Source organism: Prosopis cineraria, unplaced genomic scaffold (genome assembly GCF_029017545.1).
Source record: "Prosopis cineraria cultivar Desert tree isolate PC_DT_omini unplaced genomic scaffold, ASM2901754v1 PC13, whole genome shotgun sequence".
Lineage (NCBI taxonomy): Eukaryota > Viridiplantae > Streptophyta > Magnoliopsida > Fabales > Fabaceae > Prosopis > Prosopis cineraria.
Window position 1 is genome coordinate 10,683,327 of NW_026555344.1, and position 288,358 is coordinate 10,971,684.

At 33.0% G+C, this 288,358-nt stretch overlaps 13 protein-coding genes, 1 long non-coding RNA gene and 1 pseudogene across 28 annotated transcripts; 6 read left to right on the forward strand and 9 right to left on the reverse strand.

Annotated features, from left to right (window-relative positions):
• Window positions 1–13,487: 13,487 nt before the first annotated feature.
• LOC129289885 (uncharacterized) lies at window positions 13,488–22,632 on the reverse strand. The gene is made up of 5 exons (XM_054926644.1): window positions 21,876–22,632; window positions 20,986–21,082; window positions 15,570–15,669; window positions 15,137–15,250; window positions 13,488–13,650 (listed from the first exon to the last, which is right to left on the reverse strand). The coding sequence occupies exons 1-5, from the start codon at window positions 22,368–22,370 to the stop codon at window positions 13,488–13,490; spliced, it is 969 nt and encodes a 322-aa protein (XP_054782619.1). The 5' UTR covers window positions 22,371–22,632.
• Window positions 22,633–35,254: 12,622 nt separating this feature from the next.
• On the forward strand, window positions 35,255–58,890 carry LOC129291097 (reticulon-like protein B22). 7 transcript variants are annotated; one of them, XM_054928248.1, is made up of 4 exons: window positions 35,255–35,565; window positions 35,976–36,117; window positions 36,723–36,796; window positions 58,872–58,890. In XM_054928248.1, exons 1-4 carry the CDS (start codon window positions 35,270–35,272, stop codon window positions 58,873–58,875), a joined length of 516 nt encoding a protein of 171 aa, XP_054784223.1. In that variant the 5' UTR covers window positions 35,255–35,269; the 3' UTR covers window positions 58,876–58,890. The 7 variants fall into 7 exon arrangements, with proteins under 7 accessions (XP_054784223.1, XP_054784219.1, XP_054784216.1 ...); XM_054928244.1 differs by lacking the exon at window positions 58,872–58,890 and adding an exon at window positions 37,379–37,806; XM_054928241.1 differs by lacking the exon at window positions 58,872–58,890 and adding an exon at window positions 37,414–37,806.
• LOC129291096 (probable mitochondrial adenine nucleotide transporter BTL1) lies at window positions 38,521–44,018 on the reverse strand. 2 transcript variants are annotated; one of them, XM_054928240.1, is made up of 6 exons: window positions 43,869–44,018; window positions 43,403–43,540; window positions 40,931–41,025; window positions 40,119–40,452; window positions 39,672–39,909; window positions 38,521–38,987 (listed from the first exon to the last, which is right to left on the reverse strand). In XM_054928240.1, the coding sequence occupies exons 2-6, from the start codon at window positions 43,484–43,486 to the stop codon at window positions 38,734–38,736; spliced, it is 1,005 nt and encodes a 334-aa protein (XP_054784215.1). In that variant the 5' UTR covers window positions 43,487–43,540; window positions 43,869–44,018; the 3' UTR covers window positions 38,521–38,733. The 2 variants fall into 2 exon arrangements, with proteins under 2 accessions (XP_054784215.1, XP_054784214.1); XM_054928239.1 differs by having other exon boundaries at window positions 43,749–44,004.
• An 8,571-nt stretch (window positions 58,891–67,461) lies between the features above and the next one.
• On the forward strand, window positions 67,462–82,363 carry LOC129291801 (uncharacterized). The gene is given in 23 exon segments (XM_054929328.1): window positions 67,462–67,758; window positions 68,090–68,474; window positions 69,539–69,655; window positions 69,742–69,821; window positions 70,288–70,434; window positions 70,539–70,687; window positions 70,789–70,919; window positions 71,131–71,253; window positions 71,402–71,475; window positions 71,941–72,528; window positions 72,651–72,762; window positions 72,923–73,060; window positions 73,306–73,635; window positions 74,272–74,545; window positions 74,669–75,942; window positions 76,556–76,922; window positions 76,925–76,957; window positions 77,062–77,969; window positions 78,074–78,139; window positions 78,216–78,341; window positions 79,669–79,913; window positions 79,992–81,163; window positions 81,877–82,363. Coding segments are annotated over 23 exon segments (7,005 nt in total). The 5' UTR covers window positions 67,462–67,621; the 3' UTR covers window positions 81,906–82,363.
• A 17,132-nt stretch (window positions 82,364–99,495) lies between these two features.
• On the forward strand, window positions 99,496–100,361 carry LOC129290119 (protein SMALL AUXIN UP-REGULATED RNA 9-like). The gene has a single exon (XM_054926828.1). The coding sequence runs from the start codon at window positions 99,541–99,543 to the stop codon at window positions 100,063–100,065; it is 525 nt and encodes a 174-aa protein (XP_054782803.1). The 5' UTR covers window positions 99,496–99,540; the 3' UTR covers window positions 100,066–100,361.
• On the reverse strand, window positions 100,360–111,943 carry LOC129290118 (uncharacterized). Its single transcript, XM_054926827.1, has 15 exons — window positions 111,705–111,943; window positions 111,483–111,535; window positions 111,279–111,316; window positions 110,676–110,748; window positions 109,897–109,996; window positions 109,750–109,820; window positions 108,932–109,001; window positions 106,892–106,954; window positions 106,751–106,822; window positions 106,538–106,639; window positions 105,663–105,737; window positions 103,639–103,743; window positions 102,658–102,774; window positions 100,955–101,011; window positions 100,360–100,663 (listed from the first exon to the last, which is right to left on the reverse strand). Exons 1-15 carry the CDS (start codon window positions 111,810–111,812, stop codon window positions 100,604–100,606), a joined length of 1,164 nt encoding a protein of 387 aa, XP_054782802.1. The 5' UTR covers window positions 111,813–111,943; the 3' UTR covers window positions 100,360–100,603.
• Window positions 111,944–112,673: 730 nt separating this feature from the next.
• LOC129290120 (uncharacterized) lies at window positions 112,674–113,648 on the forward strand. The gene is made up of 3 exons (XR_008588252.1): window positions 112,674–113,212; window positions 113,321–113,382; window positions 113,540–113,648. It is a non-coding gene; the product is annotated as an uncharacterized LOC129290120 (long non-coding RNA).
• Window positions 113,649–120,743: 7,095 nt separating this feature from the next.
• LOC129290460 (pyrophosphate-energized membrane proton pump 2-like) lies at window positions 120,744–130,621 on the reverse strand. The gene is given in 16 exon segments (XM_054927233.1): window positions 120,744–121,072; window positions 121,572–121,791; window positions 122,290–122,373; window positions 122,376–122,400; window positions 122,475–122,630; window positions 122,720–122,884; window positions 122,982–123,419; window positions 123,588–123,775; window positions 123,884–124,004; window positions 125,849–126,021; window positions 126,920–127,052; window positions 127,126–127,273; window positions 127,361–127,512; window positions 129,040–129,243; window positions 129,501–129,860; window positions 130,393–130,621. Coding segments are annotated over 15 exon segments (2,400 nt in total). The 5' UTR covers window positions 129,594–129,860; window positions 130,393–130,621; the 3' UTR covers window positions 120,744–120,972.
• A 3,241-nt stretch (window positions 130,622–133,862) lies between these two features.
• Window positions 133,863–139,894, reverse strand: LOC129290461 (U-box domain-containing protein 35-like). Of its 2 annotated transcripts, none has more exons than XM_054927234.1 (11): window positions 139,366–139,894; window positions 138,431–138,555; window positions 138,208–138,329; window positions 137,927–138,135; window positions 137,130–137,175; window positions 136,759–137,044; window positions 136,427–136,528; window positions 135,924–136,352; window positions 135,050–135,814; window positions 134,131–134,221; window positions 133,863–134,041 (listed from the first exon to the last, which is right to left on the reverse strand). In XM_054927234.1, the coding sequence occupies exons 1-10, from the start codon at window positions 139,553–139,555 to the stop codon at window positions 134,135–134,137; spliced, it is 2,361 nt and encodes a 786-aa protein (XP_054783209.1). In that variant the 5' UTR covers window positions 139,556–139,894; the 3' UTR covers window positions 133,863–134,041; window positions 134,131–134,134. The 2 variants fall into 2 exon arrangements, with proteins under 2 accessions (XP_054783209.1, XP_054783210.1); XM_054927235.1 differs by lacking the exon at window positions 139,366–139,894 and adding an exon at window positions 138,637–138,720.
• A 3,651-nt stretch (window positions 139,895–143,545) lies between these two features.
• On the reverse strand, window positions 143,546–158,476 carry LOC129290727 (organic cation/carnitine transporter 7). Of its 4 annotated transcripts, XM_054927626.1 has the most exons (8): window positions 158,325–158,431; window positions 158,099–158,245; window positions 154,937–155,205; window positions 149,439–149,676; window positions 146,438–146,963; window positions 145,701–145,903; window positions 144,580–144,833; window positions 143,546–144,008 (listed from the first exon to the last, which is right to left on the reverse strand). In XM_054927626.1, exons 3-7 carry the CDS (start codon window positions 155,203–155,205, stop codon window positions 144,597–144,599), a joined length of 1,473 nt encoding a protein of 490 aa, XP_054783601.1. In that variant the 5' UTR covers window positions 158,099–158,245; window positions 158,325–158,431; the 3' UTR covers window positions 143,546–144,008; window positions 144,580–144,596. The 4 variants fall into 4 exon arrangements, with proteins under 4 accessions (XP_054783601.1, XP_054783602.1, XP_054783600.1 ...); XM_054927627.1 differs by lacking the exon at window positions 158,099–158,245 and having other exon boundaries at window positions 158,325–158,476; XM_054927625.1 differs by lacking the exon at window positions 158,325–158,431 and having other exon boundaries at window positions 158,099–158,313.
• Window positions 158,477–169,511: 11,035 nt separating this feature from the next.
• Window positions 169,512–231,771, forward strand: LOC129290673 (BEACH domain-containing protein C2). Its single transcript, XM_054927533.1, is given in 38 exon segments — window positions 169,512–169,762; window positions 169,928–172,008; window positions 176,181–176,968; window positions 181,953–182,672; window positions 183,167–183,301; window positions 188,807–188,911; window positions 194,202–194,315; window positions 195,814–195,890; window positions 198,131–198,212; window positions 198,900–199,226; window positions 199,619–200,181; window positions 201,715–201,799; window positions 201,905–202,099; window positions 204,554–205,099; window positions 205,178–205,321; window positions 205,823–206,281; window positions 207,967–208,112; window positions 212,297–212,366; window positions 212,497–212,580; window positions 212,789–212,845; window positions 212,935–213,003; window positions 213,101–213,187; window positions 213,279–213,395; window positions 222,838–222,865; window positions 222,868–222,986; window positions 223,826–223,910; window positions 224,008–224,128; window positions 224,302–224,398; window positions 226,150–226,263; window positions 227,747–227,774; window positions 227,887–228,048; window positions 228,051–228,083; window positions 228,086–228,226; window positions 229,510–229,815; window positions 229,818–230,278; window positions 230,714–230,738; window positions 230,741–230,835; window positions 231,474–231,771. Coding segments are annotated over 37 exon segments (8,886 nt in total). The 5' UTR covers window positions 169,512–169,762; window positions 169,928–169,985; the 3' UTR covers window positions 231,552–231,771.
• LOC129290672 (uncharacterized) lies at window positions 177,529–178,668 on the reverse strand. The gene is made up of 2 exons (XM_054927532.1): window positions 178,395–178,668; window positions 177,529–178,287 (listed from the first exon to the last, which is right to left on the reverse strand). The coding sequence occupies exons 1-2, from the start codon at window positions 178,536–178,538 to the stop codon at window positions 177,814–177,816; spliced, it is 618 nt and encodes a 205-aa protein (XP_054783507.1). The 5' UTR covers window positions 178,539–178,668; the 3' UTR covers window positions 177,529–177,813.
• Window positions 189,752–193,123, forward strand: LOC129290671 (uncharacterized). Its single transcript, XM_054927531.1, has 3 exons — window positions 189,752–192,060; window positions 192,157–192,275; window positions 192,383–193,123. Exons 1-3 carry the CDS (start codon window positions 190,293–190,295, stop codon window positions 192,854–192,856), a joined length of 2,361 nt encoding a protein of 786 aa, XP_054783506.1. The 5' UTR covers window positions 189,752–190,292; the 3' UTR covers window positions 192,857–193,123.
• Window positions 231,772–237,889: 6,118 nt separating the features above from the next.
• Window positions 237,890–242,146, reverse strand: LOC129290593 (cytochrome P450 704C1-like). 4 transcript variants are annotated; one of them, XM_054927399.1, is made up of 6 exons: window positions 241,740–242,146; window positions 240,659–240,874; window positions 240,282–240,569; window positions 239,605–239,925; window positions 239,181–239,384; window positions 237,890–238,226 (listed from the first exon to the last, which is right to left on the reverse strand). In XM_054927399.1, the coding sequence occupies exons 1-6, from the start codon at window positions 242,046–242,048 to the stop codon at window positions 238,197–238,199; spliced, it is 1,368 nt and encodes a 455-aa protein (XP_054783374.1). In that variant the 5' UTR covers window positions 242,049–242,146; the 3' UTR covers window positions 237,890–238,196. The 4 variants fall into 4 exon arrangements, with proteins under 4 accessions (XP_054783374.1, XP_054783373.1, XP_054783375.1 ...); XM_054927398.1 differs by having other exon boundaries at window positions 237,890–238,290; XM_054927400.1 differs by having other exon boundaries at window positions 238,097–238,268.
• An 18,490-nt stretch (window positions 242,147–260,636) lies between these two features.
• Window positions 260,637–266,795, reverse strand: LOC129289886 (cytochrome P450 704C1-like; annotated as a pseudogene).
• Between the last annotated feature and the right edge of the window lie 21,563 nt (window positions 266,796–288,358).

Here is a 288,358-nt window from a genome sequence, read left to right on the forward strand (position 1 = left end):
CTTTGATTTGGGCTCCAAAATTTTCTTCTTTGGTCCCCTAAATTGAGCCTCTCTACATATATAAAACCTAGAATTAATGCTAGAATTGGTTCACTAACTTCTAACACATTTCCAAGTCTATTTTCACACACATTCATTCACTTAATTATATTTTTCCTAATAAAATTCAAATAAATGACTTTCAATTACATTAAAAGCACTAATAAATTTAATAAAATATTGAAAGTCATCACTTTTTGCAAAGCACAAATATATAATGTTATCCATGCTAATTATAGGACCCAAGCAACCTAAGGATGACATAGAAATATATTTAGCTTCTCGATAACTTAAAGATTATGTGGGAGTCAAATGTAAAGGTATATGATAGGTACAGGAAAGAAAGATTCAATTTGAGAGATATGCTCTTTGGTACAATTAATAATTTTCCTACTTATGGTAATCTGTGAGGGTATAGTATTAAAAGGCAACTTAAATGCCCTATTTATGGAGAAGGAACACATTCTACGAGGCTACAACATGGGATGAAGAATGTTTACATTAGGCATTGTAGGTTTTTACATTGAGAACATCATTATTGGTGATTGAGAAAAGCCTTCAATGGAAATCTAAAAGAAGGTGAGCACCTTTGTCATTAACAGGCGATGAGCTATTTGAGAAGATCAAGGATTTGGATATCAAATTCAGCAAACCTTTTACGAGGCACCTTAGGACAAGTAGATGGAAGAAAAGATCTTTTTTTTTTAACTCCCTTATTGGATTATCTTGGATGTTCGGCATTTTCTTAATATTATGCATATTGAGAAAAATGTTTGTGTCAGGAAAAACAAAAGATGATATAAAGGCAAGGTTGGACATGGTTTCTTTAGGAATAATAGAAGAATTAGCATCCCAAGATAAGGAAAACCATACCTTTTACCCTCCAGCAACTCATATGCTATTTAAAAGAAAACTACATTTTGTGAGTTCTTTAATGCAATTAAAGTTCTTAAGGACTACTCTTCAAACATTAGAAATCTTGTATTAACAAATAATCTAAAGTTAAAGGGCTTAAAGTCACATAATTGGCATGTTTTGATAGAGGATTTCATTTCGGTGGCTATACGTGTAATTTTACCCCCTAAAATATGAGAGACGATCACTAAAATATGTTTGTTTTTTAAGTTCATCTATAGTAAATTGACTAACCCACATAAGTTACTGAGGTTGTAAGTCTGAATTGCATTAAAACTGTGTGAACTTGAAATATATTTTCTACTGACATTCTTTAATATTATGACCTACCTAATCCTTCACTTGATTAGGAAGGTTTAAATGTATGGGCCCGCTTATTTAAGATAGATGTATCCAATTAAGCATTACATGAAGATTTTGAAAGGCTATATGAAAAATTGGAGTCAACCAGATGGTTGCATTGCTAAATAGTATATTTGTGAAGAGGTTGTTGACTTTTGTACTAAGTACTTAAGCCATGTTAGCTATCTTAGGCTTTTAAAGTCTCGACATATGGGTAGAACAAGTGGAGAGGGATAACAAGAAATAAAGTCCTTACCATCTCAAGTGTATAGTAGGAGCAAGTCTACCTATATGTATTGCACAATACCGAAGAATTTAAAGAGTATGTAGACAAGTATATAGCTCAACTTAAGAGGGATAATCTCAATAAATTAGATATTTGATATGCTAGAGAACACAATAAATATTTTGAAAAATGGTTTAAGGAGAACATTCTTTAGATGTTAAATGTTGATTCTAATTCAATTTCTAAAAAAATTGAGATGGTTGGCTAGCAGTCCAAGCAAACATGTCATTTCTTACACTACTTACCTTATTAATAGGTTTACATTTTATACAAGGGAGCAAGATGATAGGAGCACGATATAAAATAATGGTGTAACTCTTATAGCTCATTCCATGCATATTTTAGTACTAAGGATAAACATCATATCTATACAAACATGTCATACTTTAGTGTAATTGAGAACCTATGGGATTTATATTACATATCCTTTAGAGTTTAAGCCTTTTAGTGCAAGTAAATTGATCATAAAAATGGCTTGAAATTTGATGGTTAATTTAGATTCATACAAGTGAATTTAAGCAAGGAAGGGTATAAAGATAAGCCTTTCATGTTGGCACCATAAGCTAAATAAGTGTTTTATATCTTTGACCTTGCTAATAAGAGATGATTTATTCTTTTGTTGAATGAAAAAGTAAATGAAGATGTAACAATTGAGAATGTGAGAACGAGAGAGAGAAGGGAGAGAGAGAGAAAGTAGAGGTAGGTGGCAGTGATGCAACGAAGGAGGGGGAAGATTGGAGGTAGGTGTTGGTAGAAATATCATCAACAGTGACACTGATCTTAGATCAAAACACGATGATGATCATGTATGGTGATTGTGGCACTGATTCTAGCATCAAAGTTGAGTCATAGAGATGAGAAGAATGATAGAAGAGGAGACAAGTTGAAGGGGAGGGAAAATATTTAAAAAATAAATGGTGGGACCCACTTTAAATATTTTATAAAAAATATTAAAAAATTCACATGTGGCCCCACTAATGCAAAAATTAACAGAGGTAATGGTAGGGTGATGAACTAAAATTTTTTTGAAGTTGAGTGATATAAATGACCCATAGTTAAGTTTAAGATTATTTATGACATGTCGTGTACACTTCAAAGATATTTTTTACCCTTAACCCAAAATAATATTAGTTATGATCATATACAAGTGAGTAGAGAGTAGGCAAGGCATCTATTAAGGATAGAATTATTAAAAAAAAGAGAGAGAGAATTTCATTATAGAACCTCTGTAAGGAATTAATACAAAAATAAAGACTAAAGAAATTTGAGGTAGGCAAATAAGACTGAAATGAAAATAATTTTCCAAGGCAATTGACCAAAGTGTCCGTAAAATAAAATGAAGAAAGAGCAATGGTAGAACTAGGATTTTGGGTTGGGGGGAAATGGTGAAGCCAAGATCCTCGACACAAGGAAAACTTTTCTGTCTCTTCCAAATCCATTATTTCTCTTCCTTCTTTCTTTCTCTTTATTTCTTAATTCAACTTTTAGTAGAGGACTTACATTCAAACTCCTGAGTCTTGAGTCTTCATTCTTTATCGCCTTTTGTTCTGACTAATCATTGACTAGTATTCAAGATGAGGACGACATGGGTTTAGTTGTAGTCAAATTAGGTTTTTTCCCCTATTATTTAAAGGGTTAATAAATAATATTGGTATTTAGGTATAGTGAAATTATGAGCTAATAGTCAATAGGATTTGAGTTAAAAAATTGAATAAATCTAGGCTGAAAAGTAAGATTGAGATGGGTTTAAAGTTTAAAATATTAAAATAAAAGGTGCAAAATATAAAAAGGAGAGGGCGCAAATTGCAAAATATAGTCAATATATATCTTCATACATGTTATTTTTCTCAAGTGAGGGGTGCATAAAGATATGTGGCTTCGCCATTGAGAAAGAGTATGTGTAGAAATTGATCTAGACTTCCAATGAGAGAACCAAATTCTTGTGTGCACATCCCATCTCGCTGTTGAATATCATTTATAGTAAGTCACCAAATGATTTCCCTTTGACAATACTAACAAGATCCTATAGGCAAGGCTTGTTGCTTAAACTTCGATTATGTCACTAACGATGCAACCAATCTATTCAAAAAGAAAGACTTTAATTCAATTTCTAGACTGGGTGGTCTTATGATATCGCAGCTTGTGGATTTAAATCTATCTCACATGAATGTGTTGCAGCAGTGCATAGAGCAAGCAAAACTATGGCTTATGAAGGTTGATCAGCCTATTAAGTCAGATAAGGAACGAGTCTTCAAATTTCCATGTTATAATTTCATTTTAATTTGCTACCAGATAAGGAATGAGTCAACTTCATGTTCATGTTGGTATATCCATGAAGATTTGTCTCATATTGGTGCTTGTCACAGTTTGTGAACTATGTGAAATTAATGATTGCTATTCTTGATGTAAATTTGTTCCTACTTGTACCTAAACTTATTAATTATAATATATCACTTATCAAATTTTACTCTTACTTGTCAATTTTTTTTTGGTAGATCCACTAATATTAAGTTGTGGTATAAAAATGCAGAAGGGCTCATGAACATGTTAAGTGATTTTGATTATAACTTAAAATTATCTTGTTATACAATGACTTGTTTGAATACCAATAGCTAGAATATATTAATAAAAATCTTATGGCACTTATCAGTTATGTCAACATGGATTGTTATGTGTTCATAGTGTAGAGAATGACCATTAAAGAAATGGATGGCAAATAACAAATATGATTTCATATGCTTAATAAATAACAAAAGTCCTAACATTAGCAATAATACATTATTAAAAATCATAAATCCAAATCTAAAGAGAGGAAGTGGTTCCACACCGCCAAACCTCAGAGGATTCTCAACATGCCACATACTTGGTGCTTATCCTAAAAATATTAACTATAGGGAGTAAGACTAAAAGTCCTTGTAACCAACGTCAATTTGTGAGCTTGTTAAGTGCGGAACAATAGAATATTTACAATTCAATTATAAAATGGATATTATATTGTATGACAAACAACCACCCTAATCTTCCTCCATTGCCCTCGAGTTATGGCCCTCACTTAGTGCCAAATCACCCGGTCAAAGATAGACTAGCCAAGTCCTTATAAGTCACTTATTTGGCCTCCAATAAGGACATACCACATGGCATAACAAATAATAACAACAAATCTCCTAACAGCTCACACAATAGTCATGCATGAACAAACATTATACCAATCAATACAATATCACATATTTTATATCAATTTCTCTCAACATATATCACATTTGAAAGCCCACTTGGCAAAACTATTTCAACCTACACATGGCATGATATTATACTATATTAATTTCAATTATTGAAATCGATAAAACAACTATAATCATAGAATTAGATATTATAGCTTACACTTTCAATTTTATTATTTATACTAATTCTAAGTTTAATATAACTAACTAAAGTTCTAACCCCCGACTAACATAATCACACTCTTAAAAGTCATAATCAATCCTCCAAACAATTTCTAACATCTTAATTTTCCTCTTTTTTATTCCATAATTCACATCATAATTATTCAAAATTACAAAATTAATTTCAAGCTTAGAATCATCATTCTAATACCTTACAAATATTTTTCTAAATGCAAATAAACTTTTAATTATCACAAAGAAACCCAAATTTTTTCTAAAATCTAATTTTCTCTCAAATTTATTTTCTTAAAAAAATTCAATTCACTACTACAAATAAACTTCTCCATCCCAATTACATTACTATAATTCAATAATTTCATTTCAGTCATTAGAGCTATTAAACTACAATAATTTTCTCAAGTCATCTTTAATATTAAAATTTTGACATTTACATTACCTACAAAAATTACTAATATTCACATTCAATGATAAATCTAAAAAATAATTCATTTAATCATCAACATAACTTCCATTAATCCAAAATAAATCATTAAATTTGAAATATATTACTACCAAAAACATAGATCACAAATTTTCAATTAAATCTTAACATTAATTCCTCAAATCAATTCACTATTACAAAAATAAGATTTAATAGCATGCATTTTATATCAATTAAAAATGAAACACCACTACAATAAAAACTGAAGTATATTAGGTGGCGTTTCTTTAATGAAACACCATCGCTTATTAATTATTTTTTTATAATTTTTTTAAAATAACAGGAAGTGGTATTTCTCTTATGAAATGTCACAATTTGTTGTTACTAAATAATTTTGTGGCGTTTCGTTTTAAATGCCACCAAATAGTTATGATAATATTATAAAAATAATTTTATTTATTATGGTAATTATAAATATTATTACTACACTTATTAATATAATTATTATAATATTATAATTAATTTTAGAACATATTATAATATAAATTAAGCAGTTAATTAATAATAAATATTAAAATATCACAATAATTTAAAAATAAAAATATAAAATAACAAATATATTTGTTCAACATTTAATTCGTAATAAATATAATATTTAAAATTAATTTATTTAACTACTCTTAGGTGGAATTTTTTTTTTTGAGAAAATGTCGCCTAATAATTTTTCTTTATTATTTTTCATAATTATTTTGTAATATATGATAGTTAATTCATATTTTATTTAATTAATATTAGGTGGAATTTCTTGAGTGAAAAAACCACCTAATTAATTTATATACATATATTTATTTAAATAACTATTTTACAGTAAATATAATATTTAATAAATATTTTATTTAAATATTTGTTGGTGGCGTTTCTCAAAAGAGGAAACGCCACCTAAGAATTTTAATTTATTTTTATTTTTTTGTCAATTATTTATTCAATATAAATTTTTTCAGTAATTATATTATAATGAGTACACTATTTAATAAATATTATTTCTTTAATCTTATATGATACTTCCTTCATGGTTTCAATTAATTTTTATTTAATAGTTAATTATTTTATTCTACAATTTATTTTTTAATAAATATTTATATTTTATAATAAATATTCAAAAGGTGGCGTTCCAAGCTTGATGAAACACCACCTAATTGCTTTTATTTATTTTATAAAAATGTATATTATTATCAACATTTATTTTATCATAAATATAATATTTAACCAATATTATTAATAAATATTTTATGTAACTAATTTTAGGTAGCATTTCCTACATGAAGAAACGTCACCTAAGTATTTTAATATATTTATTTTGCTTGAGGATTTATTTTTTCATTAAGTATTTTAAAATAAATATAATATTTAATAAATATTTTAGTTATTTATACGTGGATAGTTATTTTAATTTATTCTATTTAATGATATATATTTTTTCATAATTATTTCATAATTAATGTAATAATTAATTTTATTTTTTAAATTTTAGATTATCAAAAAAATGTTTATTCAAAATTAAATATTTAAAACATTATTTAATTGAGAGAGGTGACATTTTTAGTTAATAGAAACGCCACCTCTCTCTAATTAATTAAATTTTTATTAATTAATATTATTTTTAAAATATATACTTATTAAATAATAAAAAAAGTATTTAAATGAGAAAGGTGACATTTGGAGATAATGTAAACACCTTCTCTGTCATATAGATTAAACTCTTTTTAAAGTAACATTGTTTTAAATGTGTGTGTATAAATAATGTTTATCAAATATTAAATATTAAAAAGATTATTTAAATGAAAGATGTGGTGTTTTCAGGTAATAGAAATGTTACCACTCTCTTATGTATTAAACTCTTTTTAAATTAATATTATTTTAAAAAATATACATAAAAATATTGTTTATTAAATATTAAATATTAAAAAAATTATTTAAATGAGAGAGGTGGTGTTTTCAAGTAATAGAAACACCACCTCTCTTTTATATATTAAATATTTTGTTAATTAATATTATTTTAAAATATATAATTATTTCATTTTAATTATTAAATATTAAATAGTAAAAAAATATTTAAATGAGAGAGGTGGCATTTTTCAAGTAATGGAAACGCCGCCTTCTATAATAAATTAAATTCTTTTTAAATTAATATTATTTTTAAAATATATATAAAAATAATGTTTACTAAATGTTAGATATTAAAAAATTATTTAAATGAAAGAGATGGTGTTTTCAATTAATAAAAGCGCTACTTCTCTTTTAGATATTAAATATTTTTTAATTAATATTAATTTTAAAATATATAATAATTATTTTTATTAAATATAAAATAATAAAAATTTATTTAAATGAGAGAGGTGGCATTGCTAAGTAGTGAAAATGCCACCTCTCTCTTATATATTAAATTTTATATTAATTAATATTATTTTTAAAATATATAATTATTAAATTTTATTTAGTAAGTATAAAATAATCAAAATTATTTAAATGATTGATATCTATCTTATGGATTGAAATTTTTTTAATTAATATTATTTTTAAAATATATAATTATTAAATAATATTAAAAAATTATTTAAATGAGAGAGGTGGAGTTTTAATGTGATGAAAATGCCATCTCTCTCTTCAAAATTATTTTTTAATAATTATTTAATTTTTTTAAAAAATTACAGTGGTGGTGTTCTGCTGTGGTTTTTAATTATTTTTTAAAAATTAAGACAGGTTTTTAACTCTTGTTAAAAATTTAAAACCCTAATTTTTTTATTTTAATCATTCTCTCTATTCAGTCGTTTGCTCTTTTCTCTTGCACTTCACAAATTATCTATTCTCTAGTTGTTAAAGGTGCTTTTATCATTTTCTCTTGTTAAGGTTGCTTGTATAAGTGTACAAATAACAGGTTCCTTTTTTTATTGTTATTACTTTTTATCTACCTATCCACACACACTGATCCATATATATATATATATATATATATGGATTTTTATAATTTTGCTGTTATTTATCTTCATTTGACAATTTTTCTTTCCACTATTAGAGAGTTTGTTCTTTTAATTTGTTAATAAGCATATTTGTTAGTGAAATAATTCTCTGAGTAAAAAGCTTTATTCAGATTTGGGGAATAGACAATGATCTTTAATCTTTGTATTTTCAGTAATAAATGGTTTGGTTTTGTTAAATTTTAAACTTTCAAGATGGTAATGATGATAATCTCTGTTAATCATTGAGGAAGAAACTTATTAAACATCAGTCATATTTTTTTTCGATTTCATTGTTTATTTATTTTTATTGTAAGTATTATTTTTGACAATTATATTGCAAAAATTACTAATAAATTTTAGTATATCTCTTAACTTATATTTAATCTATGTTTTTTTATCTTCAATTTTTCATGAACTTGCTAAATTTATCATAATTTTGCATAATTTGAAATTAATTATTTATTTTTGTTAATTATATAAATAAAGTTTGTTGTATAAATTAATTGTATATTTACTAAGAAAATTATATATATAAATTGATAGATATATAAATAATTATATATATATATATTAAAAAGTAGTACTTTCTAATTTTTTAAAAATTAAAGGAGACAGGTGGCCTTTTTTATGTAAGAAACGCCACCTATCTCCTTTTGTTTTTAAAAAATTAAATAGAGAGGTGGTATTTCCTAAAAAAAAAATATAACATCTCTTCCTTTTTATTTTTTTAAAAGTAAGTAAAGAGATGGTGTTTCCTACAAGAAACACCACCTCTTTTTCCTTTTATTTTTTTAAAATAAGTAAAGAGATGGCATTTTCTTAAAAAAGGCCACCGCTCTCCCCTTTTATTTTTTAAAAGTAAATAGAGAAGTGGCATTTTTTTTAAAAAAAATGCCATTGCTATTGCTAGCTTCTTGTAGCGTTTCATTAATTAATGAAGCGCCACCTAAGATATAAGATAGTATTGAATTTTATAACATTTTATAAACATCATGAAATTAAAATTTTAAACACCACCCATTTCTGTGGTGGTGATTATTCAAGCAAAATTTAATTCATACAACTTTTATTCCAACATTATTAACTCTATTAAAGATTAAATAATTAATTAAAATCCTCAAAAACTCAAAACCCAATGAACCTTAAGTTTTCCATCATCAGACAAATTAAAAATCAAAGATAATATGTAATTAAAAAGAAATATTTATAACACTTATATCATTTTAAAAAGCTTGACATAACACCCAAAATATTCTCTTAGAGAGCTTCATTCCTAACTCTCCCTCACTCTCGAACGGAAATGGCTCTACCGTAAGAGAAGAGAAGGCTGACCGGTGGAAGACGCAAGGATGAGAGAAATGAAGTGAGGCGCATGTTTAATAATTTGTGAGCCACACATTTTTTTTTTGGGCTTTTCTTTTTCTTTTTACCATAACCTTTAATAATCTTTTTAAAAATTTAATTATACATATTATGAGAAATTTTTTTAGTAATCTTTTAACATCTCAAAAATTAAACTCTACTCATGTATTTTGCTGAAACACAACTTCTTTAATATTTATATGATTATGATTAATTTAAATATTTCTATTTAATCTCATTTAAAATATATAACCCCTCTCAAATATGTTTGTTTTACTCAAACCATATGTTAATATCGCTTAGATTTTATGACTAAATTAAATTTAAGATGTTACATAACGTACATATTGTGGTATTTTAGCCTAGCATGTATGTTTGAAAAAAAAAATATATATATATATATATATCATGAAAATAGGCTAACAAATACGAGTGCATGCTTGTGGTAATTATGTGTGTTATATTGTAAATATTTGACCTAGTAATATATTGTGAGTTTTATGAAATTGTCCTATTTGTTTGAAATCGGGCTTTGAGCGGTCAAATCTTGAGTGTGTTGTTTCATTGTATATATATTTGTTCAATCAAGTATAAAATGTTCCATTAGAGTTAGTTCAAGTTCCAAAATAAGTTAATGGCATAAGTTTTGAAACTTGGGCACTTGGTCACTTGAATGCATGAAATTCTCTTTGAAAACTGTCATATAACATTTGCATATCTAATTTTCAAATATGACATTGGATTAAAATAAAACTTGCATCATTAGTTAAATTATCAAATAAGTTTTATATGAACACTTAAATCACTCGAATCAGACATTGAATGCGAAAATAACATATACCAAAAGTTTATCCTGAAAAGCTAATATGACAATAAAATATTGTCATAAACTGACACGTGTGGCGCGACATGTTGTGCATAAGTTGTGGCTTATGACATAGAGGTGAAAGTAAGCTCTTTGTGTCACAAGCCATGACATATTACATACAAGCTGCGGCATGTGTGTCAGAGTGCACAAAAATGACTTTTTTGCCTTGTTTTCGTGAATTACGCTATTCTATGTCCTTCCATGCTTCTTATACTATCTAATGCTAATTAGTTTAAGCTCAAACTACCATTTTGAAAGATTTTTGCAATCCTAAAATATTTTCATATGTTTCCAAGTTTTTATAAAGTTTATAACCCTTTTCAACTTAATGATCCCTAATTATTATTATGTGTCGTGATTGTGGTAAATTGATGGTAATGTCATATTGGCATTTCATGCTACAATGTCCACAATGAATTCGATTCACACAATGGCACACTTGGTATCACAACTGATTCCTCAAGAAATCGCCTTTACTTTTGCGAAATTGGCTGTGATGGAGTTTCGTGCAAACCGTGGGAAGTTAACTCCGATCCTCTCCCGAAAATGGCTTCATTCGTACAATGGCTTTTTGGTTGTTTACATATTAAGGCTTTATAGTAATTTCATAGAAAAGTTTAGGGCTTTTTGGTCATTTCAAAAAAAAACCTTAAAGTCTACCATGTATTTTCAAAAATAATTGGGTCTGATTTGAATATATTTGTCTACTGTGGTCTTAAAGTGACATTCTCCCCAAAAAAAAAATAATAATAATAAGAAAGTACTTTGAAAAGTACTGTATATTTTTATTTGTCAAAAGTACTTTGCATATATTATGAACCAACCAAACAACATTTAGGCTTGCAATTTAAAAGGAAAATGGAAGTCCTAACTCTACTCTAAATTTAAAAGAATACCATTTGGCTCCTTTTTTTTTTTTGGGTTGCCCATTTATATCCTCCTATTAAGGCAATTTTGTTTGAGATATGGTTGGACAATAAATGTAAGTTCTTTTTCCAATGAAAATTTAAATATTGATTTATCATATTATAATGACTATTTCCTTTCACTAAACCCAAATACCAACCCCTATTGCCCATTGGTTCATTTGGCCTTTTATTGTTCATAATAAGAACAATAAAATGATTAAAAGAAGTCGAAGACGGAGGGAAATCGCATACGAAAACACTTCACATGAAAAAGCCTAGTTTGATTCAATAATTCAAGGTAGTTTACGTGATTAGATCAATCAAATATATAATATTCACTAGGGGCCAGGAGGAAGCTGCATTAGTGGGTCACAATTTAAGTGTGTATGTTTTTTTTTTTTTGGGTGTTGATGCTGTTATATTAGAAAAATAGTTTATATTATTATCTCCTAATCCTTCCAACATTCTTATAAGAAACAACGTGACTTGGAGGTATGTTGGTAGTTTAATAGAGAAGGTTCATTGGTAATTTCGTTATAACGTACCAAAATTATAAAACAAAAAAGAAGATATTTTGTCTTTTCTCTAATCTCTCATCCAAATACTCATATATCAACAGAAATCACAATAGTATAATTATATATCAACAATAATTGTTAAGCATTAATTAACACCCAAAACTCATCCTCTCCATTATCCTCCTGAAGATATTATCATAGTTTTGTATCAATTGCTGGGTCATGGGTTCCAAAATTATCTGATTAATTAACGTGAATGTCCAAATCGAGACATCATTTGCTTAATGAACTCCCTGTTTTGAGCTAGCTGGGCCCTCACTGCTTCGTTCTGATCACCTCTCAATTGTTCTTCTCTGGCCTCAAACGTAGCTGCAATATTAATGAAAAATGTTAAAGCAATTAATATTATGTTTATGGTTTCAAAAGATTTAGTACAATTTGTGCGGTTTTTCAAGAGTAGTGTAATTTTCTTATGATAAAGTAATTTAGTTTTGGCATTGTACGTTAGCGGCTATCAAGTTTCATGAACATGAGATACGACACAAGGTTAATTAAAATAAGATAATAGTTATTTCAATCTTACTCATTACTCTTAAATACAAGAGCTTCTAATAAAATTTAATCAAACATTTAAGACTCTTTTTAAAAAAAAAAATGACATTGTCTCTCTCGGGTTTAACTTAAACAATGGCATTAATTTCCATACTTTTTCTTCCCTCCCCAATAAAATATACCAATCAAATGATATTTTTAAAGAGCTGTGAAAAATCTTGACATTTTCTGCCCGTCTAAAATATAATTAATTTTTAAAAATAATCTGCATAATAATAAAATCTTTATTGTTATCAAAATATATATTGTTTTTTTTTAATTTTTAACGTCGATTATCAATTATGAGTAAAAATAAGGTAAGAAATCCACGTTAATAAATACAATAGATAAAATGAAAAAAAAAAATTTATGACTACTGAGTTGTTTATATTATGGACCAAAATTAGCCCGAAGAAAATATCTTGAACTGGAGGGAGGTAACTAATTTTAATTAATTTTTTTAATGTCAAAAGTATGAGTAGGGAGAATGATAGTTAAATTTCAAAAGAGAAAATGAATAACGGTTAGAACTCTGACTAATTTTTTCTTAAAAAAACAATCAATCATAAATATCAATTCAAACAATTACAAACTTAAAAGTTTTAATTTCAAATACAATATTTAAATTTTAAATATAACAATTAGTTTGTAATTGGAATTTCAATTGATAATTGTTTGAATTAATATTTACAATTTATTTTACAGAAAATTTTGTTGAGAATTTAACCGTTATTAATTTATCCTTTTAAAACTTTATTGTCACTCTCCCAGCATGAGTATACTATATATATATATATATATATATAAATGCTTGAGCTAATTAACAGCATTATTTGCTTCGACTGTGTGAAGTTGTTCGGAGTCTAACAGAGGCTGATAACTTTGTGTTGTCATCTTTTCATCAGATCTTGTTGGTTCATAAGAATAAGAAGAACCAACACTACCATTCTCGTTCTCCTCATCCTCATGTTCTGAACCACTAAAACATATACATATAATAAAGCAGTCCTGCCAAACACACTTAAGATACAGTCATGCTCAAATTCAAGCGATGATCAAAAGTATAAAAGCCTCTTAAAATAATGGATACAGAGTTTATAGTTTTTTAAGGGAAGAAAAACATGCCACAACAGAGGTTCACAATTACATTAGAGAAGAATAAACTAGGACTCGCTAATTAGAGAAATAAAATTTTCCTGGACAATTTCTTTGCTAAATTCAGCTCAAGCTATGAAGTCATTGTTCATCACTAATTTTAGAAAAGAATAGTTCCTCGCTAAATTTCGTTGCTAAAACAGATTTTTCTTGTAATAATTTAAGTGCAAGAAAGTATGTATAAATAATTTGAGAAAAACATAACTTTAAATTCCTGTATTTTGATCGCATTTTACTATTAATCCCTGCACTTTTTTTTCCTGTGTTCTAAGTTCCTATACTTTTATTTTTTATTGTTTATGTCCTCCATGAATAAAGTGTAGAGACATTAGAGGGAGCTAAAATAATCAAAAACAAAAGTGTAAAAGCCTAAAATACTAAAAAAAAAAGTATAGAAGTCAATAGTAAAACACGAATAAAGTGAAGGAACTCAAAGTTATGTTTTCTCAATAATCTATGTGCTGTGTTGCCAAGTTAGACAAAGCTTATGAAGTGCTAAGGGAAGAACAACTCAAAAGTGCTTTAGAATTGATGAAAGAAAGCAAAGGCACTCTGACTCATTGAGAGACGTTCTAATGACTGATTACTTAACTAATTTAACTACTCATGATCTTGATAGCAAATTTTGCTACCACACCTCATTGGAATGTGAATGAATTGATACACTTTTTTCTTTTTTCTTTTTTAAATTCAAGTATCTCAACTAAACTCCAAAAGATTGCTAGGAAAATTCCTTGATTATTGGATAATACGAGAAGAGATTTTAAATGTGCTCTCTTATTTTTTATTATTTTATGTCCCCCCATAAATAAAGTGTAGAGACATTAGAGGGAGCTAAAATAATCAAAAATAAAAGTATAAAGACCTAAAATACTAAAAAAAAAAGTATAGAGGTCAATAGCAAAACACGAATAAAGTGAAGCAACTCAAAATTATATTTTCTCAATAATTTACGTGCTGTGTTGCCAAGTTAGACAAAAGCTTATGAAGTGTCCTGGGAAGAACAATTCAAAAGTGCTTTAGAATTGATGAAAGAAAGTAAAGGCACTCTGACTCATTGAGAGACGTTCTTATGACTGATTACTTAACTAATTTAACTACTCATGATCTTGATAGAAAATTTTGCTACCACACCTCATTTGAATGTGAATGAATTGATACACTTTTCTGATTTCTTTTTTTTTTTTAATTCAAGTATCTTAACTAAACTCCAAAAGATTGCTAGGAAAATTCCTTGATAATTGGATAATACCAGAAGAGATTTTAAATGTGCTCTCTTATTTGTGGATGGAAATTTTAAAAGAAAATACCTTGTTGGTTCTAGTAAAAGGAGATGTGACCGCCTCAGCACGAAATTTCGAGTTGAAATTTGTGTGAATAACTTTATGTCAAGTACTTCCAGTTGAGCTCGACAACATTCAAATCTAACCCAATAAGATAGTCAAATAAAAAAAATATTAATTAATAAGATGATGATAATTATAGAGTTTTAATAATAGTTTAAGGAAGGTCGATGGACGCAACAGATGAAGAAAAATCATATATGAAGATGCTATAAACAAGTAAGATTTTCTTGAAAAAGTTTTTAAAAAATAAGTTTATGAAGGTACTCCTATATATTCATTGGTTTTTTAGTGGAAGAGAAAGATATATATTTACAAACAATTCACTTGTAATTTGAGAACTTCCATGTGCATTTTTTTTAAAAAAAAAAGAATATTTATTTTCGTTATGTGTGCTTACACTGTCGATGTTGGGAACAAGCGAGCCAGTTGTACAAGAAGATCAAGGCCGTGATGTGGCTCAGCTACAATGCGGCAGGGGCCAGGACGATGCATTTCTCCTGTAATTAACTCAATTCCATCGGAAATAAAAAGATGTAATATGTTGAAAAGGAAGGGACCGGCCGGAATCAGGGCAGAGATACAATAAAATTATTGAATCATTATATCTTAACTCAAATTTTTTAAGTTGAAGTTCATAAATTTATTTAATTTTATATTAATTATTAAATATAATTTTATTGAATGTGAAACTTCTCAATTATCGACTCAAGTTCACTTGAACAATTTAAAATATATATATATATATATATATATTACAAAATCAGAAAACAAACCTCACTTCTTGACTTGTTCACCTCCCTTCTATTACAAGGGGGATTAGGAAAATAAGACCCAAATAACCTGAAAAAAAATACCATTCAACTCCCTTGAGACTTTAATAAAATTAAAAATTAGAGCACATTTATCAAAATGCCGTTGATATTAAAAAAAAAAGGTCATGAATTCAAAATCCTCCACAACCAGCTGCCCAAAAAAAAAAAATCCACCATGACCACGCCGCCAGAGCTCAGACAATTGACCAACAGTTAGTCGGCAACAATACTCCAATGGTGACCTTGTTTTTTTTTTTTTCTTTTTTCTTTTGGGAAAAGGAAAAAAAAAAAAGGAAATCGGCAAGAAGGAGCAAGAGGTTAAAATATTTGAAAGAAAGGATCAAGGTCTTTCGAATGAATTAAGGTTATAGTTTTAATTCACTTAATCTTAATTCACTTCAAAACCTTGGTCTTTTTTCTCCCCCAAAAAATTTAATCGCATGGTCCTTTCCAATCCCAAAAAAAAAAAAAAAAAGGCATTTTCCTAGAATGATATTTTCTCATTTCCCAACACCTAATTAAAATTAGTCCCCTTTCAACCTAGGTGTTGTGTCATTCCCCCAAAAAATTATAAATGGATAAAACATTACAGGTTAATATTTATTATGAAGACTTTTTTAATAAGATAATGACAGTCAAGGGCATCAAGATTTAGAAACTTTGCATGCATATTTAAAATCTTGGAAGCCAGCTTAGATGGAGCAGATTTCAACTCAGTTTTGTAAAAGTCAATAGAAACATTCTTTTTTTATTGATAGAATTATTATAAGATCAGTAAAGACCATGATTTTTAATTGGTACCTTCAAATTTGGAAATAGATTTGGCTATGCCTAATTACTTGCAAAACTCACACTACTTTATAATGCAAAATGTTATTGAATTTGGTTAATGAATGTCACATTCGAGTATTATCAAATTCAATTAAGAGCAACTCTCCTGAAAAAAAAAATTGTATATTACATATGCTAGAATCTAAGACCCTATACTTAAACAATCATAACCCTTTCCACTATCCTATTAATCAGTTTACTTAATTGATAGTACGTGCGCTGTTTATTAATTAGACTAAGCCAATGAGTTTTTGATAAAATATATCCATATCCACACTAACAAGGACTAATTCGAGGGAAAGTAATCAGAGTGGAAATTGTAACCAATTTGGGTTTGTCGTATAGAAATGATAATTTCGATTTCAATTAAATAAAAGACTACATGCGGGGGGGAAAAAGGAATAAAAGACCACATGAGGGAAAGTCAAGAGGAAAAAACTCTCTCTGCTTCCTGAAACTCCCACCTCCAAGGAAGAAGAAGACCAGCTTGCACGTAGTTCTTAGAAGGTTAAGAATGGATTTCAAGCAACTGAAGGCAATTTACTACAAGGATATTGGCCCCAGCTTAAAGAAGCTGCTGGTGCGAGTAATAGTAGACCAACTTTTGATGAAGAGTTGAGAGAGTGACCAGACAAGAAGAATTATCTGAGGAAGATAAGGATGAAGATGAAGACTCGGACTCAGATGAGGATAAGTCTCAGTCTTTGGAGAAATAGGAACCTGATTTCAAAACTGTTCAACGACCCTAAAAGGAACTTTCCCATCTTCTTTTTTTCCAAGCAAAGTGAAGAAAAGACTATACAGAGCATGGAGGAAACCAGTCAATGTTAAGTTGCTGGGAAGAAGTATTGGTTTCAAAGCCTTAGAGTCAAGGCTTAAGACAATGTGGGCTAAACGTGGAATTATTAATCTGATTGACATTGGGCATGGCTACTTTGTTGTGAAGTTGTCCAATAAAGAAGATTATTTTCAAGCCTTAACAGGAGGACCTTGGATGGTTTATGATCATATCTATGTTTTGAGACCATGTGGCTATCTCAAGGAGGATTCTGTGATTTCTTGAAAGGAAATGGAATGGTAGTGCCACTCTTGAATGTAATTTATCTGATTTTAAAGAGTCTGTCTCTATTTGGAATAGGGAAGCTCTTAGTTTGGTTGGAAGAAGGAAAAACATGTTCCGGCATGTATTCATGGTATCCAAATTTCAAATTCCTATCCTACTTCGAATTTTTTAAGGAATCTGGAGCATGATTTACAATTAGAATTAGATGAGATTCTGAAACTAAAAGAGACTAAATGGTACCAAAAGGCTCGTACTGATGGGATCACAAAAGGGGATAGGAATACTAGATATCACCACCTCAAGACTACCAGTAGAAGAAGAAGAAATACGGCGGCAGCATTGAAAGATAATGATGGTAATTGGGTTGATGAAGAGGCTTTGAAAAATCTAGTGTTTCATTATTTTAAAAATATTTTCCAGGAGGAAACAATGAATAACGAAAACTTTACTTCCACTATTTCTTTTCCAAGAAGTGAGAGTTTTAATGCTTCAACTATGACTGCCATTCCTTCACCTGAAGAAATTCGTAAAGCAGTGTTTGCTATGGGACCTTACAAAGCCACCGGCATTGATGGCTTTTCTCCTTTTTTTTTTTTTTTCCAAGCAAACTGGAAAATTGTGGGTGATTCTGTTTGCAACTTTGTTACAGATTTTTTCCAAGGAAAAATCTCTATAGATGATGCTAATAGAACTCTTATTTCCCTTATCCCAAAAAAGGAAATCCACAGATTGTAGGGCATTTCAGACCTGTTTAATTGTGTACTGTTTACTACAAGTGCATCACGAAGATTATTACTATGAGATTGAAGGCCATCATGGGTAAGTTGATGTCTCCATTCCAATCCAGCTTCATTTCCAAGAGGCACATTCAAGACAAATTATTATTGGGCAAGAAGCAATGCACATTATGAATAAGGCTAAAGGAAGAAAGGGCTATGTGGCTTTGAAGATTGATTTAGAAAAAGCATATGATCATATGAGTTGAGATTTTGTTTAACAAACTCTTACTGAATCAGGGATGGATGCTACAATGCTACATTTATTGACCTGAGCATGGACTTTATTAACTCAGTGTCTTGTGATGTTCTTTGGGAAGGCATGCAAACTGAATTTTTCACCCCTCAACATGGTCTTCATCAAGGGAACCCAATCTCACGCTATTTGTTTGTTTTGTGCATGGACAGGTCATCTCATATAATCTGTGATGCTGTGCATAAAGGTCGTTGGAAACCTATACTTATCACTAAGAGGGGGCCGTCTATTTCACATCTTATGCTTGCCAACGATTTACTCTTGTTGGGTGAGGCTTCTGAATATCAGACTCACACTATGCTCAACTGCTTGAATGTCTTCTGCATAAGTCAATAAGGGCACATCATCTACTTCCTTCTCAAAAAATGTTAAAGCTGATCTGAGAAGAAAATTGAAAAGACTAGCGGACATGGAGATAACTAAAGATATTGGCAATTATCTGGGATTTCCTCTTAAAAGGAATACAAAAAACACAAGGAGAGATTTTGGCATGTTGTGGAGAAAGTCAAAGCTAAACTTGCTGGGTGGAAGGCTAATTGCCTTTCAACTGCAGGCCATGTCATTCCAGCAAAATCTGTTTTGAGCTCCATTCCTCTGTACCCAATGCATTGAGGTTGAAAAGCTTCAAAGAAACTTTATTTGGGGTGGAGACAGCAATAAGGGGTATCATCCAATTAGTTGCGATAATATTACCTTACCTAAATCCTATGGTAGTCTAGGATTCAAAAACTTGTGCCTCTTAACAGAGCTTGCGGAGCAAAGATAGCTTGGAATCATGTGAAGGGTACTGTCAGTTTATGGGCTGAGGTTTTACAGCAGAAGTATATGCTTCAATGTGATGAAAACCTACTTTCTGCAAACAGAGGTGACTCACAATTGTGGCAATATATTTGTCAACAAAGAGATATAGTTGAGAGAGGTATGAAATGGCAGATTAGAAATGGACAAGAAGTAAATTTCTTTGATGACTATTGGCTTGCACCAGAGTTCAGAATTACAGATTTCTGTTTGAGGCCAACTATGCCTGAGGAAGAGCAGAGTAAAGCTGCAGATTGGGTTGCTTATGGTGTTTGGGATTTTACCCGAGCATCTGGTAGCATTCCAAGTGACGTTATACAACGGCTTATTCCTATCCTACCACCACGGTTGAACAGAGGCAGTGATATCATGAGTCGGTAATTCTAGTGGGGTTTTCTCAATTAAGAGTGCTTATTTCTTAATTGAAGAGAATCCATCCTGAAAGTAATTATAATGCTGTTTATTAGGAAATTTGGAAATGGGAGGGATCTGAGAGATCAGATTTTTCATTTGGCAAGTGTTCACAAAAGACTTCCTACAAACCAGTGGAGAAGCTCTTGGTCACAGGGCTCACCAATTTGTGACAGGTGCAAAGCAAAATCCGAAGATGTTCTATATATTTTAAGGGATAGTGTGCGCGCTAAAGTTAGGGAAGAAGCTGGTGGCACCTATACATTATTCACAGTTTTCTTCAGCTATTCTTGAGGAATGGATCTTGGCTAATCTGAAGAGAAATATGCCAACCAATGTGAGTTTTAAATGGGAGCTTACTTGGGGGGTGCCTATTTGGAAATTGTGGCACTGGAGAGAAGAGTTTGTATTTAATAATGGTTTCCAAAAACCACGTTGCCCTACTGCTGCTCTGAAATTAAGAGGTAGCTTCGTTCAAGACGTTGCTAACCCCCATAATGGACTGAGTTTGATGGATAATAAACAGGAAAAATGGAAACCCCCCTCCACCTCAGCGGATGAAACTGAATGTAGATGGGGCTGTTGCTAATTTAGAGCAGAAATCTGGTTGTGGATGTGTTATTAGAGATAGTTATGGAAATTGAGTGGTGGGTTTCTCCTTTTCTTTGGGTTATTGCAATTCATATGAAGCTGAGTAATGGGAGTTTTAAAAGGTCTAAGGCTGGGCTGTAGGAAGTAATGTTATTTTTATTTACAAGAAGTGAAGAGTGAATTTATCTTAAACTTCACATGAACAAACGGTATTCACCCCAATTTTATGTAAAAGACGAAGAAACATATGCAGCAAAAACGTACGTATTCCTTACCATTACTCGTACTTGAGGACTCCTCCGCCATTCCCTCAAGAACGATATATTCAGCTGATTTGTAAGAGAAAAAGATGCGAAGCAGAAGCACCGAAGTCTGCGATATGGAAAGCTCAAAGTTAGATTTAAAAGCATTAAATATAAGGCCATATTTTTTTCTATTTCAAAAATAAAAGTATAGAGTAATATGCAATAATCACTTTTATTTAGATGAGCTGGGTATCACGCATTCATCAAGGTTGGATCAAAAAGCATTTATATATAAACTTACTAATCACCCACCAACAAGCCTTAACAACGTTTGGAAAAAAAGGTCATGAGCTAAATAGGTTATGGATCAATAGTCATGAGCTAAATACTTATCAATTATATCAATGTTTGTTGGTGCAATAATTACATTTTTAATATTATCATTCAAAAACATTCACTTGAAATAAATTAAATTAAAGGGTTTAATCTGAGTGGAAGGGGAAAAAAACATGGGGCCTATTTGAAAACTTATTCTAACAACAGCTTTCTGTTCTCCAGAACAAGAGAACAAAAAAAAATTGTTTGGTGACATATTTTTAAAATGTGTTTTGGAGAACACAAAAAATAAAATATTGTTTTAAAGAACAGAAAAATAAAAATAATTTTTAAATTCTGTAATTATTGTTCTAAAGAATAAGAAAAAATGAAAAAAAAAACACATATTTTATTATTTTTTTTGTTTTCAAAACATATTTTACAAAACATCAGTTCTTAAAATAATAAAATAAAAACAGTTTTAAACAGCCCCATAAACTCTATTTAAGAGTATGTTCTCACTCTGTCTGGTTTTTCTTTTCTTTTGAGGCCCCAATCCAAGAATTCGAGTATGACTGGTTAACCAAAACATAAATTATAATCACCTCATTGATAGAATCGTTGGAAGAGGAGAAGGCAGTGTGGCCCATAGTAAGATTTGGATAGCCTTGAAGATTGAGAAACATGAATATGTGGTTCACCATTAGCAAGGTCTTCTTTTGATCCCTTGCCATATGAGCTTGCATGTGAAGGTTATGGAACTTCAAGATTTTGTTATCCAGTTCCATCAGCTTCTCCTTGTAATGACACTGTTTGGGAAAGTTCCAGCTTCCTATTTTGGAGCACTTGGAAACAAGCTTCGTACCATCTTCTAGCAATCTCCTCAAGGCAAAAGTTTCCCTTCTGTAATCTGGTCCCTTCAATCGTCTGTTTAGTTCTTCAATCTCTTCGATGACAGGACATAAAAAATCGAGTGTTTCTTCAAGTTCCTCCAATTTGGGTTTGAACGTCACGACGTTGTTCTTCACCCTCCATACTTCCTTTCGGAGTTGTTCAAACACAAGTCCCAATACAGCTCCCCCTACCAGCTCCAACGCCATGTCTTTAACCAATTCAACAGAAGTATCAGCGAATAAACTTTCTGAGAATCGAAAATTTCACCCTCATATCTAGGATCCCACCCTCTCTCTTGTTCTTTTAAAAAGGTGGGTGGCGCCAAGATGGGAATAAATAAGAGTCAAAACCAGTAAAATTTCACCCCCAGATCTAGGATCCCACCTCATACGAGTACCTTGTGTTTTCCCATGCACCTTCGACCTTCCTTCCTCTTCAGCTGAAAAAGAAAACTAACAGGTTTAAAGGGGGAATTGGATCCCGATTATACCTGATGCTGGCATTGGATACATGTATAATTTGAATTGTTCAATGATATAAATAAATTTATTTCTTTATTAATCTCAAATAAAATATAAATTTATAATTATTGATTTAAATTTTATTAATTTAAATAATATAAAATATTTAATATCTGTATTAAGTACATTCATCAAATTCAAATATGTTAGGCCTCGTTTGGTATGAGAGAAGAGTTTTTGATAGAATTGATAAAAAAAAATAAAGAATATACTTTTAAAGCTCAAAATACCTTTTATTTTATTTTTTTAATGACACATAAGCCAATTTCATGTTGAGTTAGTGGATTCCATGGTCTCTACAATGGAATTGGATTTCATCAATTTTGATAGAATCAGATTCTTTCAAGAAAGCAATTCTAGTATACCAAACAAGTCAACTGAAGAATTCCATGTCCAATTCTATTTTCCTTTTCACAATTTTAATATACCAAACATGGCCTTAAAGAATGACACAAATTACTAGTTACAATTAATATCCTTGACTTTTAATTTAACCTAATATTTTTTTACCATCAATTTAACCTAATATTTTGAACAATTATAAGTAGTAATAGTGCAAAAATTTTAAAAATAAATTAAAAATTAATTATATAGATTTATCGTATTGCTAAATTTTGAGTTAAAAAGTTGAAAAATTTAAATTCAGGTTTAGAAAAAAAAATCAAATGAATTTAATGTTCAAAATATAAAAAAATGAGTACAAAATCTATAATTGCATACGTTATATATAATTTTCCCAAGTAAGGGAGCATATTGAGGCCAAAAAAAGAAAAGAAAAAAAAAAAGAAAGGGAGCATATGTTAGGTACCCACCCTCACTCGTACATGACACTATCATTGACTATAGAGACTTATACATTAATTTTTTTTATATTGCATAATTAGTTAAAACTGTGGATAAATTGGTTTATTGGCAAAAAAAAATCTTGTGTCTAAAAAATATAAATCAAATTTTTAAAAATTTAAAAATGTAGTCGATTAATATTGATATATAAAGAGTTTATTATTAAAAAATTAAAAATTTATAAAATATTTATTATTGATATATAACAGTATATTATTAATAAATATAATAAATAAATTATAATATAAAATATAATAAATATCGTGCTGTTTGTATGATTTGGTCTTATAATATAGTTATATGTACAAAAGTCCCTAAAACTATTCATCTTCAAATCTATTTATAACCAATAAATGATATTAGTAATTTGTGTGGAGGTTAGATAAGCATTGTCCGGTGCGTCTTGGGAGGGGGCGTGACTTATGCATGTGCATGGTGTTGAGAAGGGTTAGATAAGTTTGGGGGAAAAAATAGAAAGTACTTTTGCAAGACATAAATAATGGTATTTTTTTAAAAGCACATTTTAAACAACATTTTTACAATTTATGCTCTGCATCCGTCTAACCTACGTTTTCTTTTATACTAACGTCGTGAATATTATTCATATATTCAACTTTCACTTCTATATAATGCAGTCTAATTTTATGTTTTTGTTATCTCTTTAAAAATCTGATATTTACTATTATATAATATGATTGATCTTATGATAGTTAAAACTTCTCTTCAAATTTACTAGACACTTTTGGATCAATAGTAAATCATGTATACTAACTAGTAAGCTGTCATGAGCTTCATTAAGATGAGAGATTACCGAAAGCACAAGAGTTTTTTCATTTTACAAATTTAGCATAACCCACACATGCCTATTCATTTTTAGGGAGAATTTCATTTAAAGATTTGAGAAGAAACATATTTTATAGTGAGTCCCAAAAAATTTCAAACCTCAATTTAGTCTTTAGGGATTAAATTGAAAATAAGTTGAATGTAGAAAAGATAAAAATACCCTCAGTTCAGATATTAAAAAAAACCATCAACTACAACAACCACCGAACCTTTGTCATTGGAGCTTCGGCTGTTGGCTGACCCACTGTCGGTGATGGTTGGAGAATTAATTTCTCCAAAAGTGGCTAAGGTAGGTGCAGAATCCAAGACCCATTGGTTCACCAAAAAGTTTTGAACCACCAAACCACTCAACCCATTTAATTATATAATGCATAAAATTATATATATAATAAACCTTGTTTTCAAACTACTTGATTATTACATAACTTATTAATCGCGTGACTTTACTTGTTAATATCTTAATAGGACTTGTTAATTAGTCAACTTTTTTTTAACCTCATGACTCCTGTAACAGAACTAAATTACTTGTTAATCGCATAACTAAATTTATTAATACCTTAACTATAACATCTTCGATTTTAAACAAGATTAAATAAGCTCAATTAGAATAATTAAGTGTATTAGTGAGGTGTGTGGCCAGAGAGGCATAACAGCCATGTTCGGTCTCAATTTCAAAACTAAACATGGGTCCAAGGAAAATCGAGTCACCCGAGAATGAAAGAGGAAGAAATTATATAGAGAGAGATTTTGTGCCACACGCTACGGCTTGTAGATAAGCCGTCGATGCACATAAGTGACAACACACTTGGGAGAAGCTCTTTGTGCCATGCGCCGCGGCGCATGGTCACTTTTCTGCTGTAGTAAGTCGTAAATCTGATGCAACAAAGAAGGAAAGACACAAAGAACATGAGAGAGTAGTGAAAGGATTGTACTAGGGCTTGGGAAATATGAATATTAGGAGTATTTTTGAGCTCCTAAATATTAAAGGTAAGCTTTCTTACTTAAATATTTTTCTCTTCTTTCTTTTTTATGATAGAAGTTAGGGTTTGATTAATAATAGTGATTTTTGGTCTATAGAGGTTATGGGTCCGAATTCATTGATTTAAATAAAGTTAATGAGAGTAGATTGAGTTAAGTAAACTTGGTATATATAATTATATGTTGATTGGTGGTTGAGGAGCATTTGGTGGCCAAAAATCCTCATAAATATGATGGTTGGGAATAATGCGGTCCATTAATGACCATTAAAGGGCTCAATGATATTAATAAAGATTAAAGGAAGCTAAGAAACTCTATGAGTACTTTTACATGAGTCAAGAATGAATTTTAAGTATTAAGAAATGTTGAAGTATAGTGAAATTAGCTCAAATATAGATATTGATGATTTACATCGTAAATGCTTGTAGAGTAACTATCATTAGCACCATTCAAGCTTCTTGGAAGATTTGAGAGTGAGTACTTGAGGAGTGAAACCTTTGACTTCTTAAAGGTTTAAGGTAACTGGGGGAATTATAACTTAAGCTTTTGTGTGATTATTAGTTATTGATTGATAAATGATGATTGAATTATGTGAAATTGATTGAAATGCAAATGTACCTTTCTTTGCTTGAAAAAGCCTATTATGAAGTGGAGATTTAATGTAGTTCAATGATTTTAAACAATTATGAAGTTCAATGATTGTCAAAGTGTAGGATACTATAATTATGAAAATAGGAGTTCAATCATTTGAGTGATAGAAATTCAATGATTTTGAAATGAATGGAGTTCAATGATTATGAATGTGTAATGATTCTAAAAGTTAAAGTTCAATAACTTGTTTGAATTGGAGTTCAATGACTTGTGTAATTTGGAATTCAATGAAAATGTATTTAAAAAGTTTAATGATTTATAAAATGGTGGAGTTCAATGAAATTGGTTATGTAGAGTGCTATGAATTAAATTAAACGTGAATTTTGCATGAATATATATTACATGATCTTGAGAGGTGGGAGTTTGCTTAGAAAGAGGAGTAGATAATTAAATTCACGTAGTAGGGTTCCCATCTGAGTGATGGCTTACCCGAATTGATTTTATTCACATTGTCCCACTTATTCAATAAGGGACTGTTCCACTAGTTCAACGAAAGACTCGAACCTAACTAGCTAGCCACTGGTTCAACGAGGAAGCTAGTTTAAGGTGTATAGAGAAATGGAAAAAACCGTGTTCCATGAGTTAGTTGAGTGTGCCTTGGCCGGGTAATCCCCTCACAAGTTTTTAGGCCAAGGAAGTCATGGATTAAAGACTATCCCATTGTGTTACAGCCCATGGTTTTGTGTCAGAGGAATAAGAAGGATGTAAGAGAGGTGCGATCATGTATATAGTGAGTAAGGACACATGGTTGTCTGTATTGTAATCCTAATGATGATAATCATAAGTTGAGTCTAAATCACTTTTGATTATATGTTATTGAATCATGTGATAAACCTCCTTTGATATAAAAATTGCTAAAAAACATTATCTTCCAAGTATGTGCTATTATGTTTGGAAATAGGGATTTTTATTCTCAAATGTTTTACATGGTTTGAAGAATTGTTTATATATGTCACTTGCATTTAAATCAATTAACATGCATTAATATGTGTTAGTTGGACCTTAGTTATTGAGTGGTTGTACTTACTCTATTATCTTTAACATTACAAGGAATAGCTTAAGAGGATCGGATAGAGGAAAGTAATCAAAGGCATAAGACTGCAATTCTATTTTAGTAGGCTTCTTTATTTTTGAGCCTTTATATATATGTGACAATTTAAATTTCCAATTAGGTTTTATCCATTTTTGGTTCTTACTTAAATTATGGTCTTATAAGTTGTACATGTATTTTAGGCCCTAGGGAGTGAGTTGATGATATGTGTTATATGTGATAGGGCTAAAATACTAGTGCAAATAAGAGTTGAGCATACTATGTGCTGATTTTGAATTTTTTAATGGAAATATTCTCAAACTTCCCCTTATTATGTTTTTGAATGAAGGGGTTGAGTATTGAAATTATGATTTATAAGTGTTTAATATGATATGGTGCATTGCATGAGTTAGTTTTCATATTTTGCATGTGGTCAAATGGGTGTCAATAGTTAAAGGCTTATGGTAAATAGTTTGGGCATTTAGTTTTGTGAAATTTATAGAAAAAGTGTAAGTTTTGAAAAGAGTATTTAAATTTGATTAAGAAATAATTTTCTTATGAAACTAAAGCCATTAGTTTGAGCTCAAAAAGAGTTTTTTGTAGACATCTAGTTCGTGTCAATTGAATGTCGAGCAGAGAATTAGGGCACGTCGGAAGTTGCCCCAAAAGTTGTCAAATTGACAGCAAAATTTATTATCAAAATTCACACAATTGATCCGTGGTGCATGGTGTCACGAGTCAAAGCTCATGTCACAGAGGCGAACATGCCGCGATGCATGTTCGATGAGCCTCTATGCACGCCCTAAAATTTTTTAGAATTTTCTTGTTTTGAAATTTTTATGCTAACGCACTCATGTTTGAAATGATCTTATGTTTCTGCATATTTATAAACTTTGATTTGTCTATTTGGAGGACTTTGAGAATGGTTTTAGTTTTGTAAACTTAGGATCCTAACTTTTCTAACCATTTAAAACTTGGTATTATGTTAAATACCTTGATTCCATTTCCTTGTTATGTAACATCTTAATTTTTAGATGATAAAGAAATTATGAAATTTAGGTTTTATTAACGATAAAAAAAATGATAATAATAAAAATTTATATTATTTGAGGTTATTCAAAAATAATAATATAGTTAGGCAATTAATAGTGACTTAAAAATTTAGGTTTAAAATCACATAAGAAATGTTTAGTTAAGATATAATATTAAGATTTAGAATATATAAATAATTTTTTTTGTGTGTGTAAGTTAAAAAAACAAAGAGAGAGAGAGAGAAGGCTTTTTTTTTAGGTCCCACATCAATTAGATGTGGAAAGAGAAAGTGTCTCCTCATGTATAAAAGAGAAGCACATACATTAGTTCAGACAAAAAAGAAGCATTGAGTAATTTGTGAAAATTACAACTAATGACCCAAAGATTTAAATAATTAAATTTAAATCTATAGTTTTTTTAATAATATAATTGTGGGATCCACAATCCCATTTTTATATTATTTTTCCCTATCTCTCTATCTCCCTCTCACTTTGCTCCATCCAAGGGTATTATTTTTTTGTTTCTTCAGGTATGCTTCAACTTTCCTGTTTAAATTAACATTTAAAAAATTATTTAATTATAAAATTAATTTCATAATTATTTCATAAATAATATTAGCTCTCTAATGATATGATTATTTTGTAGAGTAGAATAAATATTTTGATTAAGATTTTTCTATAGGATAGTTAATCTGATGATATGATGGATTAAAAATACATGTTAAAGTTTTTAGGGATATAATAAATATTATAGAATATTTTTTTGAGGTTGAAACTCATGTTTAAGAATTTTTGAGTTAGACTCTAGATCTATATGGTTAAATTTATATTGAATCTGAGATGTAGGGATGAACATCTGATTATTAAATATTTATTTAAGTATGAATAGGTATTTCTAAGGTTATAGAGTGGTGGTTTGAGGCTTCAGGGTAATTTTGAAATTTATAATATATTTTTGGATGAATTTTTTTAGAATATAGATAGCTGAAATGTGATACTAGAAGTTATTTGAAGCTTGAATATAGTTTATTAGGGTATAAAAATTTTAAAGAAGAATTTAAAAAGTTAAATAAAGCATAAACTTTAAATTAGTATTAATATAGATCTTAGGCCTAAGACTTTCTAACTCTTTAAATTAGAGTTATTTATTAATTTCAATGTAAAATTAATATATAGTAGTCTAGAATAATTATGTAGATTGTATCGATAAAGAGAGTGGTGAAAGAGGAGTTGTGAAGGTGAACTTATTGTTCAAGACACAAGGTAACCATTATTAATGTGTTGTGATGGGTATGTATGTGATTAGTTATGCGTTGTTTGAGAAAATTATGAATTATTGAAAATAAATACTGGTATATACTTGTTTCGAATTATTGCAAAGTGGGTTAAAAATTAGTTTTTGTTTATCATGATAAGATATTATTATTCGGTTATATTCTTGTTTGGATATTTAAATGATACATAACTTGTCAAGATATTTTAATATATGATATTATTGGAGATTTCTGTCTGTTAATTATTACCACATGGTAAGCCCTCATTGGACCCAATGAGTGGTGTGTAACTTGGTCCAACTCACTTTTGCTTGGGTGATTTGGCATCCAAGCATGGCGAAAGGAGGATATAAAGTGTAGTCATGCAATTAACTACTTGTTTGGTTTATTTGGAAATATTATTCGATTAAATATTTTTGTGTGCCCACTTAGCAATCGCATGATTAGTTACATCCATGTGCATCATTACATATCAATTTTTGGTTACTAGGACTTTTAAGTCTCATTTCCCATGATTAATATTTTTATAGGAGCGAATTTGGCTAAGAAAACACCAGAGGTGTGATTTTAGTGTATTAGACATTATCTTTTACATTGCCTTTTATTTTGGATCATGCAATATATCTAGTGCCAACTTAAAACATATCTTATTTTGTGGAGCACATAGACTCTAATCTTTTTATTAACTGCATTTATATGACCAAGAGGATCATGTCTGTCCCTCTTGAGTCTAACCTAATTTGAATATTATGCCATGAGGATCCTGTCTGTCCCTCATAGTTCTAATTGCTTTTTGGTTCACATAACAACATTAAAAAAATTGTATTTAGAAATTGTTTGGAATTTTGACAACTTAAGATAGGATTTTACACTAAATGTTGATTTAAAAATTATTATTTTCTTTGATATGAATTGTTTTACATTGCTTTCCAATAGGTACAATTTTATCTTCAATGATCATAGTAGAGCTTATTCATTATGTTAAATTCTTTCTACTATGGTAGGCTATTTGTAAAATATTTTATTTATATGATAAACTCTTTTCTACCATAGTAAAGTTTTAAAAAGAAGTTTAGTTATTTATTATCATGGTAGAAATTTTGCTACTATGATAGATGATAGGGGTTCGATGATGTAAAAATGATTTATTGAACTAATAATTTGCAAAAAATCAATTTGAAAATTTTAAGGTGTTACATGTTATTTGAGAATTGGAGTTAATTATGGGTTAGAAGGAGGGAGATATTACATTAATAGGACTTGTCAATTATTTAACTCTCTTTGTTAAATCCATGACTCTTACAACAAAGCTACATTACTTGTTAATAATGTAACTGTAATTGTTAATATCTTAACAAGATTTGTTGATTACTTGAATTTGCTTGTCAAATTCATGACTCCTTTAACTAAACTACATTACTTGTTAATCATATAACTTTAATTGTTAAATATGCAACAATACTTGTTAATTATATAGCTTGACTTGTTAAGACCATAACAAGACTTGTTTAACTGTTGTTTTGAAAAAGCAACTAAGTTTCTTGTTAATTGCATAACTTTACTTATTAAATCTTCAACAATACTTGTTAATTATCTATTGTCACTTGTTAAATGAATATATAATTTACATAAAAAATTGAGTTTGTTAGATAATGAAAGCAACGACAGTCGAGTCTCCCTTATCAATATTCGTTAAATTAGATACTCAATTATATAAGCGTGCGCGCGCGCGCGCACACACACATATATAGAGAGAGAGAGAGAGCAATACCTTAAAAAAAATATAATATTAACAATTAAAATTGAAGAACTAACAAGCTATATTAGGCTTTTAACAAGTATACTTTTTGTCATAATACTTAAGAGATTTAAAAATAAGATTTATTATACAAATAATTTTGAGAGAATCACGGAATTAACAAGTAAAGTTGCATAATTAAGAAGTCAAGCTGTGCAATTAACAAGTATTGTTGCGTGATTAATAAGTAAAGTTACATAATTAATAAGTAATGCAGTTTAGTTGAAAGAGTTATGAATTTGACAAGTAAATTCAAATAATTAACAAGTCCTATTAATGTACTAACAACTATAGTTACGCGATTAACAAGTAATGTAGCTCTGTTGTGGAAGTCACGGACTTAATAAGGAGAGTTAAGTAATTAATAAGTCCTGTTAAGGTATTAACAAGTATAGTTATGCGATTAATAAGTGATTTAGTTCTGTTACAGGAGTCATGAGGTCAACAATAAAAGTTAAGTAATTAACAAGTCTTACTAAGATATTAATAAGTTAAATTACGTGATTAACAAGTAATGTAATAATCAAATGGTTTGAAAACAAGGTTTATTATATATATAATTTTATGCATTATATGATTGAATGGATTGAGTGACTTGGTGGTCTAAACTTTTTTGGTGAATCAAGGGATCTTAGGTTCTACACCCACCTTGGCCACCTTTCAAGAAATTAATTCTCCATAATTTTCTAGCCACCATCGACAATGGTCCAACCAATTCCTGGAGCTTTAGTGGCTATTATGGCCAGCGAGGTTTCAGTCACCGGTGGTGTTGCTTTGGTGATAGTGGTTGATGGTTTTCTTTTTTTAATATTTGAATTAAGGGTGTTTTCATCTTCTTCACATTCAACTTATTTTTAATTTAATCCTTGATAATCGAATTGAGGTTTTAAAATCTTTTGGGACCTACCAAAAAATTTTTTCTTCACAGTTTCTTAAATGAAATTCTTTCTTTTTTTTAGGATATGTGGAGATTGAACTCATAATCCTTTGCATTAAAGGAAAAGATTCATGCCATTAATCTAAATTATTTTTAAAAAGTACATTATAGGAAAAATTTCATTGCAACTCCCTTGACTAAATTTATTGCCAGTCAACTTCTAAAATTATGAAATATTAATTTAGTCCCTATGAGTTTACTTCAACTAAATTGAAATCTAGTTTTCGAGAGAAATTACACAAATAATCCTAATCTCATATATCAGTTATTTATTTTTCATATAACACTTGTTCATTTTTTCTACATGAGTTATTTATGTGCATAGCTTCATTTATTTATATTTATAGTAGTGTTATGTTGTTAGTAAAAATTGAAAATTCCCTTACATCAATTGTTTATTTTTCATACATCGATTATTCATTTTTTCTAAATGAATTGTTTATGCATCTAACATCTCTTGTTTATAGCTTTAATGAGCTTTGCAAATTTTTCTTGCATCAATTATTTATTTTTCATACATCAGTTATTTATTTTTTCTACATGAATTGTTCAAAGTAGGCTTACACAATAAGATCAATTAAATATAGGTTAAAATATTAAAAAAATCTCTTCTGTCCCTTGAAGGCAGTTACAAAAAATTCTTTTTCTCTAAAAATTTAAAATTAATCTTCTTAATCTTTTATATTTTTATTACAGACTCCTCTGTTTTTATTTCTTTTACGAAAAAATTATCATGTCATATTTGCAAAAGACATGTAACGGCTTATGTATTATCATATGTAAGTTAATACTAGTTTTATAAACCAAAAAAAATCTAACTAAAAGAAATTTTGCCCGCAGAGTTTTCCAAAAATGTCCTTAGCTGGAGTGTGATCAATGAATCTTTTCCCCCTGATTGATTGCACACCTAGGAGCCTACCCTATAAAAAGTTGAGTGAACTTAATGGAGTCTCGCGAATTCAAGTCAACTATCGTAGAACCTTCTAGGCAAAAGGCTCTACATCCAATTTTAACACTATGCGTTAATAGGGCTGGAACTCAAGACTACTCATTAAATTATTATATTACATTTTTTATTTAAAAATATAAAATATTTTTAATTAAATTTTATTTTAATAAAATAATTATTTATCTTTAAATTAATCTTATCTTTTCATATTTATTTTTATTTAATAGAATGTTTCACCTGAAAAATATTATAAAATAATTTATTTAATAGAAATATTTTTTTAAAAAAAGATAATAATTACATTTTAAAAGATTCAAAATGTCTTATATTTTTTAACATATGATTCTTTAAAAAGTATCTTATATTTTTTTTATGGAGGGAGTAATTAATAATGTTTTTTTAAATATCCTTAATTGGTGATGTAATTAACAAAGTTTTTTCTGATTAAGACAATGCAATTAAATAGGATAAAACCTATGTAATTAGCCTTAATTACCTAATATATTTCTATCTAATTAAATTAAGTTATTTGGACTTTAATGTGTTAATAATATTAATAATAAAAATTTTTATATAAGAAATAATCTATGAAAGATATACATGCATTAATTTAATTGAAAATAAGTATATTAAATATAAAAAGGTTAATTATATAATTTTTTAAATTAAATAAAAATAAATATAAAAAATTATATTGGTCTTCTAAAAAATTATATGGCATATAATTTTGGAAAAATATCAATTAAGGATTACTAAAATAAATTAATATCAAACAAGGGTTTAAAAATTATGAAATACCATTACAAGATCAGGAGACTAATTTAAAAATAATTTTAGATGAAAAAATATTGTAATACCAATCTTCTCTTTTTCTTTTTTAAAACTTGCCAACTAGCAAATGATTTCTTGTTAGATGAAAATGAATACTTGTTAAATTTTTTTTTTTGAATTCAGTGACAACTAAAAATAATTCAAATCAAAAAATAAATACTATTACAGCTAAAAGAATAAGAAGAAATAAAATTCTACCATCCTCTCCAAGATTCATGTAATAATTCTCTCTAATATTTACACTTGTCCCCTTTATAACCAATTCTTTCAGATTCTTAAACTTATGAATTAGCAAATGACTTTTTATTAAATGTAAATTAATACTCGTTAATTAATAAATAATTACTTATTAAAATATGATATACCTTATTCTTTCTCACAACTAAATTCTTTTAACTTCTTGAACTTGTTAATTAACGAATGACTTTTATTAAATATAAATAAATACTTATAAATTAATGAATATTTACTAGTCAATTAAAAAACAGGCAAAAGTATATAATCTTTTCCTATATGAAATTATTTTTAATTCAATTTTTTATCATGTAATCATATTTTAGAATTATTTCATCTTTGATTGATATTAAATATTTTATATGTTGGGAATGATATTCTACCTATAAAGGGTTTGTTTGTTTTTTAGTTAACAGCTCCAAAAGCACTTTTGAAATGAATTTTGAATTTAAATATTGGTTGGTTTTCAATCTTTTTCAAAAAATTAATTAAAAATTCATTTCTAAATGTGGTTAAATGTGCTTTTGGCCAATAAGCGATGTAGCTTTTGAAAAGTGAATTTAAAAAATAAGGTATTATTTGATTATGTTATTTCAAGTTTAATCTTTTATTTTTTAATTTAAAAACTAGTTAATCCATGAAAAATATAATTATCATTTAAATAATAATTAGATATTAAGTTTTTAACATTCTATATTGAATAATTAATCATGTTAATTTTTAACATTAATGTATAATAAATATTATAAATCTTTATCATATTTTTTAAAATTATAAATTGCAAAAATACAAATAATTAAATATCAAGTTTTTAGTATTATAAATCAAATTTTATGTTATTTAAAATTTTTATTATATTTTTTAAATATTTTAAATATATTATATTTGTATAATAAAAATTATAAATTATCATAAATCAATCTTATTAATTATATATTTAAAAGTATATTTCACTATCATAATTTAAATAACTTTCATTTATTAAATTAATTTTTTTAAAAAATACATTTAAATATAAATTTTATTATAATAACTGATTTTGTTGAATTTATTTTTGTTAAATAAAGTTTTAATAAATTGACTTTTCACAACTTAACAATCAAACTCGCACAAATTTTGGAGCCCAGTAGCTGCTGATGCCCGCTGGGTGAATATTAGTTTAAAGTATTTTATAATTTCGAATAAATGAAAATAGAACAAGGAGTCCAAAGAAAGACCTGCGGGGAAGGTACATTCGCCGATTTCCAGTTGCCTCTGCGGGGACATGCTACGAGGGAGATAAGTGTTCTGGTCGCAAGAATAATGGAGTGCACAAGAGGCGAAGTAGGGAAGCCGATGATGCTTCTTTTATGCGGCACTCTGGTCTACTATCACTGTGCTTACCGGAATTCTAGCATTGTTTCTTTGGTCTCCGATGTCTTCATCGTTCTCCTCTGTTCCCTTGCCATTCTCGGCCTTCTCTTCCGTCAACTGAACATATCGTAATCCTCTAAGTTCCTTTCTTTTTCTTCATCTTTCTTCTTGTCGTTTAATTTGTCAAATTAAACCATCCAATCAGGGTTTGTTTCTTGTCATATTTGCGTTTCTGTGTATATAACGATGCTTGGATGCAATCTAGTTTTAGCCCTTGAAATTATTTGGTCCTTTGACTTTGGAATTCTAGAAAATTAAATTGATATCCTTCGTTGACGTCTTGGACTTGGACATCTGATGTATCGTTTTGACTCCATTAGAAGTGGGTTGCTAGTATAATTTGTGTTGTGCATGTGTTCTTTTTCCTCAAAATTTAGGCTTTGATGCGGTTGGAAGATTTGTATTTTTCATTTGCAAATGGCCTTCTTATTATCAACATATCTGATGCACCTAACCCCCTTCTGAAAAACCGTTATAGGGTTCCAGTTGATCCACTCGAATGGCAAATAACTCAGGACACTGCTAATGGCATTGTTGCGTGGTTAGTTAATACCATAGGTGCAGCTGAGTCTGTATTTAGAGTTGCAGCAACAGGGCATGACAAGAGACTATTTCTGAAGGTACTATTTAATTTATGCAACTTAAATCTATTTTCGGTTTAGTGATAAACATCAGTACGACCTCAAGAAATTGTGGGTTTTTCGCCGTTTTATGTCCCGTGAGTCTTTGGTTAATGTTTGTATATGAATAAGAGAAACACATGACCATGACCTATTTTAATTCAAGTTCTACTGAGGTTTGAAACTATGGATAAGTTGAATTGTAAGTTTTTTAGTAGATGAAAATATGAGACATTATGGGTACACGTTGCTCTACGGTTATGGGTGTGTCTTCTCTTTGAGAAGATTGGGAGGTGGTCAACTCACCATTGCATCTGAGAGAATGGCATTGATTTCGGAATTTATGCATCTTTTCCTTATCTTGAATGCCTTCTGTTTTTTTATATGTTCTCCATTAATTCACAATCTGTTAACGTCCTATGCCAACATTCAACCTGTTGGGCTTCCCTTTCTCTGAAAGTATTGGACTATTTGTGTGCTTTGATTCCAGAAAGCACGGTCTCATTCTAGACAGTTACGATCCCATAGTAGTTGCCATGTCTTTGATTTTGCTTTTGACAGAGAGTGATGTAAAGAACTAATGGTTTATGTACATCTTATTTCAGGTGATTTTGTGCCTTTATGTATTGTCTGCTCTGGGAAGATTGGCTCTGGGTGCTACTGTTGCCTATGCTGGTAGGTAAACTCAATAGCCATTTCTCATGTTGATGCTATAATGAGCAAAATTATGTGTGATTAAAAAAAAAAAAATCATAGAAGCAGTGAACTGGTTTTTGGCTTTTCTTGCAGTTTTTTTTTTTTTTAATACACATGCATGTGTAAAATATTAAGAATACTTAGGCAAAGCATTTTCTTGTTCATTCTTTTGAGCTAGTCCTGAAGTAATGTAATGATTTTGATTCCTGCTTTTCTAGTCTCTAGCTGTTTGGTGTCAACCTTGGCTATCTTGTTGTATAGTTGCAAATTTTATTGGCTGTATATTTTTTGATAGAGATTAAGAACTAGAGGCAATTAAAAATTATATCTCAAGAAGCCTTAGCCGAAATATAATAAATTGATATGATGTTAAGTTTGAATTCCAAGTCATCAAAAGGGAGTGTCAGAAAAATTGGAATGGTACAAAAGGCCTGGAACCTTTGTAAGGGAGGAAAATTTGTGATCTACTGTTATTTTATTCTTTTTACAGAGAATAAATCTTTTTCCCACAAATTGTAGATTTGATTTATGATTTAGCGGAGATTTATGTCCTTTATTGGCACAGGACTATGCTTATTTTGTCTTTATATGTTCATGGAGTGCTCTCATTCTATCAGCTCATTTGTGGCCTGGTTCTTGGGAAAAAGAAACGACCCCGGTGGAGAACAAGACACAATGTAGCTTATTAGCAGTTTCGCACTTGACTTGTAGTTCAAGATTTTATTTCATGTATGTATACATTGAAAGTTAGCCAATCACCAATCAAATAATTTATTGAGAGTGGTTTTGTAAATTACAAGGGTAAGAGAGGATGGTTATGCTGTTGAGGAAACTGTTCATAAAGCCCACGCAGGGCACTTGACATCAACGGCAGTCCTTTTGTCATAGAAATCAGAAGTGGAAATAGACGAGTTATTGTGAAACATTTGTTATTGTAGCAAATACTATTTTAATCTTCGCATTCATATACAGAGGGTTTGGATTGTTCCTTCATTTTCTATGCTCGGTTCTATTCTCAGCTACTTCCCTCACATCTATGCCTCATTAATTGATTTTAAACTCGGTACAGTAAGAGGCACATGATTATGGCACGGCTTCAAGTGTACGGCCGCTAAAATTGAATCATTGAAGGTTTTGATTGATTCGGATTCTGATGTTGTAGAGGGGTAACTTAATTTTTAGTCTCTAAAATTTTCCTAAATTATTAATTGAATTCTCAAACTTTAAGTTAGTACAATTCCGTTTTGATAATTTATCAAATTAAGAAATTATAAGGGTTAAGCATACCAGATTAAAATATTATCAGGGATAAATTGTTGAGTTAAGAAAAACCGAATCAATAATTAAAAAAAACTAGGAAATAAGTTATGTTTTTCTAATTTAACAAAGAATGTCAATAACAGTGTCGTGTCTGCAGCCTGCCGATATTAAGCTCTGAAAAAAAGACAAATGCTCAAGTGCACAACACCTTTGAAGCTTCCACTCAAGTCACGTGAAAATTAAGCATTCTTTGATCTCATACGAGCGAAAGTTTAGTAGGAGAAAGGGGAAGCATGTAATGAAATATTGCGGCCTAAGCTCAAGTCAGAATTAGTTTCAGGCGTGTTTGCAAGAGTTGAGCCGCATATTTATCAATAAGTTTGGTTGAGAGGAGGGAAAGTTTCTACTCTATTAAGAAGTAAAAGCAGTGATTAGTAAAACAATAAATGAAAAAAAATATTCAAATTGTATATCTGGATATTGAAGTGTGGGAAAACCCATTCTCACCCACCACACTTGAATTACATTTTATCAATTGAAATTTTTTCCCCCGCTCTGGAACCTTTTCCTAAACTTCCATTCCATAGCAAAGGGTTAGAAAACCTCAAGAACCAGCTAGCTGGCAACTATCACAAAAACAATGATCCAATTCTTGTTAAGTTATAAAGTATGAGTCTTGTGGACAAGCAATATGTCCTTCCAAGCTTCATAGAACATCCAGGTGATGCCAGAGGATGGCATAACCTTCAAACAGCTTGCACCCCATCCTCTGTAGAGCCCCAACAGACCCTCTTCTCGAACGACTTCTGCAAGCGCTGCAGCCATGTGTGGTGGGCACTTACCCTGCAAAGCTCCTACCATAAGGCGTTTTCTGGCCACCTCCAGGGGGAAGCTGATAGTGCTTGCAGTAAAACCTAGCATGCACGAAGAGCTTAATCAGAACAATCATTAATGTTGCCAACTAAAAAACAATCAAGTCTCACCAGATACAGACGTAAAATTTAAATAAGCAGCATCACTTGACATGTTTTAGCGGGAACTTGATGAAGTAAATGTAATAATCTAATTGAATATCTATCCAATCTTATCTTACAAGTTATAATATATAAATTCTGTAGGGATCTAATTTAAAGTATTTGGCTCGATAATAATGCTGTTGCCTTGTAGTTTGTCCAAAAAAAAAAAAAAAGGAATTTTGTTGCCTTGTATCGGGCGGTGTCTTATTGTTTTGAAGCATAATTGAAATTCAACTCAATATAAATATTTTCCCCAGAACTGTGCAGTTAATGCAGGTGTAGAAGATTCTAGTTATACTAAGTATATGATGTAGAGCCATCAGATATATATAGACAGAGAACTAGATATTTGCCTATACCCAACAATTGACACATGGTTCCTCCCTCCCTCACTCATCTGTCTGTTTGGTCTAAGGAGGATGACAATCAAACAGCAAATAGCCAACTCCTATATCAAAAATATTGTGATATCGTCCCTTAGTTGGTTGCAACTGGGGGCATGTAAGAATCGAGATTGAGCAAGGGAGAGAAAGGGAAATAGACCATAGTATGATGTCCAGCAATTACAACTGAATCTTTTACCTGCTAGAGCTCCAACTAGAAGCATCTCTGGCCGGTTTAGCGACTTCTTATTTTTGGTCTGGCAGTAAGATTGCTTCATGGTCTCATACATGAAATAATAACATGTACTGTACGGAAGCATGCCAATTAATGTAGGTGAAATGCCAGAATAAAAAGCACCTATGCCACCATCTTTATAAATTTTGCTAACTGCAAGTCCTAAATTAGGGTAGGTCTCAGGACTTACTGTCAATCTATCCTGTAAGAAATCAAACCACAATCAGGATTGGGAGCAAAAGTAACAGATATGAATGCAGGGCTTAAATATTTTCAAGTCTTGGTCATTGCGAACTCAATTAACAATATAATCACATAGATTGTGGTGTCATCATGGAATTGTGACACATTTTAGATGCCATTAGATTTCAATACATCTACTGTATAATATAATTCCAAAAGTACAAATACCTTCAACACTTCCAAGGGATGGCACACAAGGGTGCTCATGATTCCAGCAGCTGCACCAGCCACAGCAACTGGAGAAATCCAACACATAGAAAAGTTCAAATTGATGCAACCTATCTGCAACTTAGGACATTGATTCTGTTTCCATTTGTCTTGCAATGAAGTCATTGATCGTTTTACACATTCAAATGTGCCAAACTCAATTGCTTGCGTAGGGATTATACGGAGCATATTGATAGCATTCCCAGCCCATAGCCCCTGCCAACCCTGCTGATCTATTACCTCAATGAAACTTCCAATGATGCTTTTCGACCCAACACCAACCACCATTCTTGTTCTGTATAAGGTACAGATTAGGAGCTTGGCAGTAGCATCAAATTGTGTAGATAATTAATTTTCACATGCTAGCTAGCTATTACTTGGTAAATGCAAGCGGAACTTTTTATTTCACAAGGGAACTTGAACCAAAAAATGCTGAAGACCTCACAGCATGCAGTCAAATTTCACTTAAGACTCAACAAAAAGTGGTAATTTTCTTTTTCTTCTTTATAGTTAAATGTTTCTCTTTAAATTTCTAAATCACTACAATGATATTTCAAATAATTAAGGCACTAATCCTCCCTTAAACGAGCAAAGCTTGATTCAACATTTTCAGATTTTTGCTCACTTTTATGCTTTTTGTTAAAAAAAAAATGGTATCATAAGTTGAGAAACACACCTCAGAGCATGTCTACACGTGAGCATGTCAAAAACAGACTTTATAACGTAGATGAGCATTTGGAACAAAAGTATAAAACTAAAAAAACGTATCCAACCTGACTGTCTCAAGAGGAGCAAGTACAGCTTTAGTCATAGCCCCTGCTAACGCTCCACTTACAAACTCACCAACCTCTCTAGTCCCAAAAAAGTCCTGAATCATGGAAAAGCCATGTCTTCATGAGGAGTGAAAGCAACAGTTCCATGAAATAAGCACCTAAACAAATATAATCATGATGCAACAAAGCCCAAATAGTCTGGTCAAAGAAAAATTGAAAATTTTCTCTCTATTTGTCATATTTGTTGGTTCAATGGAAAGTAACAAATCAAAAGGCACTCATGAAACTCAGCCTTCTCAAACACCAGCATTCCCATTACAATCATGATCTACAATATTGCCACTACCCTTCTCTCTATTTGTCATATTTGTTGGTTCAATGGAAAGTAACAAATCAAAAGGCACTCATGAAACTCAGCCTTCTCAAACACCAGCATTCCCATTACAATCATGATCTACAATATTGCCACTACCCTATCATGGCTCTGGCATTATGTTCCCTGCAACTAACCAGTAGCAACACACTTTCAAAGCAAATCAGTAGCTGGATTCCAGCCTTATTCAACCCACTAAGTATTGACAGCCAGTCACCTCCTAGCTTACGCTCATTTCTGATCAGCTGATTTTTATGACAATGGTCAGAACAAGCCTTCCATCCTTCTATTTCAGTGCTAATTTACTCATGCACCATATAACTAAAACCCAGCAAAAATATATTCTGATTTCTCTAGCACAGTACACGTGACAAAAACCAAATTATAAAACAGCCAAAATCTATCGAGGCACAGCAGCTGAAATTCTGGGTATTCTTTAAGGTCTCACCCTATGTTGGAAAGAAACGTTTAGCAAAGTTAATGTCTACTGCAACTCTATTGAGGCCCTCTCTCTCATCCAAAATGACCACTTGCAGAGTCACCCTCTCATCAACCACATCAAGAAGATCAAAGACCTTACTATGAAGAACTAGATCATCACCTATGATTATGTCTTCAAAGAAGCAAATAGCGGCGCAAATTAACTAGCTCATCATGCAAATCATGGAGATTTTGATACTAGGATTCCTAATGACCCACCCTTAGAGAGCAGGGATCTTTTAGTGCCTGATCTAACCTAGCCTTGTTTTCTCCAGTACGGCTTTGCCATGGCCCTGTATTTCCCAGGGGGGGGGGAAGAAGCCAAACTCTAATTATCAATAAATTAAGGAGTGAGACTTGCCCTGAGTGTTGTTAAAATCAGACAGACATATCTTTCCAAAGTATATACAAAACTCCCCTAAAACAAAAAGGTTGTCCTAAAGTTTAGTTCATTTTTTCTTTTACTAAAATTCTCCTTTATATGCTTCTGTAGTGCTCTGGTAGATAGGCGGTTTATTTTTGTACTTTCAACCTGTATGTAATCTCTAGCTCATGTACCTTTCTATTTTTTTTCATTTTCCTCTAGCTTAAATTTATCATCTTATGAACACATGCACAAGAATTAGGGATATGAAAGTCATTGCCAATGTTAATATAATATTTACATTAGCATGACATTCATATCAGGGACTTCTAAGAAGCATACAAGATTCTTTTTTAGGCCAAGGCTATGTATCATTTTTAAATATTTATTTATTTATATTTAAAATACAATAAAAAAATCTGGTAAAAGAAGAAGATAGCCACTATCAGCCCACCCCAGCACCAGAGAATGATTCATGGTGAAGCAAAACTGCACGCTCACTTAAACAGGGAGAGTTATCTCAGTAGGGACTGAGAGGGGCAAAGTGATGCTAAGAAGAATACTAGCTTGATCCTGTGGAATGGAATGTGTTGAATTCTCAATCACAATACCATGGTGAGATAAACAGTCCAGTTACAAGAGATACATAAAACCATGCACATATGGGAAACGATCCAACGAAAAAAGTGGGCGAGTGAAAGCAAAGATGTAACAATATCTTCTAAGACATATTGACCTACAAGCCAACTACTAATGTAAGAGGCCCACATTGATGTTTTGAATGTAATGTACTCAGTACAATTGAAACGGAATTGAGTTACGTGCCCACAAATGGGTCCTTTCATATTTCTATTGAACTCAAACAATCCACTGTAGATAACTGGTCCATTAATTAGAATTCTGAAATTAGACAAACATAAAAAGGCAAAAATAAATAGAAAAATTCATAGCGATGAAACTCCTGGATCTAGAGGAAAACAGGGTGAAGCACAAAGCTAAAGTTACTTCTTTGCTCCAAACCCGCCATCCCCCATCCTACCATAAACAAAAACAGTACAAATATAAATATCGACTTGGAATCTCCTGCAAAAAATGCTTTCAACCTCCCCTTTCAATACCCAGCTACCTTTTATATTAGACGCTGTTTTACCACCTTTAGGATTTCCAGGCACCAAACCTTTTTTTTTTCTTTTTTAATTTGAGAAAAAATGAAGCTTTATGTTCAATATAAATTAGCAGGAAAAAAAGGACTCACTCTGAGTGCGTGCCTGAGGTCAGGCAGTTGAAATCGAAGATCAAATTTATCCGCTTTCTCAATGTCCATCTCTTGGGGAAGCATTACGTAGACGTCTCCGAACACCCCACGGCCCCCTCTTTCACTTCCGTGATTCTTCTGCGGAAGCGATTCAAATTACATTCTATCTTGTTAGCATATAAACTATAAAGTAAGTACATCAGAATTACAAATATGAAGCTGCAAGCTTTGTGATCGCAAACAACGAAGAAAACAGAAGATCATAATACAAAAGGTTGTTTTTGGCCAAAAACAGTTGATAGTGCGAAGAGATTAAAAAAAGTGTGGGGTGATCGAGCTGACTTGCCTGAGCGAGGGAAGGGATTTTAGTCATTTAAGAGATTTTCCTTTGTGTGTCGATTTTTCACAGGGATAATATAAAACGTTACAAATTCCGGCTCGAGCAATATCATTTCGCTTCGCCTACCTGGCTCGAGCTAGGGTTTTGTCTAAGGGTTTAGGCCTTAGGGGATCACTTTCGCCCCTGGGCTCCTCCTCCTGACACATATTACTGGTGCCGCGGCGCCAAAATTCGGGGCTTTAAAGATTCGTTCATGTGAATGAAATAGAACAGAACATGGGCATAAAGAAGAAATAGAAAATGCCAACAGCGCACTTTAAAGCCGAGCTTTGCAATTTGAATTTGTGTCAATGTATTAATCAATTAAATTTTAAATCTAAATAAGTCGAATAATGATATAAAAAACAATTAATTCCTTTTAAATTAAAAGTGACTCATTGGAGAAAATAAACTTATATAATTTGCCTCCTGAAATTTTATGTGAGTTGAGCCATCAATTCATCAAGATATTTACATAATTCAAAAATAGTTATAAAACTATTTATATATAATATTAAGTTCCTTACATTGTTAATGAAATTTAAAATGCTAGATCATGTAGATTATAGATAAATCCTAAGGAGTTGAATTAAATTTTATTAGCATAATTTGTCTTTCTACATAGTCCAATATGTTTTTATGACCCGCATACATTGTCCAATGTATATTTGACTTATTTTGATCTACTTATTATATTCATGAATCATGTGATTTATTATAAATGGATGTGCATGTATATGACACATAATGATTCTTTCATATTTTATCCCAAAAGAAAAGATTCATTCATATTTTGTAAATGGGCTAAAGTATAAATTTGTTTGGATATTTTTAAAAAAATACAATTGGTATCTTAAAATATTTGAAGACTACAATGTTGTCCTAAGTTAACAAAAAGAGTTGAATGGTGTTAATCTGATCAAGTGTGCCAACACGTCAATGCTAGCTAAGCCAAAGAATTTTCAAGCATTGACATGTGTTTAGTCTTCTTCCTCTTGGCGAGCACTTCTTCATTCTTCTTCCCATACCTTCATTTTGAACCTTCTTCCTCCTCAGTTTCCACCCTTGTGAATCTGCTCATCTTTCTCTCGTTACGTTGCCTGGCCTTTATTTTCCCCCCTTTGACCAAATCTAATTCACCAAAATTCGCAAAGATTAGTGTGAAGTCTCTGGTTTTCCATATTTTGGCCGTGATATCTCTTGAAATCGAATGGAGTAGGGTCTCATCTTTGGGTTTTTGTGTTTTTGTATGAATTCAATTTTTTTGAGATTTTCTTGAGAAAAATATATAGGAAAAATTTGGAATCGAACCAGAACAGCGATTGTTGGAGACATCAAAAGCAAAGAGGCAAACAAGGAGGCACACACATCATTCAATCCACTTGAAACACAGCACAAGTTATATGGTCCTAACAGTTCAAGTAGTGATTCTGGTCATCCATTATTCAAAACTTTGATTTATATTGTTTTTCTTGAGCCTGGTATCATTCGTGATTATGGTCATCCATTATTCAAATTATTTTACTATTTTTTAAACCCCATTTTGGTCCCTTATAGAGTAGGTGTCTTCCCATTTAATTTTTCATAGAATTCATTTATCAAAATGATTTGAAAAAGAAAGCCTGTCGGTAACATCATTTCAAAGCAAGTGAGATGAAGAGGAAGAGAGAAGACAAGGAAGCCAGTTTAGATGTGAAATAGAAAATGTGAAGCCATGCCTAAAAATCTCACTCATTGCACTATGATCAACCATAAGAGTGCATGGATGACGTCTTGCCGGACACCATCGCTATTGTTGATGGTGGCTTCAAGCTCAGCTTGGCCATTGTTAATCCTATTGCCTAGCTCTGTCATGCCAAAAATCTCACTCATTTCACCCTGATCAACTATAGGAGATGGCGGCTCACTAGACACCATCACCATTATTGATGGTGGCTTCAAGCTCAACCTGGCCATTGTTAACCTTATCGCCAAGCTCTTCAAAACTCTCATGGATAAAGCTTAAGGTAAACCAATAATGGCTTGATGTTGAATGAACAAGACTGTAAAAGGCATGAGCTTTAGTGTGGGTTCATTTTTTTTTTAGGAAAGGAAGGTAGAGCAAAGAAGAGGAGGCATGAGCTTAAGTGTGGGTTCATTTCTAAGGAAAGGAAGGCAAAGCAAAGAAGAGGAGGGGAGGAATATAACTTCATGAAAATTAACCTTCTATTTAATGAGACTAATTAAGGGTAATTAAATAAATTAATAAGGTAATTGGCGTATGGATAATTATAGAGCACCAACTAGTCTATTTGGTTGTGATTACAACCCAAAGATTAAGTTCAAGGTGGAATTGGGGCCCTAAGAGGGGAAGAAAACATGAAGTGCTAGTTCTGCATTATGCATAGTAGCACATGCAATAATTGTCGTGGTGCATGGTTCACAAACACATGAAGGAAGTTATACGTACCACATGCTGCAACACGTGTGGCATGCACTATGGCATATGGGTCCCAAAATGTGAGGCTGAGCTCTTTGTACACATGATGTGACATGAACTACATGTGCCACTGCACATGGCCAAAATCTCTAACAAATTAGAGTACACATCAATTTAAAAATAAAACAAAGAAAAGGAGAGAATGAAGAGGAACTCAAGAGCACTACTAGGGCATAGTATACTTGAAGCTTTGGGAGTATGTTTGAGCTTACAACCATAAAGGGTATGGGTTGAGGAAGTGATTTTCAGAGTTGTAAGGCTATGGGTCCAAATTCATTAATTTAAATAGAGTTAATGAGAATTGTTTAAGTTGTTTAAACTTTGCACAAGTGAGTTAATGCGTTTTTGGTGGTTGACGGACATTAATGTCCCAAAATCCATAATAAATATGATGGTTGGGAAAGCTTCTAATGCTGTTAATGATAGGTTGAGAGTTCAATGAAATTAATAAGAATTAAAAGAAGTTAATAAACCATATGGGTAGGCTTATATATGGGATATTAAAGTTTTAACTTGTGGAAGTGTTGAGATAGAGAGTTGAAATTTGTCCTAATGAGGATATTAATGATTATTAGTATGATTAATTATAGATTAATCATTCTTAGCACCATTCAAGCTTGGAATAGCTTTTGAATTAATTTGTTTTAAGGGGTAAACCTTTGACCTCTTAAAAGTTTAAGGTAATAGGAGGAAAATCTTACTTTTACTTTTATGTGTTAATTAGTTATTTGGTTTTATGACCTATTGTTGAAATATGTGAAATCATTGTTATGCAAGTGTGGTGTGAAATATTCAAAAATCAAATATTATGAATTATGATATGTTAAAAAGATAAATATGTGTGTGAATATGCAAATGGAATGATTGTTGTCATGTAGATTAATTAAAGAAAAACTTGTTCTTTATTTCATGTCTCGAATGAGTAATCTTAATTGATTGTGATTTAGGAAGTTATGTGAAGAAAATTGTGAGTAAGTGTGGAGTTATGTGCTAAGTTGTGGCGTGAGAAGTATATGATGATTGTGTTATGATGAAAATGATGATGATATATTGCATGCTAGTTATGATGATTAAATGCATGCTATGAGTTAAGCATTTTTGCATTGAATGATCATTTATGACAGGAGTTCGCCTAAAGAGAGGAATAGAGATTTGAAATCCATGTGGCATGAGCGCCATTTGGAGCTCAAAGGCTTGCTTTTTATATTTCTATTGTCCTACTTATTCTACAAGAGACTGTTCCATTTATTTAACAAATAACTCAAATCTAACTAGTTTTTACTAGTTTAACAAGGAAGCTAACTTAGGAGTATGACATGTTAGGTCTTCCTTACTAATCTATAATTAACTCTATAATCGAGGTAATTATAAGACTAATCAAAGTAAATTACCAAGTTTGTAAAAATTTACAAGAATGGGATCCCAAGTTTTCAAAACTTAAAATGCTATAAAATCGTTTCATAAATTAAAATGAAAACAAAACATATATATAGAAGCATGGACATCATATAAGGTAAGATAATATCTAATTAGGGTTAAAAGAACAACAATAGTGATTTTAACATAATACATTACAGCATAAAATTTTATGCTACAACATAAAATGCAAAAACCCATGATTTGCATACTCCTCCTTATCCATAAAATAAATTAGGATATCACAATCTGTAACACAATCTTCAAGTGTTTTGCATGCTCCTCCTCATCCATAGAATAAATCTGTAACATAATTCTCAAGTGTTTTGCATGCTCTTCCTTATCCATAGAATAAATTAGGATATCATCTATGAAGACTACTACAAATTTATTTAAGTAGGGTTTGAAGATTATGTTCATGTAATCCATGAAGATCGTTGGTGCATTGGTCAAATCGAAAGGCATAACAAGAAACTCATAATGTCTATACCTTGTTCTGAAAGCAGTCTTTGGCACATCATTCATTTTTACTGTCAACTAGTGATAGCCGGATCTCAAGTCAATCTTAGAGAATACTGCTGCCCCAACCAACTAACCTAACAAGTCATCAATTTAGGGTAATGGATATTTATTTTTAATTGTCACCTTGTTCAGTTGTTGGTAGTCTATACAAAGTTTAATGTTACCATCCTTTTTCTTAACAAATAGAACAGGCGAACCCTAAGGTGACACACCAGAATCTTGCCTAGATGCTTAACTCTACCCTCCCATACTCTTAGGGGTATTACTCCTCATCTGGGACCCCTTCGACTGGGACCTTTTTAAAAGCTCTTCCTCTTACTACCACTATTGTTGAATTTAGGATTACTAGAGCTAAATCCAACTCTTTTACTCACTCCTTTAGTAGGGCTTGTACAAGTAGAGAAATGGCCCCGACTATCTCTTTTCTGGCTATCTTCAACCTCGCAATCCCATTTAGCCACAGCTCTCAACTCACTACACATATCTACTAATAAGATAATATTGAATGGTGTTAGTTATTGATGGTAATCAGGTCGCATCTTCTCAAGCAACTACTCAGCCTTTTACTGGTCATCATCATGATTCCTTAGATATCTCGAATACTTTGATAATTCATTAAACCTTGCAATAAATTCTTCTTCATTCATACCCCCTATTATAATATATGAAATTCTGCCTCTCTCTCAACTCTGAACAAGGTAGGGAAGTAATATGCAAAGAATCTCCTCTTGAATTCCTTCCAAGTTAATAAGGAGCCATCCGTCGGCTTAACATTCCCCCACCACCTCTTAGCAGCATCTTTAAGCATAAAGGTGCCTAAAAAGACACGCTGCTCAGGTGTGTAAGGCATCACAGAGAAAATCATTTCTAGCTAGTTAATCTACTTCTCCCCAGCCCTATTCTCTATTAAACCCTTAAATGATGGAGGATTCAATCTGGAAAACTTCTTCAAAGCAAGATCAATGGAACTCTCTAGCTCTTTCCCCTTAGTTCTTACAAGTTTTAGCCTTCTTGGCATATTCTTTTCAAAGTAATCCTCATTCGGGTGGCCATATGCCTCCCTATGCAAGTCATCATGTTTTTCCTTTTCATGGCTCTCTTTGGCCTTCTCTACAGTCTTGCTACTCTCTCAGTCTCTTCTCGATAATTTCATTATGCTCCTCATTTTTTCTTTAGATATTTTTCATCATCTCTTTCAATTTGAGCAATGCGTCATCATTATTTGCAGAAGGTCTCAGTTGTAATATCCTCCTCCTTTTAATCCCATAATTAAAACCAAGTCCCAAGAAATTAAAAAATGAGATTATAGTAATTAATAAAATATCAAGTTTTTATTGGTTAGCAAAATAGGGACCCCAAGTTTATAAAACTAAAATTATTTTCAAAGTCTTGCAACTAGACAAATTAGAGTTCACAAATATGCAAAAGAATGAGATTATTACATAAGTAAGTGCATTTGTTTAAGAATTTAAAACAAGAGAATTTTCGAAAAATTTTGAGGCATACGCCACGGCTCATTGAACATGTGCCACAGCATGTTCATCTCTGTGACATGGGTCGTGGCTTGTGGCACCATGCGCTATGGCGCAATTGCACTAATTTTGACAGTAAATTCTACTGTCAATTTGATAGTATTAGGGCCAACTTTCAATGCGCCCCAAATCTCCGTCCAATGTCTGAATGACGCGAATTAGGTGTCTACAGAAAGCTCTTTCCGAGCTCTAACTAATGGCATTAATCTTAGACTCAAATTCTTCCTAAAATAAAAATTGGACACACTTTTCAAAACTTATACTTTTACAATAATTTTCACAAAATCAAGTGTTCAAACCAAATATCAAAGGCCAATAGCCACCGATACCAATTTGACCACATACAAATCATTAAGATTAACTCATGCAATGCACCATATCACATGAAATACTGCCAGATCAAATTGTTACTACTCAACCCCTTAAACTTAAAAACATAAAAAAAGGGAGTCTACCACAATTTTCATCAAGTTTTCTAAATTATCTCATAATTTACTCTACTCTTACTTGCATTAGTATTTTGGCCCTATCATAATAATACATATTGATCAACTCACTCCCTAGGGCCTAAAATACACTTACAATTTATAATTCACATAATGCAAGTAAGGAACAAATGAAAATTTCTATGGCAATTGAAATTGTTATACACATATAATTACTCAAAATAAAGAGGCCTATTACAAAAGGATCGCGGTCCTAAGCCTCTAGGTGTCTTCCTTTATCCACACCTCTTGAACTATTCCCTATAATATTGAAGATAATGGAGTAAGTACAACTATTCAATAATCAAGGTCCTACTAACTCATACTGATGCATGTCAATTAGTTTGAATGCAAGAGGCAATTACTGTCAATACTTTAACTCATGTAAAACATTTGAGAATAGATATTCACAATTCTGCACACATGATAGCAATTTACTTGAGAAATAATACTTTTTAGCACTTTTCATATAAAGAGAGTTGGTCACACAATTCATTAACAAATACATTAGAAGAAATTAAGACTCAACTCGTAATATCATCATTAAGGACACAATATAAATAACCAAGTACCCTTACTCACCATATGCATGATCACACCTTCCTTATATCTTCTTTATTCCTCTAACATGAAATCGTGGGCTATAACTCAATGGGATAGTCTATGTTCCATGACTTCTCTAGCCTAAACACTTGTGAGGGGATTACCCAGTCAAGGCGCACACAACTTACTTATAGAACACGGTTTCCCCCATTTCTCACACTATGAGGTGTCATACACCCTAAACTAGCCTCCTCATTGAATCGATAGATAGCTAGCTAGGTTCGAGTTTCTCGTTAAACTAGTGGGATAATCCCTCATTAATCCAGTGGGATAGTAAAGATATAATCAATCCGGTAAACCATCATACTAATGGGCTTTACCATGTGGATTTTATCATTTACTCCTCTTCTGAGGTGAACTCCTGCCTCTCAAGATCATGCAATGCATATTTATGCAATAACTCACGTTATACAATTCATAGAACTTCATGTAATTTATTTCATTGAACTTCATCATTTTCATAAATCATTGGACCTCTTAAACACATTTTCATGGAATTTCAAACTAAGTCATTGAATTCTAATTTCACAATCATTGTACCTCGCACCCACAAAATCATTGAACTTCACTATTTTAGATATCATTAAACTTCTCATAAACAAAATTCAGGTTACTTCTCAATCACAAAGTCATTAAACTCCCATTTCATAAAATAAGAATCCATTGATATTGTTCTCAAGGAATTTTACATCACAAGGCATAAGGCTCACAAAAATCAATCTAGTGAATTTTCTAACAAATCAAGCCACACTTGCATTTCTTTTTAATTTATACATTTCAAAGATTAATCATAAATTCATAAACTAATAAACACATAAAAGTATAAGATAGAATTCCCTCGATTATCTTAAACCTTTGAGAGGTCAAAGGTTTCACCCCTTAATTAGTCACTTCTAAAGCTTCTAAAAAGCTTGAATGGTGCCAATGATAGTTACTCTTCAAACATTTACCATGCAAATATCAATATCTATATTTAAGCTATTTTTCACTAATACTTCATCATTTCTTAATACTCAAGATTTATTCTTAACTCATATAAAAGTACCCATAAGGCTTCTTAACTTCCTTTAACTCTCATTAATAACATTGAGCCTTAAATGGTCATTAATGAAACCACATTGTTCCCAACCACCATATCTATGAGAATTTTCGGACATTTAATGTCCTCCAACTACCAATCATCATAAAACCATAAATACTAAGTTTTCTTAAATCAATCTACTCTCATTAACTCTATTTAAGTTAATGGGTTTGAACCCATAGCTTTTATAGACCGAAAATCACCATTATCAATCAAACCCTAACCTCTACCATCAAGAAAATGGAAGAAGAAAGGAAGATTTAAGTAGAAAAACTTACCTTTGATGTTTAGGAGCTCCAAAATACTCCCAATACTTAATTTTCCTAAGCCCTAGCACTGCTCTTTTGTTTCTTCATTTCTTTTCTTCTTTGATGTATCTAATTTGTGACTTATTTTAGCAAAAAAATGACCATATGCCGTGGCAGACGCATAATGCACTGTGACATATGACACAGAGAGCCTCTTCTAGCGTGTTATCATGCATGTGCTGCGGCAGCCCATCCATAAGCCGCGACGCATAGCATAGAATTACTTTCTTTAAAAATTCTTCCTCTTCCATTTCCGGGTGACCTGATTCTCTTTCAGACCTATATTTACAATTGAAATTGAGACCAAACATGGCCGTTAGGCCTCTCTGGTCACACATCTCACTAATACACTTAATTATCTATTTAAACTTAATTAATCTTGATTTAAATTTGAGGATGTTACATCAGTTGCTCCCTTTATTCTAAGCCTTGCCCAATTTTTTATGTTTGTTGCTCTATTGGAATAGCTTGTCTCGGTCTTGACATATTCTTTAAGGCATTGCCAGTGTTTATGGCTCTCGTTTGCACCATGTTTCCCTCTTAAAGATAAAAGTAATCCCATAAAAAGGAAAGGATTAATACTAGCTTAACAGGGGGAAACAATATGTGTATAATGATAATTGCCAACCCTATGTGCAAATGTACGATCACAAGCAACCACAACTCCTAACACACATACCATATACTAGTTCCAAAACTAGAGAAACTGATACCAAGTTATAAGGTCTCCCTTACTAATCAACAATTAACTCTATAATCGAGGTAATTCTATGACTAAACTAATTAAATTATCGTAAAATTTACATAAATAGGATCTCAAGTTTTCAAAACTTAAAATGCTATAAAATCATTTCATAAACTAAAATTAGAGCAAAACATGTATATGAAAGCATGGATATCATACAAGATAAGTTAACATCAAATTAGGGTTAAAATAGCAAAAATAGTGATTCTAACATAATATGCTGTAGGATAAAATTTAATGCTGCAACATAAAATGTAGAAACAAGCTATCATGGTAGATTTTCTAACTAAATTTTTGCCACACCTCATTTCTCTATCCGATATCTGATTGAGTTAATCTAGGTGTTTACAAAAAGCTTTCCCTGAGCTCTAGTTAATGGCACTAGTTTCACATTTAAATCATTTATCAATCAAAAGTTGGACATCAAAATGCAAACTTACCCATTTATGCTTTCAAAACATAACTAGGGTGTCCAAAATCACAACCAAATGCCATAAGCTCACAACCACTCTTAGACCATACTCAATAAACTTAGCAAGACTTGTGCAACACATCACAACACTCTAATAACATGTACAATATGTTTTTAATGCTCAATCCTTTAATCATAAAAATGATAGGGGAAGTCTCGATCATATAATTCTACATCTAAATCACCATTATTTACAAATATACTCACTCCTTACTTGCACAAGTATTTTGGTCCTATTTAGATTTTCACATTTAATTTACATATAACTTAGGGCCCAAAATACACAACTAAGATTAATAATCAAATAATTCAAGTAAGCAAAAACATGTAATCTCCTAATTGGCATTATCAATATAAATTATACACATAAACTCTAAAATAAACAAGGCTTACAAATCTAGGATAGAAATCATAAGCCTCCAACTATTTCCCTCGATGCTATCCTAATGAGCTAGTTCCTGTAATATTGAAGAGAGAGTGGTGAGTACAACCACTCAATAATAAAGGTCAATCTAACATATACAGTCTATATCAATTAATTATAAAAGCAAATGATAATTAATAACTTCACAAACATTATAAGTATATATTTCAAATATAGTCTCGGCCACAAAACTAACAATCATATAATTGGGCATAAACATATATCATTATATAATTTCAAAATACACATCATGGGGCTACATTAATAACAACTATATAGCCAGAAATAGAATGCATGATCAATGCTAACCTTATACTCTCTTGATACCTCCAATATAAAATCGGTGGCTATTCAATAGCTACATCCTTAACTCAGACTAACCCAGCCTTTTACTTGTGATGAGCTGTTAGGCCAGGGCGAATCCACTCACTTGTGATCCATGATTTTCCCTAATACTAACAACCATATGGTGTCTTATCTCTAATCTAGCCTCCTCATAAACTGGTGGAGACTAATTAAGTTTAAGTCCCTTAAAGAATAAGTAGAACAATGTCTAATCAACTATGAGACAATGGCTACCTCCCAATTTCAATAGTCAATGCTAAGGTAAGCTTTCAATTCCAACGGTAAGCCACCACTATCACATGGGCTCAACACAACTACTCCTCTTCCTATAAGCAAACTCCCACCCAAATGATCATGACATGTACACATTAACAATTTACATGCCATATAACGACATTAATCACATCACATCATATTCACACAATTTTCTTTCTCTATTATGCTCCATATGCCAAATATCATATATGTATCATTTTCATAATGACATGCTCTCAATTATCATCATTAATCACATACGTATAAACATGTATATTGTTCTCAACAATCCAACACAATTTCACACACATAATCCATCACATTACCAAAATGTGCATCAATGGGTCTTCGATCACCCAATAAGTTATAAATAATTAATTCAACAAATAATTAATTAACAAAAAACTATACAAACTAGATTTTTCTCCGATTACTTCAAACCTTTGAGAGGTCAAAAGTTTACTCCTTAATAAAAGTTTGTCACAAGCTATGCTTAAGCTTGAATGGTGCACGAGATGATTAATCTATAATTAATCATACCAATCATCATTAATATAATCATAAACACTCTTTTAACTTTCATTAATCAATACTTTAACTACCCAAAATTCTAATATCTTGCACTTAAACATAAACATTAGGTTTATTAACTTTATTAACTCTATTTAACTTTTATTAACTTAAATAATCACTAATATTAGATCCAACAATTCAAAATCAAACTTAACAGGTCTAGAGTTTATCCAAAATGGATGATCGAAGCTTACAAGCTTGTAAAAACTTCTAAACTATGTGTAGAATACTTAAACAACTCTCATTAGTCCTATTTAAACTAATGAGTTTGGACCCATAGCCTTCAATCCAAAAAATCATTGTCTCCTAACCTAAAATCTTACTTCCAAAACATGTAAAGAGAAGAAGAGATAAAAAAACTAATATTTAGGTGAAATTGAGTTCCAAACACCTTTAACATGCCCAAAAGTTTATGCCCTAACAAAGAAAATACTCTTTTAGTCATACTCTCTCTGTTTTCTAGTCTCTACCACTAGTTTGGATTGTTTTCACATTTTTAAAAAAATTGATTCAGGAAACTATGCTGCAGCGTAAATTTTTATGCTATAACATAATACATAGTAGGTTAAAAATCTAATTTTTCTCTACAATTTGAGCTCGAGTGACCCAATTTACTTCTGAACCCAATCTAAAGGCTAAAGTCAAACCTAATAGCCATCTTTAACTATTCTCAAACACAATTATTCTTAAATTTACATAATTATCTTTTATTAGATTAATGAATTATGGAAAAATTTTTTGAGATATTACATGACACCCCATAATGTGAGACTTGGGAAAACTATGACCCACAAATAAGCGTAATAGCCTTGGCTAGGTAACTTTTCACAAATAGAAGGCTTGGGTAGTCTAATTATATGGATGAATCCCTTAGAATAGCCAATAGTTTCGGGAGGTATCATAAAGACATAAGAATGGCATTAATCATGCATATTATCTTATAGCCATATGGTTGTTATTATTATAGTCTTGTATAGCACTAATAGGGACACATGATTATTAGTATTGTGTCCCTGGTGTAGTTTAATGTTGCTTAATTTACATGTTCATTAATATTATAAAGTATAAAATATGATCGTACCTAGTTACATGGTTGTTAGTTTTGTGGTCGACATTAATACTTGAAAATAGTATAAACATATGAAGGTATTATTTTTCTACTTGCACTTACATTATTAATTGCATGTATTTGTTGAACGATGTGTTTTGATCACAAAACTAAGAGAGATGTGTTTATTACTTATGCATATTTTAAGAACCATTAAAGTGATAAAACCTCTAAGAGCATAAAAATCAAGAGAAGACTTAGATAATAGGTTTATTTATTTTCATCTCTTAGATTCAATGTAAAAACTATGAGAGCTTAATCACATGTCTTTAAATAGTAAGAACATATTATTTTAGAATCAACCTTAGGCTCATAAGTCCTTTGAACTTAAGTGTCGAATCTTTAAAATGCACTTGAACTTATTGTGCCTATCCATGCTTGATCTAGGATGATCCACTCATATTTTAACTACCCTAAAGTGCAAAATAAGACTTAGAGAATTTAGTAGATCCAATTCAAGCCTAAACTAGAATGAATCTTGCTTGAATTAGGCCATAGAAATTAGACATTACACTATAAGCCATTCCATACCTAAATCAAAGTAATCCACATGTGTTTTGATAGCTTAGTATAGAAGTGTCTTGAAGATGCTTTTACGTTTAGATTCACATTTGAGTGCATCATATGCTCATACTTAAATTGTCTAAGAGTGTCAGCTTAAGTTTGTATGAGTGACATTCCACGCCTAGATCAAGATGATCTTTGCTTGAAATGAAATTTGCCCATTTTAGGATGAAGTTTGACCTTGGAGAGCCTAAACCCAAGCAAGCCAAATCAAGCTTGTTTTGGGGTGTTCTAAGTATGTCTTGGCACATCGAGAAACTAGGTGCTTTTGTTATCCATTCCATGATTGAGAACTATTAGTACCCACACGTAAGTTGTCACATAGAGAAGCTGGGAGCTTCTATCATCCAAATCATGCTTAAGAACATTATAGCCCCACGCTTGAATTGTCATAAGTGAATTAGGGGAAATATCCTAAGCTTCATTCCACATATGGATAGGATCATTTCACACTTGAAATGGATTTTAACACTGCATTAAATGCTTTGAGAGAAAAGTAGCTTTTTATGATGTTCTTCACTCCTGCATATCTCTAATGGCTATAATCACTTTCCTAAGTATTCATAACAGCCTAAACTATCATAAACTATATATATGACCTCATTTAAATTAGTGGATAATCTTGAGAACATGTCTATTGAGCATTAAAGTGTTTACATTCATTTTCTTATTAACTTAACAATTTTGTGAAAAAGTTCTTACAAGTATAAAAGCTTTTATTATAATTCATATACTCTTTTTAGAGAGGCTTTTGTGAAAGTTTTACTTATTTTAATTGAGTTGAAATCTAGAAAGAGAGTTTTTTAAGTGTATTGTAACAACTTATTGGTATAGCATGTATTATTGTTGAATTAAGATCAGTGCAATTTTAAGAGTTATACTGTAGTGACAAGTACTCATTAAAGCTTGTGATTGTAGTTAGAAATCTCAAGGATAATCTTAAGGACTGGATGTAAGCTACGTAGTTTAGTTAAACTAAGATAAATCCTTCATGTCAAGCTTTTTTTCTCAAGTTTCTTAAATTTCTAGCTTCTATCTTGCATTCTTTGTAACATCCTGAATTTTCAACTTAGAAATGTGAGTATTTAAGAAGGGAATATTAGTCAAGGTAATAGATTTATGAGTTAATGATGTTTTACATGAATAATATGGTTTTTAGATTGTCTGACTGCCTTAGAAGAGGGCTAGGTCAAAGTTAGAGCGGCTTAAGGCATGTAATGAGGCCTAAATCTCTTTAAGCCCTACTGTGCCATCTACTGCAGCAGACACACTATGTGCTGTGGTTGATATGCAAAAATCTACACATATCAGTTCACGAAACGCATAAAAAATAGAAGGAGAAAAGAAAGAAAACATGAGAGGTAATGGAAGAGGCTCTTAGGTTTGCTAGGGCTTGACTCTTGGAGCATTTTGAAGGTATCTAAAGCTTGCTACTCTATTAGGAAAGCTTCTTATCCCTCTTCCCTCTCTCTTATGTAAATTTTAGTAGATTTGTGTATGGTTTGGGCTTGATTTCATGTTTTCTTGGATTATAACTGAACCCATTAGCTTAATTAAGGTCTTGAGGAGTAAAATCAAGCTTCTAAACCTAAGTTTATAAGTTTTATAGCAATTTGAAATTTTTGGTTAGGGTTTATAAGTTTTACATGACAAGAGTGAGCATGATCATGATACAGGTTAGGAGTTTACCCATAGAAAAGAGTAGTAGAAGTCCATATGGCATTTATCTCCTTAATTTTTAGTAAGGTATAGTGTTAGATATTATCTCCTTAGTGCCCATGTGGGGTATGATGTTGGAGATTTACACTCCTTAACATCAATATGATGCGGTGTTGCAATAATAACACCCCAAATCATGTGTGATAAGGGAAACCATAGTTTGAAAGTGGGATAAGACAGGGTGATTCTACCACTGAATGTGCGCTTGGGCTAATGTGTATGTATGCTTGGTCAATAGAACCTTTGATTTCAATTGGGGTGATATGGAGGCTTGAATGATGAAACCATTATGCTAGAGTGTGAAAATGACTTGTGGATATGAAATGCTTATATTTGAACATGTAAAATAGTGTTTTTATATATATAAGTTTTACTTGTTTATAGATGTGCATATTAATTAATAGTTATGAGTTATTCTATTACTAAATGTTTATCTTATTCTGTGGTTATATTTTACAGGTGAAGGCTCCGATAGGAGCAAAGGGAAGGAAAGGGCTACTGAGTCCTAAAGAGCTTTAGTTTGTATAGTTCTTCTCTTCCTATTTTGGAATTATAACGAATAGAATTCTATGCCAACTTAAGATTATATGCATGTTTTAAGGTCACTTGCATTAATATATGTAATTTGTGGGTATCTCGGCTAAGGATATTATGGATTGTAATGAAGTTACTGTTAGAGTTGAGATACTAGTGCAAGTGATGTTATGATGATGTTTTACATGTATGGATGGCCAAAGATTGTTTTATGAAATTATCTTATCACCCCTTTGAGTTGCTGTGAATTTAGGGTTTTAATAGGCAAATTGTGTATAGACTGTTGTTATTGATGTTGTATGATTGGTTTATTAAGTTGTGTATAGTCTATTTGTATTGGTCCAAGTAGTTCCAAGGATATTGGCATCAAGTTTATGGGTTTGGACACTTTTTTATATGTTTTGGAATGAAAATGGAAAATTTATGTCTAAGAGTTCAACTTTTAAATGGTTGAGTATACGGATGTGTGACTAGTGCCAATAGCTAGGTAGCTTAAAGAGCTCCATGTGGATGCTTAAATCGCTTAAATCAGACGTCAAATGGTGAAATGACATACTTTGAAAGTTGGTTAAAGGAGCTGTCATGACAGCAGGAGTGCTCTGCGGTGCAAGGCAAGTGCACTGTAAAGAGAGGAATATGGGTCCTCTATGCCATCTACCACAGCAGATGAGGCATTTTTTTGGAATTTTTGAAAATGTCCATTTGACATATTTAAGAGTTACGAATGATTTCCTTGCTTTACTACTTTGTTTAACTCATTTTAAACCATGGATTGAGCTCAAATGTTTCCTAAAAAAGGTTTCTTAGGATCCTAATCTTTTAAACTAATTCTAAAACTCTTTTATTGTGATAACCTTATATAGGAAATTTAATTAGTCTTGGCTATCACAAAAGTGTTGTTAACGTATTGTACTGGTAATGTCAAGGTGGACATTACATTCTCGTCTACATTTACTTGGGTCGGGAAAAAGTCTAGAAAATTTTTTTGAACACTCAATTCATCTCCTTTTTAGGTGTCAGCCTTATCTAACAATATTAGTATAGGTAAGATGTATCTTAATTATTGAATAGTTATACTCACCCTTTTCTTTTTAATATTTATATGAGCAAGCTCGAGCCAAGATAGAGGAAAAGCGCTAAATGCTTAGGATCTGTGAATCCTAACTATAGGCCTCTAATAGTTTAAATGTGTATTTTGATTTGATAATTGTCAATTAGAAAACCATATTCTTTTAACTTTCTTGTAGTATTGGTTGATTTAAGTTAAAAGTGTATTTGGGCCTTGGGTTGTATACAACACGTTTGCAAAATCTAAATAGGTTTGAAATACTAATGCAAGTAAGGAAATGTATAAATTCATGGTTGTGATGATTTATGTGACTATTTAAGGAAAATTGTCTCCCCCTTTTATTTTTAGAACAAGGGATTGAGAGTTAAATTTATGATATGTATTATTAGAATGTTGTGGTGTATTGCACAGGTCATTTTGAGTCTATTGAGTGTAGTCTAATTGTGGTTGTAAGCTTATAGCACTTAGTTGTGATTTAGGACACCCTCGTTGTTTTTTAAAAGTAAAAAAGAATGAATTTGCAAATAAGCATCTAACTTTTAACTAAAAAATGATTTGGGTAGAAACCAGTGATATTAACTAGAGCTTTGGAAGAGCTTTCTGTAGACATCTATATCACCTCAATCGAACATCAGATACAGATTTAGGGTTTGTTAGAAGTTCACCCCTATTGTTTTTAAAATGATAGCAATAAATCTGTCATTATGTGTAATGTGTCATGGAGCATGACATAGAGAGGAGAAATCATGGCGCATGGATGAAATGCTATGGAACATCCTCCAATTTTTGAATTAAAATGTTGTTTTTTTAACTTAAATGAAAATGCTTTGGAACAAATTGGTATCCCATACTTTCGTAAACACTTTTACTCTTATTTTAACTCATAAAAGTTATGATATAGTATTTTAAAATTTAAAAAACTTGAGATCCCATTTCTATTGATTTTGACTTTTAAAAAACTGTAATGACTTTTAATTGTAAGGGTAATCCTTTTTGGATTAATCATATAATTACCATTGGATTATGTGGTTAAGTTGGATTAAGAAGGGCAATCTTACAAGAAGGAGCGTGGATTCACTTTTAAGGAAAGGAAGGCAGAGCAAAGAGTAGGAGGGGAAGGATTGGTTGAAAAAATATGTGGAAGATGACATGACATGCCAACACACACTTTCACAATCAAATCAAGATGGGGAATAGTCAAGGCGACTTTTGGTAATAATAGGGCAAAATTGTTCTATTTAAAAAAATGTTGGGAGTGATATTGTACTTTCAAATATTTTAAATGTCAATTACATTTTTTTTGAAAACATGTATGATAGATCTGTAGTACAGTCCTTTGTAATGTAAAGCACATGTTATTATGCTAAGAACTATTAGAAATGAACCTTGTCTTATTTTTGTTTTTGTTGATGCACGAAACTTATTCTAAATTAACATAGAAATTTTTAAGGGTCAAAGGGCACCATTCACTATTTGTTATTTTGCTTGTTATTTCTTCATATGCTCTTGGAATTGATGTTATAACTTATTTTTCTCTCTTAAGACATCCACTTGAAATAGAAATGAGCAGTAACACACATTATTACAGTTATAGCTCTTCAACATAACTTCAACTAATATGCTAACAATTTAAAATCAATGTAAATTCTTTCTTAAAAAAGGCATGATAATTAATAACAGGTAAAATCCCATAATTTATAAAATAATATAATTTTTTGTAAGTATCATTATCAAAATGAAAGAAGCAAGATCATTGTCTAGTATTTCAATTTTTAGATAATCATGATCAAATAGATTGATTAAGTTTATTAGATATTTGTCCTTCCTATCTATTTATATATGTGTTTATCTATATATGTACATGATAAGGCATATATTTGCTTCCATTATCTTGTCTCTATCCATATATATATATATATATATATTGGTGTTGGCATTGGTTTGGGTTTCAGGTGTGAAGCATCATGCTCATTCGGAATTATGGGGCATGCCAAAGGAGTAAATCCTTGAAAGACTAAGTGGTTAAACGATTGTAAGGTTCCAATGTCCTTTACCACAATTTTGTTAAAGTGCCAAAGTAAATTAAAAGATCAATGTACTCAATTGTGAGTTTGGAAAGTAAATACTATAAGGGTGCTTCAATGATTGAAAGTAAAAGCAAAGTAATAAGCAATGTTATTACAACTAGACCGGATATTAAACCGATTAAGGCATTGGTTCATAATTCAAAGGTCAGACTGGGATCAGACCGGGGTCAGACTGTTTGTAATTAAATTAATATATTTTAAATATTATACATTAAAAATTATAGGAAATATGATGAACTAAAGATAATTAACTACTAATAAAGTGATAATCTTATCATACTTCAAAGTACAAAGGCATACAAATCCAAGTACACATTAATAGTAAGAAAGTAGGCAATATCCATGTTCAAAATTCAAACTTCAAACTTCAAAGTCATTTATGGCCATGCACAACATCACATCATAGTCTAATAGTCCTATACAATCCAATGGTCCAAATTCAACTAAAAAAACTACAACATTCAATTTCTATATAGATCTTTTAAATTAAACTCTCTAAAATCATGTTGAAGATCACAAACATCTCCTTTAACTCTTATAGCATTCGATGAATCCAAAATAGGAGTTTGTAGAACATTCACATCTTTAACAGCACTTAGACATATATTTGGCAAAAAAATAGTTAGCATTGACATATAAATAATGAATGAATAAACTATAAATCAAACAAAGCTTTAATGTAATAAGAAAGGAGCAACCTTCATTTTCCCTTAATTCAGGACCAGATCTAGAGGGACATGCATTTCCACCAAGAAAATCTTCATTTTGAATTTCCTCAACAGTGAAGTCAAGATTTGGAGTTGGAACTTCTTCAACTATCCAATACTCAAGCTTATCAATTGATTCATAATCAACAGAATCATAGCTCACCTTCTTCAATTTTGACATTATATATATAAAAAAAATCACAATCAAATCCCTAATCATTCAATTATTGAAGCCAAAGAGAATTATTTTAGATTTGAGTAATGATTAATGATCAACTGTTTAGCAAACACAAGTTGTAGTTAAACACAAGATCATTCAATCTTTCATGTTCTAGCCTATTTCTTTTTTTGGTGTGAATTCTTTCAAATAGGCTCCAATTTCTTTCACATCCTAAAGAAGAAGAAGTTTGTCCTAGAATACAAATTACAAACTTTTGTAATATTGGAACACTACCTCCAAAACATTGCCACCAGACATCTACATCAAATTCAAATAAATTAATAGTAGTTAATATTTAAAATTATAATAAAAGAAAAAAAAGAGAGTAAGAAGCTAACCAAGTTATATTTCATTTGCTACTTTATGAGCTTCTTCTCGGCCAAAAGAGCCTTGGCGCTTGTGGTATATTTGCATCTCAGAAATTATGTCAGAATATTTATAGGCAGACTTGTATATTGAAAAATAGTCCAACATTGATTCTGTCACTCTACTCTTCTCAATAAATCCTTGATCATACAATAATGCAGGATTTAAAAAGTAGGCTACTACATGCAAATCACACTTTAAATGCTTATCCTACCGAGCTTGAATTATGCTTGTGTAAAGCTTGTATTATTCCTTCTTTCTATGAGAGAAATTTTTTATTGAATTCTTTGCTCTTTGCATACCCTTATAAACATAACCCAAAGATGGTTTTTCATCAGCATCTACAATTCTTAGTAGCTTGATAAGAAGACCTACAAGACATACAATTTGACAACAATCATCTCAAAACTTCTTGTCCAACACAATGTTACCAACTAGTTGCCCAGCTTTAGTCCTTGATAGTTTATTATCACGAAAGTGTTTATCTAAGACCAAGGCTTGCAAGTCATGATTGTGCTCATGCAAACTCTTCAATGTAATGAAGGTAGTATCAAATATTGTCGCTCCTGGGTGCACAATTTCTATCCACCCATCTCTTCTCCTAAGCTATAAAAGAAAAGCCACATGATTGTACACAAAAATAGTAATCTTTGATGCCTTTTTTGTAAGGTCAGCTACATGGGGCATGCTTACAATGTCCTTCAAAATAAGATTCAAATAGTAAGCAGCACAGGGTGACCAATAGATATGATTATATTTTTCACGAATAAACCTGCCAGCAGCTACATAATTAGTTGCATTATCAGTCATAATATGCACTATATTTTTAGGACTGACCCACTCAACAACTTTACAAAACAAAGAAAACAAATTCTTGGCATCCTTGATTATATGTGAAGCATCAACAGACTTTACAAAAACCAAGTTAATAAGAGAATAAACCATAAAATTTATTAATGTTTATTGCCTTTTATCAGTCCAACCATCAGCCATGAGTATGCAGCCACTTTCTTTCCAAGTGGCTCAATGGCTTTTAATAAGCAGTTGACACTTTTTTCTATAATCAGTCAACAAGTTAACCCTTAACTCCTCAAATGAAGAACCTTTAAAACCTGGGCCAATTGTAGCAATTGCATCCAAAGCAAGCAAAAAAATATGGACAATTTACAGCATTAAATGGAATGTAATTCATATATAACCACTTAGTAAGGGCTAAGTTAGCTTTATACTGAGTTTCTTTAGATGACCACATACTCTTTAGTCCTGGTGGGGAGCCAAAAGTTGACCTTGGGGCAAAATAATTGTCAGCCCCACTAGTTTTTCCTTTTTTTTCTTCACAACAACAACACTGCTAGAACTTGCCTTCTTAGCTTACTTACTTGGCTCTAGATTTGGAGCAATTACTTCATATTTTGAGTTATCAACAAACTCTTCAGGTGTGTCTGGATCATCAAGCTTCCTCTTATTTGCCAATGACACTTCTTTCAAAGATTGAACTATCCTATGTCGAACATCATGTGGAACCTTCTTGTAAGAAATTATATTTCCTGAAACACCTGTAAGATGCTGCTTCATCCTATTGATCCCACCTCTTTTAAATGATGAGGGGCAATAAAGGCAAGTATATACACAGGTTCTCCCCTTTTTTTAAAAGCAAAATGCTCCCATGTAGGATTACTTTTCCCTCAAAGAGATGGTGTAGGTGATACTTAAAGCATAGAGGCATCATTAATATTCAAATCAACAGCAGTTTGTAGGGTACTATTGCTATTTAGAGTTGAGCTAGAGGGAGTGCCAATGATAGGAGTATGATCAAGATTATTAACTTGTACATTGGGCTCGGTGGCAAGAGTGGGAGGTTCCAAATCCATAAAAAAACAACTAAGCTTAATCAGAATATAGTCAAAATTATTAAATTAGCAATTAGCTATCAACAATCAGTAATCAGCACCCAGGCGTCCAAAATCACAACCAATTATTTATTAAACTATATAGCATTTGATCGAGCTTCAAGAATAAGAGCTTTAACTAGTTAATAAAGATTGAATATGGCAAATGAGAGGTCAGCTGAGACTTGAGAATGAGCTGAAGTCCAACGAAGACAAGACGAACAGATGAAAGGGAGGACGATGGTCATATTGAGAAAGAGAGGCAAGGAACGAGAACAAGATGACCAAGTGAGAGCTCGCGAGGTTCGCCTAATTGGTTTTGCGGAAGCTCGCTGAATTGGTTCTACGACAGCTCACTGGATCTAGTTATATGAAAGCTCGCTGAATAGATTCTTCAACAGCTTGCCTGATAGGGTTTCACGGCAGCTTGCATTCAAGCTTCAAAATTGAGATAGAGTAGAGGAAAGTGGAGCAATGTGACTTGGTCTGGAGTGTTCTGATTTCTTTCTGTGACGGGCTGATGGCTAAGAGAATCAGAGAGAGAATCATGAAGACACAAACCTAAACTAAAATTAGGTTTTGAAGAACAAATAGAATGATATCGTTTTGTGAAATTGGAAGGAAAAAAAAATAATGGTGAACCGCATGAATCGCTAATTCTCTTAATTTAGTTCGGTTCGAACCCGGTTCAGGCGGTTCATGGCCGATTCTCCCTCCCCCCAGTTCTGCATCATCTCCAAACTGGATACCTGGCCGGTTCTCGATTAAATCGATCAAACCGACTAGTCTGGTCTAGTTTTAATAACCTTGGTAATAAGCCTAGTGGGTTTAAGCTAAAGATTTAAGGTTGCGCTGAGTGAGGTTTGAGTTGACCTTGGGTCGGTTGATTTGCTTGGTGCAAGTTGAGTTGTGTTGAGCATTGAATGAGTTGAAAAAAGACTTCTAACTATGCACTCATTACCTTTTATACAAGCAGGAAACAATGTTCTACTTTGAATTTGAATTTCGCTTACCTAGAGGACTGATAGCTATTCACACTAATCTTAAAGCCAATAGTGTGACTTATAAAGAGAAAGTGGCAAGGTGCGTTGCTCACAACTTTTTAAGGAAATAGGGGATGATGTTGGAACCTGGTTGTTGTTCTACTGGAACACATTTTATTAATTCCTCTAGGGTCCAGCCTTTATGTTATAATAGAGTAGCCTTGCGATATTGTTTCTTCAAGTAAGTTCCTTTCAGCCCAAAACACAATTTTAGTATAAGATAATTGGATATAAACAAACATATATGTTGTGGCTAACTGGCCATTTGCATATAAATAGACAGATAGATATATTCCATGATTTAGATACCTATATAGTATAAAATAGTACTTGAGCAAAATAAAAATAAACAACTTAGGAAATATTAACTCCAACCCTTCGATCTATGACATAAAGCAAAAGCCTCTAACTAGACAAACCACGAGATGATAAAGAGAGAAGGAATAACAAGGGACAATAAATCAATTATAATATATAAGTAATATCTATCTAAATTAATGCAACAACTTATCTAAAATAGATCCATGAAGTTTTGGAGAAAGAAAAGTAACAACAAAATATAAAAAGAGCAACGGTAGAATTTGACAGAAATGAAGAAAGATACTAACAGTTAGAGCTGAGATCACAACAGTGAAGACAAGCTCTATAGTCAATCATGATAAATGTGGCAAAAGTGATCTCTATGATTTTTTTTATTTTTTTTTAAGGTTGTGGGATAGAAATTTAGTAGAAACTTTTAGCACATTTTTTATATAAATTGTTTTCTGAGCAAAGTTAGAATAACATAACTTATAAGATTATCTTAATCATATTAAAGTATATTTGTAGCCTCCCCCTTTAATTATCCTCATCTCTTCTTCAAATCCCTCCAACCAAACAAGGGTTAGTTTCGAAGCATGTTTTTGATAATTGGTTTTTTGATTTTAATCACATCTTGGCCTAAAATTACTCTCACGGCAAAAAAAAAAAAAAAAATATTACAATACCAAACACGTCATAACCGCATTAAAGTTCAATTGCAATTTTTGAGCAGCAAAGTTTAATTGCAATTACCATTAAGAAATTTGTAAATTATAATTAAAATTTTATATTAAAATGATACACTGTGATACTTTTGAAGCCGATTGCTGCTGTTCAATTGCCGATTTAGTATTGACAATGGGAAAACCGCGCCCAAATGCCTAACCTAGTCACGTTTTCTCGGTAAAATTCCACGCTTTCTTGGAAGAACCTTGATTTTCGATTCTTATAAGTTCAAGGCATTTGACAGTCGATTGAAATCGGAGCCTACTCAATGTCCAAGAAAATAGCAACTAGGCGGGAGCTTCTGGACCGGTGGAGAGGCATTGAAGAAGAAGAAGAAGAGAACGACGACGAGGATAACATTGATCCCCTCAAACACCGTCGCCTCCACCAGCACAAAGAACAATGGTTATCTCCATTTTCCTTTTACCTTGTTCCGGAAAAGAAAACTGCACATTATATATATGTTACTCTTTTACGCTGATATGCTTAGTCCAGAGACTATACTTGGTACTTACCGACATTTTGAAATCTAATTTTGGTAATTGTTATTTTTTTTTGGCAATAAGTTAAAAGTTTTGGGCAATACAGAGTTTTGCATTTTACTACTTCGTGAGTCATTGATCATTGGGATTTTACTATCGAGCTTTGAGATTGATGTCAGTGTTGCTATTTTGGTTCATGCCTGATGAACCTTGTCACTGTTTCCATAACCACAGTTATACGTGATTATTATCAGGTTTGCAGATGCATATAATTTCTTGATTTGTCTGCCTAATGAGAGTCATATATGGTGTGGCTTTTGGGATATAATGGGGCCTCTTCTGGAGACTTTCTACAATTACTTCAAAGATGAACGGCAAGATTCACCTCTTAGGCGTTTGTGGAAGAGGATCTCTGATGAACTGCGACGCTGCCTCCAATGCGTTTCTCAGCATCATCATGCCCAAGAAATGTACAAAATGGAATATGAGTCTAGCACTATTGGTCCTCTTCTTGATGTATTGCAGAAGCTTGATTATGAGAGGGTGACACTACACCTGAAAGATATCAATGCAAGAATAGCAGCGCAAAAGTATGATCCTACTTGTGATAATACAGAAGTTGTCAATGCTTTGTATGAGGTAATTAACCTGTTCTGTTTCAATTTTTCTTCACTCATTGTTTTTCTTCTCTTATTTTGAGCCAATAGATTCCATTAAATCAACATTTTGAGTCTTGAAATTGCATCCTTTTTGGGCTTCTCTTTCTATATAAAATTTTCCATTGCATTGGGAAACGTACTAAAGCAAAAGTATTGAACTATTGGTTATATTGTTTGAATGAACTCAAATGTCCTATTCCATTTTCTGTTTTGCTTGGAAGATCACCAAATGACTTGTATGTTTTCCTATTTACTGTTTTTAGCATTGCCTACTTTCACTAGGCATTTCTTTGATGTTTACAGAAGCTGTGAAGTCACAATTTTAGATTTTAAATTGTGTTAAGAATGGCATATAAGAATGCTCATAGCAGTTTTATGTCTTTCCTTTTTTGTAAAGCTCAAGGTTTTCTGGTATTTTACAAAAGAATAAGTAATGCTAAATTTTTGTTAATGTGCCTCTAGTATCCTTTATGTTTTTTGTACCCCTCTAGGTTGATGACATTTTCTCACAATTTTCAGCACTGTTGGGCAGCTATCTGTGTTTGCATTATTTGCCGTACTTGGATGTATTATAATGCTTGAATTTTCAAAGAAACATCAACTTATTTAGAGTTATGTCAGAACAACATTGTTATTATTTCTTCTCTTTGGGTCTCTTCCCATATTTTTTGCAATGAATTTTCCCTTTTAATTAGTTTACAGGATTGAAGAGTTTAGAAATTGGAACTGATATGTCTCTTTGTGTTGCTGCCGCCTTTTTTTTTCAGTTTTCTTGTTTTTTCTCCTCTCTTTTTTAGACAAAATGTTATCTCTTATTAAAAAAAAAAAACCTGTTGATGAATAGATTACTGGTAACATTTATTCTGAAATGCTGATGAATATTAATGGCCAGTGATTTTTCAATTGCAATCGATGCTAAGATAAACAATTTTCTTTATGGTGTGATGAATTTTATTTTATTTTATTTTGGGACTTAGTTGCCTTTTTTTGTCTTTTTGAGTTCAAAATTATCATTTCATGTGCATGTTTCACCATTTGATACAGGTATTAATGTTCCCAATTCTTCTAGAGAATCAGCCCCTATTCACGGAATTTGAGTTGTTTGTTGAAGCTATTGATAATATGCATGAATTGGCTTTGTCTGGGCATCAACAATTTCCTGTAAGTTTTTTTTTTCTTTTTCCTGTGTAATTCTGCTCAGATATTATGTTTTAGATTGCTTACATGATGCATTCATTCTCTTCTAGGGAGTATATGCATTGCTGTTTTGTAAACGAAGTGTGCGCACTGTTGGATATCGCTTGGCAGGATCAATGGGAAGGTTGAGGTACCTTTGTTGGCGCCAAGGGATTTGAGCTTTTAATTATGAGGATTTTTTTATGCTTATGATGTCAATGGAAGTTGTGTATCTGACAACAGTTTCTTTGTGAATAAATTTATAAATTAATTATATGCTTATTGGTGACTATGGTTTTCTAAAGAAGGTTTTTTAGTTAATCACAAAATAATGAATACCTGAAACCATATATGATGCCCAAGTGATTAGATTAGGGTATGAGTAGAGGTCATAGGTTCAAACTCTCATTATGTAATCCAAAAATAAAGAAGCTAGAAATCATGTTTAGATTTGTGGTAACCTGAAGGCATGGCTTGATTAATTATTATTGATTAAACTGAATCTCATTGCTTATGTTTTGTTCATAAATGTTTGGAATTTTGTTTTTTGTATGCAAGACTTCTACATCCTTGCTTTGATTTTTGATAATCATAAATGTTGTCTACATTTTGTGTAGGAGAGCAACGGACTTGGAACCTTTGCAGCCATTGCTTAAGAAGTTTATTGCCTATTTAGAGGCAGAGACTTTACCATCAGCTATGGAGATTTCAACACCACAACCACAGCCAGATCGTGCTTCTTTATGGATTGGCTTCAAATCTTTGTAGGAATTTGTGGTTTTGGAAGTATAAAACTTGAATTCTTTTTTGCTTGATGTTTAATTTATCTCTGCTTTTGTTTTCACAAAACTTTTATGATTTCGTGAAGGCTTAGCTTCATGGATTCTCCAGCTTTTGAAGAAGGGTTATTGGAACGTTATCCCTTTTTTCTTGATATTGTACTCAATCATATTAGCAGTGATTCAGTTGAATTTTCACATGCTGTTACTTGTTTGAGACTTCTCTTTGAAATGCTTGGTATGCACTTCCTCTTTTTCATTCCTTTTGCTTCTCTTCACATTTTATTTTGTATTTCTGTTTGGCTAATATTTTCTTTTTATCTTTGGGCTTGCTTCAAGGTTGTAAGCTTTGGCTAAGGTCAAAATTGTCTCCAAGTGTAATGCGCAACACTCTGCTTGGTCAATGTTTCCATACTCGCAGTGAGAAAATCCACAAAGATATATTTAGTCTTTTCCAGCCTTTTCTGCAGGCATGCATGCAAAATTCTTGAGTATTGACTTTTATTTTCTTTTGTTTTGTTTTTATTCTTTTTCTCTCTCTGTTGTTTTTTTTTTCTTGGTAAGAAGGTGGGGTTTTGTTCTTGGTTGACATGATAGCTCAAGTTATTTTGTAAGTTAATGGTTTATTTTGGTGACTGTCCTTTTGTTGGCTTACATGAATGAGCCCGTGCATGTGTCTAGTCTCTTGAAGCTTTGCAAGATGGAGAGCATGAAAAGCAGCGGAGGAATTTTCTCTATTTTCTTCTTCATCAAGTGCCAGTGAGCAATAACTACAGCATTCTAACGAGAAAATTAGCTTGTCAGGTTCATATATATTTGTCTAGATTCTTACATAATAGTTATACATGGTGTGTGGCAAATGATTGGCTATGGTGGTTGGCAATTCATACTGTGTTGTTCTGTTTGTTTTGGCTTATCTTGGTTGTTATATATTTCAAGATTGTCTTTTCAGATAGCACTTCTTGTTGTGCACCGAGGTTACACGATGAATCCGCCTTCCCCTCCTTTTGAGTGTGCTCATATGTGGTACATGCTCACTTTTTTGCCTTTTGTTTTCTTTCCTTCTCAAAAGTCAAAGTTTGAGGCTTCTTTAGATCTGTCATGAATTCTCAATTTATGTAACCCTTCTTTCCACATGTGGGTGGCCATTAAATGAGTTTTTAGAGCTCTCAACAACAAACCAAGCAGGCTCAAAATCATCTTACTCTCCTTTGATTACATCTCTTTATAGCTGAAGTTGATTTAACCAACAACTTCCCCTTAGAGTCAGTTATTAAATGCCCCAGTTACTTCAAACTAATTCTGCCCCTTGTTTGTTATTCTTAACAAAACATTATTCTTAGGGTTCACTTAGAGGCTTAAGTTTTTGAGTCTAAATGGCCCTTGGCATATGTGAACTTGATCAGCATGCATTGTGTTTTGATTTACTTGAACTAATCTTTGTTTCATGTGTGTAGTTATCTCATCATTTCTATCAATTGTGTTGGACAGGGGACCATTCCTTGTGTCATCCTTGAAGGACTCCTCACTTCACAGCTCTCTAAGACAGCCTGCTTTTGACCTCATGCAGACTATTATAGTATCAGATGCTACTGCGTTAATATCTTCAGTGCTGAATCACTGCACGCCTTTGAATGGTGTTGGTTGCATGGAATATGAGCTGAATGATGACAACAATAAAATTTGGCTCCCAACTTTTTTAGGTGAAGAAAAAGATAATAGTTCTTGGAGTCAATTTAGCATGCAGAGTAGAATAACTTCTCAGGAGTGCAGAGAGTGGATGTGCATTCCAATGTTATGGGTTGATGTTTTAGTTGATATGCATCCCTCAGTCCTTCCAATATCATTTTCAAAGGCTGTTTTCTGGGCACGATCTCGTTTTTCTATGGTTGAGCCTGAAAGCAGTGCAGAAATGCTACTTCCTATTAGAACTTGGCTCTCAACTTACACTTCAGAAATTTCCTCTTCATTTGAGTGGAAGGTTCCGACTGGTTCTGATGATGGTGGGAATGGGAACATATCAAAAAACTCAGTGGAAGTGTTGACAATGTCTTCAATTTTAATTAGAACATTCAGCAGGTTTCTAACAAAACCTTGACTTCTATGTTTTTTCTAAAATCAAAACTTGAACAGCTTAGAGTTTTATGTTTTGATGACAGATTTTCAATCTCTTGACTAATTTTTCTTGAGTTAAACCTCAGGTTAACTGCACATTTTTTAGTTCAGATGGCACAAGGAGAACTTCGAAGACAATGGACTTGGGAACCACAGATGGGTGAAAGTTTAATTCTTTCACTTTTGGATCCAAATGATGTAATGGCATTTCTAAGTAGCATTTGCAGATTATGTAAATTAATTTTTTTCCGTTATTTCAAGGAAAAAAAATCAACAAGATGGACTGGTTTTTTTTCTCTCTTCCCCCTTGTCTGTGGAACCTGATCTATATAATGGATAATTTGTTTCTCTATTGCAGAATGTTAGACAGTTTGGCAAGTGTATTTTGGAGCAAGTTTCTGATACCCGTGGGCTTTCATGTGGATTGAGGTTTCTTTGTTCTTGCAAGGTGTCATTGTCTGCCTCTCTTTTTGGCCTAAAGCATGCTATGAAACTGGTAATATTACATGTCAGCTAATGCTTCACTGATAATTATATGAGGTTGTGGTAGCACCAACTGTCCTCTCTGCTATCTTTCTTATCTCTCCTATGCTAGGTTCTTCAAGTTCAAATAGTTTACCTGAATCTTTGATTTTAGAGACACTTTTACATGGAAGTGAAATAATCAATTATTGTTAATTGACTTTTTCTAATGGTCATTTGTCTCTTTCCCTCCATGTGGTAATTGTCTTTGCATGCCAGATGCAATTGGACTCCGTTCTGTCGAAGTTTCAAACTCTGCATCATTTTTGGTTTCTTCTTTTCAAATTACTGAAAGAAGGGGATCTACCTGCCCCAGAGTTGCCAGAAAATGCAGAGAGTGTCTTAAAAGTGCCAACATTTTCTTCCCAAGGCGGGTTTTTGAAACAGCCAGATTTTGATTCTCTGCCCGTGCGTATTGATAAGCTTGTCTCAGATGTTGACTTAGAAAGTAGAGAAAAATTCAGTTACTTGTTATCTGAAATGGCCTGGCCTATTATCTGTAGATGTTTGGGTAAAGGGAAGGAATTTATTGATTACAATCTTTGCCAGGTATGTTCTTTTTTTTTTTTTGTTATTTACTCTGTTTTTCTTTCATATTTTTAATTGGAAACTATGATTTACTTTCATAATCTGAGGTCTAATTACATTTTTTAAAATAAAATATTAAAAGTTCCTCTCTAAAATTTGGACTGAAATAATAATGTCAACTTCTAGTTAATATAACTGCAAGATGTTGTTTACTTGCTTCAAAAATTTTCATGACCGTTATATGTTGTGTATGAAAGTGCACATATAAGGAGCATGAGGGGATTGTGTGGCTTTTTACAATTGATTTTAATTGAGGTTAAACATTTTTATTTTTCATTTGTTTTTGAACACTATAGCATTTTATGGTTTTGTTTTAGTTGAAAGTTAAGGGTGGTATTTTCTAACAATTTAAAGTTCATGACCACATGATCTGAGGAAAAATGTGGTTGCCTTATTTTCTATCCTAGTGCAAATGCCAGTTTTACTATCATCAGATTTTATGCAGCTTTCATCTTCGTCCTTTGTTATCCTAACACATATTGGTGCTCCAGATATTTGCCAGAGGCTATTTATGAATGAGCATGGACTATTGTGAATAATTTTCCAAAACATGCCTCAATTTCCATACAGATTGTGTTTGGTTTCTTGTTGTTTCAGATGACTTGTGTTCGGATACTCGAGATTTTCCCTGTTCTTTTTCATAGACTCCAATCATTTCGTGGCAAAAAGCTTGGGAATATGACTATGCTGGCAGAATATAAGTTGGATTTTAGATGGCTTTCTGATCTCATGGAGTGGGGAAAGTCAACACTAAAGGTTGTAATTGTTTATTGGAAGCGAACAGTTACTTCTTTATTGAATATATTGAAAGGGTCTTTTGCTAAATCTGACCTTTCAGCAATTGTTGCCATGGAAACTCTTATTTCAAGTGGTGAGTTCTTTTGTTTGTTTGTAACAAATAAATATGTACGAGCATGTGCAATTTCCCCCCTCTTTTGATCTGTCAACAGTATTTTATTAATATGTTTTTTTAATGTTTCTCCATGTAATTCAGATGATTATCAATTGGAAGAATTGATAGAACATGTGTCTCGCCTTTTGGTTTCACTGTCATCAGAAGGCACTGGCAATTTTCTGGATGCAAGTCAGAAGCCCAGATCTTCAGTATCTGAGAACATTTTCAAGAGCAAATATTTCTCTTCAGATAGGCACTCTTCCTTGGAGACTACAGGTGTGGAAATTGTGGACCCGCCAATGATGAACAGCAAAAAGAACAAAGAAAATGTCATTGTACTTTCTGATGATGAAGGGGAACCAATAGCTCTAAGCAATAAGGACATTCTGTCTGGTAGCAAGATTGGCTACTGCAAATCTCTGTCCTCTGATGCTGGTATAAACATAACAGTTGCTGATCCTGCAAAACATAATGTTACTTCTGTAAAAATTCCCAAGGATCAGGGAGAGTCTTTCCAGGGAAAAGTTCCTAGCATTGTTTCTAGTCTGTCTTCTCAGAAATTGGACTCTGTTAATTTACAAGATAAACCAGTGGCCCCTTCCTTTGTTAATTCAAAAGGCTTAGATAATGGCGGCAGGGAAGTTAGCTTAAAGCCCCACAATGATATCAATTTGACAACACAATCTGACGAACGTTCAAATTCTGTGAAACCTGATAAAGCTTGTGACAGTATGGCTTTGAATAAAGGTAGTGCTTTGTCAACTAATCCAATATTAAGTGATTTGGTTCATGATAATGAAGATGATCCTTTGGAAACTGCACTGAAGTCTGTGGGACGTACCCAATTGCATGTAGCAAAGCCTACTTCAGTTTTCAGAAGACAAGTTATTCAGCTCAAAACTCCTTCAGAAAACAGATCTGGCCGTCTACATAGACTGGAGGATAATTTGAAAAGGTTCAAGCCACCAACACTGAATGATTGGTATAAACCTATTCTTGAAATAGATTATTTTGCAATAGTCGGATTGGCATCTGCAAGAAAAGATGAAAATCAGGCTATAAACAAACTAAAAGAAGTGCCTTTGGTTTTTCATTCACCTGAGCAGTATGTGGAGATATTTCGACCTTTGGTTTTGGAGGAGTTTAAAGCACAGCTACACAACTCTTTTGTTGAGATGTCATCATGGGAGGAGATGTTATCTGGAAAACTCTCTGTGATGTCAGTGGAGAGAGTTGATGACTTCCATCTTGTGCGTTTTGTACATGATAACAGTGATTCTGCAGAATCAAAGAGCTTTTCGGAAAATGACCTTGTTTTGCTAACGAAAGATCCTCCACAAAAATCTTCACAGGATGTTCACATGGTTGGAAAGGTATCTTTTGATTTATGTTATTGGTATTAGGCCAACAAGAAGTTGAGAGGCTTTTTGTGACTAAACAAAAAAAAAAAAAGATATTCTTATACATGCTTTTATTAGGACATATATTTTGTAGTTCATATTCTTGCCACACATGAAGATTTACTCTTTTGAATTGGCAATAAGTCCTGTTTACTTTGCTGATAAATTCAATTGCTAATTTTGTTTTGTAGCATGACTAGATGAAGATTGTAGCATATGTTGGTTTCACCTTGGGGCCGAACCTTATATAACTGATTCTTTCTCTAATAACCACCTAATTGGCAGTCATGTCTTGTTTATAATGTGAATTAGAATGTTAATATACGTGTCATGTTCATTTTATTATGAACTTCTTAGAATACCTGCTAACATTTTTGCATGAAACATAAAGTTGGATCTAATATATTATTCTCATGTTTTTTTCCTCCTTGAGGAGTCAAAAATCTTGTTATCTCATCAATATTGTAAAAGCTAATTTTTGGTAGCTGGTGCAATTTTGCCACCAGTGCAGCTTGAGGTTAGGCAATAAGGCACACCATTATTGATATGCCAATATCATGCTAAAAGGGTTTATTTGTATTTGCAGGTTGAAAGATGTGAGAGAGGTAATAAGAGAAGTTTAACTATTCTCCTTATCAGGTTCTTTTTTCAGAATGGTTCCTCACGATTAAATCAAGCCCGAAGGGCTCTCACTGAGCGAAGTAAATGGCATGCATGCCGTATAATGAGCATTATTTCTCAAATTCGTGAATTTAGTGCATTATCATCAGTCAAGGGCATTCCCTTACTTCCACTTATTTTGAATCCTCTCAATGATTCATATCATCTTAATGAATCCAAGGAAGTGGATCTCAGTAAGTTGCCCCAACCTTTGCAGAAAATTTTCAGGTCATCATTTAATGCCAGTCAACTCCAGGCTATAAGTGTTGCTATTGGAACAGCTAAAGAAAAGAAAAAATTGAATTATCACTTATTCAGGGCCCCCCAGGTACTTGATCCACCCTGTGCAAATATATCTTGATGCACCTGAAAGCTTTAGAATTGTTGGATTTTAACATTTAGCTTGTTTATGTTTGCAAATGTTATATATAGGCACTGGGAAGACACGGATTACTGTTGCAATTGTCAGTGGTCTGCTTGCTTCTCCTTCACAGAAGTTGAATTGCACCCAAAATCCTTCAAATGAAAACTTGAGTTCCAAGACAAGACCAAAGATCAGCCAGAGTGTTGCAATTGCGAGGGCATGGCAAGATGCAGCCTTGGCTAGACAGTTGAGTGATGATGCTCAAAGTGCATCAAAATCTGCAGGAAATTTTGTGAGACGAAGGGTGCTTATATGTGCTCAATCTAATGCTGCTGTGGATGAGTTGGTTTCACGAATTTCTGGCCAAGGTCTTTACGGCAGTGATGGGAAAATGTACAAGCCTTATCTTGTAAGGGTTGGAAATATAAAAACAGTCCATCCAGATTCACTGCCATTTTTTATTGATACGCTTGTTGATCAACGTGTGGCAGAAGAGAGGATGCATTCAATGGATGGGAAGAATGATTTGAGAGTGGATTCTTCAGGGGCTTTGCGTTCTAATTTAGAGAAATTAGTTGATTCTATTAGGTTTTATGAAGCAAAGCGTGCGAGCTTGAGAGATGGAAATTCTAAGCATAAAAATCTGCATGATGACTCTTGTAAGGGAGATGAGAAGGAAATGTCTGACAAAGAAATTGAAATGCAGCTACGGAAACTATATGAACAGAAAAAACAAATATATAGAGATCTTAGTAATGTTCAGGCTGAGGAGAGGAAAGCCAATGAAGAAACCAAGGCACTCAGGAGTAAGCTGCGAAAATCTATACTGAGGGAAGCTGAAATAGTGGTAACTACCTTGAGTGGCTGTGGTGGGGACCTTTATGGAGTTTGCTCAGAGACGATGTTAAGCTCCAAGTTTGGGGGTCCGTCTGAGAATACCCTTTTTGATGCTGTTGTAGTTGATGAAGCTGCCCAAGTAATTATATCTTTTTTCTCAAAATTGTTAAGTAATTAATTTACCAATTACCAGAAATCCTCTAATTTCCTCTTCCATCTTTTGATCTATTCTTGTTTTCAAAGGCACTGGAGCCTGCTACTTTGATACCTCTTCAGCTCTTAAAATCTAGTGGAACCAAATGTGTCATGGTAAAAATTCCAACTCTAGTTTTGAAATTTCTGGTGTAGATTAAGAAGTTAAGCTGACTTTTGTAATTTACTCAAGGTTGGTGACCCAAAGCAGCTTCCAGCAACAGTCCTCTCCAATGTTGCAAGTAAATTTCTTTATGAATGCAGCATGTTTGAACGTCTACAAAGGGCTGGTCATCCTGTTATTATGCTTAATGAACAGGTTTGTAAGTTACCAAATTTTTATTGCTGTTTTGCTTTATAACCATGATCATTGCTTTGCTAAGCATATAAAACTCGGTTGCTCTGTGATTTGTACTCCCTGCATTTCTAAATATAAGGAAAAGGTAAATAATTCATGCTTCTTAAGGAATGATAGTTTATATGCCTAATCTTGTCAAAAAAAATGTCAATCTTTCTAGTTTTGCCCTTCAATGCAGTAACCAGTAAATGATCAGAGTTAAGTACTTTCTTGGAATTACAAACAAGCCAATAACACAATGCATTTAGAATTATAAGTTCAAACAAGCTATAAAGTGGGGAAGGGTAGCACTGGAAAAATGTAAACACTACATTTTGTCTAATATTTTAGGCCAAGTAGGGCTTCTAGAAGTTTCCCTATATTTAGGACCTGGGTGGCATAATATGTTAGCATGTGATATTTTGTGTAATAACAGGATTATGATGAATTGTTTTAATCTTGTTTTTAATGCAATTAAAATAGAATCCTTTTCCAATCAATAAACCAAATGGCTTCTCGACTGAAAGACTGAACTCTGTCAACTTTATGACTTTTATGGTTTTAATATATGGTTAAATGTGCTTTTGTAGCCTTGGTTGCCTCTCCTGCATCTAGCTTTTTACATTAGCACAAAAATTGAGACAGCTTTTGCAAGGAGGAAAAATAGGTAGCTTGTGCTGAAAGTATTTTTGAAATGTAAACCAAACATGCCATAAATGTTCTGTTGCTAGCTCGACTGAAGACTGAATTCTGCTTACTGTAGGACTTTTATCTGTTTTTCATAGAACAGATGAGTTAAGTTTTTAATGGTATGACATATGGGGCTTATCCAAATGTGCTGAACCACTGGGTCAAATTTTAATGATTTTTAGCTTGTCTTTTTTTTTGGATAATTTCCCATCAGTAGTATTGTTCTGCAACTGTGTCCTGTTGAAATGAAAGAGCAAATGTAGCTGCTCCTGTTATAATCTATGGCACTAGCCATTAACTTAATCAAAATATTGATCTTGTCATGTCATGAAAATACCAATTGCCAGTCTCTCATGGCACTGACTGAAAGTTAGATCACATGGTCAACCATTTTTTGATACCATATCAAAGAGCCACACCGACTGAAAACTTGAAGGGAATGCCTCAGAATTAAGAAGGGTTTTACAGCTCTTACTAGCACGTGTGTGTGTGTGATCTTACCTGTTATCACTGCTTTTGGGTCAGACAAAGAGTTTTGCCCCTTCCCCCACCCCACATGTTCTTATCCTGAGACAGAAAATTGAAATCCTTCATTCGTGATTTTATTTCACAATGACAGTATAGAATGCACCCAGAGATATGCAAATTTCCTTCACTGCACTTCTATGAGAGCAAGTTGCTAAATGGTTGTGACATGCCTAGTAAATCAGCACCGTTTCATCAGACCAGGCATCTTGGACCTTATATATTTTATGATATCATTGATGGTCAAGAGCTTCATGGAAAAAACTCTGGCATTCTGTCTCTTTACAACCAGCATGAGGCTGATGCAGCTGTTGAATTATTGAGGTTTTTTAGGAAAAGGTACCAAATACACAATTTTATTCTCTTTTTTTTCTTTAAATTTTGGTGATTATTTACAAGACTCTTTGCCATTTGAAGGTACCCAGCTGAATTTATTGGCAGAAGAATTGGTATTATTACACCATACAAGTATCAACTTTCACTTCTGCGATCTCGCTTTTCTAATGTGTTTGGATCTTCAAACATAGCCAACATTGAATTTAACACTGTGGATGGTTTTCAAGGTCGAGAAGTGGATATCCTCTTACTCTCTACGGTAAGAGCAGCACGTTCAAACTCTGCCACATCTGGGATCAAATCAAGCTCTATTGGATTCGTTGCTGATGTAAGACGGATGAATGTTGCCTTAACAAGGGCCAAACTATCACTTTGGATTTTGGGGAATGCAAGGACATTGCAGACAAACTCTAACTGGGCTGCTCTTGTGAAGGATGCTAAAGAAAGAAACGTGGTTATATCAGCTAAAATGCCATATCATACACTGTTTAAAACTGCTTTCAACGATGATAGTGTACAGAATTCTGCGAACCCTGCTTTTGAACTTAGACAAGAGAAGGTTAGAAGTGCTGACCAGAGTATGGCAAAAAATTTAGTCAATGAGAAGGATTCCTCTAGGAGGATAAGGAACAGTATTGCTACTCAAGTAGGGAATATGAATACAAGTAGTGGATCTAAGGCTGGTTCCTTACGTTCTGGAAAAGATGTTCAATGTAAGAAAAAAGACGAGAAAGGTGAACATGTTTCCATCATGAAGGACACTTCACGTCTAGTTGCAAACTGTGACAACAAAACTACTTGTGTTGGTATGCCTGCATTAGATGAGTCGGCTAGTAACGGTGGAAGAAAAGGCGAAGACAAAACAATGCATGGCATGGGGAAGACCACTTTGGGAAAGAGGCATCATGGGAAAAAGGAGACAAGTGGTGGAGGACATAAAATATCACCACTGTCACCATCAGTAAAACGAAGTATATCTTCTGTAGGGAACAAAAGCAGTTCTCCTAAAGATTCTGCTCCCTCAAGGGAAGATCGTACTAAAAAGGGAGATACGGAAGATGAAGGTAGAGCTCTTATTCAAAATAGAGTTTCTAATATTTCAAAAAGGAAACAACAGCGTGAAGCTGTTGAAGCCATTCTTTGCACATCTTTGATACCTTCAAAGAAGGCTGAGACCTCGAAGATCTCTGCAAAAAAGCGTATTCCTTCATCTGCTCCACAGGGGAGTGTGAAACCAACCAAGAAAAGAAATGGTAAAATTTATTCACTTTGCAATCTTAATTGATGTGTTGATAGCTTTCTGCATGTGTCCCCATTTTGAATCAGTGCTTTGGCTAGTTCTACTGAGGTCTATAGGTTTGATCAGGGAACTTTTAACTGGCATCCATGGAGTGATGTTGAGTAATGAATTGGTTAAAGTATTTTTGTGTCCTTTCCCTCCATCTCTACCCTATACATTCATCGGGGCTCAATGTTAGATTATGCTACTCCAGTGATGATCAAAAGAAAAAAGAAAAGGAGCAAAATTGAAATCTTCCACATCCTTGGTGTCATATTATTTGGCATATTGTGGTCAGCACATTCTTTCAAATGCTGTCGTGTGTTGTGGAGGGGATAGTAGGGATGTTAAATATGATGTATGGTGTTGTTTCTCACAGATGGGCATTCTATTTTCTTTTATATTGCACACAGCATAACCTTTTGGATTGTGAGTGATTATTGTTTGCTCTAGTCACATGTTTAAGGCATGTATGTTATCTATTTTCTTTTGTTCTTTTTCATTGCCATTTAATGCCCTCCCAAAACACTTCTATCTTGCTATAAAATGCACGATTACATCGTGCAATCCATGTAACCCATCTTATCTAGTAAGATAAACCTTCTTGTTGTTGTAGTATGAGATGCATGATTTATTGTTCTTTCTGATCACATGTGAATTTAATTCTGTGTTTTTTTTTTTTCTCAGTAAAATCAGATCCATCAGCACCAGAGTAAGGAAAAAATATTCACTCCCAGGAGTGAGGTTGATGTCCTTTTGGAATCTCCTTCCCATCACATTTTTTGTCTTGCTGCCCACTTAAATGAAAATTTTTGGCTGCTGCTTGTGACAGATGCTTGCTCACCCCACCAGGAGCTGCTCGATGGCAGTGTTCTTTGTTTTTTTGGGGTGGGGGGTTGTGGGTTGGTCGGAGATGACCATCGATATGAAGCTGAAACTTGATACAGATGCGGTGAAGGGATGGTTATTAGCGGCATGTTTGTGTACATAAATCAAATTTTGTTTATAGCAAAAAAAAATGGCTCCATTAGATCTTGCAGGGTGAGGATTCTGATAAGTTGGAATAGATTGATTACAAAGTTTATTCATTACTTGAGCGGTTGGGTTCATGGAGTTTGATGGGTAATTATCAATATCAATTTCTTATCATTAATATAAAGTTTATATTAAGTCATATTATTCACAAGTTATAAATAGTGTGTTTTATTTTTCAAACTTTATGCAATGCATGGGAATCTATCATATTATTTAAGATATTTAATTGTCTGAAGTGCATGAGAAGTTCTGACTTGGACATTGGTAGAAAAAGAAGACTGCTGTACAATTTTTTTTTATCGTACAACTAAATTTTGTAGTTGACATTTAAGAAGGCGAAGAGGTATATTACCGCCCTTTTTTTTTTGTCAATTTGAAATGAAATTAGAGTAAACAGTTATATGTAAGGAGAAAAAGAATAAACAGTCACAAATTACATTTTTTTTTTTTGGGTAAAAACGAGGGTCTTAGGCCAAGATTACAAAATCACTAAAGCAAAAGGGATTAAAGACTCATTTTTGCCCCAAAAACAAAAACAAAAAATATCAAAGACTCATCATATAACTAGGTGCCTCGTAGTTTGTGGTACTATGTCATATAAGGTATATGTAACCAGGCCCATTAGCAAAAGCATCTACTACAAGATTACGCTTTCTTGAAGTATATTAGAGCTGAACTTTTCAGTGATAGACAAGTAAACACCTAATTTCCATGAAAACAAAAAAGCATCCTTTGATGTTGAAACATCCTTACCATCTCAATAATGAGTTTAAAATCAGATTCCAAACTAATCTTTCTAAATCCAATGTCCCAAGCAAAGTTGAGACCTTCGAGAATGACACCCTCTTCAGCTTCGTGAGAGAATCCTTCAATACACACTTCTTTTCCTTCTCACAAAACACCACCACAACCTGCTCATTTTGTAGAAGCAGACATAGCACCACCGACATTTAGTTTGATCCATTGAGGATATGGAGGAGTCCATTTACCTATAACATGCTCATGCCTTCCCTTTTTCGAGATTGTGGACTTAGCGACTTTAAAATTCTTCTTTATATTCATAATGACCAAAGTTGGATTATGAGTCCTCCCCCCCCCCCCCCCCAAAAAAAAAAAATTCTAGTAGACTTGCAAAGGAGAATTGCGAGTGAATTGAATACTTGACAAGAAGATTCCATAATTGTTTAACATATGTACAATCACTTAATAGATCAAAAGTATTTCCATCGAGTCTTGCACTAGTCACAAAGAGAAGATGATTTAGACGATGAACTTCTCCATATATTAGTAGGAAGCTTTTCTTGAAAGACCAATCGTATAAAGAACCTAATTCTTTCAGCCCCTTTTCATTTCCAAATAGTCTTATAGATGGTATTCCAGTTAGGAGACTGGTTTTGTAATTGGCACTCTTGATTGAAAATTTAACATTAGAATTAGCATTCCAAATCATAATATCCTTCCAGCACGTTGCATTGGGGGAATGACAACAATAAGCTTTTTGACCTTATTCTTTGTAATTCTAAATAAGATTAGAGGCTTTGTTCCACTCATCACAAACTTCGTTTCAAAATATTACGTACTTTCAAAACTCGATTTATAGGGTATGGCTCCTCCAATCAATGTTTTTAAAACCAGACCGGATATTGAACCGGAGAGGACAGCGGTCTGTGGTTCGTATGGTCCAACCAGGTTGGACCAAAGGTCGAACCGTTGACATCATAATTAAATTTAAAAATTATATATCTATAAAATAATATAAACAAAACATCAAATAATTAAAATATCAAGATAAATAGTCAACTTCAACTTCAACATATGACAAAATAACAACGAACAAGGCAATACAACACAACACACCAATAATTTAAACAAGCATAACATCATATTTATCTATTCATGACTTGTCAAAGATTGATGGATCCTGATTAAGCCAAGCATGAGTTTCCCGTAAATCATCATCACTATAAGTTTCAACATCTTCTTGAGCAAAAGATCTCAAATCAAGTCCTTCTATGATTGAACATCCACCCCCAGACAAACCTCATTGTCTCCTCCTTCATTATTACCTTTATTAAATAATGTAACAAATCAAATATTAAAATTAATAAGTAACACATATTATAAGAAAAAAAAATAACATGACTAAATACTAAAAAATTTCAAAGATCAAACTTTCATCTTGATTGATAGAAACTTGTGGAATTATTGTATCATCATAAAGCATAGCTTCTTCTATCTCATCATAATTAAGGGTGGGAGAATCTTCATCTTCCATGATCCAATACTCAATGTCACCAATACTTTCATAATCAATAGGATCAAAAGATCTTTTCTTGTTATAAACTCTAAAACACATAACCAAAGTATTAAAATTTTAAAAGTTAACTTATAATTAAACTCATATTAAACAAAGTTTAGCTATAATTAAATGATATACCTATTTCTCAAACGAAGGTTGTAATGAATAAACACAAGATCATTTAACCTTTTATGCTCCAACCTATTTCTTTTTTTAGAGTGTATTCTTTCAAAAACACTCTAATTTTTTTCACAACCAGATGAAGATGAAGTTTGGCTTAAGAGTCTCATTGCCAATTTTTTAACATTTAGTGCACTATCACCAAACATTTTCCACCATGCATCTGCAAAATTTAGCTTCAAAGATAAACATAAGTAAGAACTATAAAAACTAAAAAGTATTAAAGTTAAATGAAAAAAGCATTAAAATTTACTTGGCTGCAATGAGTTTATAGATGAAATGGCCAAGGAATGACCGAAGCTGTCAACTCTATCTTGATACAACAAACTTTCTTGCACAAACTTGGTTTTGTTAGAAGTGATTGTCTTATCCAAAACATCAAGAAATCCAGCCATAACCTCTAGTATTTTAGAAAAGCTCTGCTTATCATAAAAGAACACAGGATTTAGGAAATAAGCTGCTACATGAAGCTTCTAACAAAGTTGAGAATCCCACCTTTTCTTGATAATCCTTGTGTAAGGCTTATACAAGGGCTTTTTATTCATTAATATATTCTTCATAATTTTTCTTTCCCTGTACATGCCATCATATACATACCCAAGTGAAGGCCTCTCATCAGCATCAACAATTCTCAACAACCGAATAAGCAGTGAAACAATTTAGACCACAATTTTACAATCATTCCAAAATTGATTGTCCAGCACTATTAAAGTCACATCCTTTGCCTTTTCTCCTTTTGAGTATCTAGAATCTAAAAATACTTTGCTAGTTACCAAGGCTTGCAAATCATGTTTATGCTCATGAATACTTTTCAATGCAATAAAAGTGGTAGCAAATCGTGTCACCCCAAGGCGAATAATTTCAGTCCAACCTTCTCTTTTTCTCAGCCAAGCAAGCAAAAAGGCATGATTATAAACAAACTTTATCACCATAGATGCACATGTTGCCAAGCCAATCACAATATCCATTTTACTGATATCTCTTAAAATCAAGTTCAAATAATGTGCAGCACAAGGAGACCAAAAAATAGAAGGAAATTTATCACATAATAACCGCCCAATAGCTTTATAATTAGTTGCATTATCAGTTACCAAGTGCACAACATTTGTGACTCCAACAAAGTCAACCATTTCAGTGAATAAGTTTCACAAATTTTGGGCATCATTGACTATGTCCAATGCATCAACAGATTTAATAAAAACAATTCCCCTAAGAGAATAGACAAGAAAGTTAATCAATTGCCTATTTGCTTGATCTTGCCAACCATCGGCCATAATTGTACAACCAGTATCATCCCAAAAGTTTCTAAAACTATCAACCATTAATTGAACTTCTTTTTTAGTATCAAGCAGTAATTTAGTTCTCATGGCATGATAACTTGGCCCTTAATAACTAGGGCCAATAGCTGTAAACACATTAATCATAGGTTGAAAGAATGCTAAATTGACAACATTCAATGGGATACAACAATCATACATCCACTTAGCAAAAGCCATGTCTGCCCTACGTATAGGTTCTTTACCTACAAGCGCACTTCGTATCCCTGGCTGTGCTCCTGGGTTGTTCTTGGTGCAAAATATTTGTCAATAGGAGCCTTTCTTTTTCCAAGTTGTGTTTGACTTTGTGATTGAATTTCCTTGAGGGTTTGAGATTGAGGAGTAGAAATTTCTTCTGAATGTCCATCATGACTTTCTAATGGTGTGACATTAGGGCTATATGGATTGTCCTCTTCATAACTATCTTGTCTTTTGCCTTTATTCTCCCTAATCTCCTTTAAATTTTCTTCAAGTCGGTAGCGAACATCAGCAGGCACCTTTTTGTAACTTATTGCATCCCCTTTCTTTCCAGCAAGATGTTGTTTCATTCTATGAATCCCTCCACCAGCAAATTCTTTTGCACAGTACAAACATTGTGAATTTTGCCATCTGGGAGCTTGACCTCAGCATAATGCTCCCATGTAGGATCTGTCTTTGATCTAACAGATTGTATTGATGCAGTAGTTAAAGCATTTTTAGATGTCATTTTCTACAAGGCAAAATTTAGATTTGTCATTAAAAGACCTAATTAATTCAGTAAAGTCACAGTTCTGGAAAAAATAAAAAGTTTAGTGAAGTTATAGTGGGAAGCTTGAAATCAAAGCTCAAAGAAAATGTGTCTGTGCTGAGTATATTCCTGCTGCATTAGGGAATTGCATGCCGACAGATGTTAGCTTAATAAAACATGCTGCTTTAACAAATTAGAAACAAGAGATGCTATTAAAATAACAATAAAATTTCACCATAATCGATTGGAGAAGTAAGAAGCAAACAACAACATAACTCAATCCAGTTTCAATCCAAGTTACTCCCGGTTTTCCAATAACAGCAAGGGTCAAGAATTATATAAAAACCAAGAGAAAATGAAACGGGGGGTCTTCAATTTTTTTTAAGAAGCCGAAGTAACCAAAGAAAGATTATAAGTAAAGGATAATTCAATTCACTTAGACCACATGTAAATCGAAGTTGAAGAAGAAAACAGCTTTCATTACCCATGGCAAAACATCCCGTGAGAGCCCTAAAAATAGCGGATAAAATCAATTTTGATACAAACAAAATCTTCTAGCTCTTTCAATCTCTTCAGCTTCCATAATACTGGGAATTCCTGTTAAATCTCTTTCAATCCTTAAGAAGTCAATGCACACACAGACACACTCACAAAACCGTAAATAATCAAAAATGGAGAAACAAAATAAACAGTTAAAAATTAAAGAGAAGTACTCAGCAGTCAGCACAGAAACCTCAATCAAATCCCAAATCAAAAATTTACCAAATGCGCCGATCGTGAGTCCGTGACTTCACAGTTCGCAGCTCTTCACTGAAACCGTGAAACTGAGAAATGAAACAGGAAGCCAAACCAGATGCGGCGATCGTGAAAGTGATCTGAAAGTCTAAACAAGAAGCTAGAAAATCGATGCCGAACCGTGACTTTGTAGCTCAAAGAGATGAGAGATCTGAAACCGTGACTAACCTGCGAGCTGCAAGCTAAGAGCTGAGCGTGCGTGCGATATCCCTCTGTGTCTGCGACTCTGCGGTTTGTTCTGGATTCTTTCTAAAATATATGGGGCAAAAAAAATAGAACCGTCCAGCTTTTAAAAACCGGACCCAGTTCGCGGCCTAACTCCGGTTCGCAGCCCAACTGACAGTTTTGGCCGGCTCAACCAGGCTCAACGTCTCACACGGTTTTTCCCTTCTGGCCGAGCCAGAATGTGAACCGGCCGACGGTCGGACTGGTCCAACCGTTCGGTCCGGTCCGGCTTTAAAATCATTGCCTCCAACTACTATTTATTTCCTTTTTTTTTTGGGGAGGGAGGGGGGGCAAACGGGTCATTGATTCTCTCCAAAGTCTCCACCATCTCCATTCACAGCCACCATAAATTTCTCCTCAATTTGGATATGTCTAGCCCTTGATACTTACTTATTATATAATGCTTCATAATAATATAATATACATTATACAAAGCACCTATGCTCTAATTGTGTATATGCTCAGCAGCAACACAATACACGCACACCCCCCCCCCACAGCACAGTGAATATCTCGTGACCTACACATGATACGCATTAATATATATGCACATGCGATCATCTTTCCCAGTTAAATAATACGAACCATTTGATTTTGATAATCTATACATTTATTAATAAATGATAAAAACATATAGTTAATGTTTTATATTTTGAGAGATGGAAACAAAAAAAAATCCAATGTTACAAAAGTATTTACCTGCATGAGTGATATACGCACAATACACTCCTTCTATTCAATATTACAAGACACTTTTAGTTAAGAGTTAAAGACCATATTTATTTTTTAATTATTTTGAGGAGTACTGAATATAGTACATTTTAATGAAATTAATCTTGGAGCTTATCACCTTGATGAGCATCATGGTCCTCATCAGGATGATGAATTTAGATAATTTAAATGGTCCATATTTAAAGAATTATTTTATATTTATTAAAATAAAAATTATAATACCTTTTTCTATCATTAATTCAGTCTAGATTTAATTTAAAAAGTCCAATTTAATATTAAAAATTTTATATATTGACTCCCCATATGTACTATGCACATTCTAGATTTAAAATTTTTAATTTGTAATTTGTTTAAAAATATTTTTAAAATTTACATTATATTTTTATTAAGTTTGAACTATGCAAAATACATTTGACTAGTCAAAATATAAAATTGTAAAAATTTAATATTAAATTAGACTGCACAGAGTATATTTAAATAGTTAATATATAAAAAAAATTTAATATTAAATTTAGTCCTTCAAATTAAATCTAAACTTGATTGATGATAAAAATAAACTTATTATCATTTTTATAAGTTTTTTATTTTAATAAATATAAAATAATTTATTAAATCTAATGGTCCAAATCTCCTTACTCTGATGAGCAGCACCCATCAAGGTGATCAGCACGGCACCCAAGATGAACCTGAATTGAATATGGTCACTCAATCAAAGCTACATACAAGTTTTCAATCCATTATTAATTATTAATTTATTTATCATATAGTATACACACACAGTACCATACCGTCGCATTTTCCTTCTTACTCCTGAATGGAAGCAAATCTTTGTGGACCCTCCTCTTATATCAATCATTCAATCCCCACAGATTCATGTTTGCTATTTACAAGTAAAGCAAGCAAGGGCTTCATCGTGAACCATCATTACATGACTGTCCCACGTGTGTTGAGAGAGATTGACTTTCAGACATCACAAATTTGGTTGGTAGGACCATGGGGGAGCGGCCATATACTACTCCTTTTTTAAATATAAAAATATTATTATGGTTTTTTTGATTTATAAACAAAATTATAAATTTCAAAAAATATTTTTCAATTTTTTTAAATGATAATTTAATCCAGTTTTTTAGACATAATTATTATACTTAATTAATTTCTTAAATTGTATGAGTTGGTTTTTTTTCTTATATTTAAAAATGGAGGGAGTATATATACATATATACTATTTCCTAAGTATTATAACAAACATTTTTCCCCTAAAATGTCATGCAAACAATATTAAATATTTTGGATCTTTCAATATTTAATTAATACTTTTTTTAAAAAAATACTCTTAATTATATGTTTAATTAATAAAAAATTTTAGTTGAGATAACCTGTTAAATAATAGTAAATATAAAAATAATGTATAATCTTAAGGCTATTAACTGGTTTATTAGAAGCATAAATTAACTAAAGGATTAATTTTTTTCCCTTCTTAAACTAGTTTTTGAAAAGCACTAGACTACCAAAGTAATCTAGGTACTAAAAAAAAAAAGAATCAATTTCAGTGCTTATCATACAGATGAGAATTGAGAGCTCATCATCTTTGAATCATCCAGATGTAATCTGTGTGGTCCAAATTTACAGCTTTTTACTTTTATTTTTGTAAAAAAAAGTTATTTTAATGGATATATTGTAACATCCAAAGTTTTTCAATTTGTAAATTTTAGTGTTTTCAAGGGTAAATTAGTCAATTTAGATAAATTATTGATTAATGAGGTTTATGGGAGATTAATATAGTTTTTGGATCCTTGGATAGTCTTAAAAGAGAGCTAGGGCTATGTTTGAGCGGGCCATGGCACGGAAGAGAGTTTAAAATTTTGTGAGACTTTCTATGCCATGCACCACGATGGGCGTGTCAATGTGCCATGGCACACGTGCAAAATCTACATTTATCAAATTGCAAATCAGACTCAAAAAATAGAAGAGCGAAAGAAGGAACTCGAGAGCAACAACCAAGAGAGACTTGTGGCTGTTAGGGCTTACTTCCAACATGATTTTAGAGGCCTATTAAGCTTCATATACATTGGGTAAGCCTTCCTTCCTTCTCTCTCTCCCCTTCATATGCGAAAATCTTAACATTTGGGACAATGGGGGCCTTGATTTAGGTTCCTTTAGGTTTAGATCGAACTTATTGATTTATTTAAGGTCTTGAAAAGTTAAATCAAGCCTCTAACCTTAAGTTTATGAGTTTTATGGTGATTGAAAATTTTTAGTAAGGGTTTGGATGAACCTTAGGTATAATTTGAAGATTTTGAGATAATGTGGGATATTGATTAGTGATTTCAGTATGTTGGGATGTTTAATAGGATGGTAAGAGTGTTTGAAAATGGTTAATGCTGTTAGAAAAGGAATTTGGGTATTTTAGACACTTAAAACCTAATGAATTTAGAGTTATTTGAAGTGATAATTTATGATTTTTACTTGATTGTGTAGATTGAGCGTTGCTCAAGCTATATTGTGTATATAAAACATGTGGAGCTAATATTGAGCCACGGTAACCCTTTTGTGTGACAAAAAGTTGAGGTAATAGAATGATTTACATTATTCAATTATATTGCTTAATTGTCTGTAAGTATATATGTTAAATCCATTACTTGAGATTTGATAACCTTGTATATTGCAAAATGTGGTTTCGTGCATGAAAAATTTATTTGCAGATGATGAGAATGATGAAAGTTATATATGAATGGGTTGAGAAATTTGAAATGTATATGTGATATATATGTTTAGTGTGGGCATGATCATGTTAGAAGGTGAGAGTTCACCTGTAGGAAGGAGTGGTGAAAGTCCATATGACATGTATTTTCTTAGTGTCTAATGAGGCACGGTATTGGAGATTTTCTCCTTAGTATCCATGAGGGATACGGTATTGGAGAGTGATACTCCTTAACATCAATGATGCGGTGTTGGAATAATGACACCCCGATTCATGTGTAATAGGGGGAGATCATAGTCCGAAAAGTGAGCTAGGACACATTTAACCAAGTAATCCTACCACCGAAAGTGAGCTCGGACCATTGTGGACATGCACTTGGTTTAAGAGCCTATGGTTTCAGTCGAGGTGATATAGAGGCTCAGATGGTAGAATGATCATGCTAGTGGTAAAAGATTTGTACTAAGGAAAAGAGTTTGTGGTGATATGTTTAAAGTATATTTTAAAGTTTTATAGTTATATTCTCTTATAGTTGTGCATGTTAATTAATAATAGTAAATTATTCTATTATTGAAATATTTATCTCACCCTATAATTATATTTTACAGGTGAGGGCTCCTATAAGGGCTAGGGAAAGGAAGGGACAATTAAAGATTGAAAAGCATAGTTGTATAGTTTTTTCCTTTTCTCTTTTTGAGTATTGTAACGAATATTGTCAATATATAATGCCAACTTAGGAACATGACATTATTTTAGATATCATTGTATGAATTTGTGATAAGTGTGTGTATCTTAGTCTAAGGTTGATGTTGTAGATTAAGTGTGTGTGTGTGTTTGGCCAAGTTACAATTACAAATGATGAATTTGACGTGAGTTATGTGCCAAAATGATCAAGTTGATGTGTGTTAAATTTTATCCAACCCTTTATGTTATTGTCAAATGGAGGTTTGGTGGTTATTTTGAGTGTAATCGCTTATTTATGTGATATGGATGAATTATCATGCTGTGTGGTCCATTTGAGGTGGTTAAAGTGTTTCTAGGGCTAATGGCATTTGGTATTGTGAGTTGGATACCTTTGTGTGTGTTTTGAGGTAAAAATGAACCATTTTGAGTTTGGATATTCATCTTTTAAAATGATGATTGTTTAAGTGTGAGTAGCTAGAGGGCTCGAAGAGCTTTGTGTGAATGCTTGAACCACCTAAATCGAACATTGGATGGTGAAACGGTGAGCTCCGAAAGTTCAAAGAGCTGTCATGATAGAAGTGTAGGCAGTGGCACAAGTGATCTTTAAAGGACTCGTCCCTCTATGCCATTTGTCATGGTGAGCGCAGCGAATTGGCCAGAATTTTTGAAAAGTGGCTTGTTTTAGCCTAATTTGATGTGGTTTGATTTTCATACTTTCATACTTGCTCTTAATTGATTTTTAACTATAGTTTAAGCTCAAACGTTATTTTAAAAAAAAGTTTTCTTGAGATTCCATTATTTCAACTTATTATCTTTTGTGATAACCTTTACTTGAAATTTTATCTAATCCTGATTATCACAATAATGTATAAGAGTATTGTCCTAGTAATATCGAGGCAGACATTACATATATATTTTAAAATAAAGTCAATTTCTTAATTGTTAGTTTTACATACATATTTAAAAATAAAGTCAATTTCTTAATTGTTAGTTTTTCAAAAAAAAAATATTTAAAAAACACCAGTTAAAAAATTTTAAATTTAAACCATAAAAATTAGATTTCAACAGTTCAAAGCTCTCAACTGGTTCCATTCAATTCACCTCAATCTGTTTTTGGCAGTCCCAATTTCCAACAGTTCGTCGCCCTCTCCACCTGATCATCTCTCTAGCTGCATGAATTCCACAAAACGCATCCATCCAATCCGAAAGACCTTGGGACTATGACGAACGCAAAATTCGCGTGATTGTCAAATTGAATTTCATAATTTAAATTTAATATTTTTTAAAATAATCACTGTAATTTTATATTTAAGTCGTTTTCTAAAATTTTTTTGCAAAATTTAAATATAAATCACCTCGCGGGAGTTGTATAGTATTAATTGTTTTATTTTAAATATAAAGTTAAAAGTGCAATAACCAACATATGTATTTTTCCAAAACTAAATTTAAATTCTTTTTTGGAGGAATGACAAAAAAAATGCTTTGGAAATATACAAATGACAATTAGGTATTATAAAATGTGATAATTATTTTTTAATTTCTAAGAACTTGCTTGTCATTTTTCTTGTGAAATGACATATTTGCTCATGTAAAGAAAATCCTTTATCTTAGTGAATCGGTGACTACATTTTTAGGAACAATGAGTAGAACAGAATAGCAACTTACAAGTTATTCTATGCAAAATTTTTATCAATGAAATCCAACAATTAAAAATCAGTCACTATTTTTTTTTTGGAAAATAATTACTTTTCTTGGGGAAATGATTCGAATAGAATAACAAAATAGAAGTTATTCTGTGTAAATTTTCCATCAATGAGTTGAACAAATAAAAAAATTTGCACAAAACAACTTGTAATTTTCTATTTTGTTCTAATTATTTAGTAACTGACTTGTAGTTGTTAGACTTCATTGATGAAAAAATTTGTGCTTGACTGCATCTGGAATAGGATTACCTATAATATGAGAATACATGTGAGTGATAAAAATTTGCACAGAGCAACTAGTAATTCAATATTCTGTTTTAACCATTTTTCCAAGAAAAATGGTCATTTCCCAAAACAAAATAGTCATTGGTTTATTAAGATAAATGATCTTCTTTATGAGGAAAAATATGTCATTTCACAAAAATAAAAAATGCTAGGCAAGTCTTCAAGAAATATAAAATAACTATCACATTTCACAATACTTAATTGTCATTTGCCTATTTCAAAGGTATTTTTATATTATTTCTCTAAAAAAGGATTTAGATTTAGTTTTGAAAAAAAATAAAACTATTGGTTCTTATGCTTTTAAAGTGTTTTGACATTAACTTTTTTTCGTTACTCCAAATCCCTTAACTTACAATGTTAGCTCTTATTATCATTAACAGAGTTAAATTTGTTGATATGTACGTAGTTCTATTGATTCTATTATTGAGTTGGTAAAATTATTATGAATTAGTTATTGTATGAACAAAATAACTACTCACTTTTCTATCTCAGTTGTCATGGCTTTTTTCTTTTGAAACTTCATTGCACGTTTAAAAATTTTGATTTGATATCTAGTTTGTTTTTTTTTTGGCATTCTACTTATTTTTTATACAACTCATTGCAATTTTAACAAGTTAGTACAAAAAATAATATAATTTATGTATATGTCAGCTATTGTTTAGGACTTAGAGCATGCTTAAAAATATAGAGATTAGCGTTACAATCAAATGAAACTTAAAGCAACAAAAAAAAAGTATAAAGATTAATACTAAAACATACTGAAAGAACAGGGACTAATAATTTCCAATTAGGCCTTGCACATTTGTATGAGTCAAACCTTAACATTTGAAGAAGTAAGAAGCAAGCTAGAAGGGAGCAGCACATTGGCCTTTGGAATTTGTGAAGTATTAGAAAACCAGCCGCTCATGAAGATCTGACTTAAGATCGAATCCAATGACATTACACTCTCTCCCCTCTTTACTTAAGGTGTCTTTTAGAATTTTTTTTTAATCTTTAACATAAGTTGCATAGAGGGTTATTAATTACATTGTCTAATTTTACTCCCGTTACAAATTATTTAAAAAAATTTAATTTTTAATTTGATATTTTTATATAGCTCTTCAAACGTGTGTTTTTCTCTCTTTAATAGGGATAAAATTAAAATATTTTTTAATTTTAAAACATATTTAATGAATTAACCTTTTATTAGTTACAGTGAAGCAATTAAAAGTGACTTATCATAAAAATTAGAGAGAGAAAATTTTCTTCACTCTACTTCTTAATATATCCATTTTATTTTTATGAAAAATCTAAACTTTTTGAGTTAACCTTATTATTCATTACATTTTATAGCAAAATATTAAATTCATTATAACTTAACACTCATCCTTGGTTTGAATAAGGAGAAAAGTAGAGAAGGGGGGGAGGGGGGAAACTAAGAGGGAAAACTTTTAAATTTGAAAAATTTTCTTCATAATTTTCTCTCTTTTTTATTTTTTTCTCCATCCAAGCCAAGCCTTAAAAAGAACGTGGATTTACAAATCCAAGCATTAGTATTACTCAAAAACATGCTAATTAACAAGACTCATGATGAGGATTTACCATATCACAAATTTAATGAGGATAATCAAGGCAATTTGGCCATCACAACTAATTTTTCTAGCAAAACATGGCCTTGGGAAGTTGGTCAACATCACTTAAAACCATTGAAACCATGCTGCCAGCAGATTTTATTTATATACTTCCTCATAACTTTATTATAAAGCATTTTTTTTTACAAGAGATAGATAATCTTAATTATAAATTTTAAAATCATTAATTATGAGAGAAAATGCAATGTAAATATAATTTTTTTTTCATTTGTAAGATAAATTTAATAATTACTATTGTTTTAATTTTTGTAAGATAATTAAAAGTATTTTATAGTAAAAACGAGAGACGTATTGGTAGGGGTGTTCACAAGACAGGACAAGATCGAGACACCCATGTCCCGTGTCTCGTCCTAAAAAAAGAGATTGAAACTGAATTTTGATCCCGTGTCCCGTCCCATCTTGAAATTATCCCGTCCCGTTAGGAGTTAGGACAAAATCGAAACAAGATCGGGATGTCCCACCATCCCAAGAAATGGGATAATATCAGAAAAAGATCTGAATAATAACATTTATTAAAATTTTAAATTATACAATTTATTAAATTTAAAATCAAAACAACACAAGTACATAAATCACAATAATTTAAAGAATTATTGAATCATATTAATCATAACTACACATTATAATAACAAATATAAGTGATCCTTATGCTATAAGAGTAACAACAACAGGCAAGTTATGCATAACATCAAATTATTGTCCTTCTATTTAGTAAAATGTACTAAGTTAATTTCTCTTCTGAAAATAAAACAAGAAATACGTTATCAATAAAAGTTATTAAATAAATAGATATAAAAATAAATTATATTAATATAATTAATATATTATAAAGAAAGATATCACCATATTTACTCCATGTCATTAAAATTATCAATATAGAAAAAATTTAATTTTAAATAGGAATTGCAAGTATTGAAATTATAATTAATATAATTACTATAAATATAAATTATATTAATATAATTTATATATTTAAAATAATATATATAATATTCAGGACAGGACAGGACAGGACATCCCGCTAGTAATCTCATGTCCCGTCTCATTCCGAATTCATTTTCTGTTTCGCCCTGTAAAATCTCGTCTTGATTATTTTTAAATCTGAATAAAATTCATCTTAATATGATCAATTGAAATGAGTTCAAGCTGAGCTTCCCTACGCATTGGTAATTGATGATGGGCCTCTAGTCAAAAGAGAGGCTTCAAATTTCAATGCTGTTTGTGAGGGAGAGAGTAAGATCAGGACAACATGCTGCTACACTATTTTTATATTCCAAGTTGAGATACAAGTGAATGGGCAATTCACATGGGAATCAGACGATCACTGTGCCATCTTTCGTGATCTCGGCACTTGGGAATCCAATAAACAAAGCAAACATAAATAATTCAACATGACATTACATAATCATCAATGATTACGGACAAAGCTACGCTAAGAGCAACGTACAGATGCTATATATACTATAGCTGTTGACTCTCGATTGCTATTATTTAACGTGGCTGGCACTATTATTTCTTTTTTTTTTTTGTTGCCATGTGATTTGGGTTTTAATTTTAATAATATAAATTAATTTATATTTTTAAAAACTATCAAATCTAATTTAGTGGTTTAGATTTGTAATGTTTCATCCCTACAATAAAAAGAAGCCAACACATTATACTAGAGTCAAGCCGGTGAATCATACATTCATACTTTCCCAAAGAGGTAATAAGATCATTTGAACTCGAAATGTTGACATCACCTGAAGATTGTGTACGGGGTAGTACAGCGAACTCTGCAATTGCGTCCAGTCCTAAGTAGATGAAGTTCTCAAAAATGATTATTACTATTTGCAACATAATACTTCTTCTAATTCTGTTTATAAATTATTTTTATTAACTTCATCAATATTAATATAATAAAAATATAAAAAATAAAAATAAATAAAATTTTAAATATAACCTTTAAATAAAAAGTAAAAAAAATAATATACTATTTTTTATCTTTTTCTCTCCTATTTTTTATGAATAATTTAAAAATTTTAATTTAAAACAAAACAATCTTATCAACTAGTAATTTATAAAATAAATTAGATTATGTTTTAAAAAAATAATTAATATATAGGACTGGAAGAGTATTATTTAAAGCCAAATATTTATAACACGTATACACTCATATCGATACATGTATTTCTGGTTGGATGGGGATTAAGCAAATGTCTCTTCATATCTATTCATAAGAGGCTTTTACAGCAGCCATCCACATGACCACAGTTGGACCCGAATTTAGTGCACATCTTGAGAATTTATAAGAAAATATACAGGGGCGGAACTAGCTTTAAAAATCGCGGGGCCGGGAGTGGGGGAAGGGAATTTTTTTAAAAATAAATGTATATTTAATTTTTAAAATTAATTTTATCAGTTAAAATATATTATTATATTAATCATTAGAAGTATAATTACATAAATATTTTAAGAAAATTGAAAAAAAAACACGATACCATATATCTAAATAACTAAATATAATATATATTTTTATTAAAATATATTCCTTTCAGTTTTATTTATAAATCACTCCAAGCATTGTTACCGGAATCAATAAAAATTTTAAACTGTATTAACTTTATCTAAAAATTTAATATTTTTTACTTTATTCTTATTAAATATACATATTTAAAAAATAAAAGACTCTAGTATTTAATATCATTCCTTACATTTAATATGAACAATGATAAAAATAGACATGATATTCATTAAAGTATTTCATAAATAAAACCAAAACAAGTATTACAAATAAAAAAAAGGTATGCATATTGTATTATATACATATAATATCTTAATTAAGAAAATAAATATGATAATTCTCTTTTTTGGGAGGGGAGCTGCAACAGACACCATCCCCTCTTATAATGTTTGAGGTGCTGGGGTGGGAGTGGAGGGGCCCGTCCTTGAATATCCATATATGTATACATACATACATACTAACTATCAATAGATTTAATGTTAAATAATATAAATTATTTTTAATCTTTTAATATATAATTATTTTTCTTTTTTTAAAAACATCCCTATTAAATAAATTATTTTATATTTATTTTAAGATAAAACACTATATTAAATAAGAAAAAATATGAAAATATAAAATTAATTTAAAAACAAATAACTATTTATTTGAAGTGATATTCGGTTAAAAATATTTTTATATTTTTAACGGAAGGAGTATATATGTATTTGTATATATATACATGTATGTATGTATGTATGTATGTATACTCCTCCTTTAAGTATTACAAGATATTTTTAATTGAGTTATATCTCCAATAAATTAATTAATTTTTTTAAAATTTTTCATTCTTTTGATGTATATTCTTGTTTAATAAAGTATTTAAATTAAAAAATATTATTAATTATATTTCTAATTAATAATATTTTTTTAAAAAAAATCTTATTGATGCTTTATATTTATTTTCAAACATGATACTTTGAAAAAATATCCTATAAAAGTATAAATGCATATTGGCAATAACAATATGCATTTATTAATAACAATCTGTTGGCAATAACAATCTAGCATCAGATTTAGATTCAAGTACTGTCCCATAGGAGACATCTCTTTCGAATTCACAATATTCAGATACTTAGATATCAAGCCTTCCTATTTGACCTAATCGTAGTTATGAGAAAAATATTAGTACCGACATGTATCTTATGTTTCATATTTTTTTTTAAAATTTAAATCATCATTTTTTGAAGTCATATTATTAACAAAAAGAGTAATATTATTATAATTCAACAATAAAATAATATAATTCAGATTTTCCAAATTTAACTTTGAATTGTCCAAATATAAAATAAGCACCTCAAATATGTTCACGGATCTCAATTCCTGTAAGTTGAATGATGATTGATCAGTCCATAAATAATAATACACACAGAAATCAGCAATAAAATAGGGTAAAAAGCGAGCTAATCAAGCAAAGCATCTTTCTATAAATTGCCCCACTACGCCATAATTAAAAGAAAACCACCACCAAGTTGAGAAACCAACTAGAGGTTTACTTGATGGATTCCATGAAGTCTAACAAGATCACAGATATCGTTAGGCTTCAACAAATCCTCAAGAAGTGGAAGAAGGTGGCCAATGCTTCCAAGAACAACAAAGCTTCTATTGCTACTGCTTCAATGTCTCATTCTGCAAGCAATAGCAGTACTAGTGGAAGCAAAGGCATCAAGTTCTTGAAAAGAACTCTGTCCTTCACAGATGTTTCTAGCTCGAATGAGACTGTCCCTAAAGGGTTTCTAGCTGTTTGTGTAGGAAAAGAGCTCAAGAGATTCATTATCCCAACAGACTACTTGAGACACCAAGCTTTTGAGATGCTGTTGAGAGAAGCTGAAGAGGAGTTTGGTTTCCAACAGGAGGGAGTGCTCAAGATTCCTTGCCATGTATCAGTGTTTGAGAAAGTGTTGAAGGTCATGCAAGGCAAAACAGAAGCATTCTTGTCCCAAGACAAGGACAAGATGATTACTTGTTATATTTCAGATTGTGATGCTACTTCATCCTCACATCAAGCTCAAATGTGTAGATGAAACGTATATTGGTCTTTTCTTTCGTTTTTTTTTTAATTTTTCTTGGGGGGGTCTCTTTTTATCCTTTCTTTTGTTTTTGTGATAGGATGTGCATTAGAGAGGAAAGCTTAGATTTTGGACGTAGAATAAAGCCTAGTTACCTAAATGCCTTCTCTTTTGCTAGAAATATTAGCAGCAAATGCAAGTATTTCCATTAGCTGTTAATGCAATGCCTTGTACAATCTCAACAAAACGATGACGTGCAGGAGTGATTGTGCTGCACATGACTTGAAACATCGGGATCCCCTCCCATGATTGATGAATGATAATTCAATTAAAATTTATTCCAAATCCAATCACCCTTCAGTCTCATGTTATGAACTAATTACATATCCTAAGATTTTAATAATTGTGGGATCCATCCAGAGAATATATATATATATACACTGTTTACAATCTAGAAGGAGGAAATAGAAAACCCCGTGTTACCTCATAAAGCTATACCCCTGGAGGCTCTATGATTTCATCAATAAGCAGGCAGTCCAAGCAAGTAACTGATTTATCGTTTTGAATAACGATCTACAAGTGGTTTAGCATTTTCCGGTGCAAAGAACCGTGCCTGCACAAAAACGAATACTTGAAATAAGTAAAATCCCTATATTTGGCTGGCGAAAAGGGAAGTTTTAGGAAGGTAAAGAGCTGATAACATCAACGACAGGATAACTAAATAACAAGATCCCCTAAAACATCAAGGGCATCAATGTAACGTCACACTTCCATACATTCTAGTGATTAATGTTGTAAAGCAAATTATTAATACATAACAATCAGAGGTTAGGTTATGTGTATGGCATGTAGCATTCTTTCACATCTTTTACTCAGACGTATTTGAGCAAATTCATATGCTTACTTGAATAAACATCCTCTCAGCATCTCCAAAGTTGCTGTTCTCTTTCAGGATAATTCCCTGCAGAGGTACAAGGGTGATTAAATATGAATGTATGTCTAATTTTACATCACATCTTGCCGTCCAAAAAGCATGAGTGACAATAGGAAAGAAAGTATCGGTTAACAAAAATGAACAATGCAGAGGGACACACTGATATGTGAGCATTATGATGTGCAATGGCTTTTACATGTGTGATTAGTATGCAGAGACCGAAGAAAATGCTTGTCAATTTTTTTTGGTGGCCAAAAATGTCTTCCCACTATTCAAAACGTGCCAGTTCATATACATGGTACTGAGGTAGAGGCTAATACCTCCAAGGAGCTAGTACTAATAACGACAAATCACTATAGTTAAACCTAGAAATATGAAATGTAATATATATATATATATATATATGAGAATTAGTCAGGGGTGTTAGTTTGGGGGTAGCCACCCTAGTCCATGGGCGTTAGGCTCTAAAATGATATGGAGAATTCAATTGTAAGTAGGGCTTGACAGTTAATGAAGTTCTTTTCCCTCGTTGCCTTTCTCTCCCTGTTTCTCTCTTTTCTCTTCTATTCTATGTTCTTCTCTGTCTCTCTCTTTTCACTATTCTGTTAACCATTATCCATCAAAATATGCCTGTTAATTACATGTCATTCTAGCTTATTCAATAAAAATATCCTAATAACATGCATCTAGGTTCTGTAGACTGCAGATTAATGCCTCTATCTAGATTACCATGCTCAAAATATGAGTTTTATTTGTATGCTCTGATAATCTTCATTTCTTATATTAATTAGACTACATTTATTTTTCCCCTTATTATTCAATCATTCAGGTACTGGTGAAACTTTTGGAGACACTGATAAATTTTAATTTTTGGGTTTGGAAATAAATTAAAGAGAGTCTAACTTTTTCAGGAAAAAAGTTATAATTATGTTTGTGATGGGAACCAAGACAACAAATGATGGAAATGGTTGTTAATGTATAATATATTAACAAAATAGCCGAGTGAGCCTCCAATCAGTATAAGAATGAAGGTTTAATCTCATATAGTCACAGCAAGTAGAAAAACAGTCACACAATTAATGAACAGTGAAAGAAACACTAGCAATAGAAAAGCTAGTACTTTCCACTCCCAACTCCACTTCTCCACAATCCCCCTTTCCTACATGCATCATAGTTAGTTACAATCCGTTTCTCTCACCGCCAGTTCATTTGCTCCCTTTATCTTTTTCTTCCTCTGATGTGTTGTTTTAGTTGTGGGCTGGGCCAAGTAAGGCCCATCAGTTTGCAATTGCAAAAGGCTACTATCATGTTTACGAATAATACTATTCACCACTTAGTTCTTGAAATCCTCAACCTTCCTCAAGTTGTAATGATATCTTGGATTTTCCAATTATTTGATCCCTCTTCAGTGAAAACTTTTCTGCAATAAATGATGGACCGTTATATATGCAGAGAAAGGAGGGATAATATTCTGAACAGTTCGTTTATTTGAATAATTGGAAGCTACGTTTAGAGGTACCATGGCACCATGCTTGCCACTAGAATCCGGTTATGGATAATATACACTCTTCATACTATATTTAATTTGTTGGATTCGGTGAAAAATGAAAAGGAAAAAAAATCATGATGTCGCCTATATATATATATATATATATAAATGAGAAAATTAAAACCTTAGCTAAGTATCCACGGAAATCATCAGGGTGAGTAGATATAAGCTGATCATAAACCGCTACAGCATCACTGACATGGCCCCAATCTGAGTAGGCTTTCCCGAGAAGTAATTCAACCTGCATTTTGCAGTGCCATTGACGAATAAGCCTAAAGATGGAAATAATTTCCCCAAATTCATTCTTAAAAATAAACTACTGGATGAATGAAAATGAGATAATAAGCACAGAGAATAATTCATCAAGGAAAACGATGAAGGAACTTGAAAAGATTCAGGTGAATGCTATCAAAGTCTACTCAAATTTTCGCCATTACTATGATAACACACTAGGCTCCCCGTGGAAAGCGAGGCATTCCCCTTTGGACTTATAAAGTTTATCCATATGAAAGCATCTTGCCTTATGTGTCACTGCATTTTGGGTCTCAACCTAAAAGAATATTAACCCTCCTGGACTTCATAAATTCTTTCTCCGTAATTATAAAAGTACATGAAGAAGATGGTTTTAATCTTCAATAACTTGTATTTCTAAAATTAGATGAACAAGAAAGGTGGGAATCATTTGATCATCATAAAACTATTCTTATGTCTCGATAAATAAATAACTTGGTTTGACAAGGAACTCAAGTATCTTAACTGCTCTGCAGCTACTCCCCAAAATTCAAATCTAGAGTAATGTATTATGCATATAAGAAAATTATGATATTTCAGGAGATAGTGCTTTCTATGAGAAAGTTAGCAGGCGAAAGAAAAGAAAAGCAAATGACAATTTGAGAAAGGGTAATGGGACTGGTGCTATCTTAAACACACAACCAACATGTTAACATGTTACAATAAAGAACGGATACCATAAAAATAAGAAGTCGATCAATCACTAAACCAAAAGGGGGAAAAACTCGGCAATTCATTTAATTTCAAATTATCTGTCTCTCAAGTTCTTCATAAAGAGCAAAATAAATCTATTATTTGTAGGAATACATCTTACTTGAAATGGATCCAACTTCTCTGATTCCATAGGGCTGCTGTCAGCTTCATCGTTTGTTCTTTTGGAATTCAACTGCTCACGACAGGCCAGCAGGAATTGTACAGCCTGTATAAGAAAGAATATGGAAATGACATCTTCCTCAAATCAGTATCCTCTAAAATCAAGCAGTGTCCATAAATAACACCCAAATCTCCATATAGTATAGCCTTGTAAAGCAATTTTCATCTCGAAGGAGACTAAACTTATGCCTACAATAAATCCCAGCTAGCTAAAAGAAGGGTTCTTGGTTCCTCATCTTTACTCTAATAATTATCAGCAAGTGAGGAGTTAACTCTCCTTTATAAGAAAAAAATAACGATAATATTCAAATGTGCCATTGATCAAAATCATAAGGAAAAAGGAACATAAAGCTATGCTGAGAAAAAACATACTATATTAAAACTCCAACATTGTAACTGTTCAAATATAAATTTAACACAAGAGCAGGGTAAAACTGTTGAAGTTTTTGCTATAAGTTTTTTCAATGAAAACATAACATGCAGGCATTATTTACAGTTATTCACTCTATTGCCCCTTAAAGTATTCTCCCACATCATGTTGCTATTGGACAACCTGAAAGCAAGCACAAAAATTGTAACCAAGCTCCCCACTAAAATTAAAGAACTTCACATATTTAAAAAAAGCAGTCATGTATAAGAAAAGAAGTTGCTATCCAATACTCCACTCTAACAAAAATGGGAACTTATTCGAAGATGAAGGACAGGCATAAATGTCAAGTAAAATACCATCTAATATCAAGTATATAAGCTTTTACCACATGGTATACTCCAAAGAGATTTTAATGGATGGGGTACATGTCCTTGAAGAAAATCAGATAAGGAATGCTCTGATTGCTTATTCATTCTTGGGAAGAAGTGCAAATACATATAAGAAAGGGAAATGAATAAGTATGTCAGTCAATCCCTCAAGATCAGCTAACAATAACTGTTAGAAGGGGGAAGTCTTAGTTGTTAACTGAATAAAAAGAATTAGTCAGTCCTTAGCTTCGGAAAGTAAGAATATAATTACTTGATGCAAGATAACATTTCAGATGCAAGATACTAGAGATACAATCGATATATTATAATCCTACTGCAGAGAAATATGTCTAAATTGCTTGATCGTATTCATCTCAGTAAGGACATTTTTATACAAAATAGGAGCCTCAATCACAACAGTTCATTAATATCCTAATCTCAATGATTATGCTATCATTATGTGATGTCCCAATCTAATGCGGAATCCGAGTACAGAGCTATTGTGCAATCAATTTGCAAGGTTGTATGGATATATAAGTTACTGAATCAGGTTGGCTTCAAGTCTTCTTTACTAACAAAGCTATGCGGAGATAGCCAAGCTATCCCACGCATAACTTCTGGTCATGTCTTTCATGAATGCACCATGCAAATTGAGATTGATTGTCATTATATTTGTGAGAAGATTTAGGAAAACTCTATCTCTGCAAGACATGTTAAAACAGAAAATCAATTGGGTGATATATTCACAAAAGCTCTTAATGGAGCATGGATTGATTATATTTGTAACAAATTGGCTATGCTTAGCTGTGGGAATATCTTTATTTTTTATTCTTTTAATTGTATTGTGATTGTATAGCTTTCACTAGAATTTATTAGCCTTGGTGTATATATTTAGCTGTAACGTACTATTTATATTAATAAGAAAGATACTTTCTACCAAAAAATTCCACATGGCATCAGAGCTTGGCTTGGGATCACTAATTACTTTCTCCCAAAACATAATTTAAACAAAATAAAGAACATTAAATGTTTATCCTTATTTATTCTTTATTAAAATACCCATTCTTGTTTAAAATCTTATATGCATGTTCCTAATTTTTTAGCAACTACTATTATCTTCCCAAATTTATCTTCATCCTCCATTACTAAGGCACATAAAAAAGCAGCAACGTAGAGAGATCATGTGATTTCCAACAATCCTAATAATCAATCATCAAGATGACAAACCTCATCTGGCTTTTTTGCAGCAAGTAACGAATTAGTAAGGCCTCGCAGAACTTCAAAATTAATATCTTTAGATATCTGTCATGGAATAACAAAAGATTTACAGATAATATCAGCTCAAATTACTAAGGGCATCTACTAAGAATGGATTGACATCATAAACTTCATATTTACTGGTGCAACTAAAAGGTGAATAGAAGATATTTCATTAAAAATAAACTGTGAAGAATATATTTATTAGCAAGAAGTTAAGTAAAAAAAGAGTACGCAAATTTAATCATCAAATTTCAGAAAAAACAAAGATTTTGTTGATACTTGGGTACATTCACATGCAACCACAGCATTAATAGAAAACTATTTTTGGTTTGGATTCCATGTAGCCAACTCCACCTAGTGGGATAAGGCTCATTGTTTTATGATGGAAACCAAGATTGCATGACATGCCTAGTCACATGTCTGGGAGTATAGGCTGTTTTATAAGGGACTTAAGTAGGTTGGTTCTTCCAACACAATAGTTAGCCCTTGGGGGAGAATTCTTCAATACACTTGGGTTATCCATCAATGGGTATAGCATTACTGCTTAGTGATTCCAATAGGGGCTGCAAAATATTTTGATCTGTGAGGAAGCTAAATGTTGCAAAATACAACCAACAAGATGTCAACTCTCATAAGATGGTCCATTGATGGAGAATGATGAAAAATGGGAACACAGACCTGCATTGAGTATGGAATGCTTTATGAGATACTTAAGTGGATTAGTTCTTCCACCTTAATTAGTTTTTGCGGAGGTTTCCCATCCTGCCTAGGTAGGTGCCTATTAGATTACAATTTGACAAGGTACTGATAGCAAGTGGTCTGTACATGATGAGAAGACTGACCATCACTGAAGTTTTATATGCAGCAACACTGGCTTCATAATCTTTTAGTTCAAACTTAACCTCTCCAAGCAAGCGAAAAACATCAGCATCATTCGGTTTTTCCTTCGGACAACAAAAAAAATCAGAGCTATGAGTTCAATGATTGTTGGATATGGAACATCATATTGAAGCAAAATACATGGGCAAACTTTAGATATTAAACACATTAATAACCTTAGTCAAGTCATCAAGTAGAGAGGCAGCCCTTGCATAATCCCCTAGTTCCGCCAAAGTTACCGCAGCTCCCTGAAAATCCTTTCAAATGTACCTTGAAACACAAATAAAGGAGCAAACAGAACTAGCACCCATACTTACTTCAAGAGCAATAGCATCTTTCGGGGAGTCACGTAATACTGCCTCATATTCCTCAAGTCTTCTCTGCAATATCAGGAAGATCAATTCACAACTTTGTCAGCATTCTTAGTAACTACATTTCACGTGATGAGTGATCATGAAGAGATATATAGAACTGAACAGGTGTAGGCATTAGGACGCTCTAAATAGATGGAAGAAAATCAAAAGCCTCTTAGGCAGAAAAACTGCTGAAAAACAAAACTAGAAAATAATATATTAAAATTAGAAAGAGATGGGCATGCATGTGCGTTGAGAGATAGAGAGTCCAATCACATAATGCTTTTCAAGAAAGTTAGGGATGACTCCAGTATCACACCCTTTTTTGATACAATTTTCCCAACGAAACAAAATACTGAAAAACTTAAAATAATGCTTATTTCATCTTAGTAAAAATGAAGTTAACAATGCAAGAATGCATTTTCTCAAATCTAAAGTATTAAGCATCTATCTTCAATGGCTTCAAATAAAGTTATAAATTCATTAAAAAAAATATGAAAAAAAACCCCCTTTTTGGGAGTGGGGGGAATAATAGCTTTTGTGACCAGTAGATTTAGCCTTTTGCCAAAGATTAAAAGTTGAGATAAACAAATTAAAGTTGAAATAAATGGAAGCCTGATGTTGAAGGAAGAAAAGAATCTTTAATAAAACTAAGTTCCTCAAAAGGAATAAGAAAATAAAATGCCATACCTAGGTCCTTGTCCAAAGGTGGGAGAAACATTAAATCTACTAAGGATATGGGATACTAACTCCCACATTGAATAGTATGAAATGTTCAATGGGGCATTTAAGTGAATTGGTTCTCCCACTTCAACTAATAACTTTTGGGGTAGGGTTTCTCATCCCACTTAGGTACCCATTAATTGATATCAAAGCTTGGTTGTTGGTGGTTTCAAAAAGGACTACCCATGAAGAGTTCTGACTATCATAAAGTGCAACTGCTAGGATTTCATATTTCCATGGGAGGCCAATTGAGGGAGACTTGATAGTATGGAATACTAAATCTCACATTGAATAGTATCCGATACTCAATGGGGTATCTAAATAGGTTGGTTCTCCCAACTCAACAACTAGTTTTTAGGGCAAAGTTTCCCATCCGACTTAGTATACATCATCTATCAATTTCAATTTTATAATAACCACAGCAAATGAAATATAAACAATGCACTTTCCCATAGTTATCACCGTACAGGTGTTATAGCATACTTATATTGCTATAATTCATTCTCTTACACATTTTTGTTCCTTCTACAATCCACTTCTCTATTGTATCAAAGCTTCCAGCTCATCAAGCCAGATCTTGGCCAACATACGAATATAACTAGGGTAAAAGAACAAGGCCGAATTGTTAGCTACCAAAGGCATTTCACCTTACTGCTCAAAAAATGGAAGTAATCTAATAAGACCCAAACCAGCATCACCACAGAAACAGCAACAAAAGACAGTAATAACAATAAATGAGGGGAAAATACTGAGGTTTTGATATTAATAAAATGAGAGAAACCAAATCAGAGTTACAAGACTTCCTCCGATTCTGGCCAAAAACCTATCTCCCCTGAATGATCACAAAAGTAACAACATCACAAGCTCAAACCTCACAAAAAGGGTTCACTCCTTCTGGCATTCGAGAGGTTAGTCTCTCCTCACCATTCTCTCACAAAAGACATAACTCCCTCAATACAAGCAAAAAAATAAATATAACACATAGCATGGCTTTCCCCTTAGCCCATACTTCTTAAAAGATCTTAATCATGGCAAAAGATCACAGGCTACTGTTCCTTACGGCTAGAGACCAAAAGATAAACCTCTGGACCAGTCAGCATGATTCTACTAGAGTCATTCTTCCCCTTTGACTTCCTTTGATATGTCTTAGTAAAATAATGAGGGGCTCTATCATAATCTTAAACCCAACTGCAAACTTATGCTTTTTTAAGAAAGAAATGCAGACAAAAAAATTTGATGATCATTAGCATATGATAAATGATTATAACATGGAAATGATACCTGAAGAGTAGCTTTCTCCTCCTCTGACAACTTATTGTTGACCACCACATTTTCTTCAGTGGGGCTCACACTGAATTTTTTAAAACCATATCCCAGTCAAACCATAAAATTAAAAAAAAGAAAAACATGAGGAAAAATGCCAACAAAAAGTACAAATCATAGCCAAACTCCAATCGACATTTATTTTTAATGAAGGTAGTATTAATATAAACATGTTCTGATAATGTTACACATGTCATAGAACTTGTTATTTTATGTGAGATTAAAATAAAACACTTCAATCACCTCCAGTTAGAAGATTAGGCTTTTGAATTGAAAAGAGTCATGACATGGTACCTGAGCTTTTAGACCAAGAAAGAGGTTAGGACTTATGAATTTAATCCACGTCCCCATTTTCATAATTAAAATTAAGTTTCACAACAATGATACCAGGGTTGGTACTAACTCCTTACTTTCACAACCAAATAATTTGCCTTTAGTGTGAGAAGAAGTGTCAGAAATTACAATGAAACTACTCCTTTGCCTTCAATTGAAATGGTTTCTGGTGGTTATTATCAAGGAAAAAGTATACAAATAAAAAAGTAATGAAAATGAGCTTTTTCACATGGTTTCTCCTCCAAAACTGAAATTTGTTTTGCACTTCAAATAGGATAGCATCAATTATATGACATTAACATAGTTAGGATGATGATTAAAGCAATTCACCCATTAAATTCTAAAGAGTACAAACATGCAAAAAGAAAATATTGAAGAAAATGATATGTATAGCATCAACTAGACTTCAGATATATAATCTGATTTTAGACATGTATGCATACCTTCCTGATGGAAGAAAATCTCCAAAAGCAAATACCAGACCAAAAACCAAGACAGCCACACCTACTCCAATCTGTTTCATCGTAATATTTCTTCCATTTAAATAAGGCAAGAAAGAATGTATGCGCTACAAAGAAACACCCTTTCACCTTGGTACCAAGGCCAATGGTCTTGTCTGAATTTGGTGAATCATAGTCAATTGCACCAAATTGTTTTTCCTCCTCCGCCTGTTTTTGCTCAAGAGCTGATCTGAGTAATCAAAAAAAAAAATTAAAAAAAAACTTACTTTTAAGAAGACAATCTGAAATATTAATCATTGGACTGGAAAAAATATTAGAAAACAAATCATACTTTTATTGGTCAGAAGCATGTTCTTTTTTATAATGAATTAAACAGGCTCTATAAAATAAGTCACTATAATATAGGTAGGGCCCCCTATTAACCGAAGATTGGTCTCTTCCAATATTTTGATTAATCCTCCAAATGAACAACCATGAATGAAGGGACAGTCGCTAGCTGCTGCAGTATCCATGCATGGGCCTGTGCATGCACATCAATGCGTACTATAAAATGGAATAGCATGAGCAAGCATTAAGAGCAGTTTAAATGTTTGGTCATATGAATATCAGTTGCACAATAGATGAACATGAATTTTCCAACTGGAAAGCTCTATACTAATGCAAAAAAATAAAAATAAAAAATTATGTTAAGAGGACAAAAATTCTTGCCCGAGAGTCCTAACCTATAGCTGGAAAAACTAAGCTACAAACAACTGGCAACCTATTAAGCCGTGCCTTCCAAAAGATACTGTTGTTAAATAGTGCAAAACTGAAGATTCAATATGGATGCAAAGAGTTTTTCCATATCCAAAGTAACCAATAGCCAAAATAGTGATCAGAAAGAGAATGAAAAATAATTACAGCTGTACCTTTTCACTGCTTTTAGTCGTTCTTCAAATTCAAGATCCAACGAATTGTTTCTAGAACTTGGAAGGGACAACTCTATAAGGAAAAGCTCATGTTAATTTGATGCAGCAAACCCAAATAATGACCCCATGTCTAAGTGAACAAAGTTGGAAATATTAATTTGTTAAATATTTTATGGAAAGCATATGCAATCCAACAGAAGAGCGACAAAATTAGGAACACAATTAACTCAACTATCATATTGTATAAGGTAAAATCTTATATCACTGTGTTCATTGTCATTCTGTTTTACCTCAAACTATTTCATGCTTTTAAGGTGTCTTTATTTCTTTTTTACAAATAATTATATTAGGGCTTCAAATGCAATTTCAGGTGATTAACTATTAACTTCAATGCTCACTATTTTATTTCCTGCATTGACGCTCAAACTGGGATGGCAACTTATGTATGGAAATGAGAAGTTTCACCCCATAGAAATAATTCTTTTTGCATTCTGCCTGACAAAGGCACAACTGTAAACAGGTTGACTTTGTGAGTTATCAGGAAATAACGATGAACCAAGGAAGAGAATTCCTCAGTTATTCGATGAAAACTTATCAACTTACGAGATGATAGAGGCGGAGACTGTTTAGACGTCGATCGCCTGCAGCAACCAATACCATAGGCGGTTAGCAAATGAGCATTGTGAGTGAAAACAATACACAACGCACAAGTTCCACTAGCACTTAAAAGTCTACAATGAATGGCTTGAGCAACAAAGCTAACGACTGAAGGATCACAAGGAAACATCCAATGCATTTTCCAGATACCTTTGCGACGATACCAGGCTTTTGCCATCCCTCGAGGTATTGACTTCGTTGGCCTGAATAATTCAAAAGGTAAGCAATAAATTTGAGAAGGAAAAACGAAGAAGCAAGGAGATGAGAAACAATTAAGTTGGAATATCAATTGCGGTAACGCAAACTAGAAAAAGAAGATCAAGAGCAGTTAAGAAAAGGCATAAACGTTGATTTCGAAGCCGACAGAAGCACCTTGTCAGTGTTGTTGGCCTTGTTTGCTCCAAAACCACGGCCTGGTTTAGAATCCGAGCATCGTATTTGAGGCGAGAAGAAATTGCTGCTTCTGATACACGTCCACATAGTGTGAAATTTTTAAAACTCCATTCTGACAGCGAAATCGTCAGAACCTAGAAGGCAGCACAATACGCAATTTCGCACTGGTATGCTCCCCCGCTCACCCTCACCACTCCAAAGTGGTGTAGAAACTGACAAGTTTCAATACTCCGGTGCTCCACGTCATCATTTGATCAGGCATTTAATATTTTAAAATTTTGTAATATTAAAAGTCATAAACAATCAGACAGTTTGAGGTCATCAGCTTAGTGATCGACGACGAAGCAGCCATGTCATCCACCTTGTCCCATGTCATTGTCCACATGACAAGACAAACCAGCCACGAAGTCATCTGTCTGATATGTCATCCAAGTCATCATCCAGGCATAATCCATATCAACACACACATCATATGCCAGGTCATTATCCTATAAACACATTGCCGATTCACCATGTCAGGTCATCCCCTTGTCTCTTTTGACGAATCAACTCCTAAAGCCACGCCATCATATACTACACATATCCCGTCCCAATCAATAATAAATCATTTGTCATACCACCTATTGAGCATATTATCATCATATATATTCTTTCAACACATGAATAACATTATTATTAAATTATTTAATTATTTATTTAATCATTTATCATATCATCTCACACTTCATTAAGCATTATATTTATAAAATTAATGTGTCATCCTATTTATTTAACATATCAAATAGAAGTCAACTGTCACAATGTCATCCAACTCATCATTCACCTCATGCCAGATCACCCTCCAAGTCTTTGCCACATCATCATGTGTTTTGCCAAGTCAGCACCAGGCCAACATCATTAGCCACACCTTTAGACAGTTCATCCTCCATGTCAGCAATCACTTCTCTGGCCGTGTCATCATCCGGCTCTCGTCCGGATCCCAATCATAATTCATAATAATAACATAATTATTAATATCCTGTTCATAAAAAATAAAAAATTGCCCCGGCGGCTCTTATCTACGTCACCGTCACCGCATCTTCCTCTCTCAAGTCTCAACCCTCGAACAGTCATTCTTCAGCAGCCAGGAACTGGCAGCGGAGAAGGAGAAAAGTCGTGATCGAACCAACTCGGCCGTCATGAAGAGATTTGTGGCTGAATAGAGCGCAATCTCCGGCGAAGTAGGTTTGCGACGGAAGGCTTTGTGTCCGCGGAAGATCGTTCGAAGGAGGGTGGTTGAGATAAGTTAAGAAGTATCCTCGATTTCTCTCGGCTGCAATGCATTTGACTAGCTCGATTTTATTTTTTGGGTACAAAGATTGTTTTGGTTGATTGGAAAAGCTTAGTTAATCGGGTGTCGAAAACATAAAAATCAAACAATATATCCCTTAGCAGTTGAAAATCAACATTCGGAGAAAACTTTCGGAGCAAATAGTGTAAACAGAAAGGTAGATATTAAAGCTAAGATCATTTCCGTTATAGCTAGACAACAAAAATAACGATAATATCTTCTTCCATTCTGCTAATACCCGGAGTTGGTTGCGTGTGAATTGAAGGCTGTATATTGGAAGGCGACGGGCGAGGGGAAGACTGAACGAACGTATTGGGTGGTAATATGGTATGAAAACTACCAGCGTGTGAACTTTTTCATTTGTATTAATCACCTCTCTTTAAAATGATAGAAGGGTGTGGTATTTACTGTGCCACTAGTGGCAAACTGCCTTTGTAGTTTGTACATTTCTTTTGCTCTGAATCTTAACATGTTTGAACTTTAGGTCACAGTTTTGAGTACATGGTTATCGAAAACTGTTCTTTCATTGTAGAAGACAGGGTGCCAAGTAAGCTTTCGAGAAGATTAAAGGCAGGAGCAGGAAATAGAAAAAGGCAAGGGAACTTTGGTGTTTTTTCAATGCTGCACTCAATATTGTATTATTTTGTCATGCATGGCTATCAAAATGTTTTCTTATCTTCTATTTATATGGAATGCTTTAAAGATTATGAATGCATGATTCTTTGCAGAATTTTTTCTGGTGGTGCATTTTGAGAAAGCAAGTTGAGAAAGGCCCGGCTATTATTCTTGACATCCTTTTTGTTGCAATTCTCTTTAGCAAAATATACTGCATGCGGATTGAAGTTTGGACGATTTACATGCGAATGAGGAAGGAAAGTCAGATCTAACATGTGATGTAAGGCATAGGCGCGGGGCTCGTGGATTAGCTTGCTGCACAAGGGGTTCAATTCATGGATACATTAGGCTTCATTTCTTCATTGGCTTTGATTGTAACACTTCAGTACAGGTTTAGTCTCGCACTTTTTTTCTTATGGGGGTTTCTCTTTGTACCGTAGAAAGTTATCTCATTATTGTAATTCAAAGTTGTTGGATTTGTAAGTTTCGGGAATTTTGGTTATTATAATTGTCATCCACAATCATGAATGAATGTTGACGTGCTTTACAAATATTAATTTTTTTTGCCATTCCATTGCCACCTACAGGTTAGCGTGTGTTTGGATTGAGGAGAAACGCGCGTTTTCAGCCTCAGAATTGATTTTTTGAACAAAATATCCAAACAACAGAAAAATACAAAAATTGATTAAAAACACAAAACGCGCGTTTTTTATTAAGCTCCTTCCACCAGCTTTTCGCAAAAAATTTATCAAAAATGTTAGGAAAAATTACAAAGAAAGGCCCAAGAAAAAATTAAAAAAAGCACATAATTTAATAAAAATAAAATTAAACTCTCTTCTTTTCCCTTTTTTTTCTTAACAAAATTTAAAATTTGTATATTCAAAAAATTAATATTTAATATTTAAAAATTAAATTATATAATAATTTATATAGTTAAAAATTAATTCTGATTAAATTATTCAAACAACTTTAATTCTGTTAAAATCAATTTTAAAAAAACAGTATCCAAACAGATTGCATTATAATATAATCAATTATGATTAAAATCTACTACTTAATCAATTATTTTCATAATCTATTATACCAAACTGAAATCCAAACGGATCCTTATATGTTAAGTTTTTTCTAGTTTAGTTGGCTAATATATTATACAGTAAATGTTTTGCATCTCTTGCACGAGATACTCTTTGAATTTTTTTTTTTTTTGCCATTTATGCATAAAATAGATGAAGCATATCAAATAAAATGTCATATAGTCTCATTCACAAGAATTAAGGGCCCGTTTGGTTAAGAAAATAATCGATTTTTTCACTAAAAAAATTGATTAACCAAAAAAAATATTCAAACATCACCTTTTGTCATTAATCTCGATTTTTTCCAAAACTTGTATTTGCGAGCTTTAGGGATAAAGGTGATCAAAGGCATTGAAGAAAATTACAAATAAAGGTCTGAGAAAAAAATTATAAAAAAGACACAAAATTTAATAAAAATAAAATTAAATTTTTTTCCCTTCTTTTTTTTTTTGTAAAATTAAAGCTTTGGATCTTATAAAAAGTTGATAGCATAAGTTATTGTCAACCACAACCCTCTACTTAGCACTTACTATAAAACTAATTCAAATAAAATATTAATTGATAAAGAAAAATTAATTTAATTTAATTTAAAATTTAGAATCATTACAAAGATTTTTGCAAAAGTCTGGAGAAAGAGAGAGATTTTGTGTCATTTATTACATCATTACATTTTTTATGTTACCAAAATTTCTACGCAATACTTAACATCTTCATCAAATATTACTTATATTCATGATATCATTAGATATTAACTTCTATATTATCATCTTTATTAGTTATTGTAAAATTAATGTTTGATATTTAAAAATTAAATATTCTCTTTTATTAAATTTATTTGAATTAAGATATATTGAGTTGTTCATTTAAGTAAATTAAAATTGTTAGAATTATTATAATTTAAATTTTTATAATTAATCAAATATATAATTTGAATAATATATTTTATTTTTAAATAAAATTTAAAAAATTTAATAAAATTAGATACAAATTTATCAATAATTTAATTTTAAAAAGCAATATACTTTATAATAATTTATACAGTTAAAATTAATTTTAAATAAATTATCCAAACATCTTCGACTCTATTAAAATTAATTTTAAAAAAAATATTCAAAGAGATTGTGTTATAAAATAATCAATTATGATTAAAATTTATCACTTAATTAATTATTTTCATAATCTATTATACCCAACTAAAATCTAAACGAACACTATATCGTCCAAACTCCCATTAATCTCAAGAAGAGTCAATTCTGAATAGCACTAATATAAGAAATTTGGACAGCAAAGTAGCATTCTATCAACTAACTCAACTTTATCACATTACAAGTAAGGCTGAGCAAGCAACTCGCAACCCGCACGACTCGCTTGTACTCGTTAAAAATGAGCGGGTAAAAACCCGCCCATTTAACAAAAAAACGGGTGGGCTGAAATTACGGGCTAGCCCGTTAATAAGATATACGGGCGGGACGGGCTACAGGTTAGCCACCGGGCAACCCGTCCCATCCCGTAATAATTAAAAAAAATTTGCAAATTATTTTTTATTAAAATACTGGAAGAGTGAACAGTGAAACAAGACGCTGGCACCTGGCACGCTGCGTTTTGCCTTCTGCGGTTTTCTGAATACCATTTCCTGCCAATGCTGAAATCAAAACCCTCGGACTCGGTCCCTCTCCCTCGCAAATCATTGCACGCAGACGGCAGACCAGGCAGCCGCAGCTTCACTCAGACAGCCAAACTCGTAAACACAGAGCGACAGAGGGCAATCGGGCAGACTCATAGACATAGTCGCATACCTCCACAGCTCTAATCGCGCATTCTCACGTCGTAGAGCAAACTTGTCTTCTAGAGTGTTTCCAAGGATTCTGGGCCACGAGGCTATGGGGTAAGCTTCTGAGAATTCCTTTCGAAGGATTCTTCTTTCTCGCAGACGGCAGACCAGGCAGCCGCAGCTTCACTCAGACAGCCAAACTTGTAAACGCAGAGCGGCAGAGGGCACTCGGGCAGACTCAGACATAGTCGCATACCTCCACAACTCCAATCTCGCATTCTCACAGTCGTAGAGGAAACTTATCTTCTGGAGTGTTTCCAAGGATTCTAGGCCACGAGGCTATGGGGTAAGCTTTTGAGAATTCCTTTCGAAGGATACTTCTTTCTCACAGTCGCTACCGTGCTTTTTAGAAATATCTTCCAAGTATGATTAATCACTAATCTATATTAATTACTTGTAATTTCTTTCTTATATGATATTTGTGTATGATATAATTAATCTTGCTCAGTCGCTTAGTCACAATATCTTGCTGCCTCGCTGGCTTGCTCACTCCCTGATTCAATCTTGTGCGTGTCTTCCTGCCAAGCTAAGACCAAGTAAGTTGTTAACATTATAGTGATGATTATTTGACTCAGCGACTCTGCCTTTGCTCTTAGCTGTGAATTAGTTTAACTGAATTGGATATGCCACCAATAGATTTCATTAACAAAGTTTAGAGGTGACAAACAAATCCTTCCTTTTCAATTTCCAATATTGCTTGCGTGTCTAACCTGTTGTAGTTAATTAATTTCTTGAACACCATATTCCCAAGCAGTGTCGATGTGCCTGTAAGTCTGTAACCAGCTTGCAAAGAAGCATCAGATTCCATGAGAATCCCACAAAAGAATGGATGCATAAGTTAATTAACTTACTTTTGAATATATTGAACTATTTCATAATGTAAAGATCTCCACATTGGTGGGAACATGTATAAATACATTGCTTGACTGAAATTATGCTTGAAAATTAAAATTATGTGATTTTTTTTGTATTATGAAATTATGTGGCTGCTTGATTGAATAATTGTACCTTCCTAATTTTTTAGAATTTAAAAGGATGAGCAACACTCAAACCCTTAAAGCAAATGTGGAAGAAGGTGATATTGAAACTAAGGCTACTGCGACATCACACAGTCCCACTACTCGAGTAGAGAATGCCACAAATAATGAGGGACAAAAACAAGCACCGGCTAGGAAAAGGAAGAAGCAAAGATCTAAAGCTTGGAAGCATTTTACAAGGATGCCACTTGAGCAAACTAAAGGGAAGCACCGTGCCAAATGCAACTATTGTGGCATGGATTATGCGAGTCATCCTTCGAACCATGGGACTAAAGCACTTTGGCGGCATTTTGAAAAGTGCCCAAAGAATCCAAACAAAGCTAACAAGATGACACAATCTTTATTCTCTGTTACTTGTAGCCAAACAATGTCTACACAATTGTTCAATCAAGAAGGTGCAGGAAGGATCTTGCTAAATTTATTGTAAAAGATGAGATGCCTTTTTGAGTTGTGGAAGGGGAGGGTTTTAAAGAACTATTGCACGGACTTGAGCCTAGATTTCAAATCCCTTCATGATGGACAGTTGCTAGGGATTGTTACAAGTTGTATCTTGAAGAAGCAAGACATCTAAAGAAATATTTTAAGAAATTTAAAGTTCGTGTGTGCCTTACCACAGATTGTTGGACTTCAATCCAAAATGCCAACTACATGTGTTTGACTGCTCACTGGGTTGATGAGAATTGGACATTACAAAAGCGGATTTTGAATTTTTCTGTAATTGAAAACCACAAAGGAGATACCATCGGGAAGGAAATTGAGGGATGTTTATTTAGTTGGGGTATTGACAAAGTATTTACAATTACAGTTGACAATGCTTCTTCCAATGACACTGTAATTGCATATTTAAAAAAATGTTTGAGGGAATGGAATGGCCTTATATGTGATGGAGAGTATATGCATATGCGGTGTGCTGCTCATATTTTGAATTTGATTGTTTCTGAAGGATTGAAAGAGATGAATAAGTCCATTGAACTCATTCGGCATGCGATAAAATTTGTTAGATCTTCTCCGGCTAGGCTACATAGATTCAAGGAGCTCATGGGAAAGCAAAGAATTGATTCAAAAAGTCTACTTAGTATGGATTGTCCTACTAGGTAATTTTAATTATTGTTATGAATTGTTAATTTATATTTACTTTTCTAATATTAATCGAGCTTTTTTTATGTTGTTAGGTGGAATTCAACATATCTGATGTTGGAAAATGCTGTGAAGTTCATTAAAGTTTTTGATCGGATGGAAGAAGAAGATGAAGATTACAATGAATACTTTAAAAAGAAAGTTGAAGAAGAACCTCCTAGTCCATATGATTGGGGTGTTGCAAAAGAGTTTATAGTCTTTTTGAAGCTATTTTACTCCATGACATTGAAGTTTTCTGCATCAAATTTTGTGACATCTAACACATGTTTCCAGCAAATAGTTGCAATGCAAAATAAGCTTAAGACAAGTGCAACTAATTCTAGTGCTCTATTGGGTGACATGGTGAGAAGAATGCAAAGTAAGTTGGATAAATACTGGGGTAAGGCAGATAGCATGAATCCATTGTTGGTGATAGCAGTGATACTAGACCCTAGATACAAATTTAAATATGTCCAAGTTGCTTTGGAAAATATGTATTCTGAGCCTATACAACGTGAGCTGGTTACAAAAAATATCATGGATGTCTTGTATAGCTTATATGGTGAATATTCAAAGGATGTCTTTGATAGTAAAGCTTCTCAATCTCAAGCAAGAGCAGAACACGGTGATGACAATGTTGGGGAGAATCAAGATTCAATTCCCGATGATGATGTTTTGGCGGTCATGGATGATGAAACAATGAGACAATTCTGTACAATTGCAAGCATTGAACGCCAAGAGGAAAAAAATTCGGAGGTGGATGAATATCTTCACGCTGAGTTAGTTGCTTCTCGTGATCCAAAGTTTGATGTTTTAGCTTGGTGGAAAGTGAATGCTTTCAAGTATAAGGTCTTGAGTTTGATTGCACGTGATGTGTTAGCTTCACCTGTCTCTACTGTCTCTTCAGAATCTGCTTTTAGTACGCGAGGTCGAGTACTGGATACTTTTAGGAGCTCCCTCTCTGCAAAAATGGTGGAGGTACTCATTTGTGCTCAAAGTTGGCTTTCTCAACCTACTTTCAAATTGAAAGAGCTTGATGTTGATAATTTTGATGAGTCTAACAATCTTGTTATTGGTAATTTCATTAACATTTTCACTTTATATTACTTTACATTGTTCAAATATTAATGAATATAATTTTCTTAATTTGTTTTGTAGAGGAAGAATCAGGGGCTCAACGTTCAACCATCTCTAGTGATTCTGAAGATGACGATGACGACGACGACGATCCAATGCAAGATTAAATATGTGATGGATTGTTTTGTTGCCTTGTTGGCTTGTGAGTTGTGACAAGGTTATTTGTATTGAATTGTTGCTTTTTGCTTGTGCCTTGTGGCAAGACCATTTGTCAATTTGTATGGTTACTTTGATTTGATTAATGTTGTATTTTGAAGACTGATGATGCTTGGTGCCTTGGATGACTGTAATATGTAACTGCTAATATTAGAGTTTATTTCCTTTGATGATGGTGATATTTGAACTATTTTTAAGTAGAATTACAAGAATTTTAAAGCATAGAATATTTTTTTTATTTTAAAGCATATTGAGGGCTGTTTGTCCAAAACGGGCTGGCCAGCCCGCCCAAACCCATTTGCAGCCCGCCCAGCCCATTTTTAAACGGGCTGAAACGGGCTGCAAACGGGTACGGGCTGGCTCAGCCCGTTTTGGACAAAACGGGACGGGCTACGGGCAGCCTTACGGGCCAACCCGTCCCACCTGTTGCACAGCCCTAATTACAAGAATACATTGATCAACCATACTACCTTGACGGACTTGAACCAGGCAATACAACCTTAACCAAGCAAACCAACCAAATACAACGAAATCACATTCATCCTAACCAACGCAGCAATGAAAAACACTACATCAACGTTTCATTGGTAACTACTGCAGCAGCAACCTTGAAGAGATTAAAAATTATTACTTTTTATTTTGTAAGCATCAAGATATTTGAAATTTTATAAGTAAATTTAATATAATATAGTAGTTTCAAAAAAAAAAAAGGGTATGATGAGATTATAAAAAACAAACAACTAATTTTACATAACATTAGCAATCAATACAACATCTATTATTCTGATCAGAGCTCATTAAAAAGTTCAGTATTAATTTGACTATATAACAGGACCTTCGATGTACATATTAGATTTTTATACTATATCTATCTCTTCTTCCAAAATTATCAAAATCAAAATGGCATATGAATGCACTTTTTGAGGCCGCGATAGATATTATCCAACAACTCTCACAGAAAGACGGGAGCCATAACAAGCGTAATTGTTGCAAGCATCTTAATGACAACATGAAGTGAAGGCCCAGCCGTGTCTTTGAACGGGTCACCCACTCTGCAACACAAGTGATCAGAAATCAGAATAATTATATACATATATACATATATATATATATATATATAATACCCAATAGAAAACAGATGAAAACATTAACCTCTACCATCCTCTTGCCCATCCCAAAAAGAAAAACCCAGAAAGAGGCAAACATTATGACCAAATTCAGGTGGGAACCCAAAAATGTCATGTAGTATTTCCCCCTCTTGCCTTTGGACATTATAAAGTCATTTTAGTTATTTCAAATGAGAGTCAAGAGTATATCCCACACATACTAGCTGGACAAGATATATAACTTCAAAATACTGTTTATATCGATGATTGTTAAGGTGCCAGTTTACCTAAGAGATTAGCCAAATTCTGAGGCCATAAATTTCAAGCTCAATGATTTGAATGACAATCCTACTCTCACCTCATAAAGCAAGTAGTTTATTTAACTCAAATATGTACGATAGTAGTTTATTTGTTTAAATGGAAGACAACAAGAAAAGTAACTTACGTATCTCCAGTTACTGCGGCTTTGTGAGCATCACTGCCCTTGCCACCAAGAGCTCCAGTCTCAATGTACTTCTTTGCATTATCCCAGGCACCACCGGCAGTGTTCAGAAAAAGTGCCATCAGAATACCAGAAACTGTTGCAAACATCAGAAAGGCAGCTACAACTTTAGCCCCAAGTAGAGGCTGCCCTGTATAGTAACCCAAAATTCGGAACAGAATTCCTGCAAGTAATAGCCATACTCAGTGTCCCATTCATGGCAGAAAATATTAAAAACAAAGGAAAGATATTCAGATGAGGAAATGAATTATCCAAAAAGTGAAAGGGAAGTGAAGAAAATAACTAATAATCCAAACAAGGAAGACAAATATTGTGTTTTCAGATCCAGAAAATAGGATGATTGCAACGAATCCATGAATTTGAAAGCAACTGAAATTAAGGACTGAAAGCTTAAACATTAATCATGGGGACACAACCAGAAGTCAAGACTCTTCCACATGCAAAATACCATTTTGAAAGATTTTGCAATCAAAAGGCTTACATGAGATCTTTTCTGTAATTACAGATATGATGCCCACATATGATTACGCATATTTATTAAAATTCAATATGATGACAAGATGTAACCCATTAAGCAATATGAGAAACTCATGCTATAATATCATCATCAAGATGCAGAAACTAGTATTCATGTGCATTGAAAATGCAACAATTAACCCACCGACTACAATAGGTGAAATGATGGCAAGAGCACCAGGTTTTATCATCTCCCTTAATGATGCAGATGCTACAATAGCAACACACGACCATAATCTGGTTTTTCCTTATACTCCTACAGAGAGCACAGAGATGGTTAAATGCCAAACTTACAAATACTTTGAAGTCAGTTCAGAAACCCAAACTCACCATAATGCCAGGCCTCTCAATGAACTGCCTCCTTACTTCATTAACAACCTCTTGAGCAGTTCGGCCAACAGCAGAACAAGCCCAAGCACTGAACAGAAAAATAAGCATAGAACCCAACAACCCACCAATGAAAACTTCCGGAATTGCAATATCAACCTGGATTTCAATCAAAATTCAAGAGTATGAGCACGGCATAAAATAATAATAACAACAGTGTCAGGATATTAGGGGCCAGTTCCATCCACCTGTTTAAAAGGTTCATGCGCAAATGCAGAAACCTCATCCATATACGCACTAAACAAAAGGAAAGAAGCAAGAGCAGCAGAACCAATAGCAAATCCTTTAGTCGTAGCTTTGGTCGTGTTTCCAACTGCATCAAGAATATCAGTGATCTCTCGGACACTTTCAGGCTGCAAAGGATGTATATGGAGAAGGAAAAATAAGTTATTTCAGTATATGTGGAAAAATTAGAGATAAAACCTTGGACAATAGTCAATCAAGGACAACCTGCTGACTCATCTCTACAATTCCTCCAGCATTATCAGCAATTGGACCAAACATGTCCATGGTAAGAACATAAGCAGCAGTGCTCAACATTCCCATTGTTGCTACGGCTGTGCCAAACAGCCCACCAGTTGGGTTTCCTGCTCCATCAACCAGTCCAGAGCTGTGACCCAGCCAGAAAGCAGAGACAATTGACACACTGATGACAAGGACAGGAAGAGCAGTTGATTCAAGACCCAAGCTAACCCCAGCAATTATAGTAGTCCCATGACCCGTGGAGCTAGAAAGGGCTAATGCACGCACAGGCTCGTGCTTGTAGTCAGTGTAATACTTGGTTATCCAGACAAAAATGTAAGCAGTGATTATACCAACCAACCCACACAAGGCAAAATTGAACCATGCTGAAGGAGCTTGATCAGTGTAAAGTAACCATCGAGTGGACTGTAGAGTAATTAATATCAAACAGAAAGCAGAACAGATAAGTAACAAGAATTTTAAAAAATAATTCATCATCTGCAAAACTACAGCAGAGGAAACAACAAATATTGGCCAATCCAGAAAATTTGCTTCAGAAAAATAAGCACAGAATAATTGAAGATGAATGATTACCAGACCGAATGTCATAACAGCTAAAACTATTGTAACAGAGTATCCTTTCTGAAGAATTGTCATTGGATCCTCAATGGGAGCCTTTACACCACTCTCACGCGTGCCCCTAATTGAAAATATTCCAATTGAGGAAACAACCAGATCAAATGAGTGAACGACAAGAGGAAACAAGATGAAGCCAGACGGATCTGAAGCAAAGAAAAATAATCAAATTAGATGAGCATATACAATCAAAACCACTGATAATTTTTTTCTAAAAAAGAAAATGACATGGATGGCAGTAAACAGGTACTAGCCTTCTATTTTACACCGCTGTGCCATTGTTCCCCCAAGTATCATGGCACTGATTATTTCAGCTGCGATACTTTCAAAAAGATCAGCACCTCTAGCAGCGCAATCTCCCACATTGTCTCCAACCTTAAAAACAATCCCAAACCAGAATTACACCTATAGATTGTAGATGCATATTGTCAAACTAAAACTAAGATGCACACTGCACAGGGCATAACTAGACAAATTAAAATTGGCTTTTCTAAAATGATTTTTGAAAATCAATATTCCGTTTTCTTTTTTTTTTTTTTAAACACCATGTGCATTATGTTTTCCCTGATCCTGCTGTCAAACATGACATACAAGATCAGCAAGAAAAGTAGGACAAGGAAGAAAGGATAATCAGAAATTATATATTTTAGTATCACACAGCCAGACACAATCAGTGAATGTTTACACAGAATCAGGACCCTTGATGAAAGGATATCGCATAAATTACCATATAAAATTAGCATATCAGTTGCTTGCATCTCATCTACCAGGTGTTGTAACTCCTCATTAGTCTCACCCATGTTTTAGCGCAGAACCTCATTTCACCAAACCCATAAGAAATGGTTTGACCTAAAGACTCTTGATCCTCATAGTCCAGTGAGGTACCATGAAGGAGGAATTCTTGTGATAAGTCATACTCATTGGGTGGACAGGCGACAGCCAGTGAGTGGCTTCAAAGAGAAAACAGTTAAGGGAGAGAGGAAAGAAAGAATAACGAGGGCAGGAACAGAGGAGGCTGTGGATTGAAGAATCATGGTGGTCTACTTGGAGACTGGACAGTCTAGCTGCCTAGATTATGCTACAAAGGCTCTCCATTATTCTGCCAGATTATGGACTTCAAGGATGGAGACTATACAAGCTGCAGGGGGGGATCTTATTTCGTTAGGACTCGTAGCTCTGTTTCGTTGAATTGACGCTCTGCTATCCTAGTGTCAGGTTTCTATCACACTGGAAATTTACAGGATGACTTAGTAAAATTGAATTTCAAAATTGAATTTGAAATTAAAGTGGCATCTAATAGCTTCTGATTTGCTTAAACTAAGTGATTAGACGCAATAAAAAATGGCAATGCAAGATCCTCACACGACGGGATCCCAATCCACTTATACACATCACCCCAGCAAGCCCATCATATCATACATTCCTTTTTGTTTAATCAAATCATTTAGAAAACTCAACATTCAAAATAAGTTTCAGAAGGAAAAAGGTCCTTGCACCACAGACACATAAATGCAAACGTTTGGGAACTCAGTGGTCAGAAAAACCGTCAGTTGCTTGAGGCATACAGTTGAATTTTCGACGGATAAATGTATTTAGGGAAATAAATACACTTTTAGTCCTTTAACTTTGTACAAAATTTCAATTTAATTACTTAATTTTATAAAGGGTCATTTTAGTCCTTTAACTCTAACACCATTATTTTAATTAACAAAAATGTTGACGAAACAATTTTAAATGCTGACAAAACAGTCACAAATGCTGACATATAAATTTTAAAAACAATAAAGTGTCTTTTCGGCTTATTTTGAATTTAAAAAATAAAAATGATTAGATTAAAAAAATCAGTATTTGATAATGCTTTGTCAGCATTTTAAATTACTATGTTAGCATTTTATATTAGAACAACAGTCTCAAGGTTAGGGGACTAAAAAGAACTTTATAAAATGACTAAAAAGAACTTTACAAAATTAGGGGATTAAATTTAGGCCTTGTATAAAGTTAGAGATCAAATGTGCACTTTTGCCTAACACATATATGTTTCCTTCTTTAAAGAAAACTATGAAAGACATTAACTAAATGAAAAAGTAATTAATATGCAAAATCAATTCACATATAAAGTTATATGACAGGAAAATAAATAGTACATCTCGCATAAAATTAGTGCCAACTTTAATGCCCGAGCTCTTTTGAAAATGAAGTGAAAATAAAACAACAATTACCAGGTCAGCAATTACAGCAGGATTCCTTGGGTCATCTTCAGGAATCCCCTGCTCCACTTTTCCAACAAGGTCAGCTCCAACATCAGCTGCTTTTGTATATATTCCACCACCCAACTGTGCAAACAGCGCAACGAAGGAGGCACCAAAACCATATCCAACAAGAAGAAGAGGCACTATAAAGAAAAGAGTCTTAATGTCAAACATTAACTAGAAAAAAAGCAGGCAAAATAACTGCCAAGAGATGAAAATAGTAACTAAGGTAATATGAGGTGTTTAAGTCACATTGAATAGTGTGAAATGCACTATGGGGTACTTATGTGGGTTAGTTCTCCCACCTTCATAGCTAGTTTTTATGAGAGGGTTCTCCACCCAATTAGGGTGCCCATCAAGTATAAGTATCTTAGTTGTTAGTGCAGTTATAGTATTAGTATAAAGTTGAGAGCAAGGGGTATTATGTACACTGTTTCATTCAGATTTGAATAACATTTCATTGGTCCCTCACTGTTTTGCCTTCTATTTTCCTAACACTATCCAACGCAAGCAGGATGATTAAGAACCTCTGCTCAGTAAAAATAGCATTGTCTTCCAATCAAATACAACACCATTTAACTAAAATGCATGTCACTACAAGGAGTAACCCCTCATTACCTCTCCCTAGACTTCCACACTAGATGGTGAAATTTTATTCCAATTCCTTAGAAAAACCATATGCTTGACAGAAATTATATAGAAGCCAACTTGAAATATTACAAGCCCAGAAACAATGTAAAAGCAGGTGATCATCTTGTCATGTATAATTGTCCAATCAGTATTAATCACCATAACAAAAGTCCTGTTTTTTCCACACAAAATAAATCGGTATATTACATAGTATGCTATTTGGACTTAAGTACAAAGAGCAAAAAACAAAAATGGACAAAACTGCAAGGCCTACAGAAGATGTTTTCCCAATTATATATAATTTCCAGCTAAAGAAAATATTGCAAAAGGACAAGCAGCACATGATTGTCCAAGTTCATACAAAAAAAATGAACATTTTACTCAGTAAGCTGGTAAGGAGTTGATACATACAATCAGTAACCTTCATTGCACCAGGTGTGTCCACTCCCAACCAAACATAAAATGTGGCATAAAGGATTGCTATACCGATTACAGCCATACCAACAACAACAATAGCTGAGAAACCACCAGCACGAGTAGCTACCTGCACAAGTATTTCCCAATTAATATAGAAATCTTAGACTGTTCACAGTTTTCTAAGTAAATGATAATTTAACCTGCAATGCTTCTCGCGCAGACCGTCTTGCAGCACTAGAGACTCTAACATTGGCACGGACTGACACCCACATTCCTACATATCCTGCAATACCAGAACAAAGAGCGCCTAAAAGGAATGCAGCTACTGTGATGTATGCAGAAGATGACCTGAATCAGAATATAGGTATATGACACATAAGAACAGATAAAAGTACAAGATAGTAGCTTGAAAGATGATATATATTTAAACATCACCGTCCCAGGCCAGAAGATTCCTGTTGAGGAGTTTTACTACGGAACAAATATATGCAAAGGATCACCAGAGCAAGCAACATAGCCATCTTGGATATACTGCCATATTGGGTCCTGAAAAATCCTTCAGCTCCATCTCGTATAGCATCTGATATCTAGAAAACAATATTATAAGCCCAGGACAAGTAAGCAAGGAGTTCAAAGTATGTGATCCAATTATAAGTAGACCTCATAACAACACAAGACATTGCAATGACTCAAGAAAAAATATCGAACTGTTTACACACTGAAACAACAATGGCTGGCCTTGTTGAATAAAAAATAAGGCTTCACAGATCTTCTGACAAAGAAGAGGGTTGATGCAAGAAATAACATTCCCAAAACCCCCTCAAACACTAAAATTTATGATTTGCATGCAAGTGATTTTCACAATGTTCAGACAAGATATTTAATAATGTTAAAAAGTATTAACCTACTTAATCACACCTTGACATGGCTCCTTAGAATTGCATTTCTTGTTCTCAACACACAAATGATAAGAAATGTCATCTAAAAACAGGAAAACATTATTGATAAAAGTTGGTGATACATGCACTACAGTGCAGCCACAACAAGGATTCAGTGACGGCCTTCTTTAGAAGCTTTACTGTCACATCACATATTGTCATCTCTCTGTTATTAGCTTATTGGTGTTTCCGCTCCATCAAGATAAGTTCCCCCCTTCAAATGTTATTTGTTTGACTTGTGCTAGGACTAGGATACGGCTATTGCCCTTTTCCCTCTCCAAATAGAAGTATCTGGCTTCTGTAATAAGAAAAAAAAAGGCCAATGTTTGTTCTTCTACCATCTCTATGTCCTGTTAGAGACAGAAGGTACTGATGACTTCCTAAGAGGCTCATATGGAGCACTAAGTACAGAGACCAGAGTGTCTTCTTCTGCCACTATGATAACTTCCTGCACGGGTGCTCCAATTGCCCAGACCAACTATTAAGTCTAGGATGTTTTTACTACCAAGATATTGTAATCATGTATACCTGTTGAGATTTTGTTGTCTGAATTAAAAGAAAAAGGAAAAGAAGCTTCAAGTAAATGATTCAAGCCATCAATGTCTCAACCAAGTTCTTGATTACAATCAAACAGTAGCCACAACTTTCTTCCAAACAATTAGTCCCTACTCCTTTAGTCTTATTTATAAGTCATTTCTAACATATTTCATCAGAACCAAGAAAAACCTTAAAACTCATCAACTCAGTCTTAAAATTTAATAAGTTCTCAATTTTACCCCTATTAAATATGCATACTTTAACAACACATTTTTTTCTCTTCAACATTCAATGGAAGGTAAAAAGGAAAATTTTCAATGAAAATTTAATGAGGTAACTTATAAATAGAACGGAAAAAAAAAATCTTCTCTCTCTGCCCTATAAATAGGACTAGAGAGAGTATATCATATCTGTGAAATCAGTTCATCTTTTATTTCTCCATCAACCAAGTGCAAGCAAGAAACATCCCTCATGCTTAGTACCTCTTGCATTAGCTTAGTCTTATATTAACTCCTAAAACAAGAATGATCATACAGTCAAAAAAAAAAAACAAAAGTGAAAACAGGGTGAAGAAATTGGAAACAGGGTGAAGAAAGGAGAAATTAATCAAATCAGCCAAACCAAAGGAAGTAGATTTACCTGAACCATTTCAGGAGGGCCCTCATCCTTCGCAAGAACCCACTTTGTAAGATATATGGACACAAGGAAGCTAAGAATACAAACAGAGAAGACAAACACAATGATTGGAGATGTGCTTGCCCCAATGTAGAAGATAGCTCCAAGACCCAAAAGCAAAAGTATGAACAGGACACGAACATTTATACCAAGTAGAATACGAAATATCTGCAGAAAGCTAAAAGTCAAAAATTTCTTGGGCTATGAAATATCAAAGGAACACACAGAAACAGAATCAGTAATGACTCATAACTTACTTACCAAGCCTATACCACAAAAAGAAAGGAGGATAATGGGATATTAAGTTACATGAAAAAAGAAATGTATAAACTTTTTTGATGTGTAAGTGAATAAATTGGTGATAAAACAGTAAAGCAAGTAAATGGATGCAATAAGACTCCAGAAGATGATCATAGGGCCTTTACCAGTGGGGTGTAAGCTTTACTACGCATGTTGGGAAATGTTTTTGGTTTGTCCTGGTAAGGCCCCAAAGTACCACTCTCCATGTCATCATCCATCGTTACAGTATGGGATGAATTCACCCTCCGGGCTACAGGATAAGGGTTGTACTCACCACCTTGGGGCAAGTCACCCCCCGAACCTGGTCGCTGAATTTTGAAGGATTTTATGAACCACTATGATATTAAGTTTTACGGCTGGCTTATAAGCAGAAAATATCGTCTGTTGACAGTCCAGACAGTCTTAAGTTGCAAACAAGAGCTTCTTTCCCTCTCAACCAGTCAGGCTTTAAAGTCCAGAATCTTGATATATTCAGCTTCAATTCTCTGACAATCCACAAATATCACAATCAGAAACATTATGCGCAAAATGCAAATAGGATGTGAACTTGGCATAAATAAGAAATACCAATATTTATATATAGCTAAATACACCACAAAATTCAAATAAACAGTTGCTTGATGCAAAAGAATGCAATCATGCACACCCTTAATTCCTTAAATAGATATCATATCGCAAAAAGGTCTATATGTTTGGATAATGATAAAAATCTTAAAGTTCCGTTCGCTTTCTGAGAATACACAGTTCAAACTATAGATCCCGGTCTTTTTATGTTGGCGTGGTAAAAGCATGGACATGGATTTTTGTCTGATTAGTTGAACTTCGAAAAGATATGTCAGATGCAAAGATAGCAAACATTTCTCGTGACTCGAACATTATAAAAAAGAACCGCAAATTCATTTCAGACGATTGCTCACAATCTGAGACATCAAAGTTCGGATCTAAAAACAAAACCGAAGACTGAACGAACAGCAAGTCTGAAAATGAATTCAGATTATGAAGCCACAAATCACATACCAGCAGCGATTGTGTCTGTCGATCGACGCAAATACATTGACCGAATAAAGAGTCTTACAAACAGATCTAATGCTGTTGACGCAATTCTTCGTCAGCTATGCTTCACTTCCCATGTCTTGTTCCACTGCTCCCTCTCTGGTTTCCTCAGCGATTACAACAGTAAGAAAGCGGAAAGGAAACTCTCTGCTTTTCCTACCAAAAAAAAAAAAATTGCCACGAATGTTGAGCACTAAACGGACGAAGGTACAATTTGGCAATTGCAGTGGATATTCGCTTCTTTTATTTATTCAACCTCTTCTTCACGTTTGTGATTTGTGTTGCTGATCTGTCAATTAGATCCAGTAGGATGAAGCCATCTCATCCTAAACACGTATCAATTGGTTGCTAATTACATAGCTACAAAAACATTTTTGATGGACATTTTTAATTTGTCAGGCCAAATTCAGGAAATGTCTTAAAATTCTGGAAGAATCTAAGTTAACAAATAATATTTGAAAAATAAAACAATAGTAATATATATTGTATTTTAATTTTAACTATTTTAGGATAAATGAATAATTGTTTTAATTATTTTTATCAAAAAAATGAATAATTTAAATTATAAATTATAAATCAGAAGGTTTGAATTCTAAACTCATTTCTATGCAATAATTTTTTTAATTTTTAAAAACAATGCGATCTAAACCTTACCATTAACAAAAATTAATTTTTTTAATTCTTTTATTAAATTTTTAGAGTTCTTTGCAATAATTTTTTAGATTTTTTTTTTGCAATTTTTTATTTCTCTTACTTTTCTAATTAACTAACTGACAAAATTAACTCTTATTAACAGCAAAAATTATTTTGCATTGCATTCAAAATTTGTGAAAAGATATTATATAAAAGATGAATTTAAATTTTTAAACACTGCTGAATCTATAATTTAAGAATTATTTTACTTATTTACTCATTATTTTATTATTTTCAAAAACTGATGTCTTACACATATATGTTTTAATTAAACATTTGCTATTAAGGATTTGAAGGTTGAAGCATTGACTTATATCCACCCCATCCCAATATTATTATCTAGGTTAGTTTCCAGTGGCTTAATTAAATTATTTCTATTAAAATTATTTTTTTATTAATCTTCACTTTGCTAATATGTTAATAGGATCTTAATTTCTTAGTTCAAGCTTATTTTAGATTATATTTTTAGAATTTTATGTGTAGAAAAATTATTTTTAAAAATTTATTTCCTAAAAATTGGTAATTTAAAAATTGAATTTTATAAATAATTTTTTTTGAAAATAAGGCCGTGAAAAAATCATATAAAAAAATTAAGATTTAGTTATATCAGAAGTCATGAGGCTTATATAGTCAGGAGGCAGGTTGACAACGAATAAATTTACTTTCTTACCTGCTTAATTTACATTTTGCAATATTGAACATCAGTAAATGTAATGTGACTCCCCTCTCATTCTACTTAAGATTAGCTCAGTAAATATTACTTTTAGTACTTTATTTGGCAAAATTAATTTTAATATTAGCTCAGTCAAAAGATTGTGTGTGTATTAACATGTATTAATTATTTTTAAATTTTGATCTTTTAAATTAAATGATTTGTTATTATATCAGTTAAGCCACTGTCTTCTATTCACTCCATCTGAATATTGATTATTTGCATTAATTATTTGCTATTAGATTTCATTACTTTTAATCATATTTGAATCACCTTTGCAACTATTCTCTCATTGTTTTTTTTTTTTTACATGAACACTCAATATCTTAGACCTATCCCATCAAGTTATAAGGACTTAAGGAGACTCAAACTAATCCTAATCAAGAAATGATTAGCACCATAAGGGTGGGTGTTCTTAATCACTAATGATATTACATTTCTAGAACTCAAACTCAAAATCTCTGATTAAATTAAAATAACATATGTTGTACAGATATTGATATGCATCTCAAATGTGTATATGATATGTCAATATTTTTATTTTTAAAAATATAAGATACAATACATTTTTTATACATGCAAATATATTTATAAAAAAATCATAAAAACATTAAAAATATAATTTTAATTTAAAAAAATTCAATCCATTGTATATATATAGTTCTTTATAGCAATATCAATCAAAATATAATTATTAATTATAATTTTATTTTATCTCTATCTAATTACCTATCATTTAGTCTCTGCTAATAGTTCTATACTTAGGTTTTATATGCCAAAATATTATATTCCTATATTTTTTTATAATTAAAAATATAATTTTATCCTTTTATTATATTCAAAACTTATTTTTTAAGGAAAATATAATTTTTAAATTTAAAGGCAAGTCATAGAAATATATAGAAAAAATTAATATCACAATATTTAATAAAATTTAATTTTTTAAGAATAGCATCAAAATATCAATTTTAAAGTATCAATTTATCATTTAAAAATATCAAATAATTATCAAAAATTAAAATTTTTTAAAGTTAAAAAATAATATTTTGATATCTTATGATACGTATTTAAAAAATATCAATAAATATTAGTATTGAATACAATATCAATATGAATGTGTGAGATAATTTAAAATATTAATATTTTATATAAAATAATTCTTGCTTCTTGATCCCAGGGCATGTGGCTTATTCTCACACTGTTTAGTTTAACTAAATGCTTGTTTGGAAACAACTATTTAATCAATTATTATAAGGAAAATCATAGTTTGGGTTAAAAAAAAAAAAAACCCAAACAGCCCATAAGATGATAGTGAATTCAGTTTATTCCCAATCCCTTTTACTTTAGCCCTTGTGAGACGCATTGATTACGCCACACAGTACACTCATTTGGATTCGTGCACTTGTAGGTGGCAATCATAAGCCTGCAAGTCTTGAAATGTCATTTTCCCAATACTTCAGCCAACAAGAATTCGACATGTTAATTTTTTTAATCCAGCAAATCGCTCAGGTATGCTTCTAAAATATTTTCCCTATTAGAGGCTCAAAATAGTTTGTGTTTTTGTAGTAACATGTCAGCTTTGAGATTTAAATATTTTGCTGCATGATATGAATTCAATATTCAAAAAAGTAATACGATTTTTAATGTTTTCAATCATAGCAATGAATTAAATCCACTTTTAAAAAACTTTTTTTAATAGCCAAACTGGTCAGTCCATCAAAAGAACATCCAAGATCAACTACACTATATATAATTTACAAATAATGTGGCTCACTTATTGATGACTGAAATTTAAATAGTAGTCAACTGGCCAACAAAGTACTCGCTGGCTGTTCATAACTTCAAATTCCTATCGTATTTACATACACAAAATTCTATTCAATAATTCATCCCGCCTGGGACTGCACGTAGTAGGATTTAAATACAAGAGAATGCACAAAATGCCATTTTTGTGTCTATAAAATTAATGTGCCCTACCCAAACAACTTTGCTATCTCATTTTTGACATTATACGATGAGAATTACAGTCAAGTCCCAAATAAAAAAATTAATTATTTTTCAATCTATTTACAAGTCAAACTTTTATATTTACATGTAAAACTTCAGTATTTACAAGTGGATAGGACTTGCAATATAATTAATTTTTTACATGAAACGTCCTATATGTAATTTTCCTTTATATGAGGGGATGTACCAACTTTGTTGTCCCTGTAAATAAATTGGGGGGAGAAAAAAAAAGGCTTTACATCAATGGATGAATGTTATGCCTGAAAGGTCAAAAAGAAAAAACGTTATACCTTTCTATCCTTCTGTTTCTGTGGGTGATGATGGGGTCGATGGGCTTCTTGAGCTCCCAGAATGGCCAAGCCGTGGGTCACTCATCACATCCTACAAAAGGTTTTTTAACAATTAAATTATACATTCTTGCTTCACGCATTTAAAATGCCATGTATATTTTATCAGTACGGTTCAAATCGAATTTAAACAGTCAATATTTTATTAACTTTGTATTTTAAAAATTTAGACTAACTAGATCGAATGCAGACTATCTGAACACTCATGCACATAGTTGATAATGCAAAAAACAAAAGAATGTTGTGAGATTATAGCATATAAATTCCTTGGGACTGCTTTAAATAAGGTGAGGAGAGGTATCCATTTGACTATTTGTTGGTCAAAAATTTATTTAAAAAAAAATCAACTTATTGTAAGAAATTTGTATTTGTATACTAAAAATCAATTTGATAAATTAAAAATTTTTGGCTGATATATAACAAAAAAGTGCTTTTAATGGAAAAGTTGATCGTGCTTTTAACATGTGGGTTCCACAAAAGCAGCCTACTCTTTTCCCGTGTTCGGTGAAATATGACACCTTGAAACCTTGGATACATGTGCTATGACCATACATACGGTCCATGGACGTGAGATCGTCGTCAATTCCTTCTTATTTCTTTTTTCTACCTTGTAGGCTTTTGCCTCCATTTGTGATTCCAAAAAAAAAAAAACTATAAGAAGAATAATGATAGTTAAGAATATCAACTTAAAAATAGATGTATCTCAATTTAAAATAACAATAGCTCAATTGAAAATCATGAGATTTTAGTTGAAAATAGCCCTTAACTATCATTATTCTTCTTTTTAGAAGCCAAAGTTGTGTTTATCCTAAAGCAAGTTAGCATCCAAGCATGGGATTTATAGTTGGTAGCTAGTTGTCACCTGTTGTATGGAAGCTTGACTGTGGTTAGGGGAGGGCCCAGTACTGCTAATGCCACCTAAAAAGATGCCACTAGGGTGTTCTTCAGCAAACTCTCTCAATTTATTGAGCTCTGGTAGTATGACTTTGCCAAGGTCTGGCCGATCTTTTCGTCTAAGCTCTGCGCATTTAAGTGCTAGCTTTGTGAAGCACAAGGCTTGTTCAATAGGCCAATCAGGCACAGATGGGTCAAGCATATCCTCAAATGCACCATTCTCAATAGCCTCTTCTACAGTGTGTGCCAACCCCATTGGAGGCTTGCCTGTTACAAGCTGTAGAAGCATAATCCCAAGAGAATAAACATCAGACTTCACTCCCAACATTCCTGTTTGTTGATACTCTGGATCAATGTAACAGAATGTCCCTGCTGCTGCAGTCATCCGACATTGCGTTACATTCTCAGCAACAGCAGGCACCAACCTGGCCAATCCAACATCGCTTACTTTACTTACATAATTATGGTCTAGTAATATGTTGGCAGGCTTTAAATCACGGTGTACTAAAGGTTCAGGCTTGGTTTGATGCAGAAACAATAGGCCTGTGGCTATTTCTGCCGCGATTCGAAACCTGTACTGCCATGGCAAAACACGATCATGATTTCTCTTGCGAAATAGACAATCTTCTAGGCTTCCATTAGCCATATATTCATAAATTAGTATGCCGTATTCTGGACATGCTCCTAGTAGAAGTACCATGTTGGGATGGCGTATGCAGCTAAGTATGTCAACCTGTAATCACAAGAAAGCTAAGTTGTGATGAAGATATGTTATGTTGTCAAAATTAGTAAGTGCTTTACTTTTTTACAATTAGAATTACGCATGCTCACTGTTTCGTCACCTCTTGCTGAAACTGTGCCCTCCCTTGAGCAGCATCTGGTCGAAGAACCTTCACAGCTGCTGGTGTATGATCAAGATAACATTTGAACACTGGGCCATACCCACCTTCTCCAATTTTTCTAGACTCTGAAAAATATTCTGTTGCTACTTCAATCTCCTCAATACTATATTTCCTATATCTTCCATCGGTTTGGGTTAGGTTATCCAATAGTTTTCTAATTCCTTCTGCTTCTCTCAGTGCTTTCATTTCAACACTTGCTCTTTTATGAGATTCCACTGCAGCAATTTTCTTGGCTGCTTCAGCTGTTTCCATGGCTGCCTTACTCCTTGCTTTCTCTTTCTCTGCAATTGCCAATGCAGCTTCTTGTGCCAATCGTGCCTCTTCTAGCTTCTTCTCTTCCTCGCGTCTCCAGTTGTTCAACTCCATCAACTGTTACAATTAGTACCAGTTGGAATCCCCCACAAAACCGAACATAAAGTAATCAAGTTGTAGTGCAATCGTACCTTTTGTTGTGCCGTAAGTGCTTCTCTGCATGCTACACTGTACATATCCATTGTTTGCTTCAACTCAAGCTTCAACCTTCTCATATCAGTTTCTACTTCTTCCTACATGTTTTAAGCGTACATGATTAAGAAAGGGGACATCATCAGAGCACAGGGCTTGAAAATTTCTTAGCTGCACTGATATGAAAGATGGCTAGATCTTAATGAGCCGCATCTCTCTATTGGCATCAAAATCTAGAGGATGATGATTTAAGTAACTGATAGAAGATAGTCATTGTGCAAGCATTGTATTTTGACAAATGACTACTAAGTCAATAAGAAATTGTTATCACCATGTTCTGAGATGAATATGAAAATGATGTTCCATCCCCATCTTGTGAAAATGATGCATCTGGTGAAGTGGGATCCATAGGCCTGTAGCCTAAAGGAGTTGATGCAAAACTACGATCTGAGCCGACTGAAATACGCGGGGTAGCGTCCATATAGTCATAGAACACAGAGGATGGACGAACACTGCTTGGTCTGCCTGAGCTTATAAATGATATGTCTGATTCTGTATCTGCATAGTCTACACATGACCTTCCACTCAAGCCTCCTCTTCCTCTTCCATATGCTGACCTGCTTCATCAGAAAAAATTTCTATTACTCTATTTCTTCATTGCTCAAGCCTAAACTCAATTATTTCATTTGCTAGGAAACTTACCTAATGGATTCATCTTGCCAGCTGTGAGGTTTGGTAGGTGTTTTGTCTGCAACATATATATGCATAGATTTTCTTGTAATAAAAGCATATTTAGAGCAAGACGTTGGAACAGAAGAAAATTAAATTTGACAGTAAAAAAATTGAGGGGAAATGACAATTAGGGACCCTGTTCTATGATTACAAACCTTAAATTATTGAAATTCCAATAAAAGACTATAGTCCTTACTTGTAATTAAAAAAATGTAAATATTTAAGAAATCTACAAACTATACTTGGGACTATTTATAATGTCAATTGGGAATTTACAAAAGTTAGTTAGGAATCTGAATTTTTTGCTATCAATATACAAATAAATCATTTGCAAAATTAAGTAAATATACTTGAGATCATTTAAAACATTAGTGGAAAATTTACTAAAGTAAATTGTAAATCGCAAGCTAATTATTTATGAGTTTTTGCTTTCAATATATAGATAAATTACTTGAAAAATTTACTAAATGCAATTGAGATTATTTATAATGTCAGTTAAGAATTTATAGTCAATTATGAATCGTAAGCCAATTATTTGTAATTTTCTTTGCTATGACTTGGGAAATTAATAAAAAATAGTTGAAAATCTTTGTAACATTTAATTAGGAATTCATTAAAGTTTGTTGTGAATCTCAAGCTAATCAATAAAAGACAATTTATTGCAAGTAAGGACTACAGTTTGTTGTTGAGATTTCAATAATTTAAAGCTTGCAATTGTAATTAATGTTCTTCCAAGGTGCCTAATTATCATTTTCCCAAAAATTAACCTCGCAAAGGCATATGTCTGGAGGGCATCTCAGTGTGACTCTCATTTTGGTTATCTAGATTCTGCATTTTACTAAGCAGAGGAGAGGCGTGAGGAGCTGGGCGAGAAGCATTTCGGACAGAAGATATTTTTCCCTTAGATATGACATACACAGTGCAGAAATCTGGTGCCCCTTTGGATATGCCACTTGGTATAGTTGATGACTTAAATCTGCATGATAACTTTAGAGATCAATATAGTAATAATAATAAAATCATTTCATCGAGAAGTTAATTCATTTACCTAATGAATCCATGCCTTGTAGTTGCCCCAAGCACCAAGTTCTCAATTGCAGCAGAAGAGACAAATTCTATTACTGCTTTCACAACATCAGTGTCTTCAAGTAGAATATCAAGGCATTTCATCTAAGAAAATGTATAGTTTGCAGCAACAAGCAATGTGAAAGGATGTGCATAAAGAGTCAGAGAAATAAACTCCAAATAGAAGTTGTGAACGTGAAACATACATCTTTGCGAGTACAAAAGCAATGGAAGGTATTAAATAGATCCTTGGTAGTTTTATCAAGTTGGTGCCTTTGTGGTGATGCAGATAGATTTCCCACGTTATATATTACTGATTGACATCCTCCGTCTGCATTTGACCAAAAGCTGAAGGTTAAAATTATTCAACGCAGCCTAAGGTGGTTAAGTTGGGTAGTAAGAGGCTAAACACCTAATCTCAGAACTTCTGTTGCATTTTCTCTACATCCCCTCTATATTTCCTCTTTGTTTTGGGCCACAGTAAGGGGAACACTGCCTTTTTTGAAAAGAAAAAAAAAGGAAAATTATATAGCCATGTTTGTGAGAGGATGTAGAAAAAGTTCTGCTAAGATCATATCCAGCCAAGCAACCCTTAAAGTCTCGAGTTTGAACACTAAAATTCAACCAATTGGATCGGCTGGGGAAAAGAACCTCATTGGGTAAGCTTCTATCAACAACAAAAAACCTTATCTGACTAGGTGAGGATTAGAGAAAGCTTCCATCCATTGGAACAAATTTGAATTAGTTGAGAATATCACATATTATATTAGATGTTAACACAAGTAAGTGATTAAACAATCCATAAGTAAAGTGTTAAATTCATGCCTCATGAATTGGGAAAAAGTTTTTTTTTTTTTTTAATACAAGAAAAGTTTAGATGAGTTGGACTCAAATCACCCAGCAACAAGATCCTCTCATCAAATATCGAAATTTTAAATAGATAAAATTCTTATTAACTAAACCAATATTTATTAGCGAGGAAAAAGTTTTGTTGGAAGAGTTTCTCTCAATTCTAATCTGACTCGAATTCAAACTAATTGATAATGCCAAATATCAGATAGTGTTTTTTTTTTTTTTAAGAAAAAAATCTGCTGAAAGCAAGCAATAATCAAATATATGACATGAAAAATTAACAGCATACTGGAAGTAGGAGCTGATGTCTTGTGCAAAACGTGGATTAAAATGACAGTTTGGCCTCTTGAAAGCAGACTTTCAGCAGCCCATTTGAGAGCTTGTTGGCTTCCTTTATCCTTATCTATAGCAACAGCGATGAGACCATTTCCTCCTCCTCCCTTTCTAATCCCTGAAGCCTTAGGGTTTGGAAACCACATTCTCTCTATAATCACCACCACCACGACAACAACGAACTGGGTATCAATTACCCAACAATCTTATAAAACCCACAATTCTCTATGTACTCTTACACATTCTTCTTCACACAGGCAACAACAACAAAAAATTTCGTTGGGTTCAATAGTAGTTGTCTGATAAATTTATGACTTCCGACATAGCCTCTCCGAAAATGAATTTTTTACTGAATGTGGAAAACAATTTATAGAAATCTACCCCTAATTTGTGGATGATCAACCAAACTTTTCTTTTATTGTCCTCTTGAAGGCCAACGTTAGGGAACATGGAGCGAAATAACATTGCCATTAATAGGAAGCTCGTGCTTGCTTTCTCATGGGCTCAATTAATAATTACTGGCTCGGATTTGAAAATATTATTTTCCATTTATTTTCTATCTTTTTTAAATTTATCGTGGGTTATTCATATAATATAACCAGAAAAAAGCTCTTGCATTGCTATTTCACGTAACAATAATGAGGTATCGATTTTTGTTGAAGCAAAAAATAATAATTTTACTTATTTTTTAAATATATCTAAACGGTATTTATACAATTTTTGTTTCATTAAAAAATGATATCATGAAAGTGTAAGAGCTTGTTTAGAATTGTTTTTGTTTCATTATTGTGAGAATTAGTGTTTTAAAAAACATGTTTTAAAAATAAAAGAATAATAAAAATAATTTTTTTTTGCATTTTTTCTTATTTTCTAAAATAATTATTCCATAACACTTAAAAAACATTTTTATTTTTTTTCAAAATAATATTTGATTCTTTTTATCTCAAAAATGTTTTTTAAAAATATATTATCAAATGAATTTTTTGTCTTTTTTTTAAGAATAAAAAACTGTTTCAAAACAAGTTGTTAACAAATCCTAAAATTTTACAACATTTTATAACTATTCTATTTTTAAATTCCAAAACACTAAAATTCATTGTATAATAAATTCACTACACTTGACTTTTAGAATATAGAGATACAATAATATTACTTAACTTTTAGAACATAGAGATATAATAATATTATAATAAGTCAATAATCCCACATTGGCGACGAACAAAGTTTCTAAAGCCAATTAAACAAATGGATTTAGGGAAAAGTGCAAGTGGCTTTAAATAACAAATAACAAATAATTAATTTTAAATAGAGTATGAATTTAAAATTATTGATCTAAATTTTAAAGCTCAAATAATATAAATATTCAAGTATAGTTATTAAAATCTAAATTTCCAAAATCTATTTCTTGTCCTACCAAGAAATAAGAGAATCATCAAAGGAGATGCATTATTTCATAATGAAACAGTGATTGGCGGGATTAATGGCCCAATTAGCATCAAACAAAAACATTGACCAAAAATCGAAGACCATGAATCAAGATGCTTTTTAATGAATAGAAAAAGGTGCTTGGAGGTTTGGACAGAATGGACGGAGCCAATATACGTTAGAAGTGGGAGAAGCAGGGACCTTTACTATTCGGTCTGCCTATAATGCAGTATGACCTCCAAGGGTTAATAATGAATTTGCATGGGGTACATTGTGGAAAATAAAAGTTCCACAAAGATGTAAGAATTTTCTGTGGCTTAGCGCCCATAACAGGTTACTTATGAACGAGGAACAGTGCCAAAGAAAGATGATATTGGATAGCTCCTGTTCACGGTGCAATGAATGCAAGGAAGACCTCCTTCATGTGCTTAGGGACTATCCAGAGACTTTATGTGCTTTGGCACTCTATCGTTAAACTGTTGTATGTATTTTAAAAGTGTGTGTGTGTCAAAATTTCACGTTGACTAAAAGAAGAAAACCTCCTAATACATATATATTAAGGAATGAAGTGAGCTTGTAAAATGAGCTTGGAGAAGAAGTGGCCTCACACACATGAGGCAGGCCAACTTAGGGCAATCGCAATTAAAATCAACCGATTCACCCCCTTATGCGAGTTCAAGAAGCAATGGGTTTCTTTTACCGGGTTATTTTTACAAAAATAATTAAATAAATAATTATTTTTAGCTTACCTGAAAACCTCTTATTTTAATAATTATTTTTAGCTTACCCGAAAACCTCTGATTTCACTGTTTTGAATTTGAACTTGAAGCCTTGGCAGTTTTTTAACATTAAACCTCTTCTGAAAATTGATTTTGTGGAGTTAATATTTTAAACGTTTTGTCTACCAACGTTTTCAGACAGAGGCTTAACTGATATTTACGTCTGCGTAACCCCCAGATAAGTGCTTAAATGTGATTTATTAGAGTGTAACCGAAGTTTTAATCCGATGATTATAAGCCAACGTTCATGTCTCCTTCCTTGGGCTATATATAGCCATGGGTGCAGATAGAATAGGGTACCAACCTCTTGAGTTTTCGGGGCAATTCTTTCCTCCCTTTGCCTTTTGTTCATCTGTTCGACTGTGTTTACTTTTAGTCTTGGTTGTTCTGTTCCCTTGCTCCGCCGCAGGAAGTGCTTGTTTAATTTTGAAGAACTGTCGGTCTGTCATCCCGGTGTGCAGGAATAGTTCTTAAAGACAGTGTCTTTTCGAGCACGACTTAAGTAGTTTGAAGTTCGCTGTTCTCGTCTGTCGCCGGTGCCACCAACATAAACTTAGCAAGAAGTCTATCTTCTTCACAATGGAATTAAAATCGTGGTTCGAGTAGAACATGTGATATTCTACTAATGATGGAGTTGAAAACTGGGCTGCGTTTTTTACTTTTACTTACTTATTGTTGGTTGCTATAGAAAAGGCACAATATATGCATTTTTGAGGGCAAGATCACTAACAATGAAGGCATCCAGGCCCAAACTATGACTGTTCTGCAAAGCTTACGAGGAATTATTTAGCAGAGTAGGAAGCTTAACTGGCATGGCCAACCACTAAGAAGCACGGTGAATAAATGGTTACCCCCTCCTAAAGATTGCATTATGCTTAACATTGATGGAAAATTCCTCAATGGATTCACGCTCGAGCTGGTCGGGACTGATAACTTAAGCATGGAGCTATGAGCCTATGGGGTGTACTAATGGGTTCCAAACATGCCTAGGATATGGGCATACGACAGTTGGTGATTGCTTCTAACCCTCAGGAAGCCGTGGACCTCATGAAGGGTAGAGACATTAGTGTTTCATGAGGATAAAGCACTCATAAAAGAAATCAGATCTGCAGTTCAATGAGAATGGCAAATCTCGAGCTTTCATGTGTACAAAACTAGAAACAAAGTTGCAGACTTTCTTGCCAGAAAAGCCTTTTGCATATGGCCTGGTTTCAGCCACACAAGTGATCCAGAGGAGTCTAGGAATCTGCTTGCTTAGGACCGCATTAGTGTTAGCAGCTAGTGGGCTACTCTTTTGTGTATGGGGAAAAAAAAAAAACCATGTAGTGGGGCTATACAAAGTGCCACTATTAATCAACTAACTGTACAAATAACATGGGCAATACTATCTAAATTAATCATTAATCACTATGAGATAGATAAAACTCTCTAATGTGATATAATTAAAAACTCTTACAGTTAGATAGATAAACTATTTTGTAATGGATTTAATTGTTTCTTTATTTCATAATAAAATGACATATAACTCTTCAATACAATGGTCTCCATGTTCATATGCTATATTATCAAGGTAGTTTGTTATTCCAGTCTTATTTTAGAGTAGAGAATGAAGATTAATTTTAATTTTATTTATAGGGTACTTCATTATTTTCTGCATTCATCTTTATTTTTTTATCTTTATAAAATGCTAAGAAAATTTATTAAAAAATATTTATTTTGTCCTTATTAAGGGTAGAAGTGAAAACTTATTAAATTTTAAGATAAATTCAATAAGCTTTAAGGTTTTCTTAATCTCAATAAAACATGCTATAAATGATTTATAAATAAAATTAGGAGAAATATAAGTGACTTACAAGTGCTTGGCATGGTTTTCAGCCTTGTATCGCGCCACCGAGTTCACTTAAACACAAACCAGGAGAAAACTAAAAATAATAATCAAATAAAAGGTGAAAGAATATATTAAAAAAAATTCAAATTACATATCAGGAACAATTAATAAAATTTAATAGTAATAATATCACATACACATACAATCCTTACAAAATATCATTCCGGGGGGGATCATTGCCCCTAAGCTCATATATTTATAAAATTTATAATTATAATACATGCCATTCTTCACAAATTGTTAACCAATACCTAGCAAAACAATGCATGTCTCCTTCCCAGATACGATTCCACCTGAAATACGAGAATACAAATGTGCTGAGGAAACTAATGCTTCTCAGTTTCTTAATCATCAAAAATGCCCTCATCTTCTGATGAAAAACCAATCCTTCAGTTGACTTGGATGTCTGACGACATCATCCACTCATCGTCTGCCATTGCCACCGCCATATTCAATCTTAGTGCCGAGTCCAGGCGGCTTCCGTCCAGCCACATCACATTGTCCATCCTTCATTACATTTATAATTCCACAATAAAGTCAAAGGGACATGAAGTTCCATTGTCACGGAGAAGAAACGCTTCTATTCTTTCTTTTTATGCCCAAAAGAAGAAAAATGCATCTCTTCGTTTGATATAACTACATTGTAGGTTTCCCTTAATTGTGATGCAAAATGGGAACAAAACTTCATTTAGCTAACTTGTCTGTCTGTAGGATAAAATATTTGAGGATGGAAAAAAAACAAAAATTATGATAAACAACCTTACATTCTCAATTATGAAGCTTAATTGCCAAATCATAATGACATCATTCAATGACTGATTCCAATCCATCAACAGAAACCTAACTATTCTCAGCCAGTGGCCATGATTCCAATAATCACTCTCAACATTTTATGGCAAATTATGGTGACATCTCTAGTTTATAACTTCAATCTAAAAGAACATTTGTTTAGATCAGTAACTCATAAGCCTATTTCATTGTTCTTCTGACAACAAAAGAAGGCCATTTTATGGCAACAGAAAAATAAGGGCCAAGATAAATCTATCATGACTTTATAAAGTCCAAGGGAATGGCAGACCTTGTTATTGTGATGCGTTAATTTTTTATTGAACTGGGCTCATCATCTGGCAGTTCTCGGCCCATGGTCTCAACAGGAAAGAGCATTACGCATATTCCTGAAACAAGGGCAACCATCACAAAGAGAATCACAACTAGAGTTTGATGACAATCTTGCACTAAACCCACTGCCACTAATGGACATATCATTCCACCAATCCTGCCCATTGAGCTTGCGATTCCAACGCCAGTTGTTCTCACTGATGTTGGGTATATCTGCAGTTCACATAAATCTTGTAAATATCAAATTTTGACATAGAAACAAGAATAACAAGAATCAGACGGAGAACTAATATTCAGCATCTCTTGATCTCTATTATACTCTTGAAAATAAAGACCAATGGAGGGAAAACAAGGTAAATTACAACAAAATCATATATCTATCACCTTTTACTACACTACATATCAACAAACAGTTGATGTTCCTATCAAAGCTATTTAAAAAACGCAGTTTGTTGCTCACTATGCAAGCTGGGAATGATTGATATCATACGTACTCCATAGCTTGAGGGGAAGCGTTGAAGTATGAAGATTTTATTTTATTTTCTATTGATGTAAATAGATTAAAGGATTTATTGTAGATTTATCTTAACTATAAAGACAATTTTTAGAATAGTCTTTGCCTCATGTCTTATAAGTAAAGGCCCCCTCACTTGTAAACATAGAGAAAATTCATTCAGGAGGGAAATATTTTCTTCTCTACCTCTGGTCTCTGATCAGTCAATTATATTATGCTGAGATTACATCAAATACCATTAGTAAGGCATTACAAATAGATATATCATGTTACTATTTAAATCACAGAGTAATGGACCAAGGTCTGTCCCAAGCTGCCAAATTCTGAGAACAAATTAATGGTAAAAACACTTTAGAAGTTAGAACAAATTAAATGATCACAAAATATGACAATCAGCAGAATCATTCTGAAAACTATTCAAGACTCTAGACATGAATTATTCATTTAAAATGAATATAACAAATGTCATAATCCTGAAATTTTTGCATTCGATAACTTTTTAGACTACTCTTATATTATTTTAAATCATGCAAAATCAATTCCCTTCCCTTTGAATAAGTTGTTACCTCTGGAGCATATATGTACACAATAGTGAAGCTTGCCATGATGCATATGCGAGCTCCAAACAGAAGTCCTGTTGTTAGATCTTCAGGCAGATGAAAAACTAGTAGTAGAAGGAAAATGCAATACACGAAGAGCGTAGCTGACATTGAGTTCTTACGACCAATTCTATCTACTGCAGCAGCAGACAATAGTAGCCCAGGTAGCTCTGTGCACAAAACATAATCAAGCATCAGTCATCCAGCTTCCTCCATCATTGGAGGAAGATATCACTGAAATTAACCAACAGTAGTCTTTAGAGCAAACATGATTGCCTTTGGAAGATCACTTGGTCCCCCCCCCCTCAAAAAAATTAACTCTCCCTCTGGAAATAGAATATGCACAACACCAACCTCCCTTACCAAAGAAATAAAGTTACAATTACATCTATTTTGATCGAAACGCAAGGTAGTTAATATTATATATTTATTTGATCAACATAAAATAGTCACTTTTCTGAATTCAAAATAAATTAAGTTAATTTATTATTTTCAAACTAGAATCATAATATCAAAATAAAAGTCTAAGAAATATATCTACTAGAAAGTTATATTGGCAATAAAAGAAATCAATATTATCCTTTACGGTATTTTGGTCATCTTTTGGCTTTGAAGCAGGTTTGTGTTTGTTTTCGTAATAAGAAAATGTTTCTGCAGTTCAAGCATCCCCTAGGGGAAGTAGTAGTTTATCCTAATTTTAATACCTGCAAAACTAGCAATAAAAACATCTCTGTAGCTAAAATCATTGGTCTTCTCTTCTGACTGCAGTCTATTTGACGAGCATTTGCCACGTCCATTGTTCCATTCTGAGGTCAACAAAATAAGGCCGTAATATGAAAAAGCATTGCCAAAGAAAACTATCCACAAGAGAAGGGTTGGCCTTGCCAATTGTGATGAAAGAAGCATTAACAATGACGAAATTCCCCCAGAGTTAGTATCCATTCCTTTAGTAGGTCCACCTTCATTTCTTGGTGAGAGTAAACTTGTTTCTTCTGTATTAATTCTCTGCAGATCAATTTGATCATCAGGTGAAGTAATGATGTCAGGAGGTAGTTTTGTTCCATTCATTTTTGCCATTTTCTCCAAAATATTAACGGCATCAGCAGTTCTGCCTTTCAAGCATAGATATCTTGGTGACTCAGGAGCCACTCTGTAGAAAAGGAGGAGGAGTAGCGAGGGTAGGGAAGATAATGCAAGTAACCATCTCCAACCCAGTCGTGGCATGATCAACTGCAAGAAACATTGAATTAGAAGAACTTATATGCGCTAAGTTTGGTCATTCATATAAAAGAAACCACAACAGCGTCCAGCTCAGAAATTTAGTGTTCGCAAGACTAAACACAAGCCAGGTTATGTAACCTTAAAACATTTTGTCTAAATGGAAATAACAAAATACCATTGACATAGTATGAAGTCTCCATAACCAAGCAAATAGGAGTTCAATCTTGTATACCCTACTCTTCGAAATAAATTCCAGCCAAGCTATAATGAATACTTTACTTTGTTAAAGCCCCAAGCTTAAAGGACTTTTGAGTTAGAATACAATGTTAGAGATAATAGATATCGCTGTGAATAATGTAATTCTTTAGTTATATCCTAGAAGTTATGCACAAACGTAGATATTTCATTAGTCCCCAATAACTTTAACTGCAATTTTGTGCCCTAGAGTAGCCTTCCTTGTATCTATAAATACCTATTTATTTTGCCTCATTCAATACAAGAAACAGAATTCCACACATTTTGTCCTAATTATAGCCTAAAGCTCTTCTTCTGGTGGCCTTCATTTGCTATTTTACTTCCAAAATGTGACCTTCGTTATCACTGGCCATTCTCTTTCTATTTGCAGCCCTCATCGCTGCTGATACGTAACCATTTGCCATTTACTTGATTCCTTTTGACCTTAACAATTAGTAACAACCATAAAACTTGCCGACTAACATACCCATGCTGACCAGATCACAGCTGGAATCCACACACAGCGCCTCAACCTTACTTTAACAAACCTCATGCACGGATACATGAGGTGAGAGTCTCTCTCCAGCAATTGACAGACCAGATCATGTTGCCAAAGACTTTCATAAGGCTTAAGAAGATATGATTGCTTATACAGGGTCTTATCAAAGACTTCTAGAAAATATTTATTTGTATCACATGGGGCCTAATATAGCCTATGTTGTAGGTATTATAAGATTCTTTTCTTTGCCACCATGTTATAACTTCTAGAAATGGTTGGTTGACTTCCCTAAAGTAGCCCCCTCAACCTTCTTTCAACTAGTCTCCGCTACTTGGCTCACATCCCAGGGCACCCACCAACTTTCTTACTAGTGCCTGAAATCTTCAATACACAATTCTACACGTCCAACTGAAGCATGACTACAATAGTTAAAACAAAGGAATGCTGGCATTGAGAAATTTTGGCCTCTACTGACCAAGGAGGTGTAGTTTGAATGAATTTAGGCTGCATTTGAGTATGAAAAGGGAGACAGAAATGGAATCCATGTGAGTAGATGTTTGGTGTGACAATCTTAATTCCTAAAGAATCCTATTCCCACAAATCTCCCAGAATCCGGTTCCATCTTATATGGAATCTGATTTCATCCCGCCTTCCTGTCATGTTTCATCTCCCCTTCTCCATTATGTCCCTACCTCCATCTAACCTTTCTCCATTTTGGCTACCTGTCCTGTGACAATGGATGACTGGATGACAGCAGCAAGTACTAACCCATCTGATAGAAACCATAGATCTAGCCCTATGTTCTTGGTCTTCGACTTCAGTCTCCTCCAGTGACAATGCTTTTCTCCTCTGATAATATTGCCTCCAACGATGACACTCTCCTCCTCCAATGACATTCCCTCTAAAGCCGATGATGTCAACCTTGACATGCTTCTGCCATTTCATGCTTGATCTATGACTGCAAGTGTGGTCTGTCTATTTTCCTCCCGCGAGCTGTGCTGTTAATATTTTCTGATTCAAGCTCATTCTTTTCTACTTTCCCTAGGATATTGCCCTGCATTTTAGAAGAGGGATTTGTGGTTGACTATGTTTCTTTGACAGTTTTTTTTTTTTTTTTGGGTGCTAATTGCGAAATGTGTTTGTTTTTCTGGGGGATATTTGTCTCTGATTCTATGATTAGCTGCTTTGGGTTCTTTGACGGTGGTTGTGCTGTGGGTGCTTCTATACAGTGGTTGATGGTTGTTCTTGGCAGTGACAATGGCAGATCTGTGTTTTGGTTTGGGGTTGTTAGGGATAGTCTTTTTTAAAAGGGAATTGTAGTCTTTCAACGTTATAAATACAAATATGAAATTTAAAATTACTGCATGATTTCATATCATCCCAAACATACTTTTAAACTCCAATTTTATTCCATTTCCTATTCCGACTCCTTACAAAACCTTTTCCAGAATACCAAATGAGGCCTAAGAGTATCTCTTCCAGACAATGAATATTTGAGGTACACATCTATTGCCAAGCTCCCTTTTGGGGGCAAAATCCCTCAAACTAGGGAAGTAAAAGACATACTTGATTCCATATCTGTTTTCCCACCATTTAATATTTCATAATATAATAATAAGATCAACTTTCAAAAGTACTTTAGGAATCTTAACTTTCGCAAGTACTTACCAACAAAAAGAAGACGGGGTTAAGATTGATAGATAGGGTATGATACTTTGAAATTCCTTTTTACAAAGAAAGCCAATACTTACCCATGCAAGTGATGCTTCAAAAATTGTTCCAAGCGTCCAAAATGCAGAAAACACCACCATCCAGGTCCCTCTGCTGGGAGCTGGAACAAACTCCAGAAACCAAGATGCTAGTACAGGGCCACCTCCCAGACCAATACCAACCATAAAACGAAAAATAACCAAAAATATATAACTAGGGGAAAAGGCACTCAGTAGACCAGCAATAGCAGTAATTAGAGCTGGGACAAGGAATCCCTTCCTGAAAGAATTGACATAAATAAACAATAAAAAGCAGATAATGCTGAAAAAACACGCCAACAGTTGTATGCTATTTAAAGAAACTTTCAAACAAATTTTATAATCACTAAACACATAAGGGAATAGAAAAAGAGAGAATTGGCACAAAAAGGAGATAGTAATTGGTATGGTCAGAATTTTGAAAATGACTGTGCTTGTACAACAAAAACATGAAATTGCAATGAAACAATAATTAAACCATCAGCAATTACTCTTACATAATTACAAGTGGTAAAATAGACAACAATAACAAGCCTTATCCCATTAGATGAGAATAGTTACACGATGCCAATGTGCTCTATTAATAACCAAATCATTGAATATATTATTAACTAAAAGGTCTTGCTAGATAAATTCATTGAGTGTTCTCTCTAATTTTCCTCTACGCCTATTCACCAAATTCAAGACTATTTGTTCAACCCACCTCACCAGTTTCTCCAACAGCTTTCTTTATACATGTCCAAAATTTTTTAATGGTTTTCTACTATTTTCTCTTCAATACATTCCACGCCAACCCTTTCTTGTATACGGTCACAAAAATATTATCTTTTCTCATAGGCCTACACATCCATCTCAACATCTTCATCTCTATTACCCCAACTTTATGTTCTTATTGTCCCTTTGAAGCTTGACATTCACTACCATATATCATAGTTGATCTTATAAAAGATCGATAAAACTTCCTTTTAAAATTATTAGCTACTATGAAGAAATTAAAAAAACTATAGGTTAAGGTATTAAAGTAACAGACTTAAAAGTTAAAATTTACATAGATAAATCTATCAGTGTAAATGAAGAGATGTTTGGCTCATAAAAAATCTCAATAATGTCAAATAAGATAACTGCTACTTATTCTAGGGCATTAAAGCCCTTGTTGAACAACCACAATTGGAAGCAAACAATCAACTAAACAATCTATTGCAATAAACAATAAACAGAATCTTACTCTGATATTACTTTAAGTTGATTGGTAAACACTCCTTAATACCTGATAAAACCCTCTATACTAATAAGCTTAAAACAAGCAAAAGACCGAGCAAATACAGTAAAAATGACTGAAAATACTATTACTGGATAATAAAGAAGAAAGATTACAAAGAAGATAAGGATTCAAGCTAAACCCAACTCCCTCATACACCCAAAATAATAAAGTCATAAAGTACAAGTATTAGTACAAAATACAGTCCACAGAACAATAATCTAGAACATAAGCCACTTATTAACATGCACTAAAACATAAAGAGAAAATGATGAAGCAAGAAGATCTGCCTCCACCCCAATACACTGGACTTTTGAGAGGCTAATACTCTCCCAAACCCACTTCACTTTCCAAAATGATTCTACCCCCTCTCTCGGCCGAAAAAGTTGCCAAATCACTGCCCCTACCCTTAGCTGCCCTTACTCCCTTCTCCTATGTCACTTCTTTTCCCTTTTGACCAGGACCCATGGTGTAATCTTTTGACCCAGAAGTTTTTGTTTTGCCCTCTTCTATCACTTTCTTTGAAATCTGCTCCTATAGGTCTTAGCAACTTAGCAGCTCTATCATTACCCTTCCCTTGAAGTTTCACCTTGTCCTCAAGGTGTGAACGGGAAGCGGAATTTGGTGGCTTCTTTTGGACCTTGAAATTCCCATGCCAAATTGTGATTCTCAACAACTTAAGGTCTTCAACATCAACATTGTCCTTTAAACCCCTACAGTAACCCAAGGCAATTGCAATCCTTGTATCATTCCATATATGTAAGTGCGTTCCATAATTAGGGAGTAGCATTCAAATAACTCAAACACAGTTCTGCCTTTTCCATTTGTGTCGATATAGTTTTTTGCATCTCCATTGAAATCTCGCCATATGCTAAGTGGTTGTCTGTGTTGAGCATAAAGAGTTTAAACACAGCATCTAAGGTGTTAAGACCAAATTTTCCAAAGAACAAAGTGATATTTCCAACCACTTGGAATGCCCCATCTGAAAGTTGTCACACATGATCAATTCTGTGCTGATAATTGAAGCCCTGAAGGAAACTTTATCGACTATAAAAGTCATGACATGGGCATTCTGGTTTACTAATTTCAAGGTCCACTTAAAACACTTGAGATAATATTGGGAAAATGAAATTTCACCCTTGCGTATCCCATTATCAAAGGAATGATTAGAATTTGTTTACCTTCGATTAATGGATCCAAGCAACAAGTTGGTTGATTCCACAATTGCTATACTTAGAGGGCTAATAGCTAGAGGCACCAGAATGCATCTCACAAACCTCTTCATGATTGAAAATATAGAAGAGAATGGGATTCCAAGAGATGTTTTCTTACCTGCCCAGTAATGGTAAACATCAATGCTAGTAATAAATGTTGACTGAAATTCACAAGCTCTCAAGATCGGAGATGAAAACGCTACCCAATTCATCTTCTCATCTGTTTTTTGCACCCCTGCATAAGAATATTTTATGGGCTCCTTCTGGATCAGGCCCCCTTCTGGATCAGGCCCAACATGAATTGTGTATATTGGGGTATCCATCCCATTAGAATTATTAATCCCAAATCTTTTGGATGAATTGATGTGATAGAAGCAAAGGACTCGTCAATTGCACATAGGAAGAAGGCCCGTCCTCAATCACAAGCTCTCTTTTGTGGCTGAGAAATTCCATCCTCTCTCTTCTCTGATTTTTATGGATGAGTAACCAGGGAAGAAACTGAAGCTAGTTTGACAGCAGTGACAGAAGCAAAGAACTCAAAAAAATAGGCTCCGAATTAAAATACACACAGCACCAACCTTGCCCATCATTTGTGAGACAATTGAAGGAAGAAAAAATGAAAGTGTAGAGAGCTCTGTGCATTTCTTCATTAGAAAAACAACCCGCCTTTGCTTCATCATCTCCCTCCTCCGTATTTGAGTTCACTTGCGCCACTTTCAATACTGATGACGTCAATGTTTTTGAAGATGAGAAGGGTTTTTTGTTTGGTTCAGTCAACGTCGAAGAAAATGAGATCAAGACCCTCACAGTCGTTGCTAGTTGATGTGCTGCAACGTGCTCCAGAACTTGTGCATTCGAGGGGAACAATGCTAGGACCATTTTCTCTCTTTAGGTTTTCTGTTCAGTGGCAGAAAGGATTGCACAAATTGGGCTCGAATTTAGGCCTTACTTATGTTTTTATCAAGCCCATAAGTTTTTATTTTCTCATCAAATTTAGGGCTTCTTCCAAATCTGGATAGCTTAACCCGATCCACCCTCCAATCTCGCTTCAACTTTTTGCCATCAACATCCTCTGCTTTCAACCAAGTTCTTCATCATTTTTCATATCTCCAGCGTTTTGCCCAAATTTCTTCAACATCACAGCTTTGCTTCATCTCCTCAATTGCTTCTGCTACAGAAACACGTATTTGTTGAACTCTTGTGGAACTACTTGGATTTATTTTGACATTTTTCAAGAGTTGAAAAGCTTCAGCTCTCATCTCTTCTTTTGGTTGGTTACCGAAAACTTTTTCAAGCTTCTCCTCATCTGAAAAAGGTCGCAACTTTAATTGTTGTCCAGCTTTAAACTCTTTCTCTATTTCTGTCTCGGTCGTTCCTTCCTTCTCCTCTTCTGCACTTACAAAATCACTTGCTTTATAACCATCTTCTACTCCAAGCTCTTTTGGCTGCATTCCTCCCTCTGTTTCCTGCTTTGATTGTTTCCTCCCGTCTTCTTCTTTTTTCTCTGGTCCAACATCCCTCTCTTCTATTTTCGCCCCTGATTTCTTTGCTTCGTCGTGCACCTTCTCTTTGTTCTCTATTCTTAACTCTTCCTTCATTCTTTCTTTCTCTTCCCAAACTTTTAAGGTGTTTGTCATGCTATCTAGATGCCTACTACACTTCTCCAGCAACTCCTTCGTCATCAATATTGTTTGTTCATCCAGAGCCATTGTCAGCTCCTCCCAAGATTGGACTGCTCTGATACCAAATGATAAAACTCTCCATACTAATAAGCTTAAAACAAGTAAAAGACCGAGCAAATACAATAAATATGACTGAAAATACTATTACTGGATGATAAAGAAGAAAGATTACAAAGAAGATAAGGATTCAAGCTAACCCCAACTCCCTCATACACCCAAAATAATAGAGTACAAGCATCAGTACAAAATACACTCCACAGAACAATAATCTAAAACATAAGCCACTTACTAACATGCACTAAAACATAAAGAGAAAATGATGAAGCAAGAAGATCTTCCTCTACCCCAATACACTGGACTTTCGAGAGGCTAGTACTCTCCCAAACCCACTTCACTTTCCAAAATGATTCTACCCCCTCTCTCGGCTGAATTGGAGAACTAAAAACCGACAAAGTTACCAAATCACTGCCCCTACCCTTAGCTGCCCCTACTCCCTTCTCCTATGTCACTTCTTTTCCCTTTTGACCAGGACCTATGGTGTAATCTTTTGACCCAGTAGTTTTTGTTTTGCCCTCTTCTATAGATCTTAGCAACTAAGCAGCTCTATCAGTACCATAAATGAAAATGAAGGGGAGGAGCCAGATTGTCTGTCTCCTTTCCCTTTCTTTTTCTCTTCTAAATGTATTCTTTTCTCCAAGATTTTCAGTTCCCCCCCTCAAAGTTCAAATTTTCCCCTTCAGCATCTAGTACACACAAGACCATATCTTGCTTAATTCAAAGACAACAAATGACAGTATCTAGTTCTTGCAATTAATCTCCAGCATCTAACCATCTAAAAGAGCTTTTCTTTCTGTTCGGGTGGAATCAAAAGGCAACTTATTTAGAATAGCTGGGCACAGTTTAAGCAACATACTTAGCATCACTTCCAATATAAATCAGTCTCAATAGCATTGCAAGAAAACTGAGTATAACCCCATGCCTTGTTTAACTCTTCAATGCTTATCCAAAAACAAGAACAAGCCTTATCTCACTATGCGGGATCAGCTATATGGATTACACAATATCATTGTGCTCTATCATCAACCAAGCCTTTGGAAATATTGTTTACTAAAAGGTCTTATTCAACAATTTTTATGGGTGTTCTTTTTGGTCTTTCTCTTTCTCTCTTTACAAGGCTCAAGACTATCTATTTCACTTTTCTCACTAGTATCTACCACAGTCTTCTCTGTACACATCCAAACTATCTCAAACACCCCTTTTCTCATTATGATCAAGACATATTTTACAGCAAAAAGGTGCAATTCAATTAATGCATCGACTAGACATTAAGGAGAAAAAGGAGTATACCTTCTTCCATGCTTATCTGAAACAATACCCCATGAGTAAGACCCAATTAGCATGCCAGCAAAAACTACACTGGCTATCAGATTCTGTTGCTGAGAGGAAAGACTCCATGCAGATTGAACTGCTGGGCCTACAACAGAGAGTAGCATCATTTCCATCGCTTCTGCAACCCAACCAAGGCCAGCATAAGCAAGCACAAGAAATTGGAAATTTCCAAAACCCATGGCTATTAGAGCTTCATCAACTGTGTTGTTTGGGCCTCTGTCCCCCATCTATAATTCGAAAATAAAGAAACTCAGTACGGATATACAACTAAGCAGAGATATGTCTAAGTTCTAGTTATAATTATATCAAGATTTAACACAGAACAATAAATCTAAGTAATACATTTTTTTTCATTAAAAAATTATATAGAGAGATAAACAGAACAGCAATGGTCACCGGAGTGTCAGAATCTCAACAGCAATTGTAACTAGGAAAAAGATAGAGCGAGAAAAAAGCTGGCTCAAAAAAGCTCCCCAAATTATCTCCAACTATAGCAAGCATGCCCTTTGTAAAATCCATTGGCATAACAAATTAGAATTCAGAAAAAACTATCCTATCCTGAATGAAATTTTCTATCTCACAGGTATCCATGTTCCAAGGTAACAATTTTAATGCTTTAATATAGTCAAATGCACTTAATGCCCAAAAAAAAAGGAATAAAAACAGCATAAATCCTCAAAAACAGTATGCGAGGACAAATTCTTGCTCAAAAAACTATTAAACAGCCCATCCACCAGCTTCATAGAACCCCAATGTTAGAGACTAGCAAATATTAGTTTTACTAATGTTTGTTTCCTTCTTTTATAAAAATTGCATCTCATATTGTACTGTAGGCTTTGCATTTCCTATTATTCTTATATAAATAGTACACAAATGTAAAGCGTAAGTCAATTGCAAATTCCTGCCCATGGTTTCTTCTCTGGTTCCATATTCAGTTCATAGTATTAAAGACAATGGGAGGTAAAGCTGGATGCCTTGGTGTATCCTGCCAGGCACCGGCAGCATCCCTTCTCCAGAACACATCCCGTGTTTAGACCATAATTTTCATCACAACTCAGGTTGATTGTGCTTCTCACCAACAGTGTATTACATCAAGTGCTATTGAACTGCCACAGCAAGGTCAAATTGGCTCTACAGCACAATCTTCAGCCATCATCCTGAATCCTTCTTGTGTCGTGCTCACATGCTTTATAGTGTTCACTAGCTTATTGCACTCACTGTCTATCTCAAATAATTTTTTATATTCTAAAAAGAAATCGAATCGATTAATTCAAGAAGTTTGAGCGCTGAGTGCTGAATAGATACATTATGCATGCGTACATATACAATAACAACAAGTCTTATTCTACTGAGTGAGGTCAGTCACATGGATTATACGATGCCATTGTAATCTATCATATATCAAGCTTTTAGAAATGTTGTTAATTAAGAGATCTCGGTCAACAATTTCCAAAAGTATTTCTTTAGCCTTCCTCTATCCCTCTTAACAAGGTTCAAAGTATCCGTTTCACTCTTCTTAATGGTGCTTCTCGCAGTTTTTTTTGTATATGTCCAAATCATCTCAAATATTTTCTACCATTTTTCCTTGATAGGTGCGCTCACTTGTTCACGTATATACTCATTGCAGATTTTATCTTCATGTGTATGCCTACACATCTACCTCAACATTCTCATCTCTGCTACTCTAACTTTATGTTTTTGTTGTCCCGTTAAGGCCTAACATTCACTACCATATAACATAACTAGTCTTATAACAATTCACTAAAACTTCTCTTTAAGTTTATTATGTACCTTACAATTGAAATAACTCTAGCCTTTCTCCAATTAAACCACCCAGTTTGTATCCTATGTGCCATATCCCCTTCAATTTCCCTATCATATTGAATAATAGCTCCTAAATATTTAAACTTTTTCACTTGAAGTATAATCTAATCTCCCAATTTCAGTTCCAAATTACTATTGACTAACCACTGAATCCTGATGTGTGTGTATACATACCGCTGAATCCTGATGGATAAAAGGAAGAAAAACCTTATACAAAGACCTGTCAACTTTCTAGCTAGTACTGTCCACGCTACTTTAAAAGTACATTGCGAAGCCAAGCAGTTAGAGGTGGAAAATAACCAACAAGGATCCTACAGGATAATTAAGATACGCAAAGTTTTACAGACTAGAGAAGCTTCTGATGATATGCCAAATTCTCTGTTAAGTATTCCTAATAGTTCAGTAAGATACTCAAAGAGTTAGCAGACTTTATGGGACCAACAGCAAAGTCAATTGCTATAGAGAAAACCATTTGAATATACACTGAAACTGGAATGCATTGCAGAAAGTATGGCTCTATACAACTGACCTGATGACTCAACTACAAGAATTATAGCAACAATTTAGTGAATACAAGTAATGAATAGGACTAGAAGGAATGTCTTCCTAAAGCAACAATTCTGTAATGTCGACCAAAACACAAGATTTTCAGCAGCTTTAGGTACACACAGCTCATTTTAAATGTCTTTGAGAAAATATGGGCAACAAATTATCGAATGATTCAAAAGCTGGGCAAACAATTAGACCTGGAAATGGTAAATCAGTGGAATATGAACAGCTCATATCATGAGGGCTTCAAATAAATAGACCAGCAACCAATAGTTATTTTACTTTTTCTTTTTCAATTCTTCACATAATTAGAATTTTTTAACACAACCGCCAAGGGTTTTTGGGAGGGGTGAAGGAACGAACTAAATTTCTTTTTTTCCTGAAGTCAGATGTCTACCAATAGAGAGCCATAAAACAGGAGGACTAACATTGTGCCTGCTTCTATTTTTCCAAGGCTCCCATATCTTATTCATTAAGAAATCTAGCCCTTAATGTGAAATGGGATACATGCATGTTATTATCAGCTCTGGGCCCCCCCAAGCCGCATGCTATAAGAAACAGAAAGAGATGCGTCTATGAATCCAAAGAGAAAATGAAGAAAATAAGATGCTAAATGACATTTATTACCGAAAGAGAGCCAGAACAACATATATATCGACAAACCGGAGAAGAAATAATACAATTGTAATGGATACAAACCGCGAAAAGCAGTGTAACAAGAAAGTAAACAAGTAATTTGCATCGTACTATTGCCAAGACAAAAGGGCGTTGTTTGAAGAAAACCCAAGAGAGCAGATGAATAAGACGATGGATACTTCGCTCTTCTTGATCTTCTTAGAGTAACCAAAAGTCAAAATGCTGATGCGGAAATAGATTACAATCCCTCTTATTGACCTTAGCAGAGTAATCAAGAAAGTCAAAATGTTTCAGGGATAGAGATTATAACGCTTCCATATATGTAACTGTAAGTTACCAGGTGATTAAGAAGCGTTTCTCGTTGGCCTTCCTGGTGAACGAAGACATAGCACGTTATGTCCGCCTAAAAATTGACAAATTCTTCATTTCATGACGTGACCGAACCAAGAATGTATAAAGATATTTGCCGTTTGGATTTAAAAAGCAAGGTGAGATCAAAGATTTAAACCCCCTAATTAAAACAAAAACGGGAAATAAAAAGATGTGAAGATGATGTTTGGTAACTACTAGCATAAAACAAAAATGGATAATTTTTTATGAGAAGATATTTATTTGGTTACGTAAATATAAGGGAGTATTTTAACAAACAAAAGAAAAAGATGCACTTGCCCCTGGATTTTTTGTCATCAGCAAGACATTATGTTAAGAATTTATTATCATTATGTCATGTATTTATGAAAATTTTGTTATTCTTTTATTCTAAATAATTTATATATTTTAAGTTAAACTATTTTTAATAAACCAATTGTACATTACAAAAAATTATATAAAAATTTATAAATATTATGTTTTGCACTTATGAAAAAAGGGAGGACAAGTGTGACTTTTTTCATTAAAATATATTTTACTTAAAAGCGTTAGACCTACAGAGAGTTTTAAAATTATATTAGGTTATAAATACAAATTGTTATGCTTTAGGAGTTCGAAGTGAGATTTTCCCTGAACATAATAAAAAAAATGAATATATGTTATAACTATAAGTATAAAAATTACGCATGTATGTCCATCTTCCATGTCATAATTGTAAAAATGTCCATCTCCTCATATTACTTCATTTTATTTAACGACTATAACTCATGAAATTATCAAATTTCATTTTCTCACATAGATTTCATGTCTTCTTTACAGTACATCATTCATAACTAATTGTTTAGACTTTTAACTTGTAAGTATTTGCTTTTATATTATATGGCATCTCATTTGTATTATTGGAAGTATGGAAGAAAATACAAGATTTTATCATCATAATCCATTCTATTACTACAATTATTTCTCCTCTTTCTTCTCATTTATATTACTTCTATATTTTATTCATAATAATGTGAAGATTATGAATTTCCAAGCACTTTCGAAGAACGCGAGAATGAACCTTATGCCCTTATCCCTCCTAAACGAAAATCAGTATGAAGATAGAAGTGGAGTCTATGTGTGTCATTCCATTAATACTCGTACCAGGCTTAGTCATGGGTATTTTTATTTTATATATCTAGAACAAGATGGGCTGCGGTTAAAACATTGATTTTGTAAAAAGTTTACATCTTTCTAGTCACATCATTAAAAAAAAGAAGAAGAAGAAGGACACTTGATGTATTCAAAATATCTTCATTAATTACTTAAATGGAATGTATTAAAATAAGAGTATGATTGAATAAATATATAAATAAATATATATATATATATATATTCTGTGACTTTTAGAAAATACCTTGTATTTTGATTTGGATGGAGTAAGAGATAACAAAATTTTTATTCCATCAAATTTATCTCTGTTATTAATTTGATCTTTATTATTTATATAGAAGTTAATATTGTAAAAATCTACTTGCATGAATAGCATGATATTGATGGTATTTATATAGATTAATGAAAAATATGTGTAATTATTTAAAAAATACAGTCATCAATCCCTATAATTTCATCAAATTTTGCCTTTAGTTCCTATAATTTTTTTAACATTTTCAGTGTCTATAATTTTAACAAAATTGGTAACATTTGTTCCTCAAGTTTCTAACAATGTTAAATTACAAGGACCATAAGGACTAAAAATAAATTATAGTCACTAAAAGTAAATTTTGACAAGACTATAAAAACTAATAATTATATTTTTTTTATTTAAATGAAAAATAAACTCAAAGATTTTAAAAAGAAAAAAATTGTATAAGAAATTAAATTGATAAAAATTAAACTAATTTGAGAATTAACTTATTCACATTTTTTTGTATGAATGAATTCATTTAATTACATGTGCACATCAAATCATCAATATACTTTATATATTACATTAATTTTTTGAGGGTCAATTTTTATTTTAAAATTTAAAAAACTAACATAATAATTTAAGAAAACATAAGAGATTAAATCAATAAAAATTAAATTTAAAGAAACAAATTCAAGTGATAGCAAAATTTCGTTGCTCCTAAAAACAAAATGCATGTGATACATCAACTTCAAAAACTCGTAAGACATGATGCTACCTGGCGTTTTAAATATGGGTCATTTTTAAAAAATATGAAGGCATAAAATAAGCAACATACTTATTATTTATTTTGAGATTTAACAAGTGGGGAGAAATATGAAGGGAGAATGACAAATAATTCCATTGAAAAATAGGCAAATGACAAAAATATCATGAAATGGGATAATTTATTTTCAAGTTGTTAGAGACTTACTATATAATTTTTTTTATAAAATTATGTTTATGACCTTATGCAAAATAACAAAAAAAAACATAAGAATTAAAACTTAAGTTGGAGATGTTAAGATAGGAAGTACACTTATTATCATTATATATATAAAAGTAGGGTTAAAATTATGAGAAAATGGCATGTGTTCATTTTAGGTTTGTTGTAATTTTGTGCTTTAAGATGCTTTTTCCATAATTCTATATTTTGAAAGTTAGGTTTAAGGTTAGTTCGGAATGACTTATTATTTTTTAATATATATATATATATATATAATATATTATTTAAGTTTGGAATTAGGTGTGAGATGAATTATTAATTTTTAGATGTATACAAAATTTTTTTTACCAATTTGAAATGCAAATATGATAATATTTAAATTAAATTAATATATATCTATTTAAAGTTTCCATCTATTCTAAAGATATGTTGAAAATTATTATTTTATATTTTTCATATAATTCTAAGGTTATATTTTATTTAAAAGTCATTTGCATATGTGTGGAGGATATTTTCTGAAAATATCTATATATTTGAATTCAAATTAGTATATATATATATATATACACAGAAAAAAAGATTCTGAGTTTAAAATTTTTGATCTATTCTAATAATTTCCTAAAATTAAGCTTCAAATATGCATATTATTTTTTAAATCTTCCTTAAAATCTATTTGACATTTATTTTTCTTTAGTTAGATCTATCTGTTTTAATTGCTAATATGTCAAAAAAATAGAATTAAAAAATATCGAAGATGAGCATAATATATATTAATTTAAATTATTTTTCATGTTAAATAAAATTATTTAATTTAAAAAATTTGTTTAGAAAAAGAAATATCTATTTCATGATAAATTATAAATGTGTCAATTAGAATTAAAGATTTTATGACTGTTTATTTGAAATTCAAATCAACATTTTTATATAGATATAGGTAATAAAAAATTAATAGATAAAAATTTACAATACATTAAGAGTGTAATGTCAACCCGATAAATTAGCAAGTTCAATTTTATCTAGAGGATTGGGATAGACTAGGCACCAGCTTGAGCTTAAAGTTATCCAACCCAATCCTTGGGAGAAAAAGTTGTTGCGTTTGATTGAGATTTTAAGCAAATCTTTCCTATCATTCCAGGTGGGTCGAGAGACATTTTTTTATGCCATCATTAACTCTTGATATATTTGGAATAATTGTCAACTTTTTATATTAACAATAAACATTAGACTTCTAGCAACAAATATTGGAGCATTTATTACTACTCTTCATGATTTTGCTTATTCAATTATCAATTGATGATGGAACTGCTGCTAAAATTAATGAAGGATCTATAGATATTAAGATTATAGCTAAATTTGTTACTAGATGATTCAGATAATTCAATAAATTTCATTGTTAATTTGACTTTCTCGAATTTCTTTAAAAATATCTATAATTCTTCATATTTTAAATATATGGCTATATTATCTTCTACATTGGCTTTCTAGTGAGGAGGTTGTATGCTTAAACTCAGATAATGTTGCGAAAGATGATGGAAAATATGTATTTATTCAATGCCTTGTACTATATAGATTTTCTAAATTCAATTTCAATGTTAGGACTCCTGAATCATGAATAAGGCTAAAAGTGGTGCTCTAATTATTTTAATGCAGGATATTGACAAATTTATGGAGTCGTGCAATGATACACATCACATACATACACGAATTAAAAAATGTTATTAAGGCCCAAGAAATGTCTGGATCAAATGTAGGGATGAAAGTATACATATCGCGTACTCTTATGTGTTCATCTAATTCTACGTTGCCATTTACTATGATGAAGAGTTCATTTTCCATAATGTTGGTCTTTGTTATAACTCTTAATGAGAGCGAGGGACGAAGCCAATGTTATGTTGGTTTGTGCTTTCCTTATCATGTTCTTATCAATATCCATAATTATATATTGTTATTTTTCATGTTTGAAATAAGAAGGTTTTAAAAACATTGGTTTTTGATAAGGACGGTTGCTATACATATAGACTTCTAATATACTTTATATGGAAGTCTTTGATAATTTATTTTAAATAATCATAAATTTTTGTTAATCTACTTCTCATCACATCAATTTACACTATATGCATTTATTTTTTATTATTTGCTTGACTTTATATGCATATTTGATATTAATGACAATAATTACACAACTCCATTGCATATATGATGATATAGAGAACATGTCTATTATCAGTTATTTTTTTAAGAAAGATTTTTCTACAGAATTGATACTTATTTATAAAAACTATGGGTACTTTACTAGTTGTATAACTAAACTGACAATTATATTTTCTATATTAATAATACTCTCTTTGTTATCAACATCTTCAATTTAAATTTTAACAATTATGTTTTGTATTGTTCTGCAGGAAGTCATAAGCATAATTTTGCAAAAACATATGTTAAATAAGTCCTCATGAACTTTAAAATATTTTTCTCGTCTCATGGTATTATTCTGTCACTTAGTTATTTGTCACTTTTAAATTATCAGGGACAAATTTAGGAAAAAATTAATTCGGAATGAAAAATTGTTTTTACTAATTTGTTAATCCATGTGGGGTAAGATATGCCAACTTATATATGGGACACGAAGTGGACATGACCAACGAAACACAAAAGAAAATTACAAAACGTCCTGCGCTGAGTGCGGACACAGTGACTAGTTAACGACTAATTCCACCTTTTTTTATAATTCACTTATAACCAACTCACTAAAATTATTATAAATTAATTAAAATAATAAAATAATTTTAAAAATAAATTACTTTTCAATTTTTCCCCTAAATTTAAAGTAGAATAATTTGATATGTGAAATTTTTTTAAAAAAATTAAAATACTGTACTTTTTTTAGAATTTGTTAGAGGATAGTTTTGGAATTATATATCAAATATTAAAAAAAGTGATTTAAATAAAAAAACTCATAAATCTTTCTAGAATTTAACTAATAAAAAGGATAGGAGGGAAGGAGTACGTGTCACTGTCACAAACATAAATTTAGCTCATCTGTACACATATAATGTTTAAAAGTGAAGGAGAATGCTTCAGAAGGTTTAAAATAAGGGAAACAAGACAAGGACAAAAGTGAAAATGATGATAAATAAATAAATAAATATATATATATATCTATATATAATGACTAAAAATTCTTTTCATGACTTTTAATTTGACCTTTTTTTAACCAAAATATTCCACAATCAATAATCATGAGATTAATTTATTAAAAAAATTGATTGTTAATGTGCGATTGTTCTCTTTCAAATGATGCTCTCCGTATATATTTTCAGAAATCAAATTCTAAAATCATGTATAAGGAGCCCAAACTTTTATCATCTATGATACGCTCATTTTGTGACTTTTTTTGTTATATATATATATATATATATATATATTGCTTTTTTTTTTTTCAAAAATCTTGGGAAGACAACGGGTTTGGTTGTAAGAGGGAGACCCTTCATGTGAAAAGAAAAAGATCCCAATCGCTTTTGAAAGTTTGGTAGAGAGGTTACTTCTTTTAAAAGACAAGAAACCCCATTATTCTATTTATGACAAGGCGGATTCCTTGTAAAATTAAATTGAAGGAATGTGGGTCATGTTTGGTAGGAGACACTGAGACATTGGAAAATTAGGATTGGAATTGAAAAGGTTAAATTTTCATGTTTGGTACAAGTCATTGATGAGTTCGATCCAATCCTAATCATATTTTACACAGGATTACTTAATGCCACTGCTCCTGATATTGAAACAATAATTATGAGATTGGCTTTTTTCAAGACAAAAATATCTTTGGTTCCAACCTTTCTCGTTATTCATCCTCCCCACTCCCAATAAGCTCGCTCTTTCTTAGTGATAATGGGTCTCCATCCCTCAACAGCACCGAAGGCAAGGTTTGAGACAATAACAAATAACACCTTAATATCCCACTAACCATCTATATTTTTTTTAACCCTGTCATGGTAATTAAAAAAATTTAACCACAATCAAAGGTTACCATGGTAAAAAAGCTTGACTATAGTTAAATAATCAACCATAATAAAAATAATAATAAAACCAAGTGTTAATGGTATATAATGGTTATGTTTACCCAGAAAAAGGTATATTATGGTTAGAAAGAAATAGGCTTGATATTTTAAATAAAACTAAACTACCTTATCATGATACAAAATGCTTAAGCTAAATAAATATATGTCTACTATGGTCTAGAACTGAGTCGAACCCAGCTGACAAAAAGACTAATAATATGAAAAATTTCAAACGTACATTTTAAAATAATAATTATAAATAATAAAGGATTCCAAAATAATTAAATTATCCATCAAATCATAGTCAAAACTTCCAAAAAAGAATTGATAAATAAGATTAGAAAGCTTGGAAAAGCATCAGGGATGAAAAACTACTAAAAATGACTCAAAAGAATTAAGATGAACCCAACAAGTATCATCTATTGTGTTGAATGACATTGAGAAGATATTCCATCATTGTATTATCTGTCATGGTAGATGCATTATGTGCCTTAATGGATTATACAAAGAGGACACTCCCTCATTTGGAGCCTTCAAACATTCTAGTAAGTGATGCAATCTCTTCCTCCACCTTTTTAACCAAGAAATCTTAGACTTGGGGATTTTAGAATTCTAGGGTTCATATGATTTCGGATTTATGGGATTTTCTACTAATAAAAATATGTTTTTTCCTCAAGCCTCTTTTTGTGAGGGTTGAAATTTTTGTTTTAGGTGCAAACATGGAAGTGGAGTTTATCTATCCTTTTCACATAGGTAAATGCAAGTGAAATGAATCATTTCAATTTTCTTTCAAAGGAAGGTTAAATAATTTATAGAAAAAATAGTGGTTAGAACATAGGAACAAAGAGTAGACGATGCCATATGAGAGAGGCTTGATGGTAGAGCTAGAAAAGTGGGTTAACCTATAGCCTTGTGACAGGTGTAGGTTTAAAAAACATGATTTTTGACAGGTTGAAAAATCTTGCCGGAGGTGGGTTGGTGGGCTTTTTTTTTTTTCCTTTTTTTTAAAATATATTTTTAACATATCTTTTTCTCTTATATATGAAATCATTTTTTACTCGTAAGTTATTTATCCAAATATCAACAATTCACAAGTCTAAAGTAGTGAGATAAAGAAAAAGGCGTATCACTTCAAGTTTACAAAGCATGAATACGAAACCATATCTTTATATTTTATGTGGTTACAAATTTTGCTATTTTCTTTGAGTGATTATTTCTTTTAGATTTTTAATTATATTCACACCATAAATTCACCAAATAAATAATGGTTTCTCTTTCTCACCATAAATAATTGAACAAGTTAAAATTAATTAATGTTTTAAAATTTTTAGAATTACTCTTAATGGAATTCATTAAATAGAAAATAATGATTTATTAGAATATTATTTAATTAGTTGGAGAAAATCAAATCAAGAAGCATTAAAAAATTGCATAAAGTCTTTTGGTAAGAAATTATAGAAAAATGTCTTAAAATAATGAAGAAAGGAGAGAACGAATTGTAAATATTTGTTCAAGAGTATTATTTAATATTCAATATCTTTTATCATTATTGTTACTTTCTCACATCTAATTTTTCTATTTTTTATTAAGGAAATTAGACGAATCCTTTTTAAGAAAACTATTTTGATCATGTTGTGAAAAATAATATATAAAAAGTGTAATTACAAAAAGTAAAAAAAAAATTAAAAAACATGCTAGCTTCTGGGTTGTGTGGGTTGTGTTGGCTGGCTTGTGATGGACTCGGGGTAATCAGTATAGGTTGGAAAAGGCACCTTTAAATGAGTTTTTGTTTTGCCAACCCAACCTACCATATTATATTATCATCTTTGCTTGATAGGGTAATTTATTCATATAATTTAATTATAAATTAAATATTAACTCTTTTTTTTTGAATGCTATTCATTTTTTTTATTTTGTTGAAATGTATACCATTAGCAGGTTGAAGATGGAAAGGCACAACTCAGAGAACCACGATGTCATTGAAGTGAAGAAGAGAGGAAGAGAAAGATAATCCCTTTTGCACAAAGCAGAACATATGAGCTTTGTTTGGTTTGAGACAATGTTTCAAGGATTAAATTAGACAACAGACCCAAAAAACAGCAGATCACAATTCTTACAGTTTAATTGATTAAATTGGCAGTCGACTGGTAACATAATAATTAAATAAAAACATTTATATGCATATATAAATAAAATATTTAAAATACCAACATATCATTTCCATGTCAAAGTAGTTTAGTCATAATATATTAAATTTTATTTTTTATCATTTTTTATATGTACCTTAATTGTCTTTTAAAGCAAATAATTTTTCAATTTTCTCCATAGTCTGATTCATACAATGCAAATAAATAAATCATGTACTCAAAATTTCACCATAACAAACCAAAAAAAAAAAGTTGCCATCAATTCTTTTAAATTGAAGAAAAATTTTATTACTAGAATAAGAGTAAAGAGAATAAATGGTTTAAAATGATCCAACCATTCTAGTTTTCAAATTAATTTTGATTCTGTCAAAATTGTTTAGTTTAAAACAATCCAATCTTCAAAACGGATTAATTAACTAATCAAATTGAGTCACTTTTATACTAGATCTTAAAAGATTGATTTGAAGGAAGGGGAGGAAGTAATTTTAATAGAGGGAAGAGTATAGAAGAGATTTTAATATTATCTTGTTTGGTTATAAAAGGGGAAAGGAGGGAGAATAATTATATATGAACAACTATACCTTTATCTTATTAAAATTTGTGCTATTTTTTATGAGTATTTAATGAAGTAGACATATAAAATTTTTTAAAATAATGATAAAGACATAATGTGATAAAAATACCCATGCTATTTTTTTTTTTGCAGATGCCCAAATTTTTTCCCATTTAATTTGAAAAATGATTTTGAAGGAAGGGGGCAGCATTGAAGCTTGAGTTGAAATGGAACAACCACAAACTTGTCTTCTATGAGTATTGGGGTTGGGTATGGGCTTTTTGTGAGCGTGAGAATAGATGGATAGCAGCATGAGTTAGCTATGAAGGACCAAGACGACGTGAACAAAGGCAGCAGTGATGGCTGTGCGAGCTAAGGGAGAGGGATGACAACTTGAACACCAACAAGCAGCAAAGATATAGGGACATTTTTGGAATGTCACATACAATATGAGTATTTTTGAAACTTCACTCATGTGGGTAATATTGAACTTAATCTTTTGACACACCAACACCACAATCATAACAAAATTTTCTCCCGTTTTTACAATCCAAACAAGAGAGGGGAGTAAAATCCTTCTCTCCTTTCCTCTCCTCCCAAATCAAATACAACAAAGTAGAGAAGAGAGGAATAGTAAGATAATTCTCAATAAATAAAACTAAAGATGAGTTTGAAGTAGAGATTTAAGAAAGAGCAGGACAAGCTTTGAATTAAAAAAAGTGACAATATCAAGAAGATGAAACCAAAAGAAAAAAAGTAACTAGAAAATTGGCACATACAAAAAAAAAATTGCCTTCCAAAAAAAAGAAGTTAGGATAACAATAATTAAATTAAATATTCAATATTTCATGTCATTTGCTTATGCGCTTTTCTTTACTAGTTGAGGGCATTTTTGTTAACTTTGACAGTCATTTTAACGATTAAGGGTTGGTAATCACAATTTGAAAGTTTATGGTGTCTATTTTAAACTTCTTAAATTGAGGAAGATTACATGCCACAGTTGAAAATTAGAAAGATTATAAAATAAAAACAGTTTTAAACTTGTATATCTATTTCAGCCAATCTTAAATGGAGAAAAAGTGCATATTATATAAATTATATTAATTAAAAAAGTTAGTCGTTGCAGTGAGTGAGCACGCTGTTTTAGTTTTCTTACCTCGTTCTCTTACGCATGTTTTGTGTTTTTCTTTTCTTTTTCTTTTCCTTTTTCTTTTTTTGATTATTTGAGTATTTGACGAGGCAACCGGGCCCCCACACCTGACTCGCGCCCAGCTCGGTTCCTCTTCCTCCTCCTCCGATTCACTCTTTTCCCAGTCTCTCTCTCAGCATTTTTTTTTTCTCCCTCATTTCTTTCATATTTTCATGAAATCGTCTATGGTATTTGACGATTAAATCCGAACCGGTGTTCCAAGCTATATTCTTGTGCAAGGTACGAATTGGAACCAAATTCGTTCCTTGTCTGCTTTCATGTTTATGAAGTAATGTGGATTTCGTTAGGATCTATGCATCTTCATTGACTAACCCAACTCCGATCAATCATTATATGAATCCGTTGATGCATTTATGCATTGAAAAAAAATCTGATATACGGATGTATCGTGTAATGTGGGGCGATTTAAGCTGGTTTGATTTGTGGGTTTCTCGTAAATTTATCTATCTGCTTTCTCAACAAGATCCGAAACCTTTTTCCTCTCTTAATTCTACTACTCTTCAATTAATGACGTCAACTGGTTATTTGCCACAATCTAGTTTGAGGTCTGCATAAAGTTATCTCTGGTTGCTGAGAAACCACTAAAGAAAAGAGCATGAATATTAACATTCCATGTTTGGAAGACTAACCTTAGCTACAGACAGTTTTGCTTACTGTTTTGGTTGAAAATTAGTGTCGCGAATTCTACTTAATTTCTCTCTTGTTAATCTGGTTTCAGACCAAACTGATATGCATCTTGGAAGAGCTGCATAGCTGGCTGATTTAGGGGATAAGTTTCTCGTCTGCGTAAATAATCTTGAATATGATAACTGTTTTAAGCTTTTTCTAACTTATTATTATTTTTTTCTTTTAAAATATATCTAGCCAGCCTGGAGCTTACCTTCTGTCCTTTGGCTTCGTTTGCTATTTAATTTTTGAAACTATTTCTTCTTTTGATCTGGTAGGTGGTCTTCCCATACTGAATGTGATGTTCAATAAAGAAGCAGACTCATCTTTTTTTCTTTTTTTTAACAAAGGAAGGAGCAGACTCATGCTTTTAGGTGGCGTTCGTGGTTAAAATTTTTGACAAGATGTACAGTTCTTCTAAAAGTTTGCCGCACAATGATAATTGTTTATCACTAGCAATGCAGGCTGTTGGTTCGGTTGTAAATGTTAATATGATGCCCAACTTCATATTTTGGTGTCTTGATCTAAATCTTGCTTTTATTGGATGATTTATTACGTCTATAACTTGCAGGCGGGTTAGGCACTGACTGTATGAATGAATATTTGTCAGTTTCATAAAAACTAGTGTAATGGAAGAAGAAGAAAAGGCGCAAGAGGCAGAAATATCCCGTAAAGAGTCAAAGACTTATAAAGTAGATAATGGTGTAGGTGAAATAGTAGGTAGTTTCCATCGTGAAAGTGCAAATTCTAGCACTGGTATTGGAGTTGAACATGAAGATGAAAAGGTACACTTGCAGGGGAAGGAAGTTGGTTCTGTAAGTACAGATGTGGATGAGGGCCATTTTGAGCAGGTATCTTTAAAAGATCAGGAGAAGAATAATGAATCTGTAGATTCAAACCAATCTTCGCATTTAGATAATGAAGAAAACATTTATGTCGGAAATAAAGAAGATTCTCAATATTCATCGGGGATATATATGATGGAACGTGATTCTTCTCCTGTTGCTGACATGCAACATGATCTATTTGTACATAGCCCTGAGTCTGAGGGGCATTTCAGTCAAACAATGAATCAGTTTGAGTATCAAACTGGTCTTGATTCAACTGGATATTCGCCTGTTGCTTCTCCACCAAAGCCAAAGCAAAAGAATGCTATGCCAACTGTTTCTCCAGAATTACTTCATTTAGTAGACTCTGCTATTATGGGAAAACCTGAAAGTCTGGAGAAACTAAAGAATATTGCTAGAGGCATGGAAAACTTTGGAACTGGAGAAATAATGGAAAATGTGGCTTTCTTAATTGTAGATTCACTTTTGGCAACAATGGGTGGTGTTGAAAGTTTTGAAGAAGATGAGGATAAAAATCCTCCAAGTGTGATGCTGAATTCCCGGGCTGCCATTGTGGCAGCTGAGCTGATTCCTTGGCTTCCTTGGGCAGGTGATACTGACTATATCATGTCACCTAGGACGCGAATGGTCAGGGGACTTCTTGCCATATTGCGGGCATGTACTAGAAATAGAGCAATGTGCTCAATGGCTGGTCTGTTAGGAGTATTGTTGAAATCAGCAGAAAAAGTTTTCACAGAGGATGTTGTTTCAAGTGGGCAAATGAGGTGGGATGGAACTCCTTTGTGTAATTGTATACAATACTTAGCAGGGCATTCTCTTGGCGTGAGTGATCTTCACAGATGGTTTCAAGTTGTTAGAAGAACACTTGACACAATTTGGGCTTCGCGTTTAATGCTTGCATTGGAGAAAGCGATAGGTGGAAAGGAGTCAAGAGGACCTGCTTGCAGTTTTGAGTTTGATGGTGAAAGCTCTGGCTTGCTTGGTCCAGGTGATGGCCGTTGGCCCTTTGTCAATGGTTATGGGTTTGCGACATGGATTTACATTGAATCATTTGCTGACACATTAAATACAGCAACAGCTGCTGCCGCAATTGCTGCAGCTGCTGCAGCTAAGTCGGGTAAATCATCAGCTATGTCAGCTGCTGCTGCAGCTAGTGCACTTGCTGGTGAAGGTACAGCACACATGCCACGGCTTTTTAGTTTCTTATCTGCTGATAATCAGGGCATAGAGGCTTATTTTCATGCTCAATTTTTGGTTGTTGAAACTGGTAGTGGAAAGGGAAGGAAGTCTTCTTTGCATTTTACCCATGCTTTCAAACCGCAGTGCTGGTACTTCATTGGTCTGGAACATATTAGCAAGCATGGAATTATTGGGAAAGCAGAAAGTGAAGTTAGACTATATATAGATGGATCTTTATATGAAAGTCGTCCTTTCGAGTTTCCTCGAATTTCCAAACCCCTTTCATTTTGCTGCATAGGAACTAACCCTCCCCCAACGATGGCTGGTTTACAACGCCGTCGTCGTCAATGCCCTTTGTTTGCTGAAATGGGTCCTGTCTACATCTTCAAGGAACCAATTGGCCCAGAGAGGATGGCACGGTTGGCTTCAAGAGGAGGGGATGTGTTGCCTTCTTTTGGTAATGCAGCAGGGTTGCCATGGCTGGCAACAAATCCCTATATGCAGAGCAAGGTAGAGGAAAGTGTTCTTTTAGATTCAGAAATTGGTGGCTGCATTCATCTGCTTTATCATCCTTGTTTGCTCAGTGGCCGTTACTGTCCAGATGCTTCACCTTCTGGTGCTGCAGGTTAGATAAATTCTCTGCAATGCTTCCTATGATTTATAAATTCTTTTACATTAATGCTTCTTTATTTTACACAAAAAGGCTTCTGTTCTCTGAGAAATCATCTTTAAGGTCAATGTGCGCCATGTAGTGGCACAGGATGCATCTAGGAAACTGTTTCCTTTTGGTTTTGTATCATTGTTGGAAGTTCATCTACTATTATGTGCAATTGTCTGCTTACTTAACATTAGGGCTGTATGCGTTATAATTCCTCTTTGTTTTTCCTTTATTTTTTAATTTTCTAATCTTGAAGCTTGTTTTTTTATCACATATTTTGCAGTATTTCATAACAATGTTGTGATTTGGGTATAAACGTGTGAAACTGTGATCTAACATTCATTTCACTTTCCTCATAGCAGAAAATTAAATGCATTTTCTAATTTCAGACGAAGGAACAAGAAGTTTCTAAAATTTCTTATTTATTTATTCATTTGTTTTCCTGGTAGGTGCTTTGACTTGATTTTAATCCCAAGAATGGTGATGATGGAAAGAGAAGATATTGCAATGGGGATTAATTATGTAAACCTTTAACAGTTGTAGATTTTCTTAAGGAATAGCCTTATTTATTCTTTGTTGGCCTTGCATGTTAAACTCTTGTGTGAGTATATTATGTGCTCTTGATCGCATGAGTTGTACTCTTTTAATACACAATAGAATAAGCAAAATTATTACCTTCTCTTGTGTGAAAACAAGTGAGGAAAGGATTCTGATAATTATTCTCAAGATTTACATGGGTATTTATGCAATAGTAACCCACACACAGTAATAAATGCTAACTCGGCCCTTAACAACCAACTAATAGCAACTATAGGAATAAATACAATATTCACATATTTTAACACTCCCCCTCAAGCTAGTGAATGGATATTATCCATTCCCATCTTGGACACTAATTTCTAGAAATGTTCATTAGATAATCCTTTTGTGAGTATATTTGCCAATTGATCGCTAGAAGGAATGTAGGGAGTATAGATTAGACCACTTTCCAACTTTTCTTTGATAAAATGTTGATTAATCTCAACACTATGATGTCATATTGAATTATGAGCAATGTTGATAGCAAACTTGTCGCAATAAAGCATCATTGCGCCTTCCCGTTTGATTTTCAAATCTGATAAAATGATTTTTATCCACAATAACTCACAAATTCCAAGTGCCATAGCTTTAAACTCAGCTTTGGCACTAGATCTAAACACCACATCTTGTTTTTTGCTTCTCCAAGTAATGAGATTTGAACCAAGGAACACACAATAGCTTCATGTAGACCTTCTATCATTCATATCTCCTCCATGACCTACATCAATATATGCTTCAATGGTCAATCTTCTCTCCCCCTCAAATAGAATGCCTTTTCCTAGAGTACCTTTCAAGTACTTGAGTATTTGATGTATTGCCAGTAGGTGTGACTTTTAGAATCATGCATAAACTGGTTTACCACACTCATTGCATATGCAATGTTAGGCCACTGTGGGCTAGATAAGGCTAGTGTGGGCTAGATAAATTAATTTTCCTACAAGCTTCTAGTAAGATTCCTTGTTGATAAGAGGATTAGGTGGAGGAGGTTTGCTTGGCTTTTGATTTGGCCTTGGTTTGCGAGGATGTTTTCCTATCTTACAAAGACTATGATTTAGTTCAATTGGAGTGTCCATAGGTTGCAACTCAACTTCCCTGTTTTAGCTAGAAGGACAAGAACATACCTCTGTTCGGATATAAAGATGCCACTTCAATACCTAAAAAATATTTTAACCTCCTTAAACCCTTCAATTGAAATTCTTTCATCTATTGACTTTGCAGAGAGCTAATCCCTTTTATATCATTTCTTATTGCTATGATATCATCAAGATAGATGAGTTAAATTGTTACTTCCCCTTAATATGAATATTTGATAAACAAAGTATGATCACCATTGCTTTGTTTGAACCCCATGCCAACTCTAGCATTTGTAAACCTTCCAAACCATGTCATCGTAGATTGTTTTAGGCCATAAATTGCCCTTTTAAGTTTGCAAACCGTATCAGGAGCATATTGTGAATCAAAACCGAGTGGAACCTCCATATAGATCTCCTTTAAATCACGATGTAAGAAGGCCTTCTTCACATTAAACTGTAGTAATTCCTAATCATGAGTAGCTGCTAGAGATAATAAAATACAAAAAGTGTTCATTTTTGCAATGGGGGCAAAAGTTTCTTCATAATCAACCCTATACATTTGAGTATATCCTTTGGCAACTAATCAAGCTTTATACTTACTCAAAAAGGTTTGAGCAGTAGGATTTAAATTACCATGTCGAAAAGTATTCTTCACATCAAATTGTAATAATTCCCAATCATGAGGAGCTAATAAAATACGGAAAGTACTCATTTTTTAAACTAGGGCAAAAGTTTCTTCATAATCAACCTCATACATTTGAGTATACCTTTTGGCAACTAGTCAAGCTTTATACTTATCCATGGAGCCATTAGAGTTATCCTTAGGAGTAAAGACTCAATTACACCTAACAAGCTTCTTTCCCTCTGGTAATTGAACAAGATCCCATGTATTGTTCTCAAGTGCTTCCATCTCCACCTTCATTCCCTTAACCTTATTTTCATCTGCTAATGCCTCAAATAAGGTTTGTGGTATTGGAATGGAATGTAGGCTAGTGAGAAAGGCTTTGTGACTACAAGACAATTTGTCATAAGAAAGAAATGAAGATAATGGATATAGAGGTCGTTTGGTACAACTCCGAGTTCCTTTTCTCAAAGCAATAGATAAATTAGACTTAAGCCGCTCAGAATTATCATTAGAAACATCTTGATTGTCATGAAAATTTGAAATAATTTCAGTTTGTTCAAGAGAATAGGGATTTAACTCAAAAATTTCAGGCATAGGTCCTAAAATTTGAGCAGGAACCGGTTTAGATGATTGAACTTGCCTAGGTTAAGATGTTCTCTTGTTCTTCCAAGAGAAAACTTGTGGTGGACGAGTGGAGTTGAGAGTTAATGGTGCTTCCAATGTATTACTTGCTGGAAGAATAACTAGTAAGTTCATTAAGGAAAATATCATTGCCTTGATCATCGTTGAGAGGACTTTGCTTTTTAAGAGAAGCATTGAAACAAGAGTTAGATCCAAAAGAAGTAACATCAACTAACATAAAGAATTTCCTTGAAGGAGGATGACAACATTCGTATCCTTTTTGAGTAGGGGTACCTAACAAACACACATTTGAGATCTTTAGGTTCCAGTTTGGTCTTTTGTTGAAAATGCAAATGAACAAAATCAACACACCCAAAGATCCTAAGTATGAGTCCATTTGATGCATTGAAATTAGGAAAAAAATGAGCTAAAACTTCCATAGGGCTCTTTGAACTGAGGACAAGGGTTGGAAGTCTGTTAATTATCTCTGTTGCAGTTAAGACAGCTTCCCTCTAATAGTGTTTAGGCACATTAGTAACATTAAGATGACTATTTTTCCTCTTAGCTACTCCTGCTCTCACTTTGATACCATGTGAAAACAAGTGAGGAAAAAATTCTCTGATAATTATTCTCAAGATTTACAAGGATATTTATTCAAGAGCACCCACATACAGAGTAATGAATGCCAACTCAGCCCTTAATAACCAACTAGTAACAACTATAGGAATAAATACAATATTCACATATTTTAACATCATGTACCATTCTTATTTTGTCTCTTCACCAATGTTCCTTTGTTTTAAGCCAACTTAAATTCCATTAAAGGCAACAAACAATACTACAAAGCAAAAGGGGGCTAATTACAATAGTCTATCAAGCCAATCTCTTGCCTACAACCTATCAAATCTTGAGCAAAACCTAACACAAATGGGGACATGAACAAGATTGCTTTCCTTCATTTTACTATTTTTGGGATGGACCTAATATTGAGATCGGTGCTTGTTCTTTTCTCCTCTCGCCAATTTTTGCATATGATACAATCAACTATCAACTCTTTGTTAACAAATGCATTGATGTCAAGAATTTTTTGCTTGTTATTTTAGAATTTAAACATGTAGGGTCTCATGTTTAAATGTTCATTTATTGTAAAACCAATAGAAAATTTATCATTCATTGTAGCATGGATAAACAGTGAGCTTTATTTCCTATTTTTCTTACAAGTTCTTTATATCATGAATCAGGGTTGGCTCGACGTCCAGCTGGGGTTCTTGGGCAAGTCCATGTTGCGACACGAACGCGACCTGTTGATGCTCTGTGGGCTTTGGCCTATGGAGGCCCCTTATCTTTGCTTCCCTTGGCAGTGAGCAGTGTACATGAGATTACCTTGGAACCACTAATAGGGAATGTTTCTTTGTCTTTAGCAACCACATCTCTTGCTGCCTCAATATTTCGAATTATATCCTTGGCTGTACAGCATCCTAGGAACAATGAAGAGTTGTCTCGTGGCAGAGGGCCTGAGATTCTTTCAAAAATTTTGAATTATCTTCTCCAGACTCTATCTTTGCTTGATTATGGAAAGCGAGATGGTGTAGGAGATGAGGAACTTGTTGCTGCTGTTGTTTCACTTTGTCAGTCTCAAAAAATCAATGACATACTTAAAGTACAGCTCTTCAGTACATTGCTCTTAGATCTAAAAATTTGGAGTTTGTGCAGTTATGGAATACAAAAGAAGCTTTTGTCATCACTCGCAGACATGGTTTTCACTGAGTCAGCAATCATGCGAGATGCCAATGCCATTCAGATGCTTCTTGATGGGTGCAGAAAATGTTATTGGACTATTCCTGAAAAGGACTCGGTGAACACTTTTTCCCTTACTGGGGCAACACGTCCAGTGGGTGAACTGAATGCTTTAGTTGATGAGCTCCTAGTGGTAATTGAACTTCTAATAGTGGCAGGGCCTCCTTCAGAGGTCTCTGATGATGTGCGGTGTTTACTAGGATTCATGCTTGACTGTCCACAACTCAATCAGGTAATGTAGTGTGAATTTAAGATTATGTCTTCCCTTTTTTGTAGCATTGTTGGAATTGGCTGTATTCTTTTATTTTTGTGGCTTCTCCTTTCCTAAAATTTTATTTTTTGTGGAGATCTCTCTCTTTTCCTTTAATGATGAAAAGACAATATTCGTCATACATGAAAAGATGAGATTTGTGTTGACCATATTTGAGGAAGAGTTGGCGTTGCATTTATCAAAGAGAAGTTGGTAAAAAAATGAAGATGATTTCAGCATATACAAAGAAAGTTGAGGGAGATGTTGATGTGGAGGGTTGATAAAATTGATTGCACATAGTAAGATAAGGCTTAATGTTGTTTAATGATGAAAAGATCATCAACTAATCATTGTCAGCCAGGGATTCTTTGATGCTCAAGCCCTTTTACTGTTACTTTTTTTTTTTTTTTGGGATAGCAATCCTTTTACTTTAAGTGGTACTGGAGTCTTCGGGAATTGCATTTAGGTTTGGTTTGTGTTTCTTTATTCTATAGTTGGCCTTCAATTAAGGTCCATTTTATTGGTTGGATCCAGTGTTGTTAAAGGCGAAAGGCGCACTCAAGGCGCAAAGTTGGTAAAACGCCTTAGGCGCAAGGCGCTACAAAGGCGCACGCCTGAGTGAAGCAAGGCGCTACTATAGATAAAATGCATAATACATAGATTATAGACAACAAACCATAGATAAAGTGATAAATATAAATCTACTTCAATCATAAACTTCTACAAAATTACAACAAAATAATATAAACTATTCCAATAATCAATCAAGTGCATAAAATGTCTTTAAAATATGAAAAAACAATATTGAGGCCTATAAAAAAATCAAACTAGAAATCTGAATCAGATTCAGATGTGGCAAGCTCAGGACTTTCTCCTCCTTCATTGTTGGATTTATATCTTTCATCGTCTTCCTCTAACTCATCTGAATCAAAATTTGCAAGTTCCTCAATGTTGGTAATCGGTTGTTTTCCTTTAGCTCTAGATGAGCTAGCTTTTTTTCCTTTAGCTTGGCTTTGGCTTCTTGTTTGTTTAATTGGTTCTCCAACACCTGCTGCTGATGCAACAGCCCCCCATGTTAACTCTTCATTCTCATCATCACCAAAAACACGCTCATCTGCTGCGTCCTCATCGACATCCATCATACTACCAAGTAGCCATTCATTACTTTCATCAATATCCGCCAAGGAAATGGGATCTACATCTTGCCTATCATATCTATTTTTCAGTGCTTGATTGTATTTCACAAAGACCAAATCATTGAGTCTATCTTGAGCAAGCTTGTTCCGCTTTTTTGTATGAATCTAAGTGGAAAAATCATATATAATAATTAATTATCTTAATATGAAGTGAAGATATGATAAAACATAGCATTGACCTATTTTAAAAAATTGAAATATTTAAATTTAACCTGTTCAAACACACTCCAATTACGTTCACAGCCTGATGCACTACAAGTAAGGCTTAGTATTCTGATTGCCAAATGTTGTAAATTAGGGCTAGAGCTTCCATAAGAAGCCCACCATTCCGCTACAAAGTCATAAAAATAATACATAATTATTTAACATTTTAACTAAATTAGTAAAACTAGGACTATTAAATAACTAATGTGTGATTATAATCTACCTGGAGCTCTTGTTTTCCTTGTTCTAATGGCCAAATCAACCCCAAAAAGTCCCTCTGCTCTTTTATATATTGTCAATTCATTCATGATCTTCTCTTGGGCGGTTGGGTCTTTCACAAGTCTCCCTATGCAAGATATTAGGCCCCTAGTGATTTCTTCATCAAACTCTATATCTGGGTTGTCATAATAATATTCTGGATTTAGGAGATAAGCTGCAGCATGTAGAGGTTGATGAAGTTGGCAATTCCACCTTTCATCAATAATATGAAAAATCTCTCTATACTTATCTTCATTATTATCAAATGCCTTTTGAATTGCCTCTTTGGCTCTATCCATTGCTTCATATATATAACCCATGGCTGGTTTTTTTTCATTATCTACAAGTCTTAGCACTCGAACAAGAGGTCCCATAACTTTTAATATATAAGAAACAGTATTCCAAAAAGAAGGCATAAGCACACTTTCAACCACACGCTTTCCTTTAGGTTCTCTTGACCACTTACTTGATTCCCACTTCTCTGAAGTAAACATAGTCCTCAATGCAGTTTTCTGTTGATGAATGCTTTTAAGAGTAAGATATGAAGTGCAGAATCTAGTTTTGCCAGGCCTCACCAACTCCTTTTGCTTAGTGAACTCTCTCATCATATTTAGAAGTCCTACGTGGTTATATATATACCCTGTCAAATTGATTGCTCTTGCCAAAGTCTTTGATACCCTAGAAATTTTTCCAATGTCTTCTAATATAAGATCTACACAATGTGCTGCACATGGTGTCCAAAAAAGATTCAACCTTTTCATTTCTAATAATTTACCAGCAGCTTTAAAGTTAGACCCATTATCCGTCACTATTTGAACAATATTCTCTTCCCCAACATGGTCAACAAAATCATCAATCAAATTGAACAATCTTTCTGCTGTTTTAACATATGATGATGCATCAACAGATTTTATAAACATTGTGCCAACTGGGCAATTCACTAAAAAATTTATCAAGCTTCTATTTGTTCGGCTAGTCCACCCATCAAGCATAATGGAACAGCCTTTTCTTTTCCACATATCTCTATGATTTTTCATCATATCATTTGTAAGTTCAACTTCTTTCTTCAAAATTGGCACCCTCAACTCATAGTAACTTGGGGGTTTTAGATTTGGACCATATTGTCCAATAGCTTCAATCATAATTTTAAAGGAATCCATGTTAGCAACATTAAATGGAATGCCAGCTTGGTAGAAAAATCGACCAATGTATTGACAAACCATAGCTCTTCTCTCCTTATCAAATTTATCAGTTATATTTCCATCTCGCAACTTTCCTTGTTTTCGTAATTGAATAACTTGCTCTGGTTTCCTCATAAAAGAATCCATGGGACCTTTTGTCTAGGCTTCTTTGATGTAAGCATAACATTTTTTCCTTTCTTTCCATACAACTCCTCCTCCTCCTCCTCTTCTTCACCATGCATACTTATATCCACAACATTTATAATTGGATTATCATATGTCTCTTTTTCTACCTTTTTTTTGTCCATGTAATCTTGCAACTCTTTCCTCACATTATCAGGACACTTCAAACATTTAGCAGCATTCCTATTACCTCCAACTTGATGCAACTTAGCTCTATGAATCCCTCCTTTTGTAGATTTGTTACAAAAGGAACAAGTTACAGTATTGGTGTCATTTGGGTCACTCAAGAAATTATATTTCCATCCAGGGTCTTTTCTCTTATTTTGTTCTTGTTGCTTGTTTTGAACTTGACCACTACTTTCAGCCATGGAAGCACTAAAAACTGGGGAAAAATACCAGGAAAAACCAAAAAAGAGAGTGAAAAATTAAAGGTTTGTTTTTTGAATAATTGTTCTGTGTGTTGTAGTGCTAAAGGCCTAAAATCAAGCAAATCAAATAAGAAAAATAGAAAATAATATGATGTTTGAACTTTGAAACTTAGAAGTTAGAACCTGATTGTTAGAGTGCAAGATGTGCAAGACGTGCAAGACGTGATCCTTGGAGATATTGCTCACTTGCTCTAAGCCTCGAGACACACTGATGCCAATACCAAAGAACAGTAATAGGTTTTCTTTTTATATCTTAAAAAATATACATTGGGAGGGATTTTAAAGTCTTAAACTTTCCTAAAAATTTTCCTTCAGATAGCAAAATTTTCTCAATCATATTTAAAATTTAAATCAAAGATAATTTCTTATAATTAATTAAAATCTTTTTCTATATATAATATTTTTCATTATCTTTTATTTAAAATTCAAATCTTCCCTAATTTATTATATGTTATATGTTTCTCCCACAAGATAGGATAGGATTTGTTAAATCTTTTATAATTATCTCAATCATATTTAAAATTTAAATCAAAGATAATTTTTTATAATTAATTAAAATCTTTTTCTATATATAATATTTTTTATTATCTTTTATTTAAAATTTAAATCTTTCCTAATTTATTATATGTTATACGTTTCTCTCACAAGATAGGATAGGATTTGTTAAATTTTTTATAATTATTTACTATATTTTTTTATCATATTTTAATGGATTTTGGTTAAAAAAAATTATATTCTAATGGATGATATTCAGTCCACGATGCTGAACTTATGGCCAGCTAGCATACTCGCACGATACGGTCGTACCCAACTCCTGCTCTTCTTTTCGGTGGAGATACAGTCGGTGGAGTGCAGACGAGTTCTCGTCTCTGATTCTTGCATACCCAGTCGACACCGGCAGCCGAACAAGAACCAACTCCTACTCTTCTTTTCGGTTCTTTCACACCCAGTCAGCATTCTTCACTCCTTCATCTTCCTTTATCGTCTTCTCTTCTGAAATCTTACGTCTTTGTCTTCTCTTCTAATCTTCTCATCTTCACTGCTGCCAGGCGCTGACAGTCGCGCGCCTTTAGGATATGCGAGGCGCACAAGGCGCTCAAAGGCGAGCGCCTGAGGAAACCCATCGCCTCTCTTCACTTGAGAGGCGATGGCCAAGTTCAGCGCCTCGCCCAGGCGCCTTAGGCGCTGAGGCGAGCGCCTTTTACATCATTGGTTGGATCTCATTCTTGAGTTTATGAGCAATTATTTTGTAAAATAACTTCCTTGGTGAATAAGTGAAGGAGAAGAATTTCAGGGATTACCGCTAGGCCTATATTTCTCTGTTGTATGCTCTGCTAGGTTTAATTACATTTAATAAGATCAATAAACTACAATTTTTAGTTCTGACTATTACTAATCTCATGTTTATTTTTTTGAAATTCTAAAAGTCTAACACGAACTATTATTTCTTATTCATTTAACAAATAAAGTTGTCATTGAACTATTAATTGTACTCATTATTTACTTTTCTTTCCAGGTTGCTAGGGTGTTGCATCTGTTCTACAGGTTAATTGTACAGCCAAATGCAGCTAGAGCTCGCACATTTGCAGAAGCATTCCTAGCATGTGGTGGAGTGGAAACTCTTCTTGTTCTGCTTCAAAGGGAAGCTAAGACTGGAGACAGTGATGTCTTGGAATCATTGTCAAAAAGTCCCAAACCTGAAAAAGCTACTGTTGATGGTAATAATGAAATTACCGAACAAAGTCAAGATGATGAAAGATCTGCTGAGAAAAGTGAAGCCACCTTAGAAGAAATAGACCAAGGTTCTCAGCTAGTTGATAATAGAAGTCATCCTAATTCAAGTTCCACTGTTCTGAATATTGAAAGGATGAAATCTACTTCTGAAATGAAATCTACTTCTGAAACTTCTAATGGCAATAATTTGGGAGGAATAAGTCTTTCCATTAGTGCTGATAATGCAAGAAACAATGTTTACAATATTGATGATAGTGATGGCATTGTTGTTGGGATCATAGCTCTCTTGGGTGCTTTAGTAGCTTCAGGGCATCTGAAATTTGACTCTCATGCTGTTCCTGATACAACAAGAAACCTTTTGGATGTTGGACTGCATGATGGGGGTGGCACCATGTTTGATGACAAGGTTTCTCTTCTGCTTTTTGCCTTGCAGAAGGCTTTCCAAGCAGCACCCAACAGGCTAATGACTGACAATGTCTACACTACTTTATTGGCTGCCTCGGTATGATGAAATTCTTCCATTACCTCTCCACTTCATACCAATGGAAACATACATGTTAATGACTTTCAGAAAAATGATCTTTTGTAAGATTATTGTTTTATCTTTCTTTTTTAAAAGTTAACCCCTTGGCTTTATATAAATCCCTTTCTAGTTAGGGTTTGATTTGTTTTTTTAATTGAATTAAGTCTTATATTTCTTCTGCCTCTTCCCTCCTCTGCTTTATTTCTTTTATATCTTACTGGCTTTCTTTATTCTTGCTACTAGTGCTACATCAGATAAATGAATGTATTGCTTCCCCCGCTCCATTTCAGATTGATGCCTCCTAATTTGTTGACAGAATTTGTCAAAACATCATTTGGCAAAGCCACATGATGTCTGAATGTTTATTAAAATACCCTGGGCAAAATGTCTTAAGCAAGTTCCAAAAAAAAAAAAAAGATCTTTCCTTTTGCTTGTCTTTTTTTTTTTTTAATTGGTCTTTCTTTTCATTTCAGATCAATGCCTCTACAATGGAGGATGGGTTGAACTTCTATGATTCTGGCCACCGTTTTGAGCATTCACAACTTTTATTGGTACTTTTGCGTTCTCTTCCCCATGCACCTAGGCCTTTGCAATGCAGAGCACTACAGGTATTAGCTTAAGTTTCCATTTCTTACAACGTGCATTTAATGTTTGTAAATTGTTGGTTCCTTGTATCATGAGTTTCAAGTATGATATCCATAATTCTTGGTTGATTTATGCACCTGAATTTGTCTCAATTTACTTATCGTTGGATGTACCTGCTTGTTATGTGTTTTAATTTCTCATTATATAGTTCGTTAAATTTATAGTGTCATTTTGGTCTCAAGTTTCTCGTCATTAAGCATACAAAAGTCAATAGTGAGTCATAGGGATAGTTTCTTAGCCTCTCTCCTCTCTCTTTTTTTGAACTACTGAATTTGTTTGTCTTTCTACAAGATGGCTAACTTACAGATTATCATGCGATAGCTTGGTATTACTGATACGTGAAAATGTAAAAGTGTAATATTCAATTCATTAAACACTTTTGACATCATCTTTCTCTCCTATTTATACTAATAGGAACCTCTTAACGCTAACCCTTTTTTGTTATTATATGGTAAAAACTTGCTAATCCTTATTAACCTTGTGAAAGAAATATGTGTTTTGGGTTTTAATTTAAATTTAAAATTTATATTCATGTTATCTTTTAAATGTTATATTTTCTTTATTTTAGAATAAAAATAAGGTGTCTAGTATCATCTTATCCTGTCTAGGATTTAGTTATTTTATTTTATCTTGAGGATTTATTAGATTTAGGCTAGATTGTTATTTTGAATAAGTATACCTAGGACTCTATAAATCGACCAAAAGTTTTCTCATTTGTTTGACCTTTTTGGATGATTTGAATAACGTTGACTATTTTTCAGTCTCTCCTTTAATTTCTAGTTTCTCCTTCCTTTCTCTATATCTCTTCTTCCTTGTCTTTCTCTCCCCCTTCCTCTCCTGCTTTTCATGTCACCTCCTTGACCATTATTGATGCCACGTAACAGTACTCCCCTTTCAAATTGATCCTTGTCCTCAAGGATAATTACAACAACAACAACAACAACAACAAGCCTTTATCCCACTAGGTGGGGTCGGCTACATGGATTGCAAGACGTTATTGTGCTCTATCATTTATCAAGTTTTTAGGAATATTATTAATTAAGAGATCGCGCTCAACAACTTCCAAGAGTGTTCTCTTAGGCCTTCCTCTACCTCTCTTAATTGGACTCAAAGTTATATGTTCCACTTTTCTCACTGGTGCCTCCCTTGGTCTTCTTTGTACATGCCCAAATCATCTCAACCGATTTTCTACCATTTTTTCCTCAATAGGTGCCACCCTCACTTTTTCGCGTATGTGCTCATTTCGAATTTTATCTTTACGTGTATGTCCGCACATCCATCGTAGCATTCTCTTCTCTGCTACTCCAACTTTATGCTCTTGCTGTCCCGTTAGAGCCCAGCATTTACTACTATATAACATTGCTGGTCTGATAGCAGTGCGATAAAACTTTCCTTTAAGTTTATTAGACACCTTACGGTCACAAATAACTCATTTAGCTTTTCTCCAATTAAACCGCCCAGCTTGAATTCTATGTGAAATATCTCCACTGATTTCGCCATCATTTTGAATAATGGCTCCCAAATATCTAAACTTTTCCACTTGAGGTATAATTTGATCTTCCAATTTCACTTTCAAATTATTGTCGAATAGTCCTTTACCAAATTTACAATATAAATATTCCGTCTTACTTCTATTCAGACGAAAACCTTTTGACTCCAATGTCCTCCTCCATAACTCAAGTTTGCAATTAACCTCTTCTCTTGTCTCTGCTATAAGAACTATATCATCCGCGAAGAGCATACATTTTGGGATTTCCTCTTGAATATGTTCCGTCAAAACATTTAAAATCAAGTTGAACAAATAAGGACTCAGAGATGATCCTTGATGTAGTCCAATCTTTATAGGAAAATCCTTTGTTTGACCACTAGGCGTTCTTATACTAGTTTTTACCCCCTCATACATATCTTGTATGGTTTTAATATAAGCAATCCGTACTCCCTTTTTTTCCAACGCTTTCTAAAGCACTTCTCTTGGTATACGGTCATAAGCTTTTTCCAAATCAATAAAAACCATGTGTAGATCTTTATCTTTACAACGATACTTTTCCATTAATCCCCTTAGTAGATAAATCGCCTCTGTAGTTGATCTACCTGGCATAAAACCAAATTGATTCTCAGAAATACTTGTCTCCAATCTCAACCTGTGCTCAATTACTTTCTCCCACAATTTCATTGTGTGGCTCATGAGTTTAATCCTTCTATAGTTAGTACAATTCTGAATATCCCCTTTATTTTTATAAATAGGAATTAATGTACTTCTCCTTCACTCATCAGGCATTTTCTTGGACCGTAAAATCACATTAAATAACTTAGTTAACCATCTCACCCCTTCTTCACCTAAACATTTCCACGCTTCGATAGATATACAATCAGGTCCGTTGGCTTTACCATTTGCCATTTTCTTAAGAGCTTCCTTTACCTTCTTATCACGTATTATTCGATAGAATGACAAATTTTGTTCTCCTTCACCAGTTACTAAATCCTTCAAGTTACTAGATGAATCCTCTCCATCATTGAAAAGTTTAGAAAAGTAAGTCTCCCATCTATTTTTAATTTCATCATCTGTAACTAAAATTCTTCCCTCTTCATCCTTAATACATCTTACCTGTTCTAGATCTTTTGATTTTCTTTCCCTACTCTTGGCAATCTTATAAATATTTTGCTCTCCTTCCTTCGTCTCAAGGTTCTTATAAAATTCTTCAAAAGCTTTAGAACGAGCTTCACCCACAGCTCTCTTAGTTTCTTTCTTAGCCATACGGTACCTCTCCCAATTTTTCTCATTGTTACACAAATGTATGGCTTTAAAACAGTTCTTCTTATACTTGATTTTGTCCTGTACACTATTATTCCACCACCAAGTCTCCTTATCTCTCGGACCAGAACCTTTCGATTCTCCCAAAACTACTTTTGCAACCTCCCGTATCTTTTTAGCCATATCCTCCCATATGATGTTAGCACTTCCCTGAGATTCCCAAATTCCTTTATCCAAAAGATTTCGCTTGAAAATATCTTGCTTCTCACCTTTTAATTGCCACCACCTAATCCTTGGTGTTACTACTTGTCGACGTTTTTGGATTTTACTCATAATACACACATCAAGGACTAGGACCCTATGTTGTGTCGTTACAGCATCTCCGGGGATGACCTTACAATTTTTACAAAGTTTTTTATCTGTGTTCCTAACCAAAAGAAAATCAATCTGTGACCTTGAGGCTCCACTTTTGTAAGTGATGAGATGCTCATTTCTCTTCTTAAAATAAGTGTTGGCAATCTTAAAATCATACACCAATGAGAAATCAAGAAGAGTTTGTCCTTCATTGTTTAGCTCTCCAAAACCAAAACCACCATGCACCCTCGCATACTGACCAGCTTCCCTCCCGACATGCCCATTAAAGTCTCCTCCAATAAAAATCTTTTCACTCTGTGGTATGTGTCGAATCAACCCCTCCAGATCCTCCCAAAATAATTCCTTAAGATTGGCTTTTGTCCCGACTTGCGGCGCATAAGCGCTAACAATATTAACAGTCTCACGTCCAATTATCATTTTTAAGGAAATAATTCTGTCTCCAATTCTGCTAACTTCTACAACATTTTTCTTCCACTCCTTATCTATAATGATGCCTACTCCATTGCGTGCACTTACTTTTCCTGTATACCAAAGTTTGAACCCTTGAATATCCTTAACTTCTTCTCCACACCATTTTGTTTCTTGCAGGCAAAGGATATTGATTTTCCTTTGAATCATAACCCCTACAGCCTCTACAGATTTACAATTTAATGTCCCAACATTCCAAGTACCAAATCTAATTTTGCTCTTATGGACTAACTTCTTTAGCCGCGTGCGTCCAGAATGACGCGGTAGCCCTTGCTCATTTAACACTATATCCGGGTGCTGATGCAACGGCTCTAACTCACTTATCACTGTACTCGAGCCATGCAGCGCATTACTTACGGGCAACGACCTAGCATTAACATTATAACGTCTATTGTCCATGTTCATGATAGATTCAACAAAGTTTTACATTGGCTGTTGATGGCCTAACACAACCCTCCTCCTTTACCCGGGCTTGGGACCGGCTATAAACATAGGCGGAGTTAAATTACAATACATAGGCGGAGTTAAATTACAATACGTCCTCAAGGATAATTACAATTTCATAAATTCTAAAATTCAGTACGACAGTACATTTTTCTTGTCATGGACAGGATTTAGGTAAAAACACTTTGACTACCTTATCAATATCTAGCCAACTTTAAAAAACCCATAGATGTTCAAGAAGCTTATAGCCCTTCCACCTCAATCCCATTTCTCTGCTTCACATCAGATCAAAGTGGCCATAGATGTTCTAGATAATAAAAAATGCAACTTGGCCTACTATTGCCAAAATAAAATAAAAAATAAATAAATAAAAGACCCGTAAGCCCATTTGCATGCCAAGCACATAGCCATAGTGTCTTTGAACTATCCTAGTTATGCTGAAGGGTTTATTTCCATCAACTAATGCACCCTCAATGCACTTTGTGAGCATTCTTTTCCAATCTTCTTCATCAAGTTCCCTTGACCCATGGTTGACTAGATGCCAAATCACCACACTTCCATATCAGCATTGCTAGAATTCGCTACATTGGTCGTTGGTTCTATTTGAAACTTGGATTGGTCTGCAATTGCCTTGCTTCTTCACCCTTCTTCTCTCCCTGCTTTTAGCCATTCTTCCTCGAAGATCCTTGAGGCCCATGGCATTGGGAAGGCTACTGACACACACACACACACACATTGAATCGGTTCTTGGATTTTTGATCCAAGTCCTTCTGTGAACACCTTTATTGTTGTAGGTTCTTGAATGTAAGTCTTTTTAGTAGAATTGCTTTGAATCAACTATTGTGTCTTGCTTAAACCCTGGCTCTGCTATCTTCGTCACAGCTTTTTGGACCACATTTCTGCTGATGGTGCCTAATGGACAAAAAACCAGCTTTGATACTATATTATACATGAAAACATAAAGGTGTAGCTTTCAGTCCATTAGAAACCTTTTACATCATCTTTCCCACCTATTTATACTAATGGGAATGTCCTAACTAACTAATCCATCTTGACCTCTCTAACCATTATTATTGCCCCATAACAATTACCATTCACAACTCTCTAATGGTAAACTATAACTAGATGCAGTTTCTCTTTTTGAAATCAACCTATGGAATTGTTAATTTTTTCTTGGTTTCATTATTTGACTTTTCTTTTTCTTTCTTGTTCTATATGAACAATTTTGTTTTTCCATGTTTTGACATTATGTGCTTCTTGTTGTGTCTTTGTTAAAATAGGAATTTAGCCGATTTATATTCCATGTCCACAAAGGAAGTTTATTCATTGGATTGATTTATGTGAAGATTTCTATATGCATCGCTATATGTGTGCGAGATCTTGTTGTGTATCCCTTGCTTCTGAGCTGTTTGCTTGTTTACAATTTCAGGATCTTCTATTTTTGGCTTGCAGTCATCAAGAAAATAGAAGTAGGTTGACAAACATGGAGGAATGGCCTGAATGGATCTTGGAATTGCTAATTTCAAACAATGAGGTACTTTTTTTTTTTGGTTTTCACAGAGCGTGTGAACTAGGTGCTCATTCTGATCAGAGATGACAATTATAGCCCATAATTATTTAACCTGCCTAAACCAGCTCTATCCAATGATGTAAAAGGCGCTCGCCTCAGCGCCTAAGGCGCCTGGGCGAGGCGCTGAACTTGGCCATCGCCTCTCAAGTGAAGAGAGGCGATGGGTTTCCTCAGGCGCTCGCCTTTGAGCGCCTTGTGCGCCTCGCATATCCTAAAGGCGCGCGACTGTCAGCGCCTGGCAGCAGTGAAGATGAGAAGATTAGAAGAGAAGACAAAGACGTAAGATTTCAGAAGAGAAGACGATAAAGGAAGATGAAGGAGTGAAGAATGCTGACTGGGTGTGAAAGAACCGAAAAGAAGAGTAGGAGTTGGTTCTTGTTCGGCTGCCGGTGTCGACTGGGTATGCAAGAATCAGAGACGAGAACTCGTCTGCACTCCACCGACTGTATCTCCACCGAAAAGAAGAGCAGGAGTTGGGTACGACCGTATCGTGCGAGTATGCTAGCTGGCCATAAGTTCAGCATCGTGGACTGAATATCATCCATTAGAATATAATTTTTTTTTAACCAAAATCCATTAAAATATGATAAAAAAATATAGTAAATAATTATAAAAAATTTAACAAATCCTATCCTATCTTGTGAGAGAAACGTATAACATATAATAAATTAGGAAAGATTTAAATTTTAAATAAAAGATAATAAAAAATATTATATATAGAAAAAGATTTTAATTAATTATAAAAAATTATCTTTGATTTAAATTTTAAATATGATTGAGATAATTATAAAAGATTTAACAAATCCTATCCTATCTTGTGGGAGAAACATATAACATATAATAAATTAGGGAAGATTTGAATTTTAAATAAAAGATAATGAAAAATATTATATATAGAAAAAGATTTTAATTAATTATAAGAAATTATCTTTGATTTAAATTTTAAATATGATTGAGAAAATTTTGCTATCTGAAGGAAAATTTTTAGGAAAGTTTAAGACTTTAAAATCCCTCCCAATGTATATTTTTTAAGATATAAAAAGAAAACCTATTACTGTTCTTTGGTATTGGCATCAGTGTGTCTCGAGGCTTAGAGCAAGTGAGCAATATCTCCAAGGATCACGTCTTGCACGTCTTGCACATCTTGCACTCTAACAATCAGGTTCTAACTTCTAAGTTTCAAAGTTCAAACATCATATTATTTTCTATTTTTCTTATTTGATTTGCTTGATTTTAGGCCTTTAGCACTACAACACACAGAACAATTATTCAAAAAACAAACCTTTAATTTTTCACTCTCTTTTTTGGTTTTTCCTGGTATTTTTCCCCAGTTTTTAGTGCTTCCATGGCTGAAAGTAGTGGTCAAGTTCAAAACAAGCAACAAGAACAAAATAAGAGAAAAGACCCTGGATGGAAATATAATTTCTTGAGTGACCCAAATGACACCAATACTGTAACTTGTTCCTTTTGTAACAAATCTACAAAAGGAGGGATTCATAGAGCTAAGTTGCATCAAGTTGGAGGTAATAGGAATGCTGCTAAATGTTTGAAGTGTCCTGATAATGTGAGGAAAGAGTTGCAAGATTACATGGACAAAAAAAAGGTAGAAAAAGAGACATATGATAATCCAATTATAAATGTTGTGGATATAAGTATGCATGGTGAAGAAGAGGAGGAGGAGGAGGAGTTGTATGGAAAGAAAGGAAAAAATGTTATGCTTACATCAAAGAAGCCTAGACAAAAAGGTCCCATGGATTCTTTTATGAGGAAACCAGAGCAAGTTATTCAATTACGAAAACAAGGAAAGTTGCGAGATGGAAATATAACTGATAAATTTGATAAGGAGAGAAGAGCTATGGTTTGTCAATACATTGGTCGATTTTTCTACCAAGCTGGCATTCCATTTAATGTTGCTAACATGGATTCCTTTAAAATTATGATTGAAGCTATTGGACAATATGGTCCAAATCTAAAACCCCCAAGTTACTATGAGTTGAGGGTGCCAATTTTGAAGAAAGAAGTTGAACTTACAAATGATATGATGAAAAATCATAGAGATATGTGGAAAAGAAAAGGCTGTTCCATTATGCTTGATGGGTGGACTAGCCGAACAAATAGAAGCTTGATAAATTTTTTAGTGAATTGCCCAGTTGGCACAATGTTTATAAAATCTGTTGATGCATCATCATATGTTAAAACAGCAGAAAGATTGTTCAATTTGATTGATGATTTTGTTGACCATGTTGGGGAAGAGAATATTGTTCAAATAGTGACGGATAATGGGTCTAACTTTAAAGCTGCTGGTAAATTATTAGAAATGAAAAGGTTGAATCTTTTTTGGACACCATGTGCAGCACATTGTGTAGATCTTATATTAGAAGACATTGGAAAAATTTCTAGGGTATCAAAGACTTTGGCAAGAGCAATCAATTTGACAGGGTATATATATAACCACGTAGGACTTCTAAATATGATGAGAGAGTTCACTAAGCAAAAGGAGTTGGTGAGGCCTGGCAAAACTAGATTCTGCACTTCATATCTTACTCTTAAAAGCATTCATCAACAGAAAACTGCATTGAGGACTATGTTTACTTCAGAGAAGTGGGAATCAAGTAAGTGGTCAAGAGAACCTAAAGGAAAGCGTGTGGTTGAAAGTGTGCTTATGCCTTCTTTTTGGAATACTGTTTCTTATATATTAAAAGTTATGGGACCTCTTGTTCGAGTGCTAAGACTTGTAGATAATGAAAAAAAACCAGCCATGGGTTATATATATGAAGCAATGGATAGAGCCAAAGAGGCAATTCAAAAGGCATTTGATAATAATGAAGATAAGTATAGAGAGATTTTTCATATTATTGATGAAAGGTGGAATTGCCAACTTCATCAACCTCTACATGCTGCAGCTTATCTCCTAAATCCAGAATATTATTATGACAACCCAGATATAGAGTTTGATGAAGAAATCACTAGGGGCCTAATATCTTGCATAGGGAGACTTGTGAAAGACCCAACCGCCCAAGAGAAGATCATGAATGAATTGACAATATATAAAAGAGCAGAGGGACTTTTTGGGGTTGATTTGGCCATTAGAACAAGGAAAACAAGAGCTCCAGGTAGATTATAATCACACATTAGTTATTTAATAGTCCTAGTTTTACTAATTTAGTTAAAATGTTAAATAATTATGTATTATTTTTATGACTTTGTAGCGGAATGGTGGGCTTCTTATGGAAGCTCTAGCCCTAATTTACAACATTTGGCAATCAGAATACTAAGCCTTACTTGTAGTGCATCAGGCTGTGAACGTAATTGGAGTGTGTTTGAACAGGTTAAATTTAAATATTTCAATTTTTTAAAATAGGTCAATGCTATGTTTTATCATATCTTCACTTCATATTAAGATAATTAATTATTATATATGATTTTTCCACTTAGATTCATACAAAAAAGCGGAACAAGCTTGCTCAAGATAGACTCAATGATTTGGTCTTTGTGAAATACAATCAAGCACTGAAAAATAGATATGATAGGCAAGATGTAGATCCCATTTCCTTGGCGGATATTGATGAAAGTAATGAATGGCTACTTGGTAGTATGATGGATGTCGATGAGGACGCAGCAGATGAGCGTGTTTTTGGTGATGATGAGAATGAAGAGTTAACATGGGGGGCTGTTGCATCAGCAGCAGGTGTTGGAGAACCAATTAAACAAACAAGAAGCCAAAGCCAAGCTAAAGGAAAAAAAGCTAGCTCATCTAGAGCTAAAGGAAAACAACCGATTACCAACATTGAGGAACTTGCAAATTTTGATTCAGATGAGTTAGAGGAAGACGATGAAAGATATAAATCCAACAATGAAGGAGGAGAAAGTCCTGAGCTTGCCACATCTGAATCTGATTCAGATTTCTAGTTTGATTTTTTTATAGGCCTCAATATTGTTTTTTCATATTTTAAAGACATTTTATGCACTTGATTGATTATTGGAATAGTTTATATTATTTTGTTGTAATTTTGTAGAAGTTTATGATTGAAGTAGATTTATATTTATCACTTTATCTATGGTTTGTTGTCTATAATCTATGTATTATGCATTTTATCTATAGTAGCGCCTTGCTTCACTCAGGCGTGCGCCTTTGTAGCGCCTTGCGCCTAAGGCGTTTTACCAACTTTGCGCCTTGAGTGCGCCTTTCGCCTTTAACAACACTGGCTCTATCTTGACTGTATTGGACTTGATGGTTTTATATTTTAGATTGGTAGTTAATTGAGTTAGTTTACTCAGCAAATTGCTAAAATGTGGGTTTAATCAGGTCAACCAAGATATAGCTATTAACCACTTCTCATCTTGTCAGTCTTCATTTACAAAAACACTTTCTTTGTTTCAAGATAATGTCTAGCGTAAAATATGTTAATATGTGTGTGTGTGTGTGTGTGTCCACGCATTAGTAATCCATATAATTGAAATTGGTCAAGAAGCAATTTTTCTATCATTGGCCAAAGTCTTTATTCATTCAACTATGAATGATACAGACATAAGGCAACAGGCCTGCCTCACCTAGCTTGAGATTCTAGGAGATTATAATCAGGAAAGTATGATTTTATGTAGCTAGGATTGTTATATTATTTTAACAAAATTGTAGATCCTAAATTGTAAATTATAGACTCAAATGCTGTGCCCAAAGATTTTCAGGGGTGGATTAATCATATAGCTTTGTTAGAAGGTTTCTAATAGGACTTCTTGTGGGATCTTGAACTTTAGGATTTTGGTGCGTGTTCCATTGATGAGGCAGGTTGCAGTGAGTATTGCTTCCTCCAAAAAGTGATTGGGTACATTAGAAGTGAGTAGGAGGGAGCTAGCTCCTTCAAGAAGGTCCCTGTTTTTTTAATTTTGAAACTTCAATTTTGTTGGGGGGTATAAAAGTAGGAACTTTGATGAATGATTCCATGGTGGGCAAGGTAGTTTTCAAGTGAGGAGCTGAAGTTTTCAAGCAAAAAGGTAGTTTTCTGAGGGAAAATTTTTTATTTTGGTTTGAAATATTTGGACGAGGTAGTGGAATTTCTAGAAAAATGTTTGGAACATTAGGCGTCATTCAGTTCACTAGAAGCATTTTGATAGAATTGGAATTGCAAATAGAAATGGAACCGGGACCGAACCCGAGAAAGAAAAGGAATTGAGTTTAACAGCATGTTTGATATGATTGAAAAAAGAATGGAATCCTGGAATTAATTTTTTCTGTATATGTATTTATGTTTAACAGATGGCCCCAACCAAGTCCTCAAGTTCAACAAGTGTTGGAGAACTAGAGGACCTTATTCATAACTTCCTTATCATCATGTTAGAGCACTCAATGCGGCAAAAGGATGGATGGAAGGTTGCTATTTAATTGAGTTTTTCTTTCATGTTTATCCGCTTTATGTAACTGTTGATTCTTGTCTTTTATTCTATTTGGCAATGTTGCTGTTGACAGCCCGTGCATGAGTAGTTTGTTTGTCTGTGTTATTTTCTTTATTTGATTCTCATTGGCTGAAATTCTATCTTTATGTTACTTTCATTATTCAATTCTCATTGGCTGAAGCTCTAACTGTCAAAGTCCAACATCAGGTTTGAGTTTTTGAATAGTGTGCTTAGTCTGATGCACAACTGTTGGGAAATTGCTAATATAAAATAGAGCGCATACTTTTTTCTTGGATAATATTGATGTCCTCTGTTGCATGTTTAACATGCTGTTTCTTTTATTATTGCTTTCTTGTTTGTGATTTTGTTTTCTTAGTCATCAAAATGAACTTTCTTTTTCTATAAAAGAAGATATGTATATAAGTAGATTTTAACCTTGAGTTGTCATTAAGAAGGAAAAGAATTTGTAAGAAACGGTGTTCTTGACAAGTTGAAGCAGAGTAAAAGTCGGGTATTTATATCTTTCATTGCCCTGGATTCCCTCCTGTTCTTAACAGATGTAGTTACATTTTATTCCTATTGTCAACTAATAACAGAATTTTAACGTAATGTACCAATACCTATGTTGGCAAACTTAACATCTAAAATATTGTGCTTCAATCAATGTCAGTTTAAACCGAGAAATTATCACATCCAGAATTGGCATGGTAATTACCAGATGAAATGATTTGTAAAGTTTGATCACTATTTTGTTGCTTCAATTGAGATGCTAGTTCGATTGTTGTATTTTTATATTCCTTACTTTCTTTGGATAACTTGTTTTTATGAATATTTACTCCCTCCATTCCTTTTTACAAGACTAATTTGCCTACTTTACATGAATCAACAAAAATGAGTTGATTCCTTGAAAGCACCTAATCTTTCCACAAATGCCCTTCCTAAATACTGTTCTCTTCCTCCCTCCCTCAATTAATCTAAAGCACCCTTTTTTGGGGGTATTTTTGGGAAAAACATATTAACTACTGCCTAGATTTTGCAAAAGATCTGATAAATAGGTTCAGTAAAACCTAAAATATTTATCGTAAAAAGGAACATAGGGAGTAATATTCTTAACTTTTTGATTAGTGTTTCCGCAAACCCATTGGTAATCATGGTCAAACATGTAGCTGTACTTGCCTTGCTAGGCTGGGAAGGGATAAGTTTCTTGTTTCTTTGGGGCATGTTTTTAATGGACTTGCTAAATGTTTTTCTGTTTTTGTGAGAATTGATTATATTTTTGATGTAGTTTTGTTCCCATTCTTGCTATATAAAGTTTGTGTTATATTCTAACCTTGTATCGCTTTCTTGCCTATTTTATCCATTCATCCCTCCGTCCATCTGCTATTTAATTTATTTATGATCATTAGATTGTCTGCCTCCATGAAATCTGTCTATCTGCTTTATTGATACTGGTTGGTGTTGCTCTTTTCATGTAGGATATTGAAATGACAATTCATTGTGCAGAATGGCTTTGTATTGTGGGTGGATCTAGTACAGGAGAACTTCGAAAAAGGTGAGTTTATTTGCCATTTTAAGCTAACTTTAGCCTACATTACTCCTACTATAGCTAAGATTGGCGTGACTTGCAGCAATTAGGTAATTGCTCTTAACCATCTGACTTATTGGTTAACTGAATTCATTGGCTGATAACAGAATCTAGTTGACCCAGCACTAATTGTCCATAGAACAATCCCACTGTATTATGTCTCTGTTTAAGATTCTAGTGATTCTAATGGGGGTAGCGAATTGGATAGAGAAGATTATGCTAGAATTTTTTGGGTCTTGTCGTGGTGAGAGTAAAGGAGGTCACTTGGTTAGTTGGGAGGTACGTTGCAGACCAAAGAAGGAGAGAGAGGGTTGGGTCTGGCCGATTTTGGTGTTTGAAATATAGCACTAATGGCTAAATGGCCTTGACAGTTTTCTTTATAGTCTGCTTCTTCTTTGTGGCATAGGGTAGTCAGAAGTAAATGTGGTGTTCAGCAAAATGAATGGGATGCTTATTAGGGATTGTTGTTTCTTAATCAAGCCCCTGGAAGTTGTCTCCTTGCTTATTCCCCTCTTTGATGCTTTCTTTTCGTGTTGGAAATGGCACAATTTTGTTTTTGGGAGGACTCTTGGATTGGTGAAGTTTCTGCTCTTTAACTTCTATGTTATTCTCTCTGCATGACGCTTTAATTTCTAAGTTCTTAATTGACAAAGTAATAAATCCCTGTTCATCGAAGGTTCACATTTTGATGAATGTTAATGTTAGACTTCTCCTGTTCTGTATTATTTTGTTGCTCAATCGAAAGCTTTGGAATTTAGCATTTAGATTCTTCGTGTTCTTTCACGTGTTTGTCTTTCTTTAAATTTTTTATTTGAAGTCCAAATATTACTTTCCTGGATTCAAACTTTTCTACAAAATTGAGGCCTCTTCTAAGGTAAAGACCTTTGTTTGCATGACAATACGTGATAAAATTAAGGCAAATGATCACCCTCATATAAGAAGACCCCACAAGACTTTATCTCCTAAATTTGAGTGACAAGTTTCTGAAGTTTGCAATCATTAACCATCTCTTGAGACTCAAGGACCATGTAATGCTTTATGACCTCATGGTTTCTGATATGTAAATAATATAGAATATAAGAATTAGTTAGGCTAGGGGATATATTTCGTTAGTTAGTTGTTACTATATATATAGTGCCTTAGTCCAGGGGTGTAACCAATAGAGCCCATTATTTTCCTAAGACATATCAGAGGAAGTCAAAGGGGAGGAATAACTCTAGTGGAAATACTTTAACTGGTCTAGGGACTTATCCGTCAGTCCCTAGCCGTAAGGACCAGTAATTTGTGATCTTTTGTCATGATTAGAATCTTTTGGGTAGTATGGACTGTGTGTAAGCCATGCTGAAGGTATTAGTAGTCTTTTGCTTGGAGAGTGGGAGGGAAGGAGGATAATGGAGTTGTGAGGAGAGACTGGCCTCTCGAATGCCAGTGGTAGGGAACTTGTATTTTGAAGCTTGAAATCTAGTGGCTGGAGTTATTTTGATTTTATAGAGGAAATAGGGTTTTTGCCAGAGTCAGAGAGTGTCCTTGTAACTCTGATTCGGTCCATTCAGCTCATTATTATAAAAAACCTCAGCATTTTCCTCTCATATTTAGTGCTGTTATTGTCTTAATTTAGTGTTCTGTTGCATTATTGGTTTGGGTCACATTAGTAACACTGTTGATTCCCTAGTAATTCAGAAAGATATTTCAGATTCTCTCCTCTGTTCCTCTCCTCCTCTTCCACCTCTCTTTCCTATCTTCTACCATATCAGTTTCTTAAGGTGGTTGTCTGTTTGGATCTCCAAAGGGATGGGAAGGCTCTTTTGAGATGGAGCCAGCTTGTTTTCCTTTTCTTTTGGCTGGAGAGAATCTCAAAATTTTCTTTGTGTAGTTTCCTTTTTTCTCTCTTTTCAGTAATTTCATTTTTTTTTTATCTTACCGAACGTGAGAAATGCCCTAAATGAAAAACTGATCAGGGAAGCAGTCTTTGCTTCATTTTTATTGATGGAATTTAAATGAGAAAATTATGCCAAAGCCTGGTTATAACGAACATTTGATGGTATAAATGATAATAAATATGACATTCTGGAGAATTTTGAGGAAGAGTTTTTCTACCTCTTCTCATGGTAGCGCATTATTCCCTTCTGTTGATAAAATGGTTTGCAAGTACAGTTTACCATATCTGGTACATGTCATCATATGATTATTCTTTTTTTTGGTTGAAGACGTGAGGAATCATTGCCTATATTTAAGAGGAGGCTCTTAGGTGGCTTGTTGGACTTCGCTGCCAGGGAATTGCAGCTTCAGGTGAGGTTTTTCTTGTACATATACTTTGGCTAGAGAATGTTTTTTCCATGATCATTTTTGCCTTTCTAGTTCCCCCATCCCCATGTCTAAACACACCTAGACCTAGGAAACTAATGCCCTGTTGGATATAAAGAGGGAGACCGAATTTGATTCTAATGCACTAAAAAAGAGGAGATATGTAATGGCTGTTCTGCCTGTGTTGTAATTATTCATAATTGTCTTGAAGAGAGTATGGAGGGGCAGGAATCTAGAGTCTCTGGCACAATTATGAGATATTTAAAAAGCACTCCAAGAAGAGGCCTTGGGTTGAAAAAGTCAAATCAGACTCGCATTGAAATATATATTGATGCTGACTGGGCAAGTTCACTTGAAGATAGAAGGTCCACGTCAGGATATTGTTGCTGCCTTATCAACATGTTAAAACATTTTTATTACATTTTAAAGTGAGGGCTCTATTGATATTTCCCATCCACAAAAGAAATTTTATTCTTTTTATTTCACTTTCCATTTCTATTCATTCTGTGCATCAAATGAAACTGTACATCTCTTCACTTTTGCCTAAGTACACTAAGAAAACAAAAGTGTATTTGCAAGACTGCAGTTCTTTATATCATATTTATGGTTTTTCTTTGACGAAAGTGAGAAACAGCTGGAATGATGTCTACATTTAGCTTTTCCTTACAACAGACTCAAATTATTGCTGCGGCAGCTGCTGGTGTTGCTGCTGAGGGGTTGTCCCCAGAAGATGCTAAGGCAGAGGCTGATAATGCAGCTCAGCTTTCTGTGGCTTTAGTAGAGAATGCTATTGTGATACTTATGCTTGTTGAGGATCACTTGCGGTTACAATGCAAACAATTCTCTTCTGGACATGTTGCAGATACTTCTCCATCACCCCTTTCTGGATTGTATCCACTCAATAACAGCTCAACCACACTGTCTACAATTGGAGAATCAACAGAAGCTGTGGCAGATCGAAGTTCTGTACCTAGTGATTCTGGGGGCCTCCCTCTAGAGGTATGCATGCTGTAATTTTGAATTAGATGTGCATGTTATGTGTCATAATGAGTTGTTCACTTGTTTATGAAGATTTGTAATTGTGTATTTTCAGTACTGCTTGTCATTCCTTCTAAATTGATGTGATGTTTGCATGGCAGCCTCTATTTCATAATGCCTCTTTCACGGAGAATATTTTTACATGTTGAAGAGGCATTGGTTTTATTTTTATTTTATATTTTTTCTCAACTTCTCTAATTTATAAACTTATGCTTTGGACTTTAAAAATCATTTATGGGTTGAACTCACTTTTTTGTAAATATATGCTATGTTAGTTCTTAGGCTTCTTACTTTGCTCTAGTCTTGCATGTGCTAATTTTAATATCAGTGACACTTGCTGTTACATTTGACAGATGCTTTCTTCAATGGCTGATGCAAATGGTCAGATCTCTAGTTCAGTGATGGAAAGGCTTACTGCAGCTGCTGCTGCTGAACCATATGGATCTGTTTCTTGTGCTTTTGCATCATACGGGTCATGTGCTAAGGATATAGCTGATGGCTGGAAATATAGGAGCCGTTTGTGGTATGGTGTTGGCATTCCATCAAAGACAGCTCAATTTGGTGGTGGTGGGAGTGGATGGGATTCTTGGAACTCTGCTCTGGAGAAAGATGCTGATGGCAACTGGCTTGAACTTCCTTTGGTAAGGAAATCTGTGGCAATGCTTCAAGCATTATTGTTGGATGAGTCTGGGCTTGGGGGTGGTCTTGGTATAGGAGGAGGATCAGGTACTGGAATGGGAGGGATGGCTGCATTGTACCAGTTATTAGACAGTGACCAACCATTCCTGTGCATGCTTAGGATGGTTCTTCTATCGATGAGGGAAGACGATGATGGAGAGGAACATATTTTGATGAGGAATGCAACTGAGGATGGGATACCTGAGGGAAGGAAGCCCCGCTCTGCACTTTTGTGGAGGTAAAACAACCTTGGATGTTTATCTTATTTCCAGTTCATAGTTAATCCATTAATGAATAGCCTTTGAATAAATATATACTTGGAGAAGTTCCATAAGGTTTGGCCACTACGAGATATTTTTTGCCTCTCCATGGTCAGCCAATATTTATGATTCATCTTCATGCGCAACTTTGTTTGAAATGTTTTGATTTACTCGATAAATAGAATTGCAATTTGTCAAATTTCAATTTTGTCCAAGTACAAATTATTTCCCCAAGGTTTGATTTTTCATTTATCTTGGAAAAAATGCTTGGTTAATGATAGAGTACAATGATGTTGTGTAATCTATGTAGTTGACCCCACTTAGTGGGATAAGACTTCTTCTTGTTAAAAAAAAAAATGCATCTCAGGACTGTTCAAGCTACGAAATATAAGCATGTTGTATGCACATGAACATTTGATCACATATTTGACAGCTTTATATAACAAGAAATTTCACCATAATTAATCTATACAACGTAATGACTATGCCATACGGACATGACCAATCAGAGATAAAAACTACATATAGTCAAAACTCCCAAGCAGTTAAGAGAAGCTTCCTTGCTGATGTTAAAATATGTGTTGTTCAGCACATGTTAAACTCTTGGAGAACCCTCTTGATCAAGATTCCTTCAAAAAGACCCAAGTCAAGTGCTAAAAATTCAGTGTTTTTTTTTTTAGCTGCTCCTTTTAAAAATATGACGCTTCGTGCTCCAAGGTATTCCAAAAGCAGAAATATTTTGGTGATAATTTGTGATGGCAAATAAAATGATTGTTGGGGTTATTGAGTGCATGATCTTACTCCCTTTCCCAAGGCACTGGGTGTTTTCAGATCAACTTTTCAGCAATTGGCTTGGGAGAGGAATTGGATCTTGCATAGGGTTATGTGCACTGTTCCTCCCCTTTAGTTTGCTTTTCAGCTACTGGACTTTCTTCCTTGAGTATTTCTTGCAATTAACATCTTGTATGTCAATTTTTGAGTCATCAAGTTGAGTCTGAGATCCATCCCCATGTAAGTCAATGCTACTGGAGGTTAAAGACTTCTGTATAGGATGTTCAAGACTGAAATCACTCTTAGGTTTCCATTGTTTAATACTTCCATTCTCCCCTTTGATGGTTGTTTGGCTATGGGAAGGTGTATTCTCCAAAAATGTGACATCCATGGTAACAAAGAATTTACTCAATCGGGTTTAGTAACATTTATGCCCCTTTTTGAGTAGAGAATACCTAAGTAATGTACATTTGATGGAACTAGGATCAATTGTTCTCCCATCTTCATTGTGAACAAAAGATGTATCTACATGGATGTCTTTGATAAATTTAGATTTTCATTACTTTATTGTTGTTAGTGTCCTTTATTCATTACCATCAAGTCTCACCTATACACATATTTAATTAACACTGGTTACTATTTTGCGTTTTTTCTTCATTATTTGAACAATTTTTCAAAGGCATGTGATATGAGGGGGAAAAAATGATGGTATATTAAATTATTTGCTCCTTTTTAAACAGTGTCCTCTCACCTGTTCTCAACATGCCAATTTCTGACTCTAAGAGACAAAGAGTGTTGGTAGCATCTTCTGTGCTTTATTCTGAGGTTTGTGTTTTCAGCACCGAACATATTATTTTTACGTACTGTATAAAGTATGTCTTTTGCTTTTTTATTTGGGATAACCATGATCATGGTACACCTTGTTGTCAGGTATATCATGCTGTGGGCAAAGACCACAAACCTCTTCGCAAGAAGTATCTTGAGGCTATTGTTCCCCCATTTGTTGCTGTTTTAAGAAGGTGGCGGCCTGTTTTGGCTGGAATTCATGAACTTGCTACTGCTGATGGTTTAAATCCTCTAACTGTTGATGATCGTGCATTGGCTGCTGATGCCCTGCCCATTGAGGTATTTTCTATTTGTACTTAAGACTGGATGATATATATATATATATACATATATATATCTCCATGTGTATTGCTGAATAGGTTGACTAAATCAATAAAATATATGTAATACAAATTTCTACGAAGGCCACTGATCTGGGTTTGCAGTAAGGCATCCATAGGTGATATCTCTGCTTGAGCCTTTTCCTCTTTGGGCTATTAGCACAAATGAATTATTTCATCTTAGTTTCTTTATCATACTCATCACTTATTTTTGTACTTTTAGCTAGGAGCGGATTTATCAGATCTAAATTTAAAATTTTTGTTATGTGATTTGATTAGGCAAGTGATCTTTGCACAGATCAATTGGCTCTGTTTCAAGATGCTTCTGTGCCTTCAATATATGACGTCATTCAGAACTTCAATTCTGAATTCTTTCATGGTAGCAGAGCCATAAAGGCCACTGACATCTAGAAATTATAAACTTATTGAATGCCAGTGACCTTTATGGCTCTGCTTATCTGACTTTAACGGAGCCAATATCTGACTTAGGTCTCCCAACCAAGCGAACTGCCACTAAACTGTATCAATAAGGCTACCTCTGGCCAAAAACACATCACAGGTTATCATTTCATTGAAAATCAATTATTTGCCGTGGTCACAATGTGCTCTTGTTGCGAATAGAGCTCAATGACATCTATGATCTATGTGGCTAATCCCACTTAATAGAATAGGGGCGATTGTTGTTGTGGTCACAATGTTCTTCTGTGTACATTAGAGGCGAGAAGAAACAGAAGTACCCACTCAATCTTGTGCATAGTTATAGTGAAAGGAAAATCCTAAGTGAAGCAAGATGTTCTGTTACGTTTGTTGATGATCATGCAGGATTAATTTAGGTTTGCCTTTTCATGAAAAAAGAGCTTGTCAACATTTTAAAAATCTTCCATAACCTTGTTCAAAATCAATTCAAAAACAAGTATTAAAATTCTTCAAGCGGTACCACCAAATTCTAGTTTGAAACTTCATGAGGGTATTTTGAGAAAGAAGGCATTATCTCATGCATATGATGCATAATCTTATGTTTGATTTTGTAACACTAGGATTTAGTTGCAGCCATCTGATGGACTGTAGCTCAATAGAGGATGAGATGCCATTGGCTTATGGTAGATTTTTCATTCTTACTATGGACAATCATAAAACCCAAACAAAATGTAGCATGAATTTAATTATGCTAAAAAAATTTGATATTATTTGATTAGTACTTTAGTATTAAATAATATTATAACACAGCATAGTATTATAATGTAATATTATATTATTACCTTAGTATATTACATTGGGCTAAATTCTTGGAAACTCTGGTCTAACTTGGAATCCTAATTAGACTACATTAATTTCAATTTTGTACTGCCTTTTGCATGCAACCTTATAGATTTTTTATTTTGTTTATCATAAAGTAAAACGTATTTTAGAATTATAAACAGCGAATAACATGTATCAACATGTCACTGGCATTCAGGTTAGAAGAATGTCTATCATTCAATATATCTAATTTTTTTATCCATGTCCCATCTAGTTTAGTACTGTAGTCTCTTTTGTCTAGAATCTCTAGGATTGAATTGAGGCAGGGAATTCGTTATCCTTTTTATAATTCAATTTATGTTTTTAGATCCATGAGTGTACTAGTTTAAAACAAATTAATAATATAACATATATATATATATATATGTCAATTGAGTTCGGCCATGCATTTTTATTCCCAATAAATTAAGTAGCCCTCAGATATCACTCCTCCCTTAACAGAAGGGACAAATTCCCTTATAGATCTTAAACATCTCTTTGTGGGATCTGTGATATACTTGAAAAGTGGCTATTTTTCTTACAAGTGACATTTGAAGGTATTAAAGCATGACTACTAATGTTGGCAACCCTGATCGTTTTAGGTCAAATCACTACACTTGCTATGATAATTGTTATGACATTTATTCAGCAATTCATGTATCATTTCTTGTTTGTTCTGTAACAAGTGCCCATGTGATGGCTAAATATCTCATTATCAATAACCATGGTCATCAGTCAACTTCCATAGTTGTCATGCTGTGTTATTGCTATCCTTGCTCACAGTAATACTCTGCTGGGTGCATTTTAACAAATCATGGAATGTAATAATCGAATTTCCTTTAAATGAAGTGCAATGTATGTAAACAATCATCTTATGATTGGCTTCTGGAGCATATAACTACATCTTGTCTGTCTGCATTGCGGCCATCACCATTACACTCATGATTGATTAAAGGAAAGAGCTGCTACAAGGGAGAGAAAATGTACCATGTGCTTGCTTGTATAATTCTTCTGCGACATTGAATGTTCAAGAAAAAGTGCACCGAAGATGATATTCCTTAACTTTCTTGTATTATTATTAATTTTTTTTAATGTAGCTTCATTTATCTAATCATGAATCTTTTATTTCTTTCAGGCTGCTCTTGCTATGATATCTCCAGCTTGGGCTGCTGCATTTGCATCTCCACCTGCTGCAATGGCATTGGCAATGATTGGAGCTGGGGCTTCAGGTGGTGAAGCCCCAGCTCGTGCAACAACTGCCCATCTTAGGCGTGATACCTCACTTCTGGAGCGCAAACAAGTTAGGCTCCACACATTTTCAAGTTTTCAAAAGCCTCTGGAACTCCCTGGGAAAGCACCACCACTTCCCAAAGACAAAGCTGCTGCAAGAGCTGCTGCTTTAGCAGCTGCTCGTGATTTTGAACGATTTGCAAAGGTTGGTTCTGGACGAGGTCTTAGTGCTGTTGCAATGGCTACATCTGCACAACGAAGAACTGCTGGTGATGCAGAGCGTGTTAAGAGGTGGAGTATCTCTGAAGCTATGGGAGTTGCTTGGATGGAATGTTTGCAGCCAGTTGATACGAAGTCAGTATATGGGAAAGATTTTAATGCTCTTTCCTATAAATTTATTGCTGTTCTTGTTGCCAGTTTTGCACTAGCAAGGAATATGCAACGGTCTGAGGTTTGTTCACAAGTTGTGACTGTGATTTTCTAATTATTCAGAATGACTTTACTATATGTTAAATTTTTGGTTTGCTAGATTGACAGACGTGCTCAAGTGGATGTAATTACCAGGCATCGAATCCATACTGGAATTCGTGCATGGCGAAAACTCATTCACCAGTTAATGGAGATGGGAAGTCTTTTTGGGCCTATAGCCGATCAACTAAACAACCCACCTCGTGTATGTTGTGATATACTCTACAAACTGGCATCACCATAATTTGCATTCTTTGTATCCTCTCATCTTTTTCTGGCCATACATGCCATCTTTTTAAGAGTAAGGAGACATATTATATGGGGATGCACGCTTCTTGCTTCTTATTTTTTCTCTCTTTTGCTAGGCATGAAATTCTAATACTTGGCAAGTTTGGCCATTATGTTTTCTGGCAAACTAGCTTGTGTTCCTGCAATTGTTTATATGTCAAAAGCTTTTGATTTTCAATTTTTTTGGGGATGCTTTTTTTTTTTTTTCACTTCTGCAAAATGAGGGGAATGGCTCTTTTGAGTTGACTCATTGGTTTTCTGTTTGTTTTTCTTCTTCATTAGGATTTTTTTTTCTTTTGAGGGTTTCTTGTATTTCCAATGTATACTCCCTTTAATTAAAATTTTCTCCTATGTAAAAGAAAACACTTTTTAGGATTCAATATTTTTTTATTATTAATTTTAGTCTTGAAATTTTTAGGTTTTTTGGAAGCTAGATTTTATGGAAAGTTCTTCAAGGATGAGACGATGTTTGAGGAGGAATTACGAAGGGAATGATCATTTAGGTGCTGCTGCTAATTATGATGATTATTTGGAGGAGAAAAAGGATCAGAATACTCCAATTTTGTCAGCGGAAGCAATCTCAATGGAAGAAGTCAATGAAGATGAAGAGCATGCAGAAATTATGAATGGGGATGGTATGGTCAATGGTGCTGAGCCGAAGGGGGAGAATGATCCTAGACTTTCTGAATCAGCTGAACAAGCCCTACATGCATCTGTTGAATCTACTGGTACTCAAATTGCAAGTGATGAAAATTTTGTCCAAAATTCGTCTGCCGTTGCCCCTGGGTTTGTTTTTAGTGAACTTGATGAAAGAATTGTTCTTGAGCTGCCATCATCAATGGTCCGGCCACTTAAGGTTGTTCAGGGAACCTTCCAAGTAAGTTTTATGGGCTTAAGTTGGAAGTTGCTTATATTTTGAAGAGAACTTGCAATTTGATCTGTGAATTGTGATGCCCATGTAGCTTTAATCACTAAAATCTGGTCTTGTGAGTACACAAGCCAGTCGCTGAAAATATCACTTGTACCAAATTAGTCCTTTTCTTGCTTTGAGTTAATTAGTTATTTTAGGACTGACTCGTATAATCACTGATGCTGAATAGATTTAGCTATATTAGAGATCAAATTATTAATTTACTTTTAACTTGTTAGTGTTACAATGAGATAGTCCCTTTTTGAAACTCTCCTGCAAAGGAAGCTCCAAAGCTATCCCGAAGATATTGCTGAGATGTAAAAAATGTAAAAATATCAACTTTTAGTGTAAATTAGTGTGTACAAATATGGTTGCTGTAGGAATGAATCAAAATTCTAGGAAAGTGGTGAGAAGAATTGGTGGAAAAAACTCACAATCGGGCATGGGGGCACCCTGCTTTTGGCACGTGAAAAAATGACTATTGTGTTTACCAAATGCTCGTTGGTTTTATTGGATGTTTTTCCACTTGACATGATGGATGAGAAAAAAATGAAGTCTGTCACATTGCACTTTCACTTTAAAAAATTAAAAAAATTGTAGTTAAAAACCCAAGTTGATATTGCTTATATTGAAAGACATTTAATGTTTACAATTACTTTTGATGAACAGAAAAATTCTAAAATCTAGTTTTTGATGTAATTTAAATTTGAAATTAATTATCCAAGGACCAAGAAGTTTAAAGAGCATAGAAGTATAGCTCAGGATTTTAGGTTAAAACTTTTTTCCGTAAGCTTTTCAATATAACTGATTTTTTTTTGATGTTTTTTTTTAAATTTTTTTGTAAGGTGAAAATGCAATATGGCATACTTGAATTTTCCTCTCCCATCATGTGACAAGTGGAGTGATAAGCAATAAAGCTAACATGGATTTCACATGGAAGATTTGCTAAACATGATTGTCATTTTTGTGCTTCAAGATGAAGGAACCCAATTACCAATTTGTTGGTTCATTTTTTTTTTAATCTCTTTTTTGGGTGAATTTTGATTCATTGAAGAAATTGTCATGAAGTTTTGCTAAAATTTTGGTTATGAAAAATATGTTTAGCTCAGGTCTTATTTAATTGATGTTAAATTGAGAAGTAATCACGAATATACGAAATGTTCGAATGTGGTTTTGATGTCTGCTGCCTTGGAACATCTCCGCTAAAGTAGTTTTAAAAGATTTGGTAACAAGAGGGGAATTCAAAGTTTTGGAGCAATGTATGTTCAGCTTTCTTTCATTTAGCAATTTTTAATTTAGGGCATCTTCTGTAATTGTGTCAAAATGGATTTTACTTTTGTTCTACGAGCACTTTTTGTCTTCCAACTTTGTTGATGTGTTCTTTTCCCACGTTTTTTGTAACTTCTGCTTGCCTGGAAACAAAATTATGTGGATTCTTTTATAGAGAATTACTACGTGGCAAATTTCTGTGGAATATTTGAAGCGTAAAATTACTAACATTCTTATTTTTTTAGGGGTACTATTTGCACTAATATTCTTATTCATGAAATTTCAACAAACTTTTATTTTGAGGGAAAGATGTTAAATATTTTGAATGTCTTCGCCCAGCTATGCTATATGTAGTAATGCAGGGTGCCCTTCTCCTGTTGAAGGTAACCACTAGAAGGATAAATTTTATAGTTGATAACAGTGAGAGCAGCACACCAAAGGAAGGGTTAGACCCCAGTTTTGAGGAAGGGGACCAAGAAAAGGACCGCAGCTGGTTAATGTCATCTCTTCATCAAATTTATAGCCGGAGGTGAGCCTCTCTCTCTCTAAATTAAGAAGTATTTAAGAATTTTTTCCTTGTTTTTGTATTTCCTTGCATTCAAGTCTGAGTAAATTAACTTACGTAATATCTGTCCAAGAGGAAATAGTTTTAATCAGCACAAGAGTTGGGAAATATTTTGCAGTCCTAAAATCTTCTGGAGCTTTAGATCCTCTAATATGAATAAAGAAGAGCAAGGGAGAGACAGTGAAATAGAGAATAGAGAAGAATCATATTTCATAGATTCAAAACTTCCTCTTTCTCATGACTCCATTGCTCAAAACTTATTGCAACTAACTCAAATGCTTCAATTTATACTTGAAGACCAACGGATGAAATCACAAATTGACTAAAATATCTCGATTTTTTGATATAGAAAGAACAACTTAACCCCATCCCTTGAGATGATCTGCATCATAAGTTTATAACCTTCCCCCTCAAGAACACCCTTTTCCCAATAGCTGATACTGCTTAGCATAAGCTGGAAATTTTCTCTGATAGTCAAACCAAATCATCCATATTGCATCCTCAATTGGACTCCATTGCTACTGAAATAGGACCTCAGTAATGGCATGATAACCTGCAACGTATTGCCCATTGTTAAAGAGCGTCATTCTCCTTATTAGAGATGGAAAGTGTTGACATTCAATTAGGGTTTTTTTTTTAAAACTGACCACAGTTTTTATTTTATTTTATTTTTTTATTTTTTGTTTCATTGCTATTATTTCTATACAATTATTTTTTTTATTTTTTTTAGGAGAGAATCATTAGATATTTAATCTAAACAGATGTTATTGATTTACCCTAGATTTTTTTGGCTAAGGAGGCAGGCTTGTTGTCTCTGCTTATAAACTCACCTATAAGCAATAATATTCATCATCAGACTGAAAATCATTAAGGGTTCAGCCAATTTCTTCACCTATCATCTTGGCAGGCAGCCCAATCATCAGATAACCTATAGAGTGTCAAATTTCGACTAGGTTTGATGAGAATTCCCAATCTCAATGTGACTTTGAGATATTGTGGCATTTTCTTAACTCCTTGTCAGTGCTCTTCAATTGGTTGACTAAATTGGCTTTGTTTATTAATTGCAAAATTGATGTCTAAACTTGTGTGCCTAAGATACTAAAGGCATCCAACAGGACTGTAGCACCTTAGAGGTACACTCGTTCTTAGCATTTTTCTAGGGCCATCAGAGTTGGAGCAGAAGCTGAATTGCTTGTACTAAATTTATTTAGTAGATTCTCTACATACCTATGATGACAAGCAGATAAACCCAGAATCATCTCTGAACCAATATCCCAAAATTTTGCTAGTTTCTTATCTAGTGAGTTGATTGGAGTCTACTCTCTTCATTTTCTGTCTTTGTATTTTGTATTGTTTTCCATTTCTTCACTTTCTGCTTCAATTGAACCTTTTGCACTATTGTAGCTTAGTGTTACGGGGCAGGAGTACTTGAACCTTTCTTTAATCCGTGTTTTTGTTGCTGTATATATGTATGTTGGGTGTTATAGGGGTGTTGAGTTGGATCTTGTAACCTTAGTATTTCTTCAGTGGAATAGTTAAAAATACTCAATATCCACGATTGGTTTAGCTTGAGTAAGAGCAAGATGAAATACATGCTTTGGCAAGTTTGAGATGATTTGGATGTAAAAATTACAAATCAGACCAAACCACTAGTGACAATATTCGGGATTGATACTATAAAATGATAGTGAAATTGATGGAGTTGTTACACATGCTACAAGCTGGTGGTTGAAATGGATGAAGGCATCAATATTATTTGTGATCACAAAGTTTCTACTAAGTTTAAAGGGAAGTTTTATCAAATTGCTGCAAGAGTAGCAATATTATGTGGTAGTGAATGTTGGATATTAAAAAGTTAACAAGATAGGGTAGCATAAAAGATAAGATTTGTAATGACTATATAAGAGGACAAGTTATCTCAGCACTTATCAAGGAGAAAATGGTGGAGATTTTTTTAAGTTGATTTAGTCTTTATAAAGAAGGCTGACAAAGGCTCTAGTGAGGTGGGTAAAGGACACTTAAGGAAGTTATCAATTGAGATTTTTTGGCGAATTGTAGTAGTGTTGTACGATTCATATAGCTAATTCCATTTAGTAGGATAAGGGTTGTTGTTATTGCGTTGTTGTTGTTATATTGTTCCAAGTTTTAGTTAGAGAACTTCATTGGTTCCTAACCAATTCCATCTACAAGCTTTTTCAGTTTTGTATTCAAATCTACTTGAGGCCCTGTTTGGTATCCAGGAATTGAGAGTAAGGAAATTGAATCAGACATGGAATCTTGATCTTTGCTTCTTTGGTATGACACATTTAAGATTCTTAAGAATCCTTAATTTGACAAAATCCTTGGAATCAGATTCCTTCGTTTCCCCTAAAGAATCCAATTCTTTTCCATGGTCCCCTATTTTGCCCTCTCCAACCAATTTGACATCGAGCTTCAACCTTTGTTGTCACCATTGACCTTCAACCTCCAGCCTTTAACGAACCATCACCTGCAACAACACAAAAAGCTTCTCCAGGTTCAATCATGTTATTTGTTGTAGTTTTGGTTCAATTTCTTTTGTTCTGTTGCTATCTCGAGATCTTTTAGGTTCAAGTTTTTCCTTTTTTGTTCCAGCAAAAACTTGAGCACAACATCCATGGCAGTGATAGTCTTCCACCAACCAGCTGTTTCGCTTAACTCTGCTGGCTTCTCCTTTTCTGAGATCCCTCAGAACCTTATGGTGACACTTGGCTCCACCTTTTCTGAGACCCTTACCTCCCTTATCTGTTCCAGACATTGTTGATGTTCTCTGGTTTCTGAATCATGGACTTCAGACAATTAAATCTGAAGAGTGCGTTATCGGTTTTGGCTTGAAATTTTACCCTGAAGTCAATGATTAAAGGATTTTTGTGCAGAGGGGCATGGTGCTGGGTCTTCACTGATTTGTCTTCAACTGTGGAAGGAGATATTTTTTATCTGGGTTATTTTAGTCATTTAATATATAAATATGCATACTAAATAATAAATAATACACGGATTCCATGTGAATATCAAATATACTTTTATAACTCAATTTTATTCCATTTCCTATTTTGATTTTGATCTCAATTTCGTCAGAAACTCTTTCATCATACCAAACAAGGCCTGAGTTTCTTCAAGTTTGCTATTAAGTATCCCTATTTCTTTTGATTGGAGTTTACTTATTTGGAAAATTAGACTACGCATCTTCCTCTTCACTGCTACCATTCTTAAAATTTACTACCAACAATCATCTTCAGCTTCTCTATTTCTTTTTCTTCCATATGCAATTATTATAAATCCACATATGCAACTAGGGTAGTTTTCTTTTAGTTGTGGTGGTGATGGTACAGGTAGTTGTTGAAAAGACAATGGTGCATGAGGGTGTAATTTTGATGACAAGGTAATTTGACAACGGTAAAGAAAAATAATATCTGCTGTTAAAAAAATTATAAAATGTTACTTATCATGGCTTATCCCTTTCCTCTTGATGGAGAACGTTGTATGGTCAAGTGCTAACTATAAGCTTATAAAATTCTGTGTCAACCAAATGTATTTTATGCTTGGACTATATTCGGTTATTTTGACCTATCCAGCCATATGATGCACAGAATGGAGCATCTGAGGTCTTATTGGTAAGATATCAATATAATGGAATCCCTTTGCCCTTTCTATCTTCTACTTTAGGCAGGAGAGTCTAGTCCATCAATTCTCCTAATTTGTAATCTTTTTTATTTTCATCAAGTTACTTGCTAGGGACATTTTTGTTCCTTGGAAATCCATCTGGAAGCTTGATGCTCCTTTAAAGTTGAAGTTGTTTGTTTGGACGTCAGCACAGAGTAGATTTGATAATGATGAAATCTTGTAAAATTGCAAATAAATTTGGTTGGTGGGAAACGCTTGATTTTCAGGGGTTCCTCCTTGCTTTTATTTTGTGGCATGTCTCTGATATCTCTGCTTCTCTGTCTAGTTCTCTTTACTTATTAGTTTTCTTATTCAGGAGGATATCTTATCCTCTTCTCATGCATTTTATGAACCATCTGGAAATTTCTTCTATAAAACAATAGAATATATTTTTTCGTGCTTAAAAGTTGAATTATCTTCTTTTGAAGATTTAGTCCAGTCGATTTGAGTGTTGATTTCTGCTGCAGATATCTCCTTAGAAGAAGTGCTTTGGAGCTCTTTATGGTTGATCGATCAAACTTTTTCTTTGACTTTGGGGTACTGATTAGATGTGCTTCTTATTTAGTACTCTCAATTGCCATATTATTCTGATTATTTTACTGATAATTCAGCATTGGTACTTGATAATCCTATGTTTTACCTGTCTCTTTCCTCTTTTCCTCTTCAGAGTATTGAGGGCCGAAGAAATGCATATCGAGCAATTGTCCAAGCACGTCCTCCACATTTAAACAACATATATTTGGCAACGCAGGTTGATTCCTTTCAATGACTATATTATTCCCTTTCATTGCCCCTTTTTTCCCTCTCATTCTGTCTTGTCTTATGATAAGTATTTATGTAAATAAATTTTAGTAAATAAATTTCAGTTCCATTTTCATGTTCTCTGCAGTTTAATCTTTGATAAAGGATTGATCTTTTTGGTCCAAGAATATAAAAAACCAACCTTTTTGTTTTTGCAGAGACCTGAACAACTTTTAAAAAGAACTCAACTTATGGAGCGCTGGGCTAGGTGGGAGGTATGAAGCATGCCTTAATTCATTAAATATGCTTTGTTTCTTGGTTTGCATCCTCAGAAGTATATGAAATTCATGTTTTCCTTGTGCAGATCAGCAATTTTGAATATTTAATGCAGCTCAATACATTGGCTGGGCGTAGTTATAATGATATCACTCAGGTTGATCTTCATTTTTAATGCATTACTTTGTATTCTTAATCTCTTGCACCTATCTTTATTCCCTTAATAATGTATCACTGCAATGTATACCTGGCAGTATCCAGTTTTCCCCTGGGTTCTTTCTGATTACAGTTCAAAGAGCTTGGATCTTTCTAATCCTTCTTGTTACCGAGATCTGTCAAAGGTTCTTTTCCTGAATGTTCCCTCAAGCAGTTAATGTTTTTCTTATTTTGTATTCTTTTTATTTGCTACCAAAGCATTTGATTTTGTTGCAGCCTGTTGGTGCACTGAACTCTGATCGACTTAAAAAATTTCAAGAGAGATACGCTAACTTTGATGATCCAATCATTCCCAAATTCCATTATGGATCACACTATTCGAGTGCAGGAACGGTGGGTCTTCCCTTCATTTTCCTGCATTTTTGACCATTTTTATCATTGTAGATTGTTCATATTGCAGTGTGCTCTGTATGTATCTGCTATTGCATTTTCGTTGTTGGAAGTTGGATCTTGGGCTAGTTTGTTTACTCTGTGACATCACTGTTAATAATGCACTCCTGGTCAAGTTGTTTTAGTTTAATTTTGAATCTGATGGAAACCAAAGTAGTATATGATTCTCAAGTTATACATTGTGTGGCATGGGATGCTTTTTGGTATATTTAAGTGGGTATTGTCTCACTTCAATTGCTCACTTTTGAGATTGGTTCCTATCCTCTTTTGGCCCATGAATCAGTATCAGAGGTAGTAACCAGCAATTTCGAAGAAGTGCTAACTGTGGAGGGTTGATCAGGGACGGTACTACATATATTCATTAAGGGGCAACCGTTTCCCAAGACCATATATGTATATATAAGCAATTGTCCTCACCCCCTAAGGTTTTTTACTTCGCTTTCTCATGTTGTCTACATAGCAGCAGCCAGGCACACACTGCAGACGAAATTAATTGAAAAAAAATAATTTCAAAACATCTTTTTATTATTTTGGAAGACATATTATCTTCTCCCCATAACTAAGTAATTTAATATTGTTTTATATGTATTATACGTATAATACCTTTTTAACAAATTTGAATTTTCCTATAATATTTATCTATTCTCATTAATATTTTAAAGTCTTAAATATATATATTCTTAGAAGCATACTTCAAATACTTATAGCATACACTACTCTTATTGTCACTCTTTAATAAAATCTATTTCTTTCCTATTTCTTTAATTATACTTTCTACCTCTCGAAAAATTTCAGCTTTATTATAATAAGTAAAAAATAAAATTGTTTGCTGCATATCTCATTGCATATGTTTTAATGATTAAAAATTTATTACATAAATTATAGAAGAATTCTATTCAATTGATAAATATTGAATTAGATGATTCAACAATTAATAATATTTTAAGACCTAAATTTTTTATATTGAGATATTATTGTAGTCTCTTATTCTTGCTATAAAGTATCTTAACTTCAAAATTTTGATGAGTTTTGTAACTATTCTTATCTAGCAAATACTTAAAATAATTTTAATAATTATCAATTTTCACTCTTTCCCCCTAAACTTTTTGTACTGGTTCTGTCCTTGATTTGATCTGCAAGGAAGCTAAGTGTTATTGTATTTCTCAAGAGACGGGCATGCTGAATGAATTGGTCAAATGGAAGTACGTTGAATCGTTCTTTGACCCTTCTTTGACCCTTTGCGGGGAGAGGCTGGTGGAAGTTGGAGTAAGCAATTCAGTGACGCATACAAAGAAGGGAATAATTTTGCTCATTGACATATAGTTAGAAGTAGGGTTTTGGATTAGTTGTGTTGTATGGTCCTCCTTTGCATATGTAGGAATTTTTGGAAAAGGATAGTGTGGGAATAGGGAGGTTGCAATTAGTTTCTTCTAGATAATTTCCTGGGTTGTTGACCTTGAAAACACTTATGATCGAGTACTAAGACAAGTGCTATGGAGAGCCCCAAAATATAAAGGTTTTTGTATTGCATATATAGGCATGCATAAGGGGGTAACAACTAGTGTGAGAGCAGCTAGAGGTGAGACAAAGGAAATTCTTATCAAGATTGGTTTACATCACAGATCATCTATAAAGTCCCATTGATACACCACGGGCTTTACTTACAAGCACCACAACACAAATACTTAATTTATTTTGAAGATGTGGGATTCCGACTTTAAGTTAAAAACACTCAAATATATGATTACTGCTCAACAAAGGAACTTAAGAAACCATAGTCACTATACCCTTGAAATAGGGATTAAAACAATTATGTTTCCCAAAATGTGCCATTTGCTGCGGCATGTGGTATAGAGCCACGAGTTCCAGCTTTGTGTCATGCGCCATGACGCATGTATTAGATTTTGTTGTCATTACAGCAATTAACATGAACTTTGATAGACTCTGTTTTGCTGGAAAAACCTATAAGAGGAGATTCAGAAAAATACAAGAAAAGGGAAAGCATCTTTCTAAGGGGCAGAATGTTGACCTTGCTCTCCTTACTCTTTAGGAGAAAGCTAGTCAAACCTAGTATTGACTCATAGTGGTTTTAGGTCTGCTTTAGCAGAACTTGGTGTGGGAGACTATGCACTTTGCTTTTGGGTTATAGTAGCCGTTAGTTTCATTTGGGGGAGAGTAGTCATTACTTTTGGGTTTTGTTCAAGGGAGAGACTGGCTCTCAAAAACCAGAGGGCATGCTTAGATAGCATTGCATGTGTTTGGGTTCCATAGTAGTGTTGTGAGTTCCGGCTGTAACTTGAGAATAGGGTTTGTTTGAATCGATGAAGTGTCTTTTGTAACATTGATTCAGCCTTTTGGGATTATTATTATCAAACCCCAGTATTTCTCCTGATTTGTTGGTCATTAATCTCTATTATCTCTGCATATTTATCTGTTTAGCAGTAGAGTTCCATCAAACTTCCAATGTGCATCATCTTCACACACGATCTCCGATTAGAGTGATTTAAGTGCTCACACAAAACTCGTAAGACAAGTTACCTAATGAGACAAGTTCGGGAATGATCTGACGGTGCAACCTCAATTTGGACACTCGGGTGTAAAAGTCATTTTTTTACAAAACCAAGCACCCTCAGTGTTCAAATTTAACACCTTGCCTCATTAGATCATTTTGAGCCTTGAACCAAGTTCAAAAGGACTAAATACACTTGATTAGCATATTATATCACATATCACATGTCATACACACAATTTGAACTTTCAACGCTACCTTTCACACATGTGGGCTTACATGAGGAAACATGTACACTAAGCTTTATCACAACACTATCATTTATACACAAGAACACTTGTTCTATCATCTATACTTGACTTACACAAATAGGGCTAAGTTTCACCATTTAGTCAAAATTCACAAGCCACATGATTCATACACACTTAGATAATATCACAAAACACATACACACTAGTGGAACAAGTTGAATGCTTAACATTCACAAATCTTGCTCATTAGCTAACACCTCTCTTTGCATAGGTACCTATATTTTAGGCACCACAAGTTAGGATAATATCACTTTGCACATATTATGAGCCAAGATTTCACAAAATAACACATTTACACAATTGATTGTAATGGCATTTAAGCCGTCCACATATTCACATTTATGCACGCTTACACAAATGGCAAAGATGCACACAAAACAGTACAAGCAAGTCACCAAAACAAAGTATACATGTATGCATCTTAGTTGGCAACTCAAACACTTTATATACAAATGTACATTCATTTATTAAAGAGTAGCATTACAATTGTAGTAACGTAGCTACTCTTCTCATGTTTCCTTTCTTGGCCTCTTAGAGGTCTCAGCCTGTGTAACATGAAGTAATAGAGTGAGATATAGGTCCTAGTAAATTGAATAAAGTCAAGCACCGATTAACGGATAAAATTATACACAGGAGATAGATTAGTATCATTTTCGCAATAATTCAAGCATAGGTAAGATATAATGCACAGATCAAATGAATGAGCTTGTTTCACTGGAATCCACCAAATTCCAGATCTCTTGACTGAACCTATAAGCTATACATAGAACCTTTTTGGTTAGTCTAAGCTCACCTTAGTGGGGGAAATAGGGCCAATATCTCTTAACCACCTTTGGACTATGGATTCTCCCTAACCAATCAGTAGGGTGTCAAATAAATACTCTTCTACCAATCACTCACATAGTGACAAGGAGTAACCCAACCATGCTTGTTAGCTGTGGTTCACAGGGCATTGGCGTCACATGCGTTAGGATCATGGTTTACACAACTCCATAAGGTGAACTCCTACCTTTAATCACATATGAATGCTCATGCACTCCTGAGTTCTGCTAGTGGATTATAATCAACACTTTGGACCATGACTTCTTACCCTTACACAAAATAGGGCCACAAGCCTTTATTTTAGACTAGGGCATTATTTTCTCATGCATACACATGTGGAATTTGAGTAAAAATATTTCTTATCGATACAAAATATTGAAATACAACTAGGTTTTTATACACTGGGATGAGAAAATAATAATAATTACTAATAACTACTAATAAAGACTAATAAAGCCTAAGAATATTTACAATAAATGTCTAATATTCTCACACTCCTCCTCAAGCGGATCATAGATGCTAATTATGTCCAACTTGCTTGTGCAATTCTTAAATGCAGGTCCAAGTAACCTTTTAGTCAAACATCAGCAGCTTGCAACTTTGTAAGCAAATATGTGATGAAATGTCAGTCAATCTCAACATATTTAGACCTGTCATGTTTTATTGGATTTAAGGCCATGCTTATGGCAGCCTTATTATCACAGTAGAGCTTAATAGTGAGCATGCTCCAACCTGTATCTCATTCAAGACTCGTTTAAGCCATAACTCCTTAGTAATTCCTTAAGCTAAAGCTCTTAATTCCAATTTAGCATTGCTTTTGGAAACAACTATTTGCTTCTGGCTTCTCCATGTCACTAATTTTCCCCACACAAATGAATAGTAGCCGGAGGTTGATCTTTGATCTTTATAAGTTCCACTCTAACTTGTGTCGGTGTAAACTTCAATGGACCTTTACTCATGTTTTCTAAAGAACGAACCTCTACCAGGAGTACCTTTTAGAGGTCTCAAGATTCTGTACGCTGCCTTCATATGACTCTTCATTAGACAACTCATATATTGACTGGCTATACTAACAGCAAAGGCTGTAGTTGGCCTCATATAAGAGAGATTTATTAGTTTTCTAATGAGCTTTTGATATCTCTCTTTGTTAGTTGCTTCTTCCTTATCTTTGACTTCCTCTTGTTCTTCACCTTCCTTATTTACCTTAAGCTTCTTCTTTAATTTCTTGACCTCAATGGGGGTTTCAATATGTCTACAGCCCAACGTACTTGTCTTCATCAGGAGATCAAGTATATATTTTCTCTTAGAAACATAGATTCCTCTTCTTCACTTGGCAACTTCCATCCCAAGAAAGTGTTTTAGCGTCCGTAGATCCTTGACTTCAAATTCCTTTCTAAGGGCAGCCTTCACTCTCTCTATCTCCTCAAAGTGATCTTCGATGAGTATTATGTCATCAACATAGACAATAACGACACATTTCTTGCTTCCCTTGACTTTAACAAACACTATATGATTGGATAACTGACTTCCAGTACTTCAATATTTGATGCCCTGGCACAACAGATCTTCCTCCTCTCGTGCGTTTTCTCTCCCTTCTCCTTCTGATTGTCACGAGTTGGCATGTTTGACTTGTCTAAATTTTGTGCCATGCGTTACAGCGCATACAATACATGTCGTAGCATGTGGCACAATGAGTAGAATCTCGCTGCTACTCGCACACATTACTTTGAACATTTGTTTCTATTCATTCAATACCCCAACCAGTCAAAACACTAATTTATCATCAAAACCACAATTAATCCATTAATCACTAATTCACCCCTAATTAGCAATTAGTTTCCCAGAAGTTTAGAGAAGAGGTTAATGCTACACTTGTGTTATGGAGATGGACTTTTGAATCAAAGGGTTTTCTCCCGAATAAAAGTAAGATTCAATATATGTATTGCATCTTTCATAAAAAGGCAAGTTACAAAAGATTTGGAGGTAAAAATTGGAGATTAGACCATACCATAGCCATCAAAGTTCAAGTACTTGGGATCAGTAATACAAAATGATGGGAAAATTGATGGGGATGTTACCTATAGGATACAAGTCTGGTTGTTAAAATGGAGAAAAGGCATTGGGATTTGTTTGTGATTGCAAGGTATTTGCCAAACAACAAGAAGCCTTATCCCACTAAATGGAGTAGGCTAAATGGATAGCATTACGTTACTATGTTCTATCAACAACCAGCTTTTTAGATAAACCATTCACCAAAAGGTCCCACTCAATAACTTCCTTAGCATTCTTCTTGGTCTTCGTCTGCCTTAAGACCCTCTAATCAACCCTCTCCATTAGCATCTCTAATGGCTTTCTTTTTACATGTTTAAATCACCTTAAGTGGTTTTCTACCATCTTCTCCTTGTTAGATGCCAGCCTAACTTTTCGTCATATATGGTTATATGAATCTTATCTTTTCTTGTATGACTATACATCCATCTTAATATCCTCATTTTTACTACCCTAACTTCATGCTCTTATTGTCCTTATACTGCCCAACTACCATATAGCAATAAGAACACTCAAAAGACATTGGTGAACAATATCTTTTTGTTAATGATACATATAAAAAGTTGGGAGAATGACAATTAAGGCCTGATAAAATGGCATTTTGACAATGGCATCCAACCACAACAATAGCAACAAGCCTTATACCAAGGGACTTTTCTAACAATGGTGTCCCAAAAAATGAGCAAATTGCATTGTAGTCCCAAGGGACTTTTCTAACAGTAAGCTTTACAGCTCAATCATTATGTTGCCCTTAATTTGAAAATAAAAAATGCCCACAAAATTTTCCCTTTGAATTACAAGTAGTTCATAAGGAATCACAACTTTGCTTATAATGAATAACAACTAGCACCTCATGATTGAGAACTGCCATCTGCAAAGTCAGCTTCAGTATTTAATTCTAAATGATTAACTTGCAGCTGAATGACCTGTAGATCATTGAGGAATGACAATTTTGATTATAATGAATAATAGCTAAAACCTTATGATTGACAACTACTATATATAGAGCTAGTTCAAGATAAGTCTGTTGAGTAATGTGGAGTTGAATGACAAGTAGATCATAAGAAATAACAACAATTTCATGGTTGACAACTACCATCTAATCAGCTTTAGGATTTCAAGTCTACCAGGTAACGTCAAGTTGAATGATGAGTATGTTATTTGGAATAACAATGTCAGTATAATGATAACAATTACAAGCTCAGGATTGACAAATATCATGCAGAAGGATTTTAAGTGTAATGAGTAACCTGAAACTGGATAACAAGCACATTATTAGGAATAATAACATCGTTTATAATAAATAACAACTAAAAGCTCAGGATTGACAACTACTATTCACAAAGTTAATTTCAATTTTCTAAAATTGAGTTAGATCGTATATTAATTTGATCCCACTACTTTGTAGTAGTTGTTTATTATAAGCGAAGTCAGGATTCCTAATAGTGTACCTGTCATTCAGCTCCAAGTTACTTGTCATTCCTAACTTTCTGGATAGAAGTTGTCAATCATGGAGTAGTTGATATTGATCATAAATTAAGTTGTTATTCCTTATGAGGTACTTGTCATTCATCTCCATGTCACTTAATAGACTTCAAATCCTATAGATGGCTTTGTGATAGCAGTTGTCAATCATGTGCTTTTAGTTGTCATTCATTATAATCGAAGTTGTTATTCCTTATGAGCTACTTGTCATTTAGCTCCAAGTTACAAGTTACTCAGTAGACTTGAAACTTGAAGCTGACTTTGTAGATAGTGGTTGTCAATCATGAGGTTTGGTTGATATTTATTATAAGAGAAGTTATGATTCTTTATGAACTAATTGTTTAGAGGGAGTGTTTTGTGGCCCTTTTTTATTTTCAAATCAAGGGCAATATGGTAATTGAACTACAAAACTTAATGTTAGAAAAGTCTGTTGGGACTGTAGTGCAATTTGCTCATTTTGTGGGACTCCATTGTCAAAACATCATTTTAGTGGGTCTTAAACGTCATTCTTCTTGAAAAGTTGGCTGTTGATAGAGCGAAATGCTGTCATGCAATATATGTGACTGAATTTACTTAGTAGGATGAGGCTTGCACTCAGTCCCATAGTGATAAGTACTATGGAATACTTTAGTTGTCTGGCTCTTATTAATGAAACAGCATTGCGCTTAGTGTATATGGTGATCTGGGCTGAGAAAAAATGAAAATGGAAAGGAAATTAAGCATCCTTGGATTTATGAGAGTCAGGTTCTCTCTCCTTCCTGTTTTGGCTTAATATAACACACCCTAGGCGGCTCACACTCTTTCCCCCAAATCATACACATACAGACAAAATTGTTGACTCCCTCCTAATTCCTATTCTGCCCTTCATCTACCACCTTAACACTGATATTTTCTTGGGCCTTCCTTAGTTTTTCCTTTATGCATTTATCATCAGTTTTGGCTCTTTCTTTTTCCTCTCACAGACGTATACCAAGAGAAGTGCTTTGGAAAGCGTTGGAAAAAAAGGGAGTACGGATTGCTTATATTAAAGCCATACAAGATATGTATGAGGGGGTAAAAACTAGTATAAGAACGCCTAGTGGTCAAACAAAGGATTTTCCTATAAAGATTGGACTACATCAGGGATCATCTCTGAGTCCTTATTTGTTCAACTTGATTTTAAATGTTTTGACGGAACATATTCAAGAGGAAATCCCGAAATGTATGCTCTTCGCGGATGATATAGTTCTTATAGCAGAGACAAGAGAAGAGGTTAATTGCAAACTTGAGTTATGGAGGAGGACATTGGAGTCGAAAGGTTTTCGTCTGAGTAGAAGTAAGACGGAATATTTATATTGTAAATTTGGTAAAGGACTATTCGAAAATAATTTGGAAGTGAAATTGGGAGATCAAATTATACCTCAAGTGGAAAAGTTTAGATATTTGGGAGCCATTATTCAAAATGATGGCGAAATCAGTGGAGATATTTCACATAGAATTCAAGCTGGGTGGTTTAATTGGAGAAAAGCTAAAGGAGTTATTTGTGACCGTAAGGTGCCTAATAAACTTAAAGGAAAGTTTTATCGTACTGCTATCAGACCGGCAATGTTATATAGTAGTGAATGTTGGGCTCTAACGGGACAGCAAGAGCATAAAGTTGGAGTAGCAGAGATGAGAATGTTACGATGGATGTGCGGACATACACGTAAAGATAAAATTCGAAATGAGCACATACGTGAAAAAGTGAGGGTGGCACCTATTGAGGAAAAAATGGTAGAAAATCGGTTGAGATGGTTTGGGCATGTACAAAGAAGACCAAGGGAGGCACCAGTGAGAAGAGTGGAACATATAACTTTGAGTCCGATTAAGAGAGGTAGAGGAAGGCCTAAGAGAACACTCTTGGAAGTTGTTGAACGTGATCTCTTAATTAATAATATTTCTAAAAGCTTAATAAATGATAGAGCACAATGGCGTCTTGCAATCCATGTAGCCGACCCACCTAGTGGGATAAAGGCTTGTTGTTGTTGTTGTTGTAGACATGGCCCAAATAGATGTTGGTTCATCATTTTCCCACCTCAACAGCTAACTTTTGTGAAAGGCTTCCCTACCATACTTGGGTACCCATCAAAGTTCTTTTTTTGCCCTTTCTTTATTTTTTTGGTGAACCTGACTGCTTTTAAATTTCTGGTTTTGGATTTTCTGATCAATAATATATATATATTTTTTGCAGGTCTTGTATTATCTTGTTCGAGTTGAACCATTACCACCCTTGCTATCCAACTGCAAGGAGGAAAATTTGATCATGCTGATAGGATGTTTTCTGACATTGGTGCTACCTGGAATGGAGTTCTTGAGGACATGAGTGATGTCAAAGAATTGGTATAAGTTTATTTATCGTTCACAAAAATTGATTGCTTGATCTACTTGTTTGTTAAAAGTAGGTGTTATCTTTTTTTTTTTTTTTGGTTGGTTGAATGGGGCCTTGGGAAAGCCTGTAAGGGGGAACTATTCAAGAATCCCTCATTTAATTTGAATAAGTTCTAACGTGGTCCTTATTGTATCAAAGCCTTTGGCATCTATTCAAGTTTTCACCTGACATATGGGGGACTTGTGTTTGTCCACATTGTTATCCTGAAGAGTCTTTGATGAGGACGCTCATTAGAGATTTTAGGCATTTGAATTGAATGTGCTTGATTCTGTCACCATTAAAACGCTTTGGCTTAAACTTCACCACAGGATAACCACACAAGATGCTGATACTTAATGGGGTTGAATCTGAGGATTTAACCTGTAACCACTTGGTAATATAGGTCAGGCATGTTTGTGATCTGCAGACCTAATATTAAGCCCATTATTTTTAAACCTAATTGTTGTTTCAATTTAGCATTATCATTTGTGATTTTTTTTTTTTTTCAGAATACTTAGGATATTATTTTCAATTAATCTTTTCTGATTCTTCTCCATGATTTTCAAGTAGATGAGCTACCTTAATTCTCCTTTTACGTATTGATGTACTGTTTCTTTTCTTCAATGAAAATTAGTTCTGGGAAATTTAATGGTACTATGTGGAGGACAATTCCTAATCAAAAACATAAATGAAGGCTTATGAAAGTTCTTCCGTAATGATATAATCTCAATCAGATTGCTTTCATATGAAATGCATATGTTGGTTAGTTTTAACCTGTATCTTAATCAGTTTGGTTTTCAATTTACAATAGGTTCCTGAGCTATTTTATCTCCCTGAGGCTCTCACAAATGGAAATTTAATTGATTTTGGCACTACACAATTGGGAGAAAAGCTTGGTATGCTCATTGAGATTTTGTGTTTGTTATTTGGGATGAGCTTCACTCACATGAAAGCATTGATTGATCTCCTTTTTATTTTCTCCTGTCATACTAGATGCTGTTAAACTTCCTGCCTGGGCTGAGAATCCTATTGATTTCATTCATAAGCATCAGATGGCTCTCGAGAGTGAGTATGCATCTGCTCATTTGCATGAGTGGATTGACCTTATCTTCGGGTAGGTTTTGACTATGTCTATGTGTGTATGCTTTCTTTTTTGTAATTTGCACATTTACGCTTGTGATGTCAATAATTGGATCTGAATTACTCTCTGTTTAGGTTTACATTTTTCTTGTGGGTTTCATTGATGATTTGCTGCTTGCATCTACATAAATGATTTGGACCTTGTAGGTACAAGCAACGAGGAAAAGAAGCTATTGCAGCAAATAATGTTTTCTTTTATATTACTTATGAAGGAGCAGTGGATATTGATAAAATTTCTGACCCAGTAAGTCTCCGTTGCTCATCAAATTTAATCAATTGCTATTTGAGAAATGATTTGCATGAATGATGCACTAGGCAATATAATATTCCAATGAATAATTTCTTAAAATTGAATAGATTGTGGGGACAGAAGTGTTGGCTTTTTGGACAATGAGCAGTGCAGTTGGGGAACCCAGCGTCCCTTTGTTTAGAATAGTGGTTTATGTGTTTATTTGAATGAATCATAAGGGTAGATGATAGAGACCTAATAAGGGGTATTCAGGTGGAACAGAAGAGATTGTGGAGTCCCATTATCAGTTTGCCTATGATACTGTTTATTCTTCCGGAATGAGATTGGGGTATTTTGTAAAATGCTTTACTGTTATGAGAATTCTTGAGGATGTTTCTGGTCTTAAGGTGAACTTGGCAAATGGTGGTGCTTGGAAAGGCATAAATGGCAATTCAGTACTCTTTCTTCTCGAGCTGCTTTAGTGGGGTGTAAAGTTCTTCATTAGCTCCTTGCCTGTTTTCTATAACCACTCATTGATATTTTTCCCCCCCTTGTTTACCCCCAAAGGAAGGTGTTATGTTAACCACGAACAGTTGACTTTTGTTTACCAACAATGGATGTCTTTTCTTCGGTTGAGCGACCAACATATTCTTCATTCTTTTTCAAGCTTCAACTTTGTTCTTAGACCCAATAACAACAACAACAACAACGACAACTCTCACTCCTTTACCTAAATTCTTCTTCTTCTTCCTCAATCAAAATAAGATTAAGCCAACCTAACCCATTCGACAAAAATCAGGTTAATTCAACCAGAATCAAGTCAATTAGGTTCATTCATACTTATTTAAAAAGAAAAATGAAAAGGGGAAAAAACTCCCAGAGATAATAGATTTGGATCAGGAATGAGTTTCTAGAAGTGATCAACAAAGACTATACAAGTGGAAGATTTAGCAAGAAATGCAGACCTGATTGAAATCCATGGAGAAAGAGGACCCCAAGGACTAGATTTAAAAAATGTGATGGTGAAGAACCAACATGATTGATGAAGATAGGTGGGCTCACCAGGAGAAACAACACGATCTGATGAAGAACAAGACAATGTGACCTATGGAGTGGGTGATGCTGAAGAGGACAGATGAGCAATGCTAGGGAAGGTGAAGATGGAGATGGTCTGGCTTTGGTGGAGACAGTCAATGGTAGAAGAGGTGAAAGGGAAAGAAGAAAAGGGAGGGATATCCAATTGACTTAATTTGGAGGGTAATTTGTATCATTTCAGATTGGATACTGAGGGCAAAAATGACATCTCATAACCAGAGGGTGATAATCACCATTCATCTGTCTCTGCCGTGAATTTTATTGCCAAAAAATGTGCAATTAGGATTGCTATGACAATGCCTTTTACCATGAAAAAGCCAACCAAACATACACTCTGGTAATGGGATCTGGATTAACACTACCATGGAGGCTAGGAAATGAACCCAACAAGCATAGTAGTTTCTATCAATTTATCGAAGGACAATCTCTTAGGATGATGATCTGTTAATCAAGTCAATCTTAATTGCTTAACCTATCGGGAATATTAACATGAATTTCTTTCCACTGACTGTAATGGTTAAGGAAGCATTGTGCATTATAGGATTCTATATGGAGTGCGTTTGTTAAAACATTGGCTTGAAACCAACTTCCTTGCTTTTGTCCTTGGCTGTAGCAAATCTGTTTTGCAAATCACAACTTGATATTTCTCTTTTGCACATGCCAATAAAAAGGTACAACAGCGTGCCACACAAGATCAGATTGCATATTTTGGACAGACACCGTCTCAACTTCTGACTGTTCCTCACCTGAAGAAGATGCCATTATCAGAAGTTCTGCATTTGCAGGTAATTTTCTACCCTGATTGGTTAGGTAACTTCATTGATAGTAGTGCAGTTTCATGATTATTATGCTTCGTTTGGCTTTGTTTTATGTGTACAGACTGCTGATTGGAGTTTGGTGTAGTACATATCAATAATATATCATATATTAGACTCATCAAGTTAATGCTGCATTGGAAATTCATGGTTAAAACCTGATTAGTTTGTTTTTTGACATGATAATAGTAGGAGCCAAAATGATACTTGAACTCTAAAATTTAATTTAATATTCCTTCCAGTCACATATAGGGCATCTAAGACAGTTTTGGATTGGTCTAAAGTATAGGGCCCCTATCTAAATGTCTGGAGAATTTATTATTTTATTCCACAAGTGCCCTTCATTAACTACATAGTCAAGTCTTCTCACCAAGAACAAGAGGGAGAGTGAGAATATATTTAAGTTAATTAATTAGGGCCATTTTTGGGAAAACATTTAATTTGAAACAAATTTAATGAATCTAACTATTTTTCTTAATCTTGGTGAGGTAATTATTGGTGACTTATTTGAAACTGGAGGGAGTATATTTTATGAAGGTAATGGACTTCAATTCTGGTAGATAAGAGGCAGACAATGTTGATGTTGACCAAGAGCTGAAGAATAGAATTCCATACATGAATAAAGATTGTTGGTATTCACAAAGGATATACAAATGAACTTATCTAAAGGATACAAGCAAAATGCCCATATGCGCATTCAACCATGCACCATTAAATATAGTGCTTCTTAGCCTAAAAGGAGGAACGCATAATATTTGACTGACAAGGTGGTTGGTTTTATGAAGCCTGCAAGTTAGGTCTATATGTGAGATGAATCACTTGATACTTTGAACTTTTAATCCAAAATTTTCATTATGCAATATTTCAAAATCTGAAACAACTAGCAGCTATATGAGGAAGCTTCTTTTTTCTTTACATGAAGCAATGCAATTTTCAATAGCCATAACCTGTGAGAAGACTGAGGAATGCCATTCATCTTTAAAATATCTCTCTCATATGGAAGTGCTTTTGGTCCTGGAGATTGTTCTGAAATTTGGAGCTGCAGGTTGTGAGGTCTCAATGATCTTTTGATCATTGAATTAAAGAGGTTCTGATACCACGCCCATTATCTTGACCTAGAAGCTTAGATTATTAAGAGAAAATCCATGGATGGTTTGATTCATGTCTATTTACGTTATAAATTTATTCCTCTTGCTTACAGTTAGTATTTATTCTATTCTTATGTGTTTTGATGATAGCTGCTGGGAGATAATGAGGTAGAATTCATTACCATTGAGCTTTCAGTATCTATAAAAATGATGGAAGGTTTTATTTCCGAAGTGAATAAGTTGTAAAGATTTTCTGATTCATGATCAGATCTTGGTTTGATGTCTTTTTACTTGACATTTTCATATTGTTGATTAGGACTATAAGTGGTCATAATCATAAAGCATGCAATTCTCTTTGTTATCAGACAATATTCCGCAATCCAAAAGATCTTGGTTTGATGTCTTTTTACTTGACATTTTCATATTGTTGATTAGGACTACAAGTGGTCATAATCATAAAGCATGCAATTCTCTTTGTTATCAGACAATATTCCGCAATCCAAAGAAGTCAAACCTTATGCTGTTCCCACCCCTGACCGCTGCAATGTACCTGCTGCTGCCATTCAAGCATCTTCAGACATGGTCGTGGTTGTTGATATGAATGCACCAGCAGCTTGTGTTGCACAACACAAGTGGCAGCCGAATACACCTGATGGTCAGGGTACTCCATCCTCTTCCAACATGGAAAAGCTACAGGCTCTGCTGGGGGACACTTATGCGCATGTTCAAAGGCCCTGCAGGATCTGATGAAGACTGGCATTTCCCCCAAGCACAAGCATTTGCTGTCTCTGGAATTAGAAGCACTGCCATTGTCTCTATTACTTGTGACAGAGAAATTATTACTGGTAAGTCTAGTGGAGCCCAAGAATATTCATATATGTTGCCTCTGGTATCTATTTTCTGAGAAAAGTCATTATTTTAGATGACTATGTACTGTAAAATTTATAACCGTTGGATTTGATTTATACTCATCACCATTGATTTATTGTCTGGTGAATTTGGGAATTAGTTGTTCAGTTAAATATTCCATCTCTCCTTCAAGTCATCTATACTGAGGAGTTGAACATGATAAGTTATTTGGACTTTCCCGTATATAGTCTTGTAACATTTGATCTTTCCTTGTTCATCCTCCTGTCATGATGTGATTCAACATGCAAGATGTTTTTGGTTTGTTAATATCTAAGATGACAGGTGCCATTCAAGATATTATTAGTGTCATAAGGTGACTCCATTTTGGGTGTTATCTAATATCAGAAAAACTATGGGATATCATATCTCACTTATCAAAGACTACCTTTACAAACATGGGCATCTTTAGATACCATGGTATACTATGATGTCCATGGTATTCTGGAACTTGGACCTGGGGAAAAACAAATGTGATATGGGAGGATCTAAGATTTTTATTCCAGTGCAGAGGTTTCCAAAAGTTTGGAAAAGGGGAATAACACTGTAATTACCTCACATGGCTCGTGAGGTGTGTGGGAGAAAGGACTATTAGGTAGATATATATTGAGGACTGATTTCAAATAAGGGTTTAAGGAAGAACATGAGTGTGGTGTGGGGGACTCTGGCCTCTCAAAAGGCTAGACCGTCCGCATTTTTCTGGTGTGTTTTTCATTGTAGCTTTTCTAATTAGACATACACTCTGGCGGAATGATTGTTCTACGAGTTATATTGAGTAGAACTCTATATTTGATTAAAACAAAATACTTCCACAGACATTGTCTAAGCTCAATAACACGGGTTCTCAGTTTATGACCATTGTCTAACCTTATCCCCAACAGATAACTTTGTCTCAAGTACCACCTCATGTTCAAGAATGATCAGATAAAATTGCCCATAAATTAGGTTTATATAGTTCTCCAACCGCATTAATTAGTATTAGCCCACTAATAAAAGGGAATGGGAAAACACTAGATCAAGCATTTCAGATATTGGTATGTTTTAAACCAATAAAGTATGATGGTTGCAGCATGTAAGACCTTATTTGGAAACAACTATCTTTTCTTAATATGTGATTAACACTTTTCTGATTTTGTGAAAAACCTTTGTACATTATTTAAGACATTTATTTTAATTTCTTTGTTATCTGACATTTATCCTGAATATTTTGGCTTCTTATTAGGTGGACATGCTGATAATAGCATTAAGCTGATATCCTCGGATGGAGCTAAAACCTTGGAAACAGCCTGTGCGCACAGTGCTCCTGTAACATGCCTTGGCCTTTCACTGGATAGCAAGTACCTGGTGACAGGATCCCGGGATACCACTGTAATACTATGGAGAATACATCGGGCACTTTTGTCTCGCTCAAGTGTGTCTGAACCTTCATCTGGGACAGGTACTCAGCCTTCGACAAGCAGTAATTCTTCATCAAACTTGTTGACAGAAAAGAATCGGAGGTGTCGTATTGAAGGTCCCATATATATACTTCGGGGCACCATAGTGAAATCCTCAGTTGTTGTGTCAGTTCAGATATAGGAATTGTTGTTTCATGTTCCCTTTCTTCGGATGTTCTGTTGCACTCTGTCAGAAGAGGACGTCTAATTAGAAGATTAGTTGGTGTGAAGGCTCATATTGTCCGCCTTTCCTCTGATGGTGTTGTTGTGACTTGGAACGAATCAGAGCATACTCTCAGCACCTTCACTCTTAATGGTGTTTTAATTGCTGAAACACAATTATCTTTCTCTAGCAGGATTAGTTGCATTGAAATTCCTGTTGATGGGAAGAGTGCCTTAATTGGAATTAATCCTCTAGAAAATGCTGGGGTCTATAATAATAGTTGGAATTTGAGCGATGATGATATTGATTCAGAATCAGGAAAAGCTCAAGAAAGCAATGGAATAAATGCTTCGTTGCCATCTATTTGCTTCCTGGATTTGCACACTCTGAAGGTAAAATATTAAGATGCATTAATTCAGATGTCAAAAGTAAACATCTTGATTTCTAATTCACACTACCCAGTTGCTTTATTTCGCATCAATTTCGAACTTGCGTTTATCCTAGAGTTCACACTAGAAATATTTTCTGCATATTCCTCGCTAAAGAAATTTTCTCAGGCAGAACTAACCCTCAATTCTTGCGTACTGCAGTTTCTTCCTTCCTTATATTTGTCTAGAACTAATCTTTATTTGTATCTTTCTCTTTGAATCAAGTGTGATAATTTTTATGTGGGCCATACATTGATTGTTAATTTCAGTATGACATAATAACCGTAAAATGAAACGACGAAATTTCATGGGCCGTCCTTTTCTGCAGGTCCCTTAATCTCAGTCCTGCCAGACTGTTTTACCTCGTTTCTAACCAATATGCCGTACTATTATTTGTAGGTATTTCATATATTAAAGCTGGGAAAAGACAGGATATCACAGCTCTAGCTTTAAACAAGGATAACACAAATCTTTTGGTCTCAACTTTGGATAAACAGTTGATAATCTTCACTGATCCAGCTGTAGGTGAAATCATTCTTTGACTTTGTCCTTTTTTTGTGTAGTTTGCAGTGCAAGGTGTCACGTTTTCTGCTCCATGTATTTTGTTTGAAGTAATAAACTTCCTTTATTTTCCTTCAAAATGCTTTAAAAAAAAAAATTCCTAAATAACATGGGATGTTCATTTCTCAACAACGGAACCTACCTTTAAAGTTCATATAACTACACCAACAGGGGGTTGAGTTTATTGAAAGAGACTAGTTCCTCACAACTTGAAAGAACAAATCCCCATTGAGAGAGATAGGTATCCACATTCAGTGCCTAACCGTGTTTTGAATAGGATTGCATCTAACGAGAATATTTGTGAGCAAGAAAAAAAGGTTCATAGAACTACCCCAAAGGGCACAGAATTAAACTCTGCAAAAATGCTTTTATCAGTTTAATATTTTTCTGTTAATCTTTAGAGTTTCACTTAATTTTCAATTTTTTCTCTATGGTCAAAGTTTGTTATTGGGTAATGACGTACTCATGGAAGTTGGATGACAGGGCCTAAAACTTTAAATTTGAGTTATAACCTCTAAAATATGATATCTCCAACATATTTTTTAACTGAAGCTTGCTACATGCCATGGCTTGTAACTGAGCTAGTTCTTGCTTGCAGTTAAGCTTGAAAGTAGTTGATCAAATGCTGAAGCTGGGTTGGGAAGGTGATGGACTTACACCCCTCATAAAGTCATAGATTTTAGGGCATACAGAAGTAAATTACAGATATTTTATAGATAACAATTGTTAGGAATCGTGGTTTAAGGTTTTTGAGCTCTTGTTTGTAAGCATTTTTGGTTCCATCCCAGTGGTTCAGGGATGTCTTGTAATATATGTACTATCAGAGACAAGCGTTAGCCTTTAGTGATAGGTAAATTAGTTGCAAGTATAGTTCTCTCATTGCTCTCCCACATGTGCTCAAATATTAGTGCATCACATTGATTGTTTTTCCCTCATTTTTTTTATTATATTGAATGAAAATATGATGCGTTTCTTTCTTTGTTTTTCTTCTTCTGGGGCAATGCAGCTTCATTTAGATTTGAGATTGATTATTTTTTCGACGGATTTTTTTTTCCTTTTTTTTTTCACCTATATTTTCATTATGTATTGTGATCAATGAAATTTCAACGGTTTTTTATATCTTATTTCGCTGGTTGTGTATAATCCGATTAGTCTCTGGTTAGAGACCACAATCAAGTCACATCAGTTTTCTAACAGACGGCTTCGCAACTTGGAAGTTGTCGGCTATTATCGTCATTGAGCGTATTATAGTTATAATCTCAAAAATAAATTGTCCCAAGAAAAGATATTGAACGTAACACGTCTTCACTAAATCTAGCATCATATTAAAACCAACGGGCTAAAGTGTTTTCTGCCAAATATTCAATCACTATTGCAAGCCTAAATCTAATTACACCATGTAACTGTGCTAGGTGAAAAACAGGAAGTAATTAAACGAAATCTGTTTATTATATATATATATATATATATATATTATTCAATTATCCAGTATTATGGAAAACATGAGAGTATTATCACTGTCATCTAGATTAATCTGAATTTTCAGTGTGAGACTGTTGTTACTAACAGTGGCTTCATGGTTTTTTTTTTTTTTTTTAAATGATTTGGCATATTTATTAAACGATATTTCATATCTTAGGATTCGAGCTCAAATGGAGAAGTTGATTTAATTTCCTCAACTAATTTTCTCAACTAGTTAAACGAAGTATTCCTGGGTTATTAATATGATTATCATCATTAGTTCTATTTACCTTCAACTGGAGAAAAAAAGAAGTCATGCTGCTAATCACACAATTAATTATACCAATTTACCCAGTACTATCCATTAGACATACAAATCTCAACTCAACCATCACATGCCAAGTGCATTCTCCGTGCTAGTCCAACTTATTGGAGTTGGACTAATCCCAACTAAGTCCAAATACAAAAAAAAAAAAAAAAACTCATATAACTAAGCTTAATCTTAATCTTAATATATTAAGCTTTTGAATTGAATATATGAATTGTTAGAAAATTTTTATTTTTTTTCATTTTTAATCCAATTTCAATTTTCACCTTAAAATTAATTATTTTTTTGGATAAACAAAATTAATTATTGTTATTATTAAGAAATATACAATATACCTTTTGAGACACTTCAAAAATATGAAAGACTCTAATTCTTTAAGGAAAACTGTGGGACTTAAAATTTAAAAATCAGTATTGAAATACGTTTTTAAGATTATTTTAAGGTGCTTTATCGATTACAAATGATAGAAATATCACAATAGAGATATTTTTGAACTTTAAGAATATTTCTATAATAGTAAACTCAAATATACATATAATCTGATAGTAAAAAATGTAGGAAGTCTTAAGAAATTTATATATTGTGTATAAAAAATATATTATGCTGGGTCGGCCTAATTAAACTCGAATATAAAAAATTACAATTTCTCTAAACATGACCTTCAAATTTGTTAGGCCAATCTAAATTATCGAGTTCTAGTTTTACTGGCTGTAGTTTTAAGTTATATAACATTTTCTTCATTAGCTCTGCTCATAACATGATAAGAATGGAAATCATTTCTGGGCTTAAATAGATGCAAAATATAGATCCGTGGATAAATAAACAAAAATGACTTCAGAACGTTACAAAACTTTGAGGGTAAGCCAGCAAGAACTTACAAAAGATAGAGAGACGTGGAGCAATTGAACATGTAAATTCTTAATCAAATTCACTAAGGTCACATTTGGCATATTATAGATTAGTTTTTTAATAAATTGAAATTTGAAAAAAGAATGATTAAGAGTGCCAGCTGCACTAATATTTCATTCTTCTAATAAATAGTGCAAGCTCCATCAGCTTTTTTTTTTTTTTTGGGTGTAAAATCATACCTAAAGTTCAACACATTTTAAATTGATTCTGCAGCCCGATAGAATTATACATAAATAAAGTCCAATGTATTCTAAATTCATTCTGTAGCCCCAAACTTCTTATACGCAAATATATATTTTTTTTTGTGAAAAGACTCATTTACCCGTCGTTTTAAAAAATAACATCGATCGCAAACTTTATATAATGAATGAATATGGTGCCAGAAACATAGGCCAGGGGGTGCAACATTTTTATAATTAATAATTTAAAAATAATTTTTTTAAATAAAGCATGTACATACATTGCAATTGTATCCTGCATGACTTTATATTCTAGAATTGTTGAACAATAATCTCATTATTGATGCTAAGGAAAAATATATTTTTTAATATAAATCACTAAACAATTATTCATCAATAAATCTCTCATACAATTCTGCAACTAATTTTTCACAAAGTTTATAATAGAATAGGCTCTTTCTTTTTTGCTGTGGCAACTAGTAATATTATTACTAACTTCAAGAGAATACAAACTAAGAGATAAACTATATATCTTCTTGTTTTCACTAATTTTTTTGTAGGATTACTAATTCCTTTTAATGATGCAAATTTAGTATTGCTTCACATATCATGCAATAAAACTCACATGAATAAAACTTGATAAATTCAATTAACCTTTCCTTACCAAAAGTTGAGAATGAATTTGTTGGATTCAAACAAAACATGCAAAGGAGCAATTGTGTATTTGTTTGAATGAAACAATCATTTAATTCTTAAAGTTGCATATTCACAACAGTATAAAATAATTTAACTCAATAAAGATGATCAACTGAGATTGCTTGAGATTTACTTCCACAATGCAATCTCCCTTTAGACAAAAAAAAAAAAAAGCATCTTCCATGTTAGAACTATTAATGACATGCTTATTGTAAAATAAAGTAACTTCTTCCAAAAGAAACTCCCATCCACTATTCCTCAAAGTTTATTGTCACTCTTTTGTGATGTTTACTAAGTTTATTACGTTGATAATATCTTGATCCTTCATTTGCAATGCCTATGACAACTCATGTGAAATACCTAAGATATTTTTCATTAAATGTAGGGTAAATGCAAAATAAAAAAAATCCTCCAACAAGCATAAAATACCATTGGTTTCCTCTCTTTGACCTGCATTTGATCCAAATTCTTTTATAATTTCAAGAATATCAATTATAGCAAAAAATGTCAATTTCAAGGTAAACAATTGTGCATAATGTGAGCTCCAATGAGTATACCACTTCTTTTAAAACCAATTTCTTTATTTAAGCCTTGTCCATTAGAAATTTCACCTATGTCCAATGCCTTTCTAACATTTTTTATTTATTTTTCACGAAACAAATCACGTCATACACAAGATCCCCAAACAACATTTATTACAGTATTCACTAAATTGAAAAGAGAGGCAACTTGAATATGATTTTTTTTTTTTCAAACGCAAGTAATGTAAACTATAGCTGAGGAGCAAAGCAATGCATATAAAATACAAACAAATTCTCCCTCATGATTAAACTTTTGAGATCACTAAATTTACCTTGCATATTACTAGAACCATTATAACCATGTCCATGTATTCTTGATATATTTAGCCCAAAGTTGCGTAACAATTCATGAACTTTTATTTTTAATGATAGAGCAATAGTCTCCTTAACATATACTATGCTCAGATGATGTTCAACAAGACATTCATTTTTATCAACATAATGCAAAGCAACAACCATTTGCTCCTTATTTGATACATTTTGTGACTCATCAACAATAATGACAAATAGTCCATCTCCAAGATTACAAATAATAGCATTAGTGGTTTCAATTGCAACAGCCGTAATAATATTTGTTTGAATTTCATGAGAAGTCAATCGGCTATTTTCAGGAGCACTTTCCAAAATAACTTGATTGATTGATTCATTATGGTCAGTGAAAAACCTAATAAGTTCACAAAATTACTAATCCTTACTTTAACAAAAAGTAGAGACAATTGATTGATGCATTCAAATGTCTTTAATATAAGTCACGAACTTGTTTAGATTGCTTAAAAATTGCAACTTCAATACATTGATTTTGATTCATTAAATCTTGATACTTTTTCCAAGCAATATCATGAGCACATTTAGAACCTTCAAAATGGGATGTGAGCTTTCCGTTTTTTTTTTATTCCAATTTGTAAATCCTTTGTCCCAAATACTCACTACCTAATTGCTTTCCATGGTCAAGCCTAAAAAGGTAATAACATAAGTAAAACACAACATCTTTTTTAATACTATACTCTAACCAATTGCCTAATTCTTTAAAGCAAGAAAGACAAAATCTTTTCATAGAATTTTGAATTTTTCTTTAAAAAAAATTATGTTGAGCAAATTGACATGATCTTTTTTGCAAATATGCTCTATGTACTTATCTTGGACATTAGGATGAGAAGATGAAATTCTAATTTTTTTTTCTAAATCTAATGGCAAATCTTTTAAATTAATTTCATTTTGTTAGTGTTGTTGTTGGCTATTTGATTCACAAGCTCTTGATGAAAATTGTCCTTCATTCTATGGTAATTTCCTTTCTTAAAAATCTCTCCATTTTCTCTTTAATACCTAGAAACTTTCAAATTACTAAACAAAAAAAAAATTCTAAGAGTATTTAAGCATTAAAAAAGATAACACAAATAACATGTGGTATATTGATTTTATTTAGTAATTTATCAAAAAGGGGACCACAACAAAGAAGGGACTACACATTCATATAATCAGATTCAATGGTGGAAGATTCCAAGCCCAAAACAAAAGACAAAACTAAATATTATAAATATTTTTTTATTTTAAAATGAAAGATGACAAAGTACTAAAATAAGAATGGCAGCGTTCAATCAGTGAAAGTTCTTTCTTTATCTCCTCTTTCTAATTCTTTATCTCCCTCTCTCTCTCTTGACTCTTCCATTAGCAGTTTAGCAGCGTAAGTGGTCGGTGGGTTGGCTTGTTGGGTGTTCAGCTTCAACAGTTCTTTTTCTTTCCCACGGTGAGGTACTGAACGGCAGATGCAGAACGAACAGCGACTTCGCTCTCTCTCTCTCTCTCTCACACCCTTCTATTAGTTATCATGAGGTTAGTTTTTTCTCTTAATCCTAAAAAGATTATAATATTAGTTTATCTTATAATAAATTTATTTTTAATAAAAATAAAATTAGTGTTTGGGTTTAATGAATTTAAACCTTTGGATTTAATTTTTTTGGGCTTTAGCTGAATATATTTAAAAATATTTTTAAAATCCCAATATCTTTAAAGTTAGGTAAAATGGTGTCAAATATTTAAACTAAACGTGTACAATATAGTGAAACATATGAACCCTCATAAGGCTGCATTTGCCCCCTGACCTGTGCACAATGCTGCCCCTAGTGGTTAATATCTGGACCTTATTATATTTTTTATATATATTCTATTATTTATACACCTGAGAAAATATATTATTAACTAAATCAGATAAGCTTTATATAATGAACGGATATTAAATTGTTAATATATAGATCTTATCTTATTAATATACGAACATCTTATTATATATATAATTAAAAAATTTATATATTTTAAATGAGGGATAAATGAATATTTTTACAAAAAAAAAATATTTACATGTAACACCTTTGACCCTCTAAAATCAATTTAAAATATATTAGATCTTAGATTCCAATTTCTTCGATGGACCCCTTAAGTACGATTCGCCCTTTTTCGTTTTCTATTTTCCTTTCGAAAATCGGCTTTTTGCTTTGTCCCTCCCAATTTCGAGTTTTGCGGGAAAATCTCTCTTTCAACTTGAGAAATGGGGGCCATCATTATGGACTTGACCTATTAGGATCTAGGCATGGCACATTCTATCCTATGCACATGCAGAGATTATTTTCTTGAAAAAAATCAAATCAAAGCCTTTATGTAATTTTCTGAGCCCTTTGTCATTATTCTGTTCTTAAATACATGAGAGGCCACCTTATATTACTCTTGACTTGACGGATACCTGAACAAAACAAATAATAATAATAATAATAAACAAAAGGCAAATTAACACTTGACTTTTATATCTATCTATATACACCAATACCATATACAAGATCAACGCTTCAACACTCAAGAATGCATCGCATGAACACAACTAACAACATTATTCATACATGAATATATCACATTGTATAGTTTATGCTGTTTTATGAACTAATGTGTTGAGAGATGCACATATTTTGTTATAAGCACACCTGACAAGATTGTTCATTGTATATATAACCAACCTTACTTAATAGAATAAGATTTTACAGTAACTGTTGTTGGAGAGTTTATACTGTTTCAGAAACTCATCCGCTAATAGATGTGTCTGTGGAAGGCTCGGACATGGAGACCTCCATCAATGTGAAGATTTATCATCGTCTTGTAAGTCACAACTTTGTTATCATCATTCAATTCAAAGCGGAAACAGCCAACGAGTACTGCAGAGAATATCTTCATCTGTCTATAAGCAAACTCTTTTCCTAGACAAATTCGTGGACCCGCCTTCACGTCATCCCAGATTCAATTTTTTAAGTTCTTTTTGGAGAAAATAAATAATAAATATTTACTCCAGAATTATTTCAAATTTATTGATTGTCTTTAAAGCAATATAAACGACCGTATCAAGTAGAATCAAACTTCTTTAAAGCAATAGTCTTAATTTATTATAAAATTTTTCAACACACACAACAATGGCTATGCAGATCAAATGCACGTGGAACATACTTTTTATTGTCCTACGATTAGAAGGCTTTTTTATTTTTCTTAGAAAATCTGAATATACTTTTTATTTACAAATGTTCTCATTGAGTGACTTCAAAATTTACTAAATTTAATAAGGTCGCTATTATTTTATAAACTAATGCATGTTTAAATCAAAATGAATTTATTTTGAGAAAATAACTCTCGGGTCTCACACAAGCAATATAAATACAGAAAAGTCTTATTAAATCACAAAATAACTTTGAAGTCACACGTCCTTTTCTCAAGTTATTAATTTGTCATATTGAAATTTTCAATTATTAAAAGCTTGTTGTTGTTGTTGTTATTGAAATTTTCAATTATTGTTAGATAATTGTTAATTAGTGGTGAAGTTGTTCAGTTGACAACTAAACAAAAATAATTAACAAATATTCAAGAATAATTGATAACTTGAATAAAAGATATGGCAATTCAAAGAAATTTTATTCCACGAGACCTTTTTGTATTTAGATTGCTTGTGTGATACACCTGAGAGTGATTTTCCCATTTATTTTTAGCCTAATTTTCATTGTGATAGACGGTGGTGTGATTTATCCCTTTTTTTTTTTTAAAAAAAAAAAAAAGCAATTTCAGAGGACAAGTTTAATTAAAGGTAAGAAAGCAATGTCAAATTCCACAAACGCAAATCTAACCTGAAAAGCTGTAAACTTGAAAGGGCTCTCTGGCATGAAAACGTTATTCTCATCAAGCCATCTCTCTGGTCTGTATTCCTCTGCATCATCTCCCCATATAAATTTCATCCGACCCATTGCATAAGGTTGGTATGCTACAGTATCTCCTTTGTTCACACTATATCCATCTGGCAATGTATCATCTGAAAAACACATCTTTGCGTCCTGCATCCAAAAAAACAAAAGTTTTGAGGGGAATAAACGAGAATATAAGAAAGAAATCATTATTTAAATGGGTTAAATGACAATTTGGCACTTATACTATTAAGTCTAGGAGTGTCTAAGACCCTAAACTCATTTTTGGTATAATGTTTCCCTTCCATACTCACAGAATCTTTTAAAAGTTCTGTAACATAAATGAGACGCATCTTCTAAAAAGCCTTACCACTGGAACTGCAGGATACAGTCTGAGAGTTTCAGTAATTGCTGCATGGAGATAATTCATCTTTTCAAGAGCTTCATCTGTCAGGCTTAAAACAAACTCTGTGGGGCTACTCATTTCTTTTCTATTTGTTACTTCTTTCACTTCTTTTGCAACTTTTTCTTGTACAGCAGGATGCTTGCATAGCACATAAATGAACCAAGCAAGTGTAGCAGCTGAAGTGTCTTTGCCAGCAATAACAAAGTTGAGAATTATATCTCTTAAGTATGTTGTTTCAAATTCATCTGTCTGCAGAAACCTCGAGAGAATGTCTCCTCTTTTGTTCTGCATAATTCATGCCAAAAAAAAAAAAAAATGTATGCAGCATATGAACTTCTTGGTCAAAAACATTACAATACTGGTTATCAAAAAACAACATTACAAGATTATAATAAAATTATTCATGAACCATCACTGATTAGCTTTAACCTGAAGTCATCCATAACATGGTTTCATAACCTCTTAACCCAAGTAGTCATGAGTTTGATCCTTATCAACTTATCATCTTAATAATTAACATTAAACCTCAGCACAGTATATGACAAGATGATTCTTTGCCTGCACTTTGAGCTTGATGGGCTTTCATGTGAGGGTGTGTCAGGAGAACAAACAACACAACTTGCAAGTAGTAGTAGACTTACAGCAGAATCCTTTGTTGTCTGCAACTGCTGAATTCTGGATTTAATTAGCTTGAATACAAAATCATTTAAAATTTTAGTATTCTTTCTTAAGCAGGCCTCTGAACCAATATTCAGAAATTTCTTTAATCTCCAGAACACATCAACATAACGGAAGAGGGTTGTTGCACTTGAAGTATCAAAAGCATCGGCAAACTTGCTCCCTTCTTCATTTGAAGCACACATGCTGCCTAGTTCAGTTCCAAATGCAACTTGGAATATTGAATCCAGAGTTGATTTCATAAGTAGGTCCTGTAAAAGTTATCAGAATATTTTAACATGTAAACCCCCAGTAGAGGAAGATACTGTGATAGTATATTTAAGAGAATAGATTTGCCCACCTGAATTTCCAATATCTGATTACAAGTTGCAGCCTCGGACACTTTATTTGCTAGTTTTGCTGCATTTTTCCTGAAAATTTCAATACTATACTCTTTCAGCATTCTTGTTGAGAATTCATGGCTTGATATTTTCCTCTGTTGGCGCCATTTTTCACCATCAACGGCGAAAATCCCATCACCGAGCAAGTCCTTCAATTTGTTGTAGTTGTACGGTCCCTGCGCAAAATCTTCAAGCAATAAAGTTGATGCCATCAAGCCAGACTTATCCACCTGAACTGATAATAAACTTTCACTCTTAATTTTTTTTTTTTTCAAAACAAAATAGTTTTATCCCATTAACGCCTACCAGCCAGCTTTGTCCTCCTTATAATAAGTTCTAGAAATATCTGTTTAACCTCATTTCAGCCATTCTCCAGATAACTACTTTGCCAATGGAAAAGCAAGTTTTATATGTGATGACCACAGGCCGAGCATCTGTCTCCAAAAATTCATGCACACGTAGGGATTTTGAAGAGACACTGGCATGCTCTGTCTCAATGGATTTGTATCCTAATGGCATGTAAGCTTCCGGAGGTCACGGGTTTAATCCCACTTATAACCTCAGGCTAATAGTGCCTGTACCTCTGATTTGGGAAAGAAAAAAAGAAGAAGAAGAAGCTGCCGGAAAGTTCAGCTATGTTCTGTCTCAATGCCCTCCAAACAGTCATTCCGATTGATTTTATCCCTTCACTATTCATGCTGTGATATGGAGAGATATTAAGTGAGATCATTTTAGAAAAGTTTGCACAATTTTGATATCAGCAATTTGTTTCACAACTATAATTTTTCGAATCATTTGGAAAATTTTAGCCCTAGGACGAATGAATTTGAAGAGTCTATAGGAAGACAGTGGGCCTCACCTAGAAGCCGTGCAAGTATTTTGATGAGACAAAACTATTTGCAGGCGTTTTTATTCAAAATAACGATTCGATCGAAACTACTGATAATTAAAACTACTCAATCTTAGCATCAGAAACGCAAATGTACGTCTATCTACGAATCCCAGAAGTAAAACCCGAAGCGAATTTCTATTTACAATTACCTTTCCGAAATTGTCGAAATTGGTTTTCAGAATGTACTCGACATTGAGTGGGTCAGAAGTGTAAATCTCATTCCCAAAAGGGCTTAGCAACCTGTAGGTCCTGTACTTGCCAGCGAGATCAGTCATGTAATGGTGGAGCCTGTTGAAGTTGAGAAGCTGGTTGAAGATGGTACCCGCAACAGGATGGTACTTCTTCTTCCTTTGGTTTTTGTTCAATCGTCTGGAGAGAAAATGGAGCGCCAAGAGGGTTGAGATTACAGAGAAGGCTGTGAAGAAATAAGGGCATGACAGAAAGTCCATGGTTGTCATGGCGATCGAATTGACGAAGAAGAAGCAAAACAAGGTAGTCAACAGTTCCTTACGCTTGAGTGTGATACGACTTACGAGATAATAAGTGCTCGTTTGGTTCAAAGAATAAAAGGGAATGTAATGAAATGTAATAACATGTAATGTAATGTAATGATAATTATAGGGCATTTGTTTGGTATGATATTAGGGAGGGAATGATGAGATAAAATTTATTTTTGACAATTAATTAAATATAATTATAACAAAAAAGACCAAAATATCCTTTTGAACAAAGAAATCGCCTCTTCCTTTTCCGCCATCGTCCATCACCCTTCTTTCATCAACAATGATAAAAATCATTCATCTGATCAAAAAATTTGCTGAGCTTGGTATGTACATTTTAAGCGAAGAAGAAACAAAAACACCAATCAAATCTTTCCATCCCTTATTTGCAAATTATGAGGTTAATTTTCACAAACACAGTAAGGAAGGAGATGACCATAATCAATTAATAGCAGAGAATAAAAATGGAGTTTGGGCTTAGATCTAGTGACGAAGCAGCAAACAATGAAGGTCGTGAGTAGTGAGCTGGGGTCAAAGGAGGAAGGGGGAGCTGAGTTGAATAGATTCGATAGTGAGCACAGTTTCGTGACTTAAAGGTTGCTGTCAGCGAGATTGAGAATGCAGCACACAACAAAGGTGAACAAGATTGAGGAGAAGGATGGTGCGTGGCTGCTGATAACGAGAAAAAGGTTGCTTGCCAACTTTGAGGATGGAGGCGAAGTTGAGGGTAGCTGTCAACAAAGAAGGGAGGACGTTGAAGATGAGGGTATAAATGCCAAAAGGAGGTGGGAATGAGGATTACATAGGTTTTATAACGTAATCCTCATTCATGCGTTTATGGGAATCAGGAAAGCGTAATCCCCGTTACATTACAAGAGTCCAACCAAACACCATGAATCATTACAATGCATCAGGATTACCTGTAATGCTGATGCACGGAATTGAACCAAACGGACTATAAGAATTTCAACAAGTCGACTTTGTATCTAATTTTGTGTCAACTGACTTTCACTCCAGTTGGATGAGAAGCGCCAAATAGAGAGCAGGCACTTACAGACAGAGCGACTGATGAGCCCACACATATTGATAAGTGTTTCATTGTGCAGATCTCATTTCACGTGATAGCCATGTGTACTTACCAAGTTTGTTTCATTTGTACTTAAATTTCAAGCCTTGGGCTTGGCTTTTCATTCGGGAAACAAAAAAAAAAAAAAACAAACAAAAAACTTTCACTCCCCGTTGACCAGGGCCATTTCCTTGTATGGAATATCTTTAAAATATTATTTTTAATTTTTTTAAAAGAGTTGTTTTATGTTATAAAAAAGGCATAAATTTTATGAAATCTATATAATGTAATTATAGCATAATATAAAAAAAATATTAATAACAACATTTATGATTTATTAAGGGAGAATTTCAGTTAAGGTTCAGGGAAGAGATTTAATTTCAGGTGGGTCAAAAAACATTCTAAAATTTCAATTCAGTCCATGGAAGAAAAGTCAAAAGAATTTCGACAGTAAAAAGATCAAAATACCTTTCACGTGTAATGCAAGATCACTAGTTATTAATTTTTTTATTGCACTTGTTAATTTATCAATATCACTTGTAAATTGCATCAATTTGTCAAACAATCAGTAACATTAGTTGTTAATTTGCTAACTTTACTTATTAATTTACTAATATCAGTTATAAATTACAAGACCTGTTAGTAATTTATAATTGATGTTAGTAAATTACAAAACTTGTCAATAATTTACAAATGATATTAGTAAATTAATAAGTAAAGTTAGTAATTTAACAACTAATGTTACTATTTATGATTGAAAAACTGATGTCAAGTCTTATATAATTATTGATATATTAACTCATAAATTTGCAACTTATATTTGTAAATTAACAAGTAGAATAAGATAATTAATAACTAGTAATTTTGCATAACAGGTTAAGGGTCTTTTGGTCTTTTCATCATCAAAATTCTTTTGATTTTTATCCCCTGAATTGAACTAAAATTTCAGATTGTTTTTAGACCCACCTAAAATAAAGTCTCTTCCCTAGTCCGTAATTAAAATTCTCCCATTTATTAAAGGATTAAAGTACAAATTTGCCCTAGACATTTTCAAAAAAGAGTAATGGTTATCCTAAAGTATTTAAAGGTGCAATTTCACCTCAACGTTTTTCAAAAGTGAACAATTTTGCCTTGCCATTACATAAGGCCCACATTAACTGTTAAGTTTATTGTTTGACCATTATACTGAAATCTGGCATGCCATATCAATTGCCATATTAGATTTGAATATTTTAAAATTAAAAAAATAGAAAAAATGAAACACTCTCAGTATCCATGATCTTATTTCATAATCAAACCCAATCTCTATTCCTCTACCTTCTTCAATAAAAAATCATGGTAAGAATGAAAATCATCAAACTAAACTAATAGCTAGAAATGATATAATCTCTCTCTATTTCATAAGAGCACGGTTTTCTCTCTCCATTTTGTGGGAGGTAACTATGACAGTTTCTTCATCGACGAGTGATAATTAGTTATGTTGCCAGTTGCCAAAGATGATAAGTGTGTCCTTCGCTACCCACTTTGTTGGAGGTTAGCTAAAATAGAAGGTTCTATTTTTATTTCTTGCAAAATAAAGCTATGCAAGGGTTTTATGTGTGAGGCTTGTTTGTTGTGGCATTTTCTTGCTTGATCTTTGTTCTTATTTCTAATTGCATTTCTTGATTGGCTAATGATGGGTGAAAGATTTAGTGTAGAAAAGGGTTTGGGAGGAATGCTGACTATTGATTTTAAGAATAATAGTACTAATGTTAGGGTTTATGGAGGTGGAACTTTGATTGGAAAAATTATTGTAATGAAAGAGTTAAATCAAATTATCGTCAAGAATATGATTTGAAAGGGTTGGGGGTTGGCTGAAGATATGAGTATTGTGGATTATGAAGACAATATCTATGTCTTTCAGTTTGAGAAAATAGAAGATCATGATCTTGTATTACATGGTAAGACCGTGATCAATTGTAAGATGCATGCTTAATGTTCAGAAGTGGCGTAAGTAGATGGTTATTGAGGAATTTACATTTCATTTGTGTCCATTTTGGATTCAATTTCATAATATTATGCTGGAAGTATTTAAAAGCAATAATGCGAGACATATTTGTAATGTGGTGAGGGAGGTTATGATTCTGGAAGATCTGCTTGCTAAAGATAGATTACATTGAAGTTATCTTCATGTAAGGGTATTGGTGAATTTAAAGAAGGCCTTGGTTGTAAGGGTTTAGGTATCCAGACTTGATCATTCTAAAACATGGTGTAATGTGAAGATTGAAAGGCTGCAGAATTTTTATTATTATTATGGGTTAATTGGGTATGACAATAGAACATGTCGTCAAGTGAGGGTTATATCTAAGGTAGATTGTAGGAAGCTATTGTATGGTTTATGGGTTGGTACTGTTGCTGTTCGTAATAATTTTAGGAGTCTTATTTTTTGTGATCTAAGGTGGGAAGAAGTAAGGCTTTATAACAAATTGCGTCATAAGAAGGCTTCCTTAAAGTTAGAAAATGTAAGGGGTGTGAGTGACTACAATAGTAGATGCTTCTATAGATGTTGAAACTAGGCTGGAGAAGGAGGTGTCTATTAAGGAAGCAAAAGGAAAGGGGTTGTGTAGGAGAATCTTAATGAAGCATCATGTAGCTTTTCAAAAGTTGCTTTAGAAGGATAGGTGGTGAATGAGGAAACTTTTGTCTTAGGATGGTATTGAGATTGAGGAAGTAATAGGTGATGTTCTGAAGGTGTAACATCTGAGAAAATTTGATCATGATTTGTTAACCTAATAAGTGTGATTAGTAAGTTAATGAGATTTGTGGCGAGAGGGACCTAATTAGTGTAATTAATTGTGATTTTAGCTTTAGAAGTGAGTCCGAATCAATGGCAGGCCACCCAAGCATGGAAAGAGAAAGCAAAGTGAAAGAATGCCCTCTGTGTCACATGTTATAGAGTGTGGTCAATTTGTTGTGACGCACAAAGGCAGATTTGAATGCAACGAATCTCTCTATGCCATGTACCACGGTAGAGGGTTGTCTGCATCATGGCGCACGGCTAAAATCCTGATTAAATCAATTCATCTCTGTGTACAAAATCAAAAGAGAGGAGAAGAGAAAATAAAGTGCACAACTAAAGCTCTACTAGGACACATACATTGGGACCCTTGAGAATAGTTTGAAGCTTCTAAACACCCAAGATAAGTAAACTATGCTCTTATCTTCCTTTCCCTCCTATATTTATGAAGATTTGAGTTAAGGTGTGAGTTAGAAGTTAATTTTTGGTTCATAAGAGTTATGGGTCTAAACCTATTAGTTAAAACGGATATAAGTGGGAGTTATTTATGGTAGATAAATTATACCTTAATGGTTTTATCAGGAGTTTGTTGGGATAGAGATATTAATATGCAAAAATTGCTATTAATGAGGTAGTTGGGAGAGTTTAATATTCATTATTAGTGGTTTAATGACTTATTAGTGGTAATGTGAGTCAATGAAACCTAGTAAACCCATTAGGTACGAATAGATAATGATTTATAAGATTGATAGAATAGATATGTGGAGTTCGGTATTAGTAAATCCTCAAATATGAGATAATGATAGTATCCTTATGTTATGAATGTAATAAGGTTAAATTTGACATCATTCAAGCTTGTGAGAAGCTTTGAAAGTATTTTGTGTGAGAAGTAACCTTTGATCTCTAAAAAATTTAAGTTATTGAGGGAAACCTAACTTTTATAGTTGAATATCTATTGGTTATTGATTAAAATGGATTGATTTGGATTATGATTTATATTTCAAATTATAGATATAATTTTGGAAAATGATGAACTTGTGAATGGTTTACTAAATAAAAACCTTTTCATGCCACCCATTTATGATTTATGAATTTAATTATGGCATGTTATGTTAGGTGGAAAACTGTGATATGTAATGTGTCAAGCATGTGAAGTACTTGAGTGTGAGTATGTGAGTTTATATGCCATGAATTGATTGTTTGAAATGCATATTTTGTGTAAAATGTGCATAGTATGATCATTGGCAAGAGTTCACTTAGGAAAAGGAGTATATTGATTTAAATCCATGTGGTACGAGCAATGATCGTTGGAATTAAAAAATTGCCTTAATACCGATTGTTGGAATCAAAAGGTAGCCCATGTCTTATGGTTGATTCGGGACTGTCCCACTTGTTATATGAAAGACTCGAATCTAACTAGTTTTCATTGGTTCAAGAAGACGCTGGATTAGGGGTATGACATCCTATGGTTGTTAGTATTGGAAGAAACCATATTACACAAGTGAGCGAGTTAACCCTAGCCTAGTAACTCCTCACAAGTGAAAGGCTAGCATGTGATAGCCACCAGTTTCATGTCGGAGGTAACAAAAGGGTATAAGGTTGGTATTTGATCATGCATTAAATCTAGCCATATAGTTATTAGAAATGTGGTCCGGTAAGTGTTAAGGGCGCATGGTTAGTATTATTACAACCCCAAGATGCGCATTGACATTTTATGGATATGAATATGTGCCTTAGGCTCAGTCACATAGTTGTTAGTATTGTAAATTGTGGCCAAGTCCATCATATGTATTGTATTTGTGTATTTTGCCTATTTGCATTTGTTTACAATTGATATGCAATTGTATGAATTAGGTGAAACTTAGTTATTAAGTAGTTGTACTCACCTTTCAATTCTCAATATTTTTAAGGCTTAGCTTATTGGATCTAGTACAGGAAAAACGTTTTGAGGTGTAGGATTAGGGTGAAAATCTTACTTCCATGCCTCTTTACTCTATTTATGGTGTTAATATTGTATAATTTCTAACTAGGATCACATGTCATTATTTTTGTACTACTTACATTAGCTTAGTGTAGAACTTATGTATTTTATGCCTCGGGTTAGTAAGTTTTAGTTATAAACTAGTAGATAGGGCCAAAATATTTGTGCAAGTAGGAACAAGTGTATTTTAAATGATTTGAAATGAAAATGATAGTTTTGTGCATGAATTTCCTCCCGTTTGTATTTTTATGAATTTGGGATTAAGTGGTGATTTTGAGATATATGTGTTCTTAGCTGTGTTGGTATATTGCACGAGTTTGCTAGAGTCTATTGAATATAGTCGGATGATCGGTATAGGCTTTTGGTATTTGTAGTTGAGTTGAGACACAATTGATGTGAGATTTGTGTAAAAAAGTGGTAAACTAGGTTTTGGTATTTAACTTTTTGTAGAAAATGAATTTTAGTGTGAAACCTATGCCATTAGCTAGAGTTAGGAGAAAGCTCTATGTAAACACCAAAACTACCTTAATTGGATGTTGGATGGAGATTTGGAACGCGTTTGAAGTTTTCTCCCTATACGGTCATTTTGACAATTGATATCTATCCAATTCATGTAATGCACCATGATGCATGGCATAAAGGTGAGTGAGCCACGACGTATGTGTCATAAGCCATGATGCATGGGTCGTTTTCTATACAAAATACAGTTTTGAGTTTTCAAACTCATTGTTTTGAGTCCTATGTGATTTTTAAGCTTCCACATTATTTTAAAACTCTAGTTTGAGTATTTTAAATTTTTGTTTGAGATTGAAAATTGAACTTTGGGATCCTATTATAAATTATTTAAGAATTACTCATTTATGTAATTTTACAAATTGGGTAATCCTTTATAGGATTTAGCCCCTTGATTACCTCGATTTTAAAGTTAATTATGGTTTAGTAAGGGAGACCTTACAGGAGGTACATACACAACCTTACTTAGTTAAATCTCCCTCTAATGATGACAAGAAATCTAAAGCTTTAGGATGTCCTTAACAAAATTGGCTTATACTAAAAATGATTCGTAAATTAAGGAATATTAGCATTAGAAGAGAGGCAGAAGAGGGTTGGGAAATGTCTATAAGGAAAAGGAGAAAAGAAAGATTGCTAATTAGTCATCTGGCTATACTAAGATGTGAAGATGAGAAGGTGAAGCCTACTACAAAAAAGATGGTGAATAGTATAGAAAAAAGTATGGAGAAGCAAGAAAAAAGTGTTGGGAAGTGTAAAAAAGGTTGAGGTTTGGGTAAAAGATAATAATGTTGAACTACATAAGTGGTTTACTTTTAAGACTAGGGTTGCTAGTGATTGTCTGAATTGTAATGGCTATGCTGGCTGGCCTGTTGAAGCCATAAGGTAGCCATGAAAATATTAAGTTGAAACTGTCAAGGGTTGGACACTCCCTTAGCAGTTAAAAACCTCTTGGATGCAGTTAAAAAAAAGCTTGATATTATTTTTTCCATGAAAATGAAAATAGTTACAAAAAAATTGAGAAAGTTAAAAGGAAGATTGAAGTTTAGCTATGAATTTTATGTAAATAGGGTTGGTATTGGAAGGGGTATAGCTGTTTAGTGGCATGAGGATATTGTTTTGCAGATTTTATATAGCTCAGCTTTAGTTATTCATTTAGGATATATTAGTAGTAATATAAACTTTCCTTCCTTCATGACTTTTGCTCATGCTCCTGCCTTAAAAACTGAAAGGAGACTTCTTTAGGATATTATATGAGGTTTGGCTCGAAGATGTAAGGAGGATTAGGGTTGTATTGATGATTTCAATGAAATAGTAATTTAAGAGGAGAAATGGGATGGTAGACTAAGGGCTGCAAGAAGAATTGCTTCTTTCCAAAAAATTTTGAATGATTATGGGTTGTTGGGCTTAGGCATTAATGGTCTAACTTTTACTTGGACTAATAATATAGATAAGGATGCTCTTGTCATGAAGCGAATTGATTATGGGCTTAGTATTGTTGAGTTTCAAATGATTTTTCCTCAAGCTCTAGTATTTCATCTCTTTCAGAATCTGCACCATTAAGCTAAGATGCCCTTCATGCTCCATTTCACTCTTGGAATAGATAAAAATATCATTAATAAAGACAACAACAAACTTATCTAAGTAAGGCATGAAGATTCTATTCATATAATTTATGAATATTTCTAGTGCATTTGTTAGCCCAAATGACATAACTAAGAATTCACAGCGCCCATAACTTATTCTGAAAATCATCTTGGGTACATGCTTTTCCTTTACCCTCAACTGCTGAAACCTCGATCTTAAGTTAATTTTTAAGAATATCACCGCTCCAGCCAATTGATCTAAGAGATCATCAATTCATGGCAATGGATTTTTTTTTGATTGTCACCTTATTAAGCTAGTAGTAGTCGATACACAATTACATACTCCTATCTTTCTTCTTCACAAAGAGAACTGGTGATCCCTATGGCGATACAATTATATACTTCCATCTTTTCCCTCAACTGATGATACCTCGATCTCAAGTTAATTTTTAAGAATATCACTGCTCCAGCCAATTGATCTAAGAGATCATCAATTTGTGGTAACGAATATTTTTTTTTATTATCACCTTATTAAGCTGGTAGTAGTCAATACACAATTATATACTCCTATCTTTCTTCTTCACAAAGAGAACTAGTAATCCTTATGGCGATACACTCAATGTTATGAAGCCTTGGGCTAATAAGTCTTTTAGTTGCTTCTTCAACTCTTTTAATTTTGCAAGGGTCATTCGATATGAAGCCTTTGAGATTGGCTCGGTACCTAGAGCTAAATCAATTGAGAATTCAACTTCTCTCTCTGGTGGCAAGCCATTTGCATCTTTTGCAAAAATCTCTAGAAATTCTTTCACTACTTTTATCTAATCAATCTTTTCTTCTTTATCTCCTTGTACTAAATAGAACATCATGACCATTTGGCATCCTTCTAGGTCTGACTTCTTGACTTCCATAGTAGACAAGAACTTAGGCATTTTTATGTCCACCATAATGGCATGTACAGTCTTTTTGGGAACTGTAAAAGTGGTAGTATCCAGTGGAAATAGGACTATCATCTTGTTATAGTCTAAGGTCACTCCATTACACAATAGTTAGTCCATTCTCACAATCACATCAATGCCTAACAAAGTTAAACAAATTAAGTCAATAATTATAGCCCTATCACCAAACTTCAAATTAATATTAGAGCATATACGATTGGTCTTGGTAAAGGCTCCAGTTAGTGTAGAAACATTCATAGCAACATCTATTTCACACGCAAATATTTTAAGTCTAGTCATACAATCTATTGTAATGAAAGAATGCACAGCACTTGAATTAAATAATGCTTTTACTTGTTTGTCATTAAGGACAATTGTACCTTTGATTAGTTTTGGAGAAGCTTCTACCTCTTCCTTGGACATCGCAAACACATGAGCAGGAACAATAGATCTCCCATCAGCCACAACCTTTAGGTAGTTACAGGTAATGTGACCCACCTTATTACATCTATAGCATGCCCAACAGTCATCAATATGAAATCTTCCACACTTATCACATTACAGTCGTACCACCAATAGTTCCATGATAGAGAGAGTTGAGTCTTTCCTTAAAGCTTGGCTCTACCCTTCAGAGCTCTTAGATTGAGATCCTTTAGATTGTGATCCCTTGGAGAAATTCTTCTTGTTGCTTCCTCCACCTTCACTATAACTCTTAGAGAATCTAGAGCTATAACTTGCTCATACCCCAATGGGGCCTATAAAAGAGGAATATCAGCATTGCCCATCTCGTTAGTTACTATCATTCATTTGGTTTCTTCTAGCAATAGCCCTGAACTTGTTACACATGACTTCAAATGAGTCAATATCATAAGCTGTCAGTTGCATACTATACTCAAGCCTCAATCTTGTCTAAGAACTACTTACACTTCCATTCTTCATCAGCATTACTCTTCAAGTATAAGGAATATTTAGAGAGCTTATTCTATTTGGCTAAAAACTCCTCAACATCTATATTGCCTTGTCTTAAATTACAGAACTCAACTTCTTTTACAGCCCTTACAATTGGCGGGAAGTAATGGGCAAAGAACCACTTCTTAAATTGCTTCCAAGTCAATTTAGATCTATCAATAGGCTTCACACTTTCTTACCATTGTCTAGCTGCATCTTCGAGCTTAAAAGTAGCCAATTAAACCCGTTATTTAATGGTATAGGTCATCAAAGAGAAAATGGACTTAAATTCATCAATCCATTTCTTTCTAGCTCAATCCACTATAAAACCCTTAAAGGATGGTAGGCTCAATCTTGCAAACCTCTTGAAGGCATGGTCAATGGTGACCTTTTCCACTTTCTGTTTGCCCTTGTTCTTCTTTTTTCTTTGTCTCACGGAGTTGCTTTAATCACTCTGTTCAAAACCCTTAGAGGACTCTTCCTCTTATCAATTGTTGACTCCTTGATTCACTTCCCTTTACTTCTTCTCGAGGTTACCAGCAGCCTTCATAACAACTTTGCTATTGCCCTCAACAGTCTTCCCCAATATGACTTAGTGATACACATCCATCATCTTCTGGATATCCCTCAGTATTGAAGTAAGAAGTACCATATCGTTACTATTACTAGTGGTAGGAATAGCTTGAATTAGAGCTTGAATAGAAGGTCTCAATTGAGTTAGGACTTGAACTTATTCAATTGGGTTTAGTAACTTTAGCATCACCTGTCCTTATTGGACTTAAGGTAGAGGTGTTTCATCTTCCACCACAACCTGATCCTCTAGTCTTAGTATAATTGTTGAATTGTTGGGGATAAAGTTTTTAGTTTTCACCATATTTTTTCCTCTTAAGGATGGAATTAATACCACAAAAGAAAAATATTTCATGCTAGCTCACAAAGGAAAAGAATATGTGTATAATGATAATTACCAACTCTATATGTAAATGTAAGAAAAAGCCAAAAAATAAGTACACAATTATATAACTAGTCATACATCGACCACAATCCAATTCTTGAAACTTGAGAACTTGATACCAATTTATAAAGGGTGCCTTAAATTAGAACTTAGATCATCACACTAACTATAGTTAATTAAGGATAAAATAAAGGGATTTCAAGTTTTTAAAATATTTCAAGAGCTCACATCTTTCAATTAAACATGTGCAGAATCATGATTAAGAAATATATTTTAAGATGGGAGAAAAATTTCACCCCTTATTTTCTCCCCGTGCCCTACTCCATATAATATATATATTCACTAACATAATACTTAGCCACTCAAATGCTTTCATAACTAGCAACAGGGGGTCAAAATTTTAATCACATTTATCATAATGATTATTACCTAGTTATCATACTTTATATATATATATATATATCATCTATTCATCAATGGTTCATCACATGCATGAATTTTTCTTTTTATTCATATATAGTTAATATCAATTTCTTATCTTTAGACATTAAAAATACAAGGAAAGACCATAGTCATATTTCAGTTCTCAAATCATGTATATTATAATTATTTTCACTTGCATAAATATTTTAGCCCACTAATATAAACATAAGCACTGATTCATATTCCCAAGGGCCTAAAATACATTTCCACCTAACAAAAAACCCACAATGCAAGTGGATCAAGAATATACTATCCTAGTTGGCAATATCATAAACTTAATACACATATCAAAAAAATAAAAGAGAAAGGCCTACAGAAATGATTATTTTCACTTGGCCTAATGCTCATTTCCTCTGTTCTTTCCAAATAAGCTAGCTCTGTTAATATGTTAAAAGAGAGGAATGAGTATAACCACTCAGTAACTAAGGTACGTCTAAGTTATACAAATGTATAATAATTAATCATAAATGCAAGTGGCTAATAAATTCATCAAGGTAACCATGTGTTCATATCAAGATCATGTTAATTATATTAACATCTAACTCATGCAAATAATCTCTGTGAACATCATATTTTGTCTGGGCTTTCAGGTGTAAATTAAAAATAAATAAAAAGCCCAATGAATTTGAGTAAATTAAATAAATAAGGAAAACTAGGATTTTATCAAAAAAAAATAAAAATAATAAAATAACATCTTCATAATTTAAAGGAATTTTTTTTCCATTTTTTTGGCCTCTAAATCCCTACAACTATGGTCCTATCAAATTAAATGTGATAATTTGAATATGAAATAATGAAAAAAGTCAAAATAGGATTTGCCTTGATATGATTGATTTTGTCTTTAAGAGGAAAAAATTTAATTGATGCTTATAAAAGGAATAGCAAACAAGAAGAGAGGGGACAGGAAAAAAGTAGATAGAGGAAAATTGAGGAGAATTTGGAGTGAAAAGGCACAAACAAAGGGATAGTGAAGCAAAGCATATAATAAGTCCCTAAGTATGTTGGCATCATATGTGTATAAATTCTTGTTTATTTGTGCCATCTACGTTTTTCATCTCCAATGAATAGCCACCATTTTTTCCTTCTTTCAATAAGAAATGATTGTGCTTGAATGAAGGCTACAAAGTACGGTGTGGCATGGGAATTCTTTGAGTATGGAGTTCACATAGGTTTTACATATTGTGACTGATTTGTTTCTTTGTCATGATTATTATAAAAAAAAAAATCTGAAAGTGGATGGCTTTTGTTAGGTTTTCATTGATTGACATTGATATTGCTTTGCTTTTATCCTTTGATGGCTATTGATTATAATATATCTTGATGAGGAAGTCTGTGCATTTACATAGATTAATAAAATGAAAATATAATTAAGTTTTCTTAGATCTCTTCCTACTTCATTGTATTATCAATAATAAAAGGAGTGAAGCATGGTTTTTAAATTAGTTTATGATTATAATTTCATTAATTTTTTACGAGCGATACTAAATCACTATAGATATTTTAACGCATCGTGAGTGATATTAAATCATCACAATCATCAAATAAAGAAAATTCTCTTAAAAAAATAAATTTTTAATATGTTTTAGACTATGCCATGAGTAATACTAAACCATTGTGAATTTTTAAAAAATGTCAAATGAGATACCATGAATGACATTAAATCATCGCAGGTATCAAATTTTGTATTTAAAATTTTAAAATTATATTATTTTATGGAAAATTCACTTTAAAAATTTCTTTAAGGTTTTTCATGAGTGACATTAAATCAACATGTGCACTTAGAGCGTCAACCAATAGAATGTGAGTGATATTAAATTACCGTAGATTTTAATATTGGTTAAACCCCCCTCTTGTGCATTAAAAAATAATAATCAAAATAATAAATTTTTAATATATTTTAGATTCTGCTATGAGTGATACTAAATCATCGTAGACCCCTAAAAATATAAAATGATATACCAAGAATAACACTAAGTTATCGCAGGAATCAAATTGTATATTTAAAATTTTAAAATTAAATTATTTTATAGAAAAATCAATTTAAAAAATTCTTTGAGTTTGACATGAGTAATACTAAATTACCGTGTGCATATAGAAATGTCAACCAATGGACTGTAAGTAATATACTAAATCATTGTAAGTTCCAGCACTAGTCATTTTCTTCTCACCCAAATATATTTTTAAGAAAATTTTTTTATAAAAAAATAATAAATAAAAAACAATACAATCCAAAATATCAATCTTTTCATAAAAGAAATTAATTATAAAAAAATAAATAATAATATTTTGAACTATGTGGACTTTGATTCCCATCACAGGGTATGTAGGCTTTAGGCTTTGATCCTATGTCAAGTCCTCTCATATAAATAAATAATTTTTTTCCTTTTTTTTATCTTCATTTTTGCAAGTGATTAAAAGCAATTAAGATATTATTAAAAGGCTAATTAATTTATGCAATTAATTTAAGATGACCATTCTTATGAACGAGTGTCGTGAGGTATCTAATATCTTCCCTATTCACAATCAACTCCCGAACCTTTTTCACAAATCATCCTTTTCCATTACATAGTTTTCCAAGGTTTTCTAAAAACTTTGGTGGCAACTCTCATTTTCTTACATTTATTGACATTTCCTCTTCGAAAAAGGTATGATTCGCGAGCAACAATATCAAGAATATAGTCAAGTACAAAATTGATATGATTACCCATAAATATTAAATATTCGTACAAAATTAGCACAAGTGGTCACATATACATTATTCACATATTTACCATATGTTCTAATTTCACAATTACAATTATAATATTAAACATAACCATCAATCACTAAAATGGCATAATAATCATAATAAAATTCATAATCAATCTCTTCCTTATATCTCCCCTTATTTTCTCTGACATGAAATCCGTGGGTCAACAACTGAATGAGATCGTCCATGTGGTGAGAATACCCAAGACCTTAATTATATTGTGAGGAGCTATCGGGCCACAGTTACCTTCTAACTTATGAATATGATTTTCTCCAAATCACATACTATGGGTATCACACTCATGACCAACTCTACCTAAAACTCTAGGTAGGTCAATAGGGTTACGTCCCTTAATAGAAAAAATATTACAGTATCCTACAGGGTAAGTAACAACTATAACCCCTAAGATTATCAGTTAATAGCCAAGTACCATATAAATTTTGCACTACTGTTAGCTCTTTCACTAAGACAAACTCCCGTCATATGATTATACTCATGACAAAATACATTTCAATAACTCTCATTTATGTAATTCACAATTTTCCACATGTTCATCAATTTTCTTGCACAACAAGTATTAAGAATTATCATATCTCAATCATGCCTCATGCATTAATTTTCATATTGCCATATAAATTATATTAGCGTCATATAAAAATTCAACATGCTCATATATAATTCATCACCATCCATAATCCACAATTATAATTAAAAGTATGTACATCATCATTAACCTTCAATCCCATTACTCAAATTATGTCACATTATCTCATAAGAGCATAAGTTAATATTAACAATTCACATTATAAGCAATCTTTCCTATTCATTTTTTTTCTCCACATACGGTCATCATACTCAAATTCTTTACATGTGCCACAATTAACTTCGTTACAAATTATAGGATTTTAATAAGGTCACATAAGTATTACAAACAACGATTTTAAGATTTGGATACACATGCACACACACACATTCAATTGTTTCACAAACATAAATAATTGATTAACATTTAAATGCATAAAATAAATTTTTCTCGATCACCTCAACTTTTGAGAGGTCAAAGTTACTCCGCAAGTTACAACAACTTTTAAAACTTTCCAAAGCTTAATTGGCGCCAAATAATAATTAATTTACATTTAATCATGTTATAAAATATCAATAATATTATTATCATAATTTTCACTCATATTCCAACACTTAGGTATTTTTTTATTTTATTTTTTTAAGACCTTAGTCTTAATCTCTTGAGTTTTAAAATTTAATTTCATATATTTCAACCTATCCATTTGGTTCAATAGCTTCCTTCACAATATTTTTATTGAAGTTTGGCTAAAATCATTCTTCAAACAATTTTCTTATATAAAAATTTTTCTTTTTATTTCAAAAATTCACACATAAAAATACCCAAAAATTATAAACTTAGTCTCAAGCCTAGAATCATCATTCTATAGCCATAATAATCTATTTTTTATCCCAAATAATTATCTAAACATCAATAAATTAATTTATACTTTTAGATTTAATCAAAAATCTACCCATTGAAGTCTAGGATTTAATCCAAAAGCCTCAAATTCAAACTCAATCAATAAAATAATATTTTAAAATATTTATTATAATACCAAAAACCTCACTAACTATATTTATTTATTAAAAATTTATCTCTCTTTTAAATTTTAGGTTTTTGAAAATTTCAAAATGTGAAACTCAAAAAAAAATATGATTAAAAAAATATTTAAAATATTTACTTAATTTTAAAATATTTAAAATCTCATTTAAATTATTCTATTATGAGCTTTGAATCAAATTTTTTTCCTCCCACTATGCACATGCTCTGTTTCATTTTTTCCTTTGTGTTCGCACCTGAGGAATGAAAGGAATTGGGAAGAGAAAATGAAGAAGAACAAGAAGGCCAGTGTGAAATAAATTGGTGTGGGTCCCACTATCCCACTCCCTCTTTCCGTTTTTTTTTTAAATTTATTCATATATATCTCACACACACCCCTACTCGTCCCCCCTTATTTTTTTATTTGTTCCTTTTCCTTCTTCTTTCTTTCTTTAATTGGTGTGGGTCCCACTATCCCACTCCCTCTTTCCGTTTTTTTTTTAAATTTATTTATATATATCTCACACACACCCCTACTCGTCCCCCCTTATTTTTTTATCCGTTCCTTTTCCTCCTCCTTTTTTCTTTCTTTCTTGTTAATAATATTATTTTTATTTTTATTTTCTAAAAAAAATCATAAATTAAGATTTTATTTAAATTAGATCTAAATAATAATCTCTTAACTAAAACTATTTATTTCTAAATATTCCTTTAAAAATACTCATTTATTCTTAATTAATTTAATTAATCTTGATTTAAATTTTAGAATGTTACAACAGAAATCTAGAGTTAATTGGATTAAATTTGGTGATAAAAATTCTGGATTTTTCATGCTATGATGACATAGAGACGGCAACAAAACAAAGTTCTAAAATTGGTTTGAAGATGAAGAAGAAATGGCCAAGTTGTTTGAAATTTATTATAGAAGTATCTTTGAAGATTCTGTCAGTAGAAATTTTGATACTGTACTTTCACACGTGATTCGGTTAGTGTATGATAGTGATAATCTAGGCTTATGTAAACCTGTTTTAGCTGCAAAAGTAAAAGATGTAATGAAACAGATGGGGCCTTCTAAGGCTCCAGGTCCAAATGATTTCATTAGTGATTTTTACCAAAATTCATGGGAAATAGCGGGAACAAAGGTGACTGAAATGGTGCTAGATTTTTTTGCTGGTAAAGGGGATGTTGATGTTATTAATGATACAGATCTTGTTTTGATTCTGAAAACTCAAAAACCTGAAGTAGTGGGTTAGTTTTGGCCCATTGGTCTTTGCAATTATGTGTACAAGATCATTTCTAAAATTCTTGCAAATCGTTTACGTTGCGTCTTGCCCAGAATTATTTCTGAATATCAACATGCTTTTGTTCCTGGGCGACTTATCCAAGATAATCTGTTGTTGATTCATCAAGTATTTCATTGCTTAAGTATGAAGAATTTGAGGAGAGAAGGCAATGTGGTGGTAAAGATGGATTTAAGCAAAGCAAATGACAGATTAGAATGGGATTTTTTAGAGGCAATCATGTTGAAATTGGGTTTTGCAAAGGAGCGGGTGCGGTTGATAATGAGATGTGTAACTACAGTTTCCTTGCATTTAAAGAGGTTTGGGAAAAGGGTGGCAGAAGTGAAACTTATGAGAGGAGTTAGGGAAGGAGACCCATTATGGCCTTATTTGTCTATCATAGCAATGGATGTACTTGTTCTTCGAAGAGATTAGTTTAGGGTTTACGATACTCCAGGAATGATTCCAATAGTGCCCCTTGACCTGTACACAATGCTGTGCCTTGTTATTAATATATGGACCTTGTTATATTATTTACGTACATTATATTATTTATACACTTGGGAAAGTATATTATTAACTAAACCAGATGGACTTTGTATAATAAACGAATATTATATTGTTAATAGATCATGTCATATTAATATATGAACATTATATTCTATACTCTCTCTGTTAAAAAATGTGAGGCATTTTTTGAGGAGTTAAATGTTAAAAAATTATAATGTATTTTTAATTTTTTTGAGATATAATCATTGCTTTTTTTTAAAAGTGTCTCTATTGATAAATAAATTTATATTTATTACAATGTGTTTAATATGAGTAAATATGAAAAGACAGGTTTAGTGTAAAAGTAAGTAACTATTTTATTGGGAGATGAGATTTGATTAAAATTATCTTATATTTTTAAATAAAGGGAGCATGTACTCAAGAAACTTATATAATTTAAATGAGGCACAAATGAATATTTTTATTAAAAAAACATATTTATATGCAAGACCTTTGAGCCCGCAGAATCAACTTAAAACATATTGGATCTTAGATCCCAATTTCTTCGATGGACCCTTTAAGTACGATTCGCCATTTTTCTTTTCCCCTCGAAAATCGGCCTATCACTTTGTCTCTCCCAAGCTAACATGTCGCATCTCTTTTGGGGGAAAATCTCCCCTCCAACTTGGGAAATGGGAGGCATCATTATGGACTTGACCTATTAGGATCTTGGCATGGCACATTCTATTCTATGCACATGCGGGGATTATTTTCTTGAAAAAAACCAAATCAAATCCTTTATGTAATTTTCTAAGTCCTTTGTAATTATTCTGTTTTTAAATACATGAGAGGCCACATTATATTACTCTTGACTTGAGGGATACCTGAAAAAATATAATAAAATCAAAAGGCAAAGTAACGCTTAACTTCTATATCTATCTATATACACCAATACCATATACAAGATCAACACTTCAACATTCACGTATGCATGGCATGAACACAAATAACAACGTTATTCATATATGTATATATTACATTGTAGAGTTTATGCTGTTTTATGAACTAATGTGTTGAGAGATGCAAATATTTTGTTGTGAGCACACCTAACAAGATTGTTCATATATATATATATATGTATGTATGTATATAACCAACCTTACTTATTACAGTAACCGTTGTTGGAGAGTTTATATTGTTTCAGAAACTCATCCGCTAATAGATGTGTCTGTGGAAGGCTCGGACATGGAGACCTCCATCAATGTAAAGATTTATCATTGTCTTGTAAGTCACAACTTTGTTATCATCATTCAATTCAAAGCGGAAACAGCCAACGAGTACTGCAGAGAATATCTTCATCTGTCTATAAGCAAACTCTTTTCCTAGACAAATCCGTGGACCCGCCTGCACATCATCCCAAATTCAATTTTTTAAGTTCTTTGTTGAGAAAATAAATAATAAATATTTACTCCAGAATTATTTCAAATTTATTGATCGTCTTTAAAGCAATATAAACGACCGTATCAAGTAGAATCAAACTTCTTTAATGCAATAGTCTTAATTTATTATAAAATTTTTCAACACACACAACAATAGCTATGCAGATCAAATGCACATGGAACATACTTTTTATTGTCCTTTGATTAGAAGGCCTTTTTTTTTTTTTGGAAAATCTGAATATACTTTTTATTTGCAAATGTTCTCATCGAGCGACTTCAAAATTTACTGAACTTAGTAAGGTGGCTATTATTTTATAAACTAATGCATGTTTAAATCAAAATGAATTTATTTCGAGAAAATAACTCTCGGTTCTCACACAAGCAATATAAATACATGAAAGTCTTATTAAATCACAAAATAACTTTGAAGCCACACGTCCTTTTCTCAAGTTATTAATTTGTCATATTGACATTGTCAATTATTGTTAGATAGTTGTTAATTAGTGAAGTTGTTCAGTTGACAACTAAACAAAAATAATTAACAACTATTCAAGAATAATTGATAACTTAAATAAAAGATATGGCACTTCAAAGAAATTTTATTCCATGAGACCTTTTTGTATTTAGATTTCTTGTGTGATGTACCAGAGAGTGATTTTCCCGTTTATTTTTAGCCTAATTTTCATTGTGATAGATGGTGGTGTGATTTATCCCTTTTTTTTTAAAAAAAAAAACAATTTCAAAGGACAAGTTTAATTAAAGGTAAGAAAGCAATGTCAAATTCCACAAACACAAATCTAACCTGAAAAGCTGTAAACTTGAAAGGGCTCTCTGGCTTGAAAACGTTATTCTCATCAAGCCATCTCTCTGGTCTTTATTCCTCTGCATCATCTCCCCATATAAATTTCATCCGACCCACTGCATAAGGTTGGTATGCTACATTATCTCCTTTATTCACACTATATCCATCTGGCAATGTATCATCTGAAAAACACATCTTTGGGTCCTGCATAAAAAAAAAAAAAATTGGAGCCTCAGAATATGCTTGAATTGAGGGGAATAAACGAGAATATAAGAAAGAAATTATTATTTAAATGGGTTAGATTGCAATTTGGCCCCTAAACTATAAGTCCAGGAGTTTTTGAGATCTTAAATTCGTTTTTGGTGAAATGTTTCCCTACAATTTTTAAACATGATGCAATGTTACTCTTACTATTAATAAAAGTTAATTTTGATCACTAGATGTTTGGCTTCTCAACAGATCATTTATCATGAATCGTCTACATATCAGCTTTTCAATATATTGATCTGCAGCTGATCTGTTGAGTTCGATCAATCAGTAGAGAAGCTAGCCTCCCCGAATTCACAAACATAGAAGTTAGAAACATATCAAATGTCCAGCGCTAAGCCAATAAAAAGGAACATAGAATAAAAGCAAGTATACTCACAGAATCTTTTCAAAGTTTTGTTACATAAATGAGACGCATCTTCTAAAAAGCCTTACCATTGGAACTGCGGGGTACAGTCTGAGAGTTTCAGTAATTGCTGCATGGAGATAATTCATCTTTTCAATAGCTTCATCTGTTAGGCTTAAAACAAACTCTGTGGGGCTACTCATTTCTTTTCTATTTGTTACTTCTTTCACTTCTTTTGCAACTTTTTCTTGTACAGCAGGATGCTCGCATAGCACGTAAATGAACCACGCAAGTGTAGCAGCTGAATTATCTTTGCCAGCAATAACAAAGTTGAGAATTATATCTATTAAGTATGTTATTTCAAATTCACCTGTTTGCAGAAACCTCGAGAGAATGTCTCCTCTTTTGTTCTGCATAATTCATGCAAAAAAAAAAAACAAAAAAACAAAAAAGAAAAAAAGAAAAAAGAAAACATGCATGCACCATATAAACTTTTTCTTGGTCGAAAACATTAAAATATTATAATAAAATTATTCATGAACCATCACTGATTAGCTTTAACGTGAAGTCATCCATGACATGGTTTCATAAACTCTTAGCCCAAGTAGTCATGAGTTTGATCCGTATCAACTTATCATTTTAATAATTAAAATTAAACCTCAGCACAATAAATGAGAAGATGATTCTTTGTCTATTCTTTGAGCTTGATGGGCTTTCATGCGAGGGGTGCGTCAGTGAACAAACAACACAACTTGCAATTAGCAGACTTACAGCAGAATCCTTTGTTGTCTGCAACTGCTGAATTCTGGTTTTGATTAGCTTGAATACAAAATCATTTAAAATTTTAGTATTCTTTCTTAAGCACGCCTCTGAACCAATATTTAGAAATTTCTTTAATCTCCAGAACACATCAACATAACGGAAGAGGATTGTTGCACTTGAAGTATCAAAAGCATCAACAAACTTGCTCCCTTCTTCATTTGACCCACACATGCTGTCTAGTTCAGTTCCAAATGCAACTTGGAATATTGAATCCAGAGTTGATTTCATAACTAGGTCCTGTAAAAGTTATCAGAAAATTTTAACATGCAAACACCCAGTAGAGGAAGATGCTGTGATAGTATATTTAAGAGAATAGATTTGCCCACCTGAATTTCCAATATCAGATTACAAGTTGCAGCTTCGGACACTTTATTTGCTAGGGTTGCCCATTTTTCCTGAAAATTTCACAACTGAACTCTTTTAGCATTCTTGTTGAGAATTCATGGCTTGATATTTTCCTCTGTTGGCGCCATTTTTCACCATCAACGGCGAAAATCCCATCACCAAGCAAGTCCTTCAATTTGTTGTAGTTGTACGGTCCCTGCACAAAATATTCAAGGAATAAAGTTGATGCCATCAAGCAAGAGTTATCCACTTGAACTGATAATAAACTTCCACTCTTAAGTTTTTTTTTTTTCTCTTTTTTCAAAACAAAATAGTTTTATCCCATTAACACCTGCCAGCCAGCTTTGTCCTCCTTATAATAAGTTCTAGAAATCTCTGTTTAACCTCATTTCAGCCATTCTCCAGATAATTACTTTGCAAATGGAAAGGCAAGTTTTATATGTGATGACCACAGGCCAAGGATCTATCTCCAAAAATTCATGCATATGTAGGGATTTTGAAGAGACACTGGCATGCTCTTCTCAATGGCTTTATAATCTAGTGGCATGTAAGCTTTCCTGTATGTGGCTATTAATTAGAGCCGATAATTTGGGTCAAGCTCGACAGGCCATCCCGAACCTACCCGAAAAATTTAAGCCCGAGCCCGAAAAAATAATATTTTTTTATTGTTCGGGCTTATTTGGGACCCGAATAGGTCCGAGAAAATTCGGGCCAAGCCCGATCAAAGATCGGGCTTGGCCCGAATACCCGAATAGAAAAAGTTATTTTTTAAAATATATATAATATAATAAATATTAATTATTTTTAAAATTTTATATTATCTTATTCTAAAATACCATATATTTGAGTGTATTATTATAGTTATTTTAAAAAAATAAAAATATTTATAGTTTCTTATTTTTATTATTTTTAATTAAATAAAACATCTCAAAATAATAATTAAAATATATATTTTAATATTAATTTTTATATTTGAAGACTCAATGTTTTTCAAAAAAAAATTGAGTGATATACACCATTTTCTTGTCCAAAAAATTATATTTTATATTTTTTATAAAATAAAATAATTAATTTTAAATTAAAAAATAATTTTGGATATGTATGAATTTCTGGTTCTACTACTAAACAAACATAATAAATAAAATAATATTTTTGAATAATTATTTAATTATCATCCACGCCAGACTTAGTTAAAAATTAAAAATGAATTAAATTAAATACTTTTTATATATAGAGCTTAAACAATATAAAAGGTTAAAGAAAAAATTTTAAAAAATAGTGTTTTATTCATAATTAAATGATTTTTTTATATAATATAATGATGGCTATTTTTCTCATACTCTTAAAAATAAAAAATACAGTTTATCCAATAGTTATTAAAAAGTTTAAACTAATCAGGGCAATAATTTTAAATTAGTGGTTTAACTGTAGTTGAATTAAGATTAACTTGATCATAATTAAAATAATATAATTCAATTAAAATTTATAAATATTTTTATATAACCATGACAATGGTAATATTTAAACAAATAAGACATTAATTTACAAGTAAAGGAAACATTCATAATTAAATTGCATATAATACAACAAAATAGTAACAGAGCTACTCAAGTACTTAACTGCAAAGTTAATAAGTTATTATTATTTTTATTCCTTTTAAGTTAAAATAATATTTTATGCTCAATAAAATTATTTAAAAATTAAAATTGATTAAAAAATAAATAAAATAATATTTTTTAAAAAATTTTCGAACATTCGGGCAGGCCCGAATAAGCCCGAAGTTGGAAGACGTTAGGGTTGAGCTTGGCTATATAGACTTTTTAGAATGATAAGAATTTTTTAAGCCCGATTCGAATAAGTCTGGCCCGAATTGAGCCCGGCCCGCTTAAATTACTGGCTTTATTATTAATGTCTGTACCTCTAATTCCAAAAAGAAGAAGAAGAAGAAGAAAAAGCTGCTGTCACCCTTCACTATTGATGCTGTGATATGGAGAGACATTGAGATCATTTTAGAAAAGTTTGCACAATTTTGATATCAGCAATTTGTTTCACAACTATAATTTTTCGAATCATTTGGAAAATTTTTAGCCCTAGGACGAATGAATTTGAAGAGTCTATAGGAAGACAGTGGGCCTCACCTAGAAGCCGTGCAAGTATTTTGATGTGACAAAACTATTTGCAGGCGTTTTTATTCAAAATAACGATTCGATCGAAACTACTGATAATTAAAACTACTCAATCTTAGCATCAGAAACGCAAATGTACGTCTATCTACGAATCCCAGAAGTAAAACCCGAAGCAAATTTCTATTTGCAATTACCTTTCCGAAATTGTCGAAATTGGTTTTCAGAATGTACTCGACATTGAGTGGGTCAGAAGTGTAAATCTCATTCCCAAAAGGGGTTAGCAACCTGTAGGTCCTGTACTTGCCCGCGAGATCAGTCATGTAATGGTGGAGCCTGTTGAAGTTGAGAATCTGGTTGAAGATGGTACCCGCAACAGGATGGTACTTCTTCTTCCTTTGGTTTTTGTTCAATCGTCTGGAGAGAAAATGAAGCGCCAAGAGGGTTGAGATTACAGAGAAGGCTGTGAAGAAATAAGGGCATGGCAGAAAATCCATGGTTGTCATGGCGATCGAATTGACGAAGAAGAAGCAAAAGGAGGTAGTCAACAGTTGCTTACGCTTGAGTGTGATACGACTTACGAGATAATAAGAATTTCAACAAGTCGATTTTGTATCTACTTTTGTGTCAACTAACTTCCACTCCGATGGATGAGAAGCGCCAAGTATAGAAAGTCCATGTGCCACGTGAAGCACGCACTTTTGTAATCTTATTTATACAGTAAAAAGAAAAAAATTGACTTTATTTTTTTTTTTTTAGCAAAACATGTTCGACCTTATTTACAAGCACTTATCAATTGTCGATATTTATTTTATATATTTATCTTTATTAAATATTTTGAATAAAAATGTTAGTAATAAAATTTAAAAGTATTAATTAGGAATAAAGGTGAAAGTTTATTAAGTTTTAAGATAAAATTAATAAAATTTAAATTTTTTTAATGAAATTATAGAGTTACTAAACTATAAATATCAACAAGTGAGATATAGAGTTACTAAACTCACAGAATCTTGTTGTGAGATGCAGAGAGTTGTGTTTTGGTTTTAATAAGACTGTTCACATTTTCACCAAATCATGAATTATTTTGATGTTTTTGTAGATAGCAGCTTCAAATCCAATGTTAAGAAACCTCTTGAGTATGTAGAAAGGATCGGCGTGACGACGATAAACACAGACATTTGAATCATCAGTCTCATCCATCAACTCATGTTGGATTTTAATACTATAAATATCAACAAGTGAGATATAGAGTTGCTGAACTCAAAGAATCTTGTTGTGAGATGCAGAGAGTTGTGTTTTGATTTTAATAAGACCGTTCACATTTCACAAAATTATGAATTATTTTGATGTTCTTGTAAAGAGCAGCTTCAGATCCAATGTTAAGAAACGTCTTAAAATTTCTAGAAAGGATCAACATGACGACCATAAACACAGGCATTTGAATCATCAAAGGCCTCCATGAATTCGCTTCCCTCTTTGCTTGTTCCTTCCAAGCATTGCAATTCCACTCTAAATCCCACTTTGAATATGGAGTCCAAAGTGCATCTTATTAGCACCTCCTATATATGAATTTATGAAACAATACATCCAAAATAAACCAATTAAATAAGTAAACACATATACTCTTAATAGTGTGCCTTTTAAGAGATTTTTTTAATAAAAGAATTTTTTTTCATAAATTTTATTTTTTGTATATAGACATTTGTTATTTTTCAATCTTTCTATTTCTATTTTAAATTTATGGTAAATATATTTTTATTTTATCTTTTTTCTTCTTTTATAGTTTTAAAAAATAAAAAATCTTGAAATCATGCAATTTACCAAATTGCACAAGCGAAAGAATATGTAGTAATAGATTATTACCAAATTAGCGAACCCAACTCATTTTTAAAATGGATTCATTTTCTCAATCTAACATTCTAACCTACCAAAATTGGTGAAGTTAACGGGGGTTCACCCGTTGGGTTAAACTCATTTGTCTGGCTCTAAATAGTTGTATCTCTTGTGCTCTGAAACATTATCCAACCAATAAAAAATAACCCTTAATGATGTGAAGAGTTACGGGCTTGAATAATGCTGTTTGCTATATTTATTTAATATTGTTATGTTGACTTTAAATCTTTTATTTTAAAAATTGTAAAATGATAAAAAAAATTAATTGTTAAATTTTAAATAATAATAATAATTGAATTTTAGAAAATAGAGAAAAAATATATGACTTTTAGCGGGTCTAGCTTTAATGAGCTTTGAAGGGACTTTGCGAGAGGAAAAAAACAAAAAGAATTCTTTTGTTTGCATCAGAAGGATTTGAGTGAAAAATAAAATCACAAAAGAAGACAAAAATATTGATATTAATATCAACATAATATAAAATATGAATAAAAATATAAAATTTAAAACAATAAGTGTTTATCTGCTCAATATTAGAATATACGAACAATTAATCATAAATAAAAAAATTCATTTTTCAAACTCCATTTAATATACAAGAAAAATGTATATGATTAAAAAAATTATAAAAAATATATAATACCTTATATTATAGACTGAGCATAAGTTCTAGGAAATATTCTTAGAAAGAATATTATGATTTAATCAATTCAATAATTTTTTCATAATGATACTTTAGAACCAAAAACTAATTTATTAGAGAATTAAAATCAGGTGCCAAATAAAGAAATTTATTATTTATGCAATTTGCTTCCTCAGGTAAGGTCTTTAATTACTATAGATGAAGTTTGAGAAATTTTTTTATTCTTAATATAAGATGAAGTTAGAGTATGTAATGTTTTTTTTTTTCAATTTTATCTCTTATTTATTTATTTTAATTTGAATTTTTATAACACAATTTATTATGATTATTAATTGTAAATAAGTGTAAAGTTAGAAAGTTGCATAATTTTTAATAATTTTAAGAATACAACTATCATTATTTCAAAAAAGAAATTTTTGGGTGGACCCAGTGCACAATATCATCTATGATCCATTCAATAAAATTATACAAATTCAATCAAATAAAATTATATGTGTTATTATTTTACTATCATTGGTTAATGTCATCTAAATGTCATTTTACTTTTAAAAAAAAACCCATAATCCCCATTTCAAGTGACATTACATTGTATGACTCACTTGTATGCTCTTTCCGTTTTTTTTTTCCCCCTTGGTTGATAGTAAGAGGGGTAGACAGGCTACCAAGTACCAATGCAAGCCACGCTAGGCCAATCACTTTCTAATGTCATAATAAGCTTCGGTGGTTGAAGAACCACGTGGTAGCCAGGTGTTGCTGCAAGGCCGTGTTGTAACGCTATAAATATTTAAAAAAAATAATTTAATTCAATCATGGTAAAAAAATATCTACCAAGATAAATAAAAATTAACATATTTTTTTAAATAATTATATAATTTAAAATACTACCATGATAAGAAATGGTAAAACATAATCTTATAAATATTTCACCTTTTAAACTATCTATTATAGTAGAAAAGATTAAATCCTTTCTTAAATAATACAAAACAATTTTATATAACTAATATACATATACAACCATAGTTGAGCTACAATCACCTAACACATTTTATATCAATAAATTCAATATAAAAACATTTTATAATTGGCTTAAGCTTGCACAATACAATATCTTAAATAAATTTTTTTACTTCCCACATACCATTAGGCTAAAACCACATTTTTATCCTTATACTCCCAATAAGTGCAAACCATAAACCAATAACTAAAGTAAACAACTTAATCAATTTTCAAAACAAGTCAATTATTTGGCCTCCTAATCATGCTATTTCAAACCGTCCAAAATAAATCAGAGATCAAAGTTACAGTCATCCAAAGTATACCAAAAGTAGAAATAGTTTGAAGGGTATGATTACATCATTACATTCATATAATTGTCAATAAACAAAAGCCTTAATATTGGCAATATAACACATTAAAAATTATAAATTAAATACCAAAAAAGACAGTGAATCTATGCCACTAAGCCTTAGGGACTCCTCCACGCGCTACTCGTGGCTCTTCTCCTGAAAATTGTTAACCACATAATGAGACTCAAAAATCTCAGTAACCAATGCCAATTTATAATAGTATATACAAACAGTTAAATGTATGATTACTAAGTGGGAAAACAACAATAATATAATTCCAACAAAATACAAGAAATATTACAATGCATAATAAACAACCATCCTTATCTCCCTTTATTAATTTCGAGCCGTAACCCTCATTTAGTGCTAAAATACTGAGCTAAAGGTAGATTAGCTCGAGCCCTTACAAGCCACCTATTGGGCTCTAATAGGGGCATACCACGTGGCACATAAATACAATAATAACAACAAGTCTCCCACACCTCCCACAATGATCAAACAAATTTATAACAATATTGTACAATTATACAATATTACAAACTTCACAATTTTCTCATTTTTAACAATATTACAATATGACATTCCACTTGGCAAAAATATTTCAAAATGCATATCCACAATTGTACATTTTTTTCATAAATATAACAAGGTAATTTCTCAACAACAATTCATAATTTTATCAATAATCACCCAATTAACATGAAGCAACACTAATCATAAATTAAAAGTATGGTTACCTTATGGCTTTTTTAATAAATTATTCCTTCTAATTGTCTCCCATCACAACCTGCACTAACAACACAATCTACAATAACATATTATTTATAATATTAGTTTCAATTATTGAAACTAATAAAATAACTCTAATAATAGAATTAGACAATATAACATAATTTTTAATCTCAATCTTAATACAAATCTAGAGTTAGTACTATTAAGTAAAATTTTTAACTCCTCTTTTAGCCATTAATAAATATTAATAAGATAAAATCAACCTCTAAACTAATTTTTATTATCATTTTTTATTTCATAATTCGCACATAAAATACCCAAAAATTAGAAATTGAGTCTCAAGCTTAGAATCATCATTCTATAGCCATAGTAATCAATTTTTCATCCCAAATAATCACCTAAACCTCAATAAATTAATATATATTTTCAGATTTAATAAAAATCTAGCCTAGGATTTGATCCATAAGCCTCAAATTTCAAGCTCATCAACAAATTTATATTTTAGAACATTTATTATACCACTAACAACCTCAACAACCACATGTTATTCAATGTAAATTCATCCCTCTTTCAAACTCTAGATTTTCTACCACCACAAAATTGAAACCAAAGAGGAAGGATGGCTAAAAAAATTTTAGAACACTTATTTAATCTTAAAAAGCTTGAAATCTCACCCTAAATATCCTATAGAAATCTCACCTTTAAAACGTAGCTCCCCAGCACCGATGAACTCGCGCACTGTTGCTTGCTCGGTTGGTGCGCGGAAGAGAAGTGAGAAGGGAAGGAAAATGAAAGGAATAAGGACATTTGTTGATTTAAAAATTACTGTGGGTCCCACACCCTTTTTCCTCCCATTTCATTCTTTTTTAATAGATATATATATATGTATATATATATGTATGTACATTACACAGCAAAACCCGCCTCCCCCTTTTTTCCTATTTTTTTAATCCCTATGGCGCGCGCGCACACACACACATTTCATCTCTCAATCTCTCTTTCTATTATATTTTTCTTTCTTCTTTCCTAATAATAATAACAATAATAATAATAATAATAATAATAATAAATAATTTTAAAATCTTAATTTAGAATTATATCCTAAGTTAGATTTGATAATCATTTCTTACTAATTTGCTTATCTCTAAATATTCTCTAAAATTTCTATTAACCCAAATTAATTATTAAAAATTTAAATTGAGATTTTACACGTGTTGTGCCAAGAGATCAACAACCATATTAGTATCACGACAAGCATGCTGGGTCGTACTTCCCATTGTCTCTCAAGCATCTGCTTCACTTCCACTACTAGATCATAATCATAGTATTCCATGTTTGGGTTAGATTGAATCAACTCAATAGCATCCAAGGAATCCAATTCGAAAATCACTATCTGAAGTCCAACATCCTTTGTGTAACATCATGAAAAAATAACTTGATGTTAATTAGACAAATTAAGGATAATTAAGTAAAATTAGTGTGGTAAATGGTAAGAGAGGATTAATAAATGTTTTGGGTTATAATTTTAGCCCCAGGTGCAAGTCCAGAGTGAAATCAGATCATTTGAACCTCAAAATGGGAGAAAAATAAGAAAAAGTGGCTTTATGCCATATGCCATAAATGCCAAGGTGTTACATGCTGCGACACGTGCAACTTGCGCCATGGTGCACAGACCAAATTTGATAGTAATAAGGTCAAATTTTATTTAAAATGTGAGAGAGAGAGAGAGAGAGAGAGAGAGAGAGAGAGAATAGAGGTTTAAGCCAGAGAATGAAGGAGAACGCCAAGGGCTCTACTAGTGCTTAGAGATTCAAAGCTTTAAGAGCATTTTAGAGCTTTCAAACACTTGAAGTAAGTTTCTCAAGCCCTATTCTTCCTTCCTTTTCCTCTTGTAATAGATTTGAAAGTTAGGGCTTAATGTTAGAAGTGATTTTCAAACCTTTAAGGTTATAGATCTGAATTCATTAACTTAAATAGAATTAATGGGAGTTGTTTGAGGTATATAAACATAAGATTTATGAATTTACAAGTTTTGGTAGTTCAAAGGGCATTAATGCCTAAAAATTCTAAATAAATAAAGAAGTTGAAGTTTGTCGAGAGCCATTATGGTTTGAGAGTTTAATGAACTTGTAAGAGATAAAATGAGTTAATGAGCCTAATGGCTAACCTAAATGTTAGACATAAAGGCTTTAGAATATTTAAAGTATTGAAATAGGTAATGAAAAGATTGTAAATGGTGATATTGATAATTGTGGACTTAATTCATTGTAGATTAATTGTTCCTTGCACCTAATTAGGCTTGAAGTCAAGTTTTGGAAGTATTTATTGAGGAATAAACCTTTGATCACTTAAGGTAATCGGAGAAATTTATTTTGCATAATTGCATGTTAATTGATTTAAATTCCTATGTGATATGTTTTCAATATAGAAAGTGGAAATTCTTAATTTCCATTATGTAACATGTTTTATAACTACAATTGAGGCTATGGTGATTTTGTAAATTATGATACAATGATAAAATGAATAAAATCATATGTTATTTTATGGTAATGAAAAATTTATAACGACTAATTGATAATGATGATTGTAATATGAGAATAAGGAAATGTGTGGTGGTATATGTGTTTGGAGTAATGTTGCTATGTGAAAGTAGGTGCTGATTATGTTGACAAAATGCTATGGATTTACATATTATGCTTACATGTTATAGCTTGATGAATATCTATAAATGAGCTTGTTATTGTGAATTGTAAAAACATTTGAATATGTGAATATGAGTCATTGCATGATTGTATTAGCGAGAGTTCACTTAGGGAGGAGAGTGGAGATAAAATCCACATGGTATTGGCTGCTTATCGTTGGAATCAAAAGTTAGCCTTGCTACTAATCGTTGAAATCGGGAAGTAGCTACCATCCCACTGTTTGTCGCGGGACTATCATATTATTTGTCGAGAGACTAGAATATAGCTATTTTTATTTATTCCCTGAGATGACTAGCTTAAGGTTTATGATACCTCAGGGAGGATTTGAGAATGGGGGAAGCCATGGTCTGAGAGTGAGAGTGACCTTAACCAGGTTTTTCTCACTATTGGTGAGCTTGGGTCGTCTATTTATATGGATGGAGCCCTATTTGATTGATGGCTCATGGTTTTAATCGAAAGGAATAATAAGAATATAAGATTGGTTCAATCATGCATATTATCAGACGTATCACATGGTTGTTAAGTTTGTGGTAAGTCATGATATATGAGTTAGCCATTGTCATATGATTGTCATTATTGTGATAGTATACATTGTATATTTGATTTGGCCATTATCACATGGTTGTTAGTATTATGGTAATATACCTTGTGATTTGATTTGTGGAAAGATAAGAATATAATGCTTTATATGAAATGACATGAGGTATCTGTGAAATTGTAAAATATGAGATTGTATGACTCATATATGATTTGTTCTAAACAAAAAAAGTCAATTAATATGCAATTGATTAAGGTAGAGAAACCTTGGTTATGAGTAGTTGTACTCACTCCTCTCTCTTGACATTTTATAGGCTCTAGCTTGAGTATTAAAAAAAAAAAAAGCTTTGGAGGTTTAGAAATCTTATTCCTATTGTAAATCCTTCCATTTTATATTATAATATGTAATTTGTGATGATATTGCCAACTAGGATTATAATTGAAGAATGATGCATTTAATTTCACCATATACTTATTATTTTAGGCCCTAGATGTTATATGGTGTAAATTGAGGAAAGCCTTGACAGGACCAAAATGTTGGTACAAATAGAGCATGATGGATGAGTATGTTAATGCATGTAAGTGATTTTATAGTCATGAAATGCAATGCTAGCTCTTCTGCTTTTGTTTTGATGTTAATAAGGATTGGGAGTTGAAAATGAGATCTAAGCATTTCTTTGTGCATGTGGTATATTGTATAGGTTGTTCTAAGTCTATTGAGTGTGATTTAGGAGTTAGTGGTAGCTTATGAACCTTGTATGTTAGGTTTGGACACCCTTATATTGTGCCAAGTGTAAAATGTTGAGAAAATATATTTGGATGTCCAATTTTCTTGTGTAAAATTATTTAGGAGTAAAAAACTCATGTCATTAGCTAAATTATGAACAAAGCTTTTTGTAGATATCTAATTCACCTCAATCAAATGTCGGATAGAGATATAAGGTGCATTGGAAGTTCTCCCCAACTACTGTCAAATGACTGCAATAGGAACTATCAAACTGTGCAATGCTAAGGAATTATCCTATAGAGATTTACCTAAACAAATCCTTAATATGTATTTTTACAAATTATTTAAAATAAAGGGATCCTAAATATTTAAAATATTTTAAGAGCTCACATCATTCAATTAAACCTATGTGGAAGCATGATTAAGAAAATACATCTCAAAATGAGAGAAAAATTTCTCCCCTTATTTTTTCTCTGTGCCTTATACCATATAATATATATTCACCAACATAATACTTGGCCACTCAAATCTTTCCATAACTAGCAGTGGGGGGCCAAGATCTAAATCACATTTATCGTAATAATTATCAATTAGTTATCATACTTTATATATCATCTATTTATCAATAGCTCATTACATGCATGAATTTTCCTTTTCATTCATATACAATTAATATCAACTACTCATCCTTGGACATTAAAATAGAAAGGGAGACCATAACAATGATATTTCAATTCTTAAATAATACATATAATAACTATTTTCACTTACACAAATATTTTGGCTCACTACTATAAACATAAACACCAAATCACATTCTCGAAGGCCCAAAATACATTTCCACCCAATAAAAAACCCATAGTATAAGTGGATCAAGAATATATTATCCTAATTGACAATATCATCAACTAAATACTATATCAAAATAAAAAGAGAAAGGCTTATAGAAGTGATTATTATCACTTGGCCTAATGCTCCTTTCCTCTAATCTTTTTAGATGAACTAGTTCTTGTAATATGTTAAAATAGGGGATAAGTACAACCACTCGTAATCAAGGTACATCTAAGTTATACAAATGCATAATAATTAATTATGAATGCAAGTGGCTAATAAATTCATCAAGATGACCATATAAACAATCATACCAAGGTCATACTAATCACATTAACATCTAACTCATGTGAATAATCTTAAGAATAAAGTCAATTACAAAATTCATATGATTGCCTACAAGTATTGAATGTTCATACAAAATTGGCTCAATTGGCCGCATATACATAGTTCACATATTTATCACATATTCTCATTTCCACAATTACAATCATAGTCTCAAACATAGCCATCAATCACTCAAATGGTATAATAATAATAAAATGCATGATTAATATCTTCCTTCTATCTTTCCTTATTTCCTCTAACATGAAATCTGTGGGCTAACAATCGGAAGGAATTGTCCATATAGTGAAACTACCCAAGGCCTTAATCATATCATGAGGGACTACTAGGTTAGGGTTACTTTACTCACTTATAAATATGTTTCCCCTCAAATCACGTACTGTAGGGGTGTTATACCCAAGACTAGCTCTACCCAAAAATTCAGGTAGGCCAGTAGGGTTAAGTCTCTTAATAGGAACAACACTACAGTACCCTACAAGATAAGTAGCGGTTATAACCTTTAGGATTATTAGTTAATAGTCAAGTACCATATGAATTTTGCACAATTGCTAGTTCCTTTACTAAGATGAACTCCCACCATATGATCATACTTATGAGAAAATGCATTTCAATAACTCTCATGTATATAATTCACAATTATCGCACGTGTTCATCAACTTTTTTGCTCAACAAGCATCAAGAATCATCATATTTCAATCATGCCTCATGCATCAATTTTTATATTACCACATAAATTACATTGGCATCATATACAAACTCAACATGCTTATATACAATTTATCACCATGTATAATTCACAATTTATAATCAAGAGTATGTACATCATCATCAACCCTCAATTTCATTACTCAAATCATGTCACAATTAACTTTGTTACAAATTATAGGATCTCAACAAAGCCACATATGTATTACAAAAAAATAATTTCAAGATTTAGATACACACACATACACACACATATTCATTTGTTTTACAAACATAAATAATTAATTAATACACAAATATATAAAATAAATTTCTCCTAGTTATCTCAATCTTTCAGAGGTTAAAGGTTATCCCTTAAGTTGTAATACCTTCAAAGCTTTTCAAAGCTTGATTGGTGCCAAATAATAATTAATCTATATTTAAATAATATCACAATATATCAATAATATTATTAACACAATTTTCACTCATATTCCAACACTTAAATATTTATTTTATTTTTTTAAGACCTTAGTCTTAGCCTCTTAAATCCTAAAATTCAATTTCATATATTTGAACCTATCTACTTGGTTCAATAACTTCCTTCATAATAATTTCATTGAAATTTAGCTAAAATCATCATTCAAACAATCTCTAATATCAAAATTTTCCATTTTATTCTAAAAATTCGCATCTAAAAATATTTAAAAATTGCAAACTTAGTCTCAAGTCTAGAATCATTATTCTATGGCCATAATAATTTATTTTTATCCCAAATAATCATCTAAATATCAATAAATCAATTTATATTTTTAAATTTAACCAAAAATTTACCTATAGAGATTTAGGGTTTAACCCAAAAGCCTCAAATTCAAATTTCATTAACAAAATAATGCTTTAGAATAGTTATTATACTACCGATAACTTTAACAACCATATTTATTCATAAAAATTCATCCTTCGTTCAAACCTTAAATTTTGCATAAGTTGAAAATCTAAAACTAAGGAGGAAATATAATTAAGAAAAATATTCAAGACACTTATATAATCTTAGAATAATCTAAAATATCCTATCATAAAATTCTATCTTTTAAACCAGCTCCAATCATTGACGGATGAACGCTCTCTCCCCCCCCCCCCCCCCCCATGCAGAATGACAAGGGGAAGGGAAATGAAAGGCAAGAGGTGTGTGTTAGTTTTTTTTTTTTTTTGAAAAACAAGTGTAGGTCCCATGGACAAATTTTGTTTTCTTTCAATTCCTTAAATCACATGCGCAAGCACGGATTTTGCAAATTCGTTCCCTCCTTATTTTCTTTTTAATAATAATAATAATAATAATAATAATAATAATAATAATAATAATACTCTTTACACATTAACACACACAAGTGGAAATTCCATTTCCTCCACCCCTTTTCTTGTTGTTTTTTTATACATTTCCTCTCCTTTTTTAAATATTATTATTATTTCTATTTTTTTAAAAAAATCATAACTTAGTATTTTATCTAAATTAAATCTAAATAATAATCCCTAACTAAAATTATTTATCTCTAAATATTACTCCAAAATTACTCATTTGTCCTTAATTAGCTAATTAATCTTGGGTTAAATTTTAGAATGTTATAACTCATGAAGCCCCTGATAAATCTCCTATTAGCATCTCGCAGGATATCTCCACAAGTTGTAGTATTCATTAGGCCAGAAAAAGAACCATCTACATTGACCTTTGTCCAACCCATTTAAGGAGGCAACCAACTTGTAGAGTATCTCCCTATGGCAACAATCTAAACATGAACCTTAGAGACAACAACATCAAGATGAACAAGTTTATTTTCAAATACAAAAGCATTCTTCCTCTGCTACAAACTCAAACAAATTACAATAAATAGAGCATTATAGTTGGTACGCTGGGCGTTGGCCTTCTGTGAAATATTCTGCATCACCCAGCCATGCAAGGTAGAATTTACAAATTAAATTGATTCCAAATTGCCGAATGAATGAGCTTATACCACATTTTTCTCTTTTGAGAATAGTCTCTTAGAACATGGAGAACATCTCCAGGGTACGCATTGCATAGTGGACAATTATCAACATGGCTAAGACCACATTTCTTTCGTGAGGAATTCGTGAGAAGATCATTTCTATAAGCTAGCCAAAGGAAAGACTGATAATATTAAGGAGCATTCACATTCAAAATCTTGTCTCAGCTACTTCCCAAGTGATAAGCATTCGAGGAGAGCATACTATAAGCAGACTTAATAGAGAATAATTTGTTTTTCTCCCCGTACAGTGGACCTCAGTACCACCTCGAATCTACTCCAAACCAGCCTAAACCTTTTCCCAAGTAGATTTAATGCCTGACTAAATATTGGATCCTGGTCTTTTAGCATCAATCTTCGGAATTAGCTCTTCCCCACAATGATATATATACCTCATAACTTTAACTCGTAGGTCATCATGACGTTTACAAAGACCCCAGCCAAGTTTTATAAGGAGAGCACTGTTCTGGATTTTGGCATGTTAATGACCAAGACCTCCTTGCTTTTTAGGTTTTCAAACCTCATCCCATGCAACAAGGTGTATTTCTTTCTCTCCCTTATACTACCCCACAAGAAGTCATGATTGCACTATCAAGAGCCTCACAAGTACTCATTGGGAGCGAATTGATTTGTATTACATGACAAGGTATAACAGAAGTAACCAAAGACACGAGAGTATTTCTCCTAGCAAAAGATAATGAACTAGGTCGCCATCTAGCCAATTGAGCCTTGATTTTATCTACTGTGTCTTGGAATGTATCTTTGCTCACTCTCTTGTGAATAATAGGCATTCTAAGGTATTTTTCTAAATCCATAGTTCTAGAAAAACCCAAACAAGAGCTTATTTCTGTGCACCTGTTGTGGTTTATATTGTCAGAGAAGAACAAGCGAGTTTTAAAGAATTGACCTTGAGACCAGAAACTTTGCAAAATTTCTCTAGGCAAGACATAACCGTCTCAATTTGTTGAATACTTGCCTCAGCAAATAGAATAATATCATTCACAAAAAAACAAATGAGAGATAGGAGGCCCATTCTTATTGAGCCTAATAGATTTCTATACTCCAAAATTAACCTAAGATTGTATCAAATGAGCTAGTTTTACCATACAAATGACAAAAAGATAAGGGGACATAGATAGCGAAATGAAACAATCATCCTTACCCCCATTCCATAAGAGTTGCATACTGGCAGATGAGATAAAAGAATAAATAATCTTTATCATCTTTGAAGGAAAAGTTAGCTCAAGAAGACAATATTTAACAAATTTTCAATTCACTCGGTCATATACTTTTTCAAGATCAATCTTAATTTGTTTAACCTCCTGAGCCACAGTGATATTATTAGAGATGTATCTCCCAAGGATAACATTGCACTAGTTAGGAGAAATAATCTGTGGAAGAAATATTCTCATCCTTTTTAAAATAACTTTCAAAATAATTTCATAAATCACATTGGAAAGACTAATAGGTTTGAGATCCCTTACAGATTCAAGCGGGTTCTTCTTGGGGATTAGCACAATTAGCATACTATTGATATCTTTTAAGTACTAGGGGTGAGCAAAGGTGAACTGCACGTACTCAATCACAGAATTACCAATGTGATCCCATTTGTGTTCGAGAAAAGAGTACATTGAAACCATCAAGCCCTAGAGATTTAAGAGGTCCCATATCAAACACAGCTTCTTTGATCTCTTGCTATTGAACATCAGAAGCACACCAAGCTAACATAGAATCATCAATAGATGGGTACAAGATATCACAAGTAAAAGGCCCACGATCAAAGTTCCCTCTACAAGTAAAGAAGATAAATAATTAGGAGTCATGTTTTTAAGAGATTTATGATCATAGCACCAGTTACCGTCATCATCGTGCAAAGCTTCCCCTCTATTGATCTTATGTTTATGATTAGCATAAGAGTGGAAAACTGTGTGTTATGATCTCCTCGCACATGCCACTTCAATCTGGCTTTTTGAGCCCACAATAAAGAGTCTTCAATAAGAACATCTTCGAGTTCTTTCTAAAGTTGCAACTATGAGCTTTCGAAGAATTCAATATCCCAGCTTCTGGCAATAGCACGAGTTACACCATCTAATTGTCTAAGAAAAAGTTTCTTCCTAACTTCAGTAAGACCAAAACATTATGATTCCAGTTTTTACAAAATTTTATAAAGTTCAGAATATTCTCCACCTATCCTTGCTTCATGTCCCACATGTCCTAAATCTCATTAAAACTATCATGCAGCACCCAGGATGTAATAAAGTGAAAAGGCCTGCCAACTTTGGTAGAACAATCCTCTGCACATTTCAATAAGATTGGAGGATGGTTAGACTTAAAACTTGATAGGTGACTCATAATAGTATTCAGGAACATCTCCATCCATTTCTCATTTGCCAAAAAACGGTTTAGTTGAGCTTCAGAACAGAGCGACATTTCCAAGTGAAAGACGGACCCATAAAGCATTCCATAAGTTTAGCCCCGTTTACTATATCAAAGGTCGACGGTATGCCATCCTCTAGAAACCCATCCAGATTTATAGAATTAGATTGCTTTTCAACTAAGCCCATATCCATAGCCAAGCCTATTTCTATTTCTTGCAATTGTTGACCGTGATTAATCAAGGTTATGCCAGTATCATCCTTAGTAAATGAATCCTTATGGCTTTGATGGCCTAAATCCTACTCTTCACGTTGTGGCTGAATCTCGTTGCCTCCATAATCCACTAGTAGCCTATCTAGGTGGTCCCTTTATGGGGGAGCAAAAGAGTTAGTGTTATTGATGGGCTTGAAGTTGAGTCCAACTCCATTCTCTTATTCGATGAAGACTTTCCTCCAGCAAAATGACAATTCTCCTCTCCACGTGGCTTGATCCTTATATCCCCTTTCCTCTTTCTACCGACTGGGACCCACTCACTAGTCTTTCTTCTATTTACATACTTTCCAAAATTCCTTTTTCTCAAATCATGTCCTATATCTTTAAGAATATCCTCCTTAACCATTTTTGCATTAGCCACACGTGATCCTTGCCTGATATCACCCAACAACTTGATACTTTGCAAAACTCGTGGATGAAATCCTTTATCATATCCCTGCATATCCGCTTGCTTTGATGTCTTACGGAAATCTTGTTGAATTAAATTTCCAGGACCAATTTCTGTAGTCTTTCTCTGTCTTACCACCGTCGTGTCCTCTGGTGGCAGTGCCATCTACTTTTTTGACTGACCCACCGAAGACCCAACTTGCACACTAGATTCAAAAGAAGCACCATTTTGAAACTTATCAGAGCAGTTCGCTACTTGCAAGGGATAATCCTTAAACTGATGACCATATTGTCTGCAAGAGAAACAAACCTGATGAAGCCCTTCACAAATGATTATCTTATCCTCCTCGAAAGCATCAAAAGTTGATACAAGAGGCTGCTGAAGATCCATCTCAATGCAAATACGAGCAAAACTGTCCTTATCATATATTGACGTAGATAGATCAATGTCAAACTCTTTCCAATCATATTACTAATCCTCCATAATGCTCCCACACTGTAAAACTCGACTGGCAAATTCAAAATTGTAATCTACATTGATGTCCTTTTTTGAGAATTCGCTTTCCAAGGATTGAAATTTGGTCTCCATCTTTGTACTAACAAGTAGTGGTCATCAATCATCCAAGGCCCTTCCTGGAACGCATAGTCCTTGTCCTCCTTATTCATAAAACAAATGATGTGATAGCCATTGCTAAGAGGTGTAACCTTTAGTGTTCCCGTTGATTTCCGCGCCTGAGTTATCTGTATCTCCAAACTCTTCTTTGATATAGGTGCTCCCAACAATCTAACAATGAGAGAGTTCATCCAACGTTTACATCAACTCGAATGCTCATCTACAGTAAATTGTAATTTTGGGATCTTAACAGTACTCTTCCTCTACCTCAACTGTTTCAGTTTCATTATTTTTCTACCATATAGCATTCTTCTTAGTAAGGTAAGATTTCTAGCCTTGTACAATATCATCCTTCGTTTCATGTTTCATAAGAAATCCTGAGCCACTTACAGACAATAACTTATCTTTTGAAAGAAGCAAACATAGGTCGTCATCTGCCCCTAACCTCCTCCTTCTCCTTTCCCTTATCTCAATTCCTCCTACGATCCAAACCACTAAAGAACAATAAATTTGGTATATTAAGATCTAGAACATCTCCACCTTTATCTCCTTCTCTTCCTTCACCCTTGTCACCGTCACGTTCCTCAGTCTTACTGTTGCTTGCCATTTCTCATTTAGATTCAACTACTTTACTTGTATACTCTCTCCTTATATATATAAGATATTTTTCAGAAGTCTTGGTTAATCTAAATACATAGAATATTGTGTAACTTTTATAATTGTTTTTACAACTATATCTCTACTTCATTTATGACTCTTTTTTAAAAAAAATTATTAAAATTTTAATTATCACTACCTATATAGAATATTTAATGAAGATAAAATTAAAAAGATGTAATATGTTTTTTAAAAAATTAAAATTTCAACTAACATTTTTTAAGAACTGTGAATTAATTATCAATACCTTATATTTTAATTTAGAAGAGTATTAAACACGAGTCTAGTGTCAGAAGATTAAAAAAAAAATAACCAATTTGTCAGCGTTCTAGATCAACTGAAATTTTTAAGAACCCTAGTCGAAAAACTCAAGGCTCGCAAGCTTCCTTTGCTGCCTCCATTTCTTAGAATCCACCGCAAAAATCCTTTCCCCAAAAAGATCCACCACGATCCTCTGATTCTGCTTCCGTTTTGATTACCATGTTTTCAAAATGTGCTCCACGTTTCGTGAGTCAACCGTGAATGCCTTGGACCAGGTGCCTCTCCATTTCTTTTAGGTTGCCCTATTTTTTTAAGTTTTTTTTAATGTTTTTTCTATTAGGCTTTCAGGTAATATTTAGATTGATGGATTTAAATTTATATTTTATATTTTATATTTTATATTTAAAATTGATGTATTCAAAATTCTTTATTTAAATAGTTTAAAAAATTTTAAATAGAAAAATAAATGAATTAAAATAGGGCAATGGCACTAAGGGCCCTTAAAAAAGCAAGAATTTTGTAGACAATACCTAATAAAATCTGAAATTATTCTGAGGGTTTAAAGGCCTCATTTGCAATTATATTTTTTGGTGAAATGATCAATTTGTCCCTCCTATAACCAGCTGCTAAACAATAACTTTCTTCTTCTTCCTCCTTCTTCCTTGTCACTCTTCCTCTTTCAATACTAATGTTATCACATACAAAAATGCGGTGCGGACGGCACACGAATGGAAGTTCTGGCCTTCAGGGTGGGAACTGAATGAAATGAGAGTCGCCACCAAAAATTTAAAAAAAATCTTGAAAAACCAATTAAAGAAGACTAAGGATGGTCTGTGAAAATAAAAATAATTTTTTTAATTATTTTTTTATTCATGTATTTGATATAAAAATGTTAAGAACTAAGTGAGAAATATTTATTTATTTATGAGAGAGAACTTGACTCAGAATCAGACTTTGAGGCCTACGTATGCGATAAGGATCAAAGTTCACGTAGTTTAGGCTTCAAAATTGTTAGTGAAAATTTTTTTTGACAAAAAATTAAATAAAAATAATTCACCATTTTGTAAATAAAACAATTTTATGAAATTTGATATGTGCATTTTATATTGCAAAAAATAATTTAATTTTAATTATTTTCTCAATTTTGAAATTCTAAAATAAAGAAAAGAAAAAGGGTTTAAAATTATTATTTTATGTTTTATGATTGAGAATTTAACCATTATATCTGTAGAACCTTATTGGTTTATATAGTAATATAGTTGTTTTAAATATCTGTGGAGATTTTGAAATCTCACACGATAAAAGAATTTAGCAACTTAATTTATTTATTTATATTCTTATGTATATTTTTAAGTATTAATCATAATTTTTTAAGCATGTATGTATATATACACTTTTTTTAAAAAAATATCTTAATTATCATACCTGCAAAGCCTTATTGACTTATACAATAATATAATTATCCTAAATATCTATAAAAATTTTAAAATCTCACACAATAAAAGATTAAATAATATACACTTAAGTACATTTTTAATTTAATTGATTTAATATATATAATTTATATATATATATATATATATATTTTAAAAACTTAATCGTTATATCTGTAGAGTCTTATTGACTCATATGATAATATGATTATCTTAGAAGCCTATGGAGATTCAAAAATATCACGTGATTAAAAGAAATAATCAGTAAATATGATTATAATTTAAATATATTAATTTGATAAATTAATTTTTTTAAATTGTGTATTATATCATTATTTATAAAAATTATTTATTTATTATAGAAATTCAGAATCACTACATATGTGAGAATTTTTTATCCCACACGATGATGTGATTAATTTAAGTCTCTATGAAGGTTCTTAAAATCTCACATGGGACTTAAATAAATTATTAATTTGGATTATAAAAAAAGTTAACTTTAATGATGGGACTTTAGAACTCATATTAACATATAAGTTTTACTTTCATATCTGTAAAACCTTATTGATTTACACAATACGAGATTATCTTAAATATTTGTAGGGATTCAAAGTCTTACACAATAAAAGAATTAAATAATATTCACTTTAAATATATTTTAATGCGTAATTATACAACGTATATTTTCAAATATATAAATCTTAATCATTATACCTGCGAAACCTTATTGACTCACAAGGTAGTACGACTATCCTAAAGGCCTACAGAGTTTCAAAAATCTCAACTGACCAAAAAATCTAATTAGACAATATAATTATAATTTAAATTTATTAATTTAATTAATTAATATAAAAAATGTTTATTATTTTATTTATAAAATTTATTTATTTACTACTATATAAATTAAGAATCGTGATATTTGTGAGGATTTATTATCCCACACAATAATGCACTAATTTAATTCTCTAAGAAGATTCTTAAAATCTCATGTGAAACTTAAATATTTTATTAATTTAAATTATAAAAAGAGAATTAATTTTAATGGTGGGCCATTAGAATCCATTTTTAATATATACAAGTTGAATCTTCATACCTACAAAATCTTATTGATTTACATGGTAGATGATCATTTCAAGCACCTATGGATATTTTAAATTTCTCTTGCGATATTGATTATTTAAGAATATCCCTCTTTTACTGTCTATCATCCAAAAATTATTGTATTTCACTCTACAAATGAACTTTAAGCATGATAATTTAAAGTTTTATACATCAAATTGCACATGTAGAGAAATATGAACATAAAAATTTAGCTCAAGAATGCCTTTGTACAAGAAGAGAAAAATTCACCAATTAAGTTATAAAAATTGACATGCAGTTTGTTGATGAACTCTTAAAACCAATGTAATTAAATAGGTAAATAAGATCTAAAAATCTTAAGAATTTTATATCTCAAACAACAATTAGAGAGTGTCATGGCTACAAAATTTTGGACTAAAGTCATCTCTGTATCAACATATAAAAAAAATTATGAATTAAGCTGTAACGAACTAATAGAGGAAAACTAAAAGTCAGCATATTTGACCGTGTAAATGGGCTCCAAAAATTATGAAAATTTCAGGGATTAAACTAAATAGGAAAAGGAAAATCTGTGCAAAATATCAAGTAAGTATCACGCAAATGCAAATAAAAAAAATTAACAAAACAGGCTATATTTCAGTCGTAAAATTAAAGTGAAGAATCTTAAAATAGCACTTGATATTAATGTACATCAACACATTTTCAAACTTTTCATGTTGACGTAAGATCTTAGGGTGATACATAAAGAGAGGCATATATTCAATCCTAAATTTTCAGTGAATAAAAGAAAGGGAGAGCAATACAAGTTGGCTTACCGGGCATTATTAAAATATTGTGTTCAAACATCGCACTAAGAGGAAAACCACACCTTTAAGCTCTCCTACAGTAAATGCTTCAAAGAATATTAGTTCCATGTACCTACTGCGCCGTTTTCCCTGAATCCTGAGCTACCCTTTTGCTTTTGATCCTCTCTAGCTCCAAACTCTTCTCAGTTCTCTCTCTCGTTCTTTCTCGCGTCTGTTCCTTTTTCAGCTGCTCCTCCTCCCTCACTCCCCGTCACTCTCCTTCCTCTTTTTGTGCTCTGTTTTTCTTCTTTTCCGTTCGTCTTCGTTCATTCCCTGTTCCAGCTGCTCCTCCTCTCTCACTCTCCATCTCTCTCTCCTTCTCCAACTTCTGCTCCGTCTCTCTCTCGTTCCAGCCTCTAGAAGTCTCTGCTGCTGCCCCACTCTCGATCTCTTCTGTCCTCTTCACCATTTTCGTCTGGTCTGAGTGCTGTCCTCCTCGATCTCCTCTCCGTGTCCGTCTTCTTCCCTCTCTGTCGTTGCTCTCTCTCCTTTCGGTCTCTCTTCTTTGTCCAACCTCTTCTCCATCTCGCTCTCGTTCCTTTCCCTCTTTTTCTTTTCGGTCCTCCCTTTTTCTTTTTCAAAGCAGAAGTAGGGAAGAGTTTTTTCTTGCGTGTGAGCAGAAAGTTTACGTGCTTCCCTTCTCGCTCTGCTCTGTTTGTCTGTGTTTTGCTCTATCTTTTCTCGCTTTTCTTTCCTTCCTCTGCATTTCGTGTCTGGCTTTTGTTTTCTGCCTCTTCTCTTCATGCATGCGTTTCTTTTTTCAGAGGTAAAGCTTCATGCGCGTGTCTGCGTTTCTGCTATGTGTCTGCTCTTTGCTTCTTCATACGTGAGTTTGCTGTGCTCTACTCTCCCAGGTGACTCTGCTCTCTCACTCGTTTTCTTCCTTCTCCTCCTGCGCCGAACAAAAGCTTTTTGCTCTGTTCTTCTGTTCACGTGTGTGGTTCCTTCTGTGGTCTGTTGCTTCTGCTATGCATGGCCGAGACCCCTTTAGGGGTGTGGTGAAACGCTAATGATTCAGCGTTTCGCCTACCCCTTGTATTATTTTTTTAATGGTCTTTTTTTTTTAGAATTATATTAACAAATATATATATATACATATATTTTAAATGAAAAACAAGGTTCAAGGAGAGAAAAGTTAATTCTCAAAAGTTGACTGCTAATATTTTAAATGGTTGGAATAATTTAGGAGAGATTTTTTCAAAGAATTAAGCAAGATTTTTTTGAAAATATAATCATAAAAAAATATTAAATTTTGTTCATATTTTTGTATTTTTATATTTTTTTTAATGAACTAAAAGAAATAAAATCCTAACAAAAACAAAAATTATCTAAAATAAAATTAAACCCTATCAATTAAATTAAATTTTTTTGTTTTGAAAATATATCCTAAAAAGGATTAAATTTTATTTTTATATTTTTATATATTTTTTTGGTTATTTATTATTATTTTTATTAAATTTAAAAATTTATGAACAAAATACAATATTCATAGATGCAATAACCAGATTCATCTTCCTCCCCATCATACTTCTCTATTCCCTCTCTTCTTCCTCCTCTTCCTTCTTTCCTTCTTTCTCTCATTTGAAACTTTTTCATTCAACAGGTATGAGTGGGCGATTCACTTTTATCCAAATGGCTATAGAGAAGACGATTAGGCATTCGCTCGATTACATTCATTTCAAGCCAACTAGCTTCTTGGAATGATCCGCTATAGTGTGGAAAGAATGGATCAAGCTACTACATCTGCCATTGCAAAAGAAACTTTTTACTGACTGCTTAGGCTTGTCTTTGAGCTTACTTTGTCCATTCATCTTGGTCAGAGTCTCAAAAGCTTTAGTTGATCTATTATCAGTTTTATTTTGTCAAAAAAGGACATAGAGGGAGTTTGAGTTATATCAATTTTATCCAGTCATAATATACATGTTCATATTCATTTAATGAAAATAAGTTGTTATTTATGAACTTTTTGTTATTTCTGATACATATTTTTCTACAGCGGATATACATATTTTGGTATAAATTTTATTTAAGAAATTTATGTTGTTATTTATGGAGTTTACATTGCAAACTTTGTAATTAACTTGTGCGGCTATTTATGTGTATCATATCAACAAACCTTGTGTTGTAAATATATGGACATTGTGTTATTAGCAAATGGATACTTTTGTGTTATATATGGACTTTTTGTTTTCCATAAACTTGAGAAACTTTTTCAAATGTTTAGTTTAATCACACAAATCATGTGAAATAAATAGATATTGTGTTGCTAATAAAAGGACCTTGTCATTTATATACAGACTTTTTATTGTTCATAAATTTGAGAAGCTTTTTGTTAAATCTAACTAATTGGTAAACTGAACAC

What these genes read in the sequence shown, in the direction of transcription:
- LOC129289885 (XM_054926644.1), bottom strand. Translation starts at nt 22,370, where the DNA reads ATGGCGTTGGAGCTGGTAGGGGGAGCTGTATTGGGACTTGTGTTTGAA. An exon ending in GTCCTCAAGTACGAGTAATG is followed by an intron (nt 15,670 to 20,985) that starts GTAAGGAATACG and finishes AGTTAATTACAG; the next exon opens with GAGAAATGCATCGTCCTGGC. An exon ending in CTTTTACTAGAACCAACAAG is followed by an intron (nt 13,651 to 15,136) that starts GTATTTTCTTTT and finishes TATATGTTTTAG; the next exon opens with TGGTTCAGAACATGAGGATG.
- LOC129290461 (XM_054927234.1), bottom strand. Translation starts at nt 139,555, where the DNA reads ATGTGGTTTCCAAACCCTAAGGCTTCAGGGATTAGAAAGGGAGGAGGA. An exon ending in GACATCAGCTCCTACTTCCA is followed by an intron (nt 138,556 to 139,365) that starts GTATGCTGTTAA and finishes GGTCAAATGCAG; the next exon opens with ACGGAGGATGTCAATCAGTA. An exon ending in CATATTCATCTCAGAACATG is followed by an intron (nt 136,529 to 136,758) that starts GTGATAACAATT and finishes TAAAACATGTAG; the next exon opens with GAAGAAGTAGAAACTGATAT.
- LOC129290727 (XM_054927627.1), bottom strand. Translation starts at nt 155,205, where the DNA reads ATGGGGGACAGAGGCCCAAACAACACAGTTGATGAAGCTCTAATAGCC. An exon ending in TTTTATTGCTAGTTTTGCAG is followed by an intron (nt 145,904 to 146,437) that starts GTATTAAAATTA and finishes TTTTGTGCACAG; the next exon opens with AGCTACCTGGGCTACTATTG. An exon ending in TGTACATATATGCTCCAGAG is followed by an intron (nt 144,834 to 145,700) that starts GTAACAACTTAT and finishes TGTGAACTGCAG; the next exon opens with ATATACCCAACATCAGTGAG.
- LOC129290671 (XM_054927531.1), top strand. Translation starts at nt 190,293, where the DNA reads ATGGCTGAAAGTAGTGGTCAAGTTCAAAACAAGCAACAAGAACAAAAT. An exon ending in AAGGAAAACAAGAGCTCCAG is followed by an intron (nt 192,061 to 192,156) that starts GTAGATTATAAT and finishes ATGACTTTGTAG; the next exon opens with CGGAATGGTGGGCTTCTTAT. An exon ending in ATTGGAGTGTGTTTGAACAG is followed by an intron (nt 192,276 to 192,382) that starts GTTAAATTTAAA and finishes TTTTCCACTTAG; the next exon opens with ATTCATACAAAAAAGCGGAA.
- LOC129290672 (XM_054927532.1), bottom strand. Translation starts at nt 178,538, where the DNA reads ATGTATTATTTTTATGACTTTGTAGCGGAATGGTGGGCTTCTTATGGA. An exon ending in ATTGGAGTGTGTTTGAACAG is followed by an intron (nt 178,288 to 178,394) that starts GTTAAATTTAAA and finishes TTTTCCACTTAG; the next exon opens with ATTCATACAAAAAAGCGGAA.
- LOC129290118 (XM_054926827.1), bottom strand. Translation starts at nt 111,812, where the DNA reads ATGTGGACGTGTATCAGAAGCAGCAATTTCTTCTCGCCTCAAATACGA. An exon ending in AGGAGAAAGCTACTCTTCAG is followed by an intron (nt 106,955 to 108,931) that starts GTATCATTTCCA and finishes CTGATATTGCAG; the next exon opens with AGAAGACTTGAGGAATATGA. An exon ending in CTGAGAGGATGTTTATTCAA is followed by an intron (nt 100,664 to 100,954) that starts GTAAGCATATGA and finishes GTTTTTGTGCAG; the next exon opens with GCACGGTTCTTTGCACCGGA.
- LOC129290593 (XM_054927398.1), bottom strand. Translation starts at nt 242,048, where the DNA reads ATGACAACCATGGACTTTCTGTCATGCCCTTATTTCTTCACAGCCTTC. An exon ending in ATCAGATATTGGAAATTCAG is followed by an intron (nt 240,570 to 240,658) that starts GTGGGCAAATCT and finishes TAACTTTTACAG; the next exon opens with GACCTACTTATGAAATCAAC. An exon ending in TGTATCCTGCAGTTCCAGTG is followed by an intron (nt 239,385 to 239,604) that starts GTAAGGCTTTTT and finishes TTTTGGATGCAG; the next exon opens with GACGCAAAGATGTGTTTTTC.
- LOC129291097 (XM_054928241.1), top strand. Translation starts at nt 35,270, where the DNA reads ATGAAAATAGAACAAGGAGTCCAAAGAAAGACCTGCGGGGAAGGTACA. An exon ending in ACAAGAGACTATTTCTGAAG is followed by an intron (nt 36,118 to 36,722) that starts GTACTATTTAAT and finishes ATCTTATTTCAG; the next exon opens with GTGATTTTGTGCCTTTATGT. An exon ending in ACTGTTGCCTATGCTGGTAG is followed by an intron (nt 36,797 to 37,413) that starts GTAAACTCAATA and finishes ATGTTCATGGAG; the next exon opens with TGCTCTCATTCTATCAGCTC.
- LOC129291096 (XM_054928239.1), bottom strand. Translation starts at nt 43,775, where the DNA reads ATGACTAAAATCCCTTCCCTCGCTCAG. An exon ending in AAATCCCTTCCCTCGCTCAG is followed by an intron (nt 43,541 to 43,748) that starts GCAAGTCAGCTC and finishes TCGCTTCCGCAG; the next exon opens with AAGAATCACGGAAGTGAAAG. An exon ending in ATCCCTTGGAAGTGTTGAAG is followed by an intron (nt 39,910 to 40,118) that starts GTATTTGTACTT and finishes GATTTCTTACAG; the next exon opens with GATAGATTGACAGTAAGTCC.
- LOC129290119 (XM_054926828.1), top strand. Translation starts at nt 99,541, where the DNA reads ATGGATTCCATGAAGTCTAACAAGATCACAGATATCGTTAGGCTTCAA.